This window comes from Manihot esculenta, chromosome 15 (assembly GCF_001659605.2).
Source record: "Manihot esculenta cultivar AM560-2 chromosome 15, M.esculenta_v8, whole genome shotgun sequence".
Lineage (NCBI taxonomy): Eukaryota > Viridiplantae > Streptophyta > Magnoliopsida > Malpighiales > Euphorbiaceae > Manihot > Manihot esculenta.
In genome coordinates this window covers 3,935,130-4,194,484 of record NC_035175.2, presented here as the reverse complement: position 1 = coordinate 4,194,484, position 259,355 = coordinate 3,935,130, and the positions used below count along the sequence as shown (strand labels likewise).

Sequence of the window (259,355 nt, the reverse complement as noted above, 5' to 3'; positions counted from 1 at the left end):
CACCTGTGTAGGTTCGGACCCGAGGAACCGAGGACCCCAGCAGTGAGATAGCTGCTTCAGAGTCTTTTCAGAGTCAGCCTGAGGTGAGTAGAATGGATCTTTATGTTTCAAAGCAAATAAATCTTTGAGCATGTTCATGCATCACGAATGCCATGATATATACTAGGTTGTTTGCATTAGAAATCACGAATATATTGCATTGCATTCTATGATGTTGATGTGGATGGATGTTGGATGACCCATTAGCCCTCGATATGATATGATGACGATGATACGGTACGAAGTCCAGTGAGGCCCATTCTACGCCCCTGGCACTATGTAAGAGAAAGACCAGTGGGGCCCATTCTACGCCCCCTGGCATATTGGATATGCTATGTTATGTTATGTTTAAGAGAAAGACCAGTGGGGCCCATTCTACGCCTCCTGGCACCATTGGAATGTGTAGAGGGCTATTGGTGACAAGTCCATCCTTGATGTGATGCATTCCATAAAAGCATGTGTTTTAATATATTGTTTTACTATTCTGCTCACTGGGCTCTAGTGGCTCACCCCTTTTCCCTTAACCCCCAGGTTTGCAGGTTCGGGATAGATCAGGAAGTCAGCAAGAGTAAAGGCTTAGTGTATGTAATAGTTAGTTGTGAACATGAAAGATAATGTAATGTAATGTAATATAAGATATTGTATAAAATTGTATGGAGGATTAGTATTGTGCTTGACCCTAGAATGTTTGATAAATCCCTTTTGTTCATGATCATTATGAAGTGTTCTAATATTGAGAAATGTAAACCAAGCTTGATGTATGTAATGTTGACCCAACTAGAGCATTTGATGAGGGCTCTAGTATGAGAGTTTTTACGTATTCAGTTTAGTGCATGCACAGATCGAGCTTGGTAGATGTATGTCACACCCAATCTCCAAACTGTAGAGACGGATATGACCCGAAAAACTTACAGAACTTCCCCTAATATTTATACATATAAAACATATAACGCTATAATTTCAAAACATTAAGCATATAAGAGAAAAACTGATAGTTGGACCTGTCAATTCATAAAATATTTATAATCAACAAAATACCTTTTCCACTGGGCTGTACAATCTATACATGATCTATCAAAATTACAAAACAAAAGACAAAAGACTTAGGATTGGTCCGACCTCCTCTAGACTCTGAGTGGACGAGGTGGAAGGAAGGATAAACTAGAAGATGAGGACTGCTGAGTGGATCACCAAAAAGGAACTGAAATATTAAAAGAAATATAAGGGGTGAGTACAATATATCGTAAAAAGTTGAATAAAAGGGATAAAACTCACCGATCCAATTTTGGAGTCTTTGGAAAAGAAATATTGACTTTCTGAGCAGGATATAGGTGTAAAATAGGATCTAGCTAAGGATTTCAGAAGTTTATGGTTTGATTGGGTTGAGTGGGAGGAGATTTGGAGTTGAAAGAGGAATTTTTTTTTTTTTTTAATAACAAAGGGTTGCTCTTTCTGCTTTCTTCGGGAAGAAGAGAGCTTGCTCTGGTTTCGGGACAGAACTTTCCCGAAACCAGAGCTTTTAATGCTCTTTTCTTCTCTTTCTTTTTTTTTAATTAATTAATTATTTATTTATTTTTAATAATTTTCTTTTTATATATAAATATATGTTTATGGGCTTTTTTTTCTTTTTTTTTTCTTTTAATGGGCTGGGTATCACAATTTAAAAGTTTAAAGTTTTTATGTAAATATTTGATCATGTATAGGATTTATCAGGTATGGCAGGATGTATGTTAGGCTTGCTACGGGTCCCGGCGACCTTAAGTCGATCCAGATCCTAGCGCCGGTAGCGGTCCGATTTCGGATTGTTACAACAGGTTCGGCGGCCGAAGGTCCCTCACAGATCCGAAAGTCAGGGACTTTCGGGAGCAGGTTCGGCGGCCGAAACCCCTTCACAGATCTGAAAGTCCATGCTTTCGGAGGCAGGTTAGGCGGCCAAAAGGCTGTCTTCACCAGGAGGTTCGGCGGCCAAACCTGGGTTCTCCAGCAAGGCAGAACCCGATTCTACCCTATGTATTCAGCCACCAAAACTCTCCAATCCTCACACCCAACTCCTCAAAACATGCATACTCACTCATCAAATATAAGGGGCATAAAAACTAGCCTAAACCCCAACAAACAACAAACTCATAAGAGCAAACATTCATTAATAACCCAACTCAAACCCTATAACTTTAGATCTAACCATTACATGCATTATTAACCCTTTACACCCTCTTAAAACTTAATTAAAACATAAGAAAAAAACAAGGATCTAGGCTTACCTCTTGGAGATCTAAGGGTAGTAGCAATCCAAACTTGGAGATGAGAGAAAAACGATATCCGGAGGTCTCCAAGGTTTAAAAACTTGGATTCAAGCTCAAATCTTCAAAATCAAGGCAAAACACATGAATTTCTTAAGAGATTTGAAGGAAAAACTATAAAAACATCAAAGGGTGGCAAAGACTCACCTTTACCCGAAAATGGAGAGAGAAACTCTCTCATTTTCGCGCTGGAGGCCTCTTATAGGTGGTTGGATAAACCACCTTCAGGGGCCGAAAGGGGAGGTCTCGCGGCGGCACCACCTTCGGCGGCCGAACTTGAAGGTTCGGCGGTCGAACCTGGGTTTTCCTTCAAAACATTTTCTTTTTTTACTCTTTTCTTTCTTTCTTAAAACCTTAAAATTTTTAAAATTCATTTAATAAAAACCTTATTTTACCCTTCCTAAGGAGATTCCAGCTTCGAGATTCCGGGTTCCAACGGAGATTCCGTCAGAAGATTGAAATTCCAACGCCGGAGTCTAGCCGGGTATTACAGAATCTCCGTTAAAATTCAAAATTTCAAAGTTGAAATTTTTAGAAGGCTAAAATGGGTTTTTATAAAATGAATTTAAAGTATTTTAAAATGTGTTAAAAAAATTAGAGATCTTTTAAGGTTCGGCCGCTGAAGGTGTCTCTTCCAGCTACCTATAAAAGGGGCTTTGCCCGAAATAGAGAGAACTTTCTCTCAATTTCGAGCAAAGTTGAGTTTTCCTAGCCCTCTCCTTCACAATTCTTCTTTTAAGCAATTTTTCATGAGTTTGACCTTCTGTTTTGAAGAATCAAGTTGACTTTCAAGTTCTAACTCTTGGGATCTTTTAAGTTCATCCTTTTTCCTTCCTTGAATCCTCTTCTTTATTGTTTTGGTTGTGTTCCTTCAAGAGATAAGTTTGGTTTCTCAAAACTCTTTATTTTTGGGCTCAATGTGAGTTGTGTGTAGTTGGATCTGCTGATATGGGAGCACATGCAAAGGGTTGTGTCTTTTTCTTCTTTTATATGTGAATCTGAATGTCTATGTGATGAATGGTTTGCACGTTGGTGTTTTGGAGTATCTAGAGTTGTTTTGAACTTTTTAAGTCAACAATAGCTATTTTTTTTGCTGTTGAGCTGTTGCATGTGAGTTTTATCACGTTTTGATGGCTATGGGTTTAAGGCAGAATCGGGTTCTGCATTGCTGGAGAATCCAAATTTGGTCGCCTAAGCAAGATTCGTCCGCCGAATCTGCATGTGAAGGCAGCCTTTTGGCCGCCTAACTTGCTTCCTAAAGTTTAACCTTCAGATCTGTGAGGAAACTTTAGACTGTTGAACTTGCCGCCAAAAGTCTCTTGTTCAGCCTTTTTCAGCTTGTTTTCTACGTGTATTCTTGTATGTTTATAGGGGTTTCTTAGAGTAGCTTTTAGAGTTATAAAAGTTATGTTTGCTCCCTTATTTAAGTCCATCTATATAGAATCAAACTTGGGAGACCGTAAATGCTTGCAGTGAGATAACTACTTCAGAGTTAGGTGTGCATTAGCCAGAGGTGAGTAGAACTAAACTGAATTATTATTTCAAAGAAAACAAATATTTTAAGCATACTCATGTATCGTGAATGCCATGTATATATATGATTAGGGTGCTTTGCATTAAAATTTACGAATATGATGCATTACATAATTTGTTATTGTTGTTGTGGATAGATGTTGGATGACCCCCTAGCTCTCGAGTATGTGATGATATGTTATGACAAATACAGAAAGACCAGGGCTTGTCCATTCTACGCCCCTAGCACTATCTAAGGGAAAGACTAGGATTGCCCATTTTACGCCCCTAGCACTACGGATATGTTATGTTATATTTAAAAGGAAGTCCTGAGGAGCACCCGTCGTGAGCCGGGTACTATTAGAATATGTAGAGGGTTTTTGGTGATAAGTCCATCTTGATATAAATTATTTGTGTTGTGACGTATTCATATGATTATATATTTTTTTAAACTATTTTTAATCATGTTTCTGCTCACTAGGCTCTTATAGCTTATCTCTTTCTCCTAACTCCAAGTTTGCAAGACCAGAGTTAGCTCGGGAGGTCAGCAAAGTTGTTGGTGTAATCCGTTATAATAGTATAGCTATGGATATGTATTAAATTGTGAATTAGAATTGTGTTTTGCCCGAGTTTCCTTTTGTAATCCCCTCTTTATGATCTTTTTATATAAAAGTTTTTAAGTATAAATTATGTTTGAACTAAACTTGAGGCATATAATATTGACTATATTGGAGCATTTGATTAGAGCTCTAGTATATATTTTATTTTTTCAGTTATGATGCATGCACAGATCGAGTTTTGGTTCATGAGATGAAAATATTTTTGTTATATTTGTGTGATCATAAATGGGATTATATCAGGTGTAACAGGATGTATAGTAGGCTTGCTACGGGCTTCGGCGACCTTAAGTCGATTTGAACCCTAGAGTCCATAGCAGTCCGATTGACGGGTCGTTACAAGTTGGGCACTTGCACTGTGGCTAGGTACACAACTCTGGCCTCCTCCTGTCTTCCCTGGACTACACCTACCCCTACCTCCATTGGAAATTTTATGGTCAGATACCGGATGCTAGTCACTGCTTCAAAGTCATATAGCATTGGTCTTCCCAGAATAGCATTGTAGTTCAGGGGTAGCTTCACTATGAGGAACACTGCATAGTGAGTTCGGGATAGGGTGGCTCCCCTAAGGTGAGAGACACTTTTACTTTTCTTTCCACTGCCACTGGTGTTTTCCCTATTCCCTTGACTAGAGACTGGTCCCTGTCCAGCTATTCTTCTGGTATGTTCATCTGCTGGAAGACCCGGTAAGACAGTAGGTTCACCTTGCTGCCATCGTCTATTAGAACCTTTTGGACCCGAAGGTTATGAATGACAGCTTCCATGAACAAAGCATAGTTATGAGGCATTTGCACTCCCTGGGCATCTTCTGGAGAAAAAGAGATGGTCACTGGGAATGTTCCGCAATTTGCATTACTTCAGCGCTGCTCCCCTCCCCATTTCTGCTTCTCTTCTTCTCCCTCTGACTCATACGGCCTTCAGTCCCTCCTACAATCATGTTGATCATCCCACTGGAGCTGTCATTCACCAGTGCCTCGATCTGTCTCCTGGGCCTTTTCCCTGCTGTGTTCTACTGTAGTCTCTAGCCTTCTGACTTTTTCACAAAGTTCTTGAGGTGTCCCCTCTTGATGAGCCTCTCTATCTCATTTATCAATTGGTAACAATCGTTTGTATCATGACCATGAGTTCGATAGTATTGGCAGTACTTATCCGGGTTCCTTCCTGTTTGCTTTGCCTTCATCGGCTTAGGCTACTGTATGAAATCTTTGTCTTGGACCACCACGAGCACCTTGGCTTTGGACACATTCAGAAGTGTGATCTTCGCAGGGATTCGGGATTGGTAGGGTCTTTGCTCATTCCTTTCCCACTGGTGTCTATTCAGTGCTTCAGGTCCCTAGTCCTGCCTCCTCGCCAGCCTATATGGTCTCTTATCCTCCCCCGCCCTTCCTCTATCTCTTGCTTCCTTGGCGAATCTGCTCATGGTTAAGGCGTCATCCTGCCTTATATACTTTTCCGCTCTTTTCATTAGCTCTACCAAAGTGGTAGGTGGTTTTCTACACAGCGATCCAAAGAACTTCGGAGAGGTGGTACTCTATTGCATGGCTTCCATGGCTTTTGCTTCATCAAGCTCAGGTATTTGCAAAGCTTTCGAGTTGAACCTGGCCACATACTCCCTTAAAGACTTGTTCCTCCTCTGCTGAACCGTCTCTAAGTAGCTTCTTTTTCTTTCAATGAACCTGCTGATGAACATGCTGGCCAGGTCTATAAAGCTCTTAATGCTCCCCGCTTCCAAATTGTTGAACTACGCCCGGGCTGATTCGGTTAAGGTGGTGGGAAAAACCCTACAGATCAAGGCATCTAAATGGGTTTGTAGCTCCATGAGTGTCTTATAGTTCAAGACGTGCTTTCGGGGGTTACCCGTCCCATCATAGGTGGCCATTGTCGGCATCATGAACTTCTTGGGGATGGTTTCCTGCTGTACCCATCTCACAAATGGGGATGAGGTTGGTAGTTGGGGACTACTATTATCCTGTGCCCCACCAACTCTGCCAATAGTTGCTCTTTCAGCCTTTCTAACTTTTGATCTATATCTGCCTCCTCTCTTCTGGGCCTTTTCTCTAGGCGATAATTTCTTTCTAACTCTTCGCTCTCCAACCTCTCTGCTGGTTCGGAGGAATAACTTTTTGTCCCGTCATTCTCAATAAGCTCCCTTATTACCCGGCCTCTTGCTCTGACCATGGGCTCGTTCCTTCTGCTGGCTTCTCTATCTGCATCACCCATCCTACTGCTCTGTTAAGGGGTTTGATGGTTTAAGATGGGTTGGGGTTCGTTGACATTGAAGCTTTCAGTTATGGGTGGTACGCTTAACAGGGTGCTGAGTTCCCTTTACGACAACATCTGGCCTAGTTAGTGAGCAGTATTTTGCAGCTGGAGAGTCATGTTCTGCAGCTCTCGGTCAGATAGGGTTGTTCAGAGTATGGTCCCTACCGAGCTTGGTGAAGGATTAAACAATACGGGTGGTTGATTCAATGGAGCAGTAGGGTTAGAGAATGAGAACTGTGATCCCTCTTGAGTAGAGCTCAGATCATTTAGGGTATTTCCAGTATGGTTTTCGCCGTAATTGATCATATAGATCTTAGTAGGTGTGATGAGGATGGAAATTCCGGTGACGAAAAAATCTCTTTCATTCCCACAGACGGCGCCAGTTGATGTTCTGAAATCCAATAGAAGGTAGACTCAAGGTGTATTTTGGTAAGTTTGGTTTGATTGGCTTATGCCTTCCTTCTTTTATACTTTTGCCTTTTGTCCTCTAATGACATGTGTTAGTATATTTGCCCTAGGCCATTATCTTGGACCTTTTTGTATGTCGTTTTGATTATTAATAAAAAGAGATTTTACTATCATTATTATTTGTTTGCATGTTACATAATAATGATTAACATCCCTGGTTACTTAGTATTATGGTGATAATAATAAAATATAACTAGTATGATTATTGATTGATAATCATGAGATGATTATGTATATGTTGATATAATTCAATAATCATAAATACTTGTTAGAGAACAAAGTATTGGATGGACTCGCATTGAGATCACTACATGGGTTATTGTCATAAGTGAATCTCAAAGTAGTTATGTCTTAATCCTTTGACTTAAGATTGTCATAGTTTCCAACATAAGGACTGTTATGTTTTGACATAACTAAACATTGTCTTTAATCGGACAATCATAAAGGTTATGATCGAGTATAATAGAAATTATGTAGAGGATATTGAACAATGAAGATAGAATTTGTCCCTCTCTTTGAGAGAGATATCTTCTGGGCCCCTAGATAAGTGAGACTGAGAAATGCATGGCCGTGCTCAAATGAATTGATAGTGTGATCAATATTATTTGATTTTATCAGTCTACTTAGAGATCGAGAAATCACAAGTTTGAATATTATAAGTTTGACATTGACCATGACTTATGTTCAAACTAGATATCGTGTGACAAAGGGATTAATACATATTCTATTTATTAGGTTTTATCGGACTATCGATCCTCACATTAGTTGGGTAGTCATAATGTTTTACTAGAGACTACTTATGATTTATGGGCCTTGTGGGACTGGGCCTATTGTCAATTAATGTGAGTCTATTGGGTCACACACAAAAGAACGTTGTTGATGTGTTATGTTATATTAATGGGCTAAAAGCCCATTAGTATAATTAATAATAATAAAGGTGTTATTGTTATTAATATTAATTATTATTATAAGATAATAATATTTAAAAGATCTGCAGTCTATCTGTAACTGTTACAGATAAAAAATTTTCGATTTTCCTTATCAAAACAAACTATCACGTAAAATATTTGGGTATCTGCGAGATTGTAATAATGGGTTGTGAACACAACTCTTTTATAAAAAGAGTTGTGGGAAAAAAAAAGACTGAAACATATAAAAACCTCTTCTACGAATTGTAGAACGACGATTTTTTTTTATAGAGAATTCAGTTTCAGTTGCAGATTGGGGAGCACATAATTTATCCATCCTTGAGAGAGCTAGTACTCTAGAATGATAAAATACGTTCGTGTGGATATTATTAAGGGTATTCGTTGAAAAAGTAGTCTTTGAGTCCGGAATTATATCTTATCGTCGAGTCTAACAAGTTAGTCTCTTATCCTTCCTTTTGAAATAAATGAAGCACACGGATTCCGGGAAGGAAAATAGAGATTTTAATTTTTTTTTTCGCTACGTGTTTGGGTTGCAGTAATCTCTGGGTTTCCTAACAACATGTACCGTCGTTCTGCCTCCATACATCATGTCATTGTCATATTGGACCGTACTTATGGACGTATTGTGTCATTTCTCATTGTTAGGTGGTCATTTAATTTCCTCTAGCGCCATGTGAATACAATTCCGAATGTTTAGGGGTCAGTTACCCTGTGGATCTATCAAGTCCATTGGACTGGACCTCTTTCATTTGGACCAGATCCCTGCCCTGTCCGAGCGAGGCCAAAATTGCGTACCGAATGATAGATCTGTGTATTGAGCTTTGATCAGCCTGACCTTTCAACGTGAGCTAAATCATAGTCCGAGTATCTAAGATCCAGTAGTTATTACTTATATAAATTAAATTAAATTGAATTCAATTTATTATCACATATCTAGATATAATTGAAAAAATATTTATATCGAAGCCTTTTAATAAATAGCTCTACACTTCCACTTTTAGACATTGTTTTATTCACAATTTCTCACTCATTTTCAACAGAATAACCCTATGAAAAAATATTTTTTATATTTAAAACACTTAAAAATTTAATTAATATAAATATTTTTTAATTAAAAAAATTAAATCATCTTCGTCCGTGTTTAAAAAAAAAATATTTTTCACACTTTAAAATATTTATTAATTAAAATTTATATATATAAATTTATTAATATATTTTATATTTTAAATTAAAATTAAACAATAAAAATTAAATTAATTTATCAAAAAATTATATATAAAATATTTTATACGAAAAATATTTTTCAAATATAAAATATTTTCTATAAATAAATAAAGGCTAAGAATATTTTTTAATTTTATATTTTTATTTATTCTTAAAAATCATTATTTATATAATTTTTAAAATCTAGTTTTCTCATTTTTCTTTTTCTATTTATAAATAGAAATTAATTAATTTTTTAATGAGTATGTAAAACATTTACATGACGGATAAAAATTGACCAAGAGAAGATTAACTATTTTCAGTTGTATCCCATATCCTAAGTATACATAATTGAAAGAAATAAGTAGGTTCATCCATTTTTATTATTCCTCCTTCATTCATAAAGATATAATTCATTTTAAATTATATATTACTTTTTTTATATTGTAATTTATTGATTAATTTTTTAATATAATCTTATTTAATATGCTTTAAAAATAAAATTTATTAAATTTTAGTAATTAATTGTAGAAAATAAAAATGATCTGTAAAAAATACAACATTTAAATTTAAAATATTAATTTTTATTAAATAACACAAATTAATTGTAGATCCACCCACGCTAAACAGGGCTCCTGGGATATCCATCCCTTCTGCAGCTCTTTTTTTTTTTTTTTTTTAATATTCAATTTAACTAAATCTATTTTAATATATTTTAGTAGTATCTAATCTAATTTAGAATAATTTCAATTAAACAATAATATCATTATTTGAATTTATTCATATATATAACTAATTATACAAAAACTATTTTGTTGTAAATGTTTTATATTTTTAATATTATGTTTTAATAAAATATAATTAAATATTTAAATCACTATTAAATTTTAAAATATAAACTATTACTAAAATGCATTTCATATGAAAATATTAATTTAAAATTATATACCATATTAGCATAAAATTTAGCCATATCAACTATAAAAAAGACAAACAAAAATGATAAATTCGGAAAATCCAATCGCATACCCTTTTTCTTTTTTAAATCCTTATTTATTGAATTATTTTAAATTTAAAAACAAATATTATGATTTTCGCATTCACTTACTAAAATATTCGTATTGACACTTCTTTCCTTAAAAATTTGTTATTCATTAATTTTTTTATTAAAATAATATATTATTCGTATTTGATGTGCTAAGTGAATTATATTTTTAGTAAGTTTAATTTGATTTATTTGCCATTATTTTTTTTGCTTTTTGTTAACTGTCATTTTTAGTATTTTTCTGTTACAGTTATATTGGGCGTATAGACAGATGTATTGTGTCATTTTTTATTGTCAAATTACTATTTAATTTTATTCGGTACTACGTGAATATAATCGCAGGCATCACAGAATTTATTGTCTCACGGGACCAGAGGGATAAGTATAATTAGGTCAATACGTACGCTCATTGGGTCTCAACAGAGTTAAGATTTGACATTTTCAATATAGACTTAATAAGAGTCGGATGTTATAAGGATTGTTGTCTCACGAGGACAGAGAAATAAATATAGTTAGGTCTCTCATGTGTAGACTCAAGTCCACTCCGACTCATTAATATTGAGTTTGAATTTGCGTATAAAACAGAACTATGTATTGAATTTCAGTAGAACTAAGATTTAATTTTTTCAATAGAGACTCAGTTAAAATGAGATGTCGAGATTCTGATTATCATTAATATTCATTATATTTTATTAATTATTTTTAATTTATTAATATAAAAATCATTTTTAAAAACATAAAATTTCAAATTTAAATTCAAATAAAAACCGATTATTAAAAAAAGCACAAGCTTCTAAGAGTGGAATAGAGTTCTCCTTGGAATAGAGTTCTCCTTGGAATAGAGTTCTCCGTATTGTGATAGTAAAACAAATGTGGAAGGATTTGGTCATGTATAGCATGTGATTCATTTTCATTAAAATAGAATTGGCTGTTTATATATAATTTTAATAATATTGGATTTTAATCAAAATATCAATATATTTGCAAATGGGTAAATTTAATATCTATTTTTAATCACTCAATTTAAATTGTTTTTATTTTATAAAATTAAGGGAAAAGTATAAATACTTTTATGATTTTATTAATTTTTTATTTTAAAATTTATCATTTTTATATTTAAACAATATCTTAGAGTATCGTACTATTTATAAATAAGGTAATTTCTAGACTCAATACTAATATAAAACTCATATTACAAAGTTTTACCTAAATATAATATTAAATTACAAATATCAAAATAAATTATATACTCAAAATAAAAAATTAATTAATTAAATTATAAGATATATTTTTATATTTTTTCTTAAAATTAAAAGATTTAATTTATATTGTTAAATAAATTATTAATTTATTTATTTAAATTTAATTAAAAGAATTAAATAGTATGAATAGATGAAGAATTATATAAATTAAGTGATATTTATATGGTAAAAGTATAATTTTACAGAATATTTTCACTAAGCAATTAAGAAATGAAAATTTAATAGTTAATTTTAATAAAATATAGGGAAAATAATATAAATGTACGATTATTTTATTCAAAATGAAAATTTTAAATTTTTAGAAAATAGGATACTAGGGAAAAATATAATAACTTTAAAAAAATATAGACATAATGTTATTCAAAATTTTACAAAAATTTGAAATGTATAATATTTGTACTTATATTTTATCAAATTTTATTAAGTTAATAAAAAATAGTGAGATTTTTGAGACATATAAAACATTAACACTTTATAATATAAAAGTAATAATATATTTTTATAAATAATAGGATAAAGCATTATTTTTAATAAATATATAATATTATTATTTTAATATAACTTTATTATATTAAGTTATAAAAATCTTTAAATTTAAAAATAAATTTTGTTAATTTAATGTATTTTTCAAAAAATAGTTATTTCATAAAAATAAAGATCACTTTGTATAATTTTATAATAAAAAAAGATATAAATTTATAATAAAAACATATAAATTTCAATAAAATTGAATTTATTTTCACAATAAAATAAGTTTATTTATAATAGAAATTCTCATACTATTAGATACTAAAAAGAGATTCTCATAATAAAATGAGGGGAGGCATAGGAGAAGGTGTGTGGATGAGCAGCAGAGAATCCTTCCTGTCCAGTTACAAACTTACAAGTTACAACTACAATGGTCTCCACCTGCCATTCTTTCTCTAGCATTTTACCGACCAAAAAAAAGAAAAAACAAGAGTAAAATACCCTCTTTCTTTCCCCTCCAATTTTCGCGAGAAAATCAAACTTATTTTCCCGAGAAAATTAAAACCCAAACCAAGTACTTCCTGGCTCGATGATGTCCAACAATTAATATATTCTCTCTGCAGTACGATGAGGTCAGGCCTTGACCTCTTATTCAACCAAACTATTACATTTTCGATTTCAGACGTTGATGGAAGGGGACCGAACTCTTTCTTCAGAGTCATCAAAGGGAAGCAAATCAGAGAAAGTGAAATTGATCGACTGGGAAGATTATGAGCACGAAGTTGCGAGGTTGTGGAGCCTCTCTTCCGCCCTCAAAGAAGCGAAGGAAAAGAAGCTAACTCTTCAGCAAAAGCTTGACTCGTTCATTCAGGTAGGTTTTCTTTTCTTTATCCCCTATTTAGAATCCATAATGTAAGAATTCAATTCAATTGATCTATTCATTGTCAACTCATGTTGTAGCTTTAAAACAAATTCATTTTAAAAGAAACAGAATTTTGTATGTTTGTGTGAGAACTCATTTGCCAAATGACCCTATGGGTTTTTGGAATTTTTTTTAATTGGGCTGTCTACTCGGACTGTAGAAGTTGGACTCTGTTGGATTTCTTAGATGATGTAGGAGAGCAAATGAGTATGAAAATTGCGCACTCTATTGTATTAGGGTTTTACCTATTGCTAAAATACGCATGATGTATCTGTCTAGAGCTGCTAATTAGTCAGGATCTTGATGATTTTGTCTCCTTGCTTGAAGAATTGTAAGAAATGCTTGCTTGATAAGCTGGTGGAAGAGTTGAATGTACATTTACCTTATCATCAATTTGACTTGTGTTTAAAAGTGGAAGCGGATAATACTTAGGCTTGTAATAAGTGAAAACATAGTTTGAGTTATATATTTTAGTTTTCTATAACTGATTAAAAGAATAAATATGGAGGTGATTCCTTTGCTTTTTGGCGATGTCTTACCTGCTCTTTATCCTCTTTTCTTCCTTTATGGATTTATTGGGCGTTAATTGATTAGCCCGCGGGTTAGCGGGCGGCAAAATGGTGGGCAGGTTGAAGCCAAGTCCTTAAGTAGATTGAATGAGCTTGAGGAGATGCGCCAGCGATTGGAAGCCAGAAAATTAGCTATGGTAAGCATATCAGCTAGTTCTAAGGTTTTAGCTGAGGATGCCAAAAAGGAAGAGGAGAGGCTTAGTATGGAAGTCAGATCTCTTTTGGTTGCTGGTACTGCTCTTTCTATAGCTAGCAAGCAACTTCAGGTAATCCTATTTAGTGTGAGTTTAGTTATCATATATTTGAGAGAAATTTATTTGAAACTCAGTAAAACATTGGCAAAAATATTTCAGCTATAAGAAACATTTGAATTTTTTAAAAAAATTTTTTCTCCCTAAATCATTTGAATTCACCATATCTTGATTCTTACATGTAGTTGAACGTGATCCATAATATCAATAAACTTTGAATGTGGAGCAGAAGTTATATGTGTCTATATATATATATAAATCAGGAGAATACATGCATATAATTCTGGTGAAGTATTGAGCTTAGAAGGAGAACTACAAGATCCATAAATTTACTGAATGCTTTTTGGATAAATATTTTTAAAAATTTGAATGCAATTAAAATAAACTATGTTTAGTCATTTAAGTAATTACTGTAAAATTGTCATCTAGTGAAACAGTATATTGATTCAAACCAATTTGCGGAGAATTATTTTCTTTTTCCTGCCCTTTTCTGTTACAGGACAAACAATTATATAGTTTTTGATCCTAATTTAGAACTAACTTACATGATTTTTGCAAACAAGCCTTTTATTCTTACTCTCATAGTGTATGTACTTACAGGGTGGTGACATTTGCTAGTGCTGGAGTGAGATTTTCTGAGTTTTATTTGTTGACAAAGTTCTCCTTCTGTTGAATTAGATCAAAGTATTTTTCTGACTATCACTAACACTATGTTCATCTCCATATAGGATAAACGGAATAGATTAATTCTTATGGAATGCTCTTTCTCTCTCCCTCTCTCTCTATCTCTCTTTCTCTCAATATATATATATGGGATTTTGCATCGTACACTGTGGTACATTTGCACCACTGTCCGTCAATATACATCCATTTAATGCTATCCATATTATTATGTATTTACTCTTTCTCAAGTAAAGCTTTTGTGGCTTTTAACTTTTTAAGGTATGTTCTTGCTAATATTGAACACTTGATTATGCCTATATTACAGGAATCAAAGAGGTCCCTTTCTGGGGAGAGGGGTTATGGTCGTTTCAAAAACCTGCAGAAGAAGCTACGAATGAGGCAGCAATATATGATATCACAAGTTTCATTGCTTTATCCAGTGAAGATATCAGCTGGACCTTCAGAGGAGCAAGAGCTTGACTCATTTCCAAGCACTAGTAAATCAGGTGACATGATAGTGAGTTTTTTAGCATTGCGATCAAATTATGAGCTCCATTGTTCTTCTTTAGTTATTTCTAGAGTAACACTTTGTTTGGGGACATTTAACAATGGGCTAAGCTAACTACTTATGTATAACTTTTTAAGTATAATCATCTTTCATTGCATTAATCTTGCTTTGGCTTTTTTCCTTTTCCCCCTTTTTTTCTGTTTGTGTAGTTTTTCTGCCTTATTATTTTATAGTATGTGATTTTAGGTTTAACTGAAGAATTATTTACCCTGGTAATTATTCTATGATTGTGATGCTTATTACATTGTGGAATCTAGACCTTAGTCTCCTTTCTTTAGTTGTTTACTTGTTTTTGATTTTCATTTCCGTGTCTCTAACAGGGAACCACACCGGATCTAAACCAACCAATGAAGGATCTTTGACGGTTTTAGGTCTGCATTTGACTATGCTTCCTTTCACAAAGATGAGTTTTTTTACTGACAAAAAGGAAGTCCAGAAGTTTGCAACTGCCATTGGATATGTTGCACATGTGTGTTCCTCTCTTTGCTCAACATTGTATAATCAGTTTCTGCATCTTTTCCATTATTGTTCTGTTGCATACATCATGGATTGTTTAAAAAATTGTCACCCAAGCTTTTACTTTCTTACAATAAAGCATGGGTTGGTTGTGCTTTTATTTATGCAAAAGAGATTATATTTTCTTGTTGCAATGTGATATATGCTGGCTGTTCAGGAAAATTTTTAATAAAGTTTGCATAGTCCAATAATTTAAGTTGTGGTTTAGTTATTTTGGGTTACTTGCAGGCTGTTTCACTCATTGCTTCCTATTTAGAAGTTCCTTTGCGTTATCCTGTGCGCTTGGGTGGTTCTAGATCATTTATTACTGACTACGCACCTTCTGTGGAGCCTGCATCATCTGACCTGTTATTGAGTTCATCATCCTATGTGAATACAAAAGCTGTTGAATTTCCCCTCTTTTTGGAAGGTCAAGATACAACACGAGCAGCTTATGCTGTTTTCCTGTTAAACAAGGTAAACATTGGTCTCTGGCTCTTTCCCTATCTCCTTTACGGCTGCATTTCAGGGACCACATCTAATAGTAGTATTTTAATTAATATTCTTAACTTCCTGTTAAACAAAGTAACTCTGGCTCTTTCCCTACCTTCTCTTGGGTTGGATTTCAGGGACTGCATCTTATAATTATTTTAGTATTCTTAACTCTGCCCCAAAACGTTTGTTTATATCAGGCTCTTTCTTAATTTTGTTTTGTCTTAATCTGGTTGGCAAGTTGTCTAGATAATAATGTTATTCTTATTGAGGAATCATCCTTGGAACTCCCAACATTCTTTTACGTGTTTCGCCTTTTGAGTTCATTTTTTTGGTGGAGCACAGAAATTAGGGGTCTGGGGCTACGGGAAGGCTTGTTAACGCATCTTTCAAGCCTCTGAAAATAATAGAATTATCTGTTAATTGATGCTGTTTTGATAAAATTCTTGCAGAAGATAGCTGCATTAGTAAAACATTTTAAACTACAGTTGGCTTTATGAGTTGGCTTTTCTTATAATGTTGTTTTGGTGCCTTGTCCCAAATGACTAATACCTTGTAATGATTGTAGGATTTGGAGCAACTTTTGAATTATATTGGTGTAAAGAGTTTAGGACCACGGCATGTGCTGGCTAATTTGAAGGAGCTTACAAGGACAATACAGTCTGCAGAATTTTTAGAAACATGATTTGATCTTCCTGTTTTGACCTTGAGTTAGCAACATATCTGTAAATGAATTTACCTGAATTCATACGAAGGTGCATTTTTTTTTAATGGAGCACCTTGCCATAGATGTTTGTCAATTCCTACAATTTGATTGATAGAAGCCATGGTAAAATGACTTCAATGAGTTAGTGTGAATTCTTTTTTGGATTTTTCGAACCCATCTGTCAGTATTGAGAGACTAGTTTACCCGAAAGTTATTAAGTTAATGATAAATTTGAGATATTTTTGTTTGGTCAAACGTATGATTGTTATATTTTTTTTAACCTGTTGGAATGCATGATGGGAAATTGTCAGTTAGTTCTCAATGTTACTCTCTGGAGAAGGTTTAGGAACCATTTCGGATCAGAGCAGTGATGATTGGCGGTATATTTGCTTCCAGCAGTTTGATGAGCCTGTTCAATTGCATTAGTCTGGATATAGTGAGGCTTCTCTGATTTGCTGCTCGATAACTCATAATTGTTACTCCCTCTGTTTTCTTTATCAAGCATTCAAGGTTGGGGAGTAATAAATATACTAAATTTCCATAAAAAAATTCAAATGCCTATTAAATAGGATAAATTTAATTAATATTTTATAAATATTCAATTTAATGAGGGGGTAAATCAATAATGAAATAGTGAAATCATAAACACCCTTATTTAAAAATAATAAAAAGAAAACTCGAAAACAACAAATGAAAATAAAACAGAGAGAGTATGCGTCTTGGACCGACCTTGTCGTTGTCGTAACCAGTTGGAGCCTCCAGATGGCCGCTACTAGTACTATAAAACTCACAAGTTAATATAAATCCATTTGTGAGAAGAGCTTCCCTCTCCCTCTGTTTCTGCAAGCGTGTTAATTTAGTGGGCAGGCAGGCAGTTATTACAAGTAACTTGGTGTGTCGGAGAGAAAGAGATACCCAGTATTATTATGCCAATGTTATTCAAGGAAGAGCGGGGATGGAGTCTCTGGTATTGGATGGCCGTGACTGCAATAACTTTGTGAAGTTTATATCGGCAAACAGGGGGCATCTTTCGGCCACTGTGTCAAATACCTCTTTTTTTAAGGACGTCGGGAAGAAAAGGGATTCCAAAGTTTTTAGGAAAAAAGAGAGGATTGATGTGATTCTCACTTCATTCTACTTGCTCTTCAATCCATTTGTCCTAGTTTCCAACACTTTCTGATCATCGTCAAATGAGTTTCTAATCCATTCAAATTCCCTTTTAGCTGTTTCATGCTTCAAACTTTTACTAATCGAACTGGGATGACATCTGAAGCTTGGAGGGATGCACTCATAGCAATCTTCTCTTTGACCTTTTCGATTTTCATGAGTTCTTTTTCCATTGGCCCTTCACTCAAATTACTACCCTTTTCTTATGAAGAGATGGAAATTGGAGAAACTGGGAGGGCTTAGAATTACAAAATTTGCATCAAACATTCGTTGAACCACTCGTAAACTTGCAAGTTCTGAAGCTCTCACCGACGTCTAGAACCTCAAAATTTTTAGTTTTGAATATTCTTCACTCTTTAGTTTCCGCTTTCAAATTCAGGCCAATTTGCTACTTGTGTCCTCAGAGGGACAGAGAAATTGGTATATCTCAATTGAGTCAAAAAGTCACCCATAGCCATAACAGTGGTCCCAGTGTTGAAAGTGACAAGCTTGTACTTTTAGTAAAGTCTGAAAAATGGGAAACTGGCAGTTTGAAACAAACATCCCAGAAGCAGTGGGGGTGCATGTTTACAGAGAGAATCGTTTCTCTCTTTGACGTGAATTTAATGGAACTCAGCCTCAGGCATAAACCTCATTTTCCATTGCTTTTTGACTGGCCTGCCCCCTTCATTTTCTTTCTCTTTCTTCTTCTCTGCGTTTCTTTTTCTCTCTCTCTTGGTTGCAGGTTAAAGCTAGTGCCTTTCCATGGATCGCCCAGCTGGAGGCATTAATGTCACAGTGAGGAGTCAGGTCTTCTATCTTTTTTCCTTTTTTCTTTTGCTTTCTGTTGCATTTTCCTGTGTTATAAATGGCTGAGAAAAGGTAGAGACTTTCGTCCTCTTCCTCCATTCCCTGTTCAGTTTCTGTGTTTTTCTTTAATGGGTGTGTTTTGGTTTTCCATTATTTCTTTTCCCCAAAAGAAAACTTGGACCCATGTTTGTGCCCACAACAATTGTTTGTTTGTGATCAATGTTTGGCAGAACAACGTTAGAAAATGTAAGAGAACCTTGGACCTTTCCCATGTTCTAGAACTAGATCTAATATGGACCCAAGGTGTAAATGCTGTTCAAGGTTTAGAATTTCATCCAAGCTAATCACAAGATAATAGATTTTCATCTGAAACTGAAAAGTGATGTTCTTTTATTCATGGTGTAGGATGGACAAGAGAAGTGTTACAGAATAAAGCTGGAAACTCCAATCGCCAAGCTCCTTCGTTTTTATTGCGACACCAAGCAATTGGAATATGATACGATGGTGTTTTTAATCAAAGGCAGACGCTTCAACCAAAAGAAAACACCAGCTGAGGTTCTTCCCTTTTTTTTTTTGGATTTTTTTTTAGAAAAATTGTGGTTTGGTGATTGTTCAATTTTAAAACAGAAGTTTTGATTTGCATATGTGTAGCTGAATCTAAAGGATGGTGTTCAAATTGAAGCCTTCATGCACCAGAATGGAGGAGGCTGCAAGGGCGTTTGAGACAGCAATGTCTGCCAATAGAAGTTGCCTCTAATTCTTATTACAATAGCAAAGTCATTAGTTTTAGTTTCTACTGACTCAGCACCTTCGTTAGGTTAAATATTTGGACATTTGTTCTTAAACCTGGTTCTTGGTATGGCATGAATTGTGGCTTGGAAAAAATAGTCGAGTTTCTCTTCACAATGCTTCTGTGCTGTTGTTGACGGTACCGAATACAATTTTTTATTAATTTTTTAATTATATTTATTTTAAATACATTAAATTTTATTAAATATTAAAAATTATTTTTAAAAATTTTAAAAATAAAATAAAATTATAATGATCAATTGATATATAATTATAATTAAAAAATAAATAATAATTTTAAAATAATTAAATAAAAATTATGAAACGAAATGAATATTTTAAAAATTATTAGAAATTAGAACTGTTTTAAATTATTAACGATTAATAATTTAAAATTTTGTTTACTATTGCTGGTTTAATTTTGTTTTTTTGTCTAATTTGATTGAATCTTTATTGGGTTTTATCTTTGGAGCTGTTGGATTTGGTTTTTAGTCTTTTATTTGGTTTATTCTTTTTGGGCCTTTGGTGTTATTTGTATCCCTCTCTTGTAATTCTGTCTAATGGGCTCTGAAAATGTAATTTTATTGCACGATAAAAAAGAAAATATCAATTTATTATCTCAAAATTTATTTTATATCATCCACTTAATATTTAAACAATAAAAAAGTTTTTATTCTTTAAATTTTAATTTTTAATAAAATAATATATTTAATTTAATAATATAATTTTTTTAATAATATTTTTAAATATTTAATATTTTTAATATAAAGATAATAAAAAAATTATATTTTATATGTATAAATAATAGAGTAGATAAAAATTATTATGAGACAGATTAAAAGTCTAAATATGGTATTTTCCTAATTATAGTAAATTTGACAAACAAATGAGAACGTACAGCTGTATTTACATTGGAACTCAACTGTGGAGCTTCATGTTTGGTGAGAAGGGCTGCATGACATGGGTATCATTCTTATTCTCATCCAAGATTCCTGCATTTCCTTCCACATCCTCATCAATTATATCCCCTCTGTTCAACTTGGTGTTGTTGTTGTTGGTGGCGGCGGCGGCGGCGGCGGCGGCCGTGTCAGCCGACAAACGCATCCCAATTCTTCGCTCTCCTCACCTAAAAAAATACAGCAATGGCTGGTGGTGGGCTTCTTTTTAATATTTGAAACGCAAAATCTCTTACAAAAATCCCAGGATCGATGTCTACTCGAGGGCAAAAGATGATGTGAAAACCTAGAGAACGGATAAATCCAGATGACACAGTTGAACGCAAAACGAGAATTTTGCAAGACCAACACAACAGTCCAAAACTCCCAACACTAGTCCATACCTTATTTCTTCGCTTATACTCCAATGGCTTAAATTCGTTTTTATCATATGCGTCACAAGGAAACGCCGCCTTTCCCTCTTCTTTCTTGTATGTTTCTTCCATGGTCTTCTCCCTTCATCACCTCTCTTTCTTCTTCTTTGTTTGATGATCCCAATCTTTCTTTCTTTCATGCAGATAGTTATAAATCCTCAGATACGTATAATTATTCAATGGGGTTGGTCTCAGTGCCTTTAATTGCACTCTGTTTTCATGTTCTGCTAAGCTCAATTCTTGTTCGTGGAGATATACAAACGACTCTTCAAGGACCCTTTAAGCCAGTGACTGTCCCTCTTGACAAGAGTTTTCGTGGGAATGCTGTGGACTTGCCAGATACAGACCCTTGCGTACAGAGGAGAGTTCAAGGCTTTGAGCCGGAGCAAATTTCTGTCTCTCTCTCGGCAACCCATGATTCAGTTTGGATTTCTTGGATCACAGGTCTCTTTTCCCATCATTTCTTTATTATTTGTTTCGTACTTAATCCCCTTGGCTTGATTTTCATGGATAGGGTAATAATCATTTGACGCTTCCCTTCTGTGCTCGTAGATGCAAATTGGAATTTTGCTTTCTTTTGCAATAATGGTTTATTGAACATGCTGTTATATTTAAATGAATTAGTATTTAATTCTAGTATGGATTAAACAAAGTAGGCATGGTACAGGCAAGAAGAGCTTGATTCAGAGAAAAGCATGAGGAAAATTGACAGTTATGGAACTGATGAACTGATGGGGTTATTTATGTTTAGTTATTCTGAATTGGGCTGTTAATTAATGTTGTTTATATTAAATTTGCAGGGCAATATCAAATTGGGGACAACATAAAACCACTAAATCCAAGAACTGTAGCTAGTGTTGTTCGATATGGAAGGTCAAGATTTGTGTTAACTCATCAAGCTACTGGTTATTCTCTTGTTTACAATCAACTGTATCCTTTTGAAGGCCTCCAAAACTACAGTTCTGGTATTATCCACCACGTTCGTCTCACAGGTACAAGTACAACGCAACACATTTCATTGCAGTCATATTCAGCTTGTAGTAAAGTTCTAGACTTATTTTAATGTTATATCTTTCTGCAGGATTGAAACCTCAAACAAAATACTATTATCAATGTGGGGATCCTTCTATATCAGCAAGGAGTAATGTTTATCATTTCAGGACTATGCCAGTTTCGGGTCCGAAGAGTTACCCCAGCAGAATAGCAATAGCAGGAGACTTAGGCCTTACATACAATACAACATCAACAGTTGAACATATGATAAGAAACCATCCTGATCTTTTTTTGTTGATTGGGGATGTTACTTATGCTAACTTGTATCTCACTAATGGAACTGGTTCTGATTGCTACTCGTGTTCATTTTCTCAAACTCCCATTCATGAGACATATCAGCCTCGCTGGGACTACTGGGGAAGGTAAAACTGTAGCTTTTCATTACTCAAAAGAAATTGTCCTTAGAAAATATTGTAAGCTTAAATCTTGTGTGATATCTGGTTTAGATTATCAGGCATTGTTTTGTACTATTCCTTACTTCACAGTATGCTTTAGCAAGTTGCTGCTATAACCATTTTCTTCTTTTCATTCAATTATAATTAGATCTTGAGTAATAACAATGCCAAACAAATTCGACAATCAGCTTGTCTCTGAGAAATTCTTTTCTTCTGTTATTAACCATTAGTTAACTGTTATATATCAGGTACATGCAGCCTGTAATATCTAAAGTTCCGATTATGGTGGTTGAAGGAAACCATGAAATAGAACAACAGGCTGAAAATCAAACATTTGTTGCTTATAGTTCTCGATTCGCTTTCCCGTTAAAGGAGAGTGGATCACCATCCACATTCTATTATTCTTTCAATGCTGGGGGAATACATTTTATAATGCTGGGTGCCTATATTTTCTATAATAAATCAGGTATGTTTAAGTTCAGCTAAGTTTTAGACAGTAAGTGTGCATAGAATCATTGTTATACACACGGTTTACGTATCGATTACCAAACATACAAGTAAACTGATTTGCTCCAATCCTTGTGCAGCTGACCAGTACAAGTGGTTGGAGAGAGATCTAGCTAAAGTTGACAGAGAGGTGACTCCATGGTTGATTGCAACATGGCACCCTCCCTGGTATAGCACCTACAAGGCTCATTATAGAGAAGCAGAGTGTATGAGAGTAGAAATGGAAGAATTGCTCTATAAGTATGGTGTTGACATTGTCTTCAATGGACATGTAAGTGTGATCTATTCTCTTGATTTTCAGCCTTCTGATCAACATTTGCATAACTTTTTTTCCAATGGTGACCTGCAGGTACATGCCTATGAGAGGTCTAATCGAGTATACAACTACACTTTGGATCCATGTGGGCCTGTTTATATCACAGTTGGTGATGGTGGAAATAGAGAGAAGATGGCAATTACACACGCTGATGAACCCGGGAACTGCCCGGATCCATCCACCACACCAGATAATTACATGGGCGGTTTCTGTGCCTTCAATTTCACATCAGGTCCAGCAGCGGGAAAATTCTGTTGGGACCGCCAACCTGATTATAGTGCATACAGAGAAAGTAGTTTTGGTCATGGGATTTTGGAGGTAGTTTGAACTTGGATTAACAAAGGTGATTGTGTCAACCATTCTTTAAGCTAAGCTAATGGTGCTACACAACCTTGCAGGTTAAAAATGAGACTCATGCCCTATGGACTTGGCACCGGAATCAGGACATTTACGGCACTGCCGGAGATCAAATTTACATAGTAAGGCAGCCTGAAAAGTGCCCTGTTGAACTAAAGGTAATTAAGCTATGGAGAATATAACTTTACTTTTAACCACATAGTTTATTCTTTATTTATTTATTTATTTTTTGTGATTTGGTGTTGATATGAAGGTATTTTCATGAGTGGTGGGATCAGAGGTAGAAGCACATAAAGAATAGAGAAGCAAAAGTGAGAAGACTCAAGTGGGCATCCTAATAGGATTAAGTTTGATTTTGCATGTAATCCAACATAATAATCTCATTGTTCTTCAATATTTCCATTAGATGACATAAATCTTTCAGTGATATTAATAAAATAAAGGCTATTTGGAGCTCCATATATAGTGGCATGCATGCATGCTCAAATCTCTACTTGAATTGAGTTTCGATTTGGGCTTTTCATTAGTTAAACAAAAACATGTTTGTTTTTAATAATAAATTTAAATATTAATTTCCAATAAACTCAGATTAGCAAATCCATTGTTGATGCGTGTAGTGCAAGTCAAACATATATCACAAAAACAGGAAAAAAACAAAAAAGACATCAAAACATGTAATGACCTTGTCTCTTTCCGAAAATACTATTTTTTTTTTTTAAAAAAAATCCACTTATAAATTGGAAAAATAAAATCATTTAAAAATTGTATGAATAAGACAGCACAGCTCCTTCCCTTTTCTCGTGTTCTTGACTTCTTTCAATAAAAGAAATATGCTTTTTGATAAAAATTAATTTGATTTTACTTCCCCACGACCTGCTTCTTCAATCCATATCTCATTAATTTTAAAATTAAATTATTATATATGCTCTTATTTACTCTCCACTCCCCATTCATATGGTTAATTTTTAAAACTACTAAATTTTATTTTTTATTTTATATTTAATAAAAATATATTAAAAAATCTATTAAAATAAACTTATAATTTAAAATAAGTGGAAAAAATGGAGTGACTAATAATATCCTTTCTATAAAAATTTTATTTTCCTTCCACCCACTTTTCTTGCAAAAAAACAGGCTATCACAATTTTCCCTTATTACAGGCCACTGTTTTTTCAGATATTCTCTAATTGAATTCAAATAAAACTCTTCAAATATAATTTTTTTAATTTACTTAAGATTTCCTAAATAAAACTCCAATTTTATTTCTATAGAAATTTTAACGAGTTATAAACTCTTTTCGCTATTTTTGTGTTTCTTGTAAGAGAGAAAATGTAAATGGCTAAGCACTAAACAGCCGAGTGGCACATACTCACTGGTGACATGTGAATCCAAACTTCTCTGGTTCTTATGCTAACCAGTAACCTCTTTCAAAGACTTTTATGAGTGTCTTCTTCTCAACACTTCTTTCTCTGTCTCTCTCTACTTCCTCAACTTGCAACATTAAGTACAAAAACCAACAAATGGGTATTGTCTCAGTGTTCATATTTCCTCTGTTTTTCTTACTTGTGTTGAGCTCAGACATTGTTCATGGTGATTTCCCAACGACCCTTCAAGGACCCTTCACTCCTGTGACTACTCCTCTTGACAAGGAGGCGTACCATGGAAATGCCGTAGACTTGCCTGACACTTACCCTCAACTTCAGAAGAATGTTGAGGGTTTTGAGCCTCAACAAATCTCTGTCTCCCTCTCTTCAAATTACGACTCTGTTTGGATCTCTTGGGTCACAGGTTTCTTTCTTTACTGTTCATAATTGATGTTTCTTTTAGTTTATCTTGAGAATGCCATTTTCTTTTAAATTAGTTTTTTCCTTTTCATTTTATCCTTTTTTAATTGTTGGTTTATTTTTAAACATAACTAGAAATTCAGTTTCAATTTCATGGTTGAGATATGATATTGGTTGCAACATATTTGCAGAAATTTCTGTGTCAATGGTAGGTGAAAATTAAGTAGTTCACGAGTAAAACCATTGAGCATAAAATTATTCTGTGCATAGAAAAGAGCAAGGGGCTGAATTGAGGAAGTTCACAAAAGCAAGAATGGGGAAACATATAACCTACTAACCAATATGCAGGTTTTGGATAATTTTACTTCTTTGGACTGACGAGCAACTTGGGTATACATGAATTGCAGGAGATTTTCAAATTGGTGATGACATAACACCATTAGATCCTCAATTAGTTTCTAGTGTTGTTCAGTATGGAATCTCAGGGTTGCCCATGAGTTATCAGGCAACTGGTTATTCTCTTGTTTATAATCAACTTTATCCTTTTGAAGGAGCACAAAATTACACTTCTGGCATCATACACCATGTTCGCCTCACAGGTACAATTCGCATACATTGTGTTCGAATACTTTGCTTGCTATTCCCAGTTTCATCATGTTCTGAAATTAGAGTTGAGAATGTGGCTAGATAGTTAAATTAAATAGTCACAGACTTACTAGTTATTTTTTCAATCTTTTGCCTTCAGCTCTTGTCATCAGTCCATCTAGGTGGACAATAAACCATCTGTATCATGTCTTTTTGCAGGACTTGAACCTGGCGAATTGTATCAATATCAATGCGGAGATCCTTCTATACCAGTAATGAGTGATATCTTTTATTTTAGAACCATGCCAGTCTCCAGTCCCACAAATTATCCAAGAACAATAGCAGTGGTGGGAGACCTAGGCCTTACTTATAATACAAGTACAACATTCAGTCACTTGCTCAGTAACCATCCTGATCTCCTTGTTTTGGTTGGGGGTGTTAGTTATGCTGACATTTATCTCACTGATGGAACCAGCTCTGATTGTTACTCTTGCTCATTTCCGCAAACTCCCATGCATGAATCATATCAGCCACGTTGGGATTATTGGGGAAGGTCAAGTTCTAGCATTTTACAATTTCAAACTTGTCTTGCTAGTTCCCATCCTATCCAGTGCTCAAAATTCACTCACTCTAATTAATAATTTTTATTATGACAGCCACACTGCTTCACTTATTAAGCAAGAAAAGGTAGAAAGCTAGATGAAGCTCAAATTTCTGAAACTGACAATGAAATTCTTAGTAGAACTTAAATCACCATTCTGCTTATGGATTAGTGGTTATACTTCAAACTGATGTTTAGGAATTTAGAAGGAGGTGCATGCAGAATGACCTTAGGTGCATGACTTCAAAGTGCATAAAGAAAAAAATTGAGTTAAGTTGGTTCTGTAAGACAAAGACAAAGAACAAGAAACAAGACAGTTTGTTGGAAACCACCTGCATGAGCAGATGGATATGTAAAATACTTGTGCTGGAAATTGCAAGCCAATATCTTCATCCTATTAGACAAAGAATTCTGATCAACATTGATAGTGGCGCTCTAGCTCATAGAATTATGCATATTGTTACCAGGTTTATGCAGCCTCTGCTGGCCAATGTTCCAACAATGGTGGTTGGAGGGAAGCATGAAATAGAAGAACAGGCTGAAGATGAGATATTTGCTGCTTACAGTTCTAGATTTGCTTTCCCATCTGAAGAAAGTGGATCATCATCCACATTGTACTATTCTTTCAATGCTGGAGGTGTACATTTTGTGATACTCAACCCTTACATTTACTATGACAGATCATGTAAACTCATCAACCCATCCTTTATCTTCTTGTTTTTAGGTTTCTATTACATTACATGTGTATGATCACTTCTAAACATTTGGTATTTCTTTTTCGCCTTGCTATCTCCTTTTGTCTCTGCTCATTGTCATCTATGATAGTGGTAAAATTTATTCTCTGCTGGTCATAATTCTCTATATTTTCTATAACAGCTGATCAATATGGGTGGTTGGAAAATGATCTCTATAATGTTGACAGAGATGTGACTCCTTGGTTGGTGGCTGCTTGGTATGCTCCTTGGTACAGTACCTTCAAGGCCCATTATAGAGAAGCAGAATGTATGAGAGTTGAAATGGAGGACATGCTTTATGCGTATGGCGTTGACATAGTCTTTAATGGACATGTAAGAGTAATTCTGTCTCCTGTGTCCTCGCCACACAAAAAGAAAAGAGAGAGAGAGAGAGAGAGAGAGAGAGAGAGGAGAGTGGAAACCCTTCTAAAAGAGATTATTAATATTTATGGATTTATAAGTAAAATAATATGAATTTATTGGTTTCTGCAACAAAGGATGATAAATGTTCATGTTAAAACAATGTGCAGGTACACGCATATGAGAGGTCAAACAGAGTTTACAACTATTCTTTGGATCCATGTGGTCCAGTTTATATCACACTGGGTGCTGGTGGTAGTCGAGAAGCAATAGCAATTGACCATGCTGATGATCCTGGTAATTGTCCAGAGCCATCCACGACGCCAGATGAATATATTGGTGGCTTCTGTGCATTTAATTTTACATCAGGCCCAGCTGCCGGTGAGTTTTGCTGGGAACAGCAGCCCGAGTATAGTGCATACAGAGAAAGCAGCTTTGGTCATGGGATACTAGAGGTCTGTCTCTCTCTCTCTCTTACTCATTACTCGACAGACATTAAGCCTTAGATCATTATTGTCTTTTATAATAATAGATGCTAAATTGAATTTTATGTCAAGCTTACCTTTTCAACTTGCAATAATAGCTAATTGTGTCTGCATTTTTACATAGACTCTTGGTTTGCTTTTACTGCAGCATTATCAAACTCTAACTAATAGGCACCTTGCCTGTTTTTAACATTACAGGTGAAAAATGAGACTCATGCTTTGTGGAGTTGGCACCGGAATCAGGACTTTTACCAAGTTGCTGGCGATATCATTTACATAGTAAGAGAACCTGATCGGTGTCTTCTGGTTAACCATAGGTAACTATAAACACATATTTGAGGTTTAGCAGTAGCTAAGTATTGTTGAGAATAGCAATCAATGAACCTTGGTAGACAATTACAACTTAAAACATCCTCGTACACTAAGCTGTCTAGGTGCAAACATTCCCTGTAGCAAAATTGAATTGTTTTCTGGTAACCTCAAGAAAGGTCCAAGATTACATCTCTGTCTCGGTCCAAGCTAAGCCAATCCACAGGATTTCTCACTTAGTTTTCCATCTATTGTCTATTAATTATTGCAATTTGTTATGTAGATCTCCATATCAATCGGTTCTCACATGAAGCCTTCCCCTGGAGTTAATTCAGCAACATTCATACTCCTTGCCATTAATAATAGTAGAGTTACAAGAATCAGGTTGAACAATTGAATTGAATATGTGGACCTACAAGGATTGAACTACAATAGAGGTGCAGCTATCCAAATTCCCTTGCTGACTAAATGATGGCAAACAAGTATCTATATTTGAAGCTTGCCAGGAATAGCTTCCGAATGTAGTAAAGCAGAAAATGAAGGATCAAATGCTAAACCAGGAAGCTAGATGGTAGCAACAAATAGGACTCCAGCTTCTAATAAAACTGTCCAAGAATCTTCCTTCAGGATTAGGCCAATGTAGCTCTTTCTTAGAAGACTGGCATGAATCAGAACGTAAATGAGAGAACTGTTAAGAGGGAAATGGGCATTGAGATTGTTGCTGCCGTAAACCCGGCTGAGGCTTTAGAATTGTCGGTGGGTAGAGTTGGAGTCATCCCGTTTCCAGGATTCAGTCCAGCAGTACCACCTCCATATGCCGGCGTAGTAGTTGTCGGCATTTGTGAATTTGGGTTTGTCGTTGTTGTGTTTGTAGTTGCCCCTCCAGCAGTTCTGGAAATTTGCATGATTTAAGTATCGTAAGCAACTTTCAACTAGTAAATGCACACATAGTACACCCAACAAAAAAAAATGTCAGACAACATTCTGCATACAGAATATTTAATTAGCACAGCACAGATAATCAAGACCAGCAGGATAGACGCTATCTTAGGTATATGTCAGAAGATCATAAACAGAAGAAAAATTGTCCAACATGGGCATAAGATACTTTATTCATTTAAGTACAATTACTGCAGTAGCATAAGTGCACAAAGCACGATCTACGAAATTAGTTAAAAAATGTGTAAACAGAATTTAATACCTGCTATTGCTAATATGACACCAGGAAATGTATCAAGGTATAGAACAAAGACATTAGGTTTTGAGGACAGATTACTAGTTTTAGGACCCATGTGAAATTGTCGCCAAGAATGGTCCTAACATAATATTCTTTGGAATGCAATCCCATAGCATGTTGGAACATTTTGAATAATCATACCACCTGCTTTTTCCAGGGAACAAATTGTAATAGCAATATACCTTGCCCTTCTATTCATGAAATCAGAAACAGGTCTTGATAATCAAGGATCAGGCTGAATGATGAACAGCAGTAGTTTATATCAGGCTGAATGTTAGCTCTTCTGTTTCTAAAATGCATATCAAGTTTGAAAAGCATCCCAAAAAGAAAAAAGAAAAAAAAAAGCACATAAGCATCTTTGGCAAGCCTTCTCAGCCCCAGCCAGTCGAGTAGCACTGGCAAAGATGCATTTCACGATGACTTTTAGGACCAACCTTAGACCTGGATCCTATACTTACAAGCACCCTTACAGCTCACATTTAGCCTTAAAGTTTTCCTTTCTGATCTCCAATTTTATCCCATGCGATTGCAATGAATCATGTCCAAAATCAATATAACTGTCGTATTAACTAGCATAAGAGGTAACTGGAGCTCATGACCGGAGCACCAAAGCTCCAGGAGATTTTCTCATGACCCAAAAAAAGAAAATGGTTTTATTTGATAGTTTTGGTTTGATCTTCGATTATTTTTTTTGGGCCCCTATTAATACTATCAGCAGAGGTAAAAGGCTAAAAGGGTAAATCTACCTCCGATCTATATATCGAATATCAAATATATCAAATTTCAATTTTTGGTAGGAGTAAATTTGAAAAAAAGTATAAAATTTGGTATTTTTAAACTCTGCCAGGGCAAATTTCGTCTTTTTGCAAGGAGTAAAAGGTGAAGCTTTGGTCTAGACAAATGACAATTACAATGGCTCTCAGGAGTCAGGAATCCTTACCCAGCACAATCAACATGCATAGACAAAGCTGCAGCATCCAGGACTATTATTTGCATCAATATAGCTGCAGCCTCGAGGACTATTGTTTGTATAAATATAGCTGCAGCAGGTTGCCCCAGTGGGGCCACAACCAGTATTCACAGACGACGACTCTTTATCCAATGGTTTACAACTAAGGAGAGGTCTTGTCCAAACATGTAAATAGCACGAACAGAACACTGTGAGGAACCCAACCCAAGGTATTGAAAAAGGAAATCACATAGTGACATGGTTAACATATTGAAACTGGTGCCCACTAAATATGAACCGTTGGATGCTCAGATTTAAGGAAAGCCTTGTATGCAAAAAGACCCTTGTGATTCATCTACATCACACAGCTTGCTAAAAGCTAAATACCCGAAGGTTACACTCATTAACAGTACATGAAACACAAAAGGGCAGCCATTTTCTTGTAGATGAAGAAACTATTTTATTCTAAGAAACTTTCAAAACTACCTTAAAAGGCTAAACAAGCCAGCCCATTATTAAGCAATAGCAATAGAGTAGTTCCAGAAAAAAAAAATGAAAAAGAAAAGCATGAAAAATTTATCAGAACTCAAGAACATACCTTAAAGAAGATGGGTACACACAAGATCCATAACCTACGCCAAAAGAAAACAAACAAAGAAAAAAAAAAACTAAGCAAAATACCCATAAACAAAAACTGATGCATCTGTTCATAGTAAGGTTCACAACGGGAAAGAAAAGCCAAAAAAAGCAAAAGTGAGACTAACTGGGGTCAGTTCTGGCAACAGTGGCAGTGCCAGAGAAGTCACAAGAACCAGGGGCCATGGCCTTGCGTTGGAAATAGCTGTTAAAGGCATAGGAAGCATGAGCTTGGAGGGTGTTGGGGAGGAAGCACAGCCCATTAGACTGTATAGGGCTGCAGTCAGCACCAGTGGCACATGCATAGTCCAGAGCAGTTTGCAATGCCTGGTTTCCTACATCGCTTCTTGCCACGCACCAGTTTCCCTCCGCCGCTGGTACAATGGGAGTATTTCCCAGGATGACGATGATGATGATAAAGAAGATTGAGATTAGCTTTTTGGAAAGTGCTGCCATGGAGGAGAAGACTGTGTTTGTATTATAAGTGCTGAGCTGAGTCTTAGCTATTGATGGTTTTTGTTGGTAAAGCGAGAGAGAGAGACAGAGAGAAAGCGGGGAAAATGGGAAGACAAGAGGCTTCTTTAGTTCTTTTACTTTTTGTTTTGGATATTTTATATTTTATTTAAGATTTTTTTTTTTTTAACTTGATTTGGAGAACGAGTACAAAATATTTTTAGAATATTGCCCTTTAAGTATAAAACTTTTTTACTCACCAAAATCTGCTTATAACAAGCATTTCAAATTAAAAAAGAAAATTCAAATTTTTTCATTGTCACTGTTTTTTTTTTTTTACATTAATAATGGTGTTAAATAATTGTACATATCAAATTATAAAAAGAAATTGATTATATTTTATGGGTGAATTTTGAATTCCCTATTTAAACTTTTATACAGGAAGAAAGTGAGCATAACCTATTAAAAAAAAATAATAGAATAGGGACAAAAATAATACTAGAAGACGGAAAACTCAAAAGCCAAAACTATGAAATCTGAGAAATTTATTAGAAATTATATTAAAAATATAAATAAATAAGGAGGGAGAAAAAAAAAAAAAAAGGGAATTCGTCGCCTGAGAGATTCGAACTCTCGCGGGGAAACCCCATGTACTTAGCAGGCACACGCCTTAACCACTCGGCCAAAGCGACTTCTTTATACAGTCCACACTTAATAGATATATAAAAAATTTAATTAAACACATTTTTTTTAAAGATAGTACTTGGAGTTGTATATATTATAGTCTTAAATTATAGAATTAAATATCACAGTATTATTAGGTTTTTAAATATAAATTATTCATGAAAACATTTCAATATAAATAATTAATTAAAATGTATAAAACTAAAGGAATACAAATATAAATTAGGTTTTGCTTGTGGATAAATAAATTCAATTTAATTTTTTTTTTTTTAAATAAATCCTTAAGCTTTACCTAAGCCTTCTAGATTGAGCTCAAGAATATATTCTCATTATCAGACCCCTCATATTGAAGTAAATAGCATGCAAAACAAAAGATAAAGTGAAAATGAATTCTCCTGATGTAATTTCATAATGCACATATTACAGCTCTGACCTCATTACATGTCAAAAAAAATGGGTATGAAAATATATGATGATGCAATATTGTTACACATTTATCTCTCCCTCTCTCCTCTCTCCTCTCGGGGGATCGCTAGTTGATCCCACTATATACCAAACAAGAATCAAATGAGTTGGAAAAATAAATTAAAATATCAGATTTTCTCATAGAATAAAATGTAGGCCTCACAGCGAAGAACTTCTTCCAAGGAAACCTCACGTACATAGGCATCACTAGCATGATACCACTCAAACCCCCCATTTTCATTCTCTGCCTTGCCTTTGCTTTTCTCACCTCCCCTCACATATGCCACATAGTGACCTCCTCTCATTGTTCCTGAATGCTCCACTATCCCAACCAGACGATACACATATTTCTCTCTGTCTGCATGCCTGCAAAATGCTTCAACAATGTAATATTCTAATTAATTAACAAAGTTCCATTTAAGCTATTCCTGTGTAAACTGGGAAGATTTTAGCAGTTCTTTCTTAATTCCTAAATGTTGACCAAGAAGCTTACAACCTCTCCAGAGATCAGACTATTTTCAGTTTTCTATTGACCAATCTAAATTTTACAGTGCTTGAACAATCAAGAAATCATAAATGACCGGAATATATGCACAAGTGAGAAAATCAGACCTCAAAACTCAACAATCACAGTAGTAACTAGAAAAAAAAATGCCCATCAAGTATAAATGACAGAAAGATAATTTATTCTGGTCATTTAATTTAAAATGGCTGGATAATTTGTTTCTGAGACATTCTCATCATATTGGGTAATTGGGTTGCAAGGAAAAAAATATGCCCACCTGACTCTTGGACCACATCATCATGTTAATGACTCTTCTAAGGCCAACTTCACCACATTGAACACAAGTTTCTATAATATTTGAGAAATTAACACTAACTTTATTCTGATTCACTGAAATTAGTTCATGCAGTGCATTTCCTTCAAAATTACAGCACAACTGGTGCAATAGATGCCTCAAAGAAAGAACAAATAAGCATCTAAAGTCAACAAGAAACAATGTGTTTGGTTATTTTGCCAATCAGTTTTTGAATTTAAGCATAACTTTTAAGAAAAGAGGTTCAAAACTTCTCAAACAAAGGCAATCAGAGTTAAATAAAGCAATGAGGTGTGGTAATAAATGATTCATGATAAATCTCAAGAAAGTGTAAAAAATGTACCTGGGATCCATATATGGCCTTAGATCAAGCACCTCACCAAAATTAACATGGCCATTCAATTTACTTAAACGACCGCGGGCATCTTGGCTGAACCTCTTCAGATGAATAGTCAAAATAGGCGGGGCTTTATCAATGAGGACTCTCTTAGTAGCATCCCTCTTCACTTTCACTTTTCTGGACATTTTCTCCTCATCTTCCTCAGCTCCAGAACTTCCAGAGAGTTGGGAATCATCCATTTGATCTTTAACAGTTGCATACCCGCTAAGTCTAGAAGAATCAACAGCTGGACAGCTGAAACTCCCATGACTACATGATTCATAGTGAGCAGAAGAATGAGTTTGCTCCACAAGAGCAGAAGTCATCTCACCCATATGTTCTTCACTTCGAGAAACAATTGGTTTTAGCTCATCTTTTTGACTAATTTCAGTTCCTATGCAATTTCGATTAGAGGAATCAAATTTTCCATTATCCAAAACTAAACCTTCACCAGTAGAGTCAAGAAAAGAATTGGTATTAATATCTCCATTATGAAGGTCTCTGGTTTCTGTAGAACATGAGATGTTGTCTAAATTTGGTGGATGACTTTGGACTCGAATCTCACTTCCGTTTATCATAGTTTTTGATACAGTTTTACCTTGCTTCTTCTTGGCTTCCAACCTTTCTAGGGTTTTTGAACAGCTTTCACATTCCCAAGCATTATCATTAGAAAGAAGCTCCAGCTTTATAAAATGAGCCAAACAACTCTTAACAGACACTGGAGAATCGCTATCACCAACTTCACCTGGATCAGACTCGCTGCTGTTTCCTGCTGTAAAACCAGTCCCCACAGTTTCATTGTCTAAAGAGGGCCCTGCAACAGATCCTGAAGAAACCTCCTGCTCATTGAACAGATCGCCAAAGCCATCAAAGTCTGCTTCATCTTGTCCGCATCCTACAACACTGGAGGAAGCCTCAGCTTCTCCTTTAATTATCCCCCCATGGGTAAAACTCTCCTCCTTGTTTGGAAGCAGAAGAACTTCTGAGCTTCTAACCTCTAAATGGACCTCCTTTTCCAGATGATTCACAGAAGAAGAACCTGGCTTTAGATGTGGCTCCCCATCTACAGAATATAGCTGAATGTTCTCCATTAATTCATCATTTGATTTCATAGTTCCAGAATACCGACTAGTTGAAACATCATTATTTTGTGAAGTGAAATCATGCTCATCTGATATAGTTTCAGGTTCAAGATAATCCATCCAGGAGAAGTCCTCAAAAGAAGCTGCTGTTTGCTCCAGTGTAGCCTCTTGCTCATTATCAATATTTGGAGATGCTGAAAAATGCTCTGATGGTGAACCACTTTTATCAGGCACAGTAGTTAAGCAAATAGAATCTGATCCTGCAGCATCACCAGAAGTCACCACATTAGGTACAGTTGTATGCTTTTGGTTATAATACTCATTGCCAGCTGAGGGGTTTGAAATACTTGGTGCTGAGTCTGCTGACACTGTATCTGTATCTTTGTTAGCTTTTCCTCGAATCCTTCCCCCTCGCTTTGGTGGCAGCTTTGTTTTCTTTGGTCTAGTGACTGGTTGGACCTTCTTAGTTGGAGGCTTCTTGGCTGGAATTGGGAGGGAGAGATCTAAAAATGGCTCATATACAGTCGAGGAGTACCCACATTCAATACAAGAAACAGTACTTGAAATTTGACCACCAAAAAGAGAATCCACAAAGGTAGGGCCATGTTTCAAGGGGATTCCATCTTCCTTGGAAGCATTTATTTGTTTTCTCATAGCCAACTCTTCAGATGACAGACCTTCAAGTAAACAACGCAACAATTCATGACTGTCTTGCTGCTGGTATCCCCTAAACTGAGGAGCTTTTGAACAGACAGACCCAAAAAAGGATCTTGGATTGATAACATTCTTTAAACCAGTCTCTGGTTTCGTTTCATCATAGAGCTTTTTCAAGGCAATAGTAAGTGGCCCAAAAGATGCATCTTGACTGAAAAAGAAATCTTGCAACTTATTAATACCTAATAAATTCTGCATCACAGAATTAAAGAAGCAAGTGTTCCCAAGATTAACCAAGCCTCTTACCATGTAATGGCCTCTTCCCTCTAAGCTGCCTGATATAGTGCCTTCTTCTTTGATTTCACTTGCAACACTGCCACCTCCAAACCATAGATTCTCAACATCCACTGATGGCTTTTCTGATGACCATGTCACGATTAATTTTACAACATCAAATAATGCATCTTTGTTTTCACCATTTTCTTCTGTTGTCTCAACTGGAATTAGTGTACTACAATGGAAGCACCAACGGAGATGGGGGTTTTCCCATTGGATCACCAATGGATGACGGGTTTGTCTAGCATGCCGAACTGCATGGCTATGGGGGATTGTTGGTAAACCAACACCACCACAGGCATAATGCCCACATTCTAAACACACCCAAATGGCTTTGGGCTCAGATTTTGAAACAACTGGCACTTTCTTCTTGCCATGTTTGCCTTTCCCCTTTGCCCCTCTCTTATTGGCCACGCCTTCATTACAATCCTCACACTGTGAAGGATCCGAAGATCCAAGTTTCTCAGACAAACTGTTTAGATTAAAACCCTTGTTGAGGTGGGCACAAGATTTTCTCACTTTCAGCACTGTAATTCCATCAATGTTATCAACACTAGGATTGACTTGCTGGGGTTTAGGAGAATGGGCTGTAGCTCGCTTCTCCTTCTGCAGTGAACGGCTCTTTTTCTTAACTCTTTTCCCCATTGGTCCCTAAAAGATGCATAGAATCCATTAAACAAAACCAAAACAGAACCAACGAAAGCAAATGCCACAATGAATCTACAAGAAATTCAACCAACACATTCACTAATGACAACTGAATCTCTACAGCAAATATCCGTGAACTACTACCATAAACACTACATAGTTAAAACCAACAATAAGAGCAAGTAGCTGTATACTCCAATTGAATAATCAACACATTCGAAAAGCAACTCAAACACTAAGAAATACTGTGAAGACGGAGAAAAAGAGAAACAATCTAAACTCAGTACCTCAAACACACAATCGTAGATTACTCAAGAGGGGGGGGGGGGGGGGGGGGAAGGGGTTCTGCATAACTCCCAGATAAAGATTTGGATTCCAAAGTGCAAACCAGAGCTTCAAAGCCAATTAGGAAATGAAGCAAAAAACACATATCAAGCACCAACCATGAATTAAACAAAAAAAAAATGCATCACAACAATGAAATAGAAGTTTAAATACCTCTAAATCTGGAGGAGGAAAGGACCAGATAGTGGTTGTTAGAAATTCCAAGAGGAAGTATTTACATGGGTCAGGATTTTTATTTTTATTTTTATTTTTTTTTGAAGTTGGTTCAGGAAAGACTAAGATTGGGGGATTAGAGAAGTGAACACTAGAATCGAAGAAGCAGTATTAGATGTGAGAGAGATATGTCGATCAAAGAAAAGGAAGAAAATGAGTTGCATGTGGAGGCTTTAAGGGGTTTGGGCACCAACCCCTGTCCTCGACGACGCTGCCCTTCGCAGGGACAAGAGCTGTTGCTAGCTCTGGTGAAAAACGGCCATACCCGGTAAAACAAAACATAGGGCTTTTGGAACAGGGAATTCAAAATTAATTATCTCAAACTGTTATTATTGTTTTTATATATTATTATTATTAAAACTTATTATTTAGTAAACATAATTTAATAAAATTAAATAATTAATCTCTTGATTTAAAAATGATTAAGGTGGTTTCGTTTTTAAATATACATGAAATGATAATTTAATGAATAAAAAATGATTTTCACATTTATCAAAAAGATTGTATTTAATCTGCAACTTAAGTATTTGGTTTTACCTGTTGTCATATTGGACAAATCTAAATAATAAGCCTCGCATTGGATTGAAGTCTCCATTTTCTCTAAAATTTATATTTAAAAGTAAAAATTTTTATTTTAGAGTGATCGAGCTACAGTCAATCAATTTTTACAATTTTTTTTTAAACGGTTATATATTAAATTAAATGATATTTTAATCAATTTTTTATGAAGAGATAATTGAAAGAGCCGTAAAATGCATTAATTTAATTGGCAACGATCATATTTATCTAAATATTTATCTAAATTTTATGAATATATAAAATTTAAAAATTTTGAAAATTTTAATTTTACATAGTTAAACAATGTTGTCGCCTACTCTAAAATTCATCCATTTTATATTTTTAACCTTTTAAAAGTTTATACTTTCTTGCTCTTTTACATGAGATGTACGAGTGGCTATATTCTTGAATTTAGTAAGGGATATTGGTTGGCAGGGATGTGTTTAAGAAAGGCATTCAAATGACATTGAAAATAATTTCAATATTGTTATTTAATAAGATCAATGAATTCTTAGTGTATTTAATTTTCATACGATCAGATCATTTTATTGTTCTCTTCCTATTAATTTAGTGGATCAGAATGGTCTGGACTAAAATCATCCGTTGGTATATCATCTTTTTTCTTCATATCATATTAGAGTTATTCTCTTTATTCCACGGGCATTTATATACACTTTAGATTAATTAGTTTGACACTTTAAACATAATGAACAATATAACGTCAAATCTAGCTGCATATATTTTATCCAACAATCATCCACCCAGACTTCTATTTCACTCCCTTCCTCTTCGACTATACTCTCAAAATCGATTTAGCAAAATATGTGAGCTCTTTAGATTAAACTCAAATTTAAAATTTTTAATTTGCAGTTTTTGTAATTATATAATTTAGTTTTATGTAATATTCAACATTCTCCTATGTGTCCTTTTTATTTTACATATTTTGAAACATTGGAACATACTCTTTTTTTTTGTTCTCATGCTAAAAATATTTTATTTTAAGCTCTTATATCTATAAATTTGTACTTGTCAGTTTTTTGAGTTTTTCTATTTAGTGAAGAATTCTTTGGGATCAATTTAAGGCAGAATACTATTATGCAATTTCTTTCCCTTAATTTGTGGCATATATGGAAGGCGTGAAATAAGGCAATTTTTGAATTTATATTTCTAGATTTTTTAACTATTTCATCTTCATTACTTTTAATATTGTGTAACTTAAGCACTATGCTATTTTTGCTATTTTTGCTATTTTTTCATCGCGCAACTTTCCGCGTCAATTTCGAAATAAGGTTTGATTATCTCCTACTCATAGGATTTGAAATTATAATACTGATACTACCTAAAAAAGATCAATTTTCTTCTACTGCTATTGTTGTGGTATTCGCAATAGTAATGATATTTTAGTAGATAGAGTAACTAAACGTATTTAGAGTTATTTTTCATTAGTTGTGAAGACTTGTGAAGTCATTGAATCTCTTCGATTAGATTTAACTTGACGTTCATAATCAATTATTTGTGCTATCGACTCAAAGATCATGTTTGCATTGTTAATCAATATAACTTTCTCGCTATTTTCTGATATTGTAACTACTATTATAATTATTTAATATTTATATTTTTAACTAGATGAGCTGTCTTTTAAATTTATATATCTAAAAGCTAATAGAGCTATTGATACAGTTGCTAATTCTTATTTAAAAAATATTTTACTATCTGGTTGGCTTGGCTTACCCTCTAAAACTAATTTTAATTTTATAAATCTTGTTATATTTGCATTTATGCAATATATTAGCATGGAGGTCAAAAACAAAAGAAAAGAAAAAGGGAAATAAAAAAACAAAGTGGAAAACAGTTAATTTTCATTTAAGTATTTTATAAAAATAAGAATAAATAGTAAACGTAAAACAAAATTAGAGTTGAAAAAGTAATTACTGCAATCTATCAAGTTGAATGCATTATCATTATGGACCGATCTTATTCTCCATACGGTGTTGCCTGTCAGAGGATGGACCTATTCGCTATTATTAATGCTGTTGGGTTTAAAATTAAAAATTTTTAAAAATTCTATTAAATTAATTATCTTGTTAATTTTTATTTTAAATAAAAGTATTTTATTTTTTATTTTTTATTTTTTATTTTTTTTACTATTAGTTACTATTTAATTATATGAGTAAGTAATTCCATCCTTTATTAACATCTAAAACAAATATCATTTAATATTATTTTCTTTTTTAAATGATAATGTATATATTAACTTACTTATATATTTCTATTCAATATGTACTTAAAAAATAAAAAAAATTATTCAATTGTAATCAGAGTATTTAATTTTTCTTTTCTTTTCTTTTATTATATTATTTAAACCACATAAAAAATCAATTGAAAGTAGTAGTACATTTATTTTTGTAAAGGGGGCCAGCAATGGTGATAATGGATTATCATTTTCCCATATGAGCGTAGGATAAGGATATCCTAAATCGGATTAGAATATTTACAACCAAACGCCGACCAAAGGAGTCTAGCTTTGTGCGTCTCTCTCTCTAAATTCTGCGAAATTCACTTTACTTGCTCGATCAAGGAAAAGGATCCAACTCTCACTCGCTCTCCTTCAGCTGCTCTTCTACGCTAAAAATGACTCATATCCTTTTCTTTTTCAACTATAATTCTTTGATTTATGTGTTTTTTTTTCCTGTTTTCAATTTTAGTTTTTTGGGGAAACAATGATTTTGCTTTTTCCTTGACTGAAATCCTTCTGCACGCGGAAACCAAAGGGAGCGCGATCGAGAACGAGCTCAGGCTCGCACCGGCAAGGGCCCTAAGAGCAAGGACGACGGATTGACCCCCGAACAGCGTCGCGAAAGGCACTAATTCTCTCTCAATTTTCCTCACTTTTTTTTGCCTTTGGTTTTAATTTTTATTGATGAAGATCCAGTTCAGCTTTAATTTTCTTTATCGGAATTTATTTGGGCATTAGTTAATTTGGTCTGATATTTAGTTTTGAGCGTTGATTTCACTTTGTAGAGACGCGAAAGCGCTGCAAGAAAAGGCAGCGAAGAAGTCTGCCCAGGCTGCCGCGGGAGGGGAAACTTCGGGAGGTAAAGGGAAAAATGTTAAGAAATAAACAGAATTCGCTGGGGTTTCTTTGAATTGTAATTATTGTGTTAAATTTAAGATCTACTTATCCTTGCTTGATAATTTGAAGTGGATTGGAGATTGATTGGGTTGTGGGGTTTGAAATCTGGATGATGTTGGATAACAGGTGATGTGTTATTTAAGGATCTCTATTTCTTATCTTTTTAATTGGTCCTTAAGATGGCGTTGGATTGATTTTATTAGATGCATTGTGAAATAATTGTTGTCAATTCTGGCAACTTGATTCATTATTAAGGTGATTGGATCTTTGATTATTAGGGGGATCCATTGTGGGAAACTTTTTCAAATTTTTGTTGAAGTTTTCTTTTATTTAGTAATATGAATGTGTTCAACTGATGTGGACTGGCTGGATGTCTCTTGTTGGGCTTATTTTAGAATCTTTTATTTATTTTTTTCATTGCAAAATGCACATAGATTATTCCTACAACTAAGTTCATATCTTAGCCACTTCAAGTCATTCATTTCCAGCTTGAGTTCAGTAAACTGCATCTCTATTTTTCTGACGTACAGCCTTAATTTTCTACCCAAGTAGCAGCCTATGAAGCTATCCTACCCCAATACTACATTTAACAAGTGTGTAAAAGGGAAAACAATGGGTTCGATTATGTGGCTTCAAAGTCGTTTTCTTTTAGTGGGGAGGGGAGAGGGTTTCCTTTGCTAAATTAGTACAGATGTACTCCCAAGTTTGTGTCATGTCATTGAGTATTCCATGCTTTTTGAGAAGTTGTATATATGTAAATTTTATTGTTTAGTGGTTACCTGCTCACATCTGTTTATTTGATAGATTTGAGTTTGGGAAAGTTAAAGATTTAAATCTTGTGTTTTAAGGTCTGAGTAACCGTGAAGCTAAAAAGTTTAAAGAATAGTTAAGAAGCAACTAGAAGAAAGCTTTTAACCCATGCTGGAGATTTAGATTTTAGTGATGAAGATATGTCAAAGGCCAAAGGGCAGAAGTTGCATGATATTTTAATTTGGTACTAGAAAGAGAGATGCTGGTTTTTAATCTCTACAGACTACAGTGACTTGTTATGCTAAGGATACTTGAAGGACGTGAACTGAAGGAAATGCATTGGGATGGAGAGTGAGTAGATGACGGAGAAGAGCAACAAAAGGTTAGAAGGCAGTGATTTATGAATTCTAACCATTCCAAAGAGGATTTAATTATTAATTCTTGCGATTAGACTGTGGATCTCTGGGCATATTTATATGTGGAATATCAGATATATCAGTAATATACCGTGTTACATGGAAGCAGTGGCACTATGACGTTTATACCTGATTTTTTTTTTTCCTGAGTTGAAAATGTAGAATAAAAAATGCTACATGGCTTTCGCGGGCATCTACCTGTAGTTCAATGCTTGATTGATATTGATGCATTATTAGCCTTTATAGGACTTGATCTTCTTTAATCTGTACCTAGCTAGCTGCCAGAAAGCTGGAGAGAAAATTCCATTTTCTGAATTATTTTGTGACTGAGCTAGTGGTGAAGATGAAACGACATAGAAATCACCCGCATGGATTATTTACCTTATTTCGGATATTACTAGAAGAAATAAATTCCTCAAAGGTTTTTAGTAACGTTGTAGTTGTATTCCACTTTTTTTTTTTTTTTTTTTTTTTTTTTTTGAAAATGTTTGGCTTCGCGCTATTAGCGCATATTATTAAAATCCATCATCAAAGCCTCATACAGAAAATTAGGAGGGCATACCCCCCAAGAAAGACCAGACATGGAACCAGCCGCTCTTGCACAACAATGGGCAACATGATTCGCTGATCTATACACAAAACGAAAACTCACATTCGGTAGCTCATTTAATAGAGCTTTACAATCAACGATAATACTCTGAAAATAAGATAAAACCTCATTATCTTGAGATATCAAGGCTTTCGTTACTACCTGGCAATCCGTCTCCACAGTAACATGATGATATGGCAATGTTTTCAACCAACTTAGTGCTTCTCTGAAACATAACGCCTCTCCTATCGTTGGGTCAGCATTCCCATAAATAGCTTCAATCTTTCCAGCCTCACATAACCCCTGATGATTACGCAGAATAAAACCCAACCCGAACCTGCTGTTTGTCAAAATAGCTATGTCAATATTGCATTTGAACTTTCCAATTTCTGGTGCTATCCATTGTCTATTACGCGCCAATGCCACTACATTCTCCTTCGGCTTTAGTTGAGCATTCTGCCATTGTTGTAAAGTTGACCGGGCTCTATGAAGAACCACCAAAGAATCTTCATGCTTCTGCTGCCATAATAATTGATTCCTGCTGTGCCATAGACTCCAAGACAACATAAATAATTCTTCTTTCTGGGTATGTGTACCTGTCATAATAAGATTAGAAAACCATATTTTAAGATCATGTATGGGTTCCCATCCTATTATGGAAGACACCCACACAGCTTGGGCGTGAGTACAATCATGAAGCAGGTGTAACTCGGTTTCCTGGAATAAGCCACAAACAATGCAAGCATCCTGTACTTCAACCTTACGCTTCCTCAAATTAAAATTACAAGGTAAGCACCCACGAAGTACTCTCCATATAAAAAAATTGACTTTTGCTGGTACCTTCACCTTCCAAATTCGTTCCCACATATCATCATTCAAATAAAACTGATGGTCCGCTTCATCTATAGCAAGTCTATATCCTTCTTTCACCTTGTAAACCCCAAGCCTGTTCTGATTCCAATACCACATGTCTGATTGTTGGCGCATGGATAAAGGAATTTGTTGTATGAGCTCCACATCTCTAGCTTGAAAATTACTCAAAATGAATTGAGAATTCCATCTTCCACCCTGAATTAAATCTGCAACCAACTGAATCTCATCATCCAAAAAAACAGACTGAATATAAGGGTTGTCATCTAAAAGCCATGGATCCTCTCGAACCCTTGTAGAGAGACCATCACCGATTCTTCTTCTACAACCTGCCATTAAAATTGAACGACTCGCACATATACTTCTCCAAATCTGGCTTGGATTTCCACCTACTTCAGCTGAGAAAAAATCAGTATCAGGGAAATACCGTTGTTTCAAAATCTTAGCCATCAAAGAATCTGGATGACGTAAAATCCGCCACCCTTGTTTGGCGAGAAGGGCCAAGTTAAACAGCCGTAGGTCCCTGTATCCGAGACCTCCATTGGCTTGGGGCACCACCATTCTTTTCCATCGTAGCCAGTGAATGGAGCTTGACTTGCCATTGTTCCAAAAAAAGGAATTCATCACCATCTCTAACTCCTTACAAACATCAATAGGAAGTAGAAATAATGACATGATGTAATTCGGCATTGCTTGTGCTACTGTTCTCAAAAGAACGTCTTGCCCCGCTTTGGACAAAATTTTTGCTTTCCAGCCCTGAATCCTCTTCGTCAATTTTTCCACCACAAACTGAAAAATTTGTTTTTTATCCTTACCAATAATTGAGGGCATCCCCAAATAGCTGCCGTGATTATCTACAGCCTGCACTCCAAAAATATGACAACAAACGTCTCGTTTCGGTTGTGGTGTACAAGGAGTGAACATTACTGATGACTTGGACAGATTTATCTTCTGACCAGATGCAATTTCATATGCCAACAAGCTTTCCTTTAAATGTACCGCCTCTCCTTCAGTAGCTTTAGTGAAAAAAAGGGCATCATCAGCGAAAAAAATATGAGAAATTGGTGGAGCATTTCGACAAACTTGAGCCCCATGAATCTTCCCTTGAGCCTGCATTTTAGACAGCATTTGAGATAAACCATCAGCACATAGAATGAATAAGTAGGGTGACAGAGGATCCCCTTGTCGCAACCCTCTATGTGGAAATAACGGACCATACTCCTCTGCCCCTCGAACAAATATATATGAAACTGAAGTTACAATTCTCATAATTTTTTCCACCCACAATTCGCAAAAACCAAGCCCCAACATTATTTGCTTCAAGTAACCCCATTCAATTCTATCGTAAGCTTTGGACATGTCTGTTTTGAGAGATAAAAAACCCGTAAGCCCTTGGGTCTTCCGCTTCATAGTGTGAAACAATTCATAAGCCACTATAATGCTGTCCATGATTAACCGATTTGGTATGAAAGCACTTTGTGAATCAGAAACCACATCAGCTAATATAGATTTAAGTCTATTTGCCAAGGCTTTACATACTATTCGATCCACCACATTACTTAACGAGATTGGGCGCAAATCAGCCACCACTTCTGGAGTTTTCTTTTTGGGAATAAGCACCACGTTCGTCACGTTTTTTCCAGGCAAAGAATTCCCTTCATTAAGACATTTTAGGCAAGCCTTTGTAACATCTTCACCTACAATCTCCCAATAGGCTTGGAAAAAACCAGGATTTAAACCATCAGGCCCTGGTGCCTTATCCGGATGCATAGAAAAAATTGCTTCTCTGACCTCCTCTGCAGAAAAATCAGTCATCAGTTTCTCATTCTGCCTCACCGTAACCCGCTTCTGTACATATCGTAATACTGGTTCTGTGTCACCACCCTCAGAAGTGAACAGCTTCGTGTAAAAATCAAGAATCAGATTAGGCAGACCCGACTCCCATTCTACCCAATTACCATCGTCATTTTTCAGCTTCTGGAACATATTCTTTCGTCTTCGATTGGAAGCGGTAGCATGAAAATATTTCGTATTAGCATCCCCGTGAGCAAGCCAATACTGTTTAGATCTCTGTTTCCAGTACATTTCCTTCTGTAACAACAGATTACTATACCGTTCCTGTGCTTTTTTTAATTCTGAAGAATTTAGAGCTGATTGACGTTGAAGCCAGTCCATCCGACGTTTTGCATCATTCAACTGAGTTCGAAATTCCTGTTGGTGATGTTTCGCCCACTGTTGAATGGTTTGTGTACAGTTAAAAATGCGATGCTCGATATCTGCATGCTGCTCTACTCTCCATCCGTCTTCAACAACCTTCTTACAATCCATCTCCAACGACCAGGCATTTTCATACCGAAACCTCCTTGCTACATATTTCTGAATTGTAATGCCCAAAAAAAGAAATACAGGCAAATGATCCGACTCACTTGTCTGTAAAACATGCAGTTTCGCCATAGGAAATTTGCTTTTCCATGAATTACTAGCCACAGCTCTATCAAGTCTTTCCCTCGTCAGATCTGTCCGACCATTATTCCAGGTAAATTTTACCCCTTCAAAACCCAAGTCATACAGCTGACAATCTGTTAAAGTTTGTCGAAAACCAGTTAATAACCACGTTGGATGAGCTGTAGAACTTTGCTTCTCAGATTGAAAACAAATGTCGTTGAAATCGCCAATTACACACCATGGTAGTGTTGACTTGTTTTCCAGAGTTCGAAGTAAATTCCATCCTAGCCTTCGTTGATAAGTTTTTGAATACCCATAAAAACCTGTCAAGCGCCAACCCGTACAACCATCTAGCTTAACCTCAACATCAATGTGATGATTGGAAAAGCTCAGCAACTGTGCACTATTTTCTATCTTCCAAAAAAGAGCAATACCTCCTCCAATACCAATCGGGTCAACTGCAAAACCCCCAGCAAACCCCAACTCCTTCCTTATTTTAAACACACGTTCTTTTTTAATTTTTGTTTCAATTAAAAAGATAAAATTGGGTCTCTTAGATGTAACTAACTCATGAAGCTCCCTAATTGTCTCTTGGTTCCCAAGCCCTCGACAATTCCAACTCAAAGTCGTCATATTGCTGGGTGGATTCCAAACTCGGAACCCACCTGTTGAGAGTTTTTTGAGCCCAAATCATTTGTTTCGGGTATGACGTCATCCTCCATAGACTGTGTATCCAAATCCTCCACGTCATCAGTCCTACGCCGTTTTGGATCCGTAAGTAAAATCGAACCCGTTTGTATATTCAAATGAGCAGCAATCCCGCCATTATCGCCCTCCTTACCCATTTGATTAGCATTATTTGTGGAAAAGATTCCCTGATTACTTGGGATAGGGATATGGTTATCCTTATCTGAATTGCCCTGCCCAGCAGACGTTTGACCTGGTTGAAAAAAATATCCGGCGGTATCCACCGGTGTAGCTTGGGATCGGCTACTCTGTAATATATCTCTCTCAGAACGCAACCATTTAGCACCAGAGTGTTTCACTTTCTTCGAATCTGCTTTCAACCATGGCCCATAAGGATAGCGTTCCTTTGGTATCTTCGGCATATCATACAATAACTTACAGTTTCTATCGCCATGTCCGATTATACCACAAAAATAGCAAAAAGTGTTTAACCTTTCGTATTCGAAATTGAAACAAACATCAGGACAGTTTGGTCTCTGTATAATGATATCCCTTTTGATAGGAACACGTACATCCAAGAAAACTCGAACGCGCATAAAATCTCGCCATATGCGCATGTAATTCCTAGGATCAGATGCAACATATTCTCCTAGAAAATTTCCAACATCCTTGACCACCTGTTCAGATTGTATTCCACTTTTATCACCACAGCAAACCGATTTTATTGATATCTGTTATTTAATCAGTTATTTGGACTCGGCCTCTGTTTACTTGGGACGGAGCATGCGTATGTGTATCTGTAATTGGGAGGAGAGCAATTACTATTATTAAAATTGTTGTAATAGGAAATGGGAAATGGGACATGCTTCATGTGATTACATAAAGAATGCTTATACTAGAGTCAGACTAGGTAGAGGCATCCAAGATGAGCCTTTAGGCTTCTTTTGATTTTTTTTTTTTTGTACGATAAAATAATTAAAATAAATTTTTAAATTTATTTTTTAAAATAAATATTTTTATTTTATATTCGAGAATTGGTTGAATTAAATTATTAAAGAATTATTGATTCTAAATAAGAGTATGTTAATCCAAGGGCAAGGAGGTTTTGAAGAGTTGAATTCAATCAATTGTAGAGCTGTTCCGAATTTTCCTTTCAATGACAATGGAACTCATACTTTAGACGTGTTCCAAATTTTGTTTGAAAGTCTCTACTTAAAATAAAACATTGTGAATTTGGATGGAAAATATTTTATTTAGTGAATAGATAATAAAAAGATTTACTAACCTATTTTATTTAGAATTGGATGTGATTGGAATTTGAACGTTGAGACATGAGAGTCTAAAAAAGAGTATATTTGCTTTGTGTTTCATATGCAAGCGGTTTCTTGAAATACTTGTGAATGCGGCTTTTTCATGTGCAATACAAGGTTGAAGATAGAATTGAACTCGGTGAAGAAACCTCCGGATGAATTAGGTAACATTTTATGAAAGCTAGTAGATGGTTTCAACCTTCACAGCCCACAAAATAATTCATGGCTGCTGAGCTTACCAATCGGATTATATATATATATATATATATATATTAAAAAAAATTAAAACTTCATTATACAAATTGACAATTAATCTTTTATATAATCAATATTAGAGAATTTTGATGCCTCGTATCTAATTTAGCAGCCATACATATATGAATAGTTGTTTAGGGTTGTAAAGGAAAAACATATTTTAGAGGGAAAATGTGGTCCATTATGAGCAACATTTTTCTTTTTTTTTTTTTAACACGAGCAATTTATTTCCCAAAAAAAAAAATAAATAAATGAAAAAATAAATAAAAATTAACGTGCCACCCACGCCACTTTATCAAGCACTCTCTCATTCACTAAACAACTTATCCTCTCTCTCACCTTAATTCCATTCTTCATTAGTATATTCATCTCTGTCATGGGATATTTAATTGGAAAATTTATATATACCAAAAAAATTAAAATATAAAAAAAATATTATTTTATTATAATAAAAAATAATTTTATATTGCAAATAGGTAGTTGTTATAAGAGTTTGAATTCTTCAAAAAATGGTCCCTACTCTTGAGAAAGATGCTACAGTTAAGCCCTTTTCCTAGAAAACATGGTTTGTTTGGAAATGATTAAGCAAAGAAATTAATAATTAATCATAAATTAAGTTCACATTGAATGAATAAATAAAAATAAAAATAAAAATAAAATTGTTGGGTCCACTAATTGGTTATTTGTCTTGTGTGGTCACTCACACAAAAGAAACATATAAAAAAGCAATTAAGTCAATGGAATTTAAAAAATTGGTGTGATGGAGTTGTTATTGCAATTATATTAAAGGATGAATTTGTCATTTGGAGAGACATGGCTTTCCTAAACAAACTTATCCTAGGTTTGCACATGCCACTCCCCATTGGAGAATGAATTTGCCCCCCAATTGCTCTTTTTTAATTATTATTATATTTGTGGTAGATAAAAGAGCTTTTATTTTATTTATTTCTTTTAAAATTTTTTATTTTTTAAGTTAAGATGTATAGTTACCGTCAAATTAATTCAGCTTATTTTACTTAAAATATCATGACTTTTTCATTGTTAATTTTTAATATCTTATTTCTATAAAAAATATAACTATTTAATTTTTATGTGCATATATATTTTTATAAAAATTAGGTGTTAAAAGTTAATAAAAAAATTAATTAAAATATTTAGAATTTATGAAACATAGAAAAGTATTTACTATAATAATTTGGCTTAGTAATAAAATTTAGAAAGCTACATATTGTTTACGGTATTAAAAGTTAATTAATTAAATACATTAATTAAAGATTAGTGGCCACAGATGAATCATCACAAACATTGCGACAAATGTCACAGCCGGAGTGGTTAGCCGCTTGCTGGGCACACAAGTTTCTTTCATGTACCAAACCAGAGTCTTAGATTCCGGTAGCAGACAATTAATTAAAGAAATCAGCAGAGCAGAGCAGACGATGATATTTATAAATATATAATAAACCAAAAAGTGCATTAAATTAAAATTAATTAATTTCATCACTTGCTTGTATTGGTGGAAGTCATGATGAATAGGTAAGTACAACTTAGTTTTCGCAGCACAGGATAAGCTTTTCTAATATAGCATTTGCTGGCTGCCTACGTATTATCCATTTCTTAGTGGATTGCATATAGCAAGCTGATTTAATTAATACCCTTTTATTTCTTTTTTTTTTATTTAATTAATTTTTGAGTTATAGTATATGTTGAATGAATTTTTGAGACTATAATGCTTGGATGTAGCATCAATAATTTATACAAAATAAAAAATTAAATGCAAATGGGTGTTGAAAATAATTTAAGATGAGCTCATTTTGCAAATGATGAGTATCCAAAATTTCAAATTAATTATAAATTAAAATGAAAAGCAAAAGTCAGCCAATAATATACCTTGTTTATAAAGACATCTCTTTCAGAAGATGAGGATGAGAAAATGGTAATGGGGTTTCATAGAAGAGAAAGATCCTAATTTCTTTAAAGATAGATTCCCTTCCTAGACAAAAGCTCCAATATTCAATATAGAAACAAGGGAAAGAGCTAGTGAGTGGGGTAAAACAAATGACAAGAAGGATTCCAATCTGATGCACTTGTGTTCATCTTTTGCATTTTTTTAATTTTTCCTTTTTTTTTTTTTAATTTTATCCTTCATTTCAAATCAAGAATTTCAGAAAAATTCTTGAAAGGACATTAGGTATTTTATGCAGAGTTAGCAGGATTAGATTTAGATAAGAAGGAAGAATTAAACCCTAAAAAGAGTAGTTTTTGAGATCAAATTCAAAGGGATGGATGATATTGCTAGTGAGAAAAAAAAGGAAATTAAAAGTTATTAAGAAACCCTAAAAAAGGAAAAGTAGAAAAGATAGAAGTTGTATAGTCAAACGGTAGGAGTAGTTGCACCAGACTTTCATGGTAATTTGATGGGAAGTTTCTAAAAGAACAATTTGTTTATTTCTAATTAGCCTTCACCCACAAGGCTTTCATCTCTCTCTCTCTCTCTCTCTCTCTCTCATACATCAGAGCCATGTAGAATATTCAGAAATTTAAATAAAAGGGAGACTGGATCTGTGCAATGAACACCAGGTTGTATATGCGTAGATGCAGAGTAAAATTATTAAAAATTCTAACAGGGTATGTCTAGATGTCTCCATATAGCTTCAGCTTTTATAGAGACAAAACTACTACTTTGAGTTGGCAATGCTTCCCATTTTTTCAGCCACTACTGAAATCAAGAAGCTCTATTTTTTTTTTTTTAATCTTTGTCCAAGCTAGGCTGGTGAGAAATGAGGGATAGAGGTGGAAGATAACTTTAAAAAGAATAAATAAATTAAGGAACAAATTAAATCACAATAAGCTAGCTGGGTACTCATCAGGAGTTAACTCCATGTCCATGCATGATTTGTCATCAGCTGGTTGGTCATGTTCTGTTCCACATGATCAATCCTTCTTTTAAAACCAAAAGTTGCAGTGATGATGTGTGCAAAGATGCATTTTTCTCATTCTGTCTTTTGTTTTTATTGTTTTTTTGAGGCCCAGAGTAGAGGAAGGAATAAAGAAAACCTCTGATAAGAGAATAGGCAAAAGAAAAAGGTAAAAGCAACGTTGGAGAAACATGGCCTCATGTCTCTAGCTGCTTATGATCACCCAACCTGATTAGCCAAGGCCATGTGCTTCCTTTTATATAAAAAATAACAATGACATGCAAACTGCACTATTGCAAGAACTTGCTCTCTCTCTCTCTCTCAATAATTAAATCAAAAACTTCTTTGGAATCTCTTTTTCTATCTTAGAATAGTTACTCCAAGTGTCATTGACTGAAGGTGGTAGCTTAAGATGACTGCAAACTAATACCACCCAATGGGAATTCTAATCATTTGAAACTCAAAACATTTGGAGGAGTTTGGACATGGCCCATAGGTTGTCTTGTCCCCACTTTTTACCCTTTCATTTTTTTCTTATTATTCCCTTCATAAGTGGCTTTAAAGCATCTCAAAAGACAGGTGGTTGATGCTGCAAGAAAATGCCAAATTAATAATAATAAGCCATCCTTGTGTTTCTATATTGCTTTGGATATTATTAGTTTAGTGTTCAATAAGTCTCTATTACAGAAACCCATGTTTTGATTTCCTCATTAAACTTAATCATCCATTTTTGAATATTTCTGATGATAATGAGGCTTTGCTGATCGCATTCAAATGGGTTTTCCATAAATCATCACAATCACTAATTTGCTACTAATCATGAATTAGGTTGGCCACCTCCAATGCCGATAACGATTCATGCAATAAGCAGATGTGTCTTCATCCTACCAGTATTCTTTATCTGCTTTAATTTATATATATATATATATCTCAAAAAAAATATTGGTGATAATTAGAAATGGGTTTTTTTCTTTTAATCTCCGTTCGGAAACTGAACCAAGAAAGTGAAAAAGAAACGATAGAACATGTGGGTGTTTGAGAAAATCACATGATGGTCATTTGTATAGAGAAAAACACTGATTCATGATGAAAGTAAAGGCTTTTAGTCACTGTCATGGAAGAATATCCAGCCCCTAGCATGAACCCTAGTGACATGTAAGCCAAAGAAGATTGAGCTGTCAGCCTTTGATTGGTTTATTAGGACAAAAACATCTGTGATTGGAAAGCACGAAATGGAAGGTGGTAAGCTTATATTCTCTTCTGTTTGAAGTTGTAGATCTGACTCGGACGATAATTAAGTTTCCTAATAAGGCTGCTTATTAAAAAAAGAAAAAAGCTCATCAAAAATATTTTCTAATAAGGCTTAACAAATGCGCATAGTCTCACATGATGGATGCTTTAGAATACATATATAAAGCATAGTGTCTTCATAATCACATGCATCATTTCTACCTCCATCTCTGTATGTTCTCTTCTCGATCGCACACAAAAATTTCTACTATGGAGGATCAGTTTCCCAAAATGGAAACCTTCATGCACAAGGATTATAGTTTTCATGGAATGGCTACAGCATCCAAATACTTTGATGATCCAATCATTTGGGGAGCTCCAACTGAGGCTGCTACTTGTGGCGACAATGGCACTAGTGGCTTGAAATCAACAGCATCTTCTCCTGAAAGATTCCTCTCGAGTTCTGATTCTTGTTCGTCGGCGGAGGAGGCTTCAGGTACCATTTGTAATATCCCTGGTTTTGTTAAACCGGATGTTACCAAACAAAACCATGCAAGTTCTTTCCTTTCAGGATTGAGTTCTATCAACCCTTCATCTGGAGCTTCACTATCTGATATTAAAGAAAGCTCCATTCCTGTAGATTTCTTGGAATCTTTTCCAAAAATAAACCAAACTCATCAAGTATCCGAACCATCTTCTCCATCGAAATTCCCGAACTTGACTTTGTTTTTACAGGAACCTAGCTTGTTAGATCCATCCAAACAACCGATTACTTGTTCATTACTCAGTGAGAACCAAAGACTTGAGCCTATGTTACTGTTTCCAAACACTTCATTTTCCATGCCCCAGCTTGAGAAAATTCATTGCTCACCAAGCGAGGAATGGCTCAAAATCAACCAAACATTGACAGACTATCCCACCAAAGGATTTAACGATTATTGGCTTAGCACTACAAAGACACAGCCAATGAAATGCACTGGTCGAAGATTGCAGAATCAGCAGCAAAAATCCTCTCTATCATCGACCTCAGCACCTGGGAAGCTGTTTAGAGGAGTGAGACAAAGGCACTGGGGCAAATGGGTGGCGGAGATTAGGTTACCGAGAAACCGCACAAGGGTTTGGTTAGGGACTTTTGACACAGCAGAAGAGGCTGCTATTGCTTATGATACAGCTGCCTATATGCTACGTGGAGATTATGCACACTTAAATTTCCCAGATCTTAAGCATCAACTTAAAGCCAATTCTTCGAATGGAGCAACAGCAGCCCTTCTTGAAGCAAAATTACAGGCAATATCACAAGGCATTACTGGTCAGAAGAAGCAAAATATTGATCCTCCATTAACATCACCAAACAAGCATGTATATGAGAATAACACAAAGCTGAAGGGTTTGGGACAAAACCCATCAAGAAAAGAGTGGCAATTTCAGCTGGAGAGCGAAGTTGGATTTGATGGTGAAATGAATGAGAACAAGAAAGCACAGGAGGCTGTAGAATCGGAGATGGATGGTGTTCAGTTGAGCAGAATGCCTTCCTTGGACATGGACATGATTTGGGATGCTTTGTTAGTCTCTGATTCATGACCATTTGCCCTTCAATTCTCATATTTTCCCATATGATGCTCATATTGCCTTAGATTCAATAGATGTTGATGGTGGTATTTATGTTTATGCCTTTAATAGCATATACTAATTCTTGAAGTTTTTTTATTTTCTTGCATTTCTGAATTTAGGATCTATACATATGGAATTTGCTCAAATTTCTCCTTCCATAAATTCCAATCTTTTTCAATGTATATAAGCTTTTGTTTCAGTTAGATTTTTAATTTTATTTTTGGGGCTTGAATTTGCAGTTTGATATTGTAATAATTTATTTAACAGCAGGCAGGCGTTGTTCAATTTAGAGCACGGGAGGAAAGATGCATGGTTGTGCCAAGTCAAAGAGGCCCATACAAAATGGGCTATAATTTAGCATATGCATATGTAATTTAATAAAACCCACAAATTTATGGTTATATTTTTGAAAGCCACTTTTTTGTAATTTTAAGAAACTGATAAATCATTTATTTCATTCACAATTAGTCCTTATAATTTCATATATTATAGCAAAATTAATTTTTTTAAAATATAGAAATTAATTTATACTCATTAAATTATAGAGATAAAATTAAAGTTTATAAAAAAATAACATTAAAAAAACTTGGTGAATTTGTATTTTTTTTTTAATTTTAATTTTTAGGCGGAGGTCGGAGGTTGTATGTGAGGAAAAACTCGGTCGGATAACGACGTTTTTAGGTATTTGCAATAACAAATAACCGCCAAACCAATTAGTTGAGGTTGAGCAAATTTCCATCCTTTGATGTTGCTACCCACCTCTACTTTTCCATGATTGGAGCTTTTCTTTTCTTTTCTTTTCCTTTTTTAAACAACTTGATTTAATAATCTATAATTCAAAAACAATTTTAATATTATTGAGTCATTCAAGCTTTGAATTTTTAACTGATAGAAAATTTAATTGCACAAGTCCTAAGCTGTGATCATGTACTGTTGAAATAATCTTGGCTCAACTCTGAATAATCAAAATAAATTAGCCATCTGCAGCTGTAGAATCTCTATTATATTTCACTGGCAATACCAAGACTAGCATTCAGAGTAGCCATTAATTCTGGAATTGTATTTGAAACATAGGTGGACAAGCAACCACAATGTTAGTTTCAACAAGTGCATAAAAATTTTCCTCCTCCCTACAAAACTGTCACAAGTCAGCCAAAACTTCTGCATCTCCCTACATTAACTAACCCTACTTTTCACAGCATTGCAGACTACAAAATAATAAAATGCGAGTTCTAGATGAACACATGAACATAAAGATTAAAACCTACGTCGTGGAGAACGAACAACATTGTTCTTCGTCGGCTACTTTTTCTGTGCCTTCTTCAACTACCATATTCTCCAGGTTTTCATCGCCGACATTGCCAACCATCTCTACCCCCTGATCTCCAATATTGCCCTCCTTACTAGATGGCTCAAAAGCTGCTGCTTCAGCTGAAGTGTTCATAATCATGTAATCATCATCAACATTAAATTGCATCCCTAGAGATGCTGCCCCATCCAAATCCTTTTCAGTTGTTTTATATTCATCTTCAGAATCACTGTTACCACAACTACTATCATTACCCATAGTTTGAGGAGAGTCCACTCCTTCAGTTTCATCAGGCTTCATCGCAGCATCCACCATATCTATATCCTGTTCAGGGAGCCATTGCTGTAGTGGAACTGCATCACTAATAACTCGTCCTGTTTTCAATCTTTCCCTGTAATTCTCCATTTCTATTCTGTATCTTTCTTTATCTTTAATAGCTTTTTCCTGATAAACCTAATTAACAAAAAGCATAATGAGTGTTAAGAGGAATTATGAGAAATGTGAAGTAGAATGAATTTTATTCCTTACTGCTTTCTCTGATTCCTTCAGCTTGTTCCATAGTTCACCAATCATCCTGCTGATCTCTCTGTCCTTCCCGAGGTAAAGAGGCTTCAGTCTCGCATGCTGCTCGGCAAAGAAAAAATTATAGCCGCTTCTGTTTGGCTTTGGATGAGCAGGATCCCTCCTTTTTATCTCATTTTTCTTTCTGCGCCGCCGCCTTTGTGTGCCTGATACAGCTACGGCATTACCAAAATTATTGGCAGAGACATTATAATGCTGTGGCACTCGGCACGATTGGTGTTGTGGTGCCTGATAAAGGACACCTTTGAGCTTCTCTGTCCCTATTGTTACAGTAACAAGATACCCACTCTCAAATTTCCCATCAATGACCCCTATTACTTGAGAAGTTCCTGATGCTGCTGCCCTGGCTGCAACAAAAATATTTTTAGAAAGGGGACAAATGCTAGCTAGAATAAAAGTAAACGCAGCAGCAAACTTTGCTGGGAATATTAGTAATTATGTGATATGAGAAGGCCACAAAACAAGCAGGTGGAAATTTATGGACATGCATCTGAAATCTACATGACAGATGTTAAGTTTTACAAAACAAATTTGTTTATTCTCCTACTTCTTCATCGATCAAAAGAAAATGATATAAAATTCAAGTGGAGAAAACGAAAGAGACCTCCACACAACTCTGCAGTGTTTGTCCCTTTTTGCGGGGATGTAGCTGCTTCATACTCGGGCGACGGCTGCACAATCACTTGTGCAGGAACCTGTGATGCAAAGGAGCTCTGCAAGGGAACTACAAAAAGATGCAATCTACTAAAAATATGACACCCATGAACATGAAAAAGTAAAGGCCGAGTGTTCAATGCACACACCAGATGAGCCAGGAGGCCCGCCCCGAGTTTTAAGGAAGTAAAGTTGCTCGTAGTGGTGAAGCAAGGAACCATAGTACTTGCGTAGAACAAAGGATGCATTTGTAGCAGTAGAAGGAAAGTTGAAAATGGTAGTCACTTCCTTCCATCTTCTCTCTCTAACAATCTGCAACTCCAAGTAAATATTGTAACCACATTACTGAACTGATCATTATTGAACTTGTTTAACAAGTAGTTTTTGCTTTGAAATATAAGCTACTTGATGCAGCAAAACTAGGATAATCTACATGGGAAGTATTGCCCTCTTGGTCTAGCAGAACTTCCTTTCATGCTCAGACATGTGCTTCTGTGATAATGTACCCCCACTGGATCGTCAACAGAAATGAAGAAAATTTAAAATTCCTATCTTGAAGCTGTTCACTCTGCTCATTGCTCACACAAAACAGCCAAAAGAAAATGGCTGCTATCAAATAACTAAATTATTCCAGTCTATGAAATTAAACCTTAGCAGATGAAATTTAGCTAATATATATATATATATATCTTTCTCATGGTTAAGACTTAAGAATTCCTGTTACCTTATTGAAGTTTTTAAAATAGAAATGTCCAATTTGTTTACAACCACCAAAAAAAGTTGATTGCCATTTTCTGGAATACAGTCAGAAAATGAGAGAATTTTGATCACAGGATCAGAGTTGCAGTTCAGAGCAAAGCTACAGAGATTTGAGCAACCGCGTTTCAAGTACATCTTGACCGTGGTTGTGCCTAGCCAAAGGTAAATTATGAAGCATGCAATTGACATTTGGCAGCAATAAAGCTGAAGGTCTGAAGACAGAAATTAGTATAAATAAAAGTTTATATTCCAAGGTCAATGAGGACTAGAGCACAATCCTATCAAGAGTAAGCACACTTGGAACTTCATATTTAATCAATTCTCAGGAGCAGATTGTTGAAAGAAAATATCACGCAGAAAGTTGGGGAAGACACATGAAACGATTGACAGGCATATGGATACACAAGTGGGAGGAAATCAGGAAATGCAGTATTCTGACATTGTCACTGCAATAAACCCTGTTAAAAGAGAGAGAGAGAGAGAGAGAGAGAGAGAGAATTCTAGAATTCCAGGGATTTTTTCATACAAGATAATGACACTATGAAGTATGAAAAGGGTGAGAGTACATAAAAGCACTTTTATAAACTTAGTTAGGACAGATCAGATTTCAGTTATCAGCCAACTTTAGAGGATCACAAATTCAAGAAGGATCACGCTAGAGCCCCACATCATTTCCAACAACAGATTGCAGATAATGTCTGTAGTTTTTAATTCCTGTTTTGCAAGAATGGTACGTTTACCAATGCAAGAAGCATCAGACACAGTTTTATACAAAGCTTATGCATAAAATGGAGCAAGGTATAAAACAACCAAGCAAAGCAACTAGTAAATATTTCAATGTTACCTTCTCAAAGCCACCGCGAGAAGTTACCTCCACAAAAAGCCGATGCAAGTCCAACTCCCTTCCCCCAATAATGGGGATCCTGCAATTGGAATGCATAATAGGTTAGAACTTGCTAATCCTCTTCTTGAAACAGAGTCCCTGTCAAAAATGGAACAGTGTTCCAAAAAATGCAACGCAGTTTAGGGGATGCACATGACAGGCAACTCTGTGAATTCCTCTACTAAAATAACAAATCAGTTCATCACCAAAACTGTCTAATTTGAAACAAAAATACTTGAAATCCCATTATTGAAGCAGAATTGGAATAAAATTAGGCAGGCCATAAACAGAGCCGGTGCGTGATTTCTTGAGATGAGCCAATCAATTGTTTGTACCATAATTGTACTATAAGTCTGAATTAAACTGCCAAGCTAGGCAAGTTTATGAACAGAGTTAATAGATGCAATATCTCACAATTAAATACTGAAACCTTTACACAAGATTTGCCAGTCACATTGCTTGCATTATTTGAGAATAAGATTCCAAAACAAGGAACACAGCCAAGTGAAGTGAATAAAAATAGATTGGGGGGGTTGGAGGAGAGAGTAATATAACAGACATTTGATCTCTTCAGCATAAATAGGGCGCCCAAATTTGCAAATAGGTAACCAATCACGTTTCACTAAATAGGTTATTTAAAAAAAAAAAAAAAAGAATCAAAATATCCTTTCTTTTTCCCCGCACAAAGAAGGCATTGCCCCTCAGCAAACCTATATTTTGGTTTACAAACGAGATTTAAAAAAAATTATTATTTTTTGTTTCAAACCCAATAAATTGGTACCCTAGGTTTAAAATAGCAGGATCCTTCCATTTAATATACAAAAATCTCTAGAACGTAGAGGCTTATAATAGACATGTAAAGAAAGAGATGAAGCTTACATGAACTTGGTTCCCATAGAAGCGTGGAGCTTCTCCAAGGTAGCCATGAAAAGCTTAGGGCTGGCAGCAACATCCTCATATCTTGCAAGAGGTGCTGGGTATTGAAGATAGGTCATAACTGGTTCTTTCATAGGCGCTGGACTCTGCTTGGCACAAGAAGTTGAAGCCATTGCCGACTCGTTTTCACCAACCCCACTCCCCTATTCAACCATCAAAGTCCCTGCTTATACTCGCTCCTTCCACTGGGCTATAGACAAATACAAAAGGAATGAAACAAATCAAGAAAAAAGTGTTCAGAATCAGCAAATAGTTAAAAAAAATTGCAGATAGAACTAACTGCATGGAAAAAGGAAGACATGAAAACTGCGGGGCTTATCCAAGACAGAGAAGAAATACTTCTTCGAAAGACTTACTTTCGTGAATAATAAAAAGCTAAAGAGAAGCCAAATATCAAACAGATGGTGACAAACCCATATGAGAAAAAGTTGAGTGAGGTTTATTGAACAAACTAAAAGGTAACCATTAAAATCGTACTGCAGATTGCAGTTAATTGTCAGCAACTTTTTTTAAAAAAAATTGATGTTTATCCACAAGCTAAGTTTGTCTATTAACTGCTGTAACAAGGGAAAGATTCAATGTCCAAGAAAAGCAAATGGTACATTAAAGCTGTCATAGCTATGAATTCTTCCGGAGTCCTACATATGTAAAAGCGATCAAAGCCAAGTTTCAGTCCTTTCAAACAGACAGCACTCTGCAATAAGAACCCAGAAATGCTAAATAAGTGTCTCTTTTCTCCCTCTTATAGCACAGTCGCAGGCCTATTAATCCCTATATAAGCAGCAGCTATTTCCTTGTCTGACATTCTAAAAATATCCTGACATCCAAAGGGGACAGCAATTTTGCATAGAGGCAATCTCAATTATGTATACTGCAACTTTTCTCATTTCTTCCATTGTCTTATACATATCTGACAGTGTTCCAGAGTTAAAGATATGGAAGATACCATGGTGAGGATTTTGTGGGGCAGACGTCCATCAATCAAAAGCCTCAATATAAACCCAACCCAAGAAGAACCGATGACCCACCTCCTTGAAATTTCTTTCGAACGGAGGACAAATATAAAACGATAGGGAAACAGAAAATAAGAATTGCCCTCATTAGAAATATAAAAAATACAAAATTTAACTATTAATTACTGTCATTAATATGTTTGTGGTTTTGTCTCTGAGAAAAATATAAAATATCTATGTATATATAGAGAGAATGGAAACCCAGGAGCAGGAATGACAGATATCAGAGTTTAAAATAAGAAAAATACATTAAAAAAAATATTTGAATAAGAGAGGAAGAAAAAAAAAAAAAAGACTTACCCACAGTGAGATAGGCAGAAATTGAGCATGCAAAATGAAATGATAATATAGAAGCAGCTTAAGAATAAAACCCTTATTAATAAACAAAAATGGAGAGGTTATACATTAAAAAAAAAAACTATGTATTTATTTTCTCTGCGTTTCTATTTTGATAATTTTTGTATGGTGATGAAAAGTAGTGGAGAAGAATAAACAACCAAAAATACATCAAAGATATTAAAAATACAGATTTACCCTCATTCTTGGCTCTTTTTCGAAATACTAAAATGGCAATTTTGGGATTCCATATGCATTTAATAAGGGTGGAATGCCATATCAAATCGAATGTGCTAAAAATGGAAGATAATCATACTGAAAATATAATATAATAAAATATATCTCCAAAAAATATTATCATATAATAATATAAATAAATTATAAAAAATATTTATTATTATGATTTTTCAGTCAGATATTATTATTGTTAATGGTGAAGATGGATATATAAAATATATATATAAGAATTTAATTTGATGATAAATTTATTTATATATATGTTTAAAAGATAAAGAGGAGAATAAACTTTGATTATTAAGAGATTCACAACCATATTTAATTAATTCATCAAGTGAGTGATAGGGAATGCAATTGAAAAATCTGAGATTTAATATCTCAATTTCTTATTTTTTTTTTTAAAAAAATATATATTTTAGATATGGGTGCCGTAACCGTAGCTTCCTTAATAGTATTTAATGAAGGTGATTAAGGCATTTAAGCACTTTAAAATTATAGAATAATTCCCAACAGATTCCATATTTCTCTCTCCCTTTCCAAGAAAACAGTCATATCCTTAGTTTAGGTTTCCGTTGATATTTGTGATTGGAATTCCAAAAATTTTATTTTCAATTTATTTTTTTAAATATATTTTAGATAATGTTAAAAAAAATTAAATTTGTGTTATTTTAAAAAATTTTAATTAAACAATACATCAAAATTAAATTTTTAAAGATTTTTAATGGATATATTTCAAATGACACTTTTTCAACATTAATTCAACAAATAATATTGATTCCACGCCGGATCATTAACCAATTTTTTAAAAACATATTATATTCGTGTTATAATATTTTTCCTTTTATATATATATTTTTAAAAATTATAAATCAATTTGAAAATTTCAAAACATTGATTATTAATTTTTATATATAATTTTATTAATTTTTAAGTCATTTAATATTAATATATGAAAAAAAATTAAAACAAATTGTTATAAATATTTTATAATTAAGGTCATTATTTAATTTTATTAATTTGAGTGTATAAACTTTAAATGATATATTATGAAAAAAAATATTATTTTTAAAATTTAAACGCGTCTTCAATAGCTCTTTTTGTTTCTTAAAAATAATTTTTTATTACTTTTAAATTACAGGTCACTTTTATTTTTTTTAAGATAATAATGTATGGATTAGTATATTAATATATCTCTATAAAATATACATTATTTTCTTTTATTTTAAAAATAACTTAGCAATCAAACAAAATGAGTAGATGATATATTATGAAAATAATATAAAATTTATTAATTTAATTACAATATTTATATATTATTAACATAGTGATATTTTAAAATTCAAAAAATAAAATTTTCAGTATAAAAATTTAAAAAATAGAATTTTTGTATGAAAGTGAGCTTAACATGGAAAGATTACATCTTCTCCTTTTATTTCTTTTTTCTTTTTTTCTAGTGACGTGTAATTGCTCTCTTGTTACAATGTCATTTGTTTTTGTTTTTTAAGTCCGTATGTATGGACGTGCTAGTGTATTTCTTTCTGCCAGGCGGCTGATCCTTGTCTCTCAAGCTTGTATGTAAGAATGTGTCAGCGTATCCTTTTCTGCCAGGCGGTCATTTAATTTTTTCGTCATGTCAGCATGCTAGGCTATTTTTTATTGGACCCGAGTGCATGGTTGATTCAGCATGCTTTACATTACTAATATTGGATCGGTCTGCTCGAGAATAACTTGATGGATTTTGAGTCTATATTCTTTTTTATGGTTCAGTCTCACTCCCTGCTGTAAGAAGTTCAGCGATTATCACGTGACATATGTGAAAGTAATTATAGGGTTATATTCATAGAGCTTAAAAAAAAAATTACATTGAGTGACAGTAAAATCATTAAATTATAAAGAATGAATAATTATAAAGATTGAAGCAGACATGTCTTTACATTGTCAAAATAAGATCAGCAAGTCTCTAAGTTGCAGAAATCTTCTATAAATTGTTTAAAGTTTTACTTGAAGGACTATATATATCTGAAATAGCACAAGCTTTACAACCATCCAATTATCCAAACTATGGAAGAAATTTTCCAGGCGAGATTGAACTAACCTCAAAAAATCAAACAAAAGACTCGAAGCCATTCATCTTTATTCAACTGCAATCCCAAGAGAGGAAACAAAAGTGTATTTTGTTGCAGAAATTTACTTAAAAATACATGCAACTTCTCAAATGGCGGCTACAAGGCTGATAGGGATGCAAAACTGCATCTCTACAGTAAGAACAATGCAACTGCTCCACATTACGGTTACCTCTTGCATATAAGCCCAAGTTCTTCACTATGTTCAACGATAAAGCAAATTGTTCAAGTGCTTTTATGCACTTCTAAAGAAATACTCTGCCAGCGCCTTTTCTTTGACATAATCTGAAAATATGAAGCTTCTTGATCAGCAATAACAATTGAAGAAATAAGGTGCACCACAATTCCACAAGCATCCTAAAGACAATTGTATATGTCAAATATTCAGATAGATAGGCTTAGAAACCAACTTCGTCTCACCAGTGTCTGAGACTTCTAAGAATTGGTTTTAATGGAGGAAAAGCGAGGACAATTACAGTAAAAGAATCAATAAACACCAGACCTGGCAGGATGGAGGAGGCAATGAAACCTGGCGAGCAGACTCCCTTAATTGTTGAATCTCTCGAAGTTGGCTCACAATTTTCTCCAAAAGTTGCAACTGAATTGTTTCTTTTTCTCTATACTCCATAGTTAAGTTGAGCTTTCCTCTGCCCTCTTGTACAACCCTTAGCCTTTCCCATAGCCTTCCAACTTCAGTGTCAATTTTTAACCTCTCGTAATCAACTGCAGACATGGAATTTCTCCGAAAAGCAGAAGCCAAGGGTTTTCTTAGTGAGCAATCCACAGATGGCAGTCCGCTAGTTATGCCTGAGCAACTTTTGCTGGTGTCCTGCTCAGTTTGTGAACTGCTAATTGCTGGACTATCACATGATTTTGGGATGTCTATGGTAGTTTTTACAGACATTTCTTCACTTCCAGTCCCTCTGACTTCACCACACGTATTAAATTTATCATCAATCGTGTGAACATCATGAATATGAGAATCCATGTTTAACATTGCGTTGCACGGATCTTGGTCATGCATCTTTGAATCATCAGAATTGTATGGAATAATATGCTCAGTTTCATCACAAGTCTGAATTATCTCTGATGCCAATGTTCCACTTGTACTAATGACATCACTTTGTTGCTGCACTTCCCCAACAGGGACAACAGTTTTCTCATATCCTTCTGCAGTTGACAGGTCAAATTGAAATTGGATCTCTTTTTCCTGAGGAAATACTTCATTTAACATTGGGATTGGTAATTCCTCCCCTAAAGCCAGAATATGATAAACATTTTCCTTCTCACAAATGCATTCACCAATCTTCTGCGGCATCCGCAAGGAATCCTCATCTGAATATTGCATTGTAGAAGCCCTTTTCCCACGTGAGGTTCCAGTGTCTTGTGCATCATAATGCAGATGCTCACTTCCAAACATCATTTGCCTGTAGGCTTCAACTTCCTTCTGTAAGAAATGCTTTTCCCTTTCCCCTCTTAGTAGAATCTCTTTAACAATGTTCATTTCTTCAAAATCATAGGCAGATTTTGCCTCTATCATCCTTTGATATTGCCTAGCTTCCATTTCTATTGATGCCTTCTCCTCTTGTAGCCGCAGAATCATTGCCAGGGCCTCTTCTGCAGCAGTAGCAGCAGCACTCCTTTCTTTCTCAAGTTCAAGGTACAAAGCATCACGAGCTGAATGCTCTGCTTCTAGTGCTTGTTCCAAGACTCTAATTGCATTTTTTTCATAGGGACCAAAGTGAAGCTCCTCTTTTGCATTAAGCTTCAAATCACTTTCAGGTGATGCTACCTTCTCTGTTGGTTTCTTTTCATTTGCAGGTTCATTTGATTCAAAATCAGGGGACTCCCTCCCCAACAAACCAAATTCCATTGAAGAGTCTCTGCCATCTAAAATCACATGACCATGCAAATTAGAAGCAGCATCAACTACGCAGAAATAATATTACAACGTGCGTACCCAGTCAAAACATTTTTCCAAAAGACATGCAGAGCTTTCTTAAGTAAAACTCAAATTTGAATGCTCACTTATCAAAAGAAGCAGTCCATCTAGGGAAGACACGAAGTTCTTCCACAGGACATTTATCTTCTGAAAGTGGTACAAACTTTAAATTCAAAATTAAAATTCGAGAATCATACCAAATTGCCAATTCATACTAGAAAAAGATCTCTTCATGGCATTACCATCAGAACTATCAGGAACCATGCTGCCTTCATTACTCGCATTCACAATTTTACTGACACTGGCAGGAGACTGATGAAGAGTTTGTGCATCCCACTTAAAAGGATTATATGATGAAACAGAAGATGACCTCCCAGCGTCAGTAGCACAACGCCTAAGATCATGTCTAATCTTGTGACTCAAACGCCCCTTCCCCTTCCCCTTGATATCAAAACTCTCTTCTTTGTCATCCCTTGCTTGCATCACGGCACTCCCAACAAACACTTCATTCTTCTCCTGCAATGAGCTAGTCGATGCTTCTTCGTCTAATCCAAAAAATCTATCTTCAGAATTTGTCAGATACAGGTTTCTGTCCCATGATGAATCAAAAGGGAACTTGCTCTTAACAGAGAATTGAACAGAGGATATTGTTTCTGATGGGCAATCTACAAGCGCTGTTTGCCAGAAGTTATCACTATTGGGGTCATCAAAAATTCCATTGCAAGAGCATGGCAGAGACAATCCAAATAGACCCAGAAATTTTGAGGCAGAATAAGCGAGAGTTGATGCACAAAGGAGAAGATACACAATGAAGAGATCAAGAAATGCACCCACTAGCCCGCTAAACGTCCATGATTGCGTCTCATGACACGGCATTTTTCCAGAAACAATTCTTCAATAGTCCGCAGACTAATCAAACAAACCGGTTTACCGTCCGATTGAGGAAAAAAAACTGAAGAAAAGCAAAGAGGATAATATGTTAAGTTGACAATATGCCATTAAACTTTTTCACTGAATAATCCAATAGGAAAATTATGGGAAAAGGAGAGAGAGAGAGAGAGAGAGGGAGGATCACTTCCATTTAAACTTCGTTCCCTTCACCGACTTCATTTTGCTTCAGTTTCTTAGCAACCAAACAATAACAAAATGAGAAACTAACCATGAGCATGGTTTTACAAGTTAACTCACCGAGTTGCAACTGAGTGGACTCAATCATGAATCACCTTTGGATCATCGGCCTACGAGTAGCTGTACCTGCTAAGAAGCTTCGTTTCACAGAAATGGACGAAGTTGCTCCCTTTCCAATGAAGAGGTTATTAATCCATACCTCTCGAGTTGGCTATATTCCGATGTAGATACGACGCCGTTAGCCGAGACTTTTGAACATGGTAGAGATCTGTCGACATATTTATATGTAGAATGAAAATAAATAGCTAATTAATAATTATTTCGAACGATTAGTGCTATTTTAAACATAAAATTATCATAAATATATTATTTTTCTTTACTAGCTTTTTTTATTAAATCGTATGTTGGAGTAGGCTTATAATTATTTTATATAATTTTATATAAATACTTTAATATATAATATAATATATTCTAGTATATTAATTTTTAATTATCAATTAATTTAAAAAATTTAACTTTATTTAAGCCAAACAAAATAATATACAAAAAAAATTCATATATTTATGCCATTAATTTTTTATTTTTACTTATATTTTTAATAAAATTCTATTTATTAAAATTTTATTTTTAATCATGATTATATTAAAATTTTTAATTTAAATTATAAAATTATAATTTTTAAATTTATTATAATTATAATTAATTTTTTAAAAAATTATCCATTTTAATACAAAATTCTAAAATTTTATATTTAATTATAATTATAACTACAACTTTCAATTAAACTTAAACTTTTTAATTTTTCTTATAATTATAACTGACTCTTAAAATTTTTTATCAATTTTAAATTAATAAAAGTGTCATGCACTATTTATTTATCATTTTTAAATATCAATTAAATTTATATGAATAATTATTTAATTTTAATTAATTATATATTCTAAAAATACTTAAATTTTTATTATTTTAATTCTTAATTTAAAATTTAAAATTTTTAATTTAGAAATAGTTAAATTTAAAAATTTATTAAAAATAAATATTTCATATTTAAATTAAGTATTAAAACAATAAAAAATAAGTGTCTTTAAAATATGTGATTAATTAAGTTAAATAATTATTTACAAAAATTTAATTAATATTTTAAAAAAATAAATAAGTAACGCATATTATATCATCCTTACACTAATTTAAATTTAATTAAAATTATTTTAAAAATTAATTATAATTAAAAAAATAAAAAAATTTTAAATATAATCTTAAAATTTTTTTAATATAACCATGATTAAATCTAAAACAAATCATCTTAAAAATTAATTATAATCGTAATAAATGATAAAATTAATTTATCATTAAAAATTATGAATTTTGAATGTAATTATAATTAAATGTAAATTTTTGACATTTTATGTTGAAAAAACCTAGCTCCAATATAATATTCATTATTAGTTAATAATAATAATAATAAAATTAAATAATTATATAAATAACAGTTACATTATCAGTTACCGTGTAACTAAAGGCGAAAACTGGCCGGTAATCGATGAATAAAGCCTCATAATGAAATTAACACCGGCGCACTTTTCAAGGAAACGTCATACTTTTGTTCGTTATTGATGGAAGTACCGATTTGAACCTTCTGCACGTGTGAGAGGATGGAAACGTCTGCTGTTATCTCATGCACCGATACACGTAGTGCATTATATTAATGTATTTTGAGAGTACTTTAATTTTTTTTTTTTGAATTATTTTAATTTTAAATTTTTTATATAAATGAAAGTGTGAGAATGTATAATTATTTGTGATATATTTTGTCATTATTAATTTAATTTTATTACTAAATTGGAGTTTATTCATTTATTTAAATTAATTAACAAAATAAAATCTATTTTATTAAAATTGCTATAAAAACTTCATTTCATCAACATTGAACTTAGATGGCATTTTTTTTTGAAATTTTGAATTTTGAGTTATGTGAAATTGACATTAACTGATTGGGATTTTTTTTTTTTTATGTAAACAACTAGTGTTTGTTGGACAAGCCTTCCATGCATTTGGAAACCAGCCCATTTAGAAATACAATGGATGTTAAATTATTGGTCTCGTTTACAAAGAAATATATTGGTGACTTCTGATTGGATTGATGTATAAATATCTTAGTTCGAGTAAGAATTTGTTAGACTCTACCAGATTCCTAAATTCTCTTGCAATGATTTGTCAAGTGCAAGTGCAACACATGCTTAAATAGGAAACTTGGCAAGGCAAGTTACAATTCATTCCCTATGAATTTGAAAATTAGACATCGCCTTCTTATTTCAGACAATAACCTCACCAACACAACAAATATTATCTCCACTGGATATACGTCAGACCTGTCAATACATAGCCAAATGACTTCATCATAAGTTCATTGTTCAATTCATAGCTACAACACAATTCTGTCAGAGCTTGAAGGCAGAGCCATGAGAATTCTCTCCAACGCCTTTTCTTTGACATAACCTCGACAATTAATACAAGCCTTTTGTGAAAATCAACAATATTAGCAAATATACAAAGATCAAATTAGAATCAGATTTTTAAATACATTAGATGTGAGAGGAGGCAATGAGGCCCCCGGCAGCCTTTCCAGGTTCTGTAAACTGCCGAGTCTCCCGAAGCTGACAATTAATATCCTCCAGAATTTGTAGCTGAATTTTCTCTTTTTCCTTGTTCCCTTTAGTGAATTGTAGCTTCTCCCTACCGTGTTGAACAAATTTCAGCTTTTCTCTGAGCCAACTAATTTCATTGTCAATTTTAAACCTTTCAGCATCAAATGCAGACATTGATTTTCTTCGCATATCAGAATGTAAGGATCTGCTTCTTGAACTGCAAGTTGGTGGTAATCCAATGGGAATGTTAGGATTTTTTAAGGTAGCAGCAGCATTCATCGAAAGCTGCTTATTTTTGTCTTTCATGACCTTCTTATACACACTGGATTGATCATCAATGGCATCAAAGTCATGATAGCACTTGCACTTTCTTTATGATCAATTGCTTTCTGATGCATATTATGCGGTGGAGAAATCGTCGACTGCATTAACTTTGGAGTTGAATTTATTTTTTGTGCTTTCCTTTCCTCGTCAGGATTCTTTTCAGGCTTCTGACGCCTTGGAATGTTCACTTGATTTGAATAATATCCGCTAGATCTTTTAGTTGGCAATTCCTTCTCCTCCTTGCAAATGGAGTCACTAATCGGCTGTGGCCGCATCAGCAATGAATCTTCGTTGCTTGAATATTATTTCCCCCTTCGTAGCTGCTATTCCATAAATTTCAGCATCCAACTGCTCATTCCCAGATATCATTTGCCTGTAGGCTTCAACTTCCTTCTCCAGGTAATATTTTTCCTTCTCTCTCCTTGCTATAATCTCTTTGAGAACGCTCATTTCTTCAGCATCATATGCACATTTCTCTTCCATGATCCTCTGGCATTGTATTGCTTCCATTTGTATCGATGCTTTCTCCTCTTGTAGACGCAATATCATCGACATGGCCTCATCTGCAGCAGTAGCAGCAGCACTTCTCTCTTTCTCTAGTTCAATGTAAAGGACAGCCCTAGCAGAATGATCTTCTTCCAGTGCTTGTGTCAAGAGTCTTATTATACTCTTTGCATTGGAATCTGAACCTTGATCCAAATGTGAATTGAACTCATCAGCAGTTGATGGATTTTCTTGTGTGGGTTCATTCTCATCTACAGATTCATTTAATTCAAAACCATGGGAAAACTTTCTCTTCGAACCAATGTGCACCGAGGTTTCCTTTACATCCAAAATGTCGCAAGAATTCACATTACAGGCTGCATCAGCATATGAAAAAATAATGAAAAATAAGCCAACAAACAATGAGAATTGTCAAGCACCTTGTAAGCCAACAAACAAAAGCCATCACCTGATTCGCCTTCAAAGTTAGCAGGACGCTTACCGTCTTCATCCTCTAATTTACTGATTCTTGCAGGAGCTGATTTTGGAGTTTCTGCATTCGACCATAATGATTTATACGATGAAACCCAGGGTATCTTCCGGCCATTGCGATGAAAAGAGACTTTTCTGCGGCGTCTGAGGCCACTTCTTGATCTGTGGCGAGTAATCCACTTCCCTTTCGACTCATATCTCCCTTCTTTCACATCCGGCAAGTTCATTGCACCCATCACAAAACTTTTGTCTTTCATCTCAGCCAAATCTGCTCCTGTTACATTGTCTGTCCTCCGCTCTATAGAAGATACACTTGAGACCTCACCCTCCGATCCAAAACCCTCATGTGTGTCAGTTCCCTTGTTGGAATTCCACTGCAAATCGTTCCCTATCGAACCGAAAGGGAACTTGCTTTTCACAGATGATCGAACAGAGAAAATTTTCTGTGAAGCGTGATCAACTAATCGTCTTTGCAGGCAGTTATTGTCGGTATTGTCAGGAATTGCAAAGAAGCTATTGTAAGGGCAAGGTAAGTTCAGTCCAAACAAGGCTAGAAATTTGGAGGCGAAATAAGCAAGAGTTGATGCGTAAAGGAGAAGGAAGGCAATGGAAAGATCAAGAAATGCACCCACTACGTCACTAAATTTCCATATACGAACGGCGTGGCAAGGCATTTTTCCTCTCTGAAAATGTGTTTTTCTTTTTTTTTTTCTTGCTTATGAAATGGATACTAATGAACTAATCCTCTGTTTGGTTGCTGAGAAAGGGTAGGGAACTTTGGGAAAAAAAATTAAAAAAAAAAAGAAAAAGAAAAAGAAAAAAGAAAAGCTAAGGGAACCAACAATTGCCATGAATAGCCATGGTATCTGTAATCTAACTATCACCCCTAGTTTGGTTACAAATTCGGCGATTTTCGGGCAGGAGGTACGTGGATAGAGCACAATGCAAAAGGCCGAAGACACAGCCCATTCAATGTAAAAGGCCCACAAATGTGAAAGATACAAAGAAAATATGAACTCCTATATCTCATGATGTGAAAATATAATATTTTTTGAAATAAAATTTATTTTTAAAAAATAAAAATTATAAATTATTTCATAAAAATTTATTTAAATTATTTTGTTACAAATAAATTTTATTTCTCAAATGAAACCTTAGAAGATGCATTGTCTGTCATCAATCATCCTAAACAAATCCAAATATGCAGGCTGAAAATGATGCACTTGAATCCAAATTGAAAAGATAAATAAAGTGAAGATAAGAAAATTAAAGTCATACAATATTAAAAAAGGTGAAAATTTCACACTAGTTGCGGCCAAAATTATGTTGTTTTTGGATAAAGTCCAGATCACAGTTGTAGACAAGTTCAAAATTTTTAATTAATTGAGTTATTTGTTTTTTTCACCTTTATTAGCGGGACTAGATAGATTCAATTTTCTAATTTATTTATACTCATAAACAGATTACCATGCCTTAGGCCAGACTTTTCCTAGATCTAGAAATTGAAAAGCCATTGCCTTTTTTTTTTAAATTTCTTTTTCAATTTTTTTTTTTAATTAAATGTCAACATCTCCTTTTACATAATCAATAGATCCCTTTATTCATTCAAATCAATAGATCTCTTCAACTACAATTACATATTTCCAATCTAATAAAATATACGAGAAAATTCCAAAATAATGATAATTTTAATATAGAATATATAAGTTTCTTAAGCTTATATGTAATACTTTTAAATTTTATCAGCAGATGAAAATATATTTACTGAAAAAAATAATACTATGATGTAATGGTGTATTAAAAAAATATAATATTTTACTTTATTAGAGTTTTTGTATGACTAATATATAGTGATGACCGCTGGATTTTTTCACCCCGGATCAGGGGTTTGACCACAGCCAAAGGCCCATAACGTAGTGGCCCACGCACCTGATATGCACAACAAACCTGGCTCATTCAACCTTCAAGGCCGGGCTCAACCAAGCCTCTTCTCTCAGATTGGCCCAGTCCGCGACCAGCAGGCCCTCTCCTCTCAGACTCAGCGTCCGGCCCGACTCTCGGCCCAGTCTAGTATCCAGAGCCATACTCAGACAGCCTAGCAGATCCGCTCGAGCGTACGCACGAGGAGAATCAGAGGCCGTTACGCATGGACCAGGCGGCTGATACTCTCGTACGCCCGAATCTGTATGTCAGAGACGCGTGTCCCAATCATGGAGAGGACTTTACACGTCACCAGCAAGTATAGCGAAATGGATAAAAGGGGAATCCCCTCCCCAAAAAGTTTAAGTTTATTTTTCAATACCAAAACCCTTGTAAAACTCTATTCTATTGGATCTCAAATCATCATATAGTAATATTAAATTATATAATTATTTTTAAAGAAAATGCTTAATTTTCAATCCACTTACCAAATAAAAAAAATAGTAAAAAATATATAAATTATTTGCTGTCAAACAAATCAGAGTAGATAACTAAGGTAGGAACTTAAAAAAAAAAAATTATTGATTTAGAAATTTGATATCTTTTATTTTTGAATTGTTGAAAATTTCATGGTTGGAGATCTTCATTGTGGTTGTTGGTCAACTTGAAACTGCATTATACTGATGTGGAGCAGAATTAATTTATATTCCACAGCTATAATTAAGTATATTCTAAATAATTTGTTGAATAATTGACTAAATTTAATATTATAGGTGATATGTTAAATTAAATAATTAAAATTTAAATTGTTTATGATTTTTTTTCAATTATATTTTAAATGCATAAATAACAAATTATTAATAAAAGTATAGAACCATTCAGTTTATTCATATTCTCATATTCCTCTCCTCTTAAAAATCCACATAATTATTGTTATATTATTATTTAAGTTAATACATTTAAATTATTTTATATTATAATTATGTTCTGATATCTAAAAACAATTGAGTATATAAGAGTGTATAAGTATTTTTTGAGAGAATAATATATTTCTCTTTATTCTCTTTTTTATTTTACAGTTACGTATAACCGTTACTTTATTACAATATCATCTGTTATTGTCATGCAGATTCATACATACAAATGTATTTATTTACCTATTATTGTCAGACGGCTATTTAATTCTCTTTCAGCGCGTATGCTCATAGGGTTGTGGTGCAGTCAGGCCTGCCTTTCTACCTCGTCTCATTACGCGAGTTAGACTCTTCTCTTATAGGTCCAAGCCTTAGACCAGTCCGGCCTACTTTAGTTACGGGCTAGACGACGCACTGGACTCTTATAAATTTTGAATTTATTTTTTTCTTCAGAATTCGATTTCAGTCCAAATATTAAAAATTCGGCCATCATTAATAATAAATAAATTTATTATAAATGGATAAAATCCCTCGTTTTATTATGAGGCTTGAAATGAGCAGATATTATGCTATAGCTAAGTAGACTCCATAGACTTTCAAAAATTCAAAATTTCTGGCAGTTAATGTAAATAAAGTATATGAGCAACATAGCATTCAGTCCTGTATTAGTTTCATTAATTCCAGACAGCAAATGCCAGTGTCTTAAGTGATTCTTTTACAAACTTAGACTTTTGCTCCATTTTAGCAGCTGAATTAACGGCTAGATATTTTAGTAACTAGAATAGGATCATAACCTGAGTATAATCTATTGTGGCCAAATTTTCAAATGTTTTTGGTTTTCAATTCTCCCTCCTAGACAAAAAATTGAAATCCCATTGAATTCCTCAAAAGTCACAGGGACAGAAGGGGACTTCCTGCATTTAATAGTCACTGAAGCAGAAGTAGGCAACCTACCTTGAAAGTAAACTCTTCCTTTTACATTCCTAATAAACAAACATCATCCTGAAAGCTACGTGCCAACAATCCCCTGCTCAGATTTTTTTTTTTTTGTTTTCACCACCACACAATGCCAAATCCAGGACACCAGGGTCCCACCCTGCCCCAGCTGTGCCAAAAATGACTTTAAACCACAACCCATATCACTGATTGCGCCTCTGGTTTTGCCCCAGCTGTGCAAAATGAATTCATCAGGTGACTTCCATCTGTCTTGATGGATACATGTATGAATTCATTTTGCACTTCCTATTAATTACCGAGTGAACAAGGCTTTATTTGGTTTGGTTATTTTTCTGAGAAACTCAGAAATTTGAACTTGTTAGGAGTTTGAAATTCTTTAGTTGAGTTATCTCCAATCAAGCAAGGCCGAAGAAACATGTTTGTGGAATCCTTGATGGTTATTAATTTAATGAGAGTTGAAGTGGAAGAATCTCTTATCCAAAAGTGCTGGTTTGGGTGCTTTTATTCAAACCTTGAATCACATTTCAGCATTTGTGATTTTGCGCCGTTTATCAAATCACTAAGGCACTGGCTGAGGTGGTAGTGTGATTGTGAAAGCTTTTGGTGTTAATCCCCTTTCAGATTTCCAAATTCTTCTGTGAGTATTGATAGCTTACAAAGAATTTGAACTCACAATTACGTGTGGAAAAGCTGGTCCCCCAATGAGTTGCCACACAAGATAGAGCCGTGTGCTAAATTTGAATTACAAGAAATTTCTATCTAATCATAACATGAAATTAATTTCTGGGATGATGCCAAGTGTGTAAAAGCTCACTTTTAAATCAAAATAAAAATTTGATCAATCAGTTCAATTGGCAATTTAACTTCCGCATATAATCCCTGCCTGCCTCAGCATTTAACTTCATATGGACTTCTTTCAATTATCTGCAACCTAATCCCATTAATTGCATCTCAACCACACTAATAGCAATCCACCAAACCCACTTCAATTATTCTTTTAAAAAAAAAACCCACTTCTTTAGAAGTTCAATTCATACAATATTCAGCAGTAAACTACAGAAAATTCAGAATCTGAAGTTCTGAAATTTTTTTTTAATAGAAAAAAAAAATACTGGTGAGAACCTTACTACTTGGGCGGTTGGTGGAATAAAATTCAACCATGCAACCTCACCGTTGAATAAATACACACCTTTAAAAGGTTATTTTTCTTATTTATTGTTTTTTTATGGGCTTAGCATGGTCCTCTATATTGCTCCTTCAAAAGGCACCAAGCTTCATTCGCACAAGTAAAACTTCCAATAAAGTATCCTTCATTCAATGCCTTTCTAGCCATTCCCTGGCTCCATTGCCATGAAGCTCAACCGCCTTTGCATCATCTTGCCGGCTGGCTTGGATGAAATAGCACCACATGACCACCCCCAGGTCCCTCCAACTCCACCTGCCAAAGAAGAGGTCAAAAAACATCATCACCGTGGTGGCTGCGGGAGTCAAGTTCTAGCTTTCTTCGGTGATTCACTACGCCGGTTGTATGACTCGAAATGGGTTGGCTGTTGTCAGCCAGAGAAACCAAAAAAACAACAGTTTGGTGCGTTTCACGACCTTGAGGGGATCCAACTGTCTGAGAAGGTTGGTGGTGACAATCCCAGGATTTTCAGTTATACGGAGCTTTTCATTGGTTCTAATGGGTTTAGTGAAGATGAGATTCTTGGAAGTGGAGGTTTTGGCAAAGTTTATAAAGCAGTTTTACCTAGTGATGGTACTGTGGTTGCTGTGAAATGCTTGACTGAGAAAGGCGAACAGTTTGAGAAGACTTTTGAAGCTGAGTTAGTTGCAGTGGCACACCTACGACACAGAAACCTCGTCAGGCTAAGAGGATGGTGCGTTCACGAAGAGCAGTTGCTTCTGGTTTATGACTACATGCCCAACCGTAGCCTTGACAGGGTGCTTTTCAGAAGGCCAGAAAACCTGACAGCGGCACCTCTTGATTGGGAGAGGAGAAGGAAAATAATTGGTGGCCTGGCAGCTGCATTACATTATCTCCACGAACAACTGGAGACTCAGATCATTCACAGGGATGTAAAGACAAGTAACGTGATGCTTGACTCTAATTATAATGCTCGACTTGGTGACTTTGGATTGGCACGTTGGCTGGAACATGAACTTGAGTACAAAACCAGGACGCCTTCAATGAGAAACCAACAATTTCGCTTGGCAGAGTCAACAAGAATTGGTGGCACTATTGGTTATTTGCCACCTGAGAGCTTCCGGAGAAGAAGTGTTGCTACTGCAAAATCTGACGTCTTCAGCTTTGGAATTGTTGTGTTAGAGGTGGTGTCCGGGAGACGGGCTGTGGATCTCACATACTCAGATGAGCAGATCATTTTGCTTGACTGGATCAGGAGGCTATCCGACGAGGGGAAGCCTTTACAAGCAGGGGACCATAGGCTCCCAGATGGGTCATATGCGCTCTCTGATATGGAACGATTGATTCATCTCGGGCTCCTCTGCACACTCCACAACCCACAACTTCGGCCTAACATGAAATGGATTGTTGAACTACTTTCTGGAAATATTTCAGGCAAATTGCCATCTCTTCCTTCATTTCAGTCCCATCCTCGATACATATCCTTATCCTCCTCTTCTAATACTAGCACTAGCAACACCAACACACCCACTTCCACCACCTCCACAGCCAGCTCCAACACTACAGTCACATCCACTTCTTCAACCTTTGTCACAGCCATCGGAGAAACTATATATGCAACTGCAGAATTCGGAACCTGTGATTTTAGTCCTTCTGACAACGTAAGTCGTCGAGGAAGCAAGCACTTCATGGTAGAAACTCCAAAGGAAATATCTTACAAGGAAATTATTTCTGCTACAAACAATTTCGCTGACTCACACAGGGTATCAGAGGTGGATTTTGGAACTGCCTACCATGGCATCCTCGATGATGGGTATCAAGTTTTAGTGAAGAGGCTTGGCATGACAAAATGCCCTGCAATCAGAACACGATTTTCATCTGAACTCCAAAATTTAGCCAAGCTCCGCCATCGGAATCTAATACAACTACGTGGATGGTGCACCGAGCAAGGAGAGATGCTTGTTGTCTATGATTATTCAGCAAATCGTCTCCTCGGTCACCTCCTTTTCCATCATGATAATAGAGTTGGTCATTCTATCCTCCGATGGCATCACCGATACAACATCGTCAAGTCACTTGCTTCTGCCATTCTTTATCTTCATGAGGAATGGGATGAACAAGTTATCCACAGAAACATCACCTCTTCTTCTGTCATTCTTGATTCAGACATGAACCCACGACTCGGTAACTTCGCCCTTGCAGAATTCTTGACGAGAAATGACCATGCCCATAAAGCAGCCAGCAAAGGAAATAAATCAGTGCGTGGGATTTTTGGTTACATGTCACCAGAGTACGTAGAATCTGGTGAAGCAACTCCAATGGCTGATGTCTATAGCTTTGGTGTAGTGGTGCTTGAAGTTGTCACTGGACAGATGGCAGTAGACTTCCGGCGACCTGAGGTTCTAGTGGTGAGTAGAGTTCAAGAGTTTGAGGCACAGAAAAGACCATTGGAGGACCTCGTTGACATAAGATTGAACTGTGAGTATGACCATAGGGAATTGATGAGGCTTATTAAATTGGGAATTGCATGCACTAGATCCAACCCAAAATTAAGACCAAGCATGAGGCAGACAGTAAGCATTCTTGATGGCAATGACCAGTTCTTCATGGCAGCAAAGCAAAAGAAGGAAAGCAGAGAGGAATGGAAACAAAAGAATGCTTCTTCCTTGTCATTGATTAAGGGAATCCAAGCTCTAGGAATTCAATGAGCAAACAGATGAAGACTGCTAGGTCTTTCAGACAATTAAAAGTTCTTTTGTTCTTTTTGATCTTCTATTTTTGCAACATCTACTCTAAATATAGATGCTTTTCACAATAGATTTGTGTTTTTGAATACATCAACTCTACTAGTACTTCACTTTTTAATGTACAAAATTCATCTGTATATATATATAGCATCATCTACAATTCATCTGTGCATATATCATCATCATCTACACACACACACACACACACACACAAAAAGCAGCACTTTTGAGAGATGCTTGCTTAGTTTCTTCCATCAAAATGCAAAGAAATTTGATTCTACTTGCAAACAGGACTCACCTCCATGCACAATTCGTCAAATATTATTTAAACAGTATAAAAAGAACAGAATCAAGAAAAGAAAAGAAAAAGTGCTCCACTGCGGGCAACCCTCTTTCGCAAGGAAGAACTGAAATAATGTAACTATTTATCAAAGTTGATTCATAGGTTTGAAACATGAAGCATTTGAAAGGAACCATAAAATACATGAACATGAAAAGTAATAACAGTTCTGAATATGAGACATGAATTTTTTTTTTTCTTCAGGTATTTACATGAAAGTTTGCTCAGCCTCATGTTGGAGTATTTCCATCACAGAATTTTCCTGCACTTAGCTTTAACTTTCCATTATAGGAATTTCCTCATCAGCATCAATCCCAACCCAGTTTATTAAAGCAAAGAGGAACTCCCGGAAGCTCACCTTCCCATTCCTGTCCCAATCCATTTCCCCTGCATTTGTTCACAGGAATCGCCAGAAGATTATTAAAATAACTTACTGGTTACTATCACTACACAATAAGATGAAGAATAATGGCATGTAAAAAAGATTTAATACTGAATCGAGATTTGGAGATGTGCGCAGGTGATTTCTCCCAAGGAGATTCCTCATCCAAAGCTTTGAGCACATCTTTCTTGTTCAGCTTTCCATCACCATTCTTGTCAAGAAATAAGAATGCTTCAACTAATGTATCAAATGTGGCCTCAAGCTCTGGTGAACCCATTTTTGATGTCTGAAAGAAATCCACAAGCCATCAAATTTATGGAACAGCACTTCAAACAGTTAATCCCTTCAATACCAGAAAGACTAAATAAGCCAAAGTTTGAGTTTATCCTGGATACATTATGAGGAGAGGAAGGACGTTCCATTAGGAGATAGATGAGGCACAGAAGAACAATGAACTCATTGAATTGTATCCCCTGACTTCCATCAATATCACAGGAACTAAACAGATCCTCAACCTCCTGTTCTTTCAGATTGAGTTGTAGTTTCTGTAAGCATCTCTTGAGCTCCTCGCGGTCAATAGCACCATTTGCATCTTCATCTATCAGATGGGATTAATGAGAGTAGCTATGCAATATATCCACCACAATATCTCAGTCTACAGAAAAGAAACCATGTTGAAACTCACCATACTGTTCAAATACGCCTTTGATGTTTTTCAGACCCTCTTTGAACCGAGGAAATCTCAAGATTATGCTATTAATAGATTTAAAATTTGAATGCCCTGATGAACTTCTCTTTACTTCAATCATCTTCTTTTCAAGCTTTGCATCCAACCTCTTGTATTTGTTTTGTGAACCACAATGGGAAAACAAAGATCTTATGTTGGATGACAATGACTTCAGAGAAGGGCAAGAGTGAGATGTGCCTTAAAAAGGACACAAGGATGAATCAAATATAGGTTCAGCAACAGAAAGACATATATGTAGATACATTGTTCTATGACATAGTAAATTTGGCCTATTAGCATATCCTAATTAGAGGATCTATGCAAGCAAATATCTTTACTTCTAATGTTTGTAATAAATATGATACTGGAAAATTCTTTACAACTATTTAAGTATTTTGTAGGATATCTTCCATTAAGCCTAGCATTCCTCTCAAACAGTTCAATGATCTCAGAGTGCTGAAGAATCTAGACCAACAACAATAGCAACACCTAAGCCTTAATCCAAACTAGGAGAATCCAGCTATATGTTCATACACGAGGATATTGTCTAATTAATCTAGCATTACTTCTTGAGTCCTCCAATGTTCTTAGAGTGCTTTAGAATTAACCAAAAGAATCCAACTTCTAACAGCAACTTTTGCATCTCATAATGAACAAGGAAATGCCAACAAACAGAGAATTCCTTCCTTGAAAACGTTCCCTTATTCATACATGCGGATATTATCTAATCAATTAGCATTAGCTCTCATGTACTTCAGTACTCTACCCAAGAATTAACCTGTGGAAAAAGAAAATGAAGTAATACGCAACAAAAAGATAAATCTCTCTTTGAGCTCCCTCTTGTTCAGTTGTTCTTTCCAGAACCAAAATGTAAACCTGCAAGGAAATAATCCGTGGCATAACGTGTAAAATTTGGACAATCAATTCTGTTGCCTATATTCTAAGTATACCCCTCTAAATTCATGGTTTATTGTTCATCAACGGGGGATTAATCTCATATAACTAGTTAAGGAGAAATTTTGCAGTTTGATACATGTAACTGAAAAGGCTTTTTAACAGTCCACCATAGTCATAATGCTGCCATGGTTTCTTTAAAATGTTGGGTTAAATGCAAGGAATTGAGAAATGTAATTTCTCTTCCTCTTCTCTGTTTAATGTCCAAACATGAGAAATAAGGGAAATCAAATTTATTCTCTTTCCTTTTCTCCCCGTTTCCCTCAATCCAAACAAAGGGTATTGAGCAATTGCAATAAAACCACTAATCCTCTGAAATAGGAGAACGTCTGGTGGCTCTAATCAAATGACATACGAGAAATACCATTCCAGAAGTTTCACCAGATTCCCCAGATGAATAAACATATGTTGCTAATTTAAAAACATGAAGCAGATAATTAGATAACCTTTTACCAAAGATGGGGAAAACAGAAAAAAATAAAAAAAGTATCGGAACTGATGAAGAACAGCTGAACATAAGTTATTACAGGGGCTGAACTTAAATAGTAAAGGTTGAAGCTTCATGGTTATCTTCTATACCCAGAAGCTTTCAGGCATTTGTTCACATTCTTTTTGAATGCCCAACCATGGGTTTCATAGAAGCTGGTTAATTCAACAAAATAATAAGAAAAGGGATAAAGTATGAAGTTAGAAAAGGGAAATGAGATAGAGAGACACACCCAGTGAATCTTTCATAGCTGTTAGTGAGAGAGAAGCAGCAGCTGGTTGTTCCAAGAAAGCAAAAGAAGTCACGACTCACGAGTACAAGATATTATAGGAAATGGGAAAAATCCCTAATCAAATGCCCACAAAGCAGAGGAAAAAAAGGGTCAAAAAACGAGCAAATTGGGGTTCTCTAAGGTGGATATGCCATTATGGCTTTGGGAGTTCTCAAGTGGAGTGGAGATGCCATTAGGTAATTCAATCTCTCTTTCTCTCTCTAATATTTCAGTATAATGGTCAATACTACTATTATTATAAAGGCCACAAAGCATAAGGACTTGTGCCAAAAGAATTCAAGCTATGTGCTTTCTTAATAAATATAAAAAAATTGGAATCAAATTCCACAGCTTTGAACCAAAGGGAGTTATTGGAGGATCACCTAGTTTAAATTAATAAAATTAATAAAATTAAATTAATTTAAAATTTTAATTTAATTATTTATTCATTTCAATTCGATTTAATTTTTAATTTTAAAATTTTTAATTATTTCAATTTAATTTAATTTTGATTAAAAAAATTAAATTAAACTAATTAATTATAATAATATATTATTTTCAATAATATCAAAAGATTAGATCATATTAAAGTTAAAATATTTTAATTAAATTTTAAAATATTAAAAATAAAATATAAAAAATAAAAAATTTATTAAAAATTTAAATTCATCAAATCAAATTGAATCGAACTAAATTATTCAATTCGATTTTTAATCAAAATCGATTCAATTTAGTTTTTATAAATATTAAAATTTTAATTTTTAATTTATTTAGTTCAGTTCGATTTTAAATCGAATCGATGAATTATTTACCTAATTTTTTCAACTATTTTTATTATTTTTTAGCGATAAATAAAAATTAATTGAAAAAAAATAAATAAATAAAGCCCACTTTTCCAATCAATGTAACTGTTCGTAACTTTCCTATCCAGGGAATTTCACAAATAAAAAATGTTGCTATTAATAAGGCTGCATTTTATTTGGCGAAAAATATTTTATATGATAATATTTTTTAATATTTGAAATATTTAATAAAATTAATAAATTAAAAATATTTTTTAATTAAAAAAATATTTTAAAAAAATAATTATCTTTTCAAAAGAGAAATTATTCACTTTTCTAAAAAACTTCAAAGCACAATCAAATTATATTAATTTAATAGTTATTTATTTATATTATAATATAATAGTTAATTAGCTTATTTAATAAAGTATTAATTAAATTACCGAATCACAGCTCGAGTGTCAATATATCCTCATTCCTAAATACATAGGGTTCACCTTTTTATTTTTCAAAAACTCTCTTATTTATAAAATGCTCACACGTTGTAGGAATATTAAACTATTTTATATTATTATTATATAAAATAATATAAATTTATTTTATAAAATAATATATTTTTTATAGATGCACCACTTATTTAAAGAGTAAAATATTTTTTTATATACGTATTTTAAATTTAAAATTATTGATTAATAGAGAATAAATTATAATATATTATTTTATTTTTTAAGATTTAAAATAATATAAAAAATTATTATTAATTTATTATGATAAAATAAATAAATAATTAAAAAAATAATTATAAATTCAATTAATATGCATAATTTTTAATTATAAAATAAAAAATTTAAAGATTTCGAGTATTAATCTAAGTATAAATTACGCATAAATAAATTTTATTATATTAAATAAATTAAAATTTTTAATACTCATTATTATATATTATTAATATCTAATAATAGATTCTATTTAAATAATTATATTATTAAAAAAATAAAATTTATTAATTTTGTGGATAGTGTCACAGAGTGATAGTGGTGATAGAGGGAGATAATCATTTAAATAAAAAACATACTGATGACTGAATTTCACCATCCCGTTACGAGGTCGGGCTCATAATGACAGCTTATGATCTAAAGGCTTCTAAGCCTCCCGAGCGAATCAAGTCCAGCCCGCTCATCCTGGAGACCGGACTCCATTTTGATCTCTCAATTAGGTCGGCTCAGCCCTTCCGGCCCAGAGACCAAACCTCTCTTGGGCTCCAATCCTACTCTCATCTTTCGGCCCAGTTCGGAGGAGGAAAGGCAGTCAGCCCATTCGTCTAGCAGGTCTATCCGCATGCGTGTCAGAGGAGAACTAAATGGTCCGCATGCGTGTCAGTGGAGAATTAAACGGCCGTTACGCATGGAGCATATATTTGATATCTTCGTATGTCCGTATCCGTGTGATAAAAGTGTGATAAAAACAGATGGCCTAATGACAGTGAGACCGCTACATGTCACTGACAGATGAAGAAAAAAATAAAGAGAGAGGGGTATTCACCTCTCGGACTAAATTTTTTATAAATTTACCGAATTCTTGTAAAATTCTATTTTCTGTATATCAGATCATCAAATATCAATATTTGAATGGTCAGAAAGAGTTGTGTGGTAAATGCTAAATGTTAAGAGAACAATAAGACAACAATAAGAGTAAATAGAATTGTATGAAAAATTATATGAAAAAGAAATTGTCTCGGTAAATATTATATATAATAGACATGAAAATTATATTTTTATAAAAAATAAAAAATTAAAATCATCACAATTATTAATATAATAAATTATAATAATTTAGATTTAATAATTTGTTTAAAATTTGTAACACTTGATTGTGTTAAAAATATTATTTTATATTTTAATTATTTATCTATTTATATATTAAATTATTTGAGTAAAATAAAATTTTAATTTGATAATATTTTATATAATTAATTATATTAATTCTTTAATTATTTTATACTTTATTATGATTAATATTTTTATAATAATTTTAATTAATTATATATATTTATTCTATATAATTATTCACGTTAAATCAATAAAAATATATAACATTTATTAATTAGATGATATTAGATTTTAAAAAAATTGAGATAGTAAACATTTTTTATATAATATTTTATTATGAACTAATATATTTTTATATTTTTATACAATAATTTATTTTATTCTCTAAACATCTTTTTATGTAATAGTTATTCAATTTTTAGAAATAAATTTCTAACATTTTATTTATTATTAAAATAAAAAATACAATAAATTTTTTAATAATAAAGTACAATAAAACTTTTATTATAATATAACAATATATTATATTAAAAAGCATAAGGAAATCAAAAGGACAGTAACGATTGATATAATAAATTATTGTATTTATTATATCGAAAAGTAAAAAATTACAAAATCATATATGAATAATGATGATAAAAATAATAAATTTTATTTAATATATATGAATTATTATTTTATATAAAAATAAAATTATAAATATATAAAAATTAAATTTATACATATAATATAATTTTAATAACGTTGGTTATAATTTTTTTATAATTTATTTATTATTGAAAATAAAAATAAAATATATGTTAAAATTTTTATTTTGTTGTGATTAATATATTATATTAAAAAGCCACAAGAAATTAAAATATTATATATTAATAATAATAATAGAAAATTAAAAAGTTACGTATTAATAATAATAAAAAAGTATATACAAATTATAATAATAAAAATAATAAATTATATTTATTATATATTAATTAATAATATTATTAAATATAAAAAAATAATTTAAAAATAAAAATAAAATATATTAAATTTATCACTTGAGATAAATAGATAATTTTAAAAGTATTATTTAACATTACTATATAAATTTAAATATATAACTATGTAAATTTAAATATACAACTTAAATAAGTAACTTATCAATCACTTCGTAACATTTTTTAAACCCAACTTTATATATATATACATATATATCGAAAAGTATGGTTCTGGATCAATATCCTATATTAATACAGTATTCTTGGGCTATGCTAAATCATAAAGTGCGCCCGTGAGACCTACACCTTCACACACAAAAATTCAATTTTGATTTTTCAATTTTTCTTAGATCATAGATTGTAGAATCCACCACTTATTTATTAAATAAGATATCAAGATTACCTTATTCAAATCTTTTGGAACAGTGGACAATGGAATGGAGCGTATTTCATCCATCATCCCAAAGTGGGCAAAAGCGAGTTTATGCTGCAAATTTTCATTACCATTGTAATCCTACTTTTGCACTCTCATCTTCTTCATTACCTTTCTGAAGCATTCGTATGCCAACAAGAAAAGCAAACTACATAATGCACTGATCTTCTGCAGAAGGGAGAAGATTTGACAAAGACATCCTGTTAACTCATAAAGATCCAAAAGCTATACATGATACACTAGATTAAGGTCACCATGATGTTTACATCTACTAAACAAGGAAAACTAACCCAAAAGAAATAAAAATAAGTCTCTTTTTCTAGGATGGAAATGACTTGATTCATCCTACATTACTCATCATCCATTCTACTTCTCGCATGTTGTCTTCCAAGGGTAAGGCTTCTTCATTACCAAATCCAGACCGTGGTCTTTTCTTTATGGAAGCAGCAGCCTGTGAACCAACACCCATTGGAGAAACTGGGCTCCCAGTTGAAGTCAAGCAGCTTTCCACAGAGCAATCACCAATTCGAGCTGGCAAATTCGCAGTACTTTTGTTCTCCAGTGCTGCAGCAAGTTCAGAAAATGGTGGCATTTTTACGTTAGCAACTGGGACAATTTCTTGGCATTTGCCGGAAACCTTGATTGCTAGCTCAGACAACTCTTCCCTGGCAGCTTCAAGCACAGCAGATGCAGCAGCCTCATCATTCAAAGCTTTACAAGCTTTCTCAAGAATTGACTGCAGGTATTTCCCCTGTGCTTCAATCCGAAGTTGAAGACGACGTTGTACCTACTCCCAGTGAAAACCCTCAAAAAAGTTTAAAAACCATCACTGACTCCCACACTACTTGTATTAAAAGAACAAAATTGAAAATTATACTTCAAACTCAAAAAAGTGGAGATTGCACTCTTATTTTGTTTACAATAAACCATTTCCAAAAACATGATTCATCAAATAAATGCTAGGTCATGACTCACGAGCAAACTGCTGTAGAATTGCTTAGCTTTCATAATGAGAACCAAAAGAAATCCCGAAACCCACATTTTGTTAGCCACAGAATATACAGGATTGAGAGTGAAAACTAACCTCCAGCTGCTCATGCAGTCTTCGTTGGACTTCCATCTGTACCCGCAAAGCCTCGGTAACCTGGTAACCTCTGTTTGGAGGAAGACAAGCAGAATTTCAATGAGGCACAGAGATAGAGCAAAGTGGCACAAAAAGGAAGAATGTGACATACTCGTTTATATCCTGTGCTATCATTCTTGATGATGTTGATGTTGATGAACCGGTGTCCTGACTTTCCGCTACAGATGCTGCAATCCCAACTACACGTCATTACTAAATGAATTAGAGCTTTAACTGCATTTTGCACCAGAAATTCATTTTGCACAACAGAGAAAGATTTCATTCCATTCTCTAATTATACCTACCCATTCTCTAATTATACCTACCCAAAAACACTTCACATCCCCATTCCCTACTCTAAAACATTTATGATCTTGCAGGGTCGTTTTATTAATTGTCTTTAAGCTCATTAAAAACAATAATAAAAAAACTATATTTTGCAAGGAAAATGATAGACATATAAACTCATAACAATTCTAAAGTAATTGAGCTTCATACCATCTTTAGAGTTATCATTTGATTCCTTGCAAGATTGCCTTCCTAACCTGTATTTCTGCATTCAAAGACATCAAGGAACAACTCTAAAATCAAAAGAAAATAAAAAGAACAAACAATAAAAATAAAACACCACTAAGATGAAACAATTTAAGTAAGAATAGTATCAACAAACCTGTAGGTGGGATTTTAAGTGATACAGGGTAAGGCCCTTTACACCCATTGTTCTCATAATAGTCTTTGGTGTTGCTTCTGCAATGCATGTCAAGAAACCAGAAATTTTACTTTAGTAATTAATCAAGAACTGTTCGCTAGAATAGTAATTCAAGTTCATTTGAGATGCATGTGTTGCCTAATGCCTGATCATAATTTGATATCAGGATTCAAGTTGACAATACGCTAGGCTTAGATAGAACCCAGCTAGGACAAAATGAGAACAAAGAATTATAGACTATAGTTTATAATTATCTTCCTGCTTTGGAACCAGCTATGAAATCACTGTCACTAATGGCAGAGTACTGCAACTATAAAGTCCAAAACATTGAAACCCAAAATAAAAGCAACTAGCATCTCTTTAACAAGTCAAACCCAATTTCTAGCCAATCATATTCAAGCATCTTACTATCAGTGCATAGTGCTTTATACCCATAGTGCTTTATACAGACCATTCACAGATTTTCTTCTAGCTTTTCAGGAAAAAACTATAATCGGAGCTTGTGCATGCTATTTGACACCTGCGCCTCAAAGTATACCTTGATGCCTGTGCTCGAGGCATCAAACTAGGCCTTGCATGCATCAGATCGAACAGTGGCCACCTCACACACTATTGCGGATGCATAGGATGTTGCATCAACTATAGGGGCACCCTGTGGATTGCATATGACTTGCTATTAGAGCAGCTACAGCTCCTTAAGTCAAATCCAAAACTAACTAATTGCTGTTATTAAACAGCTCCTGGTAACAATAAGTCGAATCAAACACTAACTAATTGCTGTTATTAAACCTTTTTTAGCAGTGAAATAAATGTGAGAAATGAAAACACTGGATTTGAGAGAATTTAAGATCAAAACATGAAACTGTTTTTCTATTAGGTGCAAGCCTAAAAAGATTCATGATTATAACCCATCAGATAACATCCATGGAAACCACTTCAAAATACAACCACACCACATCTGTCATCACTACTGCACTTCAAAGTGTTGAACATTCAAGCCACCACCCACAGTCCTAGTGAACGTTGTCAGTGTGTGACATGATCAAACTGCCCGTATTCTTCATGCTGCTTTTTCTTTATCTATTTCTCGCATTTCATAATCATTTTATCACAATACTCAAACATTAAGGCAAACCATGAAATCTGACTGATTCTAGCAGAATCTAGTGAAGCAAACACATGAAGCTGGAGCACATATATTGCTCATAGTAATGAAGACATACATTTGTTCAAAAAGAAAAGAGGGCACTTAATAGCAAGTTAGCAACACAGCCTCTGTTCGGCAAAACAACAATTTGACAGCACTGGTATCTCAGATACTTGAGGGCCACTTGATAAAGCAAGGGTGTAAATTCATGTTGAAAATATGAGGGTTAGGCACATGAGTAACAATTTCTTCTTAGCCAATAACCAAAATGAAAATGAGTATAGCAGGACATTTACATCCCCTACTCCTCAGGCCAAAAGATAAGAAAGACTTGAAGTTTGAATCTTCATTGGTTTCAAAGAAGCTGAGGTAATACTCAGGGCTGTAGCAGAAAAATCAAACTGTCCATCCTTTCTCTTATTAAGATGTGCCTTCCCTGCAGTCCTCTATTTAGTGAAACTCATATGTTCATGGAAAGTCGAGCCTCCAATTTTTGATTTACGGTTACCATATTAGATTTCTAATGGATGGCAAACAGTTAAAATTAAAAAAGAAAATCAGTGGGATTAACAGCTGTAGAAGAACAACTTCATGCATTTTAAATTAAACAATGCAGTGAAAAATCTTGTCTGCTAAAACTGCCACCCTGTACCCAATAATCAGTAGAAGTTGCTCATTTTCCTTATCAGATTTTGACTCGCAAAAAGTTGTTAGAAATACCAACTACATAACTCATTTTTCCATGGGATTCATTGTCCTGTTTCTTTTTGAACATAACTTCCTACGGATTCAAATATCATAGGATATATTTACCAAAAACCAAAAAACCATATTTAAAACTCTCTTTTGAACATAACTTCCTTCTGAATAGCCCAAACTTTTGAACACCTTGGAATTAGCACCAGATGTCCAGCCTATATGCATACAATTTATCAACATAAATAAATTGCACAACTCCACCCATGTATGCAAAACCTATCACTACTCAACTTCTTACAGTGACTACTAATAATACCATTGCATTGGAAGGAAATAGATAAAACTGTAGAACAGGTAATAAGATATACAATGGCAGTATGGCACAATGAGGTAGTATTATTGGTTCATTTGTCCATCTATATATAGTCAAAGTTATGGCACAATGAGGTAGTATTATTGGTTCATTTGTTCATCTATATACAGTCAAAGTTACAGACCACAAATCTAGTTCTTTATATCTAATATAATATCCATCCAACAGCTAAACCACAAATATTTATAAATTCAAAACAAATAACAGAAAATAACAAAGTTCTATAGTGCCTCATTTGTCCGCTTAGTTGTATTTTCCTGCAATAAAATATTAAATTAAAAATGCCCAACAGGCCCGTAACAACAACACAAGAATTAAGAAGAAATAATTAGAAAAACAATAAGCAAAACATTAATGATTAATCAGTCAACTAGAAACGATTGAAATGCAAACGCTGAAAGGTCATACTTCTTGTAAATTCAAAATCATAACCGTTTAAAAAAAGATCATATTTTTTTTAAAAAAAAAGTGTGGGTCGTCTTTACTAATAAATAGAGAAAATAAGAAGAGAGGAGAGACATGACCCATTATCACGCTAGCAATAACAATGACACCAGCGAAATTTGCCAATCCATCCCAAATAAATACATCAAAATATCTGATGCTAACAAATAAACCAAAAAATAAAAGGTTAAAAAAATAAAAAAAGGAAAAACAAATTTTACTCTCCTTAATCACTCAATAAAGAGAAAAAATCATCAGTGACCATTAGTTAGCTACCTGCAAATCAACAAATCAATTGCGGAACTCACACCATAAACAGATTTACATCAAATTAACTATACAGAATCACCGCAAATTGAAGGAAAAAAAAGCGCAAATCTCGGATTAGTGGTTGTTGTCAATCAAAAGAACCACTGGACTCAATTGAAGACTAGCATAGCATCCAAACCTCGGATTAAAAAGAAGGGAAGAACAGAAAGCAAGAATTTCTACTCATTGCATGAACCCTAAAACACAAGTCTCAAGCTCTACAAATAAACAATACTTCAAGCAAAATTAAATTCAAACCCATAACTGATAGCTGACGCATACTATGCTATATTCATGTACAATTACTTGTATTTACCAGTGAAGAAGATAAGCAGTGTCAGGTCAAACGTCAAATAAACACACATTCTAGATTAAAGAAACCAGATGAAGAGAACACTAAAAGCTCAGCAATCCAAGAAATCAATGAAATTAGATAAACGCGTACATAAAAATGCACAAGTAAATGAAAATGGAGAGTTTATACACACTGTCAGGTCCACCCAGCTGGGTGACAGCATCGACGAATCTCTCATGAAGCTCAGCGGTCCACCGGAGGCGGGGCTTCGGATCAGTAGTGAGAACCAAGCTAGCATCCCCAGGCAAGTTTGTCCCATCAAGCGACCCACCCTGGAACTCTCCGTGTCCTCCACTCCCATCCAGCGGCAGTGAGTGTATCGCGGAGTACATTTTTCCCCGACAAAAAATGAACCCTCCGACGGAGAAGAAAGGGAACGAAAAAATGCAGCAGAAGATCCGATTCTGGTTCCAGGGTCGGGGCGCGGAGCCCCAGGTGAGAACTGAGAAGGAGAGGAGAGAGAGAGAGAGAGAGGAGGGGTTAAGACAGCGATGGGCTCATCTGCGTGATGTGTTGTGTTCCAGTCTTTGGCTTTCTTTTTCTTTTATTGTGATCGTATGAGTATATGGATTGGATGTGTGTATTTTGTAGTGTGTACAGTAGGCAAAGGAGAGAGGACTCTCTGGCCGCCACATGCTTATGGTTATGAGCGTTTGGTTGGGAGGGAAGGGAGAGTGCAGCGCAGTCATCTGTGATTGTATTTAAATATTTTAAAATAATGATAATCTTTTAATCAAATTAATTATCATCTTCATTCAATCAAGAATATATGAATAATCTTTATTCAATCAAGGTAGTTGGATTTTAAGCGGATTAGGTTGGATTGATATACTCTTTATTCGAAGGGAGATAGTCAATAATAAAGGCTAATCATGTTTATAGACAGTATTATCTCAATTATATAGGTTTTCATTTATTGATTGATGGGATTGATATTTGCCCTAATTATACAGTATATGTTACATCACATTATTAAAATTCATTAAAATATATATAAATAATTATAATATTCTCACTGTTCTACCGTGTTAACCCTGGCAAAATAATTATTGTTTTTTAATTTAATTTTACTTAATTTAATTTTAAAAATAAAAAATAAAAAATTTAATTAAAATATAAATTTTATTGATATGTATAATTCAATTAACATAATGAGAAATATATATTTTTTAATTATGTTAATGTAATTATTTTTATACGGACTAGATTATATAAATTAATAAAATTTATATCTCAATTTAAACGGATAATTATAATTAACACTGATTTTTAAAATTATATTAAACTAGACAAAATTAAAAATATTAACTATAATTAATAAAAGATAAAAGTCCATTTTACCTTGTAATTACTGCATTCTTCCATCAGAATTCTGAACCCTTAACAAAATCATTTTTGAATCCATTTGATTTTTCTTTTAACTTTTTACATAAATTTATTAGGGGAAAGGACTGAGTGAACGTGGAATTGAGGTTTCCTTTCTTCTCGTCATGACAAAAGACCTTCTTCTTATTTTTTTACTGCTTTTGATGAGTTGCAAGGACAAAAACGACTGCAGTCTGCAGCTAAATAAGTTGCATTTTACCCAACTGCAAAAGCTTTTTCTCAATAAAGAAAAAAATATTTATAAATTTAAAATTTTAAAAATATTAAAATTTTTTATAAGTTAATTATTTTTTATAGATGGTGTGACATTTTGGTAATGTTAAATATAGTGTGGAGAATGATTAAGTCTTAATTTTATTGATTAAATAATTACTTTCTTTTTTATTGGGTGCCCTCCACCTAAGAAAAATTTAGATCACACATCAGCATGGTTCTCTAGAAAAGGACATTTGTGAAGGGGGATGACCTCTTGAATATTATTACGTTATGGTCAATAACTCAAAGTTAATCCATCCAATTTCAAGGGTATATATATAATTTCCTTATCTTTTTACTTTGTCAATTTATCTGAAATGGCAAGCTATAATTTCTGTCAGTGATGAGAGGGACAAGGTCGCTTTTAAAATCTATAGTTTAGGTTTAGTTGGGAGATGTATTTCAAGAAAATATAGTATCATCATCATCATTAATCAATTTTTTTTCTTTTTCAATGAAGAGTTACCACTTATATCTAATTAAAAATAGATTTTTTTTATTTATTTATTTACCTATAAATCTATAGAATTCATTGCACTTAGCCAGCTAGCCGATGTATTCAAAATGTTTATGGAAGCATCATGATGGGCCGTAGATGGGCCTTAATGTGATCGTAGTCAGAATTGGAAAGAGAATGCTGGGCTTTATTGTTCAAAAGACGACATGTCGTTTATATGAACCAACGCATGAATGCGGGATTACGAGATATGAAAACGGCATCGTTTATGATTGTCCAGGAAGCGAAAGGGGTTTAAGAACTCTCGATAAAACCTTCATCTCAGTATCCATCTGCTATCGATCCTTTGATTACCATGTCATCTCGCTCTCTCGCTTCTCGAAATCTCAATTTCCTCTTCCATAGACCCAGAGGTACCTTCCTTGTTCTCTTCATGCGTACACAGATATAAGCTCATAAATACCATTCTCTCTTTTCAACTCTAATTTCCTCTGCAGTGATTTCAAATGAGTTCACAACTCCTCCGTTTCAAGCCCTTTACTCCACTCACATTGTCGGTGATAAACCAATTCTTGTGAGTCACTTGATTTTATTTTTCAATCATTTACATTGTTTTGCTTTCGGCCTCTGCAATTCAATGCTTTGTGGGTTCATTGTAATGTGCTTGGGCAGGTCAGAGATTTCATTCATTCAGCATTATATCATCCAAAACATGGCTACTTCTCGCAAAGATCGAGGTCTGTTGGAGTTCTAGAGAGAAGCATTAAGTTCAATCAGCTTGAAGGTGCCTTTTTTTTATTGGGTTTTACACAGTTACTCGCAATTATTTGGAATTTATTAGCTTTTGATTTGTATTCTTCTCTTGTGAAATTAACGCAAAAGTTCAAAATTTGTGCATCTGATGACTAATTTTTTTTAAAAAGTTTATGCTCTCTTTCTCTCTCTATCTCTCTCTCTTTATATAATACGGAACTTATTCCTTTCTTGTGGTACCATGCAAATTGGTAGCAAATAATGAACTGGGCAAGCACCTATAATCTGGATTATGATATACAGAACAAGTTCGTTTGAAGTTGCTTTGTGAATTCAACATATTAGTCTGTTTCCATTTTTTAGGCAGAAAAGCTTATATCAATCACTTGGATAAAGTCTACAAGCAAAGTGATACATCATGGTTTACTCCAGTTGAGCTTTTTAAGGTAATCTTTCTCGCTCCTAGCGCATTTTTTTTGAGTTGAGAAATCTCAATTTGTATAATTAAGAATATAGAAAATTAGAGTTCAAGTATCTTTCTCAGCCTTGTTGACTTGCCATTTTTACTCTCAGGAGTAGTTGACAAATCAATTTATTTCTAATTCCTGTAACATTGACAGTCTTGGTTATTCTTGATTTTATAACCTAGCAGTCATTTTTAATCAGACAGTTGTTGTCAGTTGTGACTCCCTTAAATTAGCAGTTAGAAATGGTTCTGCGCTTTGTTTTTTAGAGTTAATGCCGTTGCAGGTTAATTATAACTGAACATATTCACAATGGAGAATCCAAAACCTGTTATCTTTTTTTTTTTTTTTTTTTGCATTCACAATGATGGTACTTAATTAAGAATGAATATTGGAGCTTTTATTTTCTTATTGTCTGCATGTGTGATGCTTTATAGCTTGTTGATGTTGTGAACTTCCCCTTCTTTGTAGCCTTGGTATGCCCATGGTATTGCTGAAGCCATAATGCGAACGGCTAACCTTTCAGTTCCACTAAAAGTAAGCTCCATCTTTCTTCATGAAACATTTGACATATGAACTATAGTTCTTATATGTCATTTTTCATTTGATGTTTGAAATCATTTCTGGATTTTCGTCATACTTTGGTATTATTCTCTCATCTTGAGGAGAAAGTTTTATTTTTCTTTGGGTTTACCTAAATGGCATGGTGGTTTTGTAAAATTGAAATTAGGTTGTGATCAGTACATTTATGTGGAAGTGCTGGATGGGATGGGTGGTGGATCATATTAAATCATAAATTTGGCCATTGCATTTGTTGATTTTTTTTCTTGAGAGTTAAGAACCTTCCATGTCAGATTCATAAGATATATGAATTTGATTTTACAAATCACCACACAAGTATATTATTTTTGCATTTCTCATTCATATTTATGCATTGAGGTTCACTCATTGAACAACTTGAGTCTGAAAAATGATCCTGTCGTTGTACTTTGTGCACTCAGATATATGAAATTGGTGGTGGATCTGGAACTTGTGCAAAGGGCATAATGGATTACATAATGTTGAATGCACCTGCAAGAGTGTACAACAGTTTGACTTACACGTATGTTCATTTGCTATCCTTTTACCTGCCAAGAATTAAATGAAACCTTGATAAATATTAAGCTTTTCAATGTGTGTGGTATCCATCTAAGTTGGTGCATTATATGGATAGGAGTAAATGAATTCAGCATGTGCATGAATGTATGTAGTGTGTCATTGTATTTATGGACTATAACATTAATGTGTAATGTATTGTTCTTAACTTATTTTTCATTTGGTTCAGCTCAGTGGAAATCAGTCCATCACTTGCTGAAATACAAAAAGAAACTGTTGGAGAAGTTCGTAGTCACTTGTCAAAGTTTAAAGTAGAATGCCGTGATGCTGCTGACCGGAGTGGATGGAGTATGGTTTATTAATTTTGAATTTATTCTTCTTTTTGGGGATTATTTCTGACTAAGCTTTATTTCCATTTCTATGCATAATTCAATAAACATAACTGACATAGTGTACTAAAAAACCATGCTGGGATTACAATATTTTGAGGAACTGATGGCCATCCATTTCCATTTATCGATAGTATTATTAAACTCATTGCATGTGATTAACACCTAGATTACTGGCTCCTTTCCGGAGTATCCCTTATCCGTTGGCAATCTCATGTGCAGCTCGGATAGGCCCCATACTGTTGGGGCTCTATGGAAAAAGCTTCTTCTAGAGATATCATACTCCATAACATACTCCAAATCCTAGAAAGCAGACTGCTTTATTGCACAATAAGAGAATTGATTTTGTTTACTTTTATCTATATCAATCTTTCAAGAGTCACTCTGTGGAGAAGGAGATGCACTTGTGGATTATGTTGCTTTTAGTTTTGATATAGTTATAAGGTTATTCAAGTGTGCTTATAGTTTCTTTTTTAACAGGGGATGTGGAGCAACAGCCTTGCTGGGTAATCATGCTTGAGGTGTGTTCAATCTTGAATGACTATACTTCTGGGCCGAAAACTACAAGTTGCTGCTATTGAAGCAATAGCATAAGTTATTCCTCCAGTATTTGGACTTTGGAGATGATAGACATCTGCTATTGCCTCCTATTTCCTACCTTCTGATATTGTTGGTTAAGAAACATTTTACACGTAATAATTATAATCCTATATTGTGATGTACATAATACAATGGATAAAAAATTTTGGCCATAAACTTTTTCTGTGGTCGTCTTGTCTTTTCCCCCCTCATGTTTGGAATAGAACCATGTGATAAACAGTAGTAGATTGCTTATCCCTGTGGAAAAATGGCTCTCTTACTGCTATTTACACTCTGAAAGCAAGTATGCCTGTGAATGCTTAGCCTGCAAGATTACATATATACATTCATTTCTTGCAGGTTCTTGATAATCTTCCACATGACCTTATCTATTCTGAAAATCAAGTTTTGCCATGGAAGGAAGTATGGGTTGAGAAGCAACAAGATAGGTAAGAACCAGTATGAAATATCCTTGAATTATTTACTTGCAGGTATTTACATCATGGTTATCATATTGAACTGTTTCAACCTTTTTTGGATTAGCATGTTGGGAAGTTAAGCAGGACATTGTACACATGTGTTGCTGGTGATATTATTGTTCAACTGTAGCCTAACTTCCCAAGATCTTTCATTTATGCACATGCTACCTCCTTTTATCACATACTTTTTGTATCATACACTTAAACTTTTAATATGATCAACTACAAAACCTCATAACTTATCCTACTTGGAATAGTTCCATTCTAGTGTTCTGTGATAATGTACTTGTACCACTTTAATTTCAAAGTGCAAGGTTATTGGCCGACATATATTACCTGTGGCAAGCTGGGGGATGCATTACTTGGTATTAGTCAATTCTAAGGAATATAACTGTAAAAGGATTAACTTGAAGTTTCACACCTTCTAGCTTGTTTAGTTAATGAAGTTTTGATTGCAAGTAACTGCCACTGGACTACTTCATTTGATCCTTGGTTGCCCACAAATTATGCATTCGCAGGAAAACACTCTCAGAGCTGTACAAGCCACTACAGGACCCATTGATCAAGCGTTGTGTTGAGGTTATGGAATTGGACAGTAATCAATCTGTATCAAAAGTAAGCAGCATTTGGTCTAAGGTGTTTCCAAAACCCCGAAGATGTTGGTTACCAACTGGCTGCTTGGTTAGGAACTGATGATTCTTATTTTACATATTTTTGCTTTATTAATACAAATTTAATTCCTGCACTTACACTTCTTTGAACATGCAGAAATTGCTAGAGGTGTTACACGATGCGTTACCAAAGATGTCACTGATTGCTTCAGACTTTAGCTACCTACCTGATGTAAGCATACCAGGTGAAAGGGCCCCTTTGGTTTCAACCAAGGTAATCTTACTACTGTTAATTGGATATTGTTCAAGCTTATCATGTCCTCTTACATATATGCTTTTATGCTTTATTTGGAACTTATTTTAGTTGTGCGTTCTGCAGCTTCTCCTTTTATAACTTGTCACATTTTATACTTTGTCTCCTTGGCTTGATCTGTAGTAAATCACAGTCGAGGAGTATAGATTTCCCCTCAAATTCAAAGAATACGAACAATGAAATTTTTCACCTACTTCAAAATTCAAATATGATTTCACCTTTGGTTTCTCCCTTAGACAATAGCCGAGGAGGCAGGATGGCAAAGATAATTGACCTTATTGACCTTTTGATTCACAGAAAGATGGCCGCAGTTCTGATTACAAAAGCTATCTGGAAGCAAAGGTGCTCTCTCTCTCTCTCTCTCTCTCTCTCTCTGTGTGTGTGTGATTTTTCCTTGCGTCATGCTTTTATGAGATCTCAAACATATTGCCTGCATAACCTTTTAGACTTGACAAACTCTTATCAATGAATAGTCAGAACAGTAAATGTATAAATAGGCTAATCTTGCTTTCACCAGAGGGCAAGGTAAAGTTGCAGGACTGTCAAGTGTAACAATTGTGCGGGACAAACATCCATTTAATTAAGTGCTTCTGAAACAGTGGCTGAATCTTGATTATCACTCCTGATTCTTTATGCTGCTTTATGCTTATCTTATTAAAATCCTTTATCTGGTATTTTCAACGCACAGCCTTCCTACCTTATGCTTGCAGGGTGATGCCGATATTTTTTTCCCCACTGATTTTTCGCTGTTGGAGCGTATGGACCATTACTGTTCTGGTTGGCTGAAACCGCATCAAAATAAATCATCAAAGCAAGGGAAGAAGAGGCGGACGCTTGTAGTAAGTTCCTTCTGACAGCATATCACTGGCTTATTCCTTGACTCATAATTATCTCATCTAAAAGAGAACATTAAATTGTTTGTGTTACCAATACTTATCATACGTGGAAAAAACTACATATCAGTATTAAGAAATTCTTTGGTTTTAAAATTGGCGGTGTTTATGAATTATGATTCACCCGTAGTGTTGGTCAACAAATCCCATTGTGCTTGACGTGCACCAAATAAATTTTAGTCATGCCAAAAACTTTCTGAGATGCATCCACGCTATTCATAACACAATCACTTCTCCATGCTCTAACTTGCATAATCTCGTGTAGCTCGACACGTCATCATTCATGGAAGAGTTTGGTCTGCCCTCCAAGACAAGGACCAAGGATGGATACAACCCACTTCTAGATGACTTCAAGAATACTAAATTTTATCTTAGTGTTCCAACGCATAATATCAAGTAGAGAAGCGGTGAAAAAGGAAGAGTGAGACAATCAGCAATATAAATCCCTTGGCTGATTTCAAAGGAAGCATTAGGTTGACTTCTTCGAGGCGCTAATATACTCTGGATCAGATCATCTAAAGAAAAATGGCTATATAAATCAAGTGATACAATATACAAGTTGTCTGGAGCCATATTGCTTTGTTATCTAGCTTTTCTACAGGATTATTCAAAAGCAATGCAGCTAAGTTGGTTCTTACATTTCACATTTCTCCGATGAGGAAACATTTTCTATGGTGGAGGGCAACTCTGGATGCTCTGAAGATCAGGAATATCTTCTTATTTTGATTCTTTTCTGCCGTCTCCAGTTTACTACCTATTTCCATTTAAAAAATATATTTATAGTTTTCACAGGACAAGAATAAATGTGTGAAGATTTTGCTGTTAGGATTCTCCTTCTCTCTACTCTTTTCTATACTACTGGATACATTTATGATGTGAAAACAATTCCCTAAAATAAATAACATGCAAGTCCATAAGTTTTACGTCCTACTGCAGAACTGTAGCCTGTAGGGGGCTGAGGTTTTTTTAAATTTGGTACTTATTCCACTGTTTATCAACTCCATTATTTTGTTATGACCATCAAATTCAACATCAGTCGTGACAAATTACCAAAATAAAATAGAAGGTAGTATCAGTGAATTCTATGAATTCAATATGATGCAATTGTTCTTTTTACCCCTCATTTGGAATTGCATCATAGAATTCACTTATACTACCTTCTATATGAATTCAATATGATGCAATTGTTCAATTTATTTTGGTAAAATAGAAGCTTAGCAAATTTCTCAGGCACCAAATTACCAAAATAAAAGGAGAAGCTAGGGGCAATTGTTCTTTTTACCCCTCAGAAAGGAAAACATTAGGAAGTGTTAACAAATGCGGAAGCTTAGAGTATAACAACCATAGAATTTGTTTTACTGCACGTCCTTCAAGTGAAGCAAGCAACGAAGAGCAATTCTTGCCTATACTCCAAATTAAACCACGATCACTTATAACCAAATAGCCTAAATAGTTTAATCCATTTTTCAGAATTAATAAAAGACGAGCTAGTTAATAAAAGAAATTTATCACTAATCAATTTCTTAGGCACCAACTTAAACCAAAATCACTGTAACATTGAATCAACAGAAGTATAATCTCACTAGACATTCCATTAAGCTCTTAAGATCTAGTACCTATATTTTTCTGGGTTCCTTCCTAATAGCTAATTGTTTTGTAGAACTAACGATTAAGGCACATTGCAGGCTTGCAATTGCAACCCACAACGCATACAAGAAAGCTCAGCCGCCATGGCAAAGTACGCCCCTCGAGCAGGCAACTATGCATCTACACTATTCAGTTAATAGCTATCTGTTTCTGTTTCTTTCATTCTTCGACAGCAACTCCAATCCCACTTTCGTAACAACAAAGTTCATTAAATTTTACTGCATATAAATCAGAAATTTGATAATTTATAATTCAACATACTGCTACTATTAAGCCCAAAAGCAAAGTTGCAAGAGAGATCTATATGGCATGACATAAAATAATCCAGTCAAAAAGAAACTCTAGAAACAGAAAACAAATTTAGCTGCAACAACAATAATCTCAAATTTCCCAACGGTAAAACGACCTCCTCTCCCAATTAATATTTGATGGGAGAAATGATGTCTAGCTGGGATCCAAGCTTCTCCTCTGCAACCTTCTCAGCTTTAACCCTCAGTTTTGTCAACTGCTTCTTCCTCTCGTAGGCCACCTGAGCCTTCTCCTTTCTCTTCCTCTCAAGCTCCTGCAGATAATAACAGACCGCCAGAAAAGGTATCAACATAAACATCAAAAGTCATGCAACTACTAGAGAATATATACCAAGGAACAAAACATGCTAAATTCAAGTATAAAAAAAATTTAAAACCACCACAACTACTGTTCCCAACTCTACTATCGAGATTTTACAGTGCCTTTACTTGGTATGAAATTCTAGCATTAACAACAAGGTATAAAATAGAGTGGTGAACTGCCCAAATGCTCTATACACAGCTCACAGAACCGGCCAAACAATCAAATAAGTTTAAAAAATAGATGGTAAGACACTCCATACCTTGATGGTCTCATAGTGGTTCCATCCCACCTCAGATGAAAGCCTGCCCAGCAAACAGTACTTGTGTCCAGCCTGAAGCCTCAACACCCTGATTCGTTTGCAATACCCAGCAAGGAAGAATATCAATATCCAGTGAGAGGCAATCAAATAAAGAGAAGACATGATATCATATTCAAAGAACTCACTTGAGAGCATCAGGAATAACCATCCTCTTCATCTTATCATATGGTGGTGGAACTCCCTCATAAACCTTCAAACGAGCAAGGGCAGCCTCTCCACGCTTGGTTTTGTGGGGAATCATTCTTCAAAAAAAAAAAGGCAAATTTAGAATGCCCAAGTGGCACCTATACTTATAGAAAACAAATCGTAACAAATATGCATTAATAACTGAATTTGAAAAAAAAATGTATCATCCCTAAAAAGCATTATCACCTCATCACCAACTCGGAAGCAGAATAACAATGAACCCATGATTCACAGTTACGGTGAGCTTTCTAAACTAAAATGGGCAACTTTGAATTCAAGGTATAAAATTCTGACCAATGTTACAAATTTGCATAATCCAGAGACAGCATTTTATTCTTAGTTAAAATCTCATTGCATAATTCAATCTAATGAACAGAAAGTGGAATCCAGAAAAAAAAAAAAACATGATCTTACCCGCGGATTGTGCGCCAGAGGATCTTAGCAGGAGCCCGAAAGTGGATGGGGCCATGAGAAGGCTTGGTGTTCATGCGCTTACGCAAGAACCTCATGTACTTCATCTTCTGCCGCACCAAGCCACCAGAGATGCAAATCTCCTCGCACCTTACAACCACGACTTTTTGGCCGTTCAAGAGTTCCTTTGCTATGATAGACGCAAGCCTACCAAGCATGTGGTGCCTTGCATCCACCACTACCCTCTTGGCGCATATCCCTGACCCGGACACCATTGTTTCTCTTCCCCTCTCTTTCTCTCTCTCTCTCAGTGCCTAGCTTAGCGGCCGCTGATGTGTGGAAAATAGCAAGAGGCACTAGGGTTTTGGCAATATGGGTTTCTGAGGGTTTATATTGGTGCATCGTCTGGGATTGGGCTTCAATGTTCTCGGCCCATTAGATGAATTTAGATTGGGCTTGGTCATGTTCGATTATTTATTCAGGCCCATCAAACATATTACTACTTTCGTGAGAACCCGTCAAGTATATTTTCTTTTTCTTTTTTTTTTTTTTTGATATCAAAACATAATAATTCCTTTCATTTACAGCCAATTCTTCCTATATTTGGTTAGTAGTAGATTTCAAATATAAATATGATTTCATTTTTACGTGGAATTATTTAATTTTTTTTTTTTAAATTTTTACTGTTCAATCTGGAAACTCACGGTTAATGCGTTTTGCATATTGATTATTATGTTTAGATAAAATTTTTATATATAAATAATTTAATCTCACATGATAATTTAAAAATTTACACGATAACCAAATAAATATTAGAATATAGATTCCTTTTTCACTAGCTACTGTTATACAGATTATTATGAGCAACATTTTGCTTGTGGAACACAACAGTTTCTCTAGTTAGTCATTTCGATAATGGGGAAGTCTTCATCGTTGAGGCTTCTTGAATAATAGGGCAGATGGAATCCTGTCAACCGACTTATGCTCCACAATCAATTAATGCCGAGGGTTCCATCTAAACAAGCCAGTCTCTGGAGCCCTTGACTGAAACCCCACATGATCAAACACCTTGTACATGTATCCAAGTTACGACAAAATTAGACTTAACAAATTAATCATGATAGCGAAAGAGAAAATGGTGGGTGATGAAGGAGGTGAATGAACCTTTCCCAAATCCAAACATGACTCAGATATGAGGACCCCACAAGCAAAAAATGCCAGCATCAGCAGCCTAATACTACCAGATCTTGATTCCTGACAAGTCAATCCACGGTGAGAAGGAGAAGGTACGGGACTCGTTGACTTTGCACCACCTCAGAATGCGTGCTAAATCATTTTAGTTCAAACAAAAACCATTGCAGAAACTGTCTCCACCCTCATCTTCTTCCTCTCCTCTCGCATATACACTTGAGAGGGACAAGATAGAGAGATTCCACATGGGTTCACAAAAGTCAGCGCTTCTATTCTGTTGCCATGGTCGCAGGTTTTTGTCCTTCAAGCGATAATAGTCAACCCTAATAAGGATAAAGATCCGGTACATCTACACCATACAACATTGATCTGAAGTTTTTAACTGCAGAAAATTTGGATACTTTATCCCTTGTATATCATTAGTACCCATAAAAAAAAATTTATATATCATCCGTCGTCTGAAATCCATTAAACTCAACTAATTCGAATTTTCACTAAGCAGACTGTTAACATTTTCTCCCTATTCCCAAAATTGGAATCGAGCTCATCTCCTAGTTATTAAAATCCATAAATTATTTTTATCTGATTGGGTTTCTTATCATCTCCCAAATTTATTGATTAATAACTTTTTTAAATTCTGCAATGACATAGAACTATTCAGCAAATGATATCTCAAGGGGATAACCACATATGCTGCCACAATAATCCGCTATAAAGGGGGGGGAAATATGCAGTAAAATAGAAGAGAACAAGAGAGTTAGCTTATTTGCTCTCCAGAATCACCACTACTTAGTTCTGCTAAGCAAATTTACGTTCCCCAAAAGAAGAAATGAATTCATCCATTGTGAGAAAAATAAAAAGTACAGAAAAGATCCATGAGGCCATGTAGATTACGTTACATGCTGCTGTTTGCATGAATAAAACTGAATATCTGTTGTACAGAACTTGCTATATCTTCTGCTGTGAACCCACATTCATTTTCAATCTGCACAAATTATAGGCAATAATTAAAGATATATTCATCTTCGAGTAAAGAACTTAGAATCCAATTCCAACTGTCTAGTAATAATTACCATTGCAAAAATAAATCTGGGTTTGTTTCTGATGATTTTAGAAGAAGAAGATGATGGTGTTGTACCTTGACATTGAATGAATAAAGAACAGTTTGCTCAATGGTGGTGATGTTGGTGTGGAGGATATCAAGCTGCATATCTTCTAAAGCTGCCATAGTCTTAATGAGCTGGCCTGGTCTTCTCCTAGATAGGATCTTGATCAGGGCATCAAACCCTAAAAGCTTCACCTCGACATCAGCCAAGCAGGACTTGTTCTCAGCAGTTTCCTCGCGGAGTCCAGTTTCAAAGTCCGCAAATTTCATTTGATCATTTGGAAGATTCAAAGGAGGAAAGAATATTGGTGACTGAGATTGCTGGACTGTGAAAGAGTTATCTCCCATCTGTCTTGGAGTTTCTCCACAGAGTCTTCGACGCTTTTGCGATTCTAGGCATTGAAGGAGTTGCTCCAATTCTCTTACGAATTCAATGGCTCCACCGATAATAGAAGCTTGGTCTCCCTGTCAAAATATCCACAAAGCAAAAAACAACTAAAATATCAAAAGGGTTTTAGATCCAACAAAGATTTTGAAGAAAAAAAAATGCAAAATTTGATACCCTTTGTACATAAGATCCCGGCATGAGAGACCTCAAAACTCGAAGATGCTCGTTCATTTGCTTCCTTCGATTTCTTTCCACTGCAATATGAGTCATTCTTTGGCTTTCCACTTCCTCGGTAGTTTTGACAGTTCTTGGCCTTCTCCTCTTGTTCTTCACCTCCGGCGCAGCATTGTTCTTGTTTTGAAGATCTTGGTCTCCAAGAAACTGGAGTTGCACCGACGTATTATCCGAAACCCTAGTTTCTTCTTCCTCTCCAACAACTCTATCTTCTCGCACCAATATTCCTGCTTCATTTTCCACATTACATACTCCTTTAAATCTCTCTTCATTTTCTCCACCTAGATGAGGAACCATTAGATGCTGTTCCTCCCTCTTATCATTCAATACAGGAAACTTTAGGAAATAAACTGGATCAATAGCAGTTCCTTCCTCAGATATCTTAGTTTGATTCAAGGCCAACTTAGGCCCAAAATCTGCAAATTGCATGACATCTGCAAAGCTCAATTTATCAAGAGAAGTTGAAGTGCAAAACCCAGATGATAGTTGTTGCTGAAGGGGATGGGGATTATTGAGCATATAATCGATCATTCCACTGCTGATATCACCAGAAGTTCCACCAATTCGAGACTTAACGAATTCGTGATCTTGTTGTTGATGATGACTATGGTGATCTAGAGAGTAGTCTAGACCAGTAAAGGTTGCCTGCAACAAGTGAAGCTCAGAGCAATGTAACATGGTGATGAAATGATATATCAACAAAAACATACAAACATTAACGACAATAAGCTTTAAGCTAAAGATACCGAGTAGTCGTCTTCTTTATCCATAGCTATATATATGGATAACTTTAATCAGAAAACCCTAAAGTGATAGCTCAATTCATGCAAGGACAAAAACCCTAGTGAAATTTCCCAGATGGGTCCTCCTCCTGAAAGAAAAAAATGATAGTAACCCAGTTAGTAATTTACAGCAAGTAATTGACAATTCAGGTAAATATGCTACAATATGGAACTAGGTCTCAGGGAGATGAATAATTAAGTGGGAAAATTTATGAAACAGAAGTTGCATGGAAGTTAGAGAACCTGATTGGAGAGAGAGAGAGAGAGAGGGTATTATAATAAGACAAGGGTAGAAAATGAAGGTGAGGTTGCGACGATAGAAGAGCAGAAGGTAGCATGGGGTACCACCATGGAAGCTTTTCTCTCTCTCTCTCTCTCTCTGTCTGTCTGTTTGTTTCTTCCGAAAAAAAGGTGAAATTTTAGAGATGGGGTCCGAAGATGGGCCTGGTTTGACTGTGGAGAGAGAAGAAAGGAGCCTTGTGGATTAATGTGGATCTCATGGTTTGATGCATACTTTCACCTCCCATTATTAATGTGTGTCACAGGCAAACAAACGCTCTTGCCCTTGCTTTTTACCACCTCTTTTCATGAACCTAATTAAAGAGATGAAGTGCGTGCTGTGTATATTTCATCATTTGAACTTTCAACTTTGAAAATTAGATAGCGTATATGAGATGATATTGAGCTTGATTTGCATGTGACATTCCTGCTAACCTTTCATGTGATTGTTCTAATGGTGGTAAGAAAGTGGGATGATATACAGCTACTCTCCAATCCAATAATATTATAGACTTGTATAACTACAAGCCTTAATGACATGCAAAATTCACCTATATAGCCGATCGAAGAAAAAGAAAATGAGTTTTTTTCCCTCTGAAATCTTCATGAAACAGTATTATTGATTATCAAAATGTAAAAGCTATTGTTTTTGGATGTGGAGCATGTTTATCAGAAGGCCAGATATCGTATTCTTTATGCTTTGGCTTAATGGTGAGGTTGCATCTGGAGGATATTTTCACCGACCAGTCTCTGATGGTTACCAAAGCTCTATGCTACTAGACGTCGGTCGAGGATATTTATTCCATTTTCTGAGGCTCCAGTTCCTTGGTTTGGAAATGAAGCTTTGGAAGTCGGTTCGGAATAGCTTGGGTTGGATTCCTTTTGCGTATTCACTGTGGGCCTGAATTATGTTTAGAGTAGCTTCTTAGATAGGGCCTCAATCTTTATGCCTGTTTTCGATGATGGAGCTTATCGTTTAACTTGTACACTTGATAATAAAGATTGTAAACCAACGGAACTTAACCAGCGATTGTGGAATAAATAAATTTAATATAATTTATATTATAACTTCTAAAATTTAGCAAATATCAAAACTAAATAATGACCTAACAGAATAAAACCTTATGCTGAAAAAAAAAACTAAACTATGATTTTTAATTTACCCAAAATATTAAACTTTTTAACTTAAAACATATGAAAAAAAAATGCATACTTGTGTGAGCATTGAATTGATTGATTGATTTATTTAAAGAAGCCTTAGGGAAGAATCACATAGAAGTGGAAGCTGATGGGAAAACAATTGCGGAAAAGAGTCGCAGCATAATGAAGACAATAAAAAAGAACACATTTAGATAGTAAATTGAAATGTAAAATCACTACAAAATGGACTTAAAATTCCATTTCCAAAACATCTACAGAAAGTGATATTGTGCGTGGATCAAAGCACTTGGGTCCCCAAAAAATGGTTTTCTAGACAACACGAAAGCTGCAGATGAGAAAATTTTGAAACTAGCAAACTTGCCTCAGGTTGGCCATTTCGATGCAACATTGACGTGGACGTTGACACAATTTGATCTTCTCCACCAGTTAAAAGCACCATGAACGAGGACTGAAATGAAAATCACTATGGCCAGACCAGAATCACGACGTGTACTCAAAAGGCTGAGGTGGCTGGGGTTCCTCATCAACAGCCATGGCTGATGCAGAGCCTTGTTGTCCTGTAGCTGAACCGCCAGTAGTTGACACTGTGGATGAAGGTGCATCCGTAAGAGAAAGCACCTCTGGTTCTGTTGGTTGCAAGTCTCTCAGGAGGACAAAACCCGAAGGCACTAACTTCACCGGAGCATATCTACTATTTTCCATGAATTTAATGAACTTCTCCTGCGCAGGCACAACTCTTGCTGGGTTGGTCAAAATTTCAAAAGAAGGTTCAGGCTCTGCTTTCTTCTCTGGCTGACACTCAACCTATCAAAAGATACAATGAACCATAACGAATCTGATTAATTGATTACTTGCAAATTGTGAATTCTAAAACTTGTGCACCCACAGAATGCATTGGAGCAAAATAATTATATGTTAACATACACTAGTCCCAAAATAACGATGAAACAGTAATCTAAAAGTTAAATGGGAAGATACAAAATTGCTTCACCATTAAAATTGTACACTTTCTGAAAAAACGTGTGATATTTACCTGCATGGAATCTGCGTCCTTCTCACTGGATGATTTCTCCTTTCCAGTGTTTGTTGCAGAAGATGAAGACTCTGCCTCTGTTGCCTTCTCTGCATTAGCTTTCTGCTCTGCTTCTTTCTTGGCCCTAGCCTTGGCTTTTGCTGAAGTTGACAAAACTGCTGTGGGGAGTTTCACGGCAGATGTGGCGGTGGGCACAGTAGTTGGCTTTGGATACTCGAATAAAGAGGGCTTTGCATTTGATAAGAACTCAAATTTTGGAACTTTCAGGTCATAGTTTAGCCCAATAAAAGCTGTGGGGGAGAATGATAAGCTTATGAAATAAATGAGAGGATACCAATACCAAAACTGGCTGAAAACAGCTAGACCAACTACTGCAGTGACTTTATCGTGTTTTGTCTTGGAAAGCAATCTTATTGTCACATTCCTTCCACCAGCATCAAGTATTCCAGAAGCAAGGATTGCACCCATCTTGCTCATGGTGTCTTCATGCTTATCAAGAATTATCTTTTCCAATTGTCGCCTAAAATTTGAGAGAGACAGAGAGAGAGGCATAAAGAACTACATTAACGCTTCTTTTTCCTCCAAAAGGAGTAGGGTAATAAAATGCATTAGGCATCAGACATTTCAAGTAAAGAACAGCATAACAAACATAACAATAATGCAGTACCTGAATGTTCCAACACGAGAATCACTGGCCTCATTCATCTGCACCATGACCATAGCCATTGCAATAAGAGCACCTTGACGGACAAAATCAACCACATCTGATGTCAAAGGTTCTAGCAATGATATAGCCTCGCTCAATCCAGTGCCTGCACAGGAAATGCCTACTGCAAGGGCTGCACCATACCGCACATGTGGGTTGTAGGACTCTGACAGCAAGGAGACGATTCGAGGAGTCTGCAGTGGCATGGTGAAGTGCAATTTACCAAAAGTTACAGCCATAAAAATATTAGGTGGAGAACATACAACAGAAAGAGGCAAAATGGTAAAAGCTGACAAGCAACACAACAAGAGCAGCAAAACATCTGCAATAACCTTACCACATACTATGACCAAGACATAATATAATAGAAAAAAGAATGGGAATATCAAATGTTGGACTGTTAACCACAAAAGAAGGTTAAAGAGTCATGAACAAACCTGCTCTGGCTCAGAATACAGTACAAATCCAAGAGCAAGAACTGCAGTCCTCCTTACATCATCACTCACATCTGATACAGCAAAGTGCAACAGTTGTCGAATTGCCTTGTTGTTTGCTGTTCCCCTGTAGGCCAATGCCAGAGCATACATGCCACCATAACGAAGTATTGGATCCTGATCACGAGTCATTTGCTCAATTAGTGTGTCTGCTTCTTCTTCTCTTCCATACACAGTGAGAGCTATACCTAATGCCAATCCCCTGCAACCATTGAAAATATTATGAATCAAAGAACAGAATTAAAAGCTCATCCTAATATCCAAGATCTAGTTCAATTTTTACCTAATGATCTTCTCATGCTGTGTCTCATGAGCATAAGTAAGCATCTCACTTGCTTTCTCACTCGCAGATCCAACCATAAGCAAACCCATACTGATACCAGCAGCTTCACCAGCAACAGCACTATCAGTATACAAAGTGCTTTTTATGTCATCATAGATTTCTTCATCAGCAGTTCCCAAAGCTGCCAAACCCAGACCTAAGCATGCACCATGTTGAATAACCTGCATATGACATTTCATTATGAATGTCAGGATTACCTCTAGTCTCTTAACTCAGAAAGAAATCTACAGTAGAATTAGAGAGTAACCACACCTCAACATTTGTGCTACGTAGGCTATCACGAAGGAATTGTTTGATGCCCTTGCCATGGTTTGCATGAATCAGACCCAGAGCATATAGAGCACCTCCTTCTGAGTATGGACTACCTCCGCCACCAGATCCACCCTGGGGCAAATAAGGTCTCATTAGCGATCTGCCCTGCTGCAGGTGACCTCTATGGATAACACCAAGCCCTGCCGTGGCGCTAAATTTGGCCCAATTTGTGGCCCTGCTCAACCAATCCTGATAATTGATATAAGCAAAACACTTCTGTGAATTAAAATAATAATAATAATAATAATAATAAAAAGACAAGTACAAATCAAAAAACAGATATGCAAAAATAAATTAAAAGGAAAGGAATATAAAAGAAAGATCCTCTACTCACCAAATTCTCCCTGAGGAATGTATCCACAGTCGTTCCAGCATGCATAATTGCATTAGCATAAATAGTTGCACTGTGACAAACACTGTTCCTCATCTCAACAGACTGCTTGATTGTCTTCAATATAAGAAGATCTGATCTATAAGCAAATGGCAAGCAATAATTCCTTTCTCATTATCCCTTCAAATGCAGCAAAATAGTATAAAGAAAACTTTTTAAAAAATGTCTCACTTGTTGTGACTATATAGAAATTGTAGGGTCAACTGAATTGATGTCTCTCCAGACAAAATTCCCTTGATTTTTGTCAACCTCTCAGCATATATTGCCTCATTTGGATCTGCTTCCTGCACAATAGGAATTGAAGCTGAAGTTCCTTCTGTCATTTGAACATCCTCTGAAGCAGTAGAATTATCATTTTGTGCAGAATCAGGATCACTAGATTTTGGCTGCACCGATTCTGAAGATTGAGACTTCGGAACTGAAAGGCAATCTCTAACATTTAATAGAAAAGCCTGGTGTTCATTCTCCACAAGATCAAAAGCTATTTGAAATGCTAGCAAAACATCATCCTTATTTTCAGATCGCAAAAGCTTTTCCAGTATGCTTGCTACACCTTCAGGTTCATCCAAGAACATGAGACATTGACAAATGCTCAAATAATCAGGATGAGGCAGCTTCTGATAAACATTAACAAGAAGATGTAGCACCTGTAGAACAAATCTAAAGATATCAATTTGTATTTCTGTTCAATGTAGAATTCCATGAGACAGTCTACTGCAGGAAGCATTCATCACTAGAAAGCGAATGCAGAATTGCTTCAATGCAATGCCATAACAATATAACATAATAAAGATGAAGCATAGATCCTTCGTTCTCCTTACCTCACGTCGATATTCTCTACGACTAACAAAAGCATGTGAAACATTAATGCAATATGAAAGAGTTCCATGAACATTATCACTCTTTGTTATTGCCTCCTCCAGTTTATCCAATCTTCTACATTCAATTGCAATTCCCATGGCTTGTTGATATTTACCATCCATTATGCACCTAATGAAGGAATTGTAAGAATCTAAGAAGTATGAAAATATTATCAAACTAAATACGTCAGGGTTTGCATACTTGTCCAGCATTCTCTCCACAATTGCCTCTAGCCTGTGGTCCACATTCTCCGCCTCGACAGTCGACTCAGATGCCTTTGCTTTTAGACTAGCATACTCATCTATTGCCTTAGCTGAGGATAGAAACAGAAACAAAAATGCCAACTAAGAAAACCAGGGAAGCGTCAGCAAATTGGCATGTACCAATGACACTTCTTAACTGACCAAAGTTAAGGCACTTCTAAGTGCACCGTTTTATAGAATGAGAATCTAAAATATGGGCCACCCAAATGATTATAGTCACACATCGGTTCAAGTTAACAACTTGCCACCTTTCATGGTTAGTTGTAGCACAACAAATTTTAATGTCTTTTGAGTAATGTCAAAAGTTTCCATAAAGACAAATCCAGGATCATGTGCATGCTTACCAAGAAGAGTATGAACATAATCAGAATCCTCGGAGACATCAAAAAGAGCACCAGCTCCAAGGGCATATGATAAGGAATCATTTAAATCACCCAAGTAACAAAAAACCTGCGGAAGGAAAAGAGCAAAAACTCAACTTAACAAAAGAATAAAGTTGTCAAAATCACATAGTTGAAGCAGTGCCAAGCTGAAGTATCTAAATTCCTATACTTTTCTCTTGCATTAAGTTCAACAAATAAAAAAAAACAATTAGTATGAGAAAAGTAAAACGATCCTGTGAGCAACATTCAAATCTAAGGAAAAGTTCTCCAAAGCCAATCCCATTGACTAATCTAGCTCTGTCTACATCTCTTCTAATTCCTTCATCAGCCATTTGACATGAGAAAGGCACAGCCTTTTTAAGATAAGAGGCGTCATTACAGACATGACCAGCATACTACCCATCCTTATTGCACACATTATCTTTCATTAATTTGCTTATTCCTAAAATTTTAACCAAAGAAGGTTGCTCACCTGATGTCTCATCTCCCATGTATTTCATATGTAGAGTTCTAAAAGTAATAGCTTGTTTACTTATGATAACAAAAATATTATTTGCATAACAGCAAAGATAACTCTCTCTCTCTCTCTCTCTCTCTCTCTCTCTCTCTGATTGAGTCCTAGGAAGATGAACAGAAAGGTGTAATAGATATTGAAAAGCTAAACCAATGTAATTTGAGACAGTTGAAGTAGTCCATTCACTTTATCTGTATTCCCCAGGGGTGGGGGGCAATGAGGAAGAGAAGTAGAACAAAGGAACTAATTATGACCTTGGAAACAACCAGTGCAGCAAGCTGTCTCTGGTGCTGATCAAAATCCTCATCTTCATATAAGCTCTCTCTGTATGATAAAGTACAATAAGCAATCATATCCAATAGCACATTTAAATGATACATTTACCAAACCAAAAACAGTTCTCAATATCACAACTCAAGTCAGTCCTCAAAATAATGGAAGCTGGCAACAGAAGTAATTAACACAAACAAACAATATCGGCAATAGAATATACAAGCAAGAACATTGACCGCAAATACCTGAAGACAAATATCAAGTATAAGGTGATTAAAAATAAGAATTTACATGGGAAAATATAAAATTTAATATAGTTGTACAGACTTCACAAGTTTCAAACTATGAACAATGCTTGCCAAGAAAATATTATGGAAGTTGCCTGATCTCCAATATAAATCATAAAAAGTTAAAAACGAAGATTTTTTTTTTTTATCAGCATGAAGTAGAATTACTCAATTACACTGCCAAAAAAAAATTAAGAACAAATCAAGCACTTGCGTTTATCAAATATGCAACAGCTGTTGCATGTTGCTTATTATTGGATGCCATCATGAAGCACTCTGAATATTATGACTGGCAATATCCACAAAAAGGAATGACCCGCAGCAAGTTTTGTTAAAAGCAACCTTTTTCATGCCATCAGTCTAAGCAAATAATAAGAAGGGCATGAATGAAGTGTAGTGAAGAAGGTGGCACAGGCAAATCACCGGGGATGGATCAGCCTGCACTCTGTAACATCCTTTTGTCCTCCATTCTCTTATAAAAAGGTGACATCAGAATAGGACCATCCAACTATTCACACCATCGCTCCAGCATCCTAAATTTATTTCTATAGCCACAAGTCAGTAAGATACTCCTATTCTGCTAGCTGACATGTGTATCAACAGAAATTATAGACAGGCTTAATTTTGACAAATAACTTTTCAGTGTCCATTTTTCCATCCCGAAACACCCAGTTCTAGCAGCAATTGTCACGTTGCTCCGAAAACACCAAATCCTAAAACCTAAATTTGGATGCCCAATAGAAGAACAAAATACTCAAACCATAATAAAGCAAAATCTTCCAGTAGTATAGAACTCTTCTTTACTAAATCATATGAATTGAAACTCAAAACTAATAAAATGTTCTTGACAACCTTTACATCAGAGTTTAGAGCAAAGAAGATTAGGTGACCAGAAAATGAACTCATAAAGGAATCAAAATTTCAAACTCGAAAAATACTAATCAACAATTATGCACATGAAAAATAACTTAATTAAGCCCACTTCCAAGAAAAGAAAGAAGAACAGTTAGAGCAGAAAGAATATCCTATTTCCCAATTTCCTAGGAGGGAAGTAGATCAAATACAGCCAAAACCCTAAACCCAACTACAAATGAAGACCCAAATCTCAAGTCTCTAATTACGAGATATGGGAAATACAAGGAGTGTTACATTAATGGGACACTTGTGGAGATCTCCGGCCAGAACTGATCCACAAATTTGTTAAGATTGTACAGGGCATGTTGCTTGAGCAGCGGGTGGCTCTCGTTAAGCATCGCCAGCAAGGCACCGGCCGAGCTCACCATCGTCGCTGCCATTGCTTCGGCTGGGTGAGGATAAGATAAAAACTACGGCTCTTTTGATCTTGAAGCGAAAGGGAGGAAATGAGAGCAAGAAGAGAGGAGCCCCAACATAGAAACAGTGTTCCAATAATAGTTGCTTTTTTCTATTATATTAGTATCATATTATGTTTGATCAATTTAGTAAACTTACTGGACAAGTCAAAAATATAAAATTCCCAATCCTCCCTTCGCACTCTGTTTGGCTCTCCGTGCCAGGGAGGAAAGAAAATGAATTGAATCAAATTTACCATTTCCTTCCCTTTAGAATAAAAACTTACGCTGATTTTTTTTATAATTATTTTATTTGAAATAAAAAAATTTTAATTTCTTTCATTTACAAAAATAAAATTTTATAAAAATTCATTTAAAATTTAGTTTTTATGTAAAACTATTTATGCCAAAAAAAAGGAGGACTAGGGTTTTTTCTTGTTGTGAAAATTAATTAACTGTTTAGAGAGAAAATTTAAGTATTTTTTCCCGATAAAATTACATTAGTTTTTTAAGAATTGATAATCGAAAAATGATCAGTTTATTTTGCAGAAGGGCTGAGTCGATGGATCAATGGGAAATGTGAGGCCCTTCCTCAAACCCAAATCACAGGGCAGTAGGGCTCTATTGCTTGCTTGGGCCTACGGAGAATCTGTAAACGTGCAGAATTCACAGCATCTTCCTCCATGTAATTTGAATTTGGGCAACTGTAAATGTACATTGCCCTTTTTTTTATTACCGTGATTTCGAAAGAATCAAGTCTTTCTCCAACTCCCTGAGGTGGTGAAGAATAAAATTTTTGCTGTCATACTGGCTTCATTGACTAAAAAAGAATCTTTATAAGAAATTAATTTAATTACACTTTTATATCACTATGTATATTTTTAAATAAATTGAATTCTTTAATTAAAATTGGTATAGAAAAAAAATTAATTAAATTAAGTTTGAGATTGCTAAGTCGAAATTAATGGTCCTTGGCATTTGTGATTGAGATGTTGCATTTATCATTTCTGACTATAGTTAAAGGCATCAGATTTATGTCATAAAATACAAAAGAAGGGGTTTAAGGACCACTGGCAGTTTCAAAAACACGTCTGCCAAATCTCTGACTTGTCCAATTTATACATAACAATAATTCATTCTTAAATTTGAGAATTTTGACTTCATATTCTTTTAGTTTAGCCTGGTTCGTTTTGGAAAAAAAAAATATATAAAAGCATGTAAAATTTCAATTTATTTTAAAATGAAAAAGAATTCCATCATTGATAGTAAAGAAATACAAACAGGAATATCTCGTCCCAACGCCGAGTAATGTGTAAAGAAATAGAAAAGATATTACCAGTGTCTAAAGACAATTATACCCTTCCACAAATAAATACTATTTTCATTACCCTAAACCATAACAGAAATAACTGTCAAATCCAATACCCTCACGTGCAAGGTAGTTTCCTCGTTAGGGTCTCAGATAAGCAAACAAGCAATTAATGCCCACTAGAAAAACTGATATGAAACTCTTCTTTCCAAGATTTGAAAAGATAAAAAGAGCTTCATTGGAAATTGAAGATTCTCTAAAAGTTTTTAAGTTTTAACCACTACAAGCTCAAGCAAAGCAACAACAACACCCACCACCACTATAACCACCAGCCTAGCTTGACAATATTTTCTCAGGTTACATGAGAGTGTGCACGAGTCTTGTCACCATTGGGACTGCCAAAGGATTCACCATTTTCAGCTAAAATATCAATTTGTCTACCAACTGAAAAGAAAATAACACTAATAGTAGGATTGGCATTTTTGTTCTTTCAAAAGTACCTGTTTCGGACCATGGTTTTGCAAGTTCACACTTCTGGTAATGTAATCCTGTCTCTATCTCAGCTGCCTAAAACATGAAAAAGAAAAAGGAAATAAGCACCAAGCATCAAACTTGACTTTTGCTGGTTAATTTACCTTTTTTAAGTGACCCCCTGGTAACTATTTATAAAGCATGATTTACTTTGTTAAAACAAGATTGTCTAGGCCGATGTAATTTTCATCAGCCAAGGCCAAAACAGAAACTCTTTGCAGGATCCAATTTCTTGTGCCTCCCTGTCCCTTGTATGAACAGCAAAACTCTGAAATTTCAGTTCGTTAAAAGCCCCACACAAGCGCTTTCTCCCCATTCCAGGATCTTGGAGCTGCAAATTTTGTAATTGTCGAGTATAAAAACAAGATGCGGAAAAAGAAAGTTAAAGCTGGGTGGGGTGGGGTGGGGTGTGGCGTTAGAGATAACAAGATTCTTCCGAACATAATTAAACACAGAAAAGGGCTACCCTACCACAACCAACAACCATTCTCACATACAAGGTTTTTTTTTTTTTCTCGATTCTCACATACAAGGTTAAAATATCGTGTCGGTTATTGCCAATGTTTGGCACTGGTCTCCGTCATTCAAAGTTAATAAAGATGCATTGTCTGTTTCACATGGTTGAAAAAAAAAAGGACCAAAATTCAACTGAAAATGATAAAGATAGAGGAAAAGACAAAAAGATGAAGAGGGGGAATGGGTCATCTTTTATTCCAAGAGTTTTTTCAAGAGTTCCATCAGTACAAGTATAGACAAAGAAGGGGAGGAAAATACAGTACAAAAAGGAAATTTAGAAAATTTCTGTACTAGATAAAGACTGGCCTAATGGACTGAAGCCTAACCCTAGACCCACTTCCCTCCCCCTCTCAGATGATCTGTTAGACAAAGGACTTTCGTCTGTATTTGTTATGTAACTCTAACCCCTGTTATGTTACAGACCATTAGTCTACACATTTTTAATAATCCTTATCCTACTTTCTTTACAATTAAAAGGTGGGTGATGGAAAATGGAAATAAGACCATCACCATTAGAACTAAAACTAATTCCTGCTACATCAAAAAAATCCTAAGCTCAAAATCAGCTGAGAATTGGCAGGAAAAGTACTTCTACGGAAACACAGAAGTCTTCTAGGACTAATCCTGCTACCTCCTAAAAACTTCCTAAGCTTAAGATCAATGGGGAATTGGCAGGAAAAGTACTTGTGATGGAACACTAGGGTCTTCTAGGATCCAGCTTCTCCCATTCATAACGTCCAGGGAGCGGCTTGTCCTTAACGGGGTCAAAGTTATACCTGCCAAAAAACCCAAGTTTCTATTAGCTAATGAGATTCAAGTCTGTACTTGAAACTGTTTAAGCAAGATAACCCAAAAAGTAAAAAGCAATTAAGCAGAGAAGCAAAAATAAATAAAATGTGGGACATGTACTTCTCAATAAATTGTCTCTGCTGCTCTTCTTCAGCTCCAGCAAAGAACTCATCCATTTCATTTGCGGTTGGGATGTGTCTACGCATGGAGTCCTGCATTCTCCTGCTAGTTTCAGCTGAGCTGGCATGTCTAGTAGTCGAACCAGGGGTTCTTATGGTCTCTGGGTCCCTTATCAAACTGCAAGGAGTGGATTCCCTAGTGCCCCTGCCACCAGGAAGACATGTTAAACTGCGTAGAACAAGGCACAAACGTGACACAGGACTACACACAAGTTAAATCGCGTAAAATAAATATGACAAAATCACATGACATGTCAATGATACATACTCACAGCACAAAGCAGTATTTTGCAGCAAGTATAACAAATAAAAAAAAACATGAAAAGATAATACAAGAACAAAAAAAATGGAACTGATTATACAGAGTGAACAGTATCTAAAAGTTAGAAACTTAAATTTTAGAAGCCCATTAAAGAACATCTACGGGTATTTCTCATAATCCCTCCGGTGACCACCCCCGATGATGCAATGATAGAAAACAAGCCACAAGATAACAGGAAACTAACAATTACAAACATAACAGACACTTGAAAAAGCTTAAAGCAAAGGACATTGTCATACTACCACAAATAGCAGCTGACATCTTTTTTCACTTCAGCCCACAATAATACCAGTGGGAAAAAGCATTGATTATCATTATCAAACGAAGACCTTTTATCTTGACATGCGACCCGCAATGTTTCTTCTCGTAAAAAAATAACCCAAAAAAAAGGTATAGATAAAATGTTACAGGCTTACAGCAAATCTAATTGCAAATAAAGAAAAGTATCCTATGTCAAAACAGATATTAAAAACAAACATATACCCACTAGAGATAAAAGTTAAACCTCACAACAAGATAACAACACACCTTAGCATATTTGTGTTCAACTGAAACCACCTAACCCAAACTAAAGTTGTTGAAGAATTGGGAAGGCATCCACCGACAAAGAAACCAACAGAAAACCTTCACATCTAACATCTTGTAATTACATAATGCAATGGTAAACAAGCTTATGCACCAAACATCTAAAGATAAAAACATGTATATAATATATATATATGTTCCAGAAATGTCGACCAAATTGAAGGATAAGCAACTTAATAACAAGGCAAACAGCCATATTTCAACCAATAGAGGCATAATAAGAATTAGAAACACTCCAAACAGAAAACACCAGCAGCAATGATGACAAAATGATTTTTATACTCTGCATATAAAATTTCCAGAAGCAAATTAGAAGTTTAAGTCTACAGTTCCAAACACCACACAGATGCAGAAGCAAACATGCCTACAATCCACTTAGCCTGCAATAAAAGTCTAATACATCAACCGAGAGAACACAGAGAAAACAGGAAACTTAAAGAAAAATAGGAAGCGTTGCCAAAAAATTGGCAAAAAAGAAACTATTTTTAAATCAGAAGCATAAAACCCAAATATCAATAAGGCCATAAATTCCCACAACATATGACACACAGCATAAGACTATAACGCCAAAAAGAGCGAGAGGAGGAGAAGATGATGATGATGTTGTTTCAAGCATTTAAAAAAAAAGCAAACGAACATTACAGGAATTAGTTGATTTAAGGTCTGAAAGACGTAAAATAAACAATCACGCATACATGGAAAATAAGCAATCTTTATAAAATAAATTCCTGCAAGAGGGGAAACTTTTGGTTAAATATAAATCGAAAAAACCAAAATGGATTGTGTCGTTTAATCTAAGTGGAGAAATTTCAATTCAAGGCATCTGTAGAGACTCAAATCCACATTTTTCCAGCAACAACACAGAGCAAGAAGCAATATTTCACAACAAAAAATAAAATCAAATCAAATTCAAAGAGTAAGGTCCCTGAAATTTATGTATTAGAAGAGCATAAACTTTTGAACTGTCAGGAAATATTAGGACCCATAATAATAATAAATAAATAAAGCCTATCATAAACAAGCTAAGAAAAAGCTGCAACGGATACTGATTAAGTCCGCGTTATAGTTTCAGGCACTCACGAGGGAAAATATATATATATATATATATGAAAAAGAAAATAAGGAATGCCCAATTTTCTCTTAAACCAAACAAAATCCTTAAAACAAAGTAAGAACAACCCCCACCCCACCCCACCCAACCCTCTCAAAAAAAAAAAAAAAAGACCAAAAGTTTAAAAAGTTGATAGTGTGAAATTATAGCTAATCCCTCATTCTCTTCAGTTTGTTATCTATCAATGAAAACGATATAATTTTTTTTTTTGAAAATAAAAACTTAAATAAGTTAATTCAAAACAAAGCTTAAAAAATACCCCAAGTCCCAATCACACCCTCACGTCAATGCTTCCCTTTCCCTCCGTTTCCTGGCAGCCAAATAAATAGAGAAAACAACAGGAAAACCTAGAGTAGAGACCTCAACAATTGAAAGAATATTACCAGAACACCCACCTCTCACTACCTTCGATTTCCAAAACGTTCTCCCCAAATGAAGCCTCAATACCTAAATCCTTACTCTCATTAATATCATTATTGTTCTCTTGAAGCTCCTCTTCTTTGTTTTCTCCATTCACTTCCTTCTTTTGACCCGACCCATTAGTTCCAGAATCCATTGAGCACGCTCGCACCCCCGAACCCGCTATTGAATTGGAGTTGTTAGGGTTTTGCGCTTCCTTATTATGGCCGTGTTTTTGCCGCTTGGAATCATGTACGAGAATCGGCAGCTTAACGAGGCGGCGACTACGGAGCTGCAGGTATCCACAAGAGGCCGCTGGCGGAGAAGGCTGGGCGGGAACAAGAGGTGGTTCAGGCGGAGACGAAGGTAATCTGGCTTGTCGTTGCAGGGCTAGGGTTTTGGCGCGGGTACGGACACCAAGGGAAAGGTCCATAACGGCGACCTCGGCTGTCGTTTTGGCCTTCCTCATGTACTTTCCCATTTATATCTCATGGAGGAAGAGAGCGCGAGCGCAATCGTCAGCCAAAGTTGAGAGAAGGGAGCGTTTGGAGGTTGTTTTTTTTTTTTTTGCAGTTGCTGGTCAAGGAATGGAGAAGAGAGAGAGGAATGGAAAGAGAGAGAAGAGACGAGAAGGTGGATTTGTATTTGTACTTGTAGAGTTGTGAGCGAAGAGGAGAAAATGAAAGTTGGGGTGCGTGTGGGCCTTCAGGGGCTACCCACCTGCGTTTCGTTCACTTTTTAATTTCTCGCGACATTTTCCATTTTCAACTCTTTTTCTTTTTTTTTATTATAGTCTTTCCATCAATACTACATTTCTTTGCTTAAAAAAAAAACTCTATTCAATATATATATATATACATGAAAAAAAATTGCCTATTAGCTCTGTAACGGTAATAAAGACATTTTAACATTATTTAAATATTTTTTTTTAAATAATTTTTTAATAAGAGGATATTAACTTGCTTATTTAAAAAAATATATATATATTTTTCTGTTAGAATATTATGTTTTCTTGACGAAAATTTAAGTAAAAAATAAAAATACTTTTAGCTTAAAAAATATTTTATAATATTAATAAAATTTTAATTCTTTGTGATATTAATGCATATAATTTATATATAATATTTACAAATAATATGTACATATATCATTTATTTTTTATGGAAATATATTAAACTTGGCAGGTACTAGATTCGTGTGTAATTGTATTACTTTATATGAAAACATTTTTTAAGAAAAATCACATTTATAGCATTCTTAGCTAATATTATATATATTAATTATGTGAGCTTGCTCAATATATATGATTTCTATCTTAAAGGTACGTTAAAATTCGTTATTGCGTTTTTAGATAAACTTATTATTACAGCATAAAATTACATTTTTAAAAAGAAAAAATAGTGTACTAACCTCGCAATTAATAATTTTTTTTTCAAATTTTCTCATTGACCGTTGGTATTTTTTTTTATTTTTCATTCTCAATTAATATGTATTAAAATAAAAAAAAAGTTAAAAAATCACCATAAAAATGTATAAAATATTGACCAAATTAGTTGCTAATGTCAATTTGGTATAGGATGTATATTAACAATATACTAACAGACTAATTTTACTAGCAATGCAGTATGCCAACCAATTGGGGGAGCGGTTGGGTCAGCAAGCAGATGAATCGCGCCCAACAATGCTAAGGTTGATTGCCATTATTAGGAAGATCAGAAGGTGGGGTAGTGACGGCGGTCAATAGATGAAGTTCACTTGGGAGTAGTTGGGCCAAATAACGCAACTAGTAGACCAGGCAAGTTAGTAAAGGTTAAATAGCATGTGGCAAACTGAGTGAGATTTAACATGCCCAATTTAAGAGGAGGAAAGATTTTGAAAGTTATAACGAGATTCAAGGGAGAAAAAAATTTTCAAAAATTTTATAGATAATTATATATGTCTAAGTGTACATGTGCTTTAAAGTGTATAAAGTGCATATTGATGAGTTAGAGTAATAATAGAAATGTAAATGAGTTCAACAATACTAAAATTGATTGCCACTATTAAGAAAATTATATGAGTTTTAAAGTGTATAGAGTGCATATTGATGAGTTAGAGTAATAATAAAAATGCAAATGAGCTCAACAATGCTAAAATTGATTGCCACTGTTAGAAAAATCAGAAGGTTAAGTGGATGAGAATGGTCAATAGATGAAGTTCACTTGGGAGTAGTTGGGCCAAATAAAAGGCAAACTATCATGTGGCAAGCCGAGTGAGGTTTAACATTTAATAGGCGGCAAAATTTTGAAAGTTATTGTAGAATGCTAGGCTGAATGAGATCCAAGCGAGCAAAAAAGTTCTCAAAAATTTTATAAACAATGTTAAATACCTAACCGTATATGAGTTTTAAAAATTTTCAAAAATAAGGTTCAAGTGAGTATAAAAAAGTTCTCAAAATTTATATAGACAGTCTTAGATGTCTAAGCGCATATGAGTTTTAAAGTACATAGAATGCATATTGATGAGCTGAAATAGTAATAGAAGAGCACACATGTGAGATTCGTTTGTAAGACATACAAAAGATTCTAAAAATTGACAAAATATTGCTCAAAGAAGACACTTAAAAATATATACAAATGAGTTTAGTATATATCTTGCGCACATTCATAAAAGAAGGACATGAGGTTGAAAATGAACATTTTGTAACACAATTTCGTAGGAGATTCAAAACTTTAAAGCAAGCCAGTGGAATTGTATTACAAAACTATTATTCTTTTAAGCTTTCATTTGTGTTTAGACTCGCAAATTCACTTGCAAATTGATTAGCAAAAAAGCTGAAAATGAGTCTTTGTTTCCGGAATGGGTTTCAAACCCACCTAATCTAGCTGCTCTCATTGTTAAGGATAATTCCTCCGCCTTGCTTGAGTAATATTATTACATTCCTTTGAAAAAAAAATATTATTATTATTATTTTGTTATTGTTAGGCACAAATTTAATAATTTAAATTACGCATATCATGCATCAATGTTTGTATTAATTAATTACCTATTTTTTATTACTTTATCTAAAATTGTCTCGTTTAAATAGTCTTAACATTGAAGTATATTTCCCAAGTAATTTATAGTTCGTAATTTTTTCCTCAATTAGAGAAACAAACTTATGCCTTGATATTATACAAATTAAACTTAGTCATTTACGTTTGAATCTAACTCAAAGATTCAATTGAAAAATCTAAATTTAGAACGTACAAATTTATTGTACTAAAAAATATTGAATATTCAATCCAACTGAATTTTAATAAAAAAAATAAATTTAGATAATTTTAATTGAATTCATGACATATTCAAGTTTGAAAAATAATATATAGAGAATCGAATCGGATTAGATCAGATTCAGATTTTAAATATAGAGTAATTATTAGCCGAATTCGTTTATATAAATAATTAATTTAATATAAAAATATATTTTATAATAATATTTATATTTTTTATATATTTTCATTGAAAAAATAAAAATAAAATATTTATTTAAAAATATTAAAATTTTAAATGAATATTATTGATGACAATATTTTTTATATAAATTATTAATTAAAATATATAAAATTAAACAAATATAAATTTTATTTATTTAATAATAATTAAATTTGATATATGTTAAAATAGTTTAGATTAATTTTTACTTGAATTAGAGATAGAATTTAAATATCCTTAATATAAATTGAATTCGGTTTTGAGTATATTAATTTTTATTTTATCTGTTTATATTTTTAATTATAATATATTTAATATAAATTAAATTTATATAAAATAAACTTAACTGTAACTGAATATGAATATTTAAGTTACTTTTTTTTTTTTTCATTCCTCCTCAATGTTGCAAAAACTAAGCCCGACACAAGCTGCAACACTGAACTTCAATGAAATACACCAACGTTGATTTGCTTACATTTGATAATATATATAAATAATTTTTTCTTTCATTCAAATATTTAAGTTAACATTTTTTTGGCCAGTAAATATTTAAGTTACTTTAATATTCATTAAACTTATTATAAAATAAATTCAAATGGACAATAATTATGTAATTCTTTATTATTATATCGCAATATGGTATTTAAGACTCAATAAGACGGCCAAGTCATCGGATACCCTTTCTGAGTGGCCACGTGGACAGCTCATTTGATTATTTTATGTTTCTCTTTCATATTTTTTCTTCGTTTAAATGGGGTTTGTTCCCCACGCACCTTTTTCTTGATATCGACACTATAATCAATACATTAATATCATTAATATTACACTTCATATTTTTCATCCATTAAAATTTAAAATTATATTTTGGCTATATTGTTTGCAAAATTAATAAATAATAATTATTTTAATTAAATAACAATTTTTTATTATTTTCTAATTATATAAATTATTAATTTAAGAAGAGAACATTAAAATTTATTGAAATAGTAAAATAATTATTATTATTAACAGATAATTTAACCACAGATGGAACGAGAGTTTAATTGCACAGATGTTCAACGAAAGAGATAGAAGTTGTATTTTGAACATCCCTCTTAGTCTTTCATCGTGTTCTGATACATGGTGCTGAAAATTCGAGTCCAAAGATCACTATTCGGTTAAGAGTGCATATAGGTTTCTGGTTGATGGCTTTCAACATAGAGAAGGGAGCGAGATATAGAAAAAGTTCTGGAAAGCTAAAGTTCTCCCAAAAGTGCTCAATTTCTGCTGGCGGGCTCTAGTTAATGTTGTCCCTTGCCTCTCGTCACTTCAGTCCAAGAGAGTCCCAGTTGATCCTTCATGCCCGTTGTGTCATGTAGCCCCTGAGAATGTCTTGCATATTTTGATTCAGTGCCCTTTTGCCCGCAGCTGCTGGTTAAGCTCGCCGTTGGGTTGGCCTGCGCCTTCTGCATCTTCTTTAAATGAGTGGTTTTCTTTAGCCTTCTCTTCTGCTCCTGTGGAAAATGCCTCCCTTATGCTAATGATCTTATGGGCTTTGTGGCAAAATAGGAACAATGTTGTATGGAAGGGTCAGGGTCAGACTGCGAGTGGTGTGTTCTTCATGGCTCTGAATTTTTTACAGCAATGGAAAGCAGCCCGGGTCGTGTCCTCAGTAAGCACCATTGTCGACCCGGCTCGTCCGATCTGGTCTCCTCCGCTGCACGGTTGGATCAAGGCGAACATTGACGCCTCTTTAAGCTTGCAACGAGGTTCGGTAGGTTTCGGTTATGTAATCCGGAAGGATGATGGGTGTAACGATCCGAAAATCGAACCGCTACCGGCGCTAGGATCCGGGTCGACTTAAGGCCGCCGGGACCCGTAGCAAGCTAAACTGTAACAGCCCGGAAACCGGTACCCTCTTTGTAACGGCCCGAACCGCTCGGCACGAGGATCCAGATCGGCTTAAGGCCGCCGGGACCCGTAGTAAGCCTAACCTGAACTCCAAACATCCCATACATGATCCAACAACTGGAAAACTTTTCTGAAAGACTACCAGACTTAACTTAAAAACCACTCAGATATACTAATCTGAAATAGCCCTTAGGGCTATCTGTAATACACCAGTGACACGTTACCAAGTAACCTCCATGCACTATGTGCTGTGTCATAGAACCCACTCTGTAAGGGTCAGCATATCATAAGTTAACTTGGCTACCATAGAGTCACAGGAATCAAACCTGGTCTTCTCCATTGGCCTCTCTATGGATCACAGGAATCAAACCTGGTCTTTCCTCCGCACTGGTCTTGGGTCAAAGGAAGTAAGCCCTGTCTTCCCTCACAGTTATAAGTCACTGGGTTTTCGAAACACAACATTTATTAAGCCTGGTTTGACTCATTTCTCATCAAGAAACTGAAAACAGGATACATGCATATACAAGGGATGAAATATACTATAGGCAAAGCACATACTCATCCATAAGCACCTTAACTGATCATCTATACATCGGTAACAAATATCTCTTTAATTTACATCATGTCCATTACTCTATTACACAAGCAATACTGAACTGCTTCTAACCTTCCCAGCTAACCTTGTACCTGATGGACCTGCAAAACTGGGATTAAGGGAATGGGATAAGCTATAAAGCCCAGTGAGTAGAAATACTGAAAACAGTTCATTAAATACACTCTGTCATGAAATGCGTCACAACACAGACATTCCACATCTTGGATTAGACATGACCTCAAAACTCCCTCGACGGGCTATTGATGTCGCCTTGGTCCAATCCTTACTATCAATGTATAATGCAATGCACCATCTTCGTGATTCTAATGCAATCACCCTAATCCATATCATATGATGCATGACCTATGCTCAAAACATTCTGTTTCTTTAATAAAAGGATTAAGATTAGTTCTACTCACCTCTGCTCCTCTGGCAGAAACTGTACTGACTCTGCAACTGCTAATCCTAACAACCTCCCTGAACTGTCGGGTCCAATCCTACACAAATGGACTCGAATGAGGTGTCACACATACTCTTAGTAACTCACAAACAACGTCCCAAAATCCCTCTAAAAGCTCCTGAAACAAGCACACAAAGCATGCAAAAGAACAGCTAAACAGAACACATTCGGCGGCAGGTTCGGCAGCCGAATGCCCTGTCCAGAGACGAAACTCGCATACCTTCGGCGGCCGAATCTCCTCTTTCGGCGGCCGAAGCCTTCGGGGGCAAGCTTCGGGGGCCAAACCATACTCCAGAGACGAAAGTCTCCAACCTTCGGCGGCACCTTCGGCGGCCGAACCTTCCCTCCAGAGACGAAAGTCCAATCCTTCGGGGGCAGGTTTAGGCAGCCGAAACCACCTCCTCAACACGTTCGGCGGCCGAACCCTCTTTCGGCGGCCGAAGCTGGGTTCTCCAGTTAGGCAGAACCTCGCTCACCTCATACTCAACTTCCCCCAAACCTCACTCAACATGCATCTCAACACACATAACAAGCATATACTCAACTATATGCACAAAGGGGTCCAAAACTACCTAAACACCCCAACAAACAACACCCATAACACATAAACATACTCATGCATAAAAACCCTCAAAAACATCCTCACCATGCACTTCTACCCTTTCCATCCATAAAACTTGCTTAAAACACTAGAAAACATAAGGATCAACACTTACCTCTTGGCTGGTGTGATCCTAGCTTCAAAACATGGAGAAACCAAGCTCCTCAAGCTTCAAGCTCCACAACTTCCTCTTTTTACTCAAACCCTTCAAACCCAACTGAAAACTCATGAAAACCTTGCCATTTGGAGGAAAACATCATGAAAACATCCAAGGAGAACCTAAACCCCACCTTGACCACAAAGAGAGCTTCCAGCACCCTCCATGGCCAGTCAACGGGGCTTAAATAGGTGGCCAACCGCCCTTCCTTCGGCTGCCGAAACTGCATGCAAAACCATGCAACCTTCGGCGGCCTAACGTGAAGGTTAGGAAGCCGAACCTATCGCACTTTCGGCGGCCGAACATGACCTTCGGCGGCCGAACCTGCATTCTGCCTCCTTAGTCTTTTCTCTTCAAAACTCATTCCCTTTCCTTTCGAAACCATAAAACACTTACAAAAACATGTTAGAAAACCTTGAGAAAACCCCGCAACACGAATCCGACATCCAAGATTCCACCGGACGGTAGGAATTCCGATGCCTGAACGAGCCGGGTATTACATAAACATACATCCTGGATGTAATACCCGGCTAGAATCCGGCACCGGAATTCCTATTGTCTGGTGGAATCCGGGGTGCTGGGATTCGAGAAAAGGGGAGGAGTTTTGTTTTCTAAGTGTTATGATGTGTTTTAAGGTTTATAAGTTATATAGTTTTGAGTTTTGAAGAAAAAATAGTTCATGGAGACTTCAGCCCAGTTCGGCCGCCGAAGGTAAGTTCGGCCGCCGAAAGTGCCCAATGTTCGGCTTCTGAAATTCAAGTTCGGCCCCCGAATGTTGCATGGTTTCGCATGCGATTGGGCAGCCGAAGCTGAGTTGGCTAGTGAGCTGAGTCATGTTTTTTTGACAAGTGTTGGCCTCAGATTCTTGCCATGGAATGGCCACGTCTCTTATGACTCATCTGTATATGTTTTTGGTTGTTCTTACAGCAGTTTGAGGTGCTTGCAAAGGTGTTGAGAGTTGAGAGAAACAAAAGTTACGCTATTGAGATTTTGAGAGTTTGAAGAGAGGTTGATCTGTTTTTCCTTTGTTCAGTGTGTGTATCTTCCTGTTTCCAGAGGTAAGGGCAGTTTTAGACCCTGTTTATATGTTTTCTGAAGAGTGAAAGGAAGGAGAAGCATGCTTAGGTTATTCATGGTAGTTTTTGATGATTTATGTATGTATACATGTTGATGTGTTATGTTTGTTTTGTTGTTTGGGGTTATTAGCTAGTTTTGGACCCCTGTGAACATATACTGGATATACTGGAGTATATGTGTGTTGAATACGTGAAGGATGCATGTTAGAAAGTGTTGAAGGGAAGGAGGAGATGGTTTGCCGTTGAAGCTGAATTCTGGATGAACTCAGGTTCGGCAGCCGAAGGTTCATTCGGCCGCCGAACCTCCTGCATGGTGGCTTAGTTGCCACAGCTTGCCCCCGAGTGTTTTTGCATGTTCGGCTCTGTTTGGGGGATTCGGCCGCCGAAGGTGCCGCCGAAGGTGCTTGAGTTTCGTCTCTGGAGAGGACATTCGGCCGCCGAACCTGCCGCCGAAAGTGTCCTGTCCAGCTTTCTTTTGCATGTTTTGCATGGATAGTTGAGTGAGTTTAAGGGGATTCTTGGGGAGTTTAATAGAGGTATTGATACGTTAGTTTGGTCCCTCATTTGAGTCCATCTGTATAGGTACAGACCAGAGGAACCAGAGAGAGCAGCAGTGAGTACTGCTCCAGAGGTTCAGAGCCTGCAGAGTCAGTCAGTTCAGATAGCCAGAGGTGAGTGGAACTAAACTTATGACTTTTAATTGAACCATAAACTGCTTTTAGCATATCTCATGCATCATGTTTATGCCATAGGTTGATTGCATTAGTATTCACGAATATGTTGCATTGCATCGTTATTTGGTGATGTGAGTGAATGCTGAATGATCCAATAGTCGCAGACAGGAAGTCCAGGAGCCTTTGACTACGCCCTGGCAGGTATAGTGAAGTCCAGGAGCCTTTGACTACGCCCTGGCAGGTATAGCAAAGTCCAGGAGCCTTTGACTACGCCCTGGCAATGGTAAGTACAGAGGTGTTATATACACATATACATATATGACAGGAAGACCAGGTGCTCGATTCTACGCCCTGGCACAGAGTTACTGGGACTATGTGGTGACAGGTTTACTCTTGATGTGGCTTGTCTGTGATATGGTGCATTCCATGAGATCATATTTTACTGAGATGTTTTACTGTTCTACTCACTGGGCTATAGAGCTCATCCCACTCCCTTAACCCCAGTTTTGCAGGTTCAGTGTACAGTGTACAGGGACAGTCCAGCAGAGTACAGGAAAAGTAAAGAGATCTGTAATAGCTTAGAGTGGACATGTAATATTAAAGAGATGTAATAGTTGTTGCTTGACCTAGTGATGTATGTTTTGTACATGATCTGTATATGTATATATGTTTTCCTGTATGTGAAAACCAGGCTTAACAGGTATGAGTTACCCATCTAGAGCAAGCTATAGTCAGGGATACAGAGTACAGAGTACATGAGTACAGAGTACAGAGATAGTGCATGCACAGGTTAAGCCTTGGTTCAGAAAAGAGTTTTATTTTCACAGAAAATGTATGATCATGTATGAGGTTTACAGGTACACAGAGAGTATAGCAGGCTTGCTACGGGTTCTGGCGGCCTTAAGCCGACCTGAATCCTAGCGCCGGTGACGGTCCATTTTGGGGTCGTTACAGATTGGTATCAGAGCCCTAGGTTCACATGATCGGACCTATAGAGACAGTGTTGGGCTCAGACAGGGTAGAAGTGGTCAAGCACAATAGGAAATCATGTCCACTAGGATAGGGTCTTGAGTCCTATCTGCTATGATATGCCATGAGTGTTGTATGTGTATGATTGATATGTGATGTTTATGTGCTAAAGTGGTATGTTATATGTTGTGTTTCCAGAGGAAAGATGCGAGGAACTCGTCGATCAGCTCGATTGACTGGAGTCCCATCAGAGAATGAGAGACCAGCTGCTCGTCCTCCTGCATTGCCAAGGGCAAGGTCTCAGAGATCTAGCAGGGAAGGTACGTCAATAGACCCTAGAAGGTCTGTCGACGAGAGCAGAAGAGGAACAGCTAGGGGAGGAAGATCAGAGGAAAGGAGGGAAGCTATGGAGATTGACCAGTCTAGAGATGACAGTATGGGTATAGGCAGTTTTGAGGAAGGTATGGGAGAGTCGCAGGGAGGTGCTCAGACCTCAGGTTTTGGCTATCCAGAGTATCCGATGGGCGGTATGTCGGAGTACTCGAGTTTTGTGCCATATCCTCCTTATATGCCTTATATGCCTTATCCTTACTATCCACCATATCCTATGTATCCCTCTTCCCCTACCCATCCAAGTGCAGCACACCTAGAGCCAAATGACCCAGTATTACCACCAGAACCAGTAGCCCCTGTTGTTGACAGACATGAACCTAGCTCATCTGGAGGTAAAGTCCAAATGACGGAATACTTGAAATTGGATGCTCCTAAATACAACACAGGAGATGATCCATTTGATTACCTCAGAGCAGTTAGGATGATCACCGGTGAATTGGGAGCAGATGATAGGAGAGCCATTGAGATGGCAGGTTTCACAATAAAATGCAAGAAAGCCAGAGAATGGTTTAAGAATTATGTGGAGCCTAGAATGGACAGCATGTCATGGGGAGAGTTCGCCAATGAGTTTGCAGGGTGGGCTTTTCCTGACAGTTCGAGGGAAATGAAAGTCATTGAATTTGAACAGTTGCGACAGACAGATGAGATGAGTGTGGATGAATTCACAGATAAGTTCCTGGATTTGCTTCAGTATGTGGGTCAAGCCTATGATACTGATCAGAAGAAAGCAAGGAGATATACTATGAGACTGCATCCCAGGTATGCTTCCTTGATTCTTCCAGCAGAAAAGGAGAGTTTCCATACCATAGTAGACGCAGCCAGGAAAATGGAAGCGAGTGCCAATATTCAGAAACAGTCAAAGGCACAGGCTTCGGGTTCTAAAGCCCCCACTCCAAGTAGTAAAAGATGGGATAGAGCAAAAGGAACAAAGAGTAAGTTCTGGAGTAAAGTCAAGTCAGGTCTGGGAATAGGTAGTGGCTCAAGCTCTGGCACAGCTCCAGTCTGCAGACGATGCGGAAAACCACATGGAGGAGTTTGTCGGTTGGGATCTACAGCTTGTTTTCGATGTGGACAGGAAGGGCATATTGCTCGGGATTGTCCGCAGATGACTTTTGCACCATCCCAGCAGATGAGTTCAGGCAGTGTGGTACAGCCAGTTGTACGGCCAGCAGCTCCAGTCATGCCTCAGACTAGTGGCAGAGGTAGAGGGAGAGGGGTAGCCTCTACTTCAGCAGCAGGTTCCCGAGGTGGAAATCCGGTAGCCCCAGCACGGATTTTCACAGTGACACAGGAGGAGGCTAATACATCAAACACAGTGGTGTCAGGTAATCTCATCATTGGGTGTTCAGATGTGTATGCTTTGATGGACCCCGGTGCTTCTCATTCCTTTATTGCTTCGAGAGCCATAGAGAGGTTGGGTTTGATCAGTTCTGAGTTAGAGTATCCTCTCTGGGTCAGTGGACCTAGATGTGACCCATCAGTGGCAGTGTCAGTCTGTCGTTTCAGTCCAGTGTTTATAGAGGGTAGATGCCTTCCAGCTGACCTTGTGGTTCTAGACTTGACAGATTTTGATGTCATTCTAGGGATGGATTGGTTATCTGCATATAGTGCTACGTTGGACTGTCGAGAGAAGTTAGTGAGTCTCAGAGACCAGGATGGGTCAGAGTGTGTCTTCAGAGGAGACAGGAGAGGTACACCCAGAGGTATGATTTCAGCCCTTCAGGCTCGTCGTTTGCTTAGGCGGGGTTGTCAGGGGTTTCTAGCTCATGTGAGAGAGCTAGACAGTCAGGTGAGGGAACCAGCCACAGTACCAGTAGTCCGAGAGTTTCTCGATGTGTTCCCAGACGATTTACCAGGACTACCACCTGATAGGGAGATAGGGTTTGAAATTGAATTACTGCCAGGTACCAGACCTATCTCTATTCCTCCCTACAGGATGGCGCCAGCTAAGTTAACAGAGTTGAAAGAACAGTTGCAGGACTTGGTAGATAAGGGGTTCATCCGCCCTAGTACCTCACCTTGGGGTGCTCCAGTGCTCTTTGTCAGAAAGAAGGATGGATCCCTCAGACTTTGTATCGACTACAGACAGTTGAACAAGGTCACTATCAAGAATAGGTATCCTCTACCTAGGATTGATGATCTATTTGACCAGCTAGCTGGAGCAGGTTGTTTTTCGAAAATAGATCTGAGATCTGGGTATCATCAGTTGAGAGTCAGAGAGGCAGATGTGCCTAAGACAGCTTTTCGGACCAGGTATGGGCATTATGAGTTCTTAGTGATGCCGTTCGGGTTGACTAACGCCCCTGCAGCATTTATGGATCTCATGAACAGGGTATTCAGTGAGTTTCTGGATCACTTTGTCATTGTGTTTATCGATGATATCTTAGTGTATTCCAGAGATGCAGAGGAGCATGCCCAGCATCTGAGGACAGTTTTGCAGACACTGAGAGAGCATGGTTTATATGCCAAGTTCTCGAAGTGTGAGTTTTGGTTACGGAGCATTGCCTTCTTGGGACATGTGGTATCAGCAGAGGGTATTGAGGTAGACCCCAAGAAGATAGAGGCTGTAGCTAACTGGCCCAGACCCACAACAGTGACTGAGATTAAAAGCTTTCTGGGACTGGCAGGTTACTACAGGAGGTTCGTTCAGAACTTCTCAAAGATAGCAGCTCCTATGACCAAATTGACTCAGAAGAACCAGAAGTTTATCTGGTCAGACCAGTGTGAAGAGAGCTTTGAGGAGCTCAAGAGGAGATTGACAACAGCACCAGTGTTAGCTCTGCCTGTCAGTAATGAGGATTTCACCGTGTTCTGTGATGCATCTCGAGTGGGATTGGGTTGTGTATTGATGCAGAGTGATAGAGTAATAGCTTATGCTTCTAGACAGTTGAAGAAGCACGAGTTGAATTACCCTACCCATGACCTCGAGATGGCAGCAGTTATCTTTGCACTTAAGATGTGGCGGCATTACCTCTACGGGGTTAAATGCGAGATCTTCACTGATCACAAGAGTTTACAGTACATCTTACGTCAGAGAGAGCTGAATTTGAGGCAGCGGAGATGGGTAGAATTGCTCAGTGATTATGATTGTAAGATCCAGTATCATCCAGGTAAGGCGAACGTTGTTGCAGACGCCCTAAGCCGGAAGTCACTAGGCAGTTTATCCCATACAGCAGCAGAGCGGAGACCAGTTGTGATGGAGCTTTATAAGCTCTTTGACGAGGGATTACAGCTAGAGTTGTCTGGTACAGGTGCGTTGATAGCACAGATGAGAGTGACACCTGTGTTTCTGGAACAGATAGCTCAGCGACAGCATGAGGACCCTGAGTTGATGAAAATTGCCAGGACTGTTCAGTTAGGCAATAGTGTAGAGTTCCGATTTGACAGCAAAGGGATCCTTCGCTATGGGAGTCGACTTTGTGTACCAGATAGGGGCAGTGTAAAGGAAGACATTATGAGGGAAGCTCATAATGCGAGGTATAGTGTTCACCCAGGAGCCACCAAGATGTATCAGGATCTGAAAAGGGTCTATTGGTGGCCAGCCATGAAGAAAGAAGTGGCGCAGTTTGTGACAGCCTGTGAGGTTTGTCAGCGGGTGAAATTAGAGCATCAGAAACCAGCCGGAATGCTTAATCCATTACCGATTCCAGAGTGGAAATGGGAGAACATAGCCATGGATTTTGTAGTGGGTTTACCAGTAGCGTCCAACAGGATAGACTCGATATGGGTGATTGTGGACAGACTCACGAAATCTGCTCATTTTCTTCCAGTACGGAGTAACTATTCTGTGGATAAGCTGGCACAGGTCTATCTGGATGAGATAGTGAGGTTACATGGAGTTTCAGTGTCTATAGTTTCAGACAGAGGACCTCAGTTTACCTCCCGCTTTTGGCGGAGTCTGCAAAGTGCGATGGGCACGAGATTAGATTTTAGTACTGCTTTCCACCCACAGACTGATGGACAGTCAGAAAGGACCATCCAGACCATAGAAGATATGCTTCGACTATGTGTGTTAGACTTTGGCGGTTCTTGGAGGCAGCATCTACCTTTGGTGGAGTTTGCCTACAATAACAGTCATCATGCTAGCATTGTGATGGCTCCTTATGAAGCATTATATGGGAGGAAGTGCAGATCACCTGTTTGCTGGGAAGAGGTAGGAGAGAAAGCTCTTGCAGGGCCAGAGTTAGTAGACATTACCAGTAGAATGGTGCCCATGATCAGAGAGAGAATCAGAACAGCTCAGAGTAGACAGAAAAGTTATGCAGACGTTCGCAGAAAGCAGTTAGAGTTTCAAGAGGGTAATTGGGTATTGCTGAAAGTGTCTCCCATGAAAGGAGTGGTTCGATTTGGAAAGAAAGGTAAATTGGCTCCACGGTACATTGGACCCTTTGAGGTGTTGCAGAGGATCGGAAATGTGTCGTATAAGCTGGATTTACCTGCTTCTATGGAGAGGATTCACCCGGTATTTCATGTTTCTATGCTACGACAGTTTGTGTCAGATCCAAATCAGGTTTTGAGTGAGCCTGAGGTGGAGATTCATACGGATCTCACCTATATAGAGCAGCCAGTACGGATTCTGGACACGCAGATCAGACAGCTAAGGAACAAGGAGATTCCGATGGTGAAAGTTCTATGGAACCACCATAATCTAGAAGAGTGCACCTGGGAGACGCGGGAGTCTATGCTCCAGCAGTATCCATATTTGTTTTGAGGTTCGTTTTCTCCGTTTCATGTGTTAATTGTGTGTTTTAGGAACATCCGAGGACGAATGTTCTTAAGGAGGGGAGAATGTAATACCCGGCTAGAATCCGGCACCGGAATTCCTATTGTCTGGTGGAATCCGGGGTGCTGGGATTCGAGAAAAGGGGAGGAGTTTTGTTTTCTAAGTGTTATGATGTGTTTTAAGGTTTATAAGTTATATAGTTTTGAGTTTTGAAGAAAAAATAGTTCATGGAGACTTCAGCCCAGTTCGGCCGCCGAAGGTAAGTTCGGCCGCCGAAAGTGCCCAATGTTCGGCTTCTGAAATTCAAGTTCGGCCCCCGAATGTTGCATGGTTTCGCATGCGATTGGGCAGCCGAAGCTGAGTTGGCTAGTGAGCTGAGTCATGTTTTTTTGACAAGTGTTGGCCTCAGATTCTTGCCATGGAATGGCCACGTCTCTTATGACTCATCTGTATATGTTTTTGGTTGTTCTTACAGCAGTTTGAGGTGCTTGCAAAGGTGTTGAGAGTTGAGAGAAACAAAAGTTACGCTATTGAGATTTTGAGAGTTTGAAGAGAGGTTGATCTGTTTTTCCTTTGTTCAGTGTGTGTATCTTCCTGTTTCCAGAGGTAAGGGCAGTTTTAGACCCTGTTTATATGTTTTCTGAAGAGTGAAAGGAAGGAGAAGCATGCTTAGGTTATTCATGGTAGTTTTTGATGATTTATGTATGTATACATGTTGATGTGTTATGTTTGTTTTGTTGTTTGGGGTTATTAGCTAGTTTTGGACCCCTGTGAACATATACTGGATATACTGGAGTATATGTGTGTTGAATACGTGAAGGATGCATGTTAGAAAGTGTTGAAGGGAAGGAGGAGATGGTTTGCCGTTGAAGCTGAATTCTGGATGAACTCAGGTTCGGCAGCCGAAGGTTCATTCGGCCGCCGAACCTCCTGCATGGTGGCTTAGTTGCCACAGCTTGCCCCCGAGTGTTTTTGCATGTTCGGCTCTGTTTGGGGGATTCGGCCGCCGAAGGTGCCGCCGAAGGTGCTTGAGTTTCGTCTCTGGAGAGGACATTCGGCCGCCGAACCTGCCGCCGAAAGTGTCCTGTCCAGCTTTCTTTTGCATGTTTTGCATGGATAGTTGAGTGAGTTTAAGGGGATTCTTGGGGAGTTTAATAGAGGTATTGATACGTTAGTTTGGTCCCTCATTTGAGTCCATCTGTATAGGTACAGACCAGAGGAACCAGAGAGAGCAGCAGTGAGTACTGCTCCAGAGGTTCAGAGCCTGCAGAGTCAGTCAGTTCAGATAGCCAGAGGTGAGTGGAACTAAACTTATGACTTTTAATTGAACCATAAACTGCTTTTAGCATATCTCATGCATCATGTTTATGCCATAGGTTGATTGCATTAGTATTCACGAATATGTTGCATTGCATCGTTATTTGGTGATGTGAGTGAATGCTGAATGATCCAATAGTCGCAGACAGGAAGTCCAGGAGCCTTTGACTACGCCCTGGCAGGTATAGTGAAGTCCAGGAGCCTTTGACTACGCCCTGGCAGGTATAGCAAAGTCCAGGAGCCTTTGACTACGCCCTGGCAATGGTAAGTACAGAGGTGTTATATACACATATACATATATGACAGGAAGACCAGGTGCTCGATTCTACGCCCTGGCACAGAGTTACTGGGACTATGTGGTGACAGGTTTACTCTTGATGTGGCTTGTCTGTGATATGGTGCATTCCATGAGATCATATTTTACTGAGATGTTTTACTGTTCTACTCACTGGGCTATAGAGCTCATCCCACTCCCTTAACCCCAGTTTTGCAGGTTCAGTGTACAGTGTACAGGGACAGTCCAGCAGAGTACAGGAAAAGTAAAGAGATCTGTAATAGCTTAGAGTGGACATGTAATATTAAAGAGATGTAATAGTTGTTGCTTGACCTAGTGATGTATGTTTTGTACATGATCTGTATATGTATATATGTTTTCCTGTATGTGAAAACCAGGCTTAACAGGTATGAGTTACCCATCTAGAGCAAGCTATAGTCAGGGATACAGAGTACAGAGTACATGAGTACAGAGTACAGAGATAGTGCATGCACAGGTTAAGCCTTGGTTCAGAAAAGAGTTTTATTTTCACAGAAAATGTATGATCATGTATGAGGTTTACAGGTACACAGAGAGTATAGCAGGCTTGCTACGGGTTCTGGCGGCCTTAAGCCGACCTGAATCCTAGCGCCGGTGACGGTCCATTTTGGGGTCGTTACACTGGAAACCTGTTTAATCCCATACATGATCAAGAACATACATAAAATTTAAAACTTTTCTTTTCATTTCTTATACACCAAACTCAACCTGCTATATCTCATGGCATTCGTGATGCATGGATCATGCTCGAAATTCATATTTCAACTAGTTTAAAACTTAAAGTTTATTCCACTCACCTCTGGCTAGCTCTGATAAACTCTGTAGCAGCTGGCTCACTACTGGGGTCCTCGATTCCTCGGGTCTGAACCTACACAGGTGGACTCCAATGAGGGACCAAACACACATAAACATAACTCTAATATACTCCCCAAAAACCCCCTAAAACATCATAAAACAACTACATAAAAACATGCAAGAAATGGCTGGACAGGGCACTTTCGTCTCTGTCTGGCACTTTCGGCCGCCGAAGGTGCCGCCGAACATGCATGAGTTTTGCCTCTGTCTGGGAGTTTCGGCCGCCGAAGGTGCCGCCGAACCTGCCTGACTTTTGGCTTTGGAGGGACTTTCGGCCGCCGAAAGTGCCCTGTCCAGCCATTTCTTGCATGTTTTTATGTAGTTATTTTATGATGTTTTAGGGGGTTTTTGGGGAGTATATTAGAGTTATGTTTATGTGTGTTTGGTCCCTCATTGGAGTCCACCTGTGTAGGTTCGGACCCAAGGAACCGAGGGCTCACTGCTAGGTATCAGAGCTAGCCAGAGGTGAGTGGAATAAACTTTAAGTTTTAAACTAGTTGAAATATGAATTTCGAGCATGATCCATGCATCACGAATGCCATGAGATATAGTAGGTTGAGTTTGGTGTATAAGAAATGAAAAGAAAAGTTTTAAATTTTATGTATGTTCTTGATCATGTATGGGATTAAACAGGTTTTCAGGATGTATGTTTGGCTTGCTACGGGTCCCGGCGGCCTTAAGTCGACCCGGATCCTAGCGCCGGTAGCGGTCCGATTTTCGGGTCGTTACAATGGGAGTTTTGTGGCTGCTAGAGCAGACTCTTTTTATAGCAAGATGGATGCAAAGTGTGTTGAAATTATAGCATTCCGGGAAGCATTGAGCTGGATTAAAGAGTGTGGATGGAATCGAGTTCTTTTCGAATTGGATGCTCAGGTATTTGTGATGTCAGTTAATTGTGTTTTGTTAGATGATTTATCGTCTTTTGGCATTTTGGTTCAAGATTGTAAACTGCTTCTATCTAGTTATGAGGAAGCAAGTGTATTTTTGTTTATAGATCTGCGAATGATGTCACTCATATTCTAGCAATATCGGTTCATTCTGAGTCAGGTCAAGGAGTTTGGATTGATATCCCTCCTCATATTGTTTTTTTATTCTCTTTGAATTAATGAAGTTTTCTTGTTATTTAAAAAAAATATATATATATATATATTAACTACAACATGTAAAAAATATATATATATTATTATAAGGGGACGAAAATACTTCAACCTAAAACTCTATTTTAAATTAAATTATTTTATTTCAATTCAGGAAAATAAAAAATAAAAAATAGTTGAAGCTTAATGTACGATGAGATTGTCACGTTACTGTACTTTTTATCAGATAAAAGTAATTTTTTTAAATTAATATTTTATATATATATATATATAAATTTGATGTTTTTATAATTTTATTACTTTAAATTATTTATTAAATTAAAAATCATAATTTTATAAAATTTCCCATAATATAATCAATTGCTTTAGAAATGTCCATATATGCTGGGTAAAGTAGCAGCAAGAATAAGGAGAATGTACAGAACTGCATGCCACATGGTCATTTCAACAATTTAACTTTTTATGGCTTTTTGATTTGAAATAATTTTTTTGTAAAAATAAATTAAATTTTATGTAAATTTATAATTTTAACTAAAATGATATTGATTTTTTAAACTAGTAATTTCATATTAAATTAATATAAAATTGATATTTCAAAATATATAAATAAATTCTATTTATAAATGAGTATGATAAAGTTTATATTATTATTATTAAAAAAACTTATATATGCTATATTTTTTGTATTTTTAAATATTATTTTATTAATTTAATAAATTTGCATAAAATACTTACTTTAAAAAAATAATAATTTTATATAATATTGTAAATTAAAATATAAAAATCTCATGGGTCTTTTTTTAAATATATAATAATATTGTATCTATAAATTAATTTTAAATATTATAATTTTTAGTAATATATTATATTGCAATACGATTAGCTTTAAAAAATAGAAAACATATTAGATTTTCTTTAACGAAATAAAATTAGAATCGTACGAAATTAAAATTGAAGGTGCATTACGCTTACGCTGCTGCTGCAAAGTACTGAATTAATTAATAATTAAAACTGTAATAAAAAAATTTCAATCACATATAATAGATGAGAGGTATTAATTAAAGATCAAGAGGTTGATGTGAATTGTTGCTGTCATCCTCTTCTCTTTTTTGTTTCTTGTATTCATCAAAACTGGACAATCTATCATTATTAATGCACTGCACATACACATACTTGTAATTTCCTTTTTTTCCAATTCAATGAATCACAAGGTTTGATGAAAGTTGTTTTACTTTCTGTTGACGGTAAAAAAAAATATTTACACTAAAAGGAAGTGAAAATATATTTTATTCAGAATGTTAATTAAATTTAGGAATTTTTTGAAATTTTAATAAGAAAATGAAAAAAAAAAACAAGTCGGGGGAATATGCCGCCCAATAAGGCATCCGCTGGGACGAAAATGCTTACCGTGAAAGCCACGTCATAAGGCCCCACATAATAGGCAAGTAGGGCCCGCTCCCCACTGATTACAGTTTAGGAAAATGTGAAATCCTTAATCTTATCTTTTGCGACATAGCGAATCTTATTACCCTAATCCCATTGACACGCGCCTACCCTGGTTAAATCACTGACGTTTCGTTTCACACCGGACACCCGTTGTCAATTGTGTCTCCTTTTCTCTTTGTTTTTTTATTTTATTCCTACTTATTTTATTAATTTCATCGTTAACTATACAAAATAAAATTATTATGAAGAATTTAATTAAAATAAAATTAATATTATTAAAAAAAATGTTACAAAAATATCTTATGAAGTAAATAGATTAATGTAAAAGCAAGATTGTTTACATAGTCAATCAATTTGATGGGTTGAAGAAATTTCAACTTTAGGCTTTGTTTAATAATTAAAAAAAGAGAAAATTAACGTCACAGTTAAAATAAATGTTTAAGTTAAAAATTGCATGGTTTTTCACCTATAAAGTAAAAAAATTTGGTGTCAGATATCAATCAGTGTTATATATTAATAATAATCCTCGAATTCAACAAGAGCTATGCCTGTTGCCTATAAGCCTATGGCCACTGTACAAGACGGGGCCAAAAAGAAATAAATAAAAGTAACGGGTGAATGCGAATAAGCCAATGATGGGCGTTCCCTCCATTTTCACGGGTTGATTCTTGTATAATTTTTTCTTCTACTAAAATAAACAAGCTGCTCATTATCCTTTACTCTATACGCTCAGGAAGTGCGTGACGCCCACTCACTATACTTGGGTCCTAGCTTACTGACATTGCCGTGAAAATAAAGTAAGAGATAAGCGCATATGAAACAACATGTCGTTCTTGTTATGGCATTGGCAACTTCAACAGAATCCACACGTGAGGTCCTGCATGTGATTTGTTTGTCTTTCGCTAATCCCGATTCCTATTTTAGAAATGCTTAAAGGTTCTGTTCAATTCCATCATCACATCATATGATTCGCTAGTATTCTCAATCTCTATCTCTATCTCTATCCAAACTTCACTTCTGCTTTTCTTTAATCCTTTCTCATAAATTTCTTTTTTTTACTTGTTTAATTTTATTTTCATCGGATTTAACTTTTTAATTTTTAAATTATTAAATAACTTAATCTTTATAATTCCAACATTATAATTTTATATCCTTCTAATATAACATTATAACTTAACATTATAATTCCAACATTATAATTTATTTTTTCTCAATGCGTTGCCATCTTTTTTACTTTCTCTCACTCCCTGTTTTGTAATTGCTCCCCCTTTCGATTAAATTCGCCGCTCCCTTGTGGATGTCAGTGAGGTATTTGAGGAAATGTCAGGGAAAAAAAAGGTTTAAATCCGGATGTTATCACTTACAATTCTATTGTCAATTGTCTGCCATGAGAATGGGATTGAGAGAGAGAGAGAGAGAGAGAGAGTTGAGCAAGGGAAGGGTAAAAGCCAGTTTTCAGGTAATTTCCTTCCAAATTTTAAGAAGGCCCTTTTGTTAATAAAATTAAAATTTCAAAACTCATTTATTACTTAAACTTAAAATAAAAACTAAGCTATGAATTTCATTAAATAAAAAAGAACTCTATAAATATTTGAAATTTATTCAAACTTACATATAAAAAAAAATGTTTCACCAAAATTTTTGAATCCAAATGTTTCTATATAGACAAAAGCCTGCCAACATCTCTCAAAACAAGCATATTCCCTATGTCTTGGACATTCTATATGCCTTGTGGTTAGGTCCCATAAATGGGACCCATTCAAATTGCAACCTGCAACTAAGGAACCTCACAGTCCCCCTTATTACATAATAAGGGTAAGAAGAAATTAAATTAAATACACTCAATGGATTTTCATGTATCGTCTTTTTCACCCGTCCCCGTGAGAAACTGAGACTCAGAACACAAATGCAAATGGCAGCTCTCATTTCCATATCTTTACACATTTATCATGACTCGCAGACGCGACCATCCCTGTAAGTGGCGATTGTGCCAAAGCTGATATTACACATTCATGAGCAGGAATTGTCATACACTTGTTCTCGGCCATGTTCCAGAGTTCCAGTGACTTGACAAGAATGATTGTAGGTCAAGTGGAAAACGAGAGAGAAAAACCAAGGTTCGCAACATCAAACACAGCAAAATTCTCTCACTTTCCTTGGGATATTAAAGTATATTTTGGAACTTACAAGGGCTATTGCTACTGCATATATATTAAAATAAGAGGGAAAAATCACCTGATAGCCTCCAATAACCAAGAGAGTGGAGTAGCTTGGATGAAAAACACAGGAATGAAACTTGTTCCCACTGGAAATAAGTTCATGAATGCAGTCTCCTGATGCCAATGACCACACTCGGACAGATTCTTGGCTGACAGAGGCCAAGAAATCTCCATTTACATCCCAACAAATGGAGTGTACCTCAGTGGAGTGACCCTAATAACCAAAGAGGTCATGCAGTACACTGGTTAATTCGGGTGTGCAAATGGTCAACTAACTGAATAATTAAATAATTAAAACGCTCAAACATAGAAACAACTGAACCAATTAATTCAGCTTTGTGTCTTGCAGCTAACTGAAATGTAGGAAGGAAAAATAATCTCAATATCTTGAAGTAACTCCATGTTGGTTTGTGAAAATCAGAACTTTTTATACATAGTAGCAGACCTGAGGCAAATTTATGAGAAGGATTTCCAATCAGTTGTGCTAGACCTATAGCAACAAGTTTCACACTTAGTTTAAAAGAATCAAATCGTTTTAAGGTATTCCTCGAACTCAAGAAACAATTAAAAATCCAAGAAGAATGGACAATTGAGCATTTCTCGATAAGAAGCAGCCCAAATCATTAATTGGACTAGTAAAGGATTTGCAACTCAAGAATTACGCACATCAGCCCTCAGAATAAAAATATGAAGAGGGAGGAAAGAAAGAAGCACCTAGCAGAGAAAATCAAAGAGGTGCTTTTTCGGGAGCCACCTTTGCTAAGAAAAGTGATAAACTTGGTTGATTTGGAGGAAGAATAAGCAGCAACGGTAATGGGAATAGCTGCCGTAGCTGTTATTTTATTAAGTAACTTGAGTTTGCACTTGAGGAACATGAAATCAGTATCTGGGTTTGCTAGGTCAGGAAAAGAACCTATTAATCTAGTGATTCAAGTTCAAACCAAATGACTGAGAGAGAAAATGAAATTCTGTTTTCAGGAAAATTATGCGACAAAAACAAGGGGAGAGTATATGGAATCATCATCAACAGCTTGGAATCCTCTTTCTCAACTTTGGAATCTTTGGGACTTGAAATTAGGTCTTTTAGGAATAGAAATTTGAAATTGAAACAATTGCAGTGAAAAGAGAAGAAGCAAAGGAGCTGTGAGGGGAGAGCAAGTGAAATTGGCTGTGAGGACTGGGGAATGAGAACAATTGAGTGAGAAGAAAGAAAGACGAGGAGCAAGAGGTGGGCTGCAATCGCGAAAGAAATAAAATGACTCCCTATAGTTGAACTGAACTGAACTGACCTGACTGAGTTTCTCAAAAATATCAACCAAACTGACCAACCAAATAATCAAACTGATAAAAATAGTTTTTTTTTTTTGTGTGTTAAAACTGAACTCTGCTCAACCCTACTAGTTAATGCACTAAAAATACAAAAGGTGAGTTTAATATCTTCTTTCTGTTGAGTTCTGAATTTAAGACTGCTACCTGTAATGAGTGAGTCTGTCTGTCAGTCTCAACATCAAAGATGGACACAACATTCTCAGCTGCTGCAGCCAGCAGATGCCCAATTCTCGGTTGAAATCTAACTTGTGCGGTACCTCCCTGCTCCACCAAATAACTGAGCTTTAGAATGTGCAAGGATCAAATCCATTAGAGATTCAAGAATGTAAAACAATTAAGTTCAGAAAAGAAGCTGAAGGCTAGCCTTAGATATGCGGGTGCTAGAATACTGATTGATGTTCCAGAAGCGTATCTCATTGTTACTATCACAAGAGCAGAAAAGGTCATTTTTCTTAGGGTGGAAATCAAGAGACATCACGTGTGAGGTATGCCCAGTATATGTCTGTAAGGAATACCTTGGCTGCAAGAATAAGCTGCATTTAGTGCCAATGACATGTAGACCAAAATAGTAACTGACATGGTGTTAGCAACACAGATAAATTGATGCCAACTGCTATCAGATCTTTCAAATACAACAGAGCATCTGACGTACTTCCATAAGTTCACATATTAAAAAGCATGTGACAACAGAAGCTCTAAAATTTAAAGGAAAAATTATGTTAAAAGAAGTATATATGACACAATTGAATAAATGAATACATGTTCAAAAAACAGCACACTATGGTACCCAACAAGAGACAGAAAAGGGAATGCATTGTACACTCTAAAAACATATGAAAGTTTTAAGCAAGAAAAATGCTTCAATACAATAATTCTTACAATTGCAGCTTATATGGACAAAGGAATAAATGTGTTCCTTTAGGAAGCAGTGGAGACAGGAAATTTACTTCTATAGCATCCCAGAGCCGAATACATGTATCAAATGATGATGTTGCCAGCTGAGTTGTATTTGGTCTGAAACGAACATCAGTAATTATGTGACTGTGTTCTTCAGGAGTCCATTCCGTTTGCATAGTTTCCATGTTCCAAAGAACAACCTACTGACATGAAAACATATATATTCACATTGTCACTTATCCAACCACATGTAACAACTTTTTTTTTTACAAGTCACGAATTGATCTCTATCAACTTACAAAGTACTATGCCTGTATATTGAAAAGGCTACAAGTTAATAGGAGCAGTTTAAGCACCTTAGACCTCTTTAAGCTGATAAAGAAAATGATAATGACATGAATCCTATAACACATATTTCATACTTGAATGAATTTCGGGGCAATTTACAAGTACAGGTATTCAAGCAACTTGAATAATCTTTTAAGACAGCTGATTGTGAATGAAGCAATAGCAAAGCAGTCAAGATAAGAGGATATCTGTGATGGCATAAAAAAGACAGTTTAAGTTTATTACTGGGAGGTTGTTAACAGATTTTTGCACCTCTCCATATTAGTATGCATGCCTTGTTCAATCTGCATCTTAGTTTCCAAATTTATGCAAGCAACTTCACTAGCAAATTTCCAGTGATCAATGTTATTGTTCTACATAAAGTCAATTCTTCGTCCTCGCATGATACCTTCTTGTCATGCCCAGCACTGGCCAAAGACTTCCCATCTGTAGAGAAATGACAACATACAACTTTGCCATTGCTTTTACGAATGGAACCAACTTCACTGAATGAGAAACCTAAATGAAGATCAAATGGACATTGTTGTGGTCAATTCGAACAGGCATTTTTGCAGGAAGATAGAAATGCTGCTTACCTTTGGAAGCTTCTGCAGTTTGTTCAGAAGGATTCCCTTTTAATGTGCTAAATAAATCCCTTCTATCTCCATCATCATGTGAGAGAAAAGATTCAACATTATCATCTAAGGACCCAACATCTCCGAAATGTTCAACGACTTCCTGCAATGAGATACAAAATAAGAATCTGACAAAAAGTGACTTATGAAGGGAGCAGTTTTGAGTGGTAATTCTAAGGGAATGTTTTAATGCAAGTACAATGGTATATATTCACACTGAGAAGAGATGCATTAACATACCACTCTGGGCTGAATTCAAGGACTAAGATTATCTATCATTTTTCACTAGATGGGCCAACCATAATGTGGACCTCATAAATATCCAGATAACATTGTCATAATAGCTTTGCAAGAGAAATTTAAAGAATTTCATACACAATTGTGTAGAGATAGTAGTTGATACACTTGATAACATTTTTTTTAACTACCTCCTCAAAAGGAAGTAGGTATCTGCAGCAGAAAACTATTTTGCGAATCCTCAAGCTTTACATTATGAGGTCATAAGCAAACATGGAGTTGTCATGGGTTCTAGCAGTTTAGATTGCAAATATAAACTTCAAATCTCCAGGTTAATGAGCTGATAAACTTTTTTTTATCAGTACATACCAGTTGGTTTGTGGATGATGCAAGAGCTCATGTTCCATCAACACCATACATCATCATGCCTTTTGACATGCTGCTGACATGATGTAAGTTGCCTGCATCACCAGGAGTATGAGTTGATGGCGTTGATGGTTGAGAATTAGGAGAAAGGCCTACAGTGTTTCCTGTGCCAGCACTATTAGCAGGTCCAGAAGATGAAGAACCTTTCCTTTTTCGATTATTCTGTTACACCATAAACAGACATGCAGAAGTTGTTAATCTTACAATTTATTAAAGAATCGAAAGCAGACTTATCTCACTAGTATTTAAAGTAGAATTTTGTAGAAATGCAAGACAAAGGAACAAGCAAGTGCGCTTAAAGTATCTTGGAACTTCTCTAAGAAAAAAGTTAATCATTATGTCAATTTGTGATACATACAACCTGTGCTTGCTGTGATTGTAGAGGATCTTGCTATTGAGAGGATGACTGTTGCATTGGCGGCATGTTCATCTGCTTAAGAAAAATTAGCACAATGATCATTGTCCAACCTTAACCCCAACAAAACAGTTTTCATGGAAGTTATGATATTATGTTCATGGCAACAAAGAAGACAATCTTACCTTAGATGAAGTTGATTGCACTGGAGAACCAATATATCCGTCATTTGCATTTGGTTGGACATCTTTGGCTTGCAAATTGCCTCTAGGAAATCCCCTAAACTTTCTTGGATCCATATCTCCATAGATTGGTGAATTAGCAAGATTGCCCTGATATTGAACCTGTGCCAAGAGTTGTTGCTGTTGTTGTGGCAAAAGCTGAAATTGACTTGCACTGTGCAAAAGAGGCCTTTGAACTTGTGCACCCAAGCTTGGTCTAATTTGTTCAATCTCCTGCATAATACAATAACACCCTTTATCGTGGAAAAAAAAAAAAAAAGAATCACCAGAGAGAAATGAGCTTTATCATAAAACTTACTGTTAAGGGCCATCCCTTTAATGGAAGACTGCCGACTCCAGGGTTCAATTCTGAACATTAAGAAAAGAAATTAAATTAGAAAATTATTCAATGAAAAAAACACCAAGAATTACCAAAAAAAATCATCAAACGTGTTAATTGTTTTGGGAGCAAGGCTACTCAGTAGTCAAGATACAGCAATATAAGCAATTAGTTTCAACGATTGTAGCATTGAACACCAGCACCTGAGCAGGAGCAATCCCAAACCAGATAACATGTTCTAATCTGTTTATCCATACATATTGAAGGAACACCTAATAGTTTGCTGCCAGTAACTCATCTATTTGGATGAAAGAACGTTTGGCATAACTATATCTTTTCTTACATCTCTAATGCCGTCCCTTCTTCTGTTACACAAGTCACCTAAAGAGTGGCAACATGGAATATTTACCTTTAATATTTAACTTTAAGTGTGTTTTTACATACTAATTCAGGAAATTAATTAACAAGGAATAGTTTCCAAGCATTACCCAGAAATTGACAATAGTTTCAAACACTAGTTATCACATTTAGGGTAGTAAGCTATCCTGTAAAATTACAGCCATCTTTTATAATATATGGGCTTGACCCCAACCAAGGGGAAAGACAAGGTCATGAATCATGAGGTCATTGCTTGACTAATGATCAAATTGCAAGGGCAACTAGAAGTATAAATTATCTGCCAAAATAAAAGTGCCTTAAAACTTTACAGTAGAAGATAGGAACATAAATGGAAGTCATTTAGTTAGGAGATTCTTTGTAAAACATTTGTACACATCCTTGTCTTAGATTCCTATTCTCCAATTGAAGACCATGTATTTTACCTGTATTTACTATTCCAGGCTTTGACTGCATGATTCCCTGCCCATAAATTGAAGAAGGATCCATAGGCAGAGATCTTTGAGCAGCACCCAAATTCACTTCACTTTTGATATCCTACAAATTCAAACCAATCACCAATGGAATGGAGAAGAAAAAATAAAGTGGAAGTGAAAAGTGGCAGCAGATGTAGGAATATCTTGTCCAAGTGGTTACACTGGTTTGTTGAGTTCGTGACTGTATTCGCTGCAATGCTGCTGTAATGCTCCCAGAATTTCCTTGGACCAACTGGCTGAGGCAGCACAAAATGGTCAACATGCATAGAAGTAGGGGAAAGGATGGTCTAATAAAAAGATATAACTAAATTTACCCAGGATGATTTGTTGCTTGTTTTAATAGAGGCATTCTAGCATCAAGGAGTGGCTGGGATGTTTCTGAATCCATTGCGTTGGAGTGTTTCATACGTTCCTCATACATTTTTGCCGCCATTGCACTAGCATTGGATTGACCAAGCATTCCTTCAGAACCAATAGAATTTACTGGGCTGCCAAGAGGTGGATTATCAGAACCTCCCCGTTGCAATTGTGCTTGACGCATCAGTTGCAACTGCTGCATTTGCAGCTGTTGCTGTTGCTGCTCCTTTGCTTTAACTTGCTGTGCCTATGCAGCAAGACCAGAACACAGCTAAATATATCTTTTTGAATAAAAACATAAAAAGTTTAAACTGCACATTCCAATCTCAAAAGCCACCTCTATATATGCTGCAGCAGCCTCTGAATGTTTCTCATTTGCCCTTGCAATAAAAATGTCCCAGAAGACAGACCACCATTCAAAAAGGAATCCTCCAGGAGCATCAATAGCTGCAAATTCGAGCTAGTAATTATATAAATTTTCATCTACAGGCTATCCCCCAGTGTTTTTCAGTTCCTTTATGCACTAGCATGCCAAAAATTAAATATTTTCCTCATTTGCAACAAAAGAAAAGTGATTGTTTCCAATTTTTCACTCATTAATTTTATAAGTAGTCCCGTCGTTCTCTCTTATCACTGCATACCATAAACTGCTTTCCTATAAATACTGTTGCTCCAAGTATGCAGTAAAAGTAACAAGTTCCAAGAGCATAATTTACCTACTGGATCTGGGGCTACTTTCCCTTCGGTCATAAATGACTTTGCAGTGGCATGGAACTTCTTCTTCACCAAATAATCATATATGTATACATCAAGCCTAACCATACATGAAAAACACAGCAAATTTCAACCTTTACTCATTACGAATGAATAAATTAGAACAACTGCAAAACAAAATTGAATATCTGAAAAAGAAGCACAAGTACGGACATTTTATCTGCTTCCCAATCACTCTGCGTCATGGTTTCAGCTCGAAATGCAAGCCAAAGCTGCTCGAAAACGCAAAAATAAAAGAAAAGTTCTCAATCAACAGTTTTATCCTGTCAAACTCCAATTCAACGTCAAAATCTACTACCTCAATTCAATTATGCTGTTATGGCCAGCTACATTGACTATGTAATGCAGTTAAATATTATAAGAATTCGAACCTTTTAGCTTTGATAATTCAGTTGGATCAAAAAGCCTGCATTACCAATCTTGGACTCCGTACAATAGCGATCTCCATTGATCAAAGCATTTACTCTGCATTTACCAGCCAAAAAATCCAAAATATTAATCCAAATTAACACGACAATCTTTTGTTACGATCCGTAAAAAAACTAGTTGTTATTACCCACGATTGGAGATTCGCGATTAGTGAGCTAGAAGGATTGAAGGAAGTTTTTTCCACAGATGAGCTAGTGAGAGAGAGTAGATCTGGACCCGAAGCTGAGGTTCGGAGTCCGAAGCTGAAGTTTTTATTTGGTTTAGGCCACGTGTAAGTTTGGGAAGTGAGGGTGGCTTGGTAATAGCCGACGCATTATGCACGAGAGAAATCGTCGGACATGCATGAGTTGGTGTGGTGACTTGGTTGAAAGTGTAAAAATGAATGCCACGTCAGATGGGCTTACGAAGGTCTACAAATAAGCGAGCCGAACTGTGTGACTTGGCCTTGCAGCTAAGCCTTCCCCCCCCCCCAAAAAAAAGTGTTACTATAAATAATGATATATAAATAAATATTTATTAGTAAATGCTAATTGGTTTTTTACTTCGAATAAATTTACAATTTAATTAATTAATGATTTGGTGGATAATTTAAATTATTTTTTTTCTGTCAGCAAGAAGAATGCACCTTAATTATCTTAATTTAATGAGACTTAAAGTATATAATTATCATAATATTTTGAAATGTATTTTCTTAAATAATATTTATGTGATAGTTCAGTCTAAGTTGAATTAAAATAAAAAATGATTAGTTGGATTTAATTTGATTTTAAAATTTAATGACAGATAGGACAGAATTAATAGGTCTCCTTTACTAATTTCAGTTGATTTTAATTTTATTCATGGTCAATTTAGCTCATGATTCAACAAAATTAACTATTGCTAGAAAAAAATAGAGAAGATAAAATTGTGATTTTGTTTAAGAATTGAACCGGATTCAATTAATTAGTTATGATCTAATTTAAAATCACTTTTAATAAATCTAACTTTTAATTTTCAATTGTATCAATTTAGTTTTGATGTACTATTATAACAAATGAGAATTAAAATATTAGTTTTATAAATGTTTTTAAGTGGCTCATCGTCGCTTGTTGCTGGAAAATATTACTCGTGTGCTAGAAGAAGATGGGAAGTTAATATAAACTTTATACATAAGCCATTATATTTAATTAAATTTATTAAAAATATTATGAAAGTTACACATTTATAACAGCCGGTTATATGTATGTAATTTTTTTTTTCCATTTATCAAATTTTTGTGTAAATTAAGGATGGGGCCCAATTAAGACAAATTGAATTAATGGTGATGGTTTGTTGGTGGGCCCAATTGTGAGCCCAGTTCAATTAATGGGTCACTAGAACTGTGTGCACGGTATATATGAAGACATTTATCTCATCTGCGTGACAGTTGTTTTCCCACCGAGTCGCTAGATGCAAACTTTTTTATTATTATTATTTATTTAATTATTTGAAAGTTAATTGAATTTTTATACTCTAAACTTTATTTATTTATAAAAATTAATTTATCATGCTGAGTAAATCACACAAATTGTCTTTTTTAAAATTTTTATTTTGTGTTACACAACTTTCAAAATTAATTTATTCTAATATTTGAGAGTCTTCTCTTATAATCTGTGCGGAGATTATAGATATTATATCATATTCTATGATTATTTTAATAAATACTGTTATTATATTTTCTTAAATAGAATTCTATAGTTTTTCTTTGTTTATTTAATTTCAAAAATGAATGAAAAAATATTTTAGGATTCCAATTATAGTTTTCAATTAGATTGGAGTGGTGAGTTTTAGTCTTTGGTCAAATATCTTAACGATAATGATATTATTCAATGAGTGTCTTATCTCTGTACGCCTGAATAAAATGGCTATACAGAAAGAAAATACACGTACATTATAGAGTTAGGAATGGCTTTGTTATATTATGCGTCTATTCCTTATTCATACGAGACTTATGATTATGACATTGCCACTCATACTATAAATCGCCTTCCGTCAACACATAATTTTATTCACACTCCTTTTGAGCTTTTATGTCATGTGAAACCTAAGTACAATAACTTATGTGTTTTTGAGTCTTTGTGTTATCCATGGGTAAAACTTTATGTTCCTCATAAATTAGATCATAAATAATCTAAATGTGCTTTTCTTGGATATAGAAAAATTCATAAAGGTTATGTTTGTTTTGAGCTTTCCTTTGATCGATAATTCATCTCACGCCACGTTTTATTTTATGAACATGTGTTTCCCTTTTAGAAGCTTGATGATAATGGTACCAGGGCAATTGCACAACAACATATATCCATACCGTCACCACTATTCCAACGTTTTCAGCAACACAGTACTGGAATTATTAGTTCAAACCCAAAACACAACCATTCCTTTATTCCTTCTACACAAAAAGACATTAAACAAATACCAAGTTCTTCATTGTCCATGAGCCCAACAACGCAAAGCCCAGACCCATCAATATCCCCTCCTTTCATCAACACCAATCCGCGCCGTATTATTAACACAACACCAGCTCAATCGAATCGCCTCACCCGATGCCAATCAATTCGAACCACTCGACCAAAATCAAACCAGCTCACTTACTCCTATGCACACCGTTTCAGATAAGGTTGCGCGAGATTGTCCTTCTTCAACACATAATGCTATTGTCGACCAACAAATAACTAGTGAGACTTCTAACCAAGCTTTGGTTGATTGTCCTCCACTCAAAACTCATTTGATGGTTGCAAGATAACAAACAAGAAGTTTGAAGCCAAAAATCCCACGGTCTCCACAAGCACATATTGCATGTTTCTCTTCTTTGGTCCCTACATGTTATACTCAAACAATTAAAAGTTCCCATTGGAGAGAAGTTATGATTACTGAATTAAATGCATTAATACAAACAGGCACTTGGAAACTGGTTCCATGACATCAAGCTCAAAATATTATTGGGTACAAGTGGGTATTCCGAATTAAATAGAAATCAAATGGGAGTGTTGACCGTTATAAAGGAGACTTGTGGCCAAAGGTTTTTATCAGTGTCCAAGAATAGATTATTTTAAAACTTTATCTCTGGCAATTAAACCTACAATAATACGAATAGTCTTGTCTCTGGCTATTTCTCATGGTTGGTTTATCAAGTAGTTTGACATTTCTAATGTATTCTTACATGGTGACTTGGATGATGTTGTCTTTATGGAGCAGCCGCCTAGTTTTCAAGATCCGACAAAACCTGACTTCGTCTGTCGATTGCGTCGATCTTTTTATGGGTTTCATCAAGCTCCACGACAGTGGTATAAACGTCTAGTATCGGCTTTGTTGCAACACGATTTTCGGTCGTCTCCTGCTAATTCATCATTATTTATTTATGATAGAAAGAGTGTTATCATCTTTGTTTTGGTCTACGTTGATGATATCATTATGACTGAAATTAATTTAACGGTTGTGCAGCAGATTATTAAATCCTTACAATCGATTTTTCTGTTAAAGGATTTAGGCCGACTTATTATTTTTTAGGTATAGAGGTACATTGGATAGATACAGGTCTATTGCTTACATAACATAAATACATCATAGATTTACTTTCGAAGGCGCAAATGGTTGATTGTAAGGGTATTTCTACCCCTGTGAGTTTCAAGGACAAAATTATTGCTACGCAAGGTACTATATTTTTTGGTCCTACTTTGTACAAAAGCGTTGTTGGTGGATTGCAGCATTTAAGTCTTACTCGTCTTGAAGTATGCTATTCCATTCACAAAGTATCACAATTTATGCATGCGCCAATAAATGAGAATTTGGACTTTTGTCAAATGCATATTGTGATACTTGAAAGCAACAACCAACTATGGTATTTTATTCTCCAAATCATCGGATACAAACCTGAATGTCTACACGAATGCTGATCGAGCAAGTGATTTAGACGATTGAAAATCTACAACTGGTTTTGCCATCTTTATGGGCAAAAATCTATTCTCTTGGAATTCCAAGAAGCAACAAACCATTGCCAAGTCTTCTACCGAGGTTGAGTTCAGGGCAATTGGTTTAGCAATTACAGAGCTTACTTGGATATAATATCTTTTAGGAAATATTGCTTCTAAATAAATTCTTCATATCTAGTGTGACAATATTGGAGCTATATATTTATCTATTAGTCCTATTTTTCACGCATGGTCGAAACATTTAGAGGTGAATTTTCATTTTGTTCGAGACAAAATTCAAAATCAAGAAGTCTAAGTTCGTTTTATTTGCTTAAAAAACTAACTTGCTGACATTTTAATAAAGCCACTGGCCAAAACTCGAATATCGAGTATTCATGTATCATTTATCAATTCGAGCTTTTACACAAAATACTCGAATTGAGGGAATTGATAAGATTATATTGTATTTTAAATATTTATATTTTTATCAATTATATTTATTTCTTTGGAATCTATTTGATAGGTTTTGTACTCTATATATTCTATATGAATAGAACATACTAAATATGTTAAAGAATTCAAATACTATATGATTTTCTATATAATTAAATATTATAAATAATTCAGCTTATAATTTTTCAATAAAAAGATTAAAAAATTGAAATTTTTTTAATATGTATAAACATTTTACTTGAATATTCTAAAATAGAGATCAACTAATTAATATTATAAAATTTTAAAGATTTAACAGTAATCTAACTTAAAAATATTAAAACTGGGTAAATTTTGTATAAAAAACAGGTTTAAAGTAGGAACGCTTATAAATTATTATATTATATATTTTAATTAATTATACTCATAAATTAATAATAAAAATTTAGAAAATATTGTATCTGTTTTCACTATGAAATATAATATAACGATTTACCTACAGTTTGTAATAAATAAAAAATATGATTAAAATTATAATTTTTTAAATATTCAATAAATATTTTATTAAAATATTTATTATATACAATAAAAAATAAATATTCTTCACAATAATTTTAAAAACTGTTAAATTGTATACTTATAAATATTATTAAAATGTAAGTAGTATTACATTATATTTTCCAATAAATTCTATGCTTTCACTATTAAAATTGTTTTTAGAATTGATATATTTTTTATGAATACATGCTAAATAAATATATATAAAAGTATGCTAATAAATAAAGAAATGCAAGTTGAAAAGATATATATATATATGGAACGGAAGCGTCATTTTCTTTCATCTTAAATGCCACATGTGACGCTATCAATTAAATTTCCTTGTACATATTTGAACAGTTTGAACTAAATACCTCTAAACCAAAAAATTACTCTAATACCAATTAATTAAATAATATTTTCCACATCCTAATGTCATTTGTATTCCTTAGAGAGTTGGTGAAGATTTTATATATACTGGATCACAATCAAATGGCTGCAAGCAGTTTTTTTTTTTTTTTTTTTTTTTTTTTTTTTTTTATATATTCCGTGCTATAAAAATAAGTTCGTTTTATTTTTTATCCATCCCAAATATAAGTTTTATATCGTAGATGATAGTTTATTTATTTATTCTTTAATATATTTATATTTAGCATGAATTGAAAAAATAAAATTGATTAATTATAAAAATAGAATGAAGTAATATGATATATAAAATACTCATCCGTTTTATAAAAATAAATTTATAATTATTTTTATATAGATTAGCAAAATATAATTAATATAGTTAAACCAATTTGTCATTTTTCTATTTCATATTCTTTTTAAATAGATATATTTATTATTATATATAATGTATGAAATTAATAGTTTAGTATTAAATTTTTAATAATTACTAATTTTTTTTCACCTCATGATAATGCATGCGCAGATTAGTCACAAGTAACACTATAGTTGGTTGGTCATGTAATGAAGAATTACTGAATGTAATGGTTGTATAATGAGTTTACCAATTAATTATATGGCAGATTTTGTGTGGATTGCCGTTAAAATCAGTGGTAAAAATCTCTCGGTTGACGTCTAGTTGAAAACGAAATAAATGTTCATCACGTTAAAATTTAATCTCTTTTTGGCTTTGAATCTCATCCACAAAACTGGGCTATTGAACTTGAATGCAAGTTGACTACATCTGTTGGATAAAAAATAAATAAACCAACCCCTAAAGTCAAAAAAGCTAATCTCATACAAGCATGGCATCGCGTGTGACAGAGTCTTCAATGGATGAGCTTGTACCTGAGCTTTGTTGGGAAGACAGTTGGGCCAATAAATTTCTGGTCCAGTGGCAGATGAGCATCATTTACTCATGCAAAACCAATTCTATTTTCCTGGCTTATAAATATTAATTTCCCACAGACTCCATTGCACCACAGAGTGAGCTCTTGTAGCTAGCTAATTAACTTATTTTCTTTCTATTTTGTTTTCTCTAAGATAGCATAATGGGTGCCATTGCCCGTTGTGTTATGCTTGCTCTCTTGTTGTGTCAATTCCTTCTTCATGCTTCAGTATTGGCTGATCATGTTAGCGGCGACGTCAAGGATGATAAACATTTGTTTTTTCATCGTCCACTGTGGAAAGGAGGAGGTCTAGGTCATGGCATTTATAAGAAGGGCTTTAAACATCGCAGGTTTGGTGGTGGCATAGGGGGAGGTGGAGGTGCTGGGTTTGGTGGGGGAGTAGGTGGAGGAGGGGGTCTAGGTGGTGGCGGTGGATTAGGTGGAGGTGGTGGCCTTGGCGGTGGTGGGGGAGGAGGTCTAGGTGGCGGCGGTGGCCTTGGTGGTGGTATAGGACATGGCGGTGGCATAGGAGGTGGACATGGTGGGGGTCTAGGGGGTGGCATTGGGCACGGTGGTGGATTAGGAGGAGGAGCTGGTGGCGGTCTAGGTGGTGGGCATGGTGGGGGTTTAGGGGGTGGTGGTGGCCTAGGCGGTGGACATGGTGGGGGTTTAGGAGGGGGTGCTGGTGGAGGTGGAGGGCTTGGCGGAGGAGGTGGTCTTGGTGGTGGTGGTGGAGCTGGTGGGGGAGGTGGACTTGGTGGTGGTGGAGGAGTTGGAGGTGGAGGTGGGCTTGGTGGCGGTGGTGGCGTTGGTGGAGGGGCAGGAGGTGGTATAGGCGGTGGTGCAGGTGGAGGACTTGGAGGTGGGGGTGGTGTTGGTGGTGGAGGAGGATTTGGTGGAGGAGGCGGGGCAGGAGGAGGCTATGGAGTTGGTGGAGGTTTTGGCAAAGGTGGTGGCATTGGTGGTGGAGTAGGTGGAGGTGGTGGATTTGGTGGAGGCTTCGGTGGGGGTGGGGGTGGTGGTGCTGGGTTTGGGGGTGGAGGTGGTTTTGGAGCTGGAGGCGGCGGTGGCCACTAGAGTTGAGGGGTTAAAAAGAAAGATGGATATATGGTGCATTACGTATTACGTACTCGGTTCCCATAAGATCATCGTAATTGAATATGTTGCTTTGGCCTTTCTTAATTTCATCCGCATGTAATATTACTCAACAAATTTAAAAATCAAATGGAGATGGCATTGTTTGTTCTCACAGTATTTGTTTGTCAAGCAGTTCTCCGCTCTTCCTTGCAAACATGCAACTAGATTGTCTTGTCTCTGTGTCAGAACTACGTACTATATATATATAATAACCATTCGGTGCAGCAGAGGGTCTGCCAGCTGCATGTTTATGCATTCATTATTATCTTCACCTCAACATCAACTATTGGGCAAATAAGTTGACAAAAACCAGCTAAACTTGTTCTAAAATGGAACGACTCACCGGTGCATGGTTAATGAAATCATTAATAGCTCTTACGTACCATCCACTGTCCCCACAAGCTGGAACAGTGGAAACCAAGTGTCATGAAACCACTCCACATTATTGACTACGGCTGCTGGCTGGCTACAGCTACCCTCTTTTTTCTTTTCTTAAATTTTATAAGCTGAAAAATTATTGAGAAATACAGCTACAGCTACCCTCTGCTTTTGTAGTTATTGATGATGGGCGTTGGGGGAGGTGCAATCCTCATCCCAATTAATGTATAACAAAGTGCAACTTTATTTGATCAAAAGGGGACAAGGCAACAACGTTATCGAGCAATGTCTAAGCTAATACTCTTCCTATAGATATTGGAAGCAAATTAATTAGCAAAACAAACCTGACCAAAGTGATACTTAACGGTGTAATTATGTAGCATTATATATATTTAAACTAATATTTAGATAAAACAAAATAGAGCCTCCTGTCATCGCATTCCAACTATGCATCTATTCCTTTGGTGATCTGCCAAAAAAAGAAAAAAAAAATCCTATGTGCTTTCACCATTTCAATTCTAGATGAATTTTATATTTATTTATATGAGTATGGAATAATTTAAAGATTAAACATAGATAATGATTTCCCTCAAATAGGAGGTTAGACGCGAATGAAGCTTTTAGAGTTGCTTCTGCCGATCGCCGCTTCCATAGCTAGCGGGAAATTCTTCCTCCATGTTCAAGCAAAACTAGCTTGCAAATTTTCTTTCTTCTTTTTTTTTTTTGTTTTTGTTCCTAGTTGACACAATTAATTATATTTATATATGTATCACTTGATGGGATTAACAAAACGAGTATCGTGAGTTAAAAGAAAAAGAGTATAGTAACTTTCTCTCTTTTCTTTTCCTCGACAAACTTACATGTAAAATTGTAAATATTAAAAAATTCAACAGGGTTAACTTATTTATAACTATATTCATCAAAATTTTCTCAATAATATCAAATTTGTTTTTATATATAAAGTGTTGAGATGGAATCTAAATCGAAATAAAATGCAATAAAAATAGTTAATAAATTTGATTTAATAGTATTAAAATTACTTTAAATTGTAAAACATAAATGGTAGTACTTGAATATTAAATTTGTGTATATTATATATGTTGACGAAATTTTTGTCAAGTTAAAGTTTATCAATAATTAATTTGGATTTAATAATGTTAAAATTGTTGTAAAATTACCATAAGATTTGAATGGTAGTTTATGAGGATTCACAAATAAAAGAAAAATCAAGATTAGTTGGATGAAACCAGGTGTAAATTTAATTTTGAGTTTTCTACTTCAATTCTAAATTAAATTGGTTATGTTACTGAATAGCCAAATGAGATGGGCCATACATAATTAAAAATTATATATGATGAAAATAATTGGGCAGGTGGTAGTGTGAGTTTGATTAAAGAAAAGCGAGGCCAATCATTCTCGTTTCTACTGTTATTATTATCAAATCGTATCTCATGGCCTTTTTCTTTGGTGTCAGGCAGCTTCCTCGTGTTTTGAGCTTTAACGTGACAAACGCAAAAATGAATGGTCATCTGAATATATAGCAACATACGCATACAACCAAAGAGCTTCAGCACTGTACATGATGACCATTGACCCCTCACTCACACTATTCATCTCTACGGCTTTCTTGGCCGCCACCTATTTTACTAATTTTCTGAAACTAAATTACCCTATTCATCAAGAAATCAAGACCATAAAAGAAAGAGAAAAAAAAAACAGAGAGAAACAAGTAAGCACACGGCTGCATGTACATTGATTTATATTCTTTGCTTTGAAAATGTTTAGGCTCAAGATATAGAGATCATAGTAGGGGTGTTAATCTCACAAACAAACATACACACAGAGAAAGAAAGAAACGAGAGTATCTATATTCACATGCACCTGGCTAGCTAGCTCTAGGTGGTGCAAAGAGACAGGGATAAGGGAAATTAACTCAACGACGTCTTGGTTAATCATGATATTGGCCTCTTTGCTTACTTGTTGGATTCAGGATTTGGACCGCTCGGTACTTCATGTGCAGCTTCTTTAAACTGTTGACCTGAATCGGAACCAGAAAATGTAGCAGCAGCAGCAGAAGTAGAATGAGATGGCTGCAATCCTGTGGTGGTTTGTGAGGAAGGGATGAGTTTCTTGGAGTCAATAGGGCCAGCAAGAAGAGAAGCAACCAAGAGAAGGCCAAGAAACAGCAACATAGCATGTGATTCAGAAACTACTGTTGATTTGCTAGCTAGTGCCATGAAACTAAAACCAGTAGAATTAACCAACCCCCAGTAATCCACAAGGGATCAATATCCATGAACCAATCGGATCACCAATATGTCTATCTCTAGAAGAAGAAACAGAAAAGAAAGAAGGTAAAGAAAATAAAGCTGTAGATAGCTAGCTAGCCGCAGATGGAAAGGAAGTTGTAAAATTCAAGGCCATACTTTTAAAACGTTTGATGCTTTAGTAAGTTGCATACACTAAGGTTGGAATAAATGTGTTTATCAATTTCTTTTGTGATGCCATTATTACCCTTCTTCTTTTTAATAAATTTTTATGGTAATATTTGATACATATCATTGATCCATGATGTGATTGAAGAAACTGACCAATAATTTCAACCTTTAAACAATTTATAATTAATGTAAAATGAAGTAAAGTAAAAATCTGGAAAGAAAAAGGTCTAGCTATATAAACTGATAGAGATGGATATGTGGCTTTATGTGTATTGGCTGTTTGCTGAAGAAATCCCTCTGCTTTGACTTGTATTAGAAGTGCTGTTATGTCTATTTTGCCTTTTTATCAAAATTTGAAATTAAAGAGCAATGGAGAAAGCAAAGCATCATAACTTTAATCACTGCTTCTTTATATGCTTGTGGAAATCCAGGGCTTGTCTCCATGATCTGATGCATGGTCCCCACTTCCTTTACGTATGATAAGTTGATAAACCTTATTGTAATTAAATATCGTAAATTTTAAAATTAATAAATAAAGAGTCTTAAACTCAAAACTTTGATTTTCAAAGTATAAAGACTAAAAAAAATAGCTATTAATATATAAGAGACTATATTAAAAGTGGAAGAGCATGGCAGTAGAAGATAATTCATTCCTAAAAAAAAGGAAAAAATAAAATCAGTATTTTGTTTGTTTTTCCTTAATTTAAATGTTAACTGTAAACTTAATATGAATGCGGCATTCAAGCTTGGAGATAATTTCTTCATGATACCGATGGTGACCTGAGGCTGAGAAAAGCATATATAAGAACCTTTATTGTCTGTGGGCCACGATGATTCTCTTTTGAAAATACTAGAGGAAAAAAAAAAGGAAGGAAAATCGTCGCATGCATGGCAAAAAGCACCACAGTTTCCACGTAAAGCTTTCACGCATTGCTTTTTTTCTCTTCAATCATGAGTCATCAGTCAGTAGTCCTCCCCTCTCTCTCTCGCTCGGCTTGCAATTAAAACTATTTGTTAGGAATTTTTTTAAAAAAAAATATATATTAGACAGTAATAAAAAATAATTTTAACAAGTTCCATTCATAAAAATATGAAGTTATTTTAAAAAATTTTACATTCATTTTTTAATAATTTTATATTTTTTTCTAAAATATAATTTTAGCTTTTAAACCACAATTCCAAACAGAGATTCTCTATTCCCTAAATGCTTTTTACAAACCCTTTTCAAGGCTTCCGATATCACCCTTGAGGACAGCTTCTTTGTCGTCATCGTTGTCACCTTGATCCTGTATTTTTCCTCACCGATGCTCATTATGCAATTAATAAATATATTAATTAATTACCTTTTTAAAAATAATTTTTCTTCATAAAATAAACACCCAGTAACTTACATTATTAATACGTAAAATTATTATATTTCATAAACTTAAATCCATCGCGTTTAAACTCGGAATTAAAATTAAAATGAAATTTGTTTCATCATTTTGAATGTTTTTAAGTAGCATTTTCTAGCATGGTATTATTATTATTATTAGAGAGTAATCCAAACAAAAAATGCTTAAAATAAATAATTAAATAAATTGTTCAATTTAAAATAAAGGGATTTCAATAATAACTTTATACCTCTTGCAGAGTCACAAGCAAGAGTTAGTTTAACTAACCCTTCAAAGTTCAGATGTAAAATATTTGCTTTAAAGCAACCAATACGCTAACATATGCGTGAATTCTCGATACAGGCTTTAAATGGAAATGTCTTTGCAGAAAGATGTGGACATCATCGCATATATAAAATATCGTATGTGTGATAAAGAAATTTTCTTCGGAAAGGACACTAAGCATGTGAAGATGTTAGTGCAAAAGGTTACACATAAATTTTTTTCTGATAGTTTCTGTGATATCTTTTTTACGGTTATTATATTAATTTTATGGATATTAATGCTTTGTTATTTGTCGATTTCTGTTGTTTTTATATATATGTTTGTGCATTTTTTTGAACAAAATCCAGTGCAAACGTCCTTTTCTATGCATGCAAGACATGACATAATCTTTTTATTTTATTTATTCATTCTTTCAAAATGAAAATATTGAAATATATATCGTTGATTACAAATCTTTAGCATAATTAAAAACTAGCAAAAAAAATCCAATTTTAGAAATAGGGCATGTTAATAATATTTTATTACATGGCTCCCTCCCAGTCATGGGATCGGTCTCCCCTCCCCTTTATAGACTTTCTGTTCCACAGCTTTAAAAAATATTTCTAGTAAAAAAAAAACATATATTCATTCATAAATCGTTTTAAATTTGTGCAAGGAATCTTGTGAAGGCCATATTTCAAAAAAACAAAATAAATAAATAAAGGAGAGGAAAGACCGCTAGTTGCTATTTTGGGCCTACAGTACTTTCCATCGGAACCTGTCGATACTCAATTTGGGCCCGTTATCAGAATTCTCTAATTGAGAAGCTCGTAAGCGCTAGCCCAAAATCATAGCCGAATGTCATATTAAGTGACGTCGTTCCGCAAAACCTGCCAAACGGCGTCGCTCTTACTTTTTACGAACGGACGAAACTTCGACCCGTCCTCTCCATTAGCATCCCTGTCCTGGAACCAGATCTCTCTGCCTATGCATCTGTCGACAATGGATCATCATATACGCAGCTTTTTCCGTCTGCTTATCGTCTCTTCTATTCTCGGCTCAGTAGCTAGGGTACTCTCTCTCACTCTCTCTATTTTCTAGACACGTATCTGTGTAGCTTAATTCATTTGATTGGCTAACTTTGCGGGTTGATTATGAAGTCCAGGCTGACAGCAGTGGTTCAGTTTTCTTCATTGATGGCCAAAATCGCCAGTATCTTCGTACTTCACCATCAAACGATGTCCTGCAGGTTCATTTGTTTACATATCTGGCTATTTATTTAGTCGATGAAATTCCTCAATTCAGGTTGCTTGATGGAGAATTCTATAGAAATTTTGTTTTGATTGATCACCATGCGTTTAGGCAGTTATTTGAGTGTTAGTTAAGTCATTAGGGATGCACAGTGATGATTTACAACCCTTGCTTTAGATATTTATCAATAGAGTTTTTCTGTTTGCAATTAGATTAGAGAACAGGAAAAGGTAATATTGGAATTGGAATTATCTTCTGGCCTCTTTTCTTGTCCATTGTAGGATAGATGAGCTGATGTATCCGTTGGATATGGCTGCGTCGAAGATATGCTATTTCTTTTTTTTTTTTTAAAGAATGCATAAATGAATTTCATTGATGATAATATATATATGTTATGGTGCATTATCTGGGAGGTCCAGCAACTGCATCTTGGTTTTTGCGATATGCCTTTTGTTGTTGGATGTACGTTTGGCCTCCAATAATACATGAAGCAGTTTTCACTGGTTATTTTTTCTGTTTATAATATGCATTTCATTCATAAAGCATAATCAGTACAATGATAGGAATAATCCTTGTATCACTTGTAGACAAGTATCGATGGCTAGCTGGGCCCAATGCTCACCGGTGGCCAGCTAATCACTCCCTAAAATTACATAAATGAAAATAAAATAGAAATTCTCCTAAATGTTCCCTAAAATATTACATATTGATGCCCAAAGTTCTTATCCTGTGACATTTTATATATATAACCTATCTATAATGAATTATGTCTTTTTGTCATTGTTCTCACTGTTATTAACTGTTTTTCACTTTCAGTCTCACTTAATGTCGCCTCTGGAAGTGGGTGCTGCTGTGTCTGTCTTGCTTGGTTTTGCACCCCTGACCACACTTTCAGCTGCTGGTTCATCTAAGGTCCTTGTGGAGATCAGTTTTGTAAATTAAAAACTTTTAGCTTCTTTGTATTTCAACTGTTGACTATTTGTGATCTTGAAAATTTCATTGCCATTTTGCAGTTGAATGAAGTTCTCATGCCCAATCCATTTGATAGGCCCCGTGCTGTTTTCATGCTGGAAGTCACAGGAGTCAATGGTCCTTATACTCAGTTTTGAAATTAATTATTATATGACTCTTTATTATTATTTTCTGCTTATGCTTGATCTTTTTTTACATGCAGATTTGGTTGCTCCGGCAAATTCCATGTTCAGTAATGCCCTTAGAAGCAAGGTTATTCTTGATTCGAAAAAAGCTCAAATTGAACTGCCAGGTACCTGCCCTTCTGTGGGCTTAAATCATAGTGCATAAGTAACTTGTACATGACTGTGACTGTTTGTTGAATTTGGATTATGTGATGTTAAGTACTCATGATGAATACTTTATGGGATCTGTTGCAGATGAAGAAGTCTCTGTGGTTTCTTTAGATGAAAAATTATCAGATTGCAATGACGAGGAACTAAGCAGCTTGGTTAGTCTTTGCTCGTATTACCCTCTCTCATAACTTGTTTACTTGCTTTTGGTCTCTTCAAAGTCAGAAATCGTACTTATTATGTGTGTGAATTTAGTTTTATTTATTTATTTTAGGCATCTTGGTTGGGCGGATCATATACTATTGATAATTTGGAACCACGAAATGGAAAGTTGATCATCCCCCTGGCTAGCGGTTCCAATATGATTCTTTATGTGTCAAAGGTATTTGTTTTTTGTTACTTATATCTTCATTTTATTTCAGATTGAAAACCTTTGTTTTCTAATTCACAGAATTTTATTGTATATGCTACATTTTATTGGTTGCAGAAAGCGGACGAGGAATTCATAGGAAGTCTCTTGGCATTGCTCCGTAATAGCAGAAGAGCAATAGAAATGCATGAAGATCTGTCACAGGCTATTCAAGGACCTGCAGAGTTAATCATAGGTCGTTTTGATGGCATTAAGGTGGCAACGCCAAATTTCCTCCCTTTTTTCTGATTTTCATATATTGTTTTGCAAGAACTAATTCTAATTGACCCATTTTGCATCAGTTTTATGTAACACACACAAAAACACCTGAAGTGCAATGATTCTGAAATGATCCATGGTGTTTGTTATGGAAAATATTACCAAAAAAAAGAGAAACATCTAGCAATAACTAATGCGTGCATGGTTCACCTGCCTCACGTTTCATGCATATGTGTAATAGTTAGCAGGAGCACTTTTGTGCATGGATCTCCTGCATGGATTGTAAAGAAAGGATTCCTTTCTGAATAGAGACCATCTTTCTATTTCCCAAAAGTTGTTCTTCAGTTATTGTTTAGAGTTGTTGATGAGCAGAACAACAGAATGATTTTTCAGCTTGTTTATTCTACTTGGAGGTATTAGTTGATCATCTCCTCATTTCGCTTCCATTCTGATATCACTCACCATTTGGGTTCCTGGATTTTTTCTCTTCCCTTGATAGAGAATCTCTTGCTCAGTTGGATCTTTTATGTCTGGATATTATTAATATCTGAAAATTTGGAAGTTTGAAGGAAATGAGAGATAGAATTGTGAGCAGGTTGAACTCAGCAATCTCTGAGACTGAAAAACCTAAATGCTTAATTTTCTTGTCTAGTTTTTTATTCTTTGATTTCTAAAGGGTTTTTGAGCAAATACATGCAAGAAATGTTGGATAATAGGTCTGTCCATGCTCTTGAGTGATAGTATTTTCACATTTTCCAACCTTTAATTAGTAAAATTGTATTGCTTATGATATGGAAAAGAATTTAGACAACCTAGATTCCAACACTGCTTCACCTCATTTATGACTTGAAATGTGTCAGTGGTTGGTTGTGTTGTATTCAGTATCCAAGTATGATAAATTGAAAATTGTGTTCTTCTTTGCCTAGCATCCCTTTTCGGATACACACTCACTTTATCACTTATTTATTTAATAAACTAGGCTTTGCAAGAGCAATATGGACATGAAGTTGTGAAGCAAGGATTGGAGCTATTGCTTGCTACATTGTCTAAATTGCTTGATTCATACCAAGCAGCATACAGAGGTTGGTTTTCTTGACTCAGAATGATCATATCTTTGTCTTAATATAAAATACTACAATTGTGTCCTTGCCATTTCTGTGAAACTAGAAACCTATACCTGATTAGTGTTTGCACTTGTTCAACCCACTGTAGACTCTTATCGTTGTGGGTGATAATTATGATTTCTTTTATTTAGACAAATGTGGTAGAATTTGAAAAGAACCATTTGGTTCGTTATGCATTTTGCAAGTCATTTTAATTTCAACAGTCATTCTTCATGTTTACTGCCAGTATTTATGATTAAAAACTGCTGTAATTTCTTAATCATTATTTCTATTTGTCAACTTTGGCAATAATGGTAATTGGCAGGTCAAATTGTTGGAGTTATCATCTGTACTGAGATATCTTCTCCAGAATCAGGAACAATGTTGAATGTGATTATGACTTCTCGACCATCTGCACGTTGGTTGGCTGAGAAAGAAGGATCAAATGCAACTAATGCAACAACCATTGCGGAAATAGCATTGGTTAGAAAGACCCTAGCTTGGGTGACAGGAATTATTCTTCTCATCTCTACTCTATTAGGGGTAAGATTATCAAACAACAAAATTTGTGCACCTTTTTTTTTTCCCTTCTTTTTGCCTCACCTAAAAAAATTACTATGGTAGAGTTACAATGACAGCAGAAGTGAAATTTGCTGACATAAACAATCTCTTATCTGGTCCTCTTCTCCCTAGCTACACTTTTCTCTTTTCTTTTTTGGATTTTATATATATTTCTAAAGCATGAAAAGTGGAAATTGCTTACTAAAATTCAGTTGCAAAAGTCATGGAGATATTGTTTATTCTAGTGAGTTAAAAGTTACAATTGTTAATTGCTTGGTGGGAATGGTACGGCAATCTTACATAGGAATAATACACAAGTCTTTGCCTGCTGCATAAAGCAAGTGTTCTATGTCTTGTCATTTATTAATGAGGATTTCCTTTACCTGACAAATCCACACTTAGTAACTTAAAATTGGCATGCAGATCGTGTGCCCTGAATCTTCTTTGTGTTTATCTCTACAATGAGGACCTATTGCATTAATGTACTATCTGAATTAGACACCTCATTTTGCATCTGGAAATACAGATCATTATCCTGTACATGTCAACTTCTAATTGATACCGAAAAAAAAAAAAAACTGCTAATTCATTGATGCCAATGATATCCTCACTTGCCTGAGATTATCATATATATGTTGGAGTACGACACAAATATCAGATGATTAAAACTTAATTTGTACTCGCAGCATCAATGTTTTTCATAGTAATTAGTATATTATTTTACATATTTTTAAGTGGTCATATATTTGGTTTTTGTGCCCATGAGGCTTCTTAATTAAAATGGGATATATATATATATATATATATATATTATATATATATATAGTTTTCTGTCTTCTCTTGGAAAATATGTAAATATATCTACATCTTTCAGCGGAATTAAAAAGGTATGTTTACGTTAGTTCATAAAGCCATGGCAGAATGAACACCATTTCTGAGTTTCTCATTTTCTTTTTTCTCGTCTTTGCTGCAGATACATCTGTTGCTTAATATGCCACTCACCAGGGACACGCTTCTCTATGCTAATGTCAAGCTTGACTAAGTTGAAAGATAGTTGATGAATCTTTTATCTGCCAGAAGTGGTGCAGGATGGGATTGGGCCTTATGTGAATCGGTTACTTGTAGATTTCTTATTATCCATGGCTGTTTACATTGTTGTGAAACCTATTCTTATTTATTGTGTGGTATTGAGTAGGTTGCACTGGTAAATCAGTTGCCCTGTTTTTTAAGCATCGGTAGCCGGCGCTTAACCAAGAAAATACAAAAAAGTTTCTGGTTGACGCAAGGTCGCTTTAGGTACCGTATTTTGGGGGATGGAGAATTGAAATCTAGAGGGAGATTGTCATATCGTGCATTTGTTGCATGATAGTGATATATATTTTTTAGTTGACATTTCATTTATTTGTGTCTTGAGAGATTTTAATAAAGAAAATTGTTGAGATTCCCTTGTTATATCTCCCAAGTGATTTTTGCATGTATGCTGTTGTTTTATTGGCCTTAAAGTGAGTACGCACACTCCAAAGACATGAGAACCCTTGCTTTTGGTGACTGTTTGAGGCTAACCTCCAACGACTGATCCCCATGTTGCCCTGTACTGGCCACTGTGAGGTTCCGATCAGGAACGGTTGAAGGGTAGATTCGTTGACGGTAGATTTGGATGTTAGTTTTACAAAATAAAAAAACAAAAGGAAATTTACTATTTAATTTTTATAATTTAGTGAAACTAATTATCTATTCTCTTAAATGCACTAAATAGTATCTGCCATTTCAAACCATTAATTATTTAGTCATAATACTAGAACCATTCAGCTGAACATTTTGGTGTTTTCCCTAGTGTTGTGTGGTCTACATGATACAACTGAAACTTACTGCATAACCATGAGTCTACTCGAAGTTGTCTATCAGAGACCAGTGGAAATAGCCCTTCACATCTGCTCCGTTCCTGTAATTTTTGTATTTTTACATTGCAGTTTCATATTTATGATGATTAAAGAATATTTTTAACCTTGTATTTATGGGCCTAGCCTTGTATTGTATTTCAGCTGTAATGAAATATAATTCCGGTAAAAGAAAAGTAGCTAGCTACTCATTTGTTCTCCTCTTCTGATTTCCCTGAAGCATCGATCACGCATACGTGGTATGCGCAAACTAGAATAGCAACACTGGCTATCTAGCTTTGCTATAATCTGGATTGCAAATGCCAAAGAAGGAATGAATTAAATGAATTAATAAATATGAATATATATATATATATATATATGCACACTCTCTATCTTTTAAACAATCTAAGATTACACAATATCATTGATCTGTTGCTATTCTTGGGCATGGAGGACACCAGATTTATTTTTCAGGAACTGCTGGAACCATTTTGCTGATCTTTTTGGTGTTCTTTGCATTGTCGTGCGGTCCACATGATACAATCCGAAGCTTATTGTATAACCATAAGTCCACTCGAAATTATCTATCAGAGACCAATGGAAGTAGCCCCTCACGTCTGCTCCGTTCCTGTAATTTTTATTAACCTTTATAAGATCACTGCTTCACCTAAAAAAGAACCCATGATTTGTCTAAGGACATCTGAATCTACCTGATAGCCGAAATTAGAGAAGTCAGGTAACCTTCCATGTATTCTACTCTGCTCGTGTCGTTGAGCATATCTTCAATTTTTTTGCTGCTGGGCTGTGCATATCCTGCAAGTCGTGTATATTTCCCTAAAGTCTTGATATACATATTTAATTACGTTAGCAGAAAATAATTGAGAAAATGTTAAATTGGGTTTACCGTTTTCTGTGATGTACATGGGCGTGTTATTGTATCTATCTTTGAAGTACATGATTGTCTTCTCCATGCTATTTGGAACAACATAGAAAGTAGGCATTGCTGTCTGTTTAAGCACCACTCAAAAAAAAAAAAAAAAAAAACAAAGAGAGAAGAAGAAATTTTGAGTATTGTTATTATCGTAGAGGGTGCAATAAGATTATGAATTTTTGTATATCTTACTGGGTCTCCTATAAGAATTCCATCTTTCTCTCCAGTCCCATAAATAAATGTATCTTTAAGTAAATCATCGTGATAATTGCATGGTGTCAATAGACAATCCTTTGCATAGAGGGTGCTATAGTGGTTGATTCCGATGAAATCTAATTTATTGGCCAGTTTCCTCTTGTCCTCTGCTGAAAATGCTGGTAATCTTAGACCCACAATCTGTTGCATCTCTGGTGGGTACTCTCCAAACATGATAGGATCCATAAACCTACAAACATAACAATAGAGTTGCACTTCAATCAATTCATCTAAGAGCAAGCAAAAAATTTTATCGTACAAACTTGGATTAAGAGTAATTATTTACCATGCGGCAATGAAAGCTAGAGCTCGTTGAGCAGCCACTCTATCTGCTGGAATGTCTCTCAATGGCTCATACCAATAGATATGCAATACAATGCCAATTTTTCCTCCTTGTTTTTCCTATTTCATGTAATAATTTCATTAAATTAACATGGCAAGGGAAATAATTTCTAAAATAACTTTTTTTTGAGTGTCGATATATTTAATACCTGATACTTTTTCCTGTAAATATCAGTTGCTATGGCATGTGCCAATATCATATTATGAGCAGCAATATAGGGTTCCAGGTCAGAGTTCCCAGCTTTACATTTGCCTGCAGGGTAAGAGCATCGATTTGGTGGCCATATTCCACTGTAATAGCAATACTGCGCCACCATGTTAGCTTCATTCAGTGTAATCCAATATTTCACTCTGTCCCCAAAAGCCTCAAAGCAAATATCTGCGAAATAGCCGAAATCATCCCTACACCAAGATTAAGATGGAAGATTTGCTTATATGATATTAACAGCTAAGAAAGGCTAAACATATAATTCCCAATTATAATCAATTTTTAATTTTAAAAAAAAATCTTTTATATATATATATATATATATGCATGACGCAAGCAGAAACTTACTGTATTTGAGAATTCAGCCAAGCGCCATAACGATCTTCTAATTCTTGAGGAACATCGAAATGTTGTAATGTAACAACTGGTTCTATTCCTGAAGAGGCATGCATAAGCATTATAATTAGAAAAGCCAAAAAAATCTTAGACCTAGTTGCCAAAATATAGCATGGAATATGAAAATATAATTTACCTTTGATTAAAAGAGCATCAATAAGCTTATTATAAAATGCAATTCCCTCTTGATTGACTTCTCCAAATCTACCCTCTATGATTAAGATTACAATTTGTCAAAACACGAAGAAAAGGAAAAAGAAAAGTCCATATTTAAAGGAGAATTCTTAATCGTGGAACATACGTGGAAGGATTCTGGCCCATGAAATGGAGAATCTGTACGAATTTACTCCAAGGGAATGCATTAACTCTATATCATCCTGTCACAATACAAACATTTATTTATTTTCTATAAAAAATGAAAATTACAATTTTTTAAAAAAATAAAAAACGTAAAATTATTTTTTATAAGTAAAGACGCTCTAAATTTTAACTTTTTAAGTCTAGAAAAATTATCAATTACCAAAAACAGATGATAGTGATCATCAGCTACATCCCCATTGCTTCCATCTGCAATTTTTCCTGCTAACAACACCGATATTTATTTAGCTACATGATCAATAATGATTATTTATCAATTATATATACATTCATAATCCCTAAAAGAGAGACTGAAAATTTGTACCAGAGTATAAGTGGGTGAATACATCCCAATTGCTGAGCCCTTTCTTGTCTTCCAAGTATGCTCCTTCAATCTGAACGAATAAATATATAAAAATTAATAATTATAATTATTTTTCATTTTCATTAAGAGTGGAATCAAAATTTTATATTTATGGAGATATGTGACACCAATATCTTATTGAGTTGAATGGCTTCAACGTCGCTAACCTTCAAAAATTATATATCTAATTAATAATTAAATTTAATCTTAATGCAATTATTAGTTTTGATTTTGGTGATTAATTTTAAATAATAATTATTATTGAATGATATTAATTTCAGGAGTATCTAAAAATTATATATATATGTATATATGCTTGCTGGTTTTTAATAGTATAAATTTGTTTAATTAATTGAAGCAATCCATATACCAACCTGATAAGAAGAAGTTGCAGTTCCAAAGAGAAAAGAAGGAGGGAAATGGCTACGGTCCAAACATGAGCACCGATCTATGATTAGCAGCAATATTGCTGATAGGAATGGAACTAAAGCAAAACAGGATTTCTTCATCCTTCACTGCTAAACTTTTTGTTCCCCTTCTTCTGCTTCACAACTAATGACTTAGCTTCCTAATTTTGATTTGTGTTAATATTGGGCTTCGTCCCTTTATATAGACAACTCATTGGCATGTTTTTTTATTACTAGGTGGATATATATGCATGCCGGTGCAATGCAATTGCACATACGTGGTCTAACTGTAATGTATACATATGATCCAATTTGACTTTATTTTTGAAATAAAACCATTATATAATGTTTATTTTAATTAATTAATTAATTAATTAATACACGATTCCATGTAATCTTTTCTCTTTGTTCAGAATAGAAAATTTCACAAAAATTAATTATAGAATTTTTTTTAAATTCGGCCTTCATGATACAAGGGTTTGAAGGGTTGTATAATAATATAGGAAACTGCATTGAAGGAAACTGAAAAAATGAGCAGGCAAGTTGATAAGATTTTTGATATATCAATTTGACAAATTTCTATCAGTTTACAATTTTATAGTTATCAAAGAGAAAAGCTGTTCTCAAGAGAAAAAAAAAAAAGAAAAAGACAAATAAGAGAGATATAGTCGTGTCACCTTCATCCAGTATTATACATCCAAATTAGAACACAGATGAGATGAGTACGTATCAGTCCTTTCCTTTTTATTCACCACATATATATGTGTCATCATCTTTTTTTTTTTTTTATCTACAACGATGTTCCATTTTTTTTAAATCTTAAAATATATTTTTCTAAAATATGAGATTTCTATGTTCCATTTTTTTTAAATCTTAAAATATATTTTTCTAAAATATGAGATTTCTTTGTATATATTTATTGTATTTTATTTGTCTAACTAAATTAATAACCATTAACTCGATGATATTGTAATTAAGCTAAAATTTTATTTCAGCTTGAGGCCACATCTCCTATCAGCATGGTATGTTATAACAAAAAGTGACCTGCTTTGGTAAGGGACACTTGGAATAAAATAGAAGTAATGTGGCCGATCAAATAGTTAAAAATATATATAATTCAAGACTACAATTTGAGTTTTCAGTCTCTTGATTTCATGTTAAAAAAAAATAACAGTGTTTGTTCGATGACAAAAATAATTAATAAATAAATTAAATTTAAAGAAAAAGTTGTAGTAGTATTATTATTAATGCATATTTTCTAATTATTGGCAATTTTTATATTAGAAAATATGACAAATAAAACAAATAACTTTTAATTTAAAAATAGTTATTTTTAAATAAATATACATTAAATAAAAAAAAAAAGGGTGATCGATCGTCTAAAATTGAATTCTTTTATTTTCTTTTGCATGATTTATTCCACGAAACTAGTTAACAATTTGGCGATTGATTGAGTATTCGAATATTGACAGTTAATTTTTAATGAATATTTTAAATACATAAGAGCAAGTAAAGGTTATTTTTTACGAAAATAAGAGAATAATGAATTTTACTCATTTAATTATAATAAAAATATAAAAAATGTAAAAAAATATATTATTTCTGTCCCATATAATTAAATATATATTTTCTCCATCCATTTTTATTTGTTACTTTTGAGAAATTATTTATACAAAATGATATACCATTTTGAGAAAATTAAGGAGTATAAATTATCAAATTTATCATTGTTTCTAACTAAACAAAATAATTATTGTCATAATTTCTTAAAATGTATGTTATTATTTAATTTTTTCCCTTCATTATTTCATTTTTTCATTAATATATTAATAAAAAATTATTGATATTGGAGTAATTATGCGAGGTAAATTATAATTTAATCAAATTAAATATAAATATATTTGGAAACCAATAAATAAGAACTGTCATTTTAAGAATAAAAAGCGATTTATAATTTAAGACAAATAAGAAAGAAAACAGTTTTATATTATTCTGCTTCTTCAATGTAATAAAAATGGTTGATTTGCCTTTAAAAAAATGTGATTTGAATTAGTTAAAAATTTAATATATTTATTGTTAGGACAATAAATCATTATTTTAATAGTCTCTTAAACTGTAAGATGTCTGAATTGCATGCATTCTCACCTTAATTTCTTCCATTTTCAGGCATGATAATCGGCGAAAATGAAGATTTCTAAGCTTGTTTTACTATCCTCTCCTCCAACGACCCGTTCTAAGTTACTTCCGAATATAAAATATAAATTTTATTTATTTTTATAAAAAATTTTACCTTAATTATTACGTGATGAATTTATATATACTAATCTAAAAAAAAAAATTCTCGTAATTACATGAAAATCTCAAACTATAAAAACAATGTTTTAATAATTTTTTCCCAAGCATCCACGCCTTTATTTTACGTTACGTAATGAACTTTTATGATTAGACGACTTCGAGTCATCGCAAACCTAGGGTCGTTTTCGTTTATCTACTTTTTTAATTTTGTATATAGCTTTTGTGATTTTCTTGGACAACTTATCATGCGTGATGTGTCATCTTCATCCTTTTCTTGAGACAAAGTCCTTCGTTGTCCATATGTTGCAATCCAAGTGTCCCTTTTTTTTAACTATTTTTAATTACAAATCTTGATAAGTGATAATTACATAAATTCATTAAATAGAAGTCTTCCCTAATCAATTGTCCTTGTCTTACAGTTGCCACACCATGGACACCAGTAATCCTCTGTACAAGCTGGAAATTCTGAGTTTAAAAAGATAATACTACCTTTAATATAATTTATAAATTTCATCACATTTAATTAGAAAAATTTATCAAGAATAACCTAAATAAGTTAGGTTTCTTGTAATGCTCTATTTTTCAAAAAATTATTTTAATCATGCAAATAAAATAAATTTTGAAAGCTTTCTTGGTGTGCTTTATGCAAGTCATCTAAAATTTGTAGGAAAATTTACAAATATAATATAAAAATCATAATTAACTTAATTATATTTTTAAATAATAATTTAAGTTATGAATCCAATCAATTTATAAAATAATAATTTTATTAAAATCACATAAATTATTCTAAATATTAAAATTATAGGGGCTACACTATCATAACAATGAATTTCTTAAAGAATCTAATTTATTAATAATATAAATCTCAAAAATTAAATCATTTTTCATTTAAAATAAAAGATAAAATAAATTACAACTTTAGCTGCTTCTTATTAGTATTATTTTTACCTTTTTATCCCCGTCGTTCTACTGGTTCAAAATCTAAGGAATAAATGACAGATGATCAAACATTTGAAATGGAATTGATAAATGCATCAAAACCAACCGATACCTTGTCTCCTGTGGCCAACAGGCAATTACAATTTGCTGGGTGTGATGATAAAAGCATTAGCAGGTGAATAAAAATAATTAAAAAGAAGAAATCCTCCAATTAAAAATAATAAAATAAATGGCCAACACAAATGAAACATGGCTCAATTACAACGGCACAATGGATAACACGGCCACACACGGTATACACAAAGCTTAAGTTTCAAGGCATACTGTGTTCAAGAAGTCCGCTTGCTTCCACGCCTCTGCTACTCCTATGTTTCAGATTTTATGAATTTCTTTTTTTTTTTTTCTAAAACATTATGTTTTTATTTTATTATATAGTAAAAATTCTGAATGAAAAAGAGGAGCGTCATTTCTTTAATTTTCTTTAACATTAATATTTTGCATTGTAATTTAGTCATCTAATTATAAAATAATTTGTACTAATAAGCAACATATGTTTACTCATTTTATCCTTAAAATAATAAAATGAGAAGTAAACACGTGGCACTCGAGAGGTAACCAAGCCATTTTGTTTTCCTATCAATTTCTTTGAATTAATTCATATATGATTATCCCTGATGGTCTGAGATCCAATAGAATAGGACTTTACAAGGGTTTTGGTATTGAAAAGTAAAACTTAAACTTTCTGGGGAGGGGGTTCCCCCTTTTATCCATTTCGCTATGCTTGTTGGTGACGTATAAAGGTCTTTCCATGATTGGGACACGCGTCTCTGACATACAGATTCGGGCGTACGAGGGTATCAGCCGCCTGCTCCATGCGTAACAACCTCTGATTCTCCTCGTGCGTACGCTTGAACTGATCTGCTAGGTTGTCTGGATATGGCTCTGGAAACTGGGCTGGGCCGAGAGTCGGGCCGGACGCTGAACCTGAGTGGAGAGGGCCTATTAGTCGCGGACTGGGCTGATCTGAGTGAAGAAGCTGGGTTGAGCCCGGCCTTGAAGGTTGAATGGGCCGGGCTTGTTGTACATATCAGGTGCGTGGGCCTCTACGTTATAGGCCTTTGGTTGTGGTCAAGCCCCTGATTTGGGGTGGAGAAATCCAGCGGTCATCAATTGCCCCTTCACCTTCTCGGTAGTTATTGCTTCCACTGCCGAGGGGGTGAATATCAAGAACCATTATGACCGCGCCTGTTCGTGTTCAGGTGCCTTAATAACATCCTTTCATCTTTTCGTCGTTGTGCAGTTTTCGAATCCTATATGCTCTTTCCCCTTTCTGGCTTTTCTCCATTCTTCGTGTCCTTTTCTGTCTTTGCTTTCCTGTCATCATTATCTGGGCATGTCCTTTCTTTCCTTTTCTATGACTATCTCTTTAGAATCCTGACACCGTTAGCTTAGAGTCTAGCATAGCTCTGCCCCGTGCTAAGGTCTCGGTCTCTGGTATATATCAACGCTAATTTTTCTTCATTCTCAAATCCTCTGTTGGAACAAGAGGTTCTTCCTTTCTGTTCCTTTGTCTGCTTCTTTCCTCTAGCGAGATTGTTCTGTTTTATCTGCAAAGGATCCATTTGATGCTTTCTTCAAACGGAATGAGGTGAGCTTGAGTTTGTATTGCTTCGTTGCCCCAGGGGTTTGTTTCAGTCTTGCTTTTATCATCTTGAAGGAGAATTGTTTCTGACTTGTCTTCGTTTTGAAACTTTTTGCAGTACCTGAGATAAGAATGGGTCAGTTCGAAATTCTTGGGAATTTGATGTTACCTCTAAGGAGTCTGGACGGTGCTTTAGAGATCCTTCTGGTAGGGCGGCCGATGGGTGGGACTATTCGGCAAGCTGCTGAGACTGTTTTACCCAGATCATCTGGTCGGCCTCCTCCTCTGTTTGTTGTCCGGGCTCCCAAGAGGTTCTGGGCTGATGAGAGGTCTGCTCCTTCTTCCGAGAAGAGAAAGGAAATTTCCTTAATGCCCCCGTCATCTTCTTTTGATATAAATGGAAGTGGAGAGAATGATCAACTCATTGTTCCCTTTGATGTGAAGTACCAGTATTATGCAAGACTTTGGTGTGAAGTACCAGTATTATGCGAGACTGAGATCTGCTGCACTCAGTCAAGCTTCTGGCGATGCCTTCAAATGTATGCTCTGCGATCTCCTTAGAGCCGTAACTAGAAAGCCCGTGTTTTCATGGTACATTCGGACAAGCTCGGATATTATATCCTGTCCGTATGTATCGTGAATCACGTCTGGGTAATCAGGGTGTCGACCTATTATAGGGGAACAGTGAGAAATACTTATGGGAATCAACTTGTTCAGTTCCCCTATAATAGCGAGACAGATCTTGGCCTTTTCTGAAAAACTCGCATTCCGAGCTGCGAGAAGTCCTCCGAACTGAAGACTAGAATAGTAGGGTAGGTGATAATCGTAGATGATGAAGTATCCGGATATGTAAATCCTTTAAGGATAGTCTTCCATTCTGTAATGTAGGCCTTTGTAACGTGCTGTAATGTACTTTTCTTTTAATGAAATTCTTGTTTTCTACACATACTTGTTCTTTCTCTGCCATGGATGAAGTACTGATACTGCTCTTCTTCGTAGCTTTAGCCAACTAACTTTTGTTCCGTTTTTTCCGAGCTGAATTGACCGTATTTCGCGAACTTCTTCTTTTAGTTGATGAGCCGAGCCTCAGGCCTACTTAACCAATTGGACGGGCGGTTTACTCTTCCGAGCTTGACTAACCGACCTGTGAGCTCGGTCTTTACTTGATGGATTGAGCTTTGAGCCTCCTTTAGCCGACCGAACTCTCAAGTTATGTTTTCCGAGCTGGACTAATCCGACCTGTGAGCTCGGCCTTTTAATCCTCGAGTTAATTTCTGAGCTCTCAGCTCTGTATGATCCCGAGGTGCTCTTGTCGCCTCTTTCCGATCTCACAGCCTTTGTTTAATAATGATAAATCAAATCTTATAACTTTTTAAGTGATGAGCAAGTTTGACTTTTATCCTGCTCCCATTTGCTTGTACTTTTGAGTCTTTTCGTGACTTGCCCCTCTGTTTCCTTGGTATTTGCCATGGAGGTGGTGAAGTGGTGAATTTTGCAGGTTGAGTTGTTCTTGCGGGCTAAGTTGGGCTTGTATTATGTAGGTGACGAATGGGCTTTTGGTTGATGGGCCGTGATCACGGATCTGGCCCTTGACGGATGTGGAGAAGCCCAGCGATCATCTTTTTGCCCCTTTACCTTCTCACCGGTGATTTATCTAACCGTTGAGAGGGTAAACTTCGAGAGTAATTAATGATCGCGCCGCTTCAAGACAAAACTGTTCAGATCCACGTTCCGTCTCATTATTGTCTTTCATCTTGAATTCTTTCTGTCTTCTGAAGAAACTAGCTCTTTTCTGCTCTCTGTCTTCCTGCAACTCCTTCTGCATTTTTCACCCCATTGTGTTCTCAGGTACGCTTCCTTGCTCTTCCATGGCCAGTTCAAAGCTTCCCGATATTGTTAACCTTGAGTCGCATATTACACCCTCAAACATAACTAAGTATATTGCCCAGAGACTTTTAGACGCTCTGTTGTATTTCATTCGAGCACCTCTTCCAAATGAAAGGATAGTCCTTCCTTACCCTCCCCCTCCGGGTTTGGTAGATCCCCAAGGGGGTCGTCGCATAGTGTTTTTCTTGAAGCAGAGAGAATTCGGTCTACCGTTTCCTTTTACTCCTTTCTTTATTGAGGTCTTTGAATACTTCGGGGTAACTCCTCGGATGTTATCCCCAAATTCCATTTTGTTCATGTCCTGTTTTGAGTCTATCTGCCTGTGTTGGGGTTTTGCACCCACGGCTTGTCTGTTTGTCACTTTTTTCCGTCTGGTTAGGGCGGCCCAAAAGTTCTATTATTTTTCCCCCCGTAGTGGGTTATCTCTTTTCACGGGGTACAAGGACTCCATAAAGGGGTGGTTGGAGAACTTTCTTGTGGTGGAGTTAAAATTAGGGTCCGCCCGAACGTGGGAGGTGGATCTAAGTTGGGGGGAGATCTTTCCGGGGTGCAACGATCTGCCCCAATTGAGTCTTATTGAGCAGGTCGGGCTGCTTCGACTGACTTCCGTTGATAGGAAGTATGACGTCGAGAAGTGTATGTTCGCGTCCAATCTTAGGGATATCCGGGACACGGGTATAATGCCTTGTCCGACTATTCTGTTTCTTCTTTGCTCATAATATCGGGAAGTATACTGATTCTTTGTAATTTCATTTCTTTTGCAACTTCTGAGGTAAAAATGGATGACATCAAGTTCCCTAAGAACTTTGTCCTGTCTCGGGATAATATGCATGCTATTTTTGACGCCTTTGGGGATGGGCGTTCAGTGACTGAGATTGCCGCGGAGATGGTTCAAGCTGCTTCTTCCAAGAAGGTTAGCCGTCCTCCCGCCAAGGCTTCTTCTAGAGCTTCGAAGCCGGGCTCTCGCAACACCAAGTCATCCCGGCTGCCTAGCCAAGGTGGATCGAGCTCAACTTCGAGGCCTGCTGAAGGGCCTAGATCTGCTCCAGCCTCCTCAGAGGTCGTGAGGGAAGCTTCCCTAGCTATTGTGGAGCAGACCCAAAGTTCTGATCAAGTGGAGCAGGGTATTGCCCATTCTCCTGAAGTGGTGCCAGGGGGAAAATCTAAGTCCCCTGCTACTGAAGACAAAGAGGCCTCTGGGATAGGAATGGAGATCATCCTCCTAGATGACCAAGTCTCAGAGGTTTCTGCTCAAGATGCCCCTGCCTCTGTGAGGATTGGATCTGAGGGCGCTCTACCGAAGACCGGGGATAAACGCCCAGCCCCATCCGAAACATCTGCTCCATCTCCAGCTCGGAAGAAATCCAGGGCTGCCACAGGACCTTCTCCAGCTCTTCCTCCCCTTGGGAAAAAGAAAGGTGTTCCTGCTGTGCCTTCATTGTCTCCTTCCGGCAACGTTCTGAATGCGTCGGACATTACCCCCGAGTCTCCGGCCAATGCTGTCGCCGAACTGCTCAGGGAGCGGATGTTCGACGGAATTACAGAGGCCTCGGATCCTCGTCTTCTTGCCCTAACTGGTCTTTTAGCCAGTTCTACCAAGGAGCAAGTGTCCTTCCGATCTCGCTCTCGTGAGGAGCTTGGATCTTCAATTAGAGAAATGCTTCTAATGGTAAGTTGTTTTTTCACCTCCCTTTAGGTTTTGCTTCTTTTCTTTTTCTGACAGTTGTTCTTCCATTTTAGGCGACGGGCCTCTTTATGGAGGTGGATGCTTGTGATCGCTCCCTCCAGGAGTCTGTAGACCGCCGGATTGAGGAGGCGCGTCTGGAAGAGAACTTATCTGCAACCAGTGACGCAAGGGGTAATCTGGTAGCTGCTCGAGAGCAAATCCAGTCCCTCCAAGTGGAGCTGCATTCGGCGCTAGAGGCCCTTAAAAAGGCTGATGAGAAGGCGGCTGAGACAGCAGGGTATACCAAGTCTTTAGAAGCAGAGCTGTCTCAGACTCGCGAGGTTCTCAGAGTGTCTGATGAGAGGGCAGCTGCTTTGGAGGTTCGCTGCGAAGGGGTTTTAAAGCAGCTGTCTTCTATGACAGAGGCCCTTAGCGAAAGGGATGAGGCTGTGAGGCAAAAAGCTGAGGTCCAGCAACAGTATGGGGCCTTAAAGGCTGATTTTGAAGAGCTTCAAGCTCAACTGGAGGAAGCGAAGGCTCAGAAGGAAGCAGCCCTAGCTCGGGTGGAGGTCCTTGAGCAGGAGTTGAGCACGAGCTCTGATCGTATCAGAGACCTGGCTTCATCGGCTGAGGAGTTCAACCTTCGCCACCAGCAACTCAACCATGAAGTCAGGACCTTAGAGCGCAAGTGTTCAGCCCTGCTTGAGGTAGTAAAGCATGTTGAAGGTAAGGCTCAATTAGTGCGCGAGCAATGTATTGCAGAGTATCAGGAGTCTGATGAGCTGAAAAAGAAGATCGAGCAGGCCTGTGAGGCTTATCTTCAGGACTACAAAGACTCTTCTGAGTTTTAAGGAATTTGTAGCTGAGGCCTGTGAGGAACATCTCGATGAATATAAGGCTTCTGGTGAAATGAAATCGGCGGTTCTTAAGAAAGCCTTCCGTATGTATGTGACCGGCTACAATCGTGGCTTAAGAGAGGCCAGGCACGCTCCTGATATTCCTTTGGCCAAGCTTCGTAGGTACGAAGTGGACTCAGATGGCGAGCCAGTGCTGTATGGGGAGGATGATTTTCCTATGCCCCGAGGAGATTGCCGGAGGGACATATGCCGGCCTGCTGAGTCTTCTTCGGAAGAGTCCGAGCTGGAGGGGGAGGACGTGGAAGTCCCTGAGTCAGGGAAGGATGACCCTAACTCTGAGAAGGAAGATCTCCATCCTGAGTCAGAGATAGCTCCTGTTGTAAACGTTGAGGGCTCTGATCCAAGGGATTCTGAGCTTCCTGAGCTTCTTGCAGATGCGACTGCGAGTAGAAATAATGTAGGCGAGGATGTTCTTACTGATGTAAGTCCTTTAAGGACTATTTATCCCCCCACCTCGTCAGAAGGATAATTTGTAATAATTATTTGTAATGAAATATCAGTTTTCTTTTTCTTCAAAGTACTCTATCTTTTTTTTCATATTTATACACTATGTTCTCATTCATAAGCTCTGGATTGCTCTTGAGTTGCAAGCTTAGTTTTTAGCAAATAGTCTGAGAGATCAAATCTCATACCTTTTAATGGCGACTAGCATGGCTGTTTTTTGCTTTTAGCCTTTCCTTCTTGGTTGTGAATTTGGATGTCTGTTTCCGACAAACTGATTTTGGAGTACAGCCTTTTCCTCCTTCATTTTTCCTTTTACAGGTTTCTTCGTTTATGAGCCTTTGGAAAGAGGGAGCCCGGCCTTTTGTCTTGGCCTTCATACCTTGGGCTGGGAGCTCGATCTTGAGCTTAATATAGGTCTATCCGAGCTGGGAGCTCGGCATTTTGCCCGATGGCCCATCTTTTAGCGTTAGTGTCTGTTTCAAGGTCGGCGCTTCTTGGCTATTGTGCCTCTTCAGGAGGTCGGTAACCTGATTTTGCCTTGGTAGCTCTGGGCTCCTTTCTTTTTGTGAGGTCGGAACTGTGTGTTAAGTTGTCCCTGCATATGTTACGGGAATTTTTCCTTTTGGGAGGCTCTTAAGTCCTTCTCCGACCATTTTTGTTTTCAGAGGATCTTTATGAGACCCTGGTTGTTTTTGTTCCGGGGTGACCTCGGGGCCCCGCCAGCAGTTTTTTGTTTTGTTTTCCTGGGAGTTCTAGGGGATCCCGGTCTTCATGCTCCGGGAGGCATCTTTAAGATCCTCTCCGGCCGTTCCGGGGTGACCTCGAGGCCCCGCCGGCAGTTTTTGGTTTGTTTTCCCGGGAGTTCTAGGGGATCCCGGTCTTCATGCTCCGGGAGGCATCTTTTAAGATCCTCGCCGGCCGTTCCGGGGTGACCTCGGGGCCCCGCCGGCAGTTTTTGGTTTGTTTTCCCGGGAGTTCTAGGAGATCCCGATCTTCATGCTCCGGGAGGCATCTTTTAAGATCCTCGCCGGCCGTTCCGGGGTGACCTCGGGGCCCCGCCGGCAGTTTTTGGTTTGTTTTCCCGGGAGTTCTAGGGGATCCCAGTCTTCATGCTCCGGGAGGCATCTTTTAAGATCCTCGCTGGCCGTTCCGGGGTGACCTCGGGGCCCCGCCGGCAGTTTTTGGTTTGTTTTCCCGGGAGTTCTAGGGGATCCCGGTCTTCATGCTCCTGGAGGCATCTTTTAAGATCCTCGTCGGCCGTTCCGGGGTGACCTCGGGGCCCCGCCGGCAGTTTTTGGTTTGTTTGATCCCGGTCTTCATGCTCCGGGAGGCATCTTTTAAGATCCTCGCCGGCCGTTCCGGGGTGACCTCGGGGCCCCGCCGGCAGTTTTTGGTTTATTTTCCCGGGAGTTCTAGGGGATCCCGGTCTTCATGCTCCGGGAGGCATCTTTTAAGATCCTCGCCGGCCGTTCCGGGGTGACCTCGGGGCCCCGCCGGCAGTTTTTTGTGCCTTCTTGAGGTTTTTGCACAAGATTCAGGCTCATTGGCCTTACTGTCGCTTTGTCATCTCAGCTGGTTTTTGTGCCTAACTGAGGTCTTGTTTCAAGGGATCTTTCTGAGCCCTGTTCTTTCTGAGCCCTGTTCTTTCTTTTTCATGGAGGAATATTATGCTTTAAGATAATTCATTTTTGTATAAATAATTTTTATTTACTCATATTCGTCAAAATACAACGTCTTTCTTTACAAATATTTCAAGGGAAATACCTTTTTAGGTGCTGGATGTTCCAAGCGTGGGGCTCGGGGTTTCCTTGCATATCTTCAATTCGGTATACCCCTGGCTTGACCACTTTTGTCACCTTGAAAGGACCTTCCCAGGTTGGTGCTAACTTACCCGCGGCCACTCTTTTTCCTGTAGCCTCCAGGTTTCTTAGGGTCAGGTCTCCCACTTTTAAGCTTCTTTCTCTGACCTTTTGGTTGTAATATCTCGCTGCTCGTTGTTGATAAGCGGCAGTTCGGACTTGGGCTTCTTCCCTGACTTCCTCAAGAGCATCCAGGTTGCTTCTTAACTTATCCTCATTGGTATTTTCACTAACGAATTGAACTCGATGAGTGGGGATCTGCAATTCAACTGGGACTACGGCTTCTGTGCCATAAGCAAGTGCAAACGGTGTTTCTTTAGTGGGCGCTCTGGGAGTGGTTCGGAGTGCCCATAGTATGCTATTGAGTTCTTCTGCCCAATTCCCCTTTGCGCCATCCAGCCGTTTCTTTAATCCTTGAAGGATAGCTCTATTAGTCACTTCTGCTTGGCCATTAGTCTGAGGATGAGCCACGGAGGAGAACTTATGCCATATGCCCATGTTCGTCGTGAAGGCTCTGAAAATGCTGCAGTCAAATTGTCTACCGTTGTCTGAGATAAGTACTCTAGGTATGCCAAATCTGCAGATAATATGTCCCCATATGAAATCTATCATCTTACGAGCTGTGATTGTGGCTATTGCTTCTGCCTCTGGCCATTTCGAGAAGTATTCCACAGCCACCACTGCAAATTTCCTTTGCCCCGTAGTCTTGGGGAAAGGTCCCAGGATGTCGATTCCCCATTGTGAGAAAGGCCATGGACTGGATATGCTCGTTTGAGGAGTGGCGGGGGTTCTGATGGCGTTGGCAAATCTCTGACATACGTCGCACCTTCGGACAAACTCTTCTGCTTCTTTTTTAACAGTGGGCCAGTAGTACCCTTGCCTGAATATTTTATTGGCTAATGTCCCTGCTCCCTCGTGAGCCCCACATAGGCCTCTATGTATTTCCTCCATTACCTTTGCAGCTTCTTCCGGACTCACACACCGGAGCCATGGGCTGGACTTCCCTTTTCTGTATAAGGTTCCCCTTATTGCTTGGTAGTTGGCAGCGCGAGCTGCTATCTTTCTGGCTTCATCTTTATCTTCGGGGAGCTTGCCCTCCTCCAAGTATCTCAGGTATGGGGTCATCCAAGTTGAGCTCTGTTCTACCTGCAGTACCGTGTTTGTCTTTTTAAAAGCAAGTGTGCGGACATGCTGTATATGTACCTCATCGGGGAGTTGTTCTAACTCTTCTTTAGTCAACCGACTAAGCAGGTCTGCCTCCTCATTTTCTTCCCGAGGTATTCTTTGGAATCTGACGATAACTCCCCGACCCGTGAGCTCGGCTTCTATAGTTTTTACTTTATCAAGATAGTTCTACATGATGGGGTCCCTAGCCTGATATACTCCCGTAACCTAGTTGATCACCAACTGAGAGTCGCTATTCACCTCGAGGTCGGTTACCCCTACCTCCGAAGCTACCAACATTCCATTTACCATGGCCTCATATTCGGCCATATTGTTAGAAGCTGTAAATTCTAAACGCAAGGCGTAACATATTTTAAAACCTTCTGGCCCTTTAAGCATTATCCCCGCGCCACTACCCTCAGCACCTGATGCTCCGTCTACATACAGCTTCCAGCTAAATTCTTGGGGGGGCTCTCTCTCTCCCTCTTTGCTTGATGTTTCCCAGGATGATCCTCCCTTCTCCTCATTGAATGTGCACTCTGCTATGAAGTCAGCCAGAGCTTGAGATTTTATGGCCGTTCGAGGTCGGTACTCTAGACAGTAAGGGCTAATTTCTACGGACCATGCCAACATCCGCCCTGAAGTTTCCGGTCTACGTAGAATCTTTTTTAAGGGTTGGTCTGTCATTACGACTCCTTGGTGGCTTTCTAGGTAAACTCTGAATTTCTGGACTGCCAGCAATAAGGCGTAAGCCAATTTTTCAATGCTCGAATATCTGACCTCAGTGTCTCGGAGTACCTTGCTAACGTAGAAAACAGGTTTCTGTTCTCCTTCTTCCACCCTTACTAGCACTGCGCTGACTGCTTGTTCTGAGGCCGCCAGATATATCAGGAGTTCTTCTCCTTTTATGGGACTGCTGAGCACACGGGGCGAGCTAAGATACTTCTTAAGCTCTAGGAAGGCCTTTTGGCAATCTTCTGTCCATTCGAAATTCGGTACTTTTCTCAACTTTTTGAAAAGTGGCAAGCACTTCTCTGCCGACCTCGACATGAATCGGTTGAGCGCTACTACTCTCCCGGTTAGTCTCTGAACATCTCTTACACAGGTCGGTTCTGGCATATTCAGTATGGCTTCCACTTTCTCCGGATTAGGCTCAATGCCTTTACCACTCACCATGTACCCCAAGAATTTTCCTCCCCTAATGAAGAAAGCACATTTTGCTGGGTTCAACTTCATTCTGTATTGATCTAACACCCCAAATATTTCTCTCAAATCTGCTATGTGTTGTTGGAAATTTGAACTTTTGACCACCATATCGTCCACATACACTTCCAGATTGCGACCGATCTGGTTTTTGAAGATTTTATTCATCAACCTCTGATAAGTTGCCCCGGCATTTCTCAATCCAAAGGGCATAGCTCTATAACAGTAAGTTCCATCTTCAGTTATAAATGAGGTCTTTTCCTCATCCGACATTTCCATTGGGATTTGGTGATAACCCGACATAGCATCCAAAGAAGACATATAATCAAAACCGGCCGTTGAGTCGACCATTTTATTAATATCGGGGAGGGGGTAACAATCTTTAGGGCAGGCTTTATTTAGGTCGGTAAAATCTATACACATCCTGTATTTGCCATTGGCTTTTTTTACTAACACCGGATTTGCCAACCATTGTGGGTACATGACTTCCCTAATAAAGCCTGCCTCTTCTAGCTTCTGCACTTCCTCCCGGGTGGCCTGCTGCTTCTCTCTTCCCACTACTCTCTTCTTTTGCTTCACTGGTCTGGCCTCGGGGAGGACATTCAATCGGTGTGTCATTACTTTGGGGTCAATTCCCGGCATGTCTGAGGGCTTCCATGCGAAGGTCGGCGCGTGACTTCGGATCAGGGCCATGACTTCACCTTTTTGTTCTTTGGTGAGGCTGGCATTAAGGCTGAAGACCTTGTTTGCATCTGCTTCTGACAAGGGGAAGGTTTCCAACTCTCCAACTGGCTCTGTCCGGGCTTCTTTTGTTTCATCTCTGACCTCCAGAACTTCCGAGTCGAGTGCTGCTCCAGTTGAGCTCGGCTCTGTTACTGTGGCCAAGTATACCGCCCTTGCTTCTTCCTGGCTGCCCCGGACCATTCCCACTCCTTCTTCCGTTGGGAACTTGAGTGCCAAATACCTGATGCTAGTGACAGCTTCAAAGTCGAATAACGCCGGTCTCCCTAAAATCGCATTGTAGCTCAGTGGGAGCTTGACCACCAAAAACACCTCATAATGGGTGCGAGCTCGGGGTGCCTCTCCCAGGGTAAGAGCTAGCTTCACCTTTCCTTCTACAAGTACTGGTGCTCCTCCGATCCCCTTGATTGGCGACTGGTCTCGAACCAGCTGTTCTTCTGGGATTCTCATCTGCTGGAAAACCCGATAGGGCAGCAAGTTGACCTTACTCCCGTCATCTACCAGAACCTTCTTTACTCGAAAATTATTAATGACAGCCTCAATGACGAGCGCATCATCATGGGGCATCTGAATGCCTTGTGCATCTTCCGGGGAGAAAGCGATAGTCGTGGGAGAGTGTTCAACGATCTGCAGGACTTCACTATTGCTGGTCTCCCCTTCCCGGTTTCTCTTCTTTCCTCGACGACTCATCCGTCCTCCTGTTCCTCCAACAATCATGTTGATGGTCCCGCTGGACCCATCATTCACTGGTCCAGCTCCTATTCTCCTAGGCGTCTGAGTTGTCGGACCAGGCTGAGGCCTCTGTCCCTCTGGTTTCTTTACAAAATTTTTGAGATGCCCCCTTTTGATCAGCCTCTCAATCTCCGCGATTAACTGAAAACAGTTATTCGTATCGTGCCCATGGCTCCGGTGATACTGACAATACTTATCAGGATTTCTTTGATCTGCTTCCGACTTCATGGGTTTGGGCCACTGGAGGAACTCCTTATCCTGGACTGCCATGAGCACTTCGGCACTGGAAGCGTTGAGGGGGGTTGGTTTCTCGGGAACCCAAGGAGGGAGCACTCTTGGTTCAAGGGCCCGAGGAGGAGGAGGAGGCCTTTGATCCCTTCTCTCCTAGGCTTGCTTGTACGGCTCAGGCCTCTTTCCGTGTTTCTTCTCGTGTCTCTCTGGCCTCCTCTCCTCCGGGACTTTCTCTTTTCCTGCCATTCCTTTAGCAAATCTACTCGTCACTAAGACGTCATCCTGCCTTATATACTTCTCCGCCCTCTTCATCAACTCGGCCAGTGAGGTCGGAGGTTTTCTGCTCAAAGAACCAAAGAACTCAGCAGAGGTTGTCCCCTTTTGCATGGCCTCTACCGCCCTTCCTTCATCCAGCTCGGGAATCTGCAGGGCCTCCGTATTGAAGCGAGCAACATACTCCCTGAGTGATTCACCTTCTTTCTGTTTTACTGTTTCCAGATAGCTCGTCTTCTTATCTGCTGGCACCCCGGCTATGAACCGGCTGATGAAGCGGGTGGCAAGATCTCCAAAACTTTTAATGCTTCCAGCCTCCAGGCTGTTGAACCACGCCCGCGCTGGTCCCGAGAGCGTTGTTGGGAACACCTTACACATTAAGGCATCTGACAGGGTTTGCAATTCCATGAAGGTCTTATAGTTCATGACATGCTCTCTCGGGTTACCAGCTCCATTATAGGCCGCCATCGGCGGCATCATAAACTTCTTGGGAACGGTCTCCTGCTGTACTATCTTCGAGAAAGGGGAAGAAGTGGGCAAAGAGGTTTGGCTCTGGTCTTTCTTACCTAGCTCGGCTAAGAGCTGCTCCTTCAACCTTTTCAACTTTTGGTCCATTTTTTCGTCTGCTGAACCGGATCTTCCCTCCAAGCTGCATTCCTCTTCTTCTGCTGCAGTTCCCGTTGTTTCGGCAGAATAGTTGTCCGCCCCTTCATTTTCTATCATCTCTCTTGCCCTCCTCCCATGGATTCGGGCCTCCGGTTCTTCCTCTTCCCCAGTATCACGGTTGTTAGTTTGGGGGCGGTCAAAGGTAGGTCGGGGTTCATTGGTTCTGGGTTCCTCCACCACTGGGAGTGCATTCACTGGGGTGCTAAGGCCCCTCTGTTGCATTATCTGCCCCAACCAGTGAGCAGTAGTCTGTAGCTGGAGAGCCATGGTTTGAATGTCCTGGTTAGACAGGGTCATGGTGGGAGTATTCCCTGCCAAGCTTGGCGAGGGATTAAGAGGAATAGGCGTTTGGTTATTCAACATTGTGGGGCTAGAAAAGGAGAACTGCTGCCCATCTTGGGCAGAGCTCAGGTCATTTGGAATGTTAAGGTTACTTTCTTGGTGGTTTGCCATCGTGGATCTCAGTGGGTTTTGAAAGTGAAAACTCCGGTGATGAAAAGATCTCCTTCGTTTCCCACAGACGGCGCCAATTGATGGTCTGAGATCCAATAGAATAGGGCTTTACAAGGGTTTTGGTATTGAAAAGTAAAACTTAAACTTTCTGGGGAGGGGGTTCCCCCTTTTATCCATTTCGCTATGCTTGTTGGTGACGTATAAAGGTCTTTCCATGATTGGGACACGCGTCTCTGACATACAGATTCGGGCGTACGAGGGTATCAGCCGCCTGCTCCATGCGTAACAACCTCTGATTCTCCTCGTGCGTACGCTTGAACTGATCTGCTAGGTTGTCTGGATATGGCTCTGGAAACTGGGCTGGGCCGAGAGTCGGGCCGGACGCTGAACCTGAGTGGAGAGGGCCTATTAGTCGCGGACTGGGCTGATCTGAGTGAAGAAGCTGGGTTGAGCCCGGCCTTGAAGGTTGAATGGGCCGGGCTTGTTGTACATATCAGGTGCGTGGGCCTCTACGTTGTAGACCTTTGGTTGTGGTCAAGCCCCTGATCTGGGGTGGAGAAATCCAGCGGTCATCAATCCCTATCTTATCCTTTTGATTTTCATTATTTCAATAATATTATTAAAATCATTGGAGGAATAATTAAGTTCGTTCTAGGATTTAGGATGTTTTACTTAAAAAAAGTTCTAGGAAGTTCGATTTGTGATGAGATCAAAAAAAGATGAAAGCTATCCTCCTGTATCGCTGTACTTTTTCCTTGAGAAGAATTGCGTTGGAAGGACACCTATGGATTTAGCTAATAAGTTGTATAACCTCCTTCAAAAGAAAAATATAATCCTTAATAAAATATAATTATCTCATGAAATAAAATTTAAGCATTTTTCTCCCCATAAAATATTTAAAATAATTTTTTAATATACATAAGGTATACTGAATAATTAGCTCAAAATTGTTTTATCAAAATCGAGCATCATGGACATGGCTCACAATCATGAGCATCTTCCAATATCGCAAAGCCAGCTTAAGTGAGAATGAGGCTTAGGCCTGTGAATGGGCCCAGGCCCATCAACAAAAATATCTTAGACCAATACATTTATCAATTTCAATCCCGATTCTGAGGTTCAAGCGTTCAACTTCCAAATTTCATCGCATTTAAAATCTTCCTTCCTCCTTTTTCACTCCCCCAGTCCACACTGGTTTTCGTTCCTTTCCATTCCTTGAATTTTCTGTCGTTCCTCGAATCTCTCTCTCATGTCTTCTTCTTCTTTCCCTCTCCCTCTTAATCCTCCGGTTTCTCTCCACCATCCGAAACTCCTCACTCTTTCTTTACTCCCATTCTCCAAGTCCTCGTTATCACTTTCTTTCTCCAAATCTCACGTCTGCTACTCTTCCTCTTTCCCCAACCCTTCTTCTTCTTCTTCTTCCGACCGCGACGACTTATTCTGGCTTCGCGAAGAACAGCGCTGGCTTCGCGAGGAGCAGCGATGGCTCCGGGAAGAGCAGCGGTGGCTTCGGGAGCGCGAGTCACTCCTTAGCGAAATTCAATCGTTAAAGCTTCAAATTCAAGCATTGGAGAAACATATTTCAGTTCAGGAAGGGGACTTGGTGCCGGAGACAATAGCGAACGTTAGAGCTTTGTTGCAGGTTTTGACGGAGAAAAATCGGATTGCGGAGACTGCATCGAGTGCGAGCTCTATTGTGTTTGAGGAGAAGGTGGAGGATGTGAAGGAAGTGATCAGTGTTGCAGAGAAAAAGGAGATAAGGCGAAATACATTGAGGAAAGGAAGTGAAGGAGAAGAGGTGCGAGAGATGCAGGTGTGCTCTCAATAAACACATGTTGACGAGTATAACTGCCATAAAATTCTCTTGTAGAATGCATTTGCAACTTAGAACACGCTGATGAGGTTCTGTACAGTATACATACGTATATATATTTATAATGTAAACGGTAACTCTTGTTCTAGTGGATTCCACTATAATTTAAAGATCCAGTTTAGGCAAATTTTTTCATCTTAATAATTTTATTTTTAACACGGTGAACAATTGTTTGACCCGACCATGTTAAACTGAAATTGAAAGAAATTGGACTGAATCAGTCCATTTATTTCGAATTGAATCACTTTTTTATGTAAAAAAAAATCGGCAATTAAATATGATCACGCCTCCGATCTTAATCTACCGGTTTGAACCGGCCCTTAGTCAACCCTAGATGTGCATGCTGTTTTCCTGATAGATTGAATATGTATTAAAAAATGACGAAAAAAGATTCCGTGGTATTTTCCGGTAGTAAGGGAAGATCCATCAGCATATAAATTAATAAATACTAATTCGATACATTCTAAATTAGGACATGGAGAACATCCTTTTTTTAAAAAAATAAAAATAAAAAAAAATTCACGTGTTCTATATGTATTTTGGGGACTCAATGTCTAGAGTTGCTGTAGTAATTAACTCGTAATTAGCCTGTGGTAATTTCATGGAACTTTGGCTACTAATTGTTGCAGATGTGTTTCTGCATTTTTTTTTTAGCTTCTTTAGGAGAAGTTATTCTTTAGCTCTAGCTTCCAGTATTCTACATACGCAGAATGCTCATTGCTAGTTACATGATCAGTAGTAAATTCCATATGTATTGGGATCCAATATTGATGATTTTGATATTCAAGAGTTAGCGTCTCAAGTGGGGAAGGACATTGGAAATCAGACAATAGCGAAATGATTGGAATACACCAACTAAATCACCGGAAATTACATATATGTAGTTCTTAGCCGATGATTGTTGCTTTGAAAATGTTCTGAGGGCTAGAGTTTGATTGGCCAAAGGTTTCTTCATATGGCTCCCATCTAGAGGCGTGGTCTTTGTTTTGGGGTAGCCTAGGCTGAGAAAATGATATGTGAAGGAACACAAACAAAACTGGTCTATTTAATTATTAAAAATATGCTGTTAACTTAATGCAAAGGGTGATAGTATTTTGAAGCTGAACATCGTAATTGGCTCCTGAAGGTGTCAGACTTGCCATAAAGCTCTTCTTATCTTTTAAGATTTCTTATCTTTCTCTTGTCCTATACTAATTGTATTTTGACATTATTCCAGAGTTTATCTTATTTGATTGCTTGTTCTGTAAACAATTGTCTGTTTCAGGAAGCATTACAAAAATTAGGCTTTTACTCAGGTGAGGAAGACGTTGAATATTCCAGCTTTTCAAGCAGTACTGAGCGTGCAGTGAAGACTTGGCAAGTAAGTGTTACTTTCTCATTTTGTGCGACTTCATGTTGAGCAATGATATGTCCAGAATTATCAAGCACAAAATTATGTGTTCCAGAATATGTGCTTTTGGCTGATTTAAAGCCAAATCAATATATTTACATGAACTTGCCTGACAGGCAACATTAGGTGTCCCAGAAGATGGGATAATGACTGTGGAACTCCTTGAAAAGTTATATGTGGAGCAACAGAATAAGGTTACTGGGTCAAACATTAGTATAGATGAGAAAGGGAGCAATCTAACTGTTTCACAGAAGGTACATTCAAATTGCATCTCTTCTTTTTCTTACCAAAAAAAAAAAATTTCAGAATATATTTTCTTTGTTCATCTTCCTATAACTACTAACTTGAATATTTGACAATTACCTTTTTAACTCTGAATGAAAATCCTTGGTGAAACTGATGTCGTAGCTGTAAGAAACCTTGAGTGGAGTATCATTCCTAGTTCCACTGAGCAGTATAAAAGTGTGTTTCAGGTTCATCACTAGCATATGTCATCCTCTTTTGTGCAATTTAGCTGTCTTTGTCCATCATACATGGTCACCAGTCTAAATGTTTTTTCCCATTTCTAGCAATCTATCTTTTTCTTCAGTTCTAATACTGGACCTTTGCCTTTGGGTGTATGTTTCATTCTTGCTGCGCTTAAGATTTTTCTTTTACAATTCTTCTGAAATTGCTTAAGCAGTATGTATCATTTAGTTGCTTGTGCAGAGTCTTGTTTTAGGCATGAGGATGATAAACCAAAACTTGAAAGAATGCATTGGACTTTTAGGATATTACATGCTATAGATGATGACCAAGGAGGAATAGTTTGGTTCTTTGGATTTAGTTGTTCTTTTTCTACTGGAGCATTTAGTGAAGCTATTACAATTTATATCTTCTGTGAGCCTAGACTAGGGCATCGTGCCAAACGTCAAGATTCAGAACCAAATGACTTGCAGTGTAGCTCTAGATTTGATACAGTGCTGGTTTTTGAGAAATATTATTCTTGATCATATTTTTGGCAGGAGTAATTTGTTGCCAAGCATTATGAATGCAGCTATCTTTTCATGTGTTTTTTTTCCTTTTCCTAATTGGTGTCCTTTTGTTCTTGAAGCATCCTGCCTATTTTCCTGAAATTTGCTGTTTCTCAGGAAGGTACCAATGGCACTGCAGTTACTTCTGTAACAGAAATATTAGAAACACAGCAGAAAGTTGTGAAAGAAGAAGGTGAAACAGAAGTTGAGGTATCTCAGCATCGAGTATTCCTTCTAGGGGAGAATCGGTGGGAGGAGCCCTCTAGACTTGTTGGCAGAGATAAAAAAGTAGGAGTTATCAAAACCAAGGATGCCCGTACAAAGTGCCTTTCTTGTCGCGGGGAGGGCCGTCTACTTTGCACAGGTAATTGCTGCTGGCTAGTTTGGCAATTCAAGAATCTGTCCTTTTCTTTTGCTGAAAATTGGTTATATAACTCTTTCAAGCTTCCCATCCAATCATTCATGGCAAGGGTCTGCTGTTGATTGTTTTCCTTCATAGTTAAAGGTTGTCAATCTAAAATTCTATCTTGCGGTTTCAACCTGTGTTTCAAATGAGCTTTATACAAGAAATTCATAAGTAACAGATGATATATTGAGAACCTGCAAATGCTTCAACTGGCTTTATAAGTACAAAAAGCAGGGTGCATTCTAAGTAGCATGTAATTGTTTTTACTTGATGCCTGACACGTTATTGCTATTGTTAAGTTTGACATTCTGAAAATATGGATAATTACTTTAGAATTAAGATGCTAAGATTTTATTGCTATGAGCAATCTAATGGTAATTTTATCTTTTTGCCTCCAAGAGTTTTGCGTTGTTGCCATTTAATTTAATCTTTTTTCTGTTGCAGAATGTGATGGGACAGGCGAGCCAAATATTGAACCCCAGGTATGGAGATTTTCTGTCTGTTTATTTTATTTTTGTGCTTCTAGATGCAGTATTATCGTGATACAAGTCTCAAAATGAGTTCTTTGTGCAGTTCTTAGAATGGGTGGATGAGGGAACGAAGTGTCCATACTGTGAAGGCCTTGGATACACAATTTGTGACGTGTGTGAAGGGAAAGCAGTTATGTAGGTATTATAGTATTTATTCATACTTAAAATATTTACAATTTATCTCCATCATATGAAAAGTGGATTAACCTGAATTCATAATACATATAATACAAATCCTGAAGACTGGTAGTTCAAACAACCAGCGTACTTTTGGTCACAGCATTTTCTTTCCCGGCCTATTTCTACTCATTCTGCTTAGGCAACTATACATTACTTTCTTCAAGTCATAAGGAGGCTCATACACCGTACTAGAAGCGAATCCGTGCTCTTGGGTTATATCGGCCATACAATGTGCACAATGATTTCAATGAACGGCGAAATTTGATCTCCCAGTTCCTGCTCAACATATAGTAACCAGAATTCAGGGGATTGTTATCACTGTTCGAACCCTCACAACCAAGCCTGGTGAACCATTGAAATTGTAAAGTATACATCTCAAGAACAAGCTCTAAAGCTCACCTTCCTAAGCAATCCTGACGCGTGTTTGAGTCCCTGCAATTATGCAGCTGTAAAGAAGCCGATATGAAAAAATTATCCTGGCTGCTAAAGATCCCAGGCCGAAGAGTCGATGAACAGACAACAGCGGTCTTCCTAATAATGCTCAGTTTAACTGCCGGCTCTTTTTGAGACGGACCAGGTATTGGGCCATGTAAGTACTCTTCAATCAAATCCTGATCTGTTAACTGCCCAAGGCCCCTGTATTCCCCCCAAGCGCCGAATAAATCTAACAAAATTGTGAATTTTAACTCGAGGATCAATGGTTGATATTCTGGATAAAGCGAATCTCATATTTGGATTCATGAATTTGATTTGAGATTTAAAGTTTAAAATTTAGAATCTAAAGCTTAGAAACTTAAGTTTTTATTTTGATTAATGAAAGAATTTTAATTTTAAAACGGAGATGATTATCTTAGAAAAAGAAGTTAAGCCTGACTGTATATTTTGAATAACATGCTTCTATATTTCCTCAAATTTATCTTGAATTTTATCAAAATTAGATTTTTATTCTTTGAGAATGTATATTTAGAATTATTTATTTGTAAAAATAATTTAAATAAAATTTTATAAAATTATGTATAATTTTAATTTTTTTAAAAATAAAATTTTTAATTAAAAAGAAAATTGTTTGTTTAATTGGTAGAATATAAAATAATTAAATAAAAATTTTAAATTTTTTTTATTTCAAACAAAAATTTAATTGAAATAAAATTTTTTAAAATACTTGATTTCAACAGAGAATTAGTGAATCCAAACAAGATAAATATTTTTTCTAGTATCTGAAATAATATTCATATAAATATCACAAACAATTTCTTATTGAATAAAACAAAATCACTGCCAAACAGATTTTCAGCCATCTGCCCAACTTTGTACAAGTGAAATGCGAAAATATTACATTCAACCAATGTAATAATCACACTTGGATTTTACCTCGACCCCCCTAAAATGTTTTCTTCTATAGGTTTGGATTTGCTTTGCTTACTGCAGTAACTCGTCTGGTCACTGAGCGCATGGTCACAAATTCCTCAGCGGCAGAAGGATGTATTCCAACCTGCACGGTAAAGGATGAATAAACCTTATTGATGCACTTTTGGTGAAATCCGAGAGATGGCAATGTAAAATTCCTCGGGATGATATTAGCTATAAAAAAGAATTGCATACCGTGCTGTCAAATTGGGCCTTCGTCGCTCCACATTTCAATGCAACAGCAAGACCCTGCAACAAGTACAAAAGCATTGTTTTTGAACCCAATGCATAAACAACAATATATAAACTAATAAAACGATAATAGATGGAAAAAGCTCAATTGCATGGAGTTTATGCCTGGTTTATAGCCGATATATATATATATATATATATATATATATATATATATATATATATATATATATATATTCCCTTTCAATCACCCATAATGCTGTTAAGGCCTCCATTGATTCAAAATAGCTTATTTTTAAAAAAGTTAATTTTAAAAAAAAATATAATTTTAAGAAAATTATTTTTTAAAAAATATAATTTAATCATATTTAATTAATATGTTAAATTAGCAAAAATTAAATAGACTGTGGTTATAAAAATAATATAAATATCTCACTTAAGTATATGCATAATATTTAAAATATAATATTCAATTTAATATAAAAAAAATTATATATTGACTAAATACTCAAATTTTGAAAAATAAATACTCAATTCACATAATAATTAATATATAATTTTTTATGATAATAATAAAAATTATCATAAAATATAAAAAAATATTTATATTTAATTTAATTAATTTCTTTCTTTATTTGAATGTATAACCTAAACAAAATTATATTATTGAAATTTTCACAAATTAATATTTATCAACAAACATAATTTTCAATTTTCTATTAACTTTCACCTAAAATTTTAATTATGAAAAAAAAAATAAAAAATAAGGAAAAGTAATTTAAAGTTACTTAAAGTTGGGAGAGGAGAATTTACTTCTCTTATAAAAGAAAGTAACACAGTTTCTTAGAAAAATATAAATCATGACAACCAAATAAACCAATATTTCACACTTCCCGGAAAATTGAATTTTCTGTAAAGTTGAACTTTCCTTGTTAAGTTAATCAAACTAAACATAGTCTAAAAATGCCAAAAAAATTGGGTTGCGAGCAAGAACATTCCATTCATTCTGTGTGAATGCCACCTTGTTACTACTCGGAACGAATCCATAAATCAAATAAATAAAAATGGAAGTCAATCTAAAATAGGTACTGGCACAGATTCCCGTAAATAAGAGGTTTTAGGCTAAGCATTTATAAGCAAATCCTAATGGCTCAGTGCACTCCGCTTGTGTGATGAGAAGTCTAAACAATTATTTGATTTGCAAAAGAAAACTACTCGGCATTTTACATTGATTTAAAAAATAATTTGTTAAATAAATTATCCCAAGAATATTTTCAACGCGTTAAGTTACCTACTCTATAATAATATGAAGTTGACATCGCAAAGTTGAACAATTTGAAAAAAGAAAAGAATCCAAATAATTTTTCATCAAAATTCAAATAAGTATAATTAACTTATTGGCCAAATAAAAATCTTAGAACTTTAAATTTGAATCCTAATTAGTCCTTTCTACGTATTTTTTAAATATTTAAAATTATTTAATATTTTTACTCTTGAATTTTGCTTCAATTTTTGTTTTACTTTAAAATAATAATTAAGTTTTAGTATTTAAAATTACAAAACATAATACTTGATATTTCATTATTAAAGAATAATGTTTTATTAGGTTATATTTATTTGGAATATGAAAAGTTGAGGGGCTTATTCAACATTTTGCCATTTGAAAAATGGCTCAAAGAAAAGAGGAAACGGTAGCACCATGCACAAGATAATTTTATCGGAAGAACCATACTTAAACAGAACCAAAAAGGGAAAATTACCTGTATAACTTCTGGAGCATCTGGCCCGCACATGGAAGCTCCAAGAACTTTATCAGTCTCAGCATCAACAACAAGCTTCATCACCGTCTTTTCTTGCCGTCTACAAGCATATATGAAAATGGCATTGAGAAAACAAGAAACTTAGATATGTATATTTATCAGCATGAACTTATAACTACCAAATCTCGATCTGTCGGTAAAAATATGTAAGATAATAAAAAATTTTCTCCAATTCCATAAAAAGGCTGGCCAATTTACAATTCCAAATGAAAAGATTTCCGGTAAACAGGTCTATTTCGCGCACACTTGTTCACGTATGCAATACTCTAGCTGCTCTTTCATGGTATTATTGCATATTTAGTGAAAAAGATTATGAGTTTGCTGCACATACCCAGAGACTGTGTTCTTCATAGGATTGAATGTTGAGGTGAAAATCAATATATCATTATTGGCTTGCTCTATTGCCTGCTCTTCGCTGAGGCCTACTACAGACAGAGGCGGTATGCTGTAAAAGCAGAAGCAAATAACACATCAATAAATAGCCATAAAAGATAAAATAATTATCTAACATGAGACGGCATTCTGATGCCTGCTCTAGGTAGGAACACAATCTATGACTATTATCCAGTATTCTGGGTCCTTTTAAGAAGCTTAAGTTGTAGTTGGTAAAACATCTATCAAGTTTCAATATGATTCCTTTCAAACAATGCAATTATTAGCAAAAGTTCAAACATGAATTTACAGGGAGAAGGAAGAACCCATGCGTTAAGAGTAACAGTTACCTAAATACAGCATATGGAACATCAGTGTAGTCTGGTTTGCAGGGTTGCCCACCAAAAACAGTTTTCTGCATGCAATACAAAAGTTAGACCATTGAAACATCATGCAATTTATTTTTGGGAAGCACAAAATAAATTCAACGGAAACTTAATAGACAAATGAAAGAACTCTAAGGAAGCATACTGCAAAGCACGTTCCCTCCATTAAGGCCACAGGGGTAAGATTCATTCGATTTGTGACATCACCAACAGCCCATATACTAGGAATGTTGGTGCGTGAGTACTCGTCAACCTGAACAAGAGACCAAATGTGATGAGAGATGTTGTAGAAAATGGAAATGCAGAGTATTTTACAGGAAATAGTGCACGACTTTGCATTGCCACTGTGGTCTACAGTAACTTGGAAATAGATTGGAAAATATCCGTTGGAAAAAACAACAAGAATGTTTGGCTTAAACCACTGATAAACCAAGCACATTGCCCTTTCCGAGGCTGGATAACTTGATCAGTTGCTTCCACAACAACTGGCAGTCATAACTGAATCAAGCTACAATGCATAAGCACAAGACTGCATCAAAGGTCTTATGCTTTTTCTCAAATCATAGTAGTGATAAATGAGGTGGTAATATCCTCCGCAAAATGTTTTAAAGGTCTCACGACATGTCACAGGCTCACCATTTATGGGCACCCAGCATATGACACAATTATAATAACTACAATGGAGTATCAAAACATGCTTAAGCCTTTCATTGCACTTCAATTTTTCACAAAAAGTTAGATTTCAACGTCTCAACCAACTATAGTGAAAGACTTGTCTCCTCATGAAACCAAAATAAATTTTTGTTGTCAAGGACATCAAAAGAAAACACAAATACCAGCTGCCAGCATATGTAGACACGGTCAATCTAATGAAAAACATGACTAAAAGACAAGCTAATTCTAAATTACACCTCTTCTTTGTGTGCTCAATTATAGATAGAAAGAAAAAGCCATTGACCTTAATAGCTCCTGTACGATCAAGCTTCACACCTACAGCCTCCAAATTTAACCTCCTTGTATTGGGGGTCCGACCTGTGACAAATTAAAGAACACTGCCATAAACAATAGCAATGACAACAATACAAAGACAAACAAAAAGAAATAAAGGAAAGGAAGAACCCCACAGTTATCCACCTGGCCCAATTTGTCCCACTTTACCAAACTTATGTTTAATGCTCAAATCCTAAGATGTGAATTCATGGCTAGCATGAGCTGACAAAAATGTGATTTCAATATTGCCTGAACTCGTATTTCAAACGCCTTACTTGAAAATGAATGCAATTTTAACAATAACAGTTTTTACCAGTAGCAAAGAGTACAACATCTGCCGAGAACTCTTCTCCATGATTTGTAAAAACTTTTACGCCATCCTCAGTTTTTACCAACTGTATATACAGGAATTTTTATTAGCATAAACTCAATTGTAAATCAAACAATATAAATTGATAAGACAGGAGAATACAAATAGTACTGAAGTCAAAAGTGATGCATGCGGCATTGATGACAAAGACTAACAAACTGTAAGTACCTCTGTCAAATTTGTCCTAGGGTGCAAATTTATTCCCCTGCCTTCCAGATTTCTTGCAACCACTGCCCTCATTTCATCATCGAAACCTCTGAATGAATAATTGTAGATAAATTGCAGAATCAGACACTGAAGTGGAACCCAAAAGCCAGAGAAAGCTATTATTTGCAAGACGTAGCAAAATCAGATAAGCAACATACTTGAATGCCAATCAGTGAACATGATATGGATAAACAAAATTGCCTAGATTCCAACTATTATACCAAGGCAACAGAATGGACTTTTTGGCAAGTTAAACAATATTGGTGAGGATATGTAGTGAATGATTGCCATATAAGCAGAAGGGATGTATCCACAGCCTATACATTCTTCACGCTTTTTAACTTATGAGAAGAAAATGCAGGCTGTATCCACAACAAAATCAAAGTAACCAACAGTCTGATCGCCATTATTTGTTACTTCATTGTCCACTATCATCCTCAACATTAATAATGGGCCATAAGAAAAATTAGGCATCTCAGGACTTAAGTACTGCTAATGACTAATGAGAAGTCCAAAAACACTCAAGCTTCCAGAGCAAAGGCATTTATCTTTTCTTTTTTCTTGTCAATTCTCAATATTTCAAGTGATGTGAATGGTCATATCCAAATTTCCAAAAACACGCTCAAGCTTAAGTTTCATCAACATTGCCTCAAATTTTTAATAGCTATAGACTTGCCTAAAAAGAAACTAAGAAAGTACAAGAACAATCAAGAGTTGGCAAACAAGAAGCTTCAATTGAAATCAATCCCATGAAATTCAAATTAACAATGCAATGTCAAAGCTTAAATTATAACCTTAATGGAAGTTCCTTTCTGAAAAATAGGTCCACAGTGGCACCCATGCCACGCCATATTGAAGCAAACTCAACAGCTATGTACCTAAACAAGAACAGGAAACAACCATCCAAATTCACGGGCATGCTAAGCAAACAAAATTAATGGAGACCACAGCTCATAAAGTAGAGTTTACCCTCCACCAAGCACGACAGCATGCTTGGGCATATCTTCCAGACTTAATGCCTCGTCAGATGTTATAGCCAACTCCTTAATGATCAAGGAAACAAATAAGGTAAGAAAGAAGGTGGAAATAAATGCAGCTTAAATGCCATCAACATCAGAAACATGTTGAATACAGTGATTTAGTTGATTATTAAGCAAAATAGTTCTGATCTAGCAATTTGTGACACTCCTCCTCTTGAGTTAGCTTTTGGGTGAGTTAGACCTCCTATAAATATGTCACGCACCAGTAAAATTCTGGGCGTGAGGGGTGCAAATTCCTATAAATATGTCACAAATATGTTGCACCAGTAAAATTCTGGGCGGCGTGAGGGGTGTATTAAATCCCACATCAATTGTAGAAGGGGTAACGTGCCCTTTATATGGGCTATAGACACTCATCTCTTAACTAGCTTTTGGGTGAATTAGGCTTAATCTAAATTTAACACCACTAAATAAACTAAAGATTGGGGGCTAACTAATCTTGAAACAAAATTGCAAATTTCAAGGGAATCTGCTGCTCTACCACTATAACTCATTACTCTTTAAAACCATTTTAAAAGCAAGCATCAGCCTCAAAACGCTATCTTTTACCTGCTAGGAATAATTTATGGGAGATAGAATGAGATATGAGACTTCTAATCAGCTACATACATTCACGCATACATATGTGTACACAGATTGATTTAGGAATTGTTATTTTATCAATAAGTTCATTTCACATTCAGTTTGCATTCAACTGCAAAATGACTATCAAAAACCAAGGGATTGCAAATTTATAATATTCTGGCATGACTAACAAAATGTTACAGCCATGCATTTTGTAAATGAAAACACATATGTTGTCTATAACTCTGCATACCTTCATCTGAATTTTTATTGCAATTTCAAAACACTCCCTCTAAAACTGCCACACATACACACACATCCTTTGTAAAGGAACTATTAGTTGCTACACTTTTTTGTTTGTAAAGTATATAGACCACAGTAGTAAACTATAGGCAAAACACAAATAATCACAAAGAACCCAGAAAACATCAATTTCCAATAGCACATGAAGAGAACATGGAAATCAACCTGCCCAGGAATGCCAGGACGTTGAGCTCTACTTCCAGTTGCAATCAGTATGTGCTTTGCCGAGTAGCTCAATTTAGTCCCATCTAGTTGTGTCACCTCAACCTCATGAGGACCAACAACCTTGCCCTCTCCTTCAAATAGTTTAACCCCAGCATTAGACAGTAACCGCTTGTAAATTCCATTTAACCTTGTTATTTCATCCGTCTGAAATTTTGACAAACAGAAGAGATAAACAAAATACACAAAACAAACCATATTCACCAGACTACCTTAAATTTATTAGCAAAAACTGGCAAAAGAGACAAGTGGTTCAATATTTCAGGAATCAGGAGTGCATAACACATGTAAAGCTGCATATATTAGAATTATCCTGAACAGAAATGTTAAAGCCATGAGAAAATATGGACCTTGCCTTATATTTTTCCACCTGAAGCCTCATAGTCTAAACTTGTTAATAGAAATGAAACTAGAAATTGCCACAAAATAAAAACTTAGAACCAAAATTTGCATAAGAAATCAGTTTTTTTTTCCTTCTTTTTCTCATCTAATAAGTGCCGGCTTTCACTTGATATTAATCCATAGTTAATAGGAAAACAAATGAAAAGAAATAGAAATAGAAAGGGACCATATAAGCTTATGATAATAATTGCAATAACAAGTGCAACACTTATTAATCTATCTACCTTCTTCTGCAGCAGCCTTTTCCAGTTGAAGTCCACCTTCTCATTTATTTCCCATCCAAAATTCCTAGCATCCTACAAAATCAACAAAATACATTCATTAAACCAGTTAAACATCGACAGTCATCCTATCAAGAAAGGAAAGGAAAAACAGCAAACGGAAATACCGGAAAAACAAAAAACAAAATAAAATCACATCAAACTGCACGGTTCAAACATAGAAAAAATAGCTGAATTACATCCACAAAAATTTTTTTCAATCTCCTAAAGCCTGTCTACATAAAACATTTATAGGATAGATGGAAGGAATAATAGAGATCGAAACAAGTTCGCTAATTAAATGTTTGAATCATATTTTAATCAATTTAACATTTAGGGAACTGACAAACATACAACATGTCAAAATTCAATAGTTCAATGGTAAGAGTAACTTCATTTCTCAAAACATTAAACGAATAATGAATTACAGCACTTTTTAACATCAAAGCATATCAAAATACAGGCAATGTCCACAAGCACTGAAATAATCACACTAAGGCTCCCAGAGGGAGAATTTTGAACATTTATTGAGACCTTCAACTCAGCATTCAGCCAACTCAAGCATATCATTCTAATAAATTCACATTCTCACCTCAATATCACCTCCAAAAGATGCTCCATACACTAAAATCTTCTTGGGAACGCAACCACGAAGAACACATCTTCATAAGCAAAATGCAGAAGGATCAAAAGAATGTGAGTAACTATTGTCTCAGAGCACTAAAATTGATGTCCAATTTAATATTGAACCAGAAACACAATTTGAAGTCTATGCTGCAAACTTTCGTATGTTTCATATAACATTAAGACAAAATATCAGTAGCGTGTCTCATTCTCATAACTCAAAATTCATCAACTTTCACAGCATGCTAAATTTTTCTACCAACATTTTTGTTATCTTAATCTAAAAGCTGTATCTAGCACATTTAGACCTCTTTTTCAAAGCATATGTTCTGCTGTGATATACACTTAATTTCTAATTTCAATCAACTTACGTTCCACCAACTCCTCCATCTACATCTGAGCTGATTGGATGAAATGGAAGCTCACAGATCCCAACCTTAAAACACAAACATGAAAACAATTAGTTGCAGTTAACCATTAAATACTTAGAAATTGAAGGAAGGAAAACACTGAGATAAAACAATAAAAGCATGGAAGTTTCACAGTAAGGTAAAACTATTTTTTTTATGAACATGATTTCTTTTTTTGCCAATGATTCAAAAGTGATTTTTGTTTGTTAATATCAACATTACTGGATGGCTCGTGTATTTCGATGACTTGTTTATCCCAAGTAAGAACGAATAACAAAAATGACGAAATAGAACAAAACGAGCCAAGAAGTTTCAAATATTGTGAATCATGGTACAATTGGTTTGTGCCCCTGCACATATTCATATTCATCAAGTACGAGGCATTATATAATGTCGTCAATTTACGTATGTGTTCCCTTCATGAATAGTTAGTAAACTTAACAATAGAATAAACTAGTGAGGCTTTCCCCACACATAAAAACAGCATGAATTTTCCCGTCCTCTTTCTCTACCACGGGCACAGGATTAGATACTCAGAAGGTAAGATAGGTAAGATACCTTAGCTCCATGGTTAGCTGAAAACCTAGAAGCCCGAACACCGCCACTTCCAGCTCCAATGACAAACAAGTCAAAATCATAGTGAGACTCCTGTTCATTAGACTGGTTCAGCTCTCCATCAATAAGCATTTTCCTCGCCATGATTGTAAAATATATCGAACTGAATCCACCCAAAAGAAATAAATTTATCACCAAAAAATTAAGAAAAAACAACAAAATTACAAATATATGAATTTGCATGCATCTAATGCTTATTTCGCCTAAAACGTGGCATAGGTACTAGTGCTTATTATGCCTTGGATATAATGACTGACAGTAAGAAAGATAAAATACAATAAACAGAATCGAAATTAAAAGAAATTCACCCGTTTATAAGGAAAAATAACAGAAAATAAATTAAATGATACGAAAAAGTTCCTAAAATCAAATGGAATATCGAAACTCCGACAACAGAGCATCCCGACCAGAATAAACAGTTCATCTGTGCTTAAATTTCTCCAAAAAAACGAAGAAAAAATTAAACTAGAAGAATTAAAGCACAACCGACTAGCACTAGCAGTTTAACAGAGGTTGAAAAACGAATCACAAAAGTGGAAAGAAAAAAAAAAGAACACAGTGAAGAAGAAGAAGATTCAGATTCACTTCGCGCATTTTCTCGGGAAGCAAGGGGAAAATAAGATGAATCGCACCTCTGCGTAATCTAGTTTCCTTCTTCTTCGGAGACGGATCAGGTGAAGAGACAAGGGAGCTTTAGGTATACGTGAAGTGGAGGAAGATGTATTAATGGTGTATAGACGATCAGTAAGGCGACACGAGATCGGTTATCAGTAACAGCGGGTGAAAAGAGTTGAGGGTGGAGGACGTGCACGAATATTATAGGGCATCGCAGTTGGGAAGAGTAAATATTAGTGACGCAAAACGGATTTGGAGTTTGTTTTGACTTTGTTTTACTGGCTGCTGATCTGATGGGAACTCAATACGAAGTTGCCTCTTTTGATCTTCGTGCCAAAAAAAAAGACATTTGACTTAAAAATTGACAATATACTTCTGGATAAAAAAATATGCTGAACATGAAAAATATGCCATCTGTCTTATAACAGATCTGTTTATTTTTTATATAAAATAAAGAATATAATAGAATAATTTTATATTATATTATTTAATTTATTTACCACTTGTATTGCTATTATTAAATCATTTTTAAAAATTAAATAAACTATCATTTTAAAAAGAAACTGATGTATTATTTGAAGCCAATAAAAGAAAAGGTAATTTTACTTTTATAAAACGGAAGATTAATTTTTTAAAAAATTATACACTTGAAACGGTATTTTATAGGTAAAATTATCAAGTTACAATATTAAATCAACGCTATATTTTTTAATCAATTTTTAAATGTACTTTTACATTTTAGAATGTTGAGAAACTTTAAAAAATAAGTTAATATATAATATTTTCATAATTAAATTAAAAATTTAAATACCTTCAAAAACTAGAAAATCATTTTCAAAATTTTAAAAATTCTATTACCATTGTTATATATAATTTTATATTATAATTAAAAATAAAAATAAATTATTTTCTTTAAAATGTATATTCTATATAAAATTTTTTATGTAAAATTTTTTTAATTTTCACAAATAAATTGAGTCTAAATTTATAATATATTTATCAATTAATTGTAAACCCCGTAAAATACTATCACAAGTAGTTGGACTTGTCATTACATCACTCCAAAATCTTACTAGAGTTAACTTATTATTAGATTAAATATAAAATGTTCTCCCTGCCTCATAAAAATATATATTGTTTAATATATAAATCACATTTTTTATAATACCTTATTTATTAAAATTTTAATATATTATATTAAAATTTTTTTTATCAATTTAAAAATATCTTAACAATAGAGACATAAATGAAGAATATAATAAAGAATGCAAGAAGAAATTCATTACTTAAATATTTTAGATAGTTAGGACTCATTGATATTGAGCCCTCACCTATAGGTGGTATGCTCAACGGGATATTAATCTCTTTCCACGATAATATCTAGCATAATGAGTGTGCAGTATTCCGTAGTTGGAAAGTCATAGCTTTGCGATTTTTAATCAGATAGGATAGTTCGGATATAGTCCTGTTTAAGTTTGGTTAAGGATTAAAGAACATTAATGATTGATTTATTGGGATAGTTGGGTTAGAAAATACGAATTGTGATTTTCCAGAATTGAGCTCACGTTGTTTGGCGTATTTCTGGTATGGGTTTCACCATGATCGGCCACGTGAATCTCAGTGAGTGAAATAAGAATGGAAACTCTAGTGACGCTAAATTCTCTCTTGTTCCTATGGATGGTGTCAATTAATGTCTGAAATTCAATAAGGGTCTGTATATTTTGGTAAGTTTGATTTTTCTTTTATTTGCGCATCATTTTATATCATTCTCTTTTATCTTTCAATTATGTGTAACCGCCATCCAACTCTAGTACCATCCTATTATGTTCACGCTTTGAAACCGCCGTCCAACTCTAGTACCATCATGTTACGTTCACACTGGCCATATATACGAAAGGTACTCCATTTTTTTCTTTTATTAGGCGGCCATTTAATTTCATGCGGCGCCATTGAAATACAATCTCAAATATAATGGAGTCTATTATTCTACCTAAGCTAATGGGTATATGGAGTTAGAGCCCTCTCAAATGAATTGTGACTCACTCCTGCCTACTTGAACCATGTCTAGACTTTTACAAGTTATAGGATTGCGTCTTGAATCCTAATTGATCTTAGACTCAATCATTCTTACATGAAATGAATCTTCCTAATTAGTTCTAGACTCGGTCATTTTAACATGAATCTCATTTGGATCCGAACTTCTAAAACTCGGCCTTCATCTGTAATTTATATTAAATATTTCTTCTTCAATAATCATATCATTTTTAGGTAATATTTTTTTAATCTTTCTCTTAATATTACATTAACACTCTTAACCATAAGTAAATGAGTGTTTAAGGATAGAGGGAAGTAAATAAAGATGGAGGAGAAAGTCAAACCATAACTGTCGACGTGCTAACGTTTTCTTTTATTCAATATTAATACCTTTACGTTCTTTATATATATAAAAAAAAAAAACAAAAAAGGAAAAACAAAGCAACTTGCACATGAAAACAATTTCTCGGTACGCAGCGTAATAACTCTCTTAATCATATCATATTAGGAATTTGCAATATTTTTTTCAATAATAGTCATTCTCGAGAATGGGAAGAGGGGAAACCAAAATGAATATCGCCGACAACAAATTTTCTATTATATGGAGTATTTCTGTTCACGTGGTACTCTTTTTTTTCGGGAGGTAAAGATGTATTTGATATTGTCATGGAAGAAAACAATTTGAAGAAGCTATTTGGCTTTGTTGAAGAAACACGCTCCATCCCGATGAGCAATGGGAACTAAAAGATCCCTTACAGCCTTACTCCCCACGTCCAGTAACTTGTAACTGAATTAAAAAATTTATATAATCTAATTTAATTTAATTCAATTATTTTAAAAATTACAAAAATTTATTTAAATTTTCTCTGCAAATACAAAAGGATGAGTAAGAATCTCACCTAAGAAAAATTATTTATCTTTCTAAGTGTTTCTTTTTTTTCTTTCCTCTCCTTTTTTTATATTGATTAATCCCTCATTTCAACCTTAGAAAAAAATTTAAATAATTTTTTATAAAATTATTAGAATTTTATTTTTTAAATAACAATTTTATAAATTTAAAAGAGATTTACATTCCAAACAAAATATTTAATAAAAAATTAGATTAATTTCTCATAAATAAAAAAATTAGTATTCTAAATAAAAAATAATTTAAAATATTTTTTTTACATTCTAAATAAAAGTTTTACAAAAAATAATTAAATTAAATTAAATTCTTATGAATTTTTTAATTTTAAAAAGCTACAAGATTTTTATTTCTCTAAAAATTCAGTTATGTGCACTCGTGAGATACAATACATTTTCAATGTCTCGTAGGCTCCAAACACATGCTGAACAAGTCAATTTGGATTATACTGAAGTTTAACGTTTAAATACCACAATATTACAGCAATTGCAATTGCGATCTAAAAAATATAAAAATATATAAATGAACGAGAAAAAAGCCTCCAGTTTCTCGTAAATAATTTCAGGTTCAGCTTTAAACGAGCTTCCATAGTCCACACCCGACACAAGACGAAAAAAGCTAAATTCTATATAAAATTTACCCCTCTATTTTAAAGTGTCCAGTATTAAACAACTACGGTATTTCTTTTCTGCCATTCTCCAGTGTTGTTTTCTGCTAGAAATATCAAACTCTAACACTGATAGCACACCACTAGATCCAAAGTTTGGATACGTCGTTTTTTTATAAAAGATAAAAGTGAAATTAAATAACTGGCCAATTTTAATCCTGGATAAGCGAGAAAGAACAAGAAGCCTCCAAACTTGGGTACTCCTTTAGAACCAACCGACGTATCATCCGTTGTATCATAAAGCTGGGTGGTCCAAACAATATTTTGAATCAAGTCGCTTTCAAGCGAGTGGTGGCATTCATCCCCTCTCAGATTTGTCCAAGATAAAAAGATCAAAATACATTATCAAGTACATAATTGAGCATCGGTACTAGCTTAGAGATGCACCATGTTTATAATTTAATCATTTTTGCACGGATAATTGAAAAAGCATTTATATTTCAACTATTTTCTATCGTGGTACTCCATACTCCTTTAATTATAAAATAATATGTTAGTACTTCAGAAAATAGCAGGCTTTTTCACCCCCAAGAATCACTTGCTTTAATGAGGTTTTACACTGATATTAAATCAATAATTCAGTCATTCCATCAAACAGTAACTGCAAAATTCAAAAATTGTCCATTTCTGTTTTTGACAAATAGTTGAATGTCCTAAAGTTTAGGAAGTAGTTTAATCCCTCAATCAAAACCTGGACTTCAAAGTCCCACGTAAAATCAAATATTCGGCCTTTGTAATTTTTTAAATTAAAAAAAAAAAGATCATATCATGCAACTAAGCTTACTGAATTACAGTGCAGCTATTCTATTGCCCGTCTTAGGACGATGGACTTCTCCCAGAATATCTCCCAGCTTTTCCGGAAGAGTTTTTGGGAAGCTATAAAGATTTAATGAACATAGTTCTTTACAAAGCAGAGGGAACTTACATGTCATAATTAGCATGCACAGTGGAACACAGAAGCTCCAAAACACTTGGCTTTATTTGCAATCTTCCTAACTCCTGTTTCGTGAAGGGCGAATCTTGTGCTAGGAGACAAGAGAAGTCTGTCCATTATATTGATTTTGGGGGCATCGAGAATCGCCTTAGGAAGTGATAATGCCCATTGCATACCCCAGATTGCAAGTGGCCTCATGTAAATAAGGGAACGGAAGTGTCCATCAGTGGTCCATCCCTCTGGTGTCTGGAACCAGTATCTGTATTTGGTAAGAGGATGATTAACATATATTTATAGACAAAAAGTAATGAATAATATCCTAGAAAATATGAAGTATTTGTACTACACAAACCACACTTCCAAGAAAATGCTGTAAAAAAAACTTAGGATATCTCCCATTACAAGATGGGGAAACAACAAACTTTTCCAAGTGGCCATACTGGCAGATGCATAATTGGACTCCAAAAGCCAATATGGTAGGAGCAGTTCCGTAATTGATAACAAACAAGAACCAGCTTCAACCACACTAAAAGACAACCAATGGTCAGTTACAGAGTGGTCTTCAAATGAACTTGACAAGACAAAAGAAGAGGACAGGTCTAAATTATCAAGTCTCAGGTCAAATTACCCATGAGACGGGCTATTTCATGACAGGGTCACTTTAATCATAACATAAAAAGGGGAGTAGGAAGTGATCTGACATGTTGAACAATATAACAGACGCACAATTTATTATGTTCAACCTTAATTTGTTAAAATAAGGAAAGAAGAACTCGAGAAAATATAGTCCGTGCGTCCAGCATAAGAATGAAGCACTCTCAGATGAAGACAAGGAAAAAAATTGAAGTACCACACAAAACTATAACTAAATAAGACGGCATATTTTATGATTGCATCCTGAGTGAGGAACGTACCCATAGCCCTCCTCTGACCAGCCTCCAAGGAAAATACCTTCAGCAGTAGTGAAGGCCTGGTCCTCCATTCCAGCAAGAATCATGTTAGCTGCCACAGCATAGGTGACACCAGTCCATATTTCACGGGACTGCATACAGGTTTCATCCACCTTCCCATTGGGATGCATTCCATTTACAGCTCCCATCCTACCTCCCCGTACTTTCATTACATTGAAATCATATATTTTCTGAAGAGAACTTCTAATCTTGGCTTCATCAAAAAGTGGAGGTAAGCCCGCAGATGCTGTATACCATTGCCCAGCCAACTGATCTGCTTGTATAGATTTACTGTTACTACTTGATCCGCTGTCATAATTGAAGTATGATCCATTCCATAATTTTCCTTCAAATGCTGATTTTGCCTTCACAAATTTGCTTTTGCATAATTCAGCAAAATACTTGTCACCTACTTGAAAGGCCATTGCTGCTGCAGCTTGAAGTGCTGCAAGCCATAAACAGCCACAGTAAGCACTTACACCATGAACTGTCCAGGCATCATATGTTTGATCTGGGAATCCATCATTTTCAATCAAAGCATCATCATCCCTATCAAACTGTTCCATGTACTCCATGGCAGTACGAACTGCCGGCCATACATCAACTCCAAAGGACATATCCTGTGTTGCAGCAAAGTCTCTATACACCTGAAGTACAAACTTCGGATTTAGATCCTTCCACTTGCTTGTATCATGGATATTGTATGCATTCATTTCATTCCAAGGATCATGTGTCCCAAGATCATGAGGGACAGCTCCTCTGGCCTTACGGATTCCAACATTACCCTCTGCCAGAAATTTTACTTTTCTTCCATCCTCAGATAGCACAGCTTTAGCAAAGTCACGCTGAATATTGAGTTCAATTTTGGGAAACAATGCAAGAAGGGCAAATGATGCATAGAAGTGAACATCATATGTGCACCACATGATGTATTCCACTCCTTCCAAGTACAGAAACCTACCAACATCATCACTTTCATTCGAGGTTTCCAGCAATGGGGAAAGCTGTAAAGAGTGATCCATATTTTCCTTCCCCTGAGATTTTGCTGATTCAATATTTCTTGGACATTCTGCATTTGATGTTTCATCGTTGTCTTCAGATCTGACACTGGTCACATTATAATCATTAATTGTAGTATGCTTGACTGCATCTTTGGTACGCCTCACTTGCGCTTCAGTTACGTTGACATCCATAGTTTCCATTTCTTCTGACTGATGATGGCCATCTCTCATATCTTCAGTTAGTAAGGGAGAGTCTACAAAAAGAACAGAGCATGAGGAAATCTTCATGCTACGTCTTAGTTTTGTTTTACGTCTTGTGATGCTACTTGCCAACCACCCCCCCCCCCATCCCAGGAAAAGAAAGGGAAATAAAAAAAGAGGATATTATAAAGGCTTAATTACCAAAAACAGAGAAAAGAAATCATAATGTTTGCTCACAATTGCTTTTAATTCAGGCAATTTAAACTCACATTACCAAAATTAAGTGCAATTTTAAGGGTCTAAATTCATATGGGAAGTGTGTTATTGCTGAGAAGATATATAGTGTTATGAGTGGACCCACATGACACATCAGCATGACTTGTCATGTAGGTCACACTCATAAACAATAATATTCCACATGCCATGCCATGTCATGAATAACAAATTCCCAAAAATTTCAGCATTTGGATAAGATTGCACTCAATTTGAGAAATGAGTCTAAATTGCCAAAATTAAAAGCATTTGATTAAAAGCATTCGAATGCACCCATTTTTATTTTTTAGGTGATTATTATAAATAGGAGAAGAAAATTTTGGTGCTTGCTTATCTAACAAACATTGTTAGAAGCTCCTTTTTTATCTCAGTATTTCATCAAGATGAGAAAAAGATTTGCAAGACGGATGAGTACCAATCCAGACAGTTCCACCAGCAACCAAAAAGTAGAGCTCATTAAACAATGTGAACTTGTACCTGCAAATATCGAATATGGCATTTAGGATACATAAAATCCACAAAAGGAAAAAGGTACACATGCCCATAAAATTTAAGGAAATATTATCGTTTGCATTGAGACTATAACCATACATGATACATGTTATCGCAACATTGTGTGTGCTTTACTAACACCTCTCCATTGAGGAAAATCATAGCACCTTACTAATGCAGGAACTTCATCACTCATGCATGCATATTTATCACTGCTTGTTTGTATGTATATCAGCTTTCTAAAGGACAAGTAATAAGTATTAAAATACTTCTGGTATAGATTCATATAACATTTAATTGTGAACATCTTCTTTTCAGCAAGACAGTTTCTCATGCAACATACTCCTTCAATTTTTCAGACAAAATGTTGCTTACTAAACTGTTAGTAATTTACAAGGAGTTACCATTCTGGTAGACTTTCATCCTTGAGGATAGGATTTTGCCATTTCTCAATCTCTTCCTCCCACCGCTTGTAATCTGATCAAGATTTCAAAGATTTAGAATGCTCAAAGCCAGGAACTATGGAAATCTAGAAAGAAATAGGGAAAGTACAATCTTAAAAGTTAAGATTCAAGAGTTTTCCTTAACTTATTAAGCACTCCAAGCACAATATAGATAAGCGTTAATGAAACTTAATTACATAAACAAAAATGGAAAAAAGAAAAACATACGTGTAAGTGCATCATGCACCAAATTCTGAGCTGCTCTTTCAGAAGTGCCATAAAATTTTGTGTATCTCCTGCATCAAAAGAAACTTATCTATAAAAACAGCTTCCACAATGTAGAACACCTCATTGAAGATATTGCCATGAGCATTTCAGACATAGTTATCTAAAGTTTTGCTAGCAGCATTTAATCCATATCTAAGAGAAAAAAGAAACTTGGGGGTGGGGTTGGGAGGTGGGGGGAGAGGGAGAGGAAGGCAGGTTCTTTGGACCTTTTGGCTTTCCCTTTTTTAAAATGAAAACCTCCGGTTCTTAGTTCCACAAGATTTTGCAATTTTTTTTCTTCTGAATGGACCCAAGTACTTGCTTTTGGAAAATAGGGACAAACATATTTACTGGGTCAAATTTCTTGTAATTTTCCCTGATATAAAATAGCACTTCTATGGCATATTAAACCTCACATGTTACTTGAAAAACATTATTAAGAGTATTGCAAAGTAAAACACCCAAGTAAACAAAGCCAATCAGTTCTCCATTCCCATAATCAAATATGCATCTGGACAGTAATAAGACGAATGTACAAAAAACAAAAATAAAAAATAAAATTCCACTATGAACATCATTAGCTATCTGCACCATCTGGGGTTTGTCGCATGTCATTGTTTTGGTATTTGAACCCAAATTGTGACTTACAAAAGAAGATTTAAAAAAAAAGAAAAAAAAATAAAGAGGCTATGCTGCTAAATAATTAACTACAAATGCAATGTAAATTATCCCTTTTCATAAATAAGCAGAAAAAAATACTTGAGCAATCACTGCACAGTCACAAGCAAGTAACCCAGTACTGCAGAAAAAAGCATAAACATGCACTGAAGAACGAAAAAACTTTATCCTAGACTCACCTGTGGTATGAGCTTCCCTTTGAGAATTTTATCTTTGGTGATGACCAAGCAAGAGCAAATGCAACTGTACATTTTCCATGAGCTTCCACCCATGCAGAGGCAGAAACTGCAGCACAAAGTGTTTCTCCAGGTGACGAAGGCATGCTTGGTCCACAATTGAAGTTCTCACGATCAAAATGTCCATCCTTGAGATGCAGAAAGCGAGTCAAGTCAAATAGAATCTCCAAGATGCAAAAAAACAAGCAAATCCAACCCTTTACAGATACTGGCTGATGTCAATAATTGTCAACTTAGGTAGGAGAAAGCATCGGAAACAAGGTGCTTACAAACCGCACTCTTGCATATGAATCTCAGGAATTCCTAGTATCAACTTTAAAGACATAAACCAAGGAAAGTGAGTTTTGGGCTGTTCAAACTTGCCCTATTCTCTTTGATACCCAACTTGAACCCAGCTCAAGCTCAAACACTAGGCTCTAGCCCCTCTTGTTTGACCTCAGTTCAACAAGAAAAACAAGCCCCAAAAGAATTGGACTGCTTTCTCATTGTTTATTCAAAAATAAACAATAGTGGGACCTGCCAACACAAAGGCTACAAAGCATTCTTCATAATGCAGAGGAAGGGCTGCCTCTCATTAGTTCATGGAAGTAATTTTAGATTCCGTTCCACATTGCTTACTTTTATTTTTGTGCTTCTTTCGTTTGATCATGGACTAAGAACTCCATTTCTGACAAATGACCTATTGTTCCAAAAATCTTGCAATATACTACATCCTAGAAATTCCAACAAAATTTATCATCAAAATCATCAATTTTAGCATTCTAAAATAAAAAATAATGACCAACTCTTATTGAACTTTATGCAAAAATAAGGGAGCTTAAAATGAGCATGTTAACTAACATCATTGAACCAACCTCACCAATGTTCATGTTTGTCTGTTCATTAAATGATCTTGATATTTCTGTTCAAATTCATTAATTAATCTTAATGAACAAAAAATATGGGCAAACACTTACTAAGCCCAAACATATATAGTTTGCTTAGAGCCCAAAACACCACATCTACAGTATAAACTTCCAGATTGATTAATAACTTCTAATAGAAGTTCTTTTGCAGAAAACATGTAACATTTACCAATACAAGCTCAGGGAACTATTACCTGCACCATTTTACCCCACATATCCTTTGCTGTGATACAACTTGCCTGAGACAGCCCAAAACATGGCAAAACACTCACACTTACATTCTGAGTTTCACATGCAGCAATTGCAAAAGTAACCGGAGGGTTACACTTTGCAGTCCTGCAACATTTCTCAGTATCATTAGAAATGCTGTTGCAAATCTAGCCACCTCAGAATTAATGCTTCAATATCATGATAGCGAATAAGACAAACAAAATTCAAAAGCTCCAAATGTTAAGTTTCCAAAATGCAAAAAATCTTGTCCTATGAGATTCAATATGGAAGTTGAGCAAGGAACCAAAATTTAAGCATCAAGCAACTGGGCGCATTCAACTTAACACAAGTTAACTAAAGCGTGATCGCAATCTAGATACATCCAATAACATCGGTGATTTTTTTTGTCCTTGCTTTTTTTTTTTTCATTAGACAGAATATTCAGCTAGAGTAATTAAAGCTGACACCTCTTTTAATCTGAGCAGCAGTATAGACCCTCTTTAAGTCCACAATTCATTTCCAATCAAATCTAAATTCACCCAGAATACCTGAAACATCACATGACATAATGGCTTAACAAACCTCCACACAATGTGCTGCACTGATTCTGCAGCATTCTTATAAAGACAACACCTATTGATTACATATAGTTGAGCTTTGAATCAGTAAACCTCATTTCCATGCATTACTCATGTTCCTATCGAATTAAAGTGGTGCTTCCATTTGATATGGTGAAACTATTGCAAGTGACTAGCAACTTTATCACAAATTATCATCTAATCAATAACTCTGCTTTCCTATAAGCGCACTCATTCTATGTTAAAACTTAGCTTTAAAGGCTTTAAAAGACATAGAAACTTTGCTTGAAAATATATATATAAATATCTCATGGCTAAAATATGATACTGAAGTCTGTGGAAGTGTACACCATGTGAATAAGGCACATTCTTAGAAGCTTTTTCAGCCCTCTCATGTCAAGAGATCAATATCTACAATTTTCCTCAAATATGCTATGATGCCTCAATTATCCAGCTCTAAACGTTTTTTTTTCTCTTACTGTGTCATGAATTCCACAACATAAACCAATTCTAGAGAACAAGTATAAATGTGTGAGACATGACAAACCTACAGGTTCCCCCACCACCCCGCCCCCAGCAGTGGTTCGCCTAGATATATGGTCTATCCAACTCCAGCTTCCATAGTTTTCTAACACTATCTTAGATAAAAATTAAACCTAAAGCATCAACCTACCTTGCCTCCATCTTTTCTTACATAAATGTGTGAGACATGACAAACCTACAGGTTGCCCCACCACCCTGCCCCCGGCAGTGGTTTGCCTAGATATATGGTCTATCCACCCCAGCTTCCATTATTTTCTAGCACTATCTTGGATAATAATTAAACCTCATGCATCTACCCACCTTGCCTCCATCTTTTCTTTCAAATTTTTTCTTTCTATTTGCTTAAATAAATAAATAAAGGCTGGTAGAGATTTGCCTGTCCTTCACTCCCTAAAACATTGAAACAGCCAAGAGAAATATGCAAACCAACCATAATATATAGGTATTAAGGTTCAATGACTTGCTTGTGATGTAGAAGTACACCAGAGACTCCATCTTCACCTCTGTTACAGAACATATCAATAATCAATATATGTTATGGAACATCAATTTGCATAAAAAACAAAGGGAGCATGGGAAATGTACTAACATGAACGGTTCATTCACATGATCTCCAGAAAAGTGTGAGACTCCTCCAATTGAATTCTGCACAAAACACACGACTCGACATTTTATGACCTGTGGCATCCAGAAAATTGCCAGAACATTGTAGAAGCAATATGGTTAAATGAAAAGAAAACTCACCGCCCATGTGAAGAGTAGGCTAACTTTTGCTCTTTCCTTCCCAGTGTTTACCAACTACAGCAAGCAAAAAAACCATAGCAGTCTTTTGAGAAAACCAAATTCAGTAACTTCATAAATTCACAGGCTTAATAAAACCAATAGTCCAATTACTATATCTCAATTATAGGATTAACATGAAAATACAGTTCAACTATCTGTCGATTATATTTTTCAGACCTGTATGGTGGAGCATCAAGCTTTTAAGTTGACTGGGTAACCAAAACAGAATTATTCTGACAACATGTGATTGAAAAAACTCATAATTACTCTTATATGGCACTGAACCAACTCTATTTTGGTGCAAATTAAGCAACAATAACAATTATTTAGCATCATAGGAGTTTGTATCAACTTCCTTAGGGTATTAAGTATGATCCATGTCAATATGTCATTAGAAGTGAATGAATATACCGTATAGACAAAAACAGCAGTAGGAAGACTGCTGTCTCTATAATTATGTGGTATGAATGGTGATATTTGTCTGCAAGAGACTTTCAGGTCAGGGTCTGGTTCACCTGAAAGGCAAGAGTACCAGCCTTAGAACAAGATCTCAAGAGGAATGCATTGGTATCTGCAAAATTAATAATAAACAAGAAGAATACCATCATATATCGTCCATGCCCTGGGAAATAAAGCATGATATGTAGAATGTTGACCACTTAAGTTCCAGCCCCATGATGATATACCCTCATCACCAGCTTTCCTGTGAGAAAGTACACCAAGTTAGGGTAAGAATCTCCTCTTTCCCCAAACTCTACAAAATTAAGCTCCCAACAACAATTTACCATTTTAGTACAAGAACCTGTTAACACAATAATATATACACAGTTCTTTCATGGAGACAGAGCCAAAGCTTCGTAAAATCTTCATCTTACCCTAAACCTTCATGTTGACCAGGAGCCAAAACTGAAGCGTAACTTTTATTCCCCCCGTCTCGAGATATAAAAATCTGCAACATATATATATATGTGAATTAGATCATCACAAGTTCAGTTCAAATATGCAAAAAGCACAAATGATAAACTAGCAGATGAAGAAGAGATTCCTGGAAAGGACCATCACAACAAAGGATGGCAATTTATATTTCAAAAAAAAAAAAAAAGTAATAACATAATGCAGATATCACCATAAAGTCCCCCTTTGAATCAGTCATATCAGCAATAATAATACGAGCACCAGAAAATATTAGTTTGCCTGTCAGAACTAGCATCTGGCTTGGAAATTTGATGTGTGTTAGTGACACTTAAAAACATTTCACCAGTAGTTAGTTCGATAAGGATACTCATTAATAGCATATAATGTCGCAGCTCAAACAGACATCTAACAATAAATGGAAGAGCAAATAGCAAGTAGATGATAGGTTCAGTGTAGAGCTTTACAGAGAACTGATTGGCCATGACAGGTGAAGCATCACATATACTAGGTACTATTTGCCACTGCCTGAACTCGCCTCTAAAACCTCTAGATATGCTTCCGCTTCTGCATTTGAAAGCAGAATGAAAACATCTGAAAATCACCTAGACAAAAAATGCAGAAAGAAACGAGGTATCATATTTGACCTCTTTACATACCCCATTCCACCAAGAGGAACCCCCTGAGATGCTGATGGCTTGCAACTTTCTCGGGTGAAGGGATCTATAGGTGCTTTCTACACAGATCAAGACAGTGCAATTTAATTTATACAGCTTATAGTTGATGCATATTATAAGGAACAACCAAATAACCTCTACATTAAGAAATTGAGAAACTTACTCTTCCATGAGACGCCTCTTCCCTAACATACGACCACAGTCTTATACCCAATCGGACCTAATATCTCAAATCCAAAGACTAATTAGAGAATGAGAACCAAGGGAGGAAACAACTAAGAGGACTTCTGTTTCAACCATTTAACACATGCTATAAACACCATCTCACCATTTTTACTGCTTCCATAAATGTAACACTGAATTCCTTAAGAATATTGGCATGGCTGTTTAATCTCCTTCTCCAGGCGTGCTCTGGTGGGCCAGCACTATCGAAATCCAACTACAATACAAGGGAGGAAAAATAGTCAAGCGAACAGAACTAGATATTTTTACTGAAGCCAACAGCTATTAATTATAGGACAATATCGTTTAACTAAAACCAATGAACCATTGCGGGCTACATAAATAGTGTACTGAACTACCAAACCAATATTTCCTTGTTGATGCTTAAATCATCTAGCTGTTGAGAACAATAATTCAAACTTCAAACTTCAAACTTGAGAACTTATCACAATTTGATTACAGTACTCGGTACAACATAGCATAACAGCAAATCATGTGTATAAAGTGAGCCATAACTAACTTGATTGCAGATAGGTTTTACTTGGGGAATGAAAGTTAACTTGATGATTCAAATCCACATGAAAATACTAAAAAAGGGAATTACCATTGGTCTTAAGAAAGAAATCCATGAATTAACCAACCAGATTCGTTTTCCATCCAAAAGACTTTGTTTCAAGAAGAGAAAACCAAACTCTCAATCTACAAGATTAATTTGAATTTTCAATTCGCCAAAGCACAATCAATCGACTTAAATAAAATCCAGAGAAAGCAGCAGAAATGGTCAATGGCCATCAGTGCCAACTTTCCATGATCTAAATAAGCCTCTAACCCACACCGAGCTACAAAAGTAATACAAAGACGTTTTGCTCAACATTTCTAAAAGGCAAAAACGTCGTCTCGTTTTCCATACAAGAAGATGCTATTAACTAAATTTTATGAGTTGATCAAAATCAAGTCAATTGTTGACAGAGAGAGAGAGAGAGAGAGAGAGATGTTACATTTCAAAAGAAAGTAAATTAGAAGTTTACTCGTTATGCAAACTTTAATATTAAATTTAAATTCAGCTTCTTCTTTTCTTCTCATAAATTTTCTCAGCAACCAAACAAAGCACCGAATAACAGAAACGCATAAGAGATGGAGAGAGCTTACTAATTGCAAGGTAGTTCTGCTGACATATTCCTCAGGCGGCCATGAGTTCTTTCTACAGTGAAATAAATTGCTAGTAACCATCTCGATTCCTTCGCTCTCCGCTTCTCGAACAAACGCTACAAAATCATATGTACAAACTCCGTTTTCCTTCAAGGCTAATATAAACCAAACTGCGCTTTTACTTTCAAACAACAACCAACCAAAAAGTGTGCACCAAAATCCAAGTAACCTCGCTATCAAAACGATCTTCTCTCTTTCACTCACTCTCAATGACCCGTTTGGAGGAGAGATCAAGACCCGCTACACCGAATCAGTGATATAGAACCGGATTTCTCGCGTGCGTGTCATCAGAAATCTTAAAATTCGAGAAAGTGATTGATTGTACTCTTCTAATTGGTTAATACAAAAATGGAAAACATCTCAAAATTCAATTTCGCGGGAGCTGCGTAGTTCTCTGTGGCGTGGCGGGCAGAGGATCAGCCGCCTGGACCTTGAGTGCCAGCGACTCCGTCTCTGAGATCGCCAGGTGGTGCAAGATGAATAAAGAAAAAAGGAAAACAAAAATGAGTGGCGTGAGCTTGCAGTAAAATTGTTTGTTTGGGACAGAGAGGAGCAGCCTTAATTTCAGTGATGTGATTTGATGATGCGTAAATTAATTGCTTATGGATTGTAAAACAGCTAGTGTTCGCGATCAGGCTTTTTCTTTTTTTCTTTTTTCCTTAAAAAAAATTATATACTATGGTTTGGCAGCGGGTGATTGCTACTTTGCTTTCGCACCGAATTTGACTTCTAGCGGTGCGATGCTCCGCCAGAAAAAAACGGCAAATTGATTTTTTTAATCATTAATCATATTCTTTCTTTTGAAAAAAAAAAAAGCTAATGAGGTGTTATACAAATGATATCTATTCTGTAAGTATAAAAATTAAAAGTTAAAATTAATAATTTTTATTTAATTTCTCTTTAAAATTAATTTTTATGTTATGTAGATATAAAAATTAAAAATTAATTTTTATATTTAATTAAAAACTAAAGTTAATTTTTATATTTATATATCATAGTTAGAGTTCATCTAAATTTATTTATATAAATATAAAATTTTTTATATTTAATTAAAATTAAAGATTAACTTTTATATTTACATCCTAATTGAAATGCATTTTGATAATTATTGGATTTCGTGCTCATTTAGACAGAGTCTGGATCCGCAAAAGTAGAGTTTGGTACGTATGTAGAAAGACATGTCCATCATTTTAGGCTTGGGTCCCAGAACGCATAGCAAACTGGATCGTCTCTGAGCCCAAATCCAGTTAGAAGGAAGTCTGTCCGGTGATGAAACGTGATGAGAAATAAGCAGGCCTAATTTTTTCACAGTTTTATTCGCATACACATAAAAATTAAATGACCTTTGACATAGATAAGGAGACTGACACTACTGTATATATAGATCTGTTCAACAGAAATAAGTGTCACTGTAGCAAAAAAATCGTCAGACGTCCTGACAAGTAAGAATAAATGAATAAAAAGAAAAAAAAATCCTTCTCATGGACCAAGTTTATACAACTACCGTAAATCATATTATCTAAATTTCAGAATATCACATCTAAATTAATTTTTATAAATATAAAAAATTATAAAATATTAATTTTTATATTTTAAAAATTAAAATTATTTATTATGATAATGAATAAAAAAACATTGAATAAAATTCATAAATTTACCCATCTTTAAAATTAAAATAACAATTTATCAATTTTTTATTATTAAAACAATAAATAAAAATTATTCTTTATTAAAAAAACACGGATCACTTGGAGAGATATTTAGTTATTTAAAGATATTTAACTTTTAATTAATAATCAATTAACCGATGAAAATTAAATTTCAAAAATTAATTTATTATAAAAAATTTAATAAAATATTACATTATGGATTTTGTAAAATTTCATGAATGCGTCTGTAATTACCTTTAAATGTAATGATTTTTTAAATGCGAAATATGACCCTCTCAAAACCGAAATTCCAAAATGTTTTGGTGCGCCAAGCGTAGAGAACAATTACTTTTCGCAGCTGCATTAAATTGCATGAAAGTTAAATACTTGATCAACGAATAATTCCACGGAGTTTATGGAACTTAAAATTGATTTCTATTTTTATTTTTAATTCACCGCCCCTAATTTGGACTCCGAAGTCTTAAGAGTGACGACAAAAGGCAAAAGCACCAACGAAAGAGAAAGTAAAAGTGGGTAACTGGGCACGAGCAGTTGGATATCCACAAAGGTGGAAAAGGTACACACATTTTTTCTCCGCTAAGAAAACAACACAATCTGTGCAGCCATTGATACCTCTTTTGGCCTTGCTTGCTTAGAGTAAAAAATTTCAAATTCTCAGCAGGTTAAAATTTTATTTATTTAATTGATATTTTTTTTTAAATTTTCTACTCTTTTATTATAAAGCAAGTAAATTACTTGCTGAAAAACTCATTTGAATTAGAGAAGGGGGTCTTTTTTCTTTATTCCATCTATCAAACGTTAGTAATCTTTCTTATGGATTGCGATCTACACTCAAAATTCGAAAATCATGTGTGTTCTATTTTACCAGCATGTGTTCTGTTCCTTTGCGATTAATTAATTCTTGCGATGCACAATTGTTCCTCTGACTGCAGCATTACATTGACTAAAGGTTCAATTTCGATGGGTCCAGAGTTGTGTACATATCTTTCGATTTTGCATTTGCAGCCAAATGTGACTCCATAAGTCAATTGATTGAATATTCTGATTTTGAAAAAGCTTTACATTTTTTTAGATTTTCATATATATTTAGAATAAATTTTTTTGTTAGATAAAAAATTACCAATAAAATATGGAAAATAAAAATAATAAAGTATTACTCAATCCATCAACACTAATGAGAAAGGGGAGATTCAACCAGTTAAAACCAAGAAGTATGATTATGTTGCATTAAGGAGTGTATAATCAAATTGCTAAACTATTTATATTCTAAAGACTTAAACCTTCCTTGATCAATGCACATTTCTGTTTTTTTTTTTATTATAAATTATCTAATATAATTATTATATAAAAAATATTTTATATATTAACTATTATTTATAGTGAAATCTATATAAAATCACCATAATTAATATATAATCGTTATATATATAGTAATTATATTATAAAATTTATCTATTTTTATAAGTATACGAAATCTAAACAAAAAAAAAATTAACACAATAATTCATTTTAAAAATAAAATAGCTTCTCATTTGAGATGATTTATTTTATTTTAATTATAAAATGTTGACCGATTGATGGTAATTAAGTAGTATTATGATAAATATATATAATTTAATGATGGTGAAAAGTTAATAATTTAATAAACAAACAAAATAGATTAATTCTCAAATTTTAATACAATTATTTTGAGCATTCTATTTAATTTGAACAAATTCACATGCTACAAGATTATGGTACATCTAATGGTATTAATATTTGTTTGATGATTAAAGTATTTAAAAATAAAGAATGATATTTTTTATTTTTATAAACGCAAATAAAATTACATTTCAGCAAAATGCAATCAAACTAAAATTAAATATAAAAAAAACCAGCTTTATAGTAAAAAAAAAATATAAAACCCAACCCAGGAGATCAACTCAGCATCCTAACCCAGGAACGGATAGAAACCGACGTGAGAGCATCCACCGCACCGCACCAATCCAGCGTCGACCACCCATACAAACTGTTGTTCAACTACGGCGAAAACAATAAGCAAGCCAGCACAGCAAGATACCATTATCGTGTACGCTTCCATAATTTTGATTTTTGGTTGTGTTTGTTTTTTTTTTGTTGTTGTGGGTTTCTATTTTTGTTGGTTGGTGTGGCTTTTCTGCTCTTATGAGTAGAGCGAGACGTCACTGATGGGATGATTTGATTGCATATTTAAGGATCAGTGATGAAATGCTAAAATGAATTACTCTTATAAGCCTCCTTTTATTTCTTTCTGCTTCGATTTTGGTGATTTTGCAATTGATTTCATTGGACTTTTTTTTATTACTTATTTCCTTACTGTTGAGCTTGCTAGGATTGCTGCGATGGTAATAGTATCGGTGCGGTGACTTAGTTAGCTTATCAGTATTGTCGGTGCGGCATTTCTTGCTACGCGTCCAGTGATCTGTGGATTAGGGACTGTTTTGCTATTTTTTTTTTAGTTTATTCTCCATCTATTTTTTGATTTATGTTATTTTAATTATAATTTTGTAGTATCTTTAACTGAATCCGATTGGAACTTTAAAAAAATGCAAACTATATCTATATTTGATAAAATAAAAAATACCATTTGTTGTTAGAGTTAAAAAAATTTCAAATTAACTTTATAAATAATCTTGAACAATGCACGCCATGAAAACAGGATACTAGGAGTTGAAACATTTTATATGTCCTGGAAAATTAAAAGTATCTTTAATTTTAAAAATAAAAGTAAAATAATGCACGCCCAAAAACAAAAGAGATATTAGAAGTTTGAAGGCTGCAGGCGACTAATAAAGTCGTTAGTGGAAAATAAATATGACATAATAGCCAATATGCTGTACCTTTCCCACCGTCAGGGATCAGCATTCGGTTCATATTCGGTTAATTCAGTTTAAAATTGAATTGAATTAAATAAATTAAAAATTAAAATTTTATTGTTTATAAAAATCGAATCGAATTGATTTTGATTAGAAACCGAATCGAATCGAACCGATCTGATTCGATTCGGTTTAATCGGTTTTGATTTTTAATAATTTTTTTATTTTTTATATTTTATTTTTAATATTTTAAAATTTAATTAAAATATTTTAATATTAATATGATTTAATTTCTCTATATTATTGAAAAAATATATTATTATCACTAATCGGTTCGGTTCAGTTTTTTTCTAATCAAAATCGAACCGAATCGAAATAACCAAAATTTCTGAAATTAAAAACCGAACCGAACCGAAATGTATAAAAACTGAACTAAATTTTTAAATCAGTTCGATTCGATCGACTTTTTTGATTTGAATCGAATACTGCTCACCCCTAATCACCCCTAATCACCGTTCATGAAAAATTATTAATAAAATATTACATTAACAAATGTAGTAATACATTAAAATGTATAATATTACAAAAAAAAACATTTTATTACCGATAAAAATTATAAATAAATTATTATATTAACAGAATTTTTATTTATTTTTTTGACCTGCTCATAATTTTGATTGGTATACTATTGTACATATTTAAAAAAACAAAACAAATTATAATAATAAAAAATTATTATTTTAAATGGTACTTTGAGATCATACATAGAATCTAAATGGCATATGAATGAAGATATAAAAATTGGCATGTATTGATAAAATTGCCATAATTTAAAGAGTATATACTTAAAGCATTAATTTTAGCACAATTAATTAAAATTTATATTTTTATTAAAATTATATACAAAGGAGGTATAAAACCCTATTGATATAATATTACTATTCAAAATTTCAGTTACTTTTTAATACGTTAAAGATGAAGAATAAAACTACTCCAAATTAATTACGATGAATTATTTTAATTCGTTTGAATTATGATCCATTTATTTATTTTTGTTAATAAAAAATAAATATTAAAAAAATAACTTTTAAAATTTATAATTAAATATGCGGTAGTCTGATGGTAAGTGCATTTGAATAAATCTGAAGGATTTTAGGTCTTACTCCATCAATTTCTAATTTCCATTTCAAAAAAAAAATTATAATTAAACATAAAAAGTATTTATAGAGGTAGACTTACCCAAAACATAGGTGCCGAAAATCCATATCAATAAAACAAAAATACATCATAACACTTGCATTAACGTGTATTTAAAGTATGCTTATTAAAGAAATAATATCTAAATTATAATAAAATTGTAAAATACAAAATATAAAAAAATTACATATTTGTTCAAATATATATATATATAATGAGCTAGATTAATTATTAATTTACTAATTTTAACAAAAAAAAGTATTGGACTATAATAATTGAGGGTTTAATAAATCAATGGAGCAAAAATTTTTTATATATATACACACATAAAAGCAAAAGGCAAAGTCTATATTATCTATTTGTTTAGTATTTATATTTATATTTTTAAAAAAATTGAATTTTTTCTATTTTTATATATTTTAATTGGATCAAATAATATTTAAAAAAAAAATACTTGTGCACAATCCCCCGCGAATATGTATGCCATGGAGTTTTGTGTCCGTTTAAAAAAAAATAATTTCACCAATTTTTTTAGTGATATTTTTAAATGCATTTCACTGCATTTAAAATTAACATGTTATTTGAAATTATAATAAATTTTATTTAAAAATATTAATACAAGACATATTTTACTGGGTTATATTTCTTTTTAAATATAATTTATAATACCAATTATTTTTTTAACTATCATCTAAATGGTTAATGCGCTACACCATTTTTAGGGGGAAAAAAAAAACACTCGCCTTTGATATCGTTAGATCTCGAGGTGAAAAAACGAATGCCATGCAGTTTTTGGTTGTGCCATAGGCTTGTAAGATGATGAATACAAGAGCCAGACCGTTTTCAGTCAGCCAAGTCCAATTGATAGTTGCTTCCGAATTCCAATGCTCCGAGAAGTCTTCAAGAAGTTTTAAATGGACATTGGTTTTGTTTGTCACCACACGAGGATGGCAAGGTTTCATTCGATACCTATAATTGTCAGAGCTTAGAGGACACACAGAAAGAGGCTATGCTTAAATTAAGGAGTAAAAAATAGAAATAAATCCCATAATTTTTATGTGAAAGAGAGCAATTTCCTGTCATGAAAAGACATGTTTTTTAATGACAGAAAATCAAAATAACAACATCAACATGGCAGCCTCGTCCAAATCAAAAGACAAGGCATTGAACTCACCACCATCTAGTGCCGGTCGCCCTCCTCAGGCCGTGAAATTTACACGTCGGACAGCAAGTGGTCGGATAATGAGCTTGTCAAGAGATGATGATATGGATACGTCCAATGATTTTTCAGGTCAAAATGACTATATAAATTACACTGTTATGATGCCCCCTACCCCTGATAACCAACCTGCTGGATCCTCCTCAGACAATAAACCTGATGGACCTGGCTCACACACAACAAGCCGGTTTGGGTCAGAGTCGCGGATGGGTAGGCAGATAGGAGAAGAAGAAGATAACTATAGCAATAATGGTGATGGTGGAGGCACTAGAAGAATGACAATAATGAAATCAAACAGTAAATCAATGTTGTTGAGGAGCCAAACACAAGATTTTGATCACAACCGTTGGTTGTTTGAGACCAAAGGAACATATGGTGTTGGAAATGCATATTGGTCGGAAGGGGAATCTTATGGTCCGGACACAGGACTGAGTATGTCTGATTTTATGGACAAGCCATGGAAACCTCTCACTAGGAAGATTCCAGTTCCAGCTGCTGTTCTCAGCCCTTACAGGTATACGTGCATGTGTTTTAACTTGCAATAGATAAATAAATAAATATCACTGTATATTAGAAAAATAAATTTATAATCAGGTATTTGAAATATTTATAATTAATGAAATTATTTGCTAATATAAGCTGTTCATGAACAGGGTGCTTATAGTTCTTCGAATGATAATTCTATCTTTCTTCCTGACATGGCGAGTCACAAATCCTAATAGAGACGCAATGTGGTTATGGGGAATATCCATTGTTTGTGAGATTTGGTTTGCAATCTCATGGCTATTAGACATTCTACCAAAGCTCAACCCCATCAACAGAGCTACGGATCTAGCTGCCCTCCGGGACAAGTTCGAGAAGCCTTCCCCTTCTAACCCAACCGGCCGCTCAGACCTTCCTGGTGTTGATGTCTTCGTCTCAACCGCCGACCCTGAAAAGGAACCACCACTCGTCACTGCAAACACAATTTTGTCAATTCTTGCAGTTGACTACCCTGTTGAGAAGGTCTCAGGCTACATTTCTGACGATGGTGGCGCCATCCTCACCTTTGAAGCCATGGCTGAGGCCGTCCGCTTCGCCGAGGTTTTATGGCATTGAGATAGATATATTATAATTTATGCGTGCTTTCTACTGAAAGTGAAACTGTTCAAATAACAAATTTTTGCTTGCATACGCAGATATGGGTGCCATTTTGTCGAAAACACAACATTGAGCCGAGGAATCCTGATAGTTACTTCAACCAGAAAACCGACCCTACCAGGAACAAGAAGAGGCCTGATTTTGTGAAGGATCGCCGCTGGATCAAGAGAGAGTATGATGAGTTCAAGGTGAGGATCAATGGTCTCCCTGAAGTAATACGTAGGAGAAGCGAATCATATAACAAAAAGGAGGAGAGAAAGGAGAAAAAACTTGCCCGGGAGAAAAACGATGGCGCATTGCCTGCAGAAGGGGTCAATGTGGAGAAAGCTACTTGGATGGCTGATGGCACCCAATGGCCTGGAACGTGGCTCAATCCAACTGCTGATCACTCAAAGGGGGACCATGCTGGCATCGTACAGGTCTCTTTGCTCTTAACTGGTTGATGTTACGAGTCTGGTTCAATGTTGAACAGTTCTTGAAAGTCTAAACGTTAATTAATTAAAACCATGCAGATAATGAGTAAGGTCCCAGAAAGTGATCCGGTGATGGGTCAGCCTGACGAGAAGAAACTGGACTTCACTGGGGTTGATATTAGGATACCAATGTTTGCATATGTCTCTCGTGAAAAGAGGCCTGGTTATGACCACAACAAGAAGGCTGGAGCCATGAATGCTATGGTTAGAGCTTCGGCCGTATTGTCCAACGGACCATTTATACTCAATTTAGATTGTGACCATTACATCTATAATTCAATGGCTATAAGGGAGGGCATGTGCTTTATGATGGATCGTGGGGGTGATCGCATATGCTACATCCAATTTCCACAAAGATTTGAAGGGATTGATCCCTCTGATCGATATGCAAATCATAACTTTGTCTTCTTTGATGGTAATATTATGGATTTGCCACTGTTTACATTTCATTTTTGCTTTACTCCTAAGCTGAACTGCTGAACAATGATACGTTGCTGCAAAACAGGAAGCATGCGAGCACTTGATGGGCTTCAAGGGCCAGTGTATGTAGGAACTGGGTGCATGTTTCGGAGGTATGCACTATATGGATTCCTTCCTCCAAGAGCAAACGAATACGATGGGATGTTCGGCCAAGTGAAGAACAAGGCTCCACAACTTCAATCGGAAGAGGAATCGGAAACCCAGCCCCTAACTGCACATCCTGACTTGAATCTGCCAAAGAAGTTCGGGAATTCAGGTATGTTTAACGAGTCCATTGCCGTTGCCGAATTCCAAGGACGGCCACTTTCCGACCATGTTTCAATAAAGAATGGGAGGCCTCCTGGTGCACTGCTGGTGGCCCGTCCCCCATTAGACGCACCTACTGTTGCTGAGTCAGTTGCTGTCATTTCCTGCTGGTAAACTGTTTTGCTAATTTATTTTCAAGCACTTAGTATGATCATTTACATGCCTTACTGGATCATAATTCTTTCTTTAGCTGCTTATGAGATAAACCGAATCATGTGTCAAATTTACATAAAGGATTCTAGAAACTATTTGAATATGAAGATCTTTCCCCATTAGCTTCATTTCAGGAACCATAAAAGAAAAGACATTTTATAAAACTCATAGCTATGTCAATTAACAACCTCAAGATTGTGGGCTTGCATTGCTTCAAATTTGTTCATTCAAATCCCTTTCAAAGGTCGATGTTACCATGGCAATTAAATTGTCCTTACAGTAGATGTCTTTGAGCACAGGTACGAGGACAAGACAGAGTGGGGCGAAAAGATTGGTTGGATTTATGGGTCAGTGACAGAAGATGTGGTCACAGGTTACAGGATGCACAACCGTGGATGGCGGTCCGTTTACTGCGTAACAAAGCGAGATGCCTTCAGGGGCACAGCACCTATCAACCTTACTGACCGTCTTCATCAGGTACTCCGATGGGCTACTGGCTCCGTCGAAATCTTTTTCTCCAAAAACAATGCCTTTCTAGCAACCAGGCGACTGAAGTTCCTACAACGCATTGCTTACCTAAATGTTGGCATCTATCCCTTCACCTCCTTCTTTCTGGTGGCATATTGCTTCCTACCAGCACTTTCCCTCATCTCAGGACAATTCATTGTTTCATCGCTCAATATAGCTTTCTTACTGTACCTCCTTGTCATCACTATAACACTAATTCTCCTGTCCCTTCTTGAAGTAAAATGGTCTGGAATTGGTCTCGAGGAGTGGTGGCGAAACGAGCAGTTTTGGGTCATTGGAGGCACTAGTGCTCACTTTGCTGCTGTTCTGCAAGGGGTTTTAAAAGTCGTAGCAGGTATTGAGATTTCTTTTACGTTAACCTCAAAGTCTGCAGGAGAAGATGAAGATGACATTTATGCTGATCTGTATATGGTTAAATGGACAAGTCTATTCATAATGCCGCTAACTATCATAATAGCTAACTTGATTGCTATTGTGATTGGAGTGTCGAGGACAATATATAGTGTCTTGCCACAATGGGGTAGGCTTATTGGAGGATCCTTTTTCAGCTTATGGGTGTTGACTCACATGTTCCCTTTTATTAAAGGGTTGTTGGGTAGGAGAGGAAGAGTGCCAACTATTGTTTATGTTTGGTCAGGGCTAATATCAATTACAGTGTCTTTGCTTTGGGTAGCAATTGATCCCCCAAGTAGTAGTTCCAGCACCAGCTCCGGCTCCGGCACCACTTCCAGTTCCAGTTTCAATTGAGATGCTACATATATAGTTTCCAATAAATAGAAACTGATGGAGATATTTTTAGATATTCTTTTTAAAGAAATTTTTGGAGAGGAGGGGTAGGGGCATATCCAATCATCCAATGGGTAATATACCAGCATTAGATGGCACGCATTAGACTGCATTTTTTTTTTTATTTCTTGTATCTTTGACTAATTGATTCTTCTTGATATTACAAAAGAAAAAAGAATTACCATGGGCTTTGCTCTTATTAAAATTTTCTTTTGTATTTGCTATTGCAATTATGGTAGACAACCAATCTTCGAATTTAAATTTTGACAGAGGCTCTATTATTTATAATTTATTTTACATAATTATTGAAATTATGGTCAATAAAAGTAAAATTTATTTTAAAATTAAATTTGATATTTTAGTAATAAAAACTCTAAAATGATTGCATAGCCCTTTTCAATGTCATTTAAGTTCTAATTGACATTATTATTTAAAATAGTGAAGACAAAAGGTACCATCTGAAATATTATTAAAAACTTTAATTTTGAATTTAAATTCTATTTTAATTATGAAAACTACAAAATAGTATAACCGTTTCAACATCTAAATGAAACTCCAAACTAGTTTCTTCACCTTTAAACCACAATTCCACGCAAAGCCATGATTTTTTTTTTTTTGGAAAAATATATCTATATATATATATATATATTTATCCCCAATCAAAATTCCTAATGAAGCCGTGCAGAGTTAATATTTCAGTAGTGAGAAGCGATATGGTTAACGTTGAACAGCGTCCTTGCACCAAAGTAAATGCACCATTATGTTGCCCTGAACAAATAGCACTGCCGCGCTTCTCCAAGCAATGGAAATAAAAATAATCATAGCAGGAACTCGCGCATTCGAACAGGCCTTTTTACAGCATTTGTGAAACCCTGCAAAACAAGTGGGTTAGGGACTAGGGGTTACAGACAATGATAATACAAATTGTCCAAATCCATGGTTTAGGAGATAACTGTTAAGACAATGTTCTTTTTCGTTTCATACTCTTAAGCAAGAATCAATAAAAATATGAAGTTATCAGTGCAACTAAAATACCGTCTGAGCCTAGACACTTGCACATCCAAAATCCAACATATCCCACCTTTTTGGATTGTTAAGGCTAAAAAAAATTTAAACTTTTAAATTTGACTTGAATTTATTTGTTAACGTGTTAGTCAAATCCACTTTATGAGGTGCCCTAAAGAATTTTTCTTTTTTTAAAAAAATAAAGCCTGTGCTCATGCTTTTAAAAAAATATTTTATTTTTAAAATTTCTTTCAATTAATACATTATAATAATATATTTATATTATATTAATTTGAAAATATAATTTTTTATAATAATAAATACTTTTAGTTATTTTTTATAATTTATTTTATTATTTTTAATATATAAAAATACTATAAAGTTAATAATAAAAAAAACTGCACTGAAAATATTTAAAGTTATAAAATATTTTTTTTACAGTTCTTTTTATTACCAACGTTTAGATGTTTTTCTAAATGATATCGAATTAATATGAACACATATTTATAACATAATTTTTATAATAAATAATATTTTATTACATTTCATATTTTAATTCTATAATACTAAAATTAAATAGTAATTGCACATGTTTAATAGTAAATATTTGAAATAATTTTTTATAGTTACTCTATTTTTTTTAATAATTATCTATATAATATAAATAAAATTTTATAAAAAAATATAATAAATATTTACAATAAACTTATAACGGATACTACTTAATTATAGTATCGTTATAATAAAAAAATAAAAAAAATTAAAAACATTTATCACTGAAGAGACTATATTACTCGGTTATTTTTACAAAATATATTATCCTAAAATTAGATTTACTGAATTTTTTATAATATATTAGGGATAAATTAATTAATTAATAAATTAATTAATATGAATATTTAATTTTTTTTTTTGAAACCAAATTTAAAATTAATTTTTATTGAGTTATTTTCGTGCAAATTTACATATCTAATTACAATATAATTTTAATTTTATAGTACTAATTAAAAAAATATAATAATGGTTTATCAATAAATACTATTTAATTATAATATTATTATACTAATATATTAAAATAATTAAATATATTATGAAAAATAATTAAAAAATTTATTATTATAAAAAATTATATTATAAATAATATTATTAAATTAATATAACATAAATATATTATTATGATATAATAATAATTAAAAAATAAAACAATTAAATTTTTTTTAAACCAAAGCTTGCCGCTGCTGCGGCAGGTGCGCACGCTGTGGTTTTTTTTTTTTAAAAAAAAAAAAGGAAACAGGTGACGCCCATGACGCCTGTCAGAGACTGGAGCTACCTGTTTCTGACAAATAATTTTGGATCAAATCTAAAATGAGAATTTTTTTTTCGAACACTAAAATTTCAAAAAATCCTACATATTCTCTTTGATAAAACTGATAATAAAAACTGAAGTAATTTTTAGTTACGGTCACAATTTCATTATAGTCAATAAATTCTAATTTATTTTAAAAAAATCATCAATAATTAAAATTTTATTTAAAATAATTATTAATTTTTAGTGAATTATATGACAAAACAAATGTAAATTTTTCTATATGACTTAATTTAAAAAAAAAAAAAAATCTTTGCCAAGTCAAAGTAAAAATGACTAAATTTTAGTAATAGTGAGTGAACTTTAAATCTTCATCTTCTCTCTCTCACCCACCATTTCTCTTTTTAGATCTTCAGCTTCTCCCCTCTCAATCACCATCCCAAATTTTTCTATCATTCATGAAATTTCCATTTCTTCACCAAACCTTTTATCCAAACTTCACCCCATCTTCAATTCTTATTTCACTTTCTTTTAGCACCTTCTACTTTTCTATTTTCTTCTAGTTTTGTCCACTGCAAAACTTTTTGGGTACCCAAAGTTTTATGTTTATATTCAAGCTGTAAAGTTTATTTCTTTTAGTCAGTCAATGTTGTTCCTGAAAATGCTTTTTGTCCACAAACTGACCATCGTTGTATTTAATGTTTACACCTCTTAGTCCTCTATTGATTTCTTTTCTTCACACTTCTTTGGATGTAAAAAATTCTTGCATGTGAAGATGGATCTAATACAATCTACATCCGATGGTGGTGGTGGTGGTGGTGGTGGTGGTGGTGTTGGTGGTCAGATTTAGCAATACCCATTAAACAGACTGCCGAGTTGATTGCCCCAATGAAAAGGTCAGTCCGTCCACTCTTTAGCATTCTGTTGCTGATTGTGTTTGCTATTACCCCTAGCTACCGGATCCTAATCCGCCGTAGCGGCGGCGGTGGCGGTTTCAGCTCAAGTGAGCTCGAAACCATTGTCATAGTCCAACCACAATGGCTAAAGAGTGGACAGCCACATAGGACAGCCGTATCCATTTGTTCAATGTATATGCAATTTGATGTGGCAAAGAAACTTTTAAAAAAAAAAAATTAAGCTAGCTGTTAAAAAATTCATGATAATTTTTCTGAAATAAATTGAAATTCAATAAATTTAATAAAATAGTGACTCAAATTCAGTGACCGTGAGTGTGAAAACTGAAAATATAAAACTATTTTCTGCAAGTTCAATCCAAAGCGCACAGCATCAGCTAATTTTATTACCGTGAAGTTTTGCGGGTCATTGATATATAAATACCGACCTTTTTCATCAGCTAATATTTAAGTATTTTCCTTCAGCTCCAAATTTGGAACATTAATGCAAGCACACATCAACCACTATAACAGAACAATATAAAATGATGCACGTGCTTACAGAAATGGCCAAGTTAGAGCTATCCACTCAATCAAGGACTAGCATTTAGGATAGCTAACACTAGTTATATTGCATTTAACAGTAATTAATACACATAAAATGCATTTGTTGATGAAAATGATCAGTAACATACCTCATTAAACTTGAACAGTACAGGACGTGAATCTCTTTCTAAGGTGGTTGTATTCTGTACAGCAATGTCAGTATTCTGAGAACCTTTGCTACTTACTTTCTTAAACCTGGTTAGAGACCACATATAGGATGAGCAGCTGAAAGAAGTAACTTCACTCTTTGCATCGCATGACATGCTTAAAAATTGGAGTAAAAATGATTTTTTTTTTTTTTTACCTCTTCAGAAGCCACTATTTTTGCATTGCCATTGCTATAGACATTAAAATTAAACATGAATATAACCTCATTTATAAAGCACATCAAAGAGGACACAATGATCACATGATCTTGCACATCAAATGCAAATGATACGACAAGGAGCTAACAGTATGTGAATAATCGAGGAGAATCAAAGTTGTGATGCAAGGCTTCAAAAAGGTCCATATTATCCAGAATTGTCCTGAAATTGACAGACATGTTTCTCACACCAATCTAGTATGTGCATCAAATATTATAATCACATAAAAAGAAATTCCTACAATAGGAAAGGATAACGATCTAAACTGTGAACATGAAAAGAAACGTTGAACTCTTGAAACAAATTCAAGATTGCCGGCATTAAGAATGACAGCACCAAAAAACAGATGTTTGCTAGGTTTTCATACCTGTCAAAGAAGCTGGAGCCAGTACAAGGTTTCTTGGGATTCCCAGAGGATTTCAGTTTCACATTGGACATGGCACTACAATCCAAATTTGACAACGTAGTTGAGCAAATAGGATTACGTTGGTTAGGATTTACTTTATTCTTTCCAGTTTCAATTTTAGCAGTGGACAAGGCTGCACGATCATTTGGAGAATTTGACACGCTATTCTCACTATTCCTCTCATCTGCTAAGTCGAGGATTTCTTTGTTGCACCCATCTGTTAAATGTAAAGATCTGCTTACTTGCAAAATATTTTGCTTCTCAACCTGAAAATAAAATTTATTTCAAAATAAAAGTTTCAGTCCACAAAATAGCTAAAAAGCACTGAGAAATTGAGAATACATACTCAGGGATAGAGAAAATGTAATCTTTAAATGTTATGAAATGAGAATGACAGTATACATTTTTGCTTATGTGAAAGACCAAGAGGAAAAAACATAAAGAATACAGGAAGTTTTAGATTTGTTAGAAGACTCAACCTCACTTGTCTTCTATTGTGATTTAAAGGAGTAAAATTTGCATCTTCCATCAAACATTGAGTTGAAACTCTAGGAAGATATGCTAGGCACAGGCTTCAAAATTCATATCTCGTATTACCCAAAACGTTGATACTTGGCCAACACATTTCAATGGGTTCTGGATTGATAATAACAGTAAATTTAGCTACTACAAGTAAAGGAATGCCATGTTTCTCCTTGTGCAACAGTAACATCTGTTAGTGGTATCTAGTGCATAACTACTTGCCTGACATGCAAGCATGATAACTGAATAATAAACATAAATGTACTTGCCCACTACATTTCTGGTAAGGACATTGCATGCTACTCGGGATAAATGCTAAAGCATTAATTATCCTAGCTAGAATGCAAGGCCATTTTTTAGGTTTTGAATTTTGTAGGACATCAAGTAGAATCAAAGGATGTCCAAAAAGCTAGTAGGATGAAATTTAGCAGTACAAATAACTAGAATATCTTGGCACAAGAGACAAACTAGCAAGGAGGAGCATGGCAATGATAAAAGGAAAAGAAAAATCATTTCCCTTTTATTAAATTAATGTGCTTGTTTACTCTTTTAGTTATTGGACTCCATTGAAGATATTTGCTTTCAATAATGCACCCCTTGGGAAGTTAAGCAGTCTTAAAAGCTACAATCATTCAGATATTGCACACAAACAAACCTGACAAGAATAACCACTTAGTTCATATCACAATCTTAGTGAAGAACCAATTGTGGCTTTTTTTCCCCGAGTGATGTTTTGGATTATGGTAATGTGAAGTAATCAAACAGAATCTGAAGTTAAAGCAATAAAAGTGCCATAATACTCACCTCATGAACCAAAACTTGCTTCACTGCCAAGGGAAGTACATGATGACCGGAACTGTAGCCCTGTTTATTTCCAGAAGAAATTACACAGAAAGAGTGTCAGATATTGAAACCATATATTCATCGTGAAGTTTAAAAAAAAAAATACCTTAAAGTTAATGAAGTCACAAATAGGAGGATCAAAAGAAAGGGCCGAGGCATCTAAAGTTGCTTCATATTCCTGGTTAGAGGAAAGAGGACTGGATTTTACGTTCTTGTATGTTACAGAATAGGATACCATAGTGCTCACCAACTGGGCCAGATCATTCTTATCTTTTTGTGATAGTAGGTGTAATGCCACCTGAGATACAAAATCAGACACTGAGAACACAGCAATAACCAAAAATATAAATTCCCTTGCTTGAAATGAGATATATGCAAAACACAAACATAAAGATTGAAAGAGAGGAAAAATAATAACAATAATTTGAGGACGTGGAACTTATATGTTTCCTTTTTGTAATTCATGCCAATATGACAGCAGTGAGGGTAATGAAAACAAAATTATAAATTTGACAAGACTAAAATTTCAGAATTTGACTAAACCAACATGCTATTAACCCAATGTTGCTGCACATTTTCACAAGAATGAGCCTGGAAAGCTCATGGAATTGCATGCTACAAAGGATAGTTGCCAATATGCAATATGATCAAATATTTGGGGTGGGGGTGGGGGGTGGAGATGGAGAGAGAGAGAGAGAGAGAGAGAGAGAGAGAGAGAGAGAGAGAGAAACCAAACTAAAGAAGAATGTGAGAAGCAAGCAAATTACCGGCCTTAGTGTTGAAGGTGACAAAATATGTAATAAAGGTGAAATTGAATCTTCTACAAGGGATTTAATTGCCAAATGTCTCGAAATATATGGAGGAATTTTGTTTTGCCAAGACCTCAATATCTCCACCCTCTCCATCAACGACATTCGGTATCTGAAGGTTTATGATAAGAAAAGTGAATCTGCCATGTATGACAGCAAGTTCTCCATGAGTCAAAGGTTAGAATCAGAAATATAACTACCTTTGATAAGATTTTGGCCACTCGATATTTGGTTTTTGAACGTGAGCTACCAGGTGGTGCACAATAATTGCAAGAGGAGGCTGATAAGCTGTACAACAGGAAAAATAGGAGGATATAAGAAGCTTCTAACTTTACTTTTTAACATTCATAAACAGTTATTAAGAAAACAATTATGCACATATATACCATGAATATGGATTTGCTGTGTACGCATAATATATTGGTGTAGTAGATCAGAAATGCCAAGACTATTAAAGCACTTGACCTGCAAATAGCAAAAGTTACATCTTGTTGTGATTGTAAAATTAGCTAAGTGCTGTTTAAAAATACATTGAAGGCTTACTGTCTTTTGCATCAACGGATCATGATAATGGAGCTGCAAGATGTTCTCATGAATCCCATCAAAAATCACATCATACTCACCACTGCATATTCAGAGTAGTTGAGCTACAAATAATGGGATTTGAATTGAGGAAGAACATGCAATGTTCACAACAATTAATTGCTTACTGGTTAGATACAATAGAATGCAAAAAGTCAAATTCATTGCACGGAGTGCCACAGCTAGAAATTCTCTCTCGCTTCATTTTCCTCTTTTGGAAAATCTGCAGAGAGAATAATGCAGTCACATGTAAAAGTGCTGAACATGGATCAATAGTTAAGAAACAATTCCAATGGAATTTATTCATTATGTCACCTCTTTCCAAACATCAAAAGCATTTTTTGACATGTCCTTTCGACCCACCACCTGAGAACCAATCTCCAGCTGAGAGCCAATAAAATGAGTTATTGTCAGATGATCAAAGTTGTACAAGATCTCAGGGCGTCAGGCACATATACACACAGAGAAACCAGGGAGGAGGGACAGAAGGAAGAGGGAGGGACTGCCATGAGCCTCTTCATAATTTAACTTTCCCAAGAACACCCCAAAGGGAATTAGAGAAGACCAAAAGGCATGCATTAAAAAACAAAATTAGGATTTCGGTTACTCATTTTCTCTACCACTGTACTCATTAATCTCACTAATCTTCTAGGAAATCCTTTCAAAAAGAGGACAATAATATTGGTAGAAATATTAACTGTCAAAACAGGCAACCACCTGCCCTACAAAAGCTCAGCTCATTAGTATTTAAAATAAAACCAATGTTTAATGATCCATGTCCTTTTAAGTCAAGTGAAATGTGTTCTTGAATAATGAAGTGTCTGATGCTTGGGAGTTTCATTGGTCAACAACTTTCATTGAACTCTTTTCTAATACTTAATGGGTATTATGTCACACTCAACATCTATTAACCAAAACAAATAAAGGAAAACACAGTATTCTCATTATCAGCCAATAGAAGAACGTCTTTTATCTGCTTTAGTGCCAATACCAAAATCTTGACCGTAACAGTTCTTTATGCATTTGGTCTTATCAGGCAAGGTTCGTCAAGTTAAACAATTAAATTAAAAGCAAAATGTCACACCAAGGCCTACCACATTAAGAGTTTCCTTCTTCTTGTTGAGAAACTGGAGGGTGTTCAAGCATGAGCGTATATCACATTCTGAAAAGTTAGATCAAAAGCAACAAGTAGGATAAAAAAAAATGAGAAAAAGAAAACAGAAAAAAAAAATTAGGGAAGCTGGTTTTATGAGTTTATTCCAACATTTTAAATCATAAGGCATTTAGCACCTCGTAAACCAAAGCTGGAATGTTAAAGAATTAAAAGCACAAGCATATTTGTATGAACAATAATTTAAAAGTTTAATTAATACACAAGAATTATTTAAAAAATTAAAAAAAAAAACTTGCAATAAAGAGAAACGTAACCCACCAGTGTACTCCACCAATGCAGTAAGGGCGATAGTACTCACTTTCATTCCCTCCTTGCTGCATATATGTTTGAGCCTATTTTCAGACAATGAAATGAATTAAAAGATTCCATTTTCAACTAAACAGTTCACTGGATATCTAATAGTAATTGCAGGTTCCTAGTTCCTACATAGGGACTTAGAAATTAGTCTTTTGCAGTTGATGTAACATAATCAATGAGAACTTATGATGAAACAATGAAGATAAAGGGAGAAAAGAAAAGGCAAAAAGATAATTGCAATACTTATTTCCCTTGTAAATTATTATATTCATTTTTAGGATAAACTACAATGTAGTTTTGTAAAACCTACACATAGTCCTAAATTTTAGAAGTCAGCTATTATTTGGTCCTTCTAATTAATTTAAAAAAAAAAAATTTAATCCCCATAATTTCATATGTTCCAACAATTTAGTCCCTATAAATAAATACATGCAACAAATTAGTCCTTAAATAAATAATACAATAATGATCACTGAACTATGTTTTTCACATAGGAACTAACTTATTGTTTTTTTTTTCAAAATATAAGGACTAAGTAACATATTGATGTCACTAAACTACAAGGATTTAAATTATATTTTACCCTTCTTTTTAACTCATTAAAGCTTCATCACAAGCACACGAGACAAGATTTCAACTCCCTTAGAAACAAAGAACTAATGTAATACCCGGCTAGACCCCGGCATTGGAATTCCTACCTTCCGGCGGAATCTCCGTTGGAATTCGGGATTTCTTGAATGTCGGAGCCTTCTAGAAGGATAAAATAAAGGTTTTCTAAAATATTTTACATGTTTTTATGGTTTTAATGAAGAAAGAAAATTGAGTTTTGAAAGAAAATGTTTTGGAGGAGAAACCCAGGTTCGGCCGCCGAACATGGTGGAGTTGCGGAGGCATTTTTGGCCTCCAAAGGTGGTCTGACCAGCCACTTATAAAAAGCCCCCTGTCCGAAAATGGGCGAGTTTTCTCTCTCCATTTCCGGGCAAGGTGAGTCTCCGCCACCCCCTTGATGATCTTGTGCTTTCTCTTCAAATCCTTCAAGATTTTTATGAGTTTTTACCATGTTTTGAAGATTTTAAGCTAAGATCAAAGTTTTGAAACTTGGAGACCCCCGGAGCTCGTTCCTCCATATCTCCAAGTTTGGGATCACATCTCTCTCGATCTTCAAGAGGTAAGTGTAGATCATCATCTTCTCTTATGTTTTTAAGTAAGTTTTATGAAGGGTTAAGGGGTTTTGATGCATGTTTAGGCTAGTTGTAAAATGTTAGGGTTTATGCTAGTTTAATGATAAATGTATGTTAAATGTGATGTTTGTTGGGGTTTAGGCTAGTTTTATGCCCCTATATGCTTGATGATGTGTTTATGTATGCTTTTGAGTGTTGAGTATGAGTTTGGAAGGTTTTGGGAGGCTAAATGTGAGAGGCGAATCGGGTTCTACCATTCTGGAGAACCCAGGTTTGGCTGTCGAAGCCATGTTCGGCCGCCAAACTTGCCTGTGGAGGCAGTTTTAGGCCGCCTAAACTCGCCCCCGAAAGTTGGACTTTCGACTCTAGAGGGGAGTTTCGGCCGCCGAACCAGCCCCCAAAGGTTGGTGACTTTCGACTCTGGAGGGAGTTTCGGCCGCCGAACCTGCCTCCGAAAGTGCCTGACTTTCGGATCTGGAGGGACCTTCGGCCGCCGAACCTGCCTCCGAAAGTCTCCTGCCCAGCCTTCCTTTGCCAGTTTTTCCATGTATGTTTATGATGTTTTAGGGGGTTTTTGGGGAGATGTTTAGAATCATGTTAGAGTATGTTTGATCCCTCATTTGAGTCCACCTGTGTAGGATCAGACCTGAGGAACCAAGGTGATCAGCAGTGAGATAGCTGCTTCAGAGTTAGTTCAGAGTTAGTTCAGAGTCAGCCAGAGGTGAGTAGAACTAAACTAATCTTTTATTTTAAGAAATCAAATGTTTTAAGTATGTTCATGCATCATGTATATGAAATAGGTTGGATACATTAGATTTCACGAATATGTCGCATTGCATTATTTATTGTAGGTGTGGATGGACAACAGGACAACCCATTAGCCCTTTAGATATTATGTTATGTAATAGAAGTCCTGAGGAGCTCCACCGAGGGCCGGGCACAGAGTAGAGGAATTTTTGGGTCAGTCCATCCATGATGTGAATTGGTTGGGTTGTGATGCATTCCATGAAAGCATGTGTTTATTAAATTGTTTTTACTGTTCTGCTCACTGGGCTTTTGTAGCTCACCCCTTTCCCCTAACCCCCAGGTTTGCAAGTTCAGGATAGACCAGGAAGTCATCAAGATTAAAGGCTATGTTGTGTAATAGATTAGTAGTGGACGTGTAATGTAAAACGGTATAATGTAATGTTATGTAGAGATATGTTTCATGGATTAGTATTGTGCTTGGCTCTAATGTATGGTTAATCCCTTTTGGTACATGATTTTAATGAAAAGTTTTAATGATGTTATATGTTGAACCAAGCTTGACGTATGAAATGTGGACCCAACTAGAGCATTTGATGAGGGCTCTAGTATGGGGTTTTATGTTTACAGTTTGGTGCATGCACAAGTCAAGCTTGGTGTATGAAAAGTTTAAAGTTTTTATGAAAATGTATGATCATGTATGGGATTTTATCAGGTGTACAGGATGTATGTTAGGCTTGCTACGGGTTCCGGCGACCTTAAGTCGATCTGAATCCTAGCGCTGGTAGCGGTCCGGTTTTCGGGTCGTTACAACTGAAATTGAAATCCTATGTTGCACTTGAAAAAATAAGTAAAAAATCTAATATAATGAATAAAATTGGAATTCTCCCGTTGGTTTTTATGAGAGAAGTGCAGACCACAAAATAGTCCAGCTCAAACACAAAGCCATGCATAAGGTGTGGGCATGCAAGAGAGGATGATTGACTTAAGATCTTTGATTTGCAATTTGTCTTAAATAACAATATCAACTAATGTTTTCCCCCTGCCCTTTGAAATAAAATTAATAAGAAAAGTTCATGCATGAGTGTGGGCATACAAGAGAGGAGGATTGATTCAAAATCTTTAGATTTACAATTTGTCTAAATGATAAAATCAAATGTAATGTTTTCCCATCTTTTGAAGTAAAAATCAATAAGGAAAAGACTCTTTTCCTTATTGAATTTGGCAAGAATTGATATAAATGCATACACAATCGGGCATTTGCTGAATGAATGGTTCCCATACCATGCTTTTGAACTAATAAAGTGGATTTCCCATGATGTGGGGACAGACCACGAGCTTTCTTTATTCAGTTGAACAATTTTGAGATCCCAAATTTTAGAATAAAACTGAACATCCAACTAAAGTGAACATCTTACCAAATTACAAACTATCATCACCTGTTTACCACACGGCTAACTGTTGGTTGAACAAATATGTGAACTCTGTTAAAAGAGAAAGAAATCATTAGCAATTACAACAAACTAGAGAACTCATGCAAAGAATCAACTCATATGCTAGATGCTTAGAATAGCATATTGTTCAAGCAAAGCATAGCATCATATCTTAAAAAATTATCTTACAGAAGGGAAACAAACTATGAAGATATAATATCTAATGAATCATTTTGGAAAAAAGTTATAAAACGTGTCCATTGAAGGACTAGGAATACAGTTATCAGCCCCTAATGGACGGTTCTCCATTGTAAACACAAAAAAAAAAGAGACGTACTTTGCTACCTGACGCAATGGTCTCAAGACAGGTGCATACAAATCATTACATATGCAAATCACCTGCAGAGACAACCATTTAACGTGATACATTTGGAACAGAGGAAAAGAAGTACAAAGATAAATAAGTAAACCATTTATCATTTCAGACTTACAGGTCTTGAAAGTGACATTGTTTTCCTCACTTTTTTTGAGGATGGCCTTCCTGATTGCTCTCCTTTAGCAGCATTTTCCTTCCCGGTATCTGAATTCCTTTCAGCAGAAACCTGCATGAAAATAACTGCTATAATATATGATAATAACCGCATAGCTTGAAAAAATCTATTACAAATGATAATGAAGCATGCCAAAAGAAAAAATTGACATGGAAAGTTATGGCTGAGATGCTCAATTCTAAGCTTCTTAAATTCCATGCCCCTCGTTTGGCATTATTTATTTTGTAATAAAAGAATTCAAATGAATTCTTGCAAAACCATACAAAATTTCTATTTCTTTTAAATGACATTTTTTTAAGTTAAAAAGAATTAAATTTCTTCATTCCAAATAAATTAGGAAAGAAATCAATTGAATTAAATTTTTGCGAAATCCATAATTCCAAACGGAGAGATGAGAATCCTATAAATACGATTCCGAAAGGAGAGACGAGAATCCTATAAATACATGCAGTAGAGTCTTCATACAGTGAAAAAAGGTGGTGCTATAGATGATTCATGTAGAAAATGCAGGAGAAGTGCAAGAAATGAGTTGACCTCCATGAAGCAAAGAATAACAAAGTTTGAATACAGTATATGGATGGCTATACTTGGTTATGACCAGTGAATTCTAAAAGGGCAAAGTGTTACAACAAAGGACAACATGCGAGGTTTGCCAGAGTAAACTAAAGGACAAAAAAAAAGAGAAAAAAAAGAAAGAAAGAAAGAAAGCATGTTAAACACAATTAATCAACAGAAACAAGGGAGAAAAAAGGCCATAGTCCTACAGTGCTTCATGAAATTATCAAAATATATGTGTGTGTATATATATAGAAGAAGAACAAGAAGACAATGAATAAAAAGCCATAACCAATTACCATCTTTAGAATAACATCCACAGCACCTTTGCCATCACCAAGAGCACCATCTATTTCATCAATCACCTTAAAGAAAAAAAAAGTGATTCACTTGTTATGCAATTCTCATATTAGGAAAGAACAAGCGAAGAACTCAGAAGAACTCAGAAAAACATAATCCACCAAACACTTGGGCCTTGAGTCAGCGATCACAGAATTCATTTGAACCACATCAAGGATTTTAGCTTCAATTGTAGATGAGGATCTATCATCACTTGCATTAACCTATATATTCCCAAACTTCTCAATAAGCACAAAAAGTAAGTCTAGAGAAAACCAACTGAAGCTTCAGATAATAAAGTTAATGTAACTAAAGTAAAAAATATAAATTAAAGATAAACATGTTTAGACTAATAAAACAAAACAATCTAAGATACTGAATGTACAACATAAAATTGCTCAAACTAATATCGAAACTATATGCTTGATAATACCCCTATCCATTCTAAAATTCTCCAACATCAGGTAATATGACAAAATTCCTCCTGCATATCAAATCAGAAGATATTGGATTCTAGGCAATATGAAGGAGAATACTTCCTCTCTTTTCAAAAAAAAAAAGGAAAAGTATACAAGACATTATGCGACCAAGCAACAAACCTCTACAACTTGATATCCACAATGCTTAGCAGCTACATGTGCAAGTGTGGTCTTTCCAAGCCCTGGGGGACCACAGAGTAAAAGAATCTGCAATGATTTTGAGATTCAGTTGCTATTTCACTTTCAAAGTTCATATAAATGAATGACTACAATAAATAACAAGAAAACACAACTAAATCTTAATCCTGTTCAAGTGACCTCAGTCATTATAAAGCAAAATTCCAAAATTCATTGTCCTGCCTAACGCAAGTTAAGGAGATGAAATGGATATGTTGGGCAACTTGTTATTTGACAATACCTATGAAACATCATGTCACACAAAGAAGAACAAATTAACAGTTAAAATGTCTCACATGATAGTGGAATTTAAATCTAGAGAAATGCAACTAAGAATCACTCTAGAAGTAGTTGCAAAACCCCCATGACCATGGCACCATTACTGTGAGAGAAGATCGAAAATCTTGTAGCTTCATTCCTATTTGAGCATCACATTTTTGCAGCTTTTCTTTTTTTTTTTTCCTTTTATTAAAAGGTACTCTTACTTGAATAAGTTCAAAAGTATGTTGATTAATGCTTTGCACGTATGCACTGATTCAGAACATATCAGATTTACAGAAGAAAGTAACAAAAATCTCATCCTAAGAACAACGTAACAACTGAGAGAATATTCATGTCAATATCTTTGCTATTCCAAATTTAAGATTCATCAACCGTCCGTTATAAAACATGTGAGCTTGAGAAGCGGCAATAAAAGATATATACGGATTCAAACAGAGGTATTTTGAAAATTCCAATTGCTTTATTTTTTTAGGCTAAGTTTAGGGGAAGGTAGATTGAATTTACTCTGACCTTTTGTTCTGGAGGGCCAGTAAGCCTCGATATCTTGTTCCATGAGTCCTGAATTCCTTTCACATTACTGTTTTCATCATTCCAATTGTTAGAATTTCTGAAGTTCTCATTAGTCCATCTAATGTCTTTGCTCCTTCTTGGGAAAGTGGAATCAGAATATTTTTTTTGCTGAGTGACAGAAGAATGACGTCTCAAAGCAGACAGAATGTCATCTGATGTACTCCTAATTTCAGATCCAAAAACACGAGAATCCCACTGCTTCAACCATAAGAGAACCTGCAATAGGACAGCCATTTAAGCTTAAGCACAAAAGCCCAAATTAACTGTCTTCTCACAGCAATTGCACTCTTGAACTTTATCTTTTAGGAGCTTAATAAACGCACTTCACGATTTGTCTGTTCAACACTGAGGAGCTCGGTAAAAGAATTTGGAGCATATTTGTCGACCCAAAGTTTTTCATGCTGATGCACCATTTGTGTTTCATCAAGAACCACATCACCTGAACCTTCAGAACTAGCATGTAATGCCTGCAGCACCAGAAGATTAATGTATGAGAAATCTAATAATGTATTTCAACTTTATCTTTTTCTTGTTAAGATTTTTCTTAAGCAATACACTAGTCCCATTCCAACCCTTCTATGAGCATCACTTCAGCTAAGCCCAATAAATCACTAGTAATGCTTCATCTTTACCAATTAAAACCACAAGGATAACTAAACCCATGAACTTTACAACCATATAACAGCAGATATCTTCTAAATAAATGTACTAATGTAGCTCTTTGGTCCAGAAACTATTAAGCACGTAAATGTTCATCTCAGCAGATATGTCTACCATAGAAGATTGGAGAACTTGTTGGATAATGCGAGCTATCAAACAAGCAGAATCCATTTAACTTGCTCTGATGGTTATTATTGAATGCACAACATCAGATGCTAGGCACTTCACCAGTGATGGACGGTAAGGTGTCACCCTAAGATAAGACTGAAGCTTGACTAACATAATTTACTGATTTGAGCAGAACTAAAATTAAGAGAGCATAACTTGATTCCTTGTGTCTGAAACTTTTTTCAACATTGCACACACTTCTCAAACGTTTTCTATTTCTTCTTTCTATAAATATACATGTTCTCGTGTTATTAACCTACAGTTAAAAAATAACATAGTTCCATTGAACAACAGAATGTAGGAAGGATATATTTCAGAGGTGAATGGCTTATGCTTTCAGATCTATACTAGATTAGTGGTGATTTATTTCACAATTTTCCTTAAGGACTAGCTTTTCAAATACCAAGTAGCACATCCGGGCCTTGTATATACTATTTCTACAATATAATGTGTACCTTGGCAAAGGCATCTTCCTCTACTCTTCGCAAAAGAACATTGACAGGCTCAAATAAAAGACCTGCAAAGTGGATAGTTGCAAAAACATGAACTAGTACAAACTTTCCAAAGTGCTGGGCTAAATTAAACTTTAAGCTAATTACATTTCCCATAGATAAGAAAACATTCTAAAACAATTTAAGTGCCAAACACTAATCGGGCGCTCAAAAGGTGAAAAGAAAATATCCTGGCATATCATGCTAAAAGAATATTATGGTGCCCACAGCACAACAGCTAAGTAGTGGTTAAGGCGCAACACCTGAACACAAAACCACTCTTGACATGAAACCAATTAATCCAAACACAACATGAAAGCAATCTAAGAACCGCTTATAGAGTTGAAATTTAATGACTAGTTTCTAGTCCATTCGAATTATTTAGACATAAATTAACACAAAACACAAGTCTCCATCTCGAAATGCCAACCGTAAGTGGGGATTGAAATGACCAGAGTAACAATACTCATGAAATCATTCAAACCAACCAATACCATGCAGCAGCTTAGGCCTTGTTTGATTCAAAATAACCTAAACTCGGGAGGTATATTTCCCAGAAAATACACTAAAATTATTTCTTAGTGGTAAAAGATAATATCCATAATATAATTTCAAATGTAATAAATTAAGAGATGAATTGATAAGTTCAATATAACAAAATGCAAGTTTGTTCCACCTAACCAATAGTTCCAGGAAGTTAAAATGCGAGAGCTTTTTGTGACACTTCCATTTACTTACCCCAACCAAACCAGACCAATCTATAGACCAGTCGCCAGCAAACGGTCCCTATTGCTAACTAATTAGCACTAATAATGATTCAATTAAACAGCGAAACACATAAAAATTGTCCTACCATTTGATTGCGGTTTCACAACCAATTTCTTAGATTTCTCTTCTCTCTCCACCCTACATATTTTTGCATAAACCCTATCGCCGCCACTCGGGGCCGTCACGGGGATGAAATCGCCGTCAATCTCAGATGCGAATCTCGACACGACCTTCTCTTCATTCACAACAACTTCCGTTTCATGCTCCTCAGCCCCAGCGTTCCTCTCCTGCGGGGGCGAGTATCGGAGCCAGTCCTCCTCAGTCTCTGTCCCAGCATCGTCAACTCTGCTTCTCTTCTCGTCGGATGGAATAACATCTTCAATATTCGGTGAATCTGGACCATCGGATCGGAGACGCTTATGACTGTCGACTTGGGAAACGGATAGCGGTGATGGAGACTGAGGCTGTGATTGTCGTTCCTCTTCAGGTGGGAAGGGGGAGGAAAGTTCCAGATCTTCTTCGTGGATATGAGAGTTGGCTTCAAGCCATTCGAGCTCGTCCAGATTAGGAATGTCCATATCCATGTCCATTGTTGCTGGAATTGTTGTGCTAGGAACAGCAGAGTGGATAGAAGTGACAATGGTCCAATTTTTGGCGGCAAAAATGAGAGATCATGCGCGGGAATGTAATCCTTTGATTCCAAACATTGCCCTCTAACCTCTGTTAAAATATTTCTGGCTGGCCCATCAAGTTAAGATGGACAAAGTTTTTTTTATTATTGTTTTAACAAAGTCTTTCTTCTTATTGTAATTCATTTCTTTACAATTTATGTTATACGTTGTATATATTAATTATTTATTTTATATATATCTATATTAATTATTTATTTTATATATTACACTCATTCTTCAATGGTCAGACATGTATAAAATTCGAAAAACTAATAAAATTTTTTATAAATATATATATACATAAATATATATGAGCTATTATAATTTGAAAATATTAAAACATAAAAGGGATGGCTGATAGTTTGTTTAGGTTTTTTTTTTTTAATAAAATGTAACTTTCATTAAATTTCAAAAATAATTAATTCATAAATACAATCAATAGATTCAAAATACCATAACCAGCTCGAGCGAGCGCATGACCTACACCATTAGCAAACTGTTTATAAAAAAATTTAATAGAAATATAAATTATCTCCGAAATAAGAGATTTATAATATAAAATAAGATTATCAAATAATGACAAATCCTAATAATTGAAATCAGTTATAGTTCGAATTAAAAATTAAGTGTCTGACTACACAGTAACCGATAACCAATCACCATCTTTGAGTCAACTTAAAACTTTTCTAAAACTATCAAAATTATCAATAATTTCTTATTTTGTTCACACACCACAATCAACTCATCATTCTATCCCCTTAAGACACAATCCACACCTATATATAAAAATAATGCAGCATTAACATTTAACTTAAAATTTCAAATGATTTATCTAATTATTTTATAATATATCTACACTTAACAAAATACATACAGCATTTAAACATACAATTTATATATTATCTTATAAAATTATAAAAAATTATAAATGACTCATAATTAATGGACACTAGATTATAAGCGGATGAAATAAAAGAAATAATAAAACTAAAAAATGTAAACGGTTAAGAGTGAATCATTAAGAAGGATCTAATAAATATTTTTCTCCTCCTGCTCCATGATTGATCATGATAGATCTGGTTTTCTTCTTGGTTTCTCATGTGGGTCCATCAAATGGGTCTCTCAATATTCTATTTGATGAAAGGACATGCAAAATAAGAAAAAAACGGTCAGGGGTCTACTGGGGATGCCTCGTCGACGTTCAAGTCAGATCTTATGAGTTAGAGTAGTATATCCAGGCAAGAGTTGCCGAGAGAGAAAAAAAAATAGAGTCTCCCCCTGTGATATATATCTGTCTCTCTGCTACAGTGCTAGCTGTCTCTGTCACTCAGCTCCGTACGTACGAATGTGTCAAGGCTCCTTACCACACCAGGCGGCCATTTAATTCTCTCCAGTGCGAATGCGGGTAGGGCTGTAAGGTGTTTGGGTCTACTATTATTTCCCACATCATTTCAATGGATTGGACTTCTTCTTATTGGACCCGGGCTCATGAGGGACCTGACTTACGCCGCGTGTCCGAATCGAGATCTGAAACGATGGGTCGGTCTTGCTAAAAGAGAACTTGATGGACTTTGGACTATTGCTCTCCTTTTGGGCCCGGCCTCGCTCAAAGCAAATGAAGCCCGATGGTCATCAGGATCTACAGTATTAATCCTGCTATAAAACTTCTATCATACAATTACATAATAAATTTTAAGATTTTAAATTAATGTATTAATCCTGCTATCAAAATATAAAACTTTAAAAAATATGATACTATATTAATATTCTATATTGATATTTGTTTATTGTAGTATTAAAAACAATTATACAGATTTATTAATGACATATTATTTATTCGTTAAAAATGTTACTAACGAACTAATTTTTATTTGCAATTAAGCCGGTGAAGCTGAATTTTATTATTAGTGATAAATTTAAATATTTATTACCGTAAATATTAAGATTTTTTAAATATAAAATTTTCAATTTTATGTAATTTTATTTCAGATTATAAATTTATCCAACAAAAAATTGAGGAATCCAGGTCAAATTCACATCATAAATAAAATAAAAAATCAATTTAAAAATAATTAGATATATTTTTTAAAATTGAATCATTACTGCATATGTCTATTATTTATTAAAAATATATGTATATATATACACCCGGATGGCAGAACACAATTTAAACATAAAAAAAAAAATCAATGCACATATTTTAATACATTTTTTTGGTAAATTATATTTACGTCCCTGAGTATTAAGTGTTAATGTATTTTAGGGATATAAAAGTTATTATTTTTCCTTAAAATAATAAAATAAACTGATAGAGTCAAATATATTATTAACAATAAATTTAAATATCCATCACTAAAAATATTACTTTTTAAATATAAATTTTTTGATTTATAAAATTTTGTTTTAGAAAAAAATTCGGTAATTCTTTTTGACGGTAAATTTAGGAATTCAGGTGAAACGTTGTAAACAAATTTTTTAAAAAAAAAAAAAGCAATTTAAAAAATAACTATGTTTATTTTATTTTTTTAAATAAAACTATTAATTATATTAATAAAATTATATTAAATAAAGAGAAATATCAGAGAGACAATTATAATTGATAAATTTTTTAACTATGAATAGTTAAAGTTAGAAATATCAGTTTTAGAGTCTAATCTAAATTTATAATTGTTTTACATTATATCTATTTTGTTAAAAGTTTAATTATTAATATATATTATTTATTAAAAAATGAGTTAATATATATGCAGACGGTAGAATACAATTTAATTTTAAATAAAAACAATACAATGTATATATTTTAACGCAGATTTTCAGTGATAAATTATATTAATGTCTAGATATATGGGTTAATTTTAGGCTAAATGACTGAAAAAAAAATCAATATTTATATTATTTTTGTATTTTAATTTTAAATTTTAAATAAATTAATTCAATATTTTTTGTGTAGTTTTAATTAATTTTCAAAAATTAAAATATAAAATTTAATATAATATTTTATTAATTTTTAAATATAAATTAATTATATATATATATAAATAATATTAAATTATGCCTTTCATTCTTTTCTATTATAAATAAAATTTATTTTGTATTAATAATTATGAAATTTTTTTATAATAAATATACTATTTTTAATTATTTTGTATATATTATTATTTTAAATTAAATAACATATATTATAAAATATTAATAATTATTAATATAAAATAAATTAGCCACTATTGAAGATATAAGTTTTATATTTAATAATTGAATTATTTATTTTTAATTTTAATTTTAAAAAGTGATTAAATTTTATTGTTAAATTATTTAAAATTTAAAGAAAAATATTATTTAGTCTGTCTAGAAAATCTCACTGATTAAATTTTAAATTTTAAAAAATATATTAAAATATTTTTATTAATTTTAGGTATTAAATATAAAAAAATTTAAAATATTTTCAGTTAAATTAATTAATTAATTCAATTTTTATAAAATTAAATAACCAATTAATAAATTTTATTCATATTATAATAATTAAATAATAGAATACTTAATATTTAAAAAAAATTATTAGCAGATTTTTTAATATCTTATCTTGATGAATTTTTTAAATTAATAAATTAATTAATAAATTTCATAAAATTTAAAGAAGTAAATATTTTTTTTAAAATTTAATTATTTAAAACAAAATATAAAATTAAGCGAACATTCATATTTTTTCAATTAATTGACCTTAATTTTAATGTATTTAAAGAATGTAAAAATAATTTTCTATTTTCTTAAAATAATAGAATACACTGTTGGGACCAAAATAGAAACTTCCTATTCGAAAAACTCATGCCATCTAAAAAATTCAAAACAAAATTACCGCGTGGTGGAAGTCCCCGCCCTTCATTTCCTTCTCTATCGTCCATCGTCCACTCTTTGCCTTTTTCCGGCTCTTTCTCTCTGTGTGTGACGCTCTCTCTCTCTCTCCACAAGTTTGGTCCGCTGTTTTATAACTCATTAAAGAAAATAACAAACCATGCCATACTTATTAGCGTATAATACCTCACAGATCAAAATCCACCGAATTTCTCTCTTCTCCGATCTCATTGTCTCTCCCGCTTTCCTTCCCCATTCCTCTCTTCCATTCTGTCCGATTGTCTTTACGGTTAGCGTTTTGCAGTTTTCTGAAGATAAACAAAGTTAGAGATGGGGCAACAGACGCTGATCTACAGCTTCGTCGCTCGAGGCAAGGTGATTCTGGCGGAGTACACGGAGTTTAAGGGAAATTTCACTAGCGTCGCCGGTCAATGCCTCCAGAAACTCCCCGCTTCCAACAACAGGTTCACCTACAACTGTGATGGCCACACCTTCAATTACCTCGTTGAAAACGGCTTCAGTAAGATTCTCCTTTCTACCAATGCCCACACGCCTTTAACCTCATTTCTACAAGTTTTGCGCGCGCGACTGGTGTGGGTTTATTTGAATTCTGATATAGATCAACTATTAATGTTTCATTGGAAACGTCTTCCCTGATTTGTTTACATGTGCCGTGATACCTTTGTTTCCTTTTTTTTTTTTGTTTATTTAGATATCGAGTTTGAACAGTTTTATTATTCTTTTGGGCTTTTTTTGTGTCATTTCGGGGATCTGCGCGTATGACAATGTGATTTTATTGGAATTGGACGTTTATGCTTTTATTGATTATGATATTAGAGGCTGCATGTGTTTTGAATTTTGACATAGACAAGGATTACCGTTTTCCCTAAATTGTTCCGTTGGTTATTATTTCAGCTGAGTCGATCTTACATCGACTACTGACTAATGGAAAGTTTTTTATTGATATTTTTCATTGTTTACTAGTTTTTTAAGGAAATAGTTTTGCAATTTCGCTCTGTTTGGTTGTTTAATGGAAAAGGATTATTGGTTTTGGTTTCATGGTGCTTGATTTAATTGAAGTAATTACAACCCAGGGCTTCGAAACTATAATGCTTCATTGCCTTAACATAGTAACGAAAATTTTGTATTGAGTCTGCTCGTTTATATTTGGACGGTGCAGCTTACTGTGTGGTTGCAGTTGAATCTGCTGGCAGACAAATTCCAATTGCCTTTCTGGAGCGAATTAAGGAAGACTTCGTCAAAAGATATGGTGGAGGGAAAGCTAAAACTGCTCAGGCCAATGGCCTGAAAAGAGAGTTTGGGTATATAAATTTATGTCTGATTTTTTTTTTTTTCATATTGATGAATTAATGCTTTTTTTTTGGGCATGATTTTCACATTTGTCTACATTATAGGCCCAAACTGAAGGATCACATGCAGTACTGCGTGGCTCATCCTGAAGAGATCAACAAGCTCGCAAAAGTGAAGGCTCAGGTTTCTGAAGTTAAGGGCGTGATGATGGAAAACATTGAGAAGGTACAGAATAACTGCTGGGTTTTTCTTCCAATTTCTGTAAATGTTTTTTTGGAGGTCAAAAGTACCTGGTATCCTATTTTGGCATGCATGCTTGCAGTAAATTTGTAATTGCTAAAGCGAGCAACATTTTGAAACTAATCTTGGTGATGGCGATTCTGGACATCTGTAAAACAAAAATCTCTTTTCTGTAGGTTCTTGATCGCGGCGAAAAGATTGAGCTGCTGGTGGATAAAACTGAGAGCCTCCGCTCACAGGTTTGTCCAATATAACCTTCATATGTTTTATTGAAATCCAGAAATCTTCTACTTCTGATTTTGCATGGAAATAATTGCCCTTATTTCAAACGGCCTCTTGAAATTATTGGAATCTTGTCAGACATCATCGGCATGATGCTGAATGGGGTATGAAGTCAGGGCACATCTCTTTAGTGCCCAGATGGGAATTGTGATTGAATTAGTTTAGTCATGAGTGAAGTTTTCCTCTGATGCCTGATATCATTTTCTTAAACTGATGTGATGTTGTAGGCACAAGATTTCAGACAACAGGGAACTAAGGTCAAAAGGAAGATGTGGATAGAGAATATGAAGATGAAACTGATTGTTTTCGGTATTGTTGTTGCCATGATTCTGATTATATTCTTATCTATTTGCCACGGATTCAAATGTTAATTTCTCTTGAATTTCGTTGGACGCTGTCCTTTCTGTCAAGCTGATTGGATTGTCTGGCTAAATTGGTTCGCCTTTCTTCCGATGATCCATCTTGCACATGCAGATCTCTTTGTATGGGGTCTTTTAGGTTATGCCTTCCCCCCTATGTTAGCCTTCAGGGATGTGAGAAGGTTTGTATTTTGGATTGATTGTATAGGTTTTCTTTGTGATTGATATTTGTTTAAAGATGTAATGGAGGATATCTAATGCCTACAGTTTACGTTGCTATTAATGTATCTTGTCTCTTTGATATATTCCTTGATTTCAAACTCTTTTACTTCTACTTGATTATGTCTGTAACTTAATTTCTTTGTAGTCTCCAAACCTACAGTGCTTTCATGCGGAAATGTTGATGCTATATTTGACACCGAACTTGAAATGATGGAAAATTATGAAAATAATAGTGAAGGCTGGACCTTTTTAATGATTTTATGAGATATTCGAAGTTCTTTCGATGTGTAAATGATTTTGTTTTAACTTGGATAAAGGCTCGGATATTTCAAGTGCATGATGCATTGGCGATTTCTGAAAAAGGTTTAAAGAAATTATTGGAAGTAGCCCCTGCTTTTAACGGGTGGAATTTCAATAACCTGTGGATGGTTCTCAGTTCTCATGCCGTTCCCGTTACACTTTATCAATCGGTAATTCGCACTGAATTGGCTTTTGGAAGACGCAGACTTGGCCAAACCATCGGTCTAGGATGCTTTGGAGAGTTTGTCAAATCATAAGATCCGTAAATCTCGATTTGATTTGGTTAAAACGCTTTTCTTTAGTTTTTTTTAAATTACATTATGATCTATGTAACCAAATCAGACGGTTCAAAATCTATTTTGATCAATTCAAACCGACATCGGCTGTAGGAAGACGGAAGTAGAGTATACCCAATTCACCTGTCACCAATTATTTACCAGGGCCCATCTTCATTGTCGAACCACATATTAGCCGAGCAAGCATCACTTTCAACCCTTTTCTGTAATGTTAACGTAAAGCTTTCTGATCCATCTCTTTTGCCTTCAAACCCATTGTCCGACGCAAGTATTTCTCGGGCAACTTTGTCGCTTAAGGTTTTGGAGCAGTTGCAGTGCAAAGAACCACTAGTTTACAGCTTCCTTCAAAAGTGCACATTTTTTTTACAGTTACTATTTTATCTTAATCCCATTTATTCTCTTACAAAACATCATTTCATCACCTCAACATATCATGAGAGATGGACCTAAGAACATAGGATCAACAGGCTAATTGATCTCTATATGGAGATATCTCCTCAAAGATGGGCAATCTCCTTGATCTATAGGGGGCCCATTGGCTCATCAACTGGTCAAGTCCTTCAACAAATGCATCTTCTAAACTTAATCCTGATGATTTGGGGGATAGCAGTGATGATTGGCACGTTTCTAATTCATGAAGTAACTCCTCGACACGGTTTCTTGACTTGGGGTCATTCGATCCTGAAAGCTTACCCTGCAATACATCATCAAGGATAGAACGAGCCTCAGCATATCGCATCTGCTTGATAAGGCACAAGCACAAGTTGCAAGCCTTGTTAGCATCAGGATCAATCAATTGAGCCTTCTGGTATACAACTTCTGCTGCCCAATAGCTTCCTTGCTGCATGTACGCCCAACCCAAGTTTCCCTGTGTTGAATGTTTGTGAATTCAACTAACTTATGACAAAATTGAAAACAGGATATAAAGGGGAAAAAATGGACAAACTAGGAGCCAATGATGTGCTCACATGGCCAATAGAGGTAAGCTTTATAGAAATGACAATCTTAAGAAACAAAGCAATTTATATTCTAACTGATCACTGAACAGGACGTGGAATATATTAATCAAAGAAAAGACTAGGTAAATTCAGTACCAGTATCCGAGACGTCTCTTGCTTTATGGTAACCTGGAACTTCCTCCCATGAGATCGAGCTGTCTTAGTAAGCTTTCCATTGAAAGCCTCTCCTTCATAAATCATCCGAAGCTTTTGCTTCAATAGTTCTATCTGTTCCTCAATTCTCCCACATTTCTGCCATTTTTTTAAAAAAATAATTACTAGTGAAACTAACCAAAAGATAACAGGACAATGACTCGCGTTTTTAAAAAAACATGAGAATTTCGCTACTCTTGATGAATTGATGATATTCTAAATTACCATTAACTATATGAAACGGTAATAATTAGCCTGATATATTCAAAGGCTAGAGAAAAGGCAACGACTCCTTCGCTCATACCAAGTACAACCAGAACATCTATTCTAATTATAATCAGACCATTCTAACGTTTGGATACCTTGTACAAGTCAATGAGGACATTGTCAAGTGATTCTTGGGCTTGCTTGGAGCAGCGATGCCTGAAAGATTTTATAGCTTCAATTGCTTCCTCTGCTCGATCCTGCTGTTTCATAACTACTGCCATGTCTTTGAGGGCACTGTCTACTCTATCTCCAGCATTTATCGCCTTCCAAAACAAAACTATCGCCGCTTCTGGATCCTTTTGAACTAGCTGTAGTAGAAGGGTTAAAATAAGTAAAAACACCCAAAATAAATCTACAGAAGCCTGCAAATTTATACAGACAATAAAGCCATCATTCACCAATAGGTTGTAAGCAAAGTAACTATTGTCCCCTATCAAGGAATCCATGAGAGAGAGTGTGAATTGGATTATTTCAGATTTTCTGGCTCCATTTTGTAGCCTATTAAGAATTCTCAGCTAGACATATGTGATATATCAATATAACAGGCGTGGGGATTTTCTCAAGGATGACTTTGCAGAAATTTCTTCGAAAGTAATAGTTCTCATAACCATAAAAATTGAGCAAATTTCTTCAAATATTGTTTTAACACTTCGAATCCTCGAAACTTAAGCTTAAAAAAAAAAACCATTTTAAACAGTGTTATTTTGAAATATTAATTTTAAACAGAATTTTCTCTTTTTCCAGCACACTATATTCAATCACCTTACAAGTGTCCCATTCCCCCCCCCCCCCCTAACATTCTTGATCATTTCCTCATCACTTTCCAATTTATTAAATCAGTTCTATTAAATTTTGTTATCATCAAATCAAGCTCATAGCCAAACAAGAGTAATTCTACACCCGCGAATGAACAAATTACATATTATCTCTCATATTTAAATTTGAATTCAAATTAATAAAATCTCATCCATGGTTTAGCTAAAAAATTTCAGCGAAAAATAGCGCAAGCAACCCGCAAAATTACAAAACAGAAAACATAATACGTGCTTTCGTCCGAGTCAACGGTTCAGATCGACCCATCACTCGCTCTGACATAGAGCTCACTAATGAGTGGTCAACACTTCATTTCTAACGAGGCATACATATAAGATGAAACCTGAATATATCAATTAAAATTTCACAAAAGTATCATGTGAAATTTCTTTTACCCCGGCTTCTGTTTGTTTCGAGGAAAAACTATTTCAATGGTAAATTTTCCTAAGAAATGAATAAGAATATCTTCTCGAACTGAATAGGAAGGAGTTGGTAAATGTATACATCCATCAAGGACCTTTCAATATTTAAAACTACCCAGAAACACACTTTCTACAGAATCAATACAGAATGTAGAAAATCAAAACCTACCTATCGTAATCCTGGGTGTTCAGAATGAATAAAATGTTTAAACTAAAACATGGACCCAATAACATCCCAGTTCAATACAAACAACAAATAACAACATTATAGAAAAAGGAAGATTACCCAGTTACATAGCTATGTTAATGAAATCACAGACATGAAAAAGGGAAAATAAAGAGTAAATGGATATATTTATACCTGGACATGCTTAGCTCTAACATAAGGGCTATCGCCTGGAGGAAGCTTGTGAATAACATGGTAAGGCTCTTGATGATGATGATTCTCTGCTTTTTCTGAATTCATCTTTCTCACTCTTAAAGCATGCAAGAGATCAAATCAAGCCTTCCTTCGTTAGGTATACACAGACAATCAAAACGTACAACTGAGATGGATCAGAGGAAAAGGAAAACTAGAGCAGTGAAAAAAAAGAAACTTCCATAGCTTGTGAGAGCTGCGAGTTGCTTTCTTAGAGCTACAAGTCTCCATAGACGATGATATTATTTGGAAAGGGAACCGAAGATAGATGAATCTGGACGTGCTGTGGTCTAAGTTCATTTCTTTCTTTTCGTGGAAACCGTTCCTGCGGGATTTTGCCACGTCGCAGGTTTTTTTGTGAAGTAAACGGGGGCCATGCCACCGTGTCTTTCCTTTTGGATCCACAATGGCTAAAAAAAGATATGATTTCTGATCGGTCAGAAATTATATTGTAAAGATTATATAGTGAAATTTACAAATAATTAAAATATGAAAAAACAAACAATTTAATATAAATTATATATATATATACACACACACAAATATATCTCATGGTACGTTTTTAATGGTGGAGTCTCATTAAAAATAATTAATTTATAATTTTTTAATTATATGATCAATTATTATATAATTATTATATTTATAAATTTAATTTAATAATAAATATATCTTAATAAATCTAAAAACTCTCAAATTTTACCCTCAATCTTCCATTTTAAATTAAAAAAATAATAATTATTTACTTGTTATTTCATTATAAAGTTCTTCCTGCCCTACTCTATACTACTTATGCCGTGCATTTGACAAAAAGAAAAAAAAACGCGCGTCCCTCTATTTTTCCATTTTACAATTTCACCCATCATTTTTTGTGAAACTATTTTTTGACGATTTGTCAACTAAGATAATCAATTAATTTTTAAATAATAATTTATATATGAATATTTAAAATTATTAATTTAATGAGTTTTTTGAAGATAAGTTTAATAAAATTATAAACACAATGAACTCTACGACTATTTCTGCGTCATATCTTTCCTAAGAATGTTGATCTCTATTTTTGCAGCTAACCTATATGGATTCCTTTTCTCAATTTCAGTCTAATTATAGAAACATGTTATAAATATTTAATAATAAAATATTTTATTGATTATTCTCATTATTCATTCCTTTCTTAATGTCGACGTATTATAAGCATTACACGTGTCTATAACTCCAAATTCCTAATATATAAATCCTAACAAATAAATGACATATATATTTATTTGTTTTTTCCTTTGGACGGAGAGGAACCGTTGTTGAATTTAATGAATTTATGGTCACATCTTCCATTGGAAAAATAAAACTGTTATCCAAGCCAGGGGGCAGTGATGAATGATGATGCTGAAAGGACAACACACCATTTAAGTCATGCCATCGCCTCAAAGGTTTGATCACCAACAAACCATGGGCGCAATTTGAAACTACGAGCTGCCTCATCGCCAGCTGGTTTTCATTTTTTTACCCTCCACAGGAGTTTTTCTCTCTCTCTCTTAAACTACAAAAAGAAAAAGTGAAAGTGTCTGATATGTGAAATAAAATAGTAATAATTGTTTTTATTTATTTTTTTTATATATAATTATTTATTGATATCCATATAATTGAATTATAAAATAATAAACGTAAATGCAGGGCTTCCTTCCGTGGCTTAGCCAGTTCATAGTTGTCCAGATTAATGGGCTTACTGGGTGCAGCCTGGTCCAATTCCAGCTGTGTATATTTGCAGATCGTCTCATGAACTAAAGTCAGGCACTGACTCGGGCTTGGGCTCCCATGGACCTATTATTGTTTTTTTCACTTGAAATTATTTGTTGTTATTTTTTTAAGCAATTATAAATTAATAGTCTTTCTTTGTTTTTTTTAACTGCAAAACTCCATTTCATGGCTCACAAAGAGGGCAAATGACGGCAAATGGGCTCACAGAATAGAATATATTATTTTTAAATAAAAGAATCGAATTAAATCACTTTATAAATTAAATTAAAATTTTAATTCAATTTTATTTAATCAATTATTTTTTACTTAAAATCAAATTTTTTCCGATTACATGCACAATTACAATAAAAATGCAATATTATAAAAATGAGTGATTTCCGCATTGAGAATTAGAATAGCTACCTAATCCGTAAATACAGTATCATGCTAATTGTCGCAGTCACTTTTGAGCACTGTGTCTATGCGGCACTTTGACAGATTCTAACGAGATTAAATCCTGCTAAATTCAGCCTATTGATGAGTCTTGTCACG

At 35.3% G+C, this 259,355-nt stretch overlaps 29 protein-coding genes, 1 non-coding gene and 2 pseudogenes across 60 annotated transcripts; 12 read left to right on the top strand and 20 right to left on the bottom strand.

Annotated features, from left to right (window-relative positions):
* Positions 1 to 12,538: 12,538 nt before the first annotated feature.
* On the top strand, positions 12,539 to 17,026 carry LOC110602491 (UV radiation resistance-associated protein). 3 transcript variants are annotated; one of them, XM_021740025.2, is made up of 6 exons: positions 12,540 to 12,976; positions 13,656 to 13,862; positions 14,836 to 15,016; positions 15,399 to 15,547; positions 15,823 to 16,050; positions 16,634 to 17,026. In XM_021740025.2, exons 1-6 carry the CDS (start codon positions 12,794 to 12,796, stop codon positions 16,748 to 16,750), a joined length of 1,065 nt encoding a protein of 354 aa, XP_021595717.1. In that variant the 5' UTR covers positions 12,540 to 12,793; the 3' UTR covers positions 16,751 to 17,026. The 3 variants fall into 3 exon arrangements, with proteins under 3 accessions (XP_043807359.1, XP_021595717.1, XP_021595719.1); XM_021740027.2 differs by having other exon boundaries at positions 12,852 to 12,976; positions 13,622 to 13,862; XM_043951424.1 differs by lacking the exon at positions 13,656 to 13,862 and having other exon boundaries at positions 12,539 to 12,976.
* Positions 17,027 to 20,394: 3,368 nt separating this feature from the next.
* LOC122721177 (purple acid phosphatase 15-like) lies at positions 20,395 to 23,972 on the top strand. Of its 4 annotated transcripts, none has more exons than XM_021739652.2 (8): positions 20,397 to 20,942; positions 21,030 to 21,329; positions 21,686 to 21,877; positions 21,967 to 22,300; positions 22,582 to 22,799; positions 22,921 to 23,474; positions 23,555 to 23,671; positions 23,767 to 23,972. In XM_021739652.2, the coding sequence occupies exons 1-8, from the start codon at positions 20,903 to 20,905 to the stop codon at positions 23,776 to 23,778; spliced, it is 1,767 nt and encodes a 588-aa protein (XP_021595344.1). In that variant the 5' UTR covers positions 20,397 to 20,902; the 3' UTR covers positions 23,779 to 23,972. The 4 variants fall into 4 exon arrangements, with proteins under 4 accessions (XP_043806817.1, XP_021595344.1, XP_043806818.1 ...); XM_043950884.1 differs by having other exon boundaries at positions 20,400 to 21,329; positions 22,921 to 23,111; positions 23,190 to 23,474; XM_043950882.1 differs by having other exon boundaries at positions 20,395 to 21,329.
* An 843-nt stretch (positions 23,973 to 24,815) lies between these two features.
* On the top strand, positions 24,816 to 31,170 carry LOC110602198 (purple acid phosphatase 15). Of its 3 annotated transcripts, none has more exons than XM_043951519.1 (8): positions 24,816 to 25,301; positions 25,705 to 25,896; positions 26,102 to 26,435; positions 26,951 to 27,120; positions 27,360 to 27,550; positions 27,748 to 28,032; positions 28,261 to 28,379; positions 30,456 to 31,170. In XM_043951519.1, exons 1-8 carry the CDS (start codon positions 24,953 to 24,955, stop codon positions 30,502 to 30,504), a joined length of 1,689 nt encoding a protein of 562 aa, XP_043807454.1. In that variant the 5' UTR covers positions 24,816 to 24,952; the 3' UTR covers positions 30,505 to 31,170. The 3 variants fall into 3 exon arrangements, with proteins under 3 accessions (XP_043807454.1, XP_043807452.1, XP_021595345.1); XM_043951517.1 differs by having other exon boundaries at positions 24,817 to 25,301; positions 26,951 to 27,168; XM_021739653.2 differs by lacking the exon at positions 30,456 to 31,170 and adding an exon at positions 28,655 to 28,793 and having other exon boundaries at positions 24,817 to 25,301; positions 26,951 to 27,168.
* Positions 28,696 to 31,779, bottom strand: LOC110602200 (PLASMODESMATA CALLOSE-BINDING PROTEIN 3). Its single transcript, XM_021739658.2, has 3 exons — positions 31,322 to 31,779; positions 31,156 to 31,189; positions 28,696 to 29,262 (listed from the first exon to the last, which is right to left on the bottom strand). The coding sequence occupies exons 1-3, from the start codon at positions 31,647 to 31,649 to the stop codon at positions 29,040 to 29,042; spliced, it is 585 nt and encodes a 194-aa protein (XP_021595350.1). The 5' UTR covers positions 31,650 to 31,779; the 3' UTR covers positions 28,696 to 29,039.
* A 477-nt stretch (positions 31,780 to 32,256) lies between these two features.
* On the bottom strand, positions 32,257 to 32,338 carry TRNAS-GCU. Its single transcript has one exon. It is a non-coding gene; the product is annotated as a tRNA-Ser (tRNA).
* A 369-nt stretch (positions 32,339 to 32,707) lies between these two features.
* Positions 32,708 to 37,554, bottom strand: LOC110602497 (ubiquitin carboxyl-terminal hydrolase 2). Of its 2 annotated transcripts, none has more exons than XM_021740032.2 (3): positions 37,211 to 37,554; positions 33,957 to 36,715; positions 32,708 to 33,171 (listed from the first exon to the last, which is right to left on the bottom strand). In XM_021740032.2, the coding sequence occupies exons 2-3, from the start codon at positions 36,707 to 36,709 to the stop codon at positions 33,060 to 33,062; spliced, it is 2,865 nt and encodes a 954-aa protein (XP_021595724.1). In that variant the 5' UTR covers positions 36,710 to 36,715; positions 37,211 to 37,554; the 3' UTR covers positions 32,708 to 33,059. The 2 variants fall into 2 exon arrangements, with proteins under 2 accessions (XP_021595724.1, XP_021595722.1); XM_021740030.2 differs by having other exon boundaries at positions 32,708 to 33,161.
* Positions 37,555 to 40,313: 2,759 nt separating this feature from the next.
* LOC122721994 (small EDRK-rich factor 2-like) lies at positions 40,314 to 41,128 on the top strand. The gene is made up of 3 exons (XM_043951503.1): positions 40,314 to 40,466; positions 40,587 to 40,689; positions 40,850 to 41,128. Exons 1-3 carry the CDS (start codon positions 40,460 to 40,462, stop codon positions 40,947 to 40,949), a joined length of 210 nt encoding a protein of 69 aa, XP_043807438.1. The 5' UTR covers positions 40,314 to 40,459; the 3' UTR covers positions 40,950 to 41,128.
* A 1,501-nt stretch (positions 41,129 to 42,629) lies between these two features.
* LOC122721924 lies at positions 42,630 to 46,664 on the bottom strand. The gene has a single exon (XM_043951112.1). The coding sequence runs from the start codon at positions 46,662 to 46,664 to the stop codon at positions 42,630 to 42,632; it is 4,035 nt and encodes a 1,344-aa protein (XP_043807047.1).
* Positions 46,665 to 52,565: 5,901 nt separating this feature from the next.
* On the top strand, positions 52,566 to 54,124 carry LOC110602645 (ethylene-responsive transcription factor ERF062). The gene has a single exon (XM_021740216.2). The coding sequence runs from the start codon at positions 52,636 to 52,638 to the stop codon at positions 54,007 to 54,009; it is 1,374 nt and encodes a 457-aa protein (XP_021595908.1). The 5' UTR covers positions 52,566 to 52,635; the 3' UTR covers positions 54,010 to 54,124.
* A 949-nt stretch (positions 54,125 to 55,073) lies between these two features.
* Positions 55,074 to 60,609, bottom strand: LOC110601201 (high mobility group B protein 15). 5 transcript variants are annotated; one of them, XM_021738254.2, is made up of 7 exons: positions 60,476 to 60,609; positions 59,106 to 59,352; positions 58,188 to 58,266; positions 56,734 to 56,896; positions 56,535 to 56,654; positions 55,877 to 56,277; positions 55,074 to 55,801 (listed from the first exon to the last, which is right to left on the bottom strand). In XM_021738254.2, exons 2-7 carry the CDS (start codon positions 59,273 to 59,275, stop codon positions 55,304 to 55,306), a joined length of 1,431 nt encoding a protein of 476 aa, XP_021593946.1. In that variant the 5' UTR covers positions 59,276 to 59,352; positions 60,476 to 60,609; the 3' UTR covers positions 55,074 to 55,303. The 5 variants fall into 5 exon arrangements, with proteins under 5 accessions (XP_021593946.1, XP_021593945.1, XP_021593947.1 ...); XM_021738253.2 differs by lacking the exon at positions 60,476 to 60,609 and adding an exon at positions 60,109 to 60,337; XM_021738255.2 differs by lacking the exon at positions 60,476 to 60,609 and adding an exon at positions 59,443 to 60,093.
* Positions 60,610 to 62,852: 2,243 nt separating this feature from the next.
* LOC110601369 (probable myosin-binding protein 5) lies at positions 62,853 to 66,156 on the bottom strand. Of its 2 annotated transcripts, none has more exons than XM_021738482.2 (4): positions 66,002 to 66,156; positions 65,011 to 65,765; positions 63,374 to 64,761; positions 62,853 to 63,156 (listed from the first exon to the last, which is right to left on the bottom strand). In XM_021738482.2, the coding sequence occupies exons 2-4, from the start codon at positions 65,687 to 65,689 to the stop codon at positions 63,097 to 63,099; spliced, it is 2,127 nt and encodes a 708-aa protein (XP_021594174.1). In that variant the 5' UTR covers positions 65,690 to 65,765; positions 66,002 to 66,156; the 3' UTR covers positions 62,853 to 63,096. The 2 variants fall into 2 exon arrangements, with proteins under 2 accessions (XP_021594174.1, XP_021594175.1); XM_021738483.2 differs by having other exon boundaries at positions 65,056 to 65,765.
* Positions 66,157 to 69,165: 3,009 nt separating this feature from the next.
* LOC110601545 (myosin-binding protein 3) lies at positions 69,166 to 70,559 on the bottom strand. The gene is made up of 2 exons (XM_021738716.1): positions 69,815 to 70,559; positions 69,166 to 69,770 (listed from the first exon to the last, which is right to left on the bottom strand). Exons 1-2 carry the CDS (start codon positions 70,557 to 70,559, stop codon positions 69,166 to 69,168), a joined length of 1,350 nt encoding a protein of 449 aa, XP_021594408.1.
* Positions 70,560 to 74,691: 4,132 nt separating this feature from the next.
* On the top strand, positions 74,692 to 77,725 carry LOC110600910 (receptor like protein kinase S.2). The gene has a single exon (XM_021737830.2). The coding sequence runs from the start codon at positions 75,027 to 75,029 to the stop codon at positions 77,526 to 77,528; it is 2,502 nt and encodes an 833-aa protein (XP_021593522.1). The 5' UTR covers positions 74,692 to 75,026; the 3' UTR covers positions 77,529 to 77,725.
* Positions 77,726 to 77,959: 234 nt separating this feature from the next.
* LOC110600835 (probable calcium-binding protein CML22) lies at positions 77,960 to 80,964 on the bottom strand. Of its 4 annotated transcripts, none has more exons than XM_043951136.1 (5): positions 80,690 to 80,964; positions 78,975 to 80,612; positions 78,685 to 78,887; positions 78,401 to 78,575; positions 77,960 to 78,294 (listed from the first exon to the last, which is right to left on the bottom strand). In XM_043951136.1, exons 2-5 carry the CDS (start codon positions 79,096 to 79,098, stop codon positions 78,182 to 78,184), a joined length of 615 nt encoding a protein of 204 aa, XP_043807071.1. In that variant the 5' UTR covers positions 79,099 to 80,612; positions 80,690 to 80,964; the 3' UTR covers positions 77,960 to 78,181. The 4 variants fall into 4 exon arrangements, with proteins under 4 accessions (XP_043807071.1, XP_021593419.1, XP_021593420.1 ...); XM_021737727.2 differs by having other exon boundaries at positions 78,975 to 79,214; XM_021737728.2 differs by having other exon boundaries at positions 78,975 to 79,185.
* A 3,973-nt stretch (positions 80,965 to 84,937) lies between these two features.
* Positions 84,938 to 90,561, bottom strand: LOC110602109 (protein PHR1-LIKE 3). Of its 2 annotated transcripts, none has more exons than XM_021739531.2 (6): positions 90,045 to 90,561; positions 86,546 to 86,622; positions 86,374 to 86,428; positions 85,988 to 86,075; positions 85,837 to 85,906; positions 84,938 to 85,539 (listed from the first exon to the last, which is right to left on the bottom strand). In XM_021739531.2, exons 1-6 carry the CDS (start codon positions 90,241 to 90,243, stop codon positions 85,093 to 85,095), a joined length of 936 nt encoding a protein of 311 aa, XP_021595223.1. In that variant the 5' UTR covers positions 90,244 to 90,561; the 3' UTR covers positions 84,938 to 85,092. The 2 variants fall into 2 exon arrangements, with proteins under 2 accessions (XP_021595223.1, XP_021595224.1); XM_021739532.2 differs by having other exon boundaries at positions 85,988 to 86,063.
* Positions 90,562 to 92,308: 1,747 nt separating this feature from the next.
* Positions 92,309 to 98,508, top strand: LOC110602140. Its single transcript, XM_021739571.2, has 14 exons — positions 92,309 to 92,422; positions 92,507 to 92,583; positions 92,682 to 92,793; positions 93,126 to 93,208; positions 93,698 to 93,763; positions 94,228 to 94,328; positions 94,551 to 94,669; positions 95,191 to 95,231; positions 95,650 to 95,738; positions 96,287 to 96,449; positions 96,537 to 96,653; positions 96,990 to 97,034; positions 97,403 to 97,531; positions 97,851 to 98,508. Exons 1-14 carry the CDS (start codon positions 92,365 to 92,367, stop codon positions 97,983 to 97,985), a joined length of 1,335 nt encoding a protein of 444 aa, XP_021595263.1. The 5' UTR covers positions 92,309 to 92,364; the 3' UTR covers positions 97,986 to 98,508.
* Positions 98,509 to 99,436: 928 nt separating this feature from the next.
* Positions 99,437 to 101,130, bottom strand: LOC110602141 (60S ribosomal protein L13a-4). The gene is made up of 4 exons (XM_021739572.2): positions 100,764 to 101,130; positions 100,289 to 100,405; positions 100,104 to 100,191; positions 99,437 to 99,794 (listed from the first exon to the last, which is right to left on the bottom strand). Exons 1-4 carry the CDS (start codon positions 101,033 to 101,035, stop codon positions 99,651 to 99,653), a joined length of 621 nt encoding a protein of 206 aa, XP_021595264.1. The 5' UTR covers positions 101,036 to 101,130; the 3' UTR covers positions 99,437 to 99,650.
* Positions 101,131 to 102,607: 1,477 nt separating this feature from the next.
* On the bottom strand, positions 102,608 to 104,863 carry LOC110601070 (transcription factor FAMA). 3 transcript variants are annotated; one of them, XM_021738074.2, is made up of 5 exons: positions 104,704 to 104,863; positions 104,425 to 104,549; positions 103,619 to 104,323; positions 103,090 to 103,521; positions 102,608 to 102,936 (listed from the first exon to the last, which is right to left on the bottom strand). In XM_021738074.2, the coding sequence occupies exons 2-5, from the start codon at positions 104,446 to 104,448 to the stop codon at positions 102,847 to 102,849; spliced, it is 1,251 nt and encodes a 416-aa protein (XP_021593766.1). In that variant the 5' UTR covers positions 104,449 to 104,549; positions 104,704 to 104,863; the 3' UTR covers positions 102,608 to 102,846. The 3 variants fall into 3 exon arrangements, with proteins under 3 accessions (XP_021593766.1, XP_021593765.1, XP_021593764.1); XM_021738073.2 differs by lacking the exon at positions 104,704 to 104,863 and having other exon boundaries at positions 104,425 to 104,697; XM_021738072.2 differs by lacking the exons at positions 104,425 to 104,549; positions 104,704 to 104,863 and having other exon boundaries at positions 103,619 to 104,386.
* A 1,200-nt stretch (positions 104,864 to 106,063) lies between these two features.
* Positions 106,064 to 113,234, bottom strand: LOC110600964 (26S proteasome non-ATPase regulatory subunit 1 homolog A). Its single transcript, XM_021737919.2, has 13 exons — positions 112,910 to 113,234; positions 111,455 to 111,524; positions 110,648 to 110,753; positions 110,242 to 110,353; positions 110,001 to 110,169; positions 109,351 to 109,826; positions 109,123 to 109,258; positions 108,729 to 108,977; positions 108,417 to 108,637; positions 108,077 to 108,335; positions 107,601 to 107,833; positions 106,934 to 107,453; positions 106,064 to 106,704 (listed from the first exon to the last, which is right to left on the bottom strand). The coding sequence occupies exons 1-13, from the start codon at positions 113,053 to 113,055 to the stop codon at positions 106,381 to 106,383; spliced, it is 3,021 nt and encodes a 1,006-aa protein (XP_021593611.1). The 5' UTR covers positions 113,056 to 113,234; the 3' UTR covers positions 106,064 to 106,380.
* Positions 113,235 to 114,430: 1,196 nt separating this feature from the next.
* Positions 114,431 to 119,443, bottom strand: LOC110601974 (cyclin-dependent kinase inhibitor 4). Of its 9 annotated transcripts, none has more exons than XR_006348782.1 (7): positions 118,796 to 119,443; positions 117,245 to 117,340; positions 116,336 to 116,539; positions 116,111 to 116,202; positions 115,015 to 115,241; positions 114,880 to 114,946; positions 114,431 to 114,774 (listed from the first exon to the last, which is right to left on the bottom strand). XR_006348782.1 is itself a non-coding variant. In XM_043951279.1 (5 exons), exons 1-4 carry the CDS (start codon positions 119,290 to 119,292, stop codon positions 116,124 to 116,126), a joined length of 876 nt encoding a protein of 291 aa, XP_043807214.1. In that variant the 5' UTR covers positions 119,293 to 119,443; the 3' UTR covers positions 114,431 to 114,946; positions 116,111 to 116,123. The 9 variants fall into 9 exon arrangements, 6 of the variants coding, with proteins under 6 accessions (XP_043807214.1, XP_043807213.1, XP_043807212.1 ...); XR_006348783.1 differs by having other exon boundaries at positions 115,061 to 115,241; XR_006348784.1 differs by lacking the exon at positions 115,015 to 115,241.
* A 20,975-nt stretch (positions 119,444 to 140,418) lies between these two features.
* On the bottom strand, positions 140,419 to 148,369 carry LOC110600859 (annotated as a pseudogene).
* Positions 148,370 to 154,482: 6,113 nt separating this feature from the next.
* Positions 154,483 to 155,873, top strand: LOC110601544 (glycine-rich cell wall structural protein). The gene has a single exon (XM_043950988.1). It carries the CDS (start codon positions 154,640 to 154,642, stop codon positions 155,552 to 155,554), a length of 915 nt encoding a protein of 304 aa, XP_043806923.1. The 5' UTR covers positions 154,483 to 154,639; the 3' UTR covers positions 155,555 to 155,873.
* Positions 155,874 to 157,714: 1,841 nt separating this feature from the next.
* On the bottom strand, positions 157,715 to 158,456 carry LOC110601422 (annotated as a pseudogene).
* A 2,508-nt stretch (positions 158,457 to 160,964) lies between these two features.
* Positions 160,965 to 166,366, top strand: LOC110602152. 2 transcript variants are annotated; one of them, XM_021739590.2, is made up of 11 exons: positions 160,965 to 161,138; positions 161,233 to 161,316; positions 162,135 to 162,230; positions 162,332 to 162,407; positions 162,493 to 162,582; positions 162,710 to 162,780; positions 162,897 to 163,004; positions 163,110 to 163,247; positions 164,230 to 164,332; positions 164,679 to 164,896; positions 165,888 to 166,366. In XM_021739590.2, exons 1-11 carry the CDS (start codon positions 161,055 to 161,057, stop codon positions 165,954 to 165,956), a joined length of 1,137 nt encoding a protein of 378 aa, XP_021595282.1. In that variant the 5' UTR covers positions 160,965 to 161,054; the 3' UTR covers positions 165,957 to 166,366. The 2 variants fall into 2 exon arrangements, with proteins under 2 accessions (XP_021595282.1, XP_021595283.1); XM_021739591.2 differs by having other exon boundaries at positions 161,228 to 161,316.
* Positions 166,367 to 167,126: 760 nt separating this feature from the next.
* On the bottom strand, positions 167,127 to 170,208 carry LOC110602151 (beta-glucosidase 18). The gene is made up of 12 exons (XM_021739588.2): positions 170,022 to 170,208; positions 169,609 to 169,678; positions 169,447 to 169,505; positions 169,228 to 169,303; positions 169,063 to 169,137; positions 168,879 to 168,966; positions 168,472 to 168,724; positions 168,267 to 168,382; positions 167,918 to 168,170; positions 167,699 to 167,801; positions 167,505 to 167,607; positions 167,127 to 167,422 (listed from the first exon to the last, which is right to left on the bottom strand). Exons 1-12 carry the CDS (start codon positions 170,154 to 170,156, stop codon positions 167,230 to 167,232), a joined length of 1,524 nt encoding a protein of 507 aa, XP_021595280.1. The 5' UTR covers positions 170,157 to 170,208; the 3' UTR covers positions 167,127 to 167,229.
* Positions 170,209 to 188,280: 18,072 nt separating this feature from the next.
* On the top strand, positions 188,281 to 192,640 carry LOC110600728 (protein disulfide isomerase pTAC5, chloroplastic). 2 transcript variants are annotated; one of them, XM_021737581.2, is made up of 6 exons: positions 188,281 to 188,982; positions 190,307 to 190,402; positions 190,549 to 190,686; positions 191,563 to 191,809; positions 192,296 to 192,333; positions 192,425 to 192,640. In XM_021737581.2, exons 1-6 carry the CDS (start codon positions 188,419 to 188,421, stop codon positions 192,518 to 192,520), a joined length of 1,179 nt encoding a protein of 392 aa, XP_021593273.1. In that variant the 5' UTR covers positions 188,281 to 188,418; the 3' UTR covers positions 192,521 to 192,640. The 2 variants fall into 2 exon arrangements, with proteins under 2 accessions (XP_021593273.1, XP_021593274.1); XM_021737582.2 differs by lacking the exon at positions 190,549 to 190,686.
* A 1,104-nt stretch (positions 192,641 to 193,744) lies between these two features.
* Positions 193,745 to 203,666, bottom strand: LOC110602458 (glutathione reductase, cytosolic). Its single transcript, XM_043951257.1, has 17 exons — positions 203,378 to 203,666; positions 202,689 to 202,848; positions 202,092 to 202,156; positions 201,689 to 201,758; positions 201,061 to 201,132; positions 200,378 to 200,581; positions 199,275 to 199,348; positions 199,100 to 199,183; positions 198,267 to 198,354; positions 198,042 to 198,123; positions 197,697 to 197,770; positions 196,884 to 196,991; positions 196,703 to 196,767; positions 196,312 to 196,425; positions 195,921 to 196,020; positions 194,164 to 194,217; positions 193,745 to 194,053 (listed from the first exon to the last, which is right to left on the bottom strand). Exons 2-17 carry the CDS (start codon positions 202,827 to 202,829, stop codon positions 193,958 to 193,960), a joined length of 1,491 nt encoding a protein of 496 aa, XP_043807192.1. The 5' UTR covers positions 202,830 to 202,848; positions 203,378 to 203,666; the 3' UTR covers positions 193,745 to 193,957.
* A 3,901-nt stretch (positions 203,667 to 207,567) lies between these two features.
* LOC110602457 (non-lysosomal glucosylceramidase) lies at positions 207,568 to 219,120 on the bottom strand. Its single transcript, XM_021739987.2, has 18 exons — positions 218,420 to 219,120; positions 217,377 to 217,487; positions 217,212 to 217,268; positions 217,031 to 217,107; positions 216,839 to 216,938; positions 216,335 to 216,408; positions 216,062 to 216,162; positions 215,871 to 215,974; positions 215,421 to 215,474; positions 215,266 to 215,321; positions 215,141 to 215,179; positions 213,540 to 213,681; positions 212,384 to 212,568; positions 211,488 to 211,555; positions 211,221 to 211,293; positions 210,740 to 210,801; positions 208,814 to 210,104; positions 207,568 to 208,158 (listed from the first exon to the last, which is right to left on the bottom strand). The coding sequence occupies exons 1-18, from the start codon at positions 218,498 to 218,500 to the stop codon at positions 207,900 to 207,902; spliced, it is 2,934 nt and encodes a 977-aa protein (XP_021595679.1). The 5' UTR covers positions 218,501 to 219,120; the 3' UTR covers positions 207,568 to 207,899.
* A 6,191-nt stretch (positions 219,121 to 225,311) lies between these two features.
* Positions 225,312 to 229,255, top strand: LOC110602541 (cellulose synthase-like protein D1). Its single transcript, XM_021740084.2, has 6 exons — positions 225,312 to 225,913; positions 226,053 to 226,482; positions 226,578 to 226,958; positions 227,052 to 227,427; positions 227,518 to 227,908; positions 228,251 to 229,255. Exons 1-6 carry the CDS (start codon positions 225,312 to 225,314, stop codon positions 229,224 to 229,226), a joined length of 3,156 nt encoding a protein of 1,051 aa, XP_021595776.1. The 3' UTR covers positions 229,227 to 229,255.
* Positions 229,256 to 229,725: 470 nt separating this feature from the next.
* On the bottom strand, positions 229,726 to 247,176 carry LOC110601069 (chromosome transmission fidelity protein 18 homolog). Of its 2 annotated transcripts, XM_021738070.2 has the most exons (23): positions 246,557 to 247,176; positions 245,668 to 245,729; positions 244,708 to 244,851; positions 244,325 to 244,600; positions 243,476 to 243,562; positions 242,999 to 243,100; positions 242,837 to 242,902; positions 241,923 to 242,033; positions 241,769 to 241,830; positions 241,438 to 241,482; positions 238,035 to 238,108; positions 237,697 to 237,764; positions 236,918 to 236,986; positions 236,731 to 236,825; positions 236,564 to 236,645; positions 236,407 to 236,485; positions 236,221 to 236,308; positions 235,979 to 236,132; positions 235,318 to 235,509; positions 235,173 to 235,232; positions 233,808 to 234,112; positions 233,165 to 233,270; positions 229,726 to 230,137 (listed from the first exon to the last, which is right to left on the bottom strand). In XM_021738070.2, the coding sequence occupies exons 1-23, from the start codon at positions 247,059 to 247,061 to the stop codon at positions 230,084 to 230,086; spliced, it is 2,886 nt and encodes a 961-aa protein (XP_021593762.1). In that variant the 5' UTR covers positions 247,062 to 247,176; the 3' UTR covers positions 229,726 to 230,083. The 2 variants fall into 2 exon arrangements, with proteins under 2 accessions (XP_021593762.1, XP_043807257.1); XM_043951322.1 differs by lacking the exon at positions 242,999 to 243,100.
* Positions 247,177 to 250,948: 3,772 nt separating this feature from the next.
* LOC110601364 (putative vesicle-associated membrane protein 726) lies at positions 250,949 to 253,518 on the top strand. Its single transcript, XM_021738475.2, has 5 exons — positions 250,949 to 251,511; positions 252,172 to 252,313; positions 252,407 to 252,527; positions 252,719 to 252,781; positions 253,052 to 253,518. The coding sequence occupies exons 1-5, from the start codon at positions 251,322 to 251,324 to the stop codon at positions 253,193 to 253,195; spliced, it is 660 nt and encodes a 219-aa protein (XP_021594167.1). The 5' UTR covers positions 250,949 to 251,321; the 3' UTR covers positions 253,196 to 253,518.
* Positions 253,519 to 253,983: 465 nt separating this feature from the next.
* LOC110600727 (protein SULFUR DEFICIENCY-INDUCED 2) lies at positions 253,984 to 257,414 on the bottom strand. The gene is made up of 4 exons (XM_021737580.2): positions 257,016 to 257,414; positions 255,515 to 255,727; positions 255,096 to 255,251; positions 253,984 to 254,869 (listed from the first exon to the last, which is right to left on the bottom strand). The coding sequence occupies exons 1-4, from the start codon at positions 257,118 to 257,120 to the stop codon at positions 254,462 to 254,464; spliced, it is 882 nt and encodes a 293-aa protein (XP_021593272.1). The 5' UTR covers positions 257,121 to 257,414; the 3' UTR covers positions 253,984 to 254,461.
* Positions 257,415 to 259,355: the final 1,941 nt, after the last annotated feature.

Coding starts and splice junctions, on each gene's coding strand:
- LOC110602497 (XM_021740030.2), bottom strand. CDS start 36,709: ATGGGGAAAAGAGTTAAGAAAAAGAGCCGTTCACTGCAGAAGGAGAAG. Junction 33,162..33,956: donor AGGCCATATATGGATCCCAG/GTACATTTTTTA, acceptor AGCATTTTGCAG/GCATGCAGACAGAGAGAAAT.
- LOC110602541 (XM_021740084.2), top strand. CDS start 225,312: ATGGCAGCCTCGTCCAAATCAAAAGACAAGGCATTGAACTCACCACCA. Junction 227,428..227,517: donor TAACTTTGTCTTCTTTGATG/GTAATATTATGG, acceptor GCTGCAAAACAG/GAAGCATGCGAGCACTTGAT. Junction 227,909..228,250: donor GTTGCTGTCATTTCCTGCTG/GTAAACTGTTTT, acceptor CTTTGAGCACAG/GTACGAGGACAAGACAGAGT.
- LOC110602198 (XM_043951517.1), top strand. CDS start 24,953: ATGAGTGTCTTCTTCTCAACACTTCTTTCTCTGTCTCTCTCTACTTCC. Junction 25,897..26,101: donor ACACCATGTTCGCCTCACAG/GTACAATTCGCA, acceptor GTCTTTTTGCAG/GACTTGAACCTGGCGAATTG. Junction 28,380..30,455: donor TGTCTTCTGGTTAACCATAG/GTAACTATAAAC, acceptor AAACTCTGCCAG/GGCAAATTTCGTCTTTTTGC.
- LOC110602645 (XM_021740216.2), top strand. CDS start 52,636: ATGCATCATTTCTACCTCCATCTCTGTATGTTCTCTTCTCGATCGCAC.
- LOC110602141 (XM_021739572.2), bottom strand. CDS start 101,035: ATGGTGTCCGGGTCAGGGATATGCGCCAAGAGGGTAGTGGTGGATGCA. Junction 100,192..100,288: donor GTTATTCCTGATGCTCTCAA/GTGAGTTCTTTG, acceptor CAAACGAATCAG/GGTGTTGAGGCTTCAGGCTG. Junction 99,795..100,103: donor ACCACTATGAGACCATCAAG/GTATGGAGTGTC, acceptor TATTATCTGCAG/GAGCTTGAGAGGAAGAGAAA.
- LOC110601069 (XM_021738070.2), bottom strand. CDS start 247,061: ATGGACATGGATATGGACATTCCTAATCTGGACGAGCTCGAATGGCTT. Junction 244,601..244,707: donor TTGAACAGACAAATCGTGAA/GTGCGTTTATTA, acceptor GTCCTATTGCAG/GTTCTCTTATGGTTGAAGCA. Junction 241,483..241,768: donor CCATTGCGTCAGGTAGCAAA/GTACGTCTCTTT, acceptor CTCTTTTAACAG/AGTTCACATATTTGTTCAAC.
- LOC110602140 (XM_021739571.2), top strand. CDS start 92,365: ATGTCATCTCGCTCTCTCGCTTCTCGAAATCTCAATTTCCTCTTCCAT. Junction 92,423..92,506: donor CCTCTTCCATAGACCCAGAG/GTACCTTCCTTG, acceptor TTTCCTCTGCAG/TGATTTCAAATGAGTTCACA. Junction 92,794..93,125: donor TAAGTTCAATCAGCTTGAAG/GTGCCTTTTTTT, acceptor TCCATTTTTTAG/GCAGAAAAGCTTATATCAAT.
- LOC122721994 (XM_043951503.1), top strand. Junction 40,690..40,849: donor CCCGAACAGCGTCGCGAAAG/GCACTAATTCTC, acceptor TTCACTTTGTAG/AGACGCGAAAGCGCTGCAAG.
- LOC110601070 (XM_021738072.2), bottom strand. CDS start 104,386: ATGTTTTTGTTGATATATCATTTCATCACCATGTTACATTGCTCTGAG. Junction 103,522..103,618: donor CGGGATCTTATGTACAAAGG/GTATCAAATTTT, acceptor ATATTTTGACAG/GGAGACCAAGCTTCTATTAT. Junction 102,937..103,089: donor TTTATTCATTCAATGTCAAG/GTACAACACCAT, acceptor TAATTTGTGCAG/ATTGAAAATGAATGTGGGTT.
- LOC110601201 (XM_021738254.2), bottom strand. CDS start 59,275: ATGGCTTCAACTTCTTGTGCCAAGCAGAGTCCAGCGCCTATGAAAGAA. Junction 56,655..56,733: donor CGGGCCTCCTGGCTCATCTG/GTGTGTGCATTG, acceptor ATCTTTTTGTAG/TTCCCTTGCAGAGCTCCTTT. Junction 56,278..56,534: donor CACTGCAGAGTTGTGTGGAG/GTCTCTTTCGTT, acceptor TTTTTGTTGCAG/CCAGGGCAGCAGCATCAGGA.
- LOC110601544 (XM_043950988.1), top strand. CDS start 154,640: ATGGGTGCCATTGCCCGTTGTGTTATGCTTGCTCTCTTGTTGTGTCAA.
- LOC110602458 (XM_043951257.1), bottom strand. CDS start 202,829: ATGGCGAGGAAAATGCTTATTGATGGAGAGCTGAACCAGTCTAATGAA. Junction 196,426..196,702: donor GTTCCATATGCTGTATTTAG/GTAACTGTTACT, acceptor CTGCTTTTACAG/CATACCGCCTCTGTCTGTAG. Junction 194,218..195,920: donor ATGCTCCAGAAGTTATACAG/GTAATTTTCCCT, acceptor TACTTGTTGCAG/GGTCTTGCTGTTGCATTGAA.
- LOC110602457 (XM_021739987.2), bottom strand. CDS start 218,500: ATGGTTACTAGCAATTTATTTCACTGTAGAAAGAACTCATGGCCGCCT. Junction 217,269..217,376: donor TTATGGAAGCAGTAAAAATG/GTGAGATGGTGT, acceptor TTGAGATATTAG/GTCCGATTGGGTATAAGACT. Junction 215,322..215,420: donor GCCTACTCTTCACATGGGCG/GTGAGTTTTCTT, acceptor TGTTTTGTGCAG/AATTCAATTGGAGGAGTCTC.
- LOC110601545 (XM_021738716.1), bottom strand. CDS start 70,559: ATGCCTTGCCACGCCGTTCGTATATGGAAATTTAGTGACGTAGTGGGT. Junction 69,771..69,814: donor GGTGCTTGACAATTCTCATT/GTTTGTTGGCTT, acceptor ATGCTGATGCAG/CCTGTAATGTGAATTCTTGC.
- LOC110602491 (XM_021740025.2), top strand. CDS start 12,794: ATGGAAGGGGACCGAACTCTTTCTTCAGAGTCATCAAAGGGAAGCAAA. Junction 15,548..15,822: donor CCATTGGATATGTTGCACAT/GTGTGTTCCTCT, acceptor GGTTACTTGCAG/GCTGTTTCACTCATTGCTTC. Junction 16,051..16,633: donor CTGTTTTCCTGTTAAACAAG/GTAAACATTGGT, acceptor TAATGATTGTAG/GATTTGGAGCAACTTTTGAA.
- LOC110602151 (XM_021739588.2), bottom strand. CDS start 170,156: ATGAAGAAATCCTGTTTTGCTTTAGTTCCATTCCTATCAGCAATATTG. Junction 168,967..169,062: donor TGATGCTCTTTTAATCAAAG/GTAAATTATATT, acceptor ATGCCTCTTCAG/GAATAGAACCAGTTGTTACA. Junction 167,608..167,698: donor CATGTACATCACAGAAAACG/GTAAACCCAATT, acceptor CACGACTTGCAG/GATATGCACAGCCCAGCAGC.
- LOC110601369 (XM_021738482.2), bottom strand. CDS start 65,689: ATGCCGTGTCATGAGACGCAATCATGGACGTTTAGCGGGCTAGTGGGT. Junction 64,762..65,010: donor TAGTATGAATTGGCAATTTG/GTATGATTCTCG, acceptor ATGTGATTTTAG/ATGGCAGAGACTCTTCAATG. Junction 63,157..63,373: donor TGCCTCCTCCATCCTGCCAG/GTCTGGTGTTTA, acceptor TCATATTTTCAG/ATTATGTCAAAGAAAAGGCG.
- LOC110600910 (XM_021737830.2), top strand. CDS start 75,027: ATGAAGCTCAACCGCCTTTGCATCATCTTGCCGGCTGGCTTGGATGAA.
- LOC110602200 (XM_021739658.2), bottom strand. CDS start 31,649: ATGGCAGCACTTTCCAAAAAGCTAATCTCAATCTTCTTTATCATCATC. Junction 31,190..31,321: donor TGTTGCCAGAACTGACCCCA/GTTAGTCTCACT, acceptor CTTTTGGCGTAG/GTTATGGATCTTGTGTGTAC. Junction 29,263..31,155: donor GTGTACCCATCTTCTTTAAG/GTATGTTCTTGA, acceptor GCAAATTTCCAG/AACTGCTGGAGGGGCAACTA.
- LOC110600728 (XM_021737581.2), top strand. CDS start 188,419: ATGTCTTCTTCTTCTTTCCCTCTCCCTCTTAATCCTCCGGTTTCTCTC. Junction 190,687..191,562: donor ATCTAACTGTTTCACAGAAG/GTACATTCAAAT, acceptor GCTGTTTCTCAG/GAAGGTACCAATGGCACTGC. Junction 191,810..192,295: donor GGGCCGTCTACTTTGCACAG/GTAATTGCTGCT, acceptor TTTCTGTTGCAG/AATGTGATGGGACAGGCGAG.
- LOC110600727 (XM_021737580.2), bottom strand. CDS start 257,120: ATGAATTCAGAAAAAGCAGAGAATCATCATCATCAAGAGCCTTACCAT. Junction 255,728..257,015: donor TTAGAGCTAAGCATGTCCAG/GTATAAATATAT, acceptor CTTCTACTACAG/CTAGTTCAAAAGGATCCAGA. Junction 255,252..255,514: donor TCCTCATTGACTTGTACAAG/GTATCCAAACGT, acceptor AAAAAATGGCAG/AAATGTGGGAGAATTGAGGA.
- LOC110602152 (XM_021739590.2), top strand. CDS start 161,055: ATGCATCTGTCGACAATGGATCATCATATACGCAGCTTTTTCCGTCTG. Junction 161,139..161,232: donor TTCTCGGCTCAGTAGCTAGG/GTACTCTCTCTC, acceptor TATGAAGTCCAG/GCTGACAGCAGTGGTTCAGT. Junction 164,333..164,678: donor ATACCAAGCAGCATACAGAG/GTTGGTTTTCTT, acceptor GGTAATTGGCAG/GTCAAATTGTTGGAGTTATC.
- LOC122721177 (XM_043950882.1), top strand. CDS start 20,903: ATGCGTCACAAGGAAACGCCGCCTTTCCCTCTTCTTTCTTGTATGTTT. Junction 22,301..22,581: donor CGCTGGGACTACTGGGGAAG/GTAAAACTGTAG, acceptor GTTATATATCAG/GTACATGCAGCCTGTAATAT. Junction 22,800..22,920: donor TATTTTCTATAATAAATCAG/GTATGTTTAAGT, acceptor ATCCTTGTGCAG/CTGACCAGTACAAGTGGTTG.
- LOC110601974 (XM_043951279.1), bottom strand. CDS start 119,292: ATGGGAAAGTACATGAGGAAGGCCAAAACGACAGCCGAGGTCGCCGTT. Junction 117,341..118,795: donor AGTGAGAGGTGGGTGTTCTG/GTAATATTCTTT, acceptor TTAGATGTGAAG/GTTTTCTGTTGGTTTCTTTG. Junction 116,203..116,335: donor CAGAGACAATTTATTGAGAA/GTACATGTCCCA, acceptor GTTTTTTGGCAG/GTATAACTTTGACCCCGTTA.
- LOC110601364 (XM_021738475.2), top strand. CDS start 251,322: ATGGGGCAACAGACGCTGATCTACAGCTTCGTCGCTCGAGGCAAGGTG. Junction 252,528..252,718: donor TGATGGAAAACATTGAGAAG/GTACAGAATAAC, acceptor TCTTTTCTGTAG/GTTCTTGATCGCGGCGAAAA. Junction 252,782..253,051: donor CTGAGAGCCTCCGCTCACAG/GTTTGTCCAATA, acceptor GTGATGTTGTAG/GCACAAGATTTCAGACAACA.
- LOC110602109 (XM_021739531.2), bottom strand. CDS start 90,243: ATGTACTCCGCGATACACTCACTGCCGCTGGATGGGAGTGGAGGACAC. Junction 86,076..86,373: donor AAATGATAACTCTAAAGATG/GTATGAAGCTCA, acceptor AATGACGTGTAG/TTGGGATTGCAGCATCTGTA. Junction 85,540..85,836: donor GACTGCATGAGCAGCTGGAG/GTTAGTTTTCAC, acceptor CACTGGGAGTAG/GTACAACGTCGTCTTCAACT.
- LOC110600964 (XM_021737919.2), bottom strand. CDS start 113,055: ATGGCAGCGACGATGGTGAGCTCGGCCGGTGCCTTGCTGGCGATGCTT. Junction 110,354..110,647: donor TTATGTTCATACTCTTCTTG/GTAAGCATGCAC, acceptor TTCTATCCTCAG/CTAAGGCAATAGATGAGTAT. Junction 106,705..106,933: donor AGGACGCAGATTCCATGCAG/GTAAATATCACA, acceptor ATCTTTTGATAG/GTTGAGTGTCAGCCAGAGAA.
- LOC122721924 (XM_043951112.1), bottom strand. CDS start 46,664: ATGACGACTTTGAGTTGGAATTGTCGAGGGCTTGGGAACCAAGAGACA.
- LOC110600835 (XM_021737727.2), bottom strand. Junction 78,888..78,974: donor AGGCGTATTTGAACAGTATG/GTGAGTTTCAAC, acceptor CCCATCTGATAG/ATGAAGATGCAAATGGTGCT. Junction 78,576..78,684: donor GTCCTTCCTCTCCTCATAAT/GTATCCAGGATA, acceptor GATTTCTTTCAG/ACATCAAAAATGGGTTCACC.